Source organism: Orcinus orca, chromosome 2 (genome assembly GCF_937001465.1).
Source record: "Orcinus orca chromosome 2, mOrcOrc1.1, whole genome shotgun sequence".
NCBI classification, from domain to species: domain Eukaryota; kingdom Metazoa; phylum Chordata; class Mammalia; order Artiodactyla; family Delphinidae; genus Orcinus; species Orcinus orca.
Genome location: NC_064560.1, coordinates 153,635,844 through 153,870,283, shown reverse-complemented (window position 1 = coordinate 153,870,283; position 234,440 = coordinate 153,635,844). Strand labels below are relative to the sequence as shown.

General features: G+C 36.7%; 3 protein-coding genes and 1 pseudogene across 6 annotated transcripts; 2 read left to right on the top strand and 2 right to left on the bottom strand.

Annotated features, from left to right (window-relative positions):
• The first annotated feature begins 8,064 nt into the window (after nt 1–8,064).
• ERO1A (endoplasmic reticulum oxidoreductase 1 alpha) lies at nt 8,065–52,549 on the top strand. Of its 3 annotated transcripts, XR_004476578.2 has the most exons (17): nt 8,065–8,627; nt 16,998–17,117; nt 17,925–18,008; nt 20,055–20,093; nt 29,586–29,662; nt 29,757–29,830; nt 33,602–33,722; nt 35,722–35,768; nt 38,221–38,232; nt 41,481–41,507; nt 41,631–41,723; nt 42,580–42,826; nt 43,328–43,397; nt 47,624–47,710; nt 47,794–47,927; nt 49,405–51,149; nt 52,274–52,549. XR_004476578.2 is itself a non-coding variant. In XM_004279355.4 (16 exons), exons 1-16 carry the CDS (start codon nt 8,514–8,516, stop codon nt 49,463–49,465), a joined length of 1,407 nt encoding a protein of 468 aa, XP_004279403.1. In that variant the 5' UTR covers nt 8,065–8,513; the 3' UTR covers nt 49,466–52,549. The 3 variants fall into 3 exon arrangements, 2 of the variants coding, with proteins under 2 accessions (XP_004279403.1, XP_033260664.1); XM_004279355.4 differs by having other exon boundaries at nt 49,405–52,549; XM_033404773.2 differs by lacking the exon at nt 38,221–38,232 and having other exon boundaries at nt 8,066–8,627; nt 49,405–52,549.
• An 8,328-nt stretch (nt 52,550–60,877) lies between these two features.
• On the bottom strand, nt 60,878–116,500 carry GPR137C (G protein-coupled receptor 137C). Its single transcript, XM_004279356.2, has 7 exons — nt 115,837–116,500; nt 85,669–85,712; nt 83,912–84,140; nt 66,449–66,598; nt 65,088–65,213; nt 64,800–64,918; nt 60,878–63,756 (listed from the first exon to the last, which is right to left on the bottom strand). Exons 1-7 carry the CDS (start codon nt 116,233–116,235, stop codon nt 63,579–63,581), a joined length of 1,245 nt encoding a protein of 414 aa, XP_004279404.1. The 5' UTR covers nt 116,236–116,500; the 3' UTR covers nt 60,878–63,578.
• A 374-nt stretch (nt 116,501–116,874) lies between these two features.
• TXNDC16 (thioredoxin domain containing 16) lies at nt 116,875–228,085 on the top strand. Of its 2 annotated transcripts, XM_033404775.2 has the most exons (21): nt 116,875–116,936; nt 123,905–124,023; nt 124,627–124,927; nt 125,924–126,006; nt 131,126–131,199; nt 132,023–132,097; nt 148,264–148,385; nt 153,596–153,686; nt 157,657–157,807; nt 174,034–174,200; nt 174,760–174,820; nt 179,139–179,262; nt 183,376–183,519; nt 184,399–184,458; nt 191,887–192,055; nt 192,400–192,536; nt 211,662–211,746; nt 213,363–213,501; nt 218,062–218,222; nt 220,852–221,042; nt 225,470–228,085. In XM_033404775.2, the coding sequence occupies exons 3-21, from the start codon at nt 124,750–124,752 to the stop codon at nt 225,736–225,738; spliced, it is 2,481 nt and encodes an 826-aa protein (XP_033260666.1). In that variant the 5' UTR covers nt 116,875–116,936; nt 123,905–124,023; nt 124,627–124,749; the 3' UTR covers nt 225,739–228,085. The 2 variants fall into 2 exon arrangements, with proteins under 2 accessions (XP_033260666.1, XP_012391993.2); XM_012536539.3 differs by lacking the exon at nt 116,875–116,936 and having other exon boundaries at nt 123,678–124,023.
• On the bottom strand, nt 175,227–177,064 carry LOC101282257 (adiponectin receptor protein 1-like; annotated as a pseudogene).
• Nucleotides 228,086–234,440: the final 6,355 nt, after the last annotated feature.

The window sequence follows — 234,440 nt, the reverse complement described above, 5'->3', positions numbered from 1 at the left end:
AACACAGATAGCCTACTGGTATAACCCAATACTATCCAGGATCTCCAGGTACAGAAGGAGTAGGATATTTATTCATTTATTCACTCAGTGAGTGAGGTACTAAGGGTTAGATCTGGTGGGAAGATAAAAAAATATCTTCAAAGTGTAATAAATACTATACTATAATGAAAATAAAACATGGTGGTGTTATAGAGTAAGGTGAGGAGAACTAATTTAGCACAGATATCTGAGATAACGAGCCAGATGTGTAACAAACTGGGGAAAAACCTTCCAAACAGAGAAAACAGCAAATGCAAAGATCTTAAGGTGAAAAGGGGGTTGGCTCATTTCTTGGAACAGAAAGAAGGCCAATGAGCCTGGAAGGGGGCAGGTTGTACAGATGAGGGACACAAGATAAAGATGCCTTCTTTCTGTGCTTTTGGACAAATTAATCTCTCAAAATCTCTGTAGAATGAGCATAATATTTGTACCTATCTCATAGGGATGTCATGAGTATTAAACAACATAGTGTGCCTGTAAGCTATCAACACAACATCTGGCACATAGTAAGCATTCAGTAGTGTTATTTTAAATTGTTTATTTTAAGGGTAGTAATGACCTCAGTTTTTGTGGGACAGGTCCACATTGCTGTACCTCTTCCCAGCATTACTCCTAGGGAGAATTTATTGCTGTTCCAAAAGAATCAGTCACATTCCCCAGACTCCATTTGATCTCATCTTATCCAGTGGCCCAGGATGTTTTAGTTTAAATAGGTATATCTTATATATACATATAAATTGCAAATTTAAGTGAATTAAATTACAAACAAATTATTAGGAAATTAAAAGATGCCTTCAAATTTATTAGGAAAAAATCTTATGGATATTGTGTGAATATTCTATTCTGTTTTTTCTAAATATGACTGGTAATTGCAGTTAGCCAATAAACAAGGAAGGTGGATTGAGCAGGGTTAGTCCCTTCTCCCACTCAGCTGCAACTACTCTGGTCAAACTATACCAAAAGTATATCACCTCTGACGTCAAGAAGAGAGGATGGGGCAAAGAAAAAAATATATATATATAACTCAGTTTGATTCAATTCAATAAATATTTATAAGCACATACTAGTGTGTTATTTCAACATAACACACGAATATTTTAAACTCCCTTGACTCTTATTCTTTTTCTCTCACCCATCTGGGAAAATCCCAACTTCAGTTGAACCTCCTGTCTGTCTTCAGTATGCCTGCAACAGAACAGCCCTGTTCCTTTTTATATGCACCTCTAAGACTGTATCCCTGTCCATCAGAAAATATAGCTTAATTTGTAATTATACATTCCTAAGTGTTCTTAAAGATGCAATTAAATGTGTATTTTCCCCCTAGTAGGCTATAAGCTCCAGGAAAACAAGGACTATGACTATTTCTTGCTCATTACTGTATCCCCAGAAGATGCATATATATATATACTATTGAATGAATTTGTGAATATGTTAGACACTATGATAGGTAAGCAGAGATACAAAAAGACTAAGAAATGTCATCAGTTCTCAAGGAACTTAAAATATTGTAGAATAGAGAAGAAGTGAGGTGACAAGGTAGGGTATATCTTAGTTTTGGAAGGAGGGGTCATTAAAAGTGATGTCATAACAAACTGATGAAATTTTTTTAGATCTTCAAAATATCATTTTTAAGGATAGTCTCCTAACCTACTAACGTATAATGTAGCATTGATGGGTGTTGTGGATTTAAAATATGTACACAAATTCTTTGATACTTCCCATTTCAAGAAGTGGAGCCTAATTTTCCTCCCCTGGATCTAGTGACTTGTTCTGGACAAATAGAATAAAGTGGAAGTGACAGTAGACAACCATTGAGCCTAGGTCATGAAAGGCGTTGGAGTTTCCTCCTTACTCTCCATTGGACCACTCCCTCTGGGGGAAGCCAGCTGTCATGCCAAGAGGACACATCAGCAGGTCTGTGGAGAGACCCACACGGAAAGGAACAGCTAGCAAGGAACTGAGGCCTCCTGCCAACAGCCATGTGAGTGAGCCATTTTCGAAGCAGAGCCTCCAACCCTAGGCAAGCCTTCAGATGACAGAAGCTCTAGTCTTAATTGCAACATCATGAGAGACTGAGTCATACAACCCAGTTCAGCTGTTCCTGAACTGCTGGCCCACAAAAACTTGAGATAATAAATGTTTGTTGTTTTAAGCCACTAAGTTTGTGGTCATTTGTTACATGATGACGGATAACTAATACAACAGGAACTGATATTTTTCTAGAGAGAATTGAGAAACAGTACCAGATAGGCAAGTAGCAACTACTTTTGCTCACACATCAGCTATAACACTTGAGTTTTTAGAAATTTGTCATTCCAAATATCTACCCCCAAATACTTATCAGAATGCACTTAATTGAATGTGTCTATGGCCGAGCAGCAAGATGTTGATGTAGAAATAGAAGTTAGAATTCCTAGCTTCTGGGAAATACTCTTCTTTAATCAAAGTAATACATAAAGTTTTTTTTTAGTACTACAAGTCTTAGATTGAAAAAGAGGAGTCTACTGCCCCACCCTATTCTATCCCTGAGCCCCACTATCCAATTATTTTTTTTATTAATTTTTTTTTTAATTTTTATTTTTGGCTGCGTTGGGTCTTCATTGCTGTGTGCGTGCTTTCTCTAGTTGTGGTGAGCGGGGGCTACTCTTCATTGCAGTGCGCGGGCTTCTCACTGCAGTGGCTTCTCTTGTTGCGGTGCACGGGCTCTAGGCGTGTGGGCTTCAGTAATTGCGGCACACGGGCTCAGTAGTTGTGGCTCGCGGGCTCTAGAGCGCAGACTCAGTAGTTGTGGAGCACGGGCTTAGTTGCTCCGCAGCATGTGAGATCTTCCCTGGCCAGGGTTCGAACCCATGTCCCCTGCATTGGCAGGCGGATTCTTAACCACTGTGCCTCCAGGGAAGCCCCTCCAATTCTTTAACTTGTTTTTTTTTGTATTTACCTCCACATTTCTAACTAATATGCTTATGCTGCTATTTCTTGTTAGGTCAATTTTAGGCTTTATCTTTTGACTTCCTAATAAGAAAGGTAAAGATTCAGCACCCTTATATTATTCCAGATTCCCACTTTCCCTACCTCCACCCCCCCATATACAATATATACAAGTTTTGGTTAAATCACTGTCCAGCACTTGTCTTATCGTGGGGCTATGCAAGTCAAGCAATATACTATAGTTACATTTGCTTTATTGTAAAATTGTTTTGAACGTCCTATAATTAAAAGCTGCCTCATTAAAAAAATATGCTTAGCTATTTTTTAAAATCACTTTTTCTTCCCAAATTTACAATACAATTGTAAAATTCCTCTGAATAGTGTTTTTCAGAAAGTCACATCCGGTATCCCTCCAGTCCCAATTTTAACTAGAGACATCCCTACTGGAGGCCTCCATCTTCTTCTAGGGTTGCTGCATAACTCCCTTCTAGAACTTTCCTAGCTCCTCTCTTGTGTACTATCTTCTCTTTCCTGATACCCAGGTCTCCTCTTTTTTGTTTTACTCCTTTGTTTGGTTGGATCATATCCTTTCAGTGAATTTTCCTAGAAAGGATTTAAAGATGTACATTATTCTTTGTATCTAACAATATCTTAATTCTACTCTCATACTTGATTAATAGTTTGGCCGGCTATAGAATTCTCAGAATTTTGGAGGCCTTGCTCTATGGTCCTGTAGCTTCCAGTGCGTCTGTAGTACCCTTCTGATTCTCAATTCTTTGTCAGGAACCAAGATTTCTTTCTTCTTTTTGAAATTTTTATCTCTGTTAGGGACATTTTCCATCCACTGACTGGGCATTTAGTATGCCCAGTGAATCTAGACAGCCATCCCTCCATTTGGCTATTTTCTTGAATTACTTCTAAGATTATTTCCTATGTTTGCATGTTCTCTCTAAGTGGTACTCTTATTAGTCAGACTGTTCTCCTTGAATTAGTCCCCTTATTTTTTTTCTATCTCTTCTCATCTATTTCTGCCTTTTTGTCTTTTTCTTTCACTATCTAGAAGATTTCATCAGCACTTCTAATGGTTGCAGCTGGAAACAAGGTCTCTGGAGGAATCGTTAGCAGTTCACTAACTATAAGGCAGAGAGGTGTTGAAAGTGAAGTTGGAGAAATAGATAGGGACCTTGAATGTCGTGCTGAGAATCTTGAATTTAATTATTCAGAAGCATCAGATCAGGAGCATCACAGATTTTAGACAGAAGTGTGATTTACATTTTTGAGAAACCAGGCTAGCAGGGAAGATTATTTTTTGAGGGGTACAACCCTAGAAGTTGGGTAATCAGTTAAGGAAATATGGTAATAAATCAGGTGAGCAATAATCAGGGCTGAAACTAGTCCTTAGTCATAAAGATGGAGAGGAGGAAATAAACTGATGACAGAACTGGCAGGACAGAATAGGTTATGGAAGGTGAAAGAGAGGGGGAAACTGAGGATGGTTTCCTGATTTCTAGCTGTCTAGATATGTATGGCAATGTGATCAAACATTTCTGAGAAAACCAGATGGCTGTGTTCAATAGGCAGTTGGATTTTGAAGCTCAAGGAAGAGATCTGAACTGGAAAAATAGATTTGGGAGTCATTAGCATAAAGGAAATATTTAAAATCATGAGATTGGGCAAGTTTCTCCAGGGGAGAGTATAGATGAGGAAAAGCACTGAAGAAAGGATAGAACACTGGGGAACACTCACATCTTAAAGGAAGGCTCAGGGAAAGCCCATGAAGGAGACAGTTAAATAATATCAGAGAACTATAAGGAGGATCTGGAATGTTCAGTGCACAGGAAATTGAATCAAAGAAAGAAGGAATCTGCTTTGTCAAAATGCAGCAGGGATGTTATGATTTCAATGAAAAATGGCAATTAGATTTGCCAATAAGAAGGTCAGGTAAAGAAGAGTAAGAGAGTGGAGTTGGCAACCAGACTGCACATTGGGCTAAGGTATGATCCCGAAGTTAGGAAGTGAAGTCAGTTACTATTTATAGTTCATCCTTTCAGGAACCTGAGGTAAAGAAGGTGATGACAGAGCTTAGGTGGCACGTCTCCCCAACTCAGATGATCTCAAGCAGCCCAATAGAAAAGTCTAGCAATACAACATGTGCACACTTACATTTAGTAAATATTACATAGATCTAATCAAGTATCAGAACCAGACCTTTAGGTTTTTACTTAGCCTTTCTTCCTCTTGTGTGTCATAATAATCCTTTTCCTTGATCACATTTTTTTCCTTAATCATTTCCTTCTAGTCAATTCAACGTCAGAAAGTGTTCATGTACTGAGAAGTTTCCCACAGAAATTCCATTTTGAGAAATTGGACTCAAGCCATTTCCTGCTTTGGTCATTAAAAAATAATAATAGCTGTTATTTGCAGAGTAAACAGAATTCTGTCAAGAAATGCTGTGTACATTAAATCTAAGTCATGTTATTGTTATGATCACTAGTATTAGAATAACAAGACCGTGGCCTTGTTCATCTCTAAAAAATTTACTATTGTTTAGCAAAGTTATAATATATGGGAGGCTGTAGTTTCAGAAATCCAAGGTTGAACTATGTACCCTGTGGATGCTCCCTAGTTATTTGATAACTAATCGGTTATTTCATGGCCTTAACATAGGCAAGATGGTGTGAGAGGAGGCAGAGTTGAAGAAGTGAACTCACACAAAGGACCAACTCAAAAGGGTTCTCAGGGAAATGTCAGTAATATTTATACAGTATGTATAAAACTGTATTTTACACATTCTAAAATCACTTACAAATCTGGTAGGAAAAAATATAATTTTCAAGACAATAAAGTAAGATCCAGCAATCTCACTTCTGGGTATATACCCGGATATCTGTACTTCCACATCCATCCAGCATTATTCGCAATTGCCAAAGCATGGAAACAACCTAAGTGTCTGTCAGCAGATAAATGGATAATGAAGATGTCGTATACATATACAATAGACTATCATTCAGCATGAGAAATTTGATACAACATAGATGGGGCTTGAGGGCACCATGCTAAGTGAAATAAGTCAGACAAGACAAATACTGCATGGTATCACTTATATGTGGAATAATAATAATGAAAAAGCAACTCATAGAAACAGAGAGTAGACAACTGGTTGCCACGGGCAAGGGGGTTGGGAAAGCAGGGAGAGGTTGATAAAGGGGTACAGACTTTCAGCTATAAGATGAATAAGTTCTGAGAATCTAGTGTGTAACATGGTGACCATAGTTGATAACACTGTATTGTATCATTGATATTTTCTGAGAGAGTTGAACTTAAATGTTCTCACCAAGGGAGGGGAAAAGGGTAAATATGTAAGATGATAGATGGGTTAACTTGATGGGGAGAATCCTTTCACAATGTATATGTATGTCAAACCAGTTAGATATACACTTTAAATATCTGACAATTTTATTTGTCAGTTATACTTCAATAAGGCTGGGGAAAAAAGACAATAAATTTAAAAAATTGTCTTATATGGTGATTGTTTCTGATTTTAAGTTTGCTAGAAATTTGTTCTGGGCAAGAATTTGAATCTTATGGACTAGAGCCTTCATCCTGGGAATATTGATGTTTTTAAATTCTCCCTAATTATGGGCTATTGCATCAGAGTGAAATCCAGAGCTGATGATGTTCAGATTGCTTCTTTCTGCAATTTTAGGCTTTATTCATTTAGTTTCCCCCTTTTCATACTGCGTCTCTCATTTTTGATAGCTTAATCTTCAGATATTAATACTGTGGCCATATGAAATATATTCACTCATTTTACAAACGTGTGCAAAGATTTCTGGGAGTCACAGGCATGTTTGAGACATAATCCCTGCTTAAGGAGTTAAAAGAGATTACAGTTCAGTGGTAGAAACGTAAAGTAGAACTGTCATAAAAGATTACATACTAAATTCCATGGGGTGTCCACCCATGTGCAGGGACTGGGTTTTATACATCTTTATATCTCTAATGTCAAGCTCAACCTGGCAGAGTGTAAGTTCCACCCAGTGGAACTGGGTGAAGAGGAAACCAGGAAGACTCATGATGAGGGACTGAGTGAGCTGGGTCTGGCCCTAGAAGGATAAGTAGAACCCATACACAGTATAGTGAAAAAGTAACTTTCGGAGTAAAGCGAGAGATTGTATTAATATGCACACATTGCATTTTGTAGATACTAAGATCAGAGCTTCCCCGGCCCACCAGGATGTCAGATGATTGGTGACTTTTTAATTACATGTCAATTCACTTGGCAGTGATGGACAGAGCATAGGGTTTGAGTCTCACCCCTACCATACCAAGTGATTTTTAATAACGTATATAAATTCTATGCCTATTCTTCTCAGCTAGAAAATAGGAGTATAATATCTATTTGAGGCCTACCATATCCTAGAGTTATGTCAATAAGTGATGGCTTTTTAAGAAAAAACAGAAGCAGAAACAAACAGGAAAAGATTTACCAAAAAACTAAATAGAAATATTTTAGCTTTTAATGTAATGTGTAAGATGTTGGAACATTTTCCAGTTTCACCTTGAAAATTTATCCTTAAAAAAAAGCTGATGGACCCATCCCACAGCTGGGATCAGAGGACCTGGCTCTCTCACTGCCCAGCTCCCATTCCTATAGCTCACATTGCCTCACCTCTCTGGGCCTGTTTCCTCCTATAAAAAAAACAATAATCTCCCCCTCTGTCCACACAGTAGCCACTGGCCACATCTGACTATGAAATGTGGCTAGTTCGTAAAAAATACACATCAGATTTCAAAGCTAAAAATAAAAAATGTAAAATATTTTATGAATCATCTACTATTGAGTATATTTTGAAATATTTTGCACATAATGGTTTCAATAAAATCGATTATTAAAATTAACTTCACCTGTTTCTTTTTGCTCTTTTGATGTGACTACCAGAAAATCTAGATTAGATATGCAGCCCTGGTCTAGATAGATGATCACGAATATCCTTTTCAGCCTTAGGACTCAGCCAGGGCCACTGCGGACACGTAATTCACAGTTTGATTTCCTCGCACTGAGATACGGAAGGACTGGCTGGGAGTGAGCAGGCTGGGGCGGGGACCTGCCGGAAGACACAGACCCCTCCAGCTTTCGCTCCGGCTCGGCTCTAGGAGCGGGAAGGACCCCGACTCCCACGAGGGGCTGGGGGTAGACAGCCCATTCCAGTCTCCGGGCCCCGGGAGTTAAAGGGGCCGGGGGCGGGCGCGGCGCGCCGGGAGGGGCCGAGCCGCGAAGCGGGTTGGTGCGTCAGCCTCACGCGTGGGGAAGGAAGCGGGCGTCAGGCCGCGGACTGCCACCGCGGGGTCCCCGGCACGTCCGCAGGCTGCACCGGGAAGTGGCGGCTTCTGAGAGGCTGGAGAGCCGAGGGCGGGCCTGGGAGGCGGCCGGGAGGTGGGGCGCGGCCGGGGGCAGGCCCGCGCGGGCTTCATCTGCGGACTCACGGCCTGCTCCCGATCGCTGGGGATTCCGAGGCGCGGCGCGAAGACCGCCCGGAGCGGCTATGGACCACCGCTGGGGCTTCCTGATCGGCTTCCTGGGCGCCGTGGGGCTGCTGGGCTCGGGCCACGGCGGGCAGCAGACCCCGGAGACGGCGGCGCAGAGGTGCTTCTGCCAGGTGAGGGGTGTGCGTGGCGGCGCTGCGGGTCCCGGGACCCCTGCCTCCGCCGTGCGCTCTGTCCCGCGCGCCCGGGCAGGTGGGGCGCTGGGGGTGCGTCTCTGCATCTCCACCCTTCCGGAAGGAACCCCTTGTGCTTCTGCTCCCTGGCAGGGGCTGAATCCTCTGCAGCTCGCCTGGGTTGGTGTGGACCGGTTCCCCCCTTCCCCCCCCGCCCCAAACAGCCTGAACCGACGTCGAATCGCCCTCCCGCGCTTCCGATCAGGCGTGGGACGAGAGGTGTGGGTGCACCGCTGTTTCTACCTAGTTGGTTTGTGCGTCTTTTTTGGTCTTCCCTGCCCGGGAAGGTGCGCGCGCGCGCGCGCGCGCACACACACACACACACACACACACACACACACACACAGTCACACTCAGTATTTTTATTTTCGCAGAACCTGGGTCTTCCTGACTTCTAATTTGACTTGGAACAGTGTGGGCTGTGCCTGTGCTGGATGTCTTCTCCAGCCTTTCTGGCCAGGACAGGCTTTTGCAGGGGGGCTGCCCTCAGATCTCCCTGTCAGGCAGGAGAATGCCTTCGTGTGGCTTTTCTGTGTCTAAGCATAACTGCCTGGTGTCTTGGGGGCCGCGGTTGCCCTGTGACTACTCGCCCTATGTGTCCTTTGTTTTTCCTGAATGTAGTGAGACTCTTTTACCATGACATCCATATTGCTGGTCTGAATTGGGAGAACGGTCCTCAGTGCACAAGTTTAATTACAAGCTTATTATGGTTATTTCCTTCTGTTAGTAAGAGATGTGGGTTCCTTGAGAAAAAAATTCAAAGAAAGTTACAGGTTTTTGGTGCCCACAATATCTGATATTTTAATATCATTATTCTTAAAGTCACCTTTTGGTTGGCTTCTGTTGATAAAAATTACATTTTATACAAAATTGAGATATGGGTATCCAAATTGTTCCTTTTAAGTAGACGTTACTATTAACTTATCAGAAATAACATTTTATGTGTGTAGGGGGGGTAATACTATTTCACAGAGGAAAGAAGAATTTAAATATTATGAGAAGAGGTGTCATCTCTTTCACTGCTTTAAATTCTTGGATTTTATTTTTTGCTGAGTGATTTGGAAGTTGGGGTGAGTGATAGCTGGGAAGGTGTAAGAGAAATTGAAAAAAATTGCTGCTTTATAACTAAGAGATTGAAAAGCTCCTTTACCTTCAGTGATTATAAACAGTATACAATCAAGTACTTAAAAGAAAAAGGGTAATTTTTCTTCTGCTTACAAATATAATGTATCACAAAGTTTAAACATTTAAAAATAAGTAAATTAGAAATAAGTGGACTTAAAAATAAGGTATTCAGGGCTTCCCTGGTGGCGCAGTGGTTGAGAGTCCGCCTGCCAATGCAGGGGACACGGGTTCGTGCCCCGGTCCGCGAAGGTCCCACATGCCCCGGAGCGGCTGGGCCCGTGAACCATGGCCGCCAGGCCTGGGCGTCCGGAGCCTGTGCTCCGCAACGGGCGAAGCCACAACAGTGAGAGACCCGCGTACCGCAAAAAAAAATAAAAATAAGGTATTCAGTGCAGAAAGATTCCATTGTAACATTTTCAACTATATTCTAGAGATTTGGATAATGGAATAAAAGTACATGTTGAACTTTTAAACGTTCACTCTCCTCCCCCATAACCATTTTAGATATTTGATTAAAATTGGGGAGCTTTTAGTTTTTTATATTCATTTACTTTTTCTTCTGATTAGTGTTAGGCTTTTTTACTCTTTCACAATATTTTCAAGATTAAAATACACAAAAATCTGTTAGACCTCTTTCTTTTTCTTTTAGAACAAGAGTGACTTTTTCTTTCCAGAGCCAAATTAAAAAGTAATAAAATGAGTAAAAAAAAATTTAAGGGAAATTTAAAATGGTTTAGTTAAATAAACTTAAAAACAGAGACCATCAATTCCAATTCAATAAATGAAACACGTGTACCTTAGTTCTAATTATGTTCAGTAATAGAAGGGATGGGGGAAAGGGGAGGAAAGGAGGGAGGGGACTGTGACGAATAGACATGAAGAGAAAGATGGAGACAAACATATTGACATGCACACCGAAACAGAGGGAGAGGCAGATAAAAGAAAAAAGTGGAGAAAGAAAAGATAAGGGGAGGAACAAATTATTCATTCAAAAAACATTTATAAACACTACGTACATTGATCTGAGAGTTTGAAATACAGAAATAACTATGGCATAATCCCTGCTCTGAAGAGCTTACAGTTCAGCACATCATGTTCTTTGGGGCTTGGGAAGAGGTGGGGATCCTAGGTATTTTTAAAAAATTTAAAAAGTTAGTAAATATTGCTAGAAACTAAATTTTCACCTGAGATTTGGAAATACAAGTTCAAATCTTGTCTGGTTCTATTTGCAGTTTCCAACTGGCCACACAGTCCTGTTGACTCTTTTTTGTTTATAGTCACATCCCTTTCTTCCTTCCTGTTGCCTGTGCCTCTTACCACTTCTGCCTTGAGTTACCACACCATCACCCCTCACCACACTGTTGCATGGGTGCCTGACTTAGGGGTTGTGATTTGAGCCAGAGCAGCATGTAGTTAGTTATTCGACCTTAGAAAGTCATTGAAGTAAAATGTACAAAGCTCTACAAATAATCAGACTAAATTCAATAAGCATTTATTGAGGCCTACTATGAACAAGTTTTGAGAGATCAAAAAATAAAAAGTTACAATTTAGTCCCAATTCCTGACACTCCAGAGTACGGAGACTGGTAAATAATTGGTGCTCAGCAAGTGTTAGGGAAATTATAATACAAGATGTGAACACTACAGGAGCTGAAGTATATTCTTAATTGAAGATGGGTTGACAGCTTCCAATGAATATTTAAACTTAGTCAGTTACTGCAGCGGTCCCCAACCTTTTTGGACCCAGTGACTGGTTTCATGGAAGACAGTTTTTCCACCGACCGGGGCCGGGGTTGGGGGGTGGGAGGATGGTCAGGCAGTAATGCGAGCGATGGGGGGGGCGGCAGATGAAGCTTCGCTGGCTCTCCCTCCTCTCACCTCCTGCTGTGCAGCCCAGTTCCTAACAGGCCATGGACCGGTAGAGGTCCTTGGCCCCGGGGTTGGGGACCCCTGAGTTATTGCATATGCCTGTTAGTTGACATCACATCCCATTAAAACCATTTTCACTGTATGCTGTAAGTTTTGAGAACAGTGCTTCAGCTTAGTTGCTCAAAGTAAGTGATCGTCTGGAACTTATAAATCTTCCTTATATACATTCCCTTCCCCCCAATCCCTGTATCATTCTGTTAAAAAATGTTAAAAAATTTTTTTTAACACAGAAAATTGGCTTTTTCCCCCCTGTTGGTATACAAGTTTGTGAAGTCTAACACATGTACAGTTTTGTGTAAAAACCCCATAAATCAGGACTCACCCTTTCTTTAAATCAAAATATCATTGTAGTAGGTATGGGCTTCAAGTAAATGAAGATATTTCAGAGTTTATTCCTTTGTGACAATTATTTCCTCATTATGCACCATTAGATAGAACGAATGTAACAGAACTTAAGTTCCAATTCATGGAATCCCAGGATGCATTTTAAAGAAATCACCTCAGAAGAGATATTGAAGCCCAGATACGGAGGCAGTATGGACATCTTTTTCATCTTTTTAAAATTAATTAGAGATGAGTTTGTAAACTTCTATACTCAGGATGTTTTATCTCTCTTAATATGGCTAATGCTGGTAACCCTCAGATCCACTTGCTTGAATGCAGTAGATCTCCGTCAGGTTAATGAAAGGGGAGTAGTTCACATAATCCATCATAGCTACTTCAAAGGTGGATTATTTTTCCTTTGGAGTGCGTTGTAGATACACTCTGCATTCATGTATTTTAGCAGACTTACTTGTCTGGGTGTCTTGTTTAGGTCAATTTAAAAAAAAGAGTTTTTGTTAGTCAGAGTGGCTGGGCCATGGAAGAGACACTTGAGAATATGCTAAGTGGTGGGTGGAAATAAGTCCAGGATTAATACTTAGTCAGAGGGATCTTTGAAACAGGTTATACTGGAGAGGGGTCCATTGACTGTGAATGCTTCCAACATTCCAGGCTTTTCTGAACAAAGCAAGTGGACCAAAGTGTATTTAACGTTGGTTGCCATACTTTGGGTCATTTAGCAACAATTTAAAGTTCTAGCAAGACCAAGACTTTAAAGAAGAAATAGCTCATAGCATTCCATGTTCTTAGAATGGTGCCTACTAGCCAGGATAGAATCTTTTGGTGTTTCTATTCTTTCTTTAGCAGTTGTCCCAGTCTGCTCTGTCAGTGAATGAATGTTTTTCATGTTCTTTTTTTTTTTCTAATGGTCATAAAACTCAATAAAATTTAGCACAAGTGCAGTTCTTTGCCAAATAAAGCGCATTTTGAACACTTTTGAAAGGTATTTCGTTCAAGTATGAGGAATATATTCTTACAGTGCTTTGGGAAAAAAAAAATCTATGGTAGGACTGGAAGTTGTTGGGACACAGGAAGACTATTTAGAAAGTGTTTTTTGTTTTGTCTTTCATTGCAAAGTAAAGGATACCTCTATCCAAAAACTAGAGAACAAGCAGGCCAGTGTATTTTCTTTTCCCTTGCCTTTTGTAGTTTGGTATTTGGTCCAAACCAATCAGAGTCAATGGAGAAATAATGGAGCTAACATTTGGTTATCTAGTTGTGTGTTGCACTGGAGCTTCAGCTGTAAAATGTTTGGAGAATTTTAACTGCAAACCTGGCCTTTTGCTTTGGGGGAATAGCAAGCTCCCTGTCACTGGAAGCATTTAAGCAGTGGTAGGGTAATAGTAATGATCAACATTTACTGGGCATTTACTGTGGGTCGTTTTATCTTGATATCAACTCTTTGAGATGGGAACTACTGTTACTTCTATTTTTGTACTCAGATAGGAAATTGAGGCCTAGAGAAGTTAAAAAGCAGGGGCAATGTCAACAGCTAATAAGTAGCAGAGACGGGATTCCACCCTAGAAGGCCTGACTCCAGAGCCTGCCTGCTATCCACTGTTACACATTACCTCCCCTTGAGGGTGTGTGAGGGAGGGGATTGCTGGGTTGCTCTGAAGATAGCAAGAGAAGGCCTTCAAAGGCTTTCCAGCTCTTAAGAGACCAGGACTTTAAACTGGGTGATATTGTGTGTTAGGCCTACCTTGGTCCTTATATCTACCACCCTCAACAAGGGCCTTTCCTTTGCTTCCTATTAGTCTGGCCCTCCACAAAACCAAAGCTGATCATCACCTGAAGCCTAGAGCAGCGAGCTTCAAATTTTAGCATTCATCAAGCACTCTGTGTGTATGTTGCAGAGGCGGGGAGGGGGGTGCATTTTTAAAAGATTTGGATTCCTATGGTAGGGCCAGAGTTCTATTTCACTTTGGGAGATAGTGTAGTGGTTACTTATGCAGCCATAGCACATTTTGAAGTACAGCATCAAGCCATTCTTCTTATAAATCAGCACCTGTCTTTTGGTCTTAGTTTAGGTAATAGGACTTTGCTTCGTTTCCAAGGTTCTGCCCTGGGTCCATCAACTGGAGTTCTGCCTTAGACTTTTCCTGAGACTCTATTCTGGTAACATGCCTGGTTCTCTACTTTCTAGAACTGGGCCTGGAATCATACCTGCCAGACTTCCTTCCAGGGATCAGGTTCTGCTGCCTGTTGGCAAGCTTATCTGAACAGTCAGATGGCTTGGATTTCCAAGTATCTTCCTGCCTCTCCTTTGCTGGACTCTTTCCATCCAGTGAAACTCCTTTCACCCGCTGCTGTACCTCCTTAGCTGCCCTGTGGCCTGTCATTGTCGTTGGTAATACCTCCTACTCAATTTCTAAGGTGGGGCAGAAGATTTTTAAATCTCCCATTGTCCTGCCTTCTCTTCCTCTGTGGCCTCTAGGTTATAAGCCACCTCTGCTCTGGAGGCATCTTGCATTTCTTTCTGATGTGGGGCTTCTTATCATTCCCTTTGAAATTAGGATATAGATCAGTAGAATATTGGACACAAAGGGTTGTTTGCCTTTGCTACTTGCTTTCCTTGCTCTGTGAGTGCATTCCTGCCCCTTGAGTTGGCATGGTCTGGCACTGAGCACCACCATAGGTGACATGGACGTACACAGTTATAATTAGGCAGTGCAGTGCTGGGCTCCAGTGAATGAGAGTGACAATGGACAGCATTCATTAACTCATTCACCAACCCATTCCACAAATAATTACTGAGCATCTACTGTGTGCTGTCTACAGTGCTCAGTACCGGGAATACAAAAGTGAACAAACATGAGCCTGCTCTCAAGGATCTTAACTCTAGTGGGTGGGAGTGAGATAGATACATTCAGTACAGTGAGGTAATTCTTGTGTAGGAGTATGTGGAGTGTCATGGGAACACATACGAGAGACAGTTAACTGAGCAGGGGGAGTGGTACCTGAGGGCAGCTTTCCAAAAGAGGGGAGGATAGATTTTTACCTTAAAAATGAATTCCTAGGGTGGGGGGAGAAATGGATTGCCTCAAACCCTTCCTCTTAAGATTTTTGTGTTTTTTTCTTTTGTGATTTAATATCTCTATCTGGCATGTGTCTCTTTGGCCTTTGCAGCCTTTGTGCCTGTTGTTCTTTGTATAACAATTTGTGTCCAAGAGGAGAAACAGTAGCTTATTTTATGTTCTTAGAAGTTTTGCTTTGAAGGCTCAAAAGAAAGAGGTGTGAAAAATCAAATCACCTGGGTTAGAAGCACTTCTGTTTTGTTGGTACCCAAAATTAGGACTCTAAGATTCTTGTGCACTCAGATAATTTTTACAGGAAACAAGGACACATTTGCGTATGAAATGAAAATAGTTATTACAGTGACAAAATATGTAGATCAGATTTCTAGAAACTGAATTCTTTAGTCCAAAACAAATAAGACTAGGCAAATTGGCTAAACAAACAAACAAAAAACTTAGCTCTTGAATATTGCCGTCATCATCTCAAGTATTCTTATCTCTTAGGTGAAAAATATCCATTACTGTTTTGTGATGTTCTGAAATTAAAAGATAGTGTAGGATTTTACATATTCCAAAAGGAAAACACCTAAATTCAGTATTTCAATGAAGTATTCTTAATTTGTTTCCTTACCAACAGATTTTTAAATTATTTTTTTATGGTCAATAACTCTCCCTAAAATATAATCCAAAGTGGTTTATAATGTAAATATTCAGACCAAAGTATAAGGATCTCTTTTCTGCAGCATGCTGTATATTAAAAAAATAAAAATTTTAGTTTAAAAAAATCATAATATATTTTTTACTTACTTATAAGCGCTGCTTAATTAATTCTGTTAGGTGTTTGCCTAGTCCCAAATAAACATCTCAGAATTTTAGCTTCACAACTGTTAACAATGTCTGATTATAATATGATTTCCCATTGCCTCTAATTATAACATGATTTAATAGTTTGATTTAGTAAATACAGTTAAGACATTGGTTTTAAGCATTTGAAGATCAGGATTGGCTTTGTGGTTAACTTGCTATCTCAGTGTTGCTAAGGATAAGTCATTTCTAAGTACCATTTCAAATCTATAAAAATTGTCATGGCCAATATTTGAGGGTTGTTAGATCCTTATAATGAGTTATTGTTTCTCTTATAAATTCAATATCACTTCTTTTTATACATTCACCAAGCTAGTCTGTGACCTACACATCCTGTGGGAAACTAAAATAAAGGAAAGACAGAGACAACTGAATTATAAGAATATAGAGTCTCAGAAAAGCCAAGGATGGGAATGCCACTGGGCTTCAGGAAAGATGGTGGAAGTGGGAGCAGGCAAACCCTAGGGAATCCAGCTAGCATAAGTTCTCCATCTCCTGTCTCTGCTTCTCTGTGTCTTTAAAAATCTTTCCTCTCTCTGCCAACTGGCTCACGTGGTCCTCAGTTCATGTGATGGAATATGGTCTGAGTTTACTTGTTCACTGGTTTAGTGACGGAGACATTGCTCCTTCTTAGCCTCAATTCCTGATTCCTCAATTCCTGACCATGACTTGTTTTGGCTTAGATACCCAACCCCGGTCAGTCTTGGGGAGCAGGGTTATAGAGTGGCTGCAGGGGACCAACTCTTTGGGGGTATGTGTGTCATTATGAGCTCAGTACACCCACCCTACAAAAGGTATCCACTGTGTTCCTATAGGTATATAGTAAGAGCAATAGCCTCACTAGATTATGGTCATGTCCCATCTCAGAAAATTATGGGGAGGAGGGAAGCTAGGGGTTGGTTGAGTAAAGGGCTCTTTTATCATAACCATGTAAGGAAAAAACCCTGTTGCGTCTATGACATTTTGATATAATATTCCATTTTCTTTGTAACAGGTTAGTGGTTACTTGGATGATTGTACCTGTGATGTTGAAACCATTGATAAATTTAATAACTACAGGCTTTTCCCAAGACTTCAAAAACTCCTGGAAAGCGACTACTTTAGATATTACAAGGTATTTAAAACAATTTTTTTTTGGTATAGGAACACTTAACGTTTAAATGGGTAATTACATTTTCTTAGGAATCACTAAGCTTCAAAATTGTGCTTATTATTTAAAATTGAGCAAGGCTGTATTAGGAAAATGCAGTTCACAAGAATGAACCATATGGTTCTAAAACGACCCATTGGATACTTTTAATTTCAGTAATTGAGTTTTGAACACTAGAGTTAGAACCTAGTTGGTCAAATTGAAGTCAGAACAGAAACTGTTATATCGTTATCAAAGTCATGAGTTGTTCATAACATTCTAAAACATCAGATTTACTCCAATTAATTTAAAAAGAGAAATATTTTTGAGAAGAAGCATGACTTTGTTCTGACCTGTATTGTTCTAACAAGTCACTTGTGACATTTTATCTTGAGATATCTATTGAAAGAGTTTAGAAAACCTCATCATTGGAGTATGTAGTTACAATCTGAGTTCACAATTGTCTGTTAGCTGTTACTTTCATTAAAAGACTGTGAGTTGAAAAAGAAAAAAAAAAGAAGACTGTGAGTTGAGCAGTGATAACATGAGCTACTTTGGCTCCCCGTTGCCATCTGTTCAGAGTCTGTTTAGTAGCAGAGTTTGTCATTTTAACCAAGTCTACCAATTTATTCATACCAGCTACACACTTATACCACCACTGAAATTTGATAGTGGAAGAAATAGAATAATTGTAGCTGATAACATGACCAGGTTATAGTATCATAATTCCACATCTGTCTGTTATAATCTCAAAATTCTTTTATAACTTTTTTCTAATATTTTATTTTACAGGTAAACCTGAAAAGGCCGTGTCCTTTCTGGAATGATATCAGCCAGTGTGGAAGAAGGGATTGTGCTGTCAAGCTTTGTCAATCGGTAAGAACAGTGTATACGTTTAAGAACTGTCACATGTTTTTTTGAATAATTGTGACTTTTGAAAGGGGCCAGTATAACTGAAATAACATTTCAATCCTTAGGTTAAATATAATGTTGTTTAAAATTAACATATTAAAAACCTAAACTTACAAATATAAAACCTATTTTGAATTATTCTGTCTTCATAATAATAGAATTTAAATTTTGTGGTTAATATAATCCTTTGATTTATTACTGAGATTAATAGTTCTTTTGGCTTGATATTTGTTTTTCTTCTTATGTCTTACCCAAAGTTGTGTTTGTGGTATTAAAAAAAAATGAAATTAATTGAGGTACAAATAAAATCTCTCCCTTTTTCTGTGGATGTATTAATTTTCTTCCTTGGGGAGGGTCTGGACAAAACCACTGGCTTTACTTAGGAATTCTCAGATTGGCTGCCCATAGAGGCTGGACTCTCTGTCAGTCGAAAGGCCAGTTATTTATCCCCTTTACAGTGAATCAGAACAATGTTCTTTCACTTCCATTATTAATTGGCCAATGTGAAAAAGCAAAACAGTATCCAGTGTTAGTCTGGGAATAAGAAATGAGCACTCTGGTGGCTAAGTCTTTTTGGAGATCAATTCAGCAAATGTATCCAAACAATAAAAAAGGTACATATCCTTTGACCTAGCAATTCTGCTAAGAATTTCACTACTAAAATAATTAGATAGATGTCCAAAGATGGCCATAAAGCAATACTGAATATTGTAAAGATGTCAGTTCTGCTGAAATCAGTCTATAAATTTGGCATAGTTTATTATATGAAAAAATTAGAAACCATCTAAATATCTGGTCATAGGAAAAGACTATACATTGACCTAGTTCAGAGTGTAGAAGAGTACACAATAAAGTGATTGTCCCTGTGTGGGTCCTTCCCTTTGGGCAGGTGTAATCTATTTCAGGAATGTACTGAATATACTTAGCATTAGAATAGGACCCTGCAATTTACAGAGCTCTCCCACATACATCATTATCTCTACTCACAGCATCTCTTTGAGGATAGGCAGATAGGTCCTGTGTTATTAAGTGGCCAACACACAACTAAAAACTAGTACCATTTTCCTCTGAAAGAGGAAAGCGCCTTAAAAAATGGTTGATTCCAAGACTGGAACAAGAGATATATAAGATGAACCTGGAGTATCTTGTCATAACAGAAAACAAAAAGTGCTGTTAAAGATTACTGGGGTAATATAAATAAGACACAGGTGCAGATAAAGACACAGGTCAGATAAAAAAGACACAGGTCAGCACTTAGTGGGTCTTCTAGTGGCCAAATGTGGGACAATTTGAGCATTAAAAGGAATAATGGCAGGCTTCCCTGGTGGCGCAGTGGTTGAGAGTCCACCTGCCGATTCAGGGGACGTGGGTTCGTGCCCCGGTCTGGAAAGATCCCACATGCCGCGGAGCGGCTGGCCCCGTGAGCCATGGCCGCTGAGCCTGCGCGTCCGGAGCCTGTGCTCTGCAACGGCAGAGGCCGCAACAGTGAGAGGCCCGCATACTGCAAAAAAAAAAAAAAAAAAAAAAAAAGGAATAATGGCTAAGTGGCTATTTTTACATTTCCGTGCTGTAATATAACATGTGTATAATCCATAGCATAACTTGTTGGATTTTTTGTTTACTTTTTTTTTTCCTTTTTGGGTTCGCGGGCCTCTCACTGTTGTGGTCTCTCCCGCTTGGAGCACAGGCTCCGGACGCACAGGCCCAGCGGCCATGGCTCACGGGCCCAGCCGCTCCGCGGCACGCGGGATCCTCCCGGAGCAGGGCACGAACCCTTGTCCCCTAGCATCGGCAGGCGGACTTCCAACCACTGCGCCACCAGGGAAGCCCGGATTTTTTGTTTACTTTTAAGAAATATCATAAAGACTGACTAACTATTCTCAGTTAAAAAATAACCTGTTAACTTCAGTAATTTGTTCTGTGAATTTTTCTTATAAATCACAGAGCTTTAAAATATTTTTTCAGAAGATAGAATAAATGTCATCTAAAAGCATTTAAAATTTTTTTTAGGATGAAGTTCCTGATGGAATTAAATCTTCAAGCTACAAGGTATGTACATATACTTATTAACGTGTCTAGTATTGAGCAAAAACTAAAAAAATTCACTTCCCCTGCCAGCTACTACCCCACTTCTCTGGTCCCCTTTGCAGTGAAACCCCTTGAAAGTTATTTGTACTCAGTGGCTGTAATTCTTTTGTTTCTTTTCTTTAACCCTTTATTAAAGAAAGCTTGAAAGGTAAAAGTAGAGGGGAGAAAACAAAATAAAACATGTGTACCCATCACGCAGCTTTAGCAATTACCAATATGTGGTCAATCTTGTTTCATTTGTACCTCCCATTCCATTCTCCCAGTTATTTCAAAGCCAATCTGAGATAACTCATTTTGTTTACAAATACTTCATATACATCTCGAAGACAAAAAGCACTAAAAAAGCCCCACATAACCAAAGTCAGGGTTCCAATTTCTCTAGTTGTTTCATATGTGCCTTAATAGTTGATTTAAAACAGGATTCAAACATATTCCACACATTGCGCTTGGTTGATGTCTCTATGTCTCTCTCTCTCTCTTCTTAAATAAATTAAAAAATTTATAATAGTTTTAGGTTTACAGAAAAATTGTAGAGATAGTACAGTTTTTCCGTATATTCCATACCCAGTTTCCTCTATAATTAACATCTTACATTAGTATGGTACATTTGTTACAATTAATGAACTAATTTTGACATGTTATCACTAATTAAAGTCCATAGTTCATTCAGATTTCCCTTAGTTTTCCACCTAATGTCCTTTTTCTGTTCCAGGATCCCATCCTGGAAACCATATTATATTTAGTTGTCATGTCTCCTTAGGCTCCTCTTGGCTGTGACGGTTTCTCAGACTTTCCTGGTTTTGATAAGGTGTTTCAGAGGAGTACTGGTCAGGTATTTTGTGGAGTGTCCCTCAATTGGGATTTGTCAGATATTTTTCTCATGATTAGACTGAGGTTATGTATTTTTGGAAAGAAGACCACAGAGGTTAAAAAAGAAACAGTGCCGTTTCATCACATCCTATATCAAGGGTACATACTATCAACATGACTTATCACTGTTAATGTTAACCTTGATCACCTGGCTGCGGTATTTTTTGTCAGCTTTCTCCACTGCAGATTTATTCTTTTTTTGCGCTTTCCATACTTTATTCTTTGGAAGGAAGTTACTAGGCCCCGCCCACATTTTAGGAGCGCTTCATCTCCTTGAGGGTATAAATTGTTTGGAATTCTTCAGTGTGAGAGATTTGTTATCTTTTCCCTCCATTTCCTTATTTGTTCAATCATTTCTTTGTCTTGTGGGTATTTATTTTCTATCGTGGATTATAACCTAGTATTCCTTTATTTTGTTGTTCATATCGTTTCAGTTTTCACACTTGGGAGCTGTTTCAGTTGGCTCCTGTGTCCCTTTGACATACCCCCATCACTGTTTTTTTTCCCTTTTGATAGCACTTTTTTATTTTCTGGTTCTACTTGAACATTTCCTGCTCTTAAGTCTCTTTTAATCTAGATTCATTCCCCACCACACTGCCCTTTTTCTTTCTTTGCCACTTATGTGTTGAAGGAAATGAATCAATATCCTATAGAATTTCCCACATTATGTCTTTAGTGATTGTATCCCTGTCATGTCATTTAACATATCACTCTCTTCTTTTTCCATAAACTGGTAGTTAAGTATTATAGCTTATCAGAGTCAGATTCCCCTTTAAAATTACTTATTTTCTGCTTTATTGAGGTACAGTTGACTAATAAAATTGTAAGATGTTTATAGTGTACATTGTGATGATTTGATACATGCATACATTTTGAAAGGATTCCTCTCATTTAGTTAATTAACTCATCCATCATCTCACATATTTATCTTTTTTTTTTGGTGAGATCATTTAAGTTCTACTCTCAGCAAATATAAATGATACAACAACAATGATACATCAACTGTGGTCACCATGTTACACTTTAGATCCTCAGACCTTATTCATCTTATAGCTGAAAGTCTGTACCCTTTTACCAACCTCTCCCTGATTTCCCCACCTCCTTGCCCCTGGCAACCACTTTTCTACTCTCTGTTTCTATGAGTTTGACCTTTTTTTTGTTTCTACATATAAGTGATACCATGCAGTATTTGTCTTTCTCTGTCTGGCTTATTTCATTTAGCACAGTGCCCTCAAGGCCCATCCATGTTGTAGCAAATGGCAGGATTTCCTTCCTTCTCATGGCCGGATAATATTTCATCATATATATATATCTCACATCTTCTTTTTATATTCAACCATTGACAGATTGTTTACATATCTTGACTATTGTGAATAATGCTGCAGTGAATATGGGAGTGCAGATATCTCTTTGATATCCTGTTTTCATTTCCTTGCGATATATACCCAGAAATGGGATTGCTTGGGCATTTGGTAGTTCCATTTTTAATTTTTTGAGAAACCTCTATGCTGTTTTTCATAGTGGTTGCACCAATTTACGTTCCCACCAACAATGCACAATAGTTGCCTTTTCTCTTCATCCCTGCCAATGCTGGTTATCTTGTCTTTTTGGAGATGTCCATTCTAACAGGTGTGAGGTGATGTCTCATGGTTTTGATTTGTATTTCCTTAATGATTAGTGATGCTGAGCACCTTTTCAGGTACCTCATTTGTATGTGTTCTTTGTAAAAATGTCTTTTCAGTTCCTCTGCCCAGTTTTTAATTGAATTGTTTGATTTTTTGCCATTAAGTTGTGTGAGTTCTTTAATATATTTTGGATATGAACCTCTTACCAGATAACTGATCTGCATATTTTTCTGCCATTCTGTAGGCTGCCCTTTCATTTTGTTATTGGTTTCCTTTGCCGTGCGGAAGGTTTTTAGTTTGACGTAGTCCCAATTTGTTTATTTTTGCTTTTGTTGCCTTTGCTTTTGGTGTCAAGTCCAAAATACCTTTGCTAAGTCCGGTACCAAGGAGCTTACCCTCTATGTTTTCTTATGGGTTCAGGTCTTAAGTTTAAGCCTTTAATCCATTTTGAGTTGATTTTTGCCTGTGGGGTAAAAAAGGGGTTAGTTTCATTCTTTTGCATGTGGTGCCCTGTAGTTAGATATTAAGGCTTATCAGATTCAGATTAATTTTTTGATATATATTCATTAGACTTCCTGTGTACTTACAATTGCATCACGTAATGTCTGGTTTCCTCTTTTTTTTCATGATGTTAAGATTGATCTTTTGGGTCATTATACGTCCATTATAATGTTCCCTACTAGCTTTTTACCGGAAGGTTTTAGCAGCCTTGATGATTATTACCTAGTTGTGTTATTTCATTAGGGGTTTGAAAATACTGATATTCTAATTTTATCATTTTTCCTATACTAACTACCCATTATTATTGTATAAAGACCTTTTCTTGTCAACTCTTTGGATGCCTTGAAATACAGTTTATATAGAACACATAGAATAAATGCCTCATTCTTTTCCTTTGTTTACCAGTTTTCAGAATAATTATGAGTTGATGCCCCAGCACCCTCCAAAGTTGCCCAATAAGGTTTTTATTTTTAAGTATTAATATGAACTTAAGTTTTGACATATTTAATGTATTGGAATCTTCTCTAGCCATTTAGTCATTATTTGTTTCAATACTTGAGTTCCATCTTTGGCCATGAGAAGCTCCTTCAAGTTAGGAATTGTTGCCTTTTGAGATGATCCTAGTAGTCTTAGTAGATTTTTTTGCTTTCCATTATGAAAAGATGTCCTAGGCTTAGTTTGTACCTTTCATGCTTCAGTCTTGGAATTAACCACTTTTCTATGGAACGCTTAGCTCTTTTAGTGAGAAATGGTGTTTAGTGATCATAACCTGAGCCATTGCGGTGCTAATTCTTACTGGGTTGTCATTGTTTCGAGGACTTTTTGGTGAACAAATTCAATGTTTGATTACAGGGTTTTAAAATACACCCAGAATCTTACAATCTTTATTGCTACTGCTGTATTTCAAGTCATTATCACTTTTTGTCTGGATTATGGCAGTAGCCTCTTAAACGGTCTGCCTACTTCTAACCATGCTCTCTATATTAGTCTGTTCTAAAGACAGCAGCCAGAGTGATTTTTTCCCAATAAATTTATTTATTTATTTATTTTTGGCTGTGTTGGTTCTTCGTTGCCGCCCTTGGGCTCTCTCTAATTGCAGCGAGTGGGGGCTACTCTTCATTGTGGTGCACGGGCTTCTTTCTCATTGTGGTGGCTTCTCTTGTTGAGGAGCACGGGCTCCAGGGTGTGCGCGCTTCAGTAGTTGTGGCTCGTGGGCTCTAGAGCGCAGGCTCAGTAGTTGTGGCGCATGGGCTTAGTTGCTCCGCGGCATGTGGGATCTTCCCACACCAGGGCTCGAACCCGTGTCCCCTGCATTGACAGGCCGATTCTTAACCACTGCGCCACCAGGGAAGCCCCAGAGTGATTTTTTTTTTTAAACAAAGAAATCAGATTGTATCTCTCCTCTGTTTAAAGTGTCCCATCTCCCTTGGAGTAAAATCCAAAGCCTTTATTTAGTAACAAGAGCAAATAAAGTGACCATATGCCAAGGTTTGCCTGGGACAGAACCAGTTTATGCTTGTTGTTCTGACATCCTGTCTGATTTATTATTTGGCTCGAGTTTTAAATTTTTTAAATAAAATATTAACAGTTGCATTAAAATAAGTTAGGATAGATTTGGTTGACCAAGTGCTTTGTATTTCTAGCTTCCTCTGTTGTCTTCTTTCTTATATAATATTTCAGATGTATGTACACTAAAGACTTCTTACTTCAACACAAAGATGACCAATAATATCTTGTCCTTCCTCTCCTGACCTTTTCTAGATGTAAGGAAACTAAACCTTTCTTTCAAAGACAACATCCTAGGTGACTACTGATAAAATAATTTCAGTCAGTCAAAAATGGCTGGGGACAGCTAACTCCTTACAGTCTTTTTTTTTTTTAACATCTTTATTGGAGTATAATTGCTTTACAATGGTGTGTTTCTGCTGTATAACAAAGTGAATCAGTTATACATATACATATATCCCCATATCCCCTCCCTCTTGCGTCTCCCTCCCACCCTCCCTATCCTACCCCTCTAGGTGGTCACAAACCACTGAGCTGATCTCCCTGTGCTCTGTGGCTGCTTCCCACTAGCTATCTATTTTACATTTGGTAGTGTATATCTGTCCATGCTACTCTCTTACTTCGTCCCAGCTTACCCTTCCCCCTCCCTGTGTCCTTACAGTCTTGGCAAGTGGGGGGAGAAGCATTGGCCACTGCTATGCTGCTGGTTTTGGAGTTAGCAGCCATTTGTACTGTGGCATGTGTCGTACCTGTGATATATCTTAAGCTGCCAAGCTGCCATTTGACTGGTCAGTGAAAAACCTGGGAAATTATAGGTTAGGCTTATGAGAAATATGTATGGGAAACAGAGGATGAGCAATCCTGCATACAGAGAGTAGTCCTTTATAGTGGCTTTATCCTTTATTGCATAGTGCAAATCAACCACTTATTACTATTTAGTACTTTTAAAATTTTACAATGAATCCTTTTGCCTGAAATAACTGAAAGAGGAAAAAGGAAGTACATGTTTAATGAAAAATGAAGTACTGAATCTCCATTTCTTAGAACAGTTGATGATGACATATAACTTGCACAAAGGTCATCGTTTACCCTCCATAAGGGCCATGGAAGTATCACTGATCATATGAAAATCCAAACACACAGATCTGCTGACACAGCCTTAGCATCTACTTTGTAAGTTAGTGTTTGTTTTAAGAAGACTGCGTTTAAGGTAACAATTTGACACGTGTAGCTGGAGAGAGTGCATTTACATATCATTCTGGGATATGTGATTTTTCATTTAGACTAAATAACTGTTCTAAATTAAATTTTTCTGATATTTTATTATGAAAATTTTCATGCATACAGCAAAGTTGAAGGAATTTTCCTGAGAATACTCTTCTACTAATCACCTAAATTCTTCCATTAACATTTTCATAAACTCACTTTACCACATATCTGTCCATCTGTCGATCCTTCTAGCCATCCATTAAACCATCTTATTTTTTTGATTCATTTCAAATAAATTGTGAGCATCAGTACACATTGCCCTCACTATATGTCATTAACTAGATATATACATAACTGGAAGTATATCATTAAGTAGAGTCCAATATTTGCTTACGTGTATGTTTCATAAAATTAATATACAATGAAGTGCACAAATCTTAAGTGTGCATTTGTTAAATGCATACACCTGTGTAACTTAGGCTTGTGTTTCAATATAGAACGTTACTGTTACCCTAGAAAGTTGCTTCATACTCTGTCCCAGTCAATCCATATTCCTTCCCCAGAGGCAACCACTGTTCTGCACTTCTTCCACCTTAGATCTAAACTAATTTTGCTCGTTTTTGATTCCGCATTTTCTTATTCATACACAGAGTGAAGTCATAGCTATTAATGTGTTGGCTCCAGTGCAGAGCTTTGCACGTAATTAGATGATGCCATTATCAGCTGTTTCCAATAGAAAATCATTTAATTCCAAAAATTGTTTGATTTTTTCATTCAGTTGATGGACTCAAAGTAAAACTTTCGGAAGTTCATTCTGTTGAAGGAAAACCCTTGTCACTGAATGTTAGTATAAATTCATTTAAAGTTCAAAATTGAAGACAAAGGGTTTGTTTTGTGGTAATAATACAACTACAGATTTTGATAAAAAACAATGTCCTGGTAAAAACAATGTCCTTACTAAATCAAGAAATCTGTGGAGCAGAAATGAATTTGTAATTGGTTGAGGTACATACATAATTCATAATTGCATCCAAACATGCTGTGATATCTTACCACTTAAGATAGAAGTGGTAATTGCCAAAATATGTAGGTTTTTGTTTTTATATATACACTAAGTAATGACTATAAAGTTTTGAAATGAAGCTGAAGAGAATATTACTTTAGCATGGCATTAGGACCTTCTTTGCTGTCCATCATCAATCCATTTTTTTAAATGTTTGAGCCTTTGAAGAGCTATTTTGTAAAATAACCCAAGAGTCCTTCTAGGGTGTTGATTGATTTTTAATAAATGAGCCCTCTAAGTGTTGGTTGCATTTTCAAAATCAGTAGAAAATCATTATTCAAAGTATGAATTAATGGAATGCTTAAAGAAAAGAACAAAACAAATTTCAGCTTTTGAAGGTTTAGCAAGTTGCACTTATTATAACAAAGCTTGTAAACAAAGACCTTAACTATTTATTCCTATGAAAACGAGGGAGGAATTGTACACATTAAGTGAGGAAAGCTCAAATGGTATACTAGATTAAATTCTGAAATTTTATAATTGTATTTTGGAGAATCTCCCCTTGTGGGAAGAGTCTCCTCTTGTTGAATGCTTGCTTTTAGCTGGATAAATTTATATTCTGACCTGAAATGGAATGAAATTGAGAAGGCTTACAATTTCATAGCATCTCTATTTGACAAAACATTTAAAATAATTTAGAAAATAAAGACAACTTATTTGATGAGTTTTGTCTTAGAATATTTACTGAAGAAATTTACTTTAGAGGGAAAGAATAGAACTGCGAAAATATGTGGGCTAAAACATTTTCATATATTTGCCTGGAGAGAATATTTTCTCAATTAAAAATTATATCTGCAGGGAAGAGTCAGTTGAAGGTATGGATTATTTCAAATTAACCTTAAAATTAACTTTGAAGACGATTGTGGGCAATTTTATGAAACATTGAAAATAATAAGCATATTGGAAAAATTATTTTTCTTCAGAAAAAATGCCAATGGACATAGTTTTGAGACAGACGTGACTTACAAAGCTGATTAAATTATTAAGTCGGAACTAAGAAAAGTTATTTTGTTTAACTTCTGTTTTAATATTCAGGTAATTATAATGATAAAGTTAAAAAAATTTTGTTTTAAATATACATAGGTATATTAAAATACATAGGTGTATGTTATCTTTTGAACAATTTTGTTTACTTTTTGATAAGTATTTTTAACTTTTTATTTTGAAATAATGTCTAACTTATAGAAAAGTAGCAATATTAATATAAAGGCATTTTGCACACTTTTTATAAACATTCACTAATCTTTAATATTTTGCCTCATTTGTTTTAGCATGCTTTTTTTTTTTTTTTTTTTTTTTGCGGAATGTGGGCCTCTCACTGTTGTGGCCTCTCCCGTTGCGGAGCATAGGCTCTGGACGCGCAGGCTCAACGGCCATGGCTCACGGGCTCAGCCGTTCCGCGGCATGCGGGATCTTCCCGGACTGTGTCCCCTGCATCAGCAGGTGGACTCTCAACCACTGAGCCACCAGGGAAGCCCAGCATGCTTTTTGAATATACATATTCTTATTGTTTTCTGAAACATTTGAGAGTAGGCTGAATACATCATATCCCTTTACGCATTAATACTTAATTATGTATAAAAGAATTTCATTTTTGAAAGTAGTTTTTGAATTGAACTGTCTTTAGGTCGACCAGTATAATGAAACAACGTTGTAATTCAGTACATAAGCGTTTCAAAAAATTGTATCATTTCAGTTATTTTAGTGTTCCCTTTTATCCTCAAAAGAGTCCTAGTCTGAACAGTCATTTGTGTGGTCATCCTAACAATAAGGACATAATAGGCACTCAGTTAATATTTGTTGAGTGATTGAATTTGTGGCCTCCTGCTTCCAATGTTGTCTTTTAGCTGTATGGTGGTGATGACTTTTGTGTTGTGAAATCTCATGATCCACACTCACTTCCCCTGTGCCATGTACACAGCTAGCAGAATATATATAGTGACTTAGACATTGAGAAGAAATATGGTTGTTAAAGAATATATTTTAAGCACCTAAAGATATTGGAATACTTTTTATGAGATCTGGTAGGTTCCAGGGCATTTTTAGAATCATGGCATTTAGAGCTGAAATGGATCGTAGACACACAAGATCTAGCCCAACCACGTATTTTATGGAAGAGAAAACCGATGCTGACAGTTAGGTCATTAGGAAAGTGGGACATTGCTCCATGACTCCTTGCCAAGTTGACTTCTTTAACCTCAAAGATTTTCTTAATGGACATTTTGATAATGAGTTATCAGACTATAAACTATTCTTTATTTTGTCAACATAATAGTAAATCGTGTTTGCCAACAAGACAAAGGGCAAAGACTTTTATTTTTTAGCTCCAGGAGGAATGTGGGGCTAATTTTTTTTTTTGCGGTACACAGGCCTCTCACTGTTGTGGCCTCTCCCGTTGCGGGGCACAGGCTCCGGACGCGCAGGCTCAGCGGCCATGGCTCACGGGCCCAGCCGCTCTGCGGCATGCGGTATCTTCCCAGACCGGGGCACAAACCCGTGTCCCCTGCATGGGCAGGCAGACTCTCAACCACTGCGCCACCAGGGAAGCCTTTTTTTTTAAGTTTTGAAGCCAGGGGGATGGTGCTAGGTATAAAAGAACCCCAAATTCCTTTGAAATTCTTTTTTAAAAGTTTTAAAACTGCAATCAGTTGAATTCTATTTATTTCCCTTTTGTTTTAGTATTCTGAAGAAGCCAATAATCTCATTGAAGAATGTGAGCAAGCTGAACGACTTGGAGCTGTGGATGAATCTCTAAGGTTTGGGGTTTTTTTGCAGTAGTATTTTATGCTTTTTCATGTGAAATGTTAACTTAAGAAAAAGAATACCTCTATTTCTTTTCTTTGTTTAAAGTGAAGAAACACAGAAGGCTGTTCTTCAGTGGACCAAGCATGATGATTCCTCAGACAACTTCTGTGAAGCTGATGGTATAACATTTTTTTTATACTATACATATTAAGATTGTGCCTAAGGAAAAGAAATCCTTTTAAAATAATTTAAAAAATTATTTCTAACAGTTTGGCAGTTCCCCAAAAAGCTAAACACAGAATTACCATATGACTTAACAGTTCAACTCCTCAGCATATACCCAAAAATACTGAAGACAGGGAAGCAGATACTTGTACACCCATGTTCACAGCAGCATTATTCACAACAGCCAAAAGGTGGAAACAACCCAAGTATCCATCAGCAGATGAATGTATGAACAAAGTGTGGTATACACGTACAATGGAATACTATTCAGCCATAAAAAGAAATGAAGTTCTGATACATGCTGCAATATGGATAAACATTGAAAACATTAAGATAAATGAAATAGGCCAGACACAAAAGGACAAATATTTTATGATTCCACTTATATGATATATAGAGAGTAGGCAAATTGATAGAGGCAGTAAGTAGATTTGAGGTTACCAGGAGTTAGGGGGAGGGGAGAATGGGGAGTTATTGGTTAATGGTTACAGAGTTTCTGTTTGAGGTCATAGAAAAGTTTGGAAACAGCAATGATGGTTGCATAACATTGTGAATGTATAAAATTAATGCCATTGAATTGTGCTCTTAAACATGGTTAAAATGGCAAATTTCATGTTATATATATTTTACCACAATAAAACAATTTAAAAAGAAAACCCAGTTTCTGGAAAAGAAAAATTTACCTCCTGAGTTTTGCAGTTCTGTGTACTTAGTAATATATATAATTTTTGTGATATGTACAGGTATTTTGCATAAATAGATAAAAGGTAGAGATTGCAAAAACCTGCTTTTGATATATTGGCCTTGGATTGTTAAATATTTTCCTTAATGATGGGCTGTGTTATTTTTGGAAAAGAGAAAAATGAACCATGAGTTATGTCTGTGACATCTAAAACTAAGCCAGAGCTCTGGTATGATTAAAATCTAGGAGCCCTAGAACCCATTAGAACCATTTGATTTATGGATTTATTTATTTAGATTTATAGATTCTCCTAGTCTTCCTTTTTTTTAGTATCTCCTTTTTTGTAAGTTTGTTAGCCTTTTAATTGGCTAAACAAAATTAAACCAAATTGAGTTTTTGTATCCTTCTTTGGTTCTTTTGGAACAGATTAATGATCTTCTAAAAAATCAGTGAAAAGAACAGTATAGATCATTTTAACTATAAGCAAAAGATTAATCTTGCAACACCCCTTCCCCCCAGCAAAAAGAGGGAAGAAAAAGGGAAAGTACTTATTTTTAATTTGTGGCTTCATTTTGGGAAAAAAAGATACATATGCTTTCCTTAATAAAAACCATGACCATATTTTGGCAGACACATATCTATAATCCTTTATTCCTAATTCTCAAATCTGAAAACTTTGAAAAATGAACATTTTTCTCCTTAAATTTAGTACAGATTCATTCAGTGTGAATATTCATGTTTTTACTGCATGTTTATATTCATGTTTTTATGTGTTTGATTAAAGGTTGCTGTCCCAGTCCCTGCTAGAATAATATTGAACATATGTTGCATGTACTGTATTACCTTTCTAAAATCTGAAAAGTTCTGATTTCCAAAATACATTTGGCCCCAAGGGTGTTGGGTAAAGAACTGTAGACTTATATCTAGCTTTAGGCCAGTAAAGAAAGGGGGTTAAAATGCTCTCCCAACCCTAACTTTGCCATCTTTTCTGCAAGGATTCTTTGGCTTAAACATTGCTATGTGAGATAAAATTCAACTTATAACATGCAGCATAATTTTTTTAGGTCTGCAGTGTTAGAGAAAGAATGGTACTACTTTAACCAAAGTATCCTTTTAGGACTACATGCTTACATTTGTGTCACAAATCAATAAGTCACTCTTTATATGGTGGAGTTCTGTTATCTTGGGTGAATAACTTGTCCATTTATATTTGTTTCTTCTGTTAAAGGAGGGTAAATATTAAAAAAAAATGGACAGCTTTGTAAGGAATAAATAATGTATGTAAATAGTAGGTAGAGGATAGAAGGTATTTTGTAAATCCTAATTAGAAATTTGAGCTTTTGTTATTTGGCAAAATAAGGTTATAGTAACCTTTTTTTTAGTAAAGTTGGGAGAGAGGAAGTATTTGTTGTAAGTAAAATTATGTCAACTAATGTTTATCTCTAACGAGGCAAGATATTAAAAATTTAATCATTCCTTGGTGATTAGTTTTCTGTCTTAAAGTACTCGATGCTGAGTGTTATTTATATATATATTTTAAGAGTCAGAGTTATTTTTTATGAATTTATTATAGTTTGCTATACTGAGGTAATACCTATAGTATTAATTGAGATGAACAGAGATATCTGTTCCTGAACTATGTGATTCCATGCAGATTGTTTTTTAAATTTTTATTTTTACTTCTAGTTATTTTAATTGCTACTTCTGCCTTGGACTCTCAGTTATTTCTAGGTGCTGTCACTGGGCTGTTTATAGAAGCAAATTTTCCCCTAATTTATGACTCTAATGAACTGTGAATTGGGATAAAAATAACGAAGCATAGTTTTATCTTTGTTTTTTAAATGAGAAGTAGGTACTCTAGAGAGCTTGATGGAGTCTTGTGTAAGCATCTTTCTGCTCAGAGTTTTGTCATCTACTTTGGTTGCTTTGGGGCCATTTTCACTCACTTCCTCATTCTTTGTTGGTTCATACTGTTAAGCTTTATCGATGAGTCCGGTATTACTGTGTTATTAACTAATTCCCCAAAGCCACTGAGGACCAGGGGCCATAATTTTTTGGTTTTATTTTAAAGTTACAACACATTATACAAATTTATAGAACATATGAGAAACTAATATCCCACCAATTTTGGTATGTTTTCCATACATCTCTGTAATTAACTTTTCTATAATGCCTTATCTTTTCATTTTATTAGACAGCCTTTGTACTTAACAGTTCTGTTGACTGTGAAATGGTCTATTAAGTTATATCATAATACCAATGCCATAGTTAGTATTTATTATACTCTTACTGTTGTGCTAAGCGCTCTGCACATATAAACTTCTTTATGTCTCACAGTAATGCCATGAGTATTATCTCCATTTTACAAATGAGGGCACCAAGGCATAGAGAATTTACATAACTTGACCAGGGTACCGAAGTGAATAAGTAGTGGGTCCTGGATTTCTAACCCAGGCAGTCTCGCTCCAGGGACCGTGCTCTGCTCTGTTGGACATTTAGGTTGCTTCTGATTTTCCCTTTTATAAATAATGCTGATACAAATATCATCCTGCTTATAACTTTTTGAATATTTAGGATTATACCTTTGGGGCAGCTTTGTAGTGGATCCTGATGGTGGTCATGTAAGAAGGAAGTATTTGGTAACAAACTGTATGGTACTAATATGTCTTCATTTACCTTAGTTACTGATGAACTCATCACATTGTGGTTAATGTGATGAGAAATGTATGGTATATTCTTTGCCTGGACAGCTTATAAGAATTGAATTACTATGTTCCTTCAATTCTAAAATTCACATATTCCTATTTTTTTTTTTACCATTTCTAAAACCAAGAGGCTTTTGTAAACAGTGTGTAATTTAATGTGGCTGTGTTTGTTCCTTCTTTTCCCTTCTTTTTAGGATTTCTCCTAAAAAGGTGTTTTTAAATCCTAGACGCATTGTTACATTTGTGGTGCCTTAGAATCGATGGAATACAGTCTGGTCATATTAGCTTTCTAAGGTTACTGAAAAGAAGGAAGATTATTAAAACATTTTATTTTACAGACATACAGTCTCCTGACGCTGAATATGTCGATTTGCTCCTGAATCCTGAGCGCTACACGGGTTACAAGGGACCAGATGCTTGGAGGATATGGAATGTCATCTATGAAGAAAACTGTTTTAAGTATGTGTCATTTTCATTTCGAAATGCCTGAAAGATGTGTTCATTTCTCTTTATAAACAAATAAACAGAATCACAATGATTTAAAAGAACAAATCAAATTCACCTTATTAAAGGATGTATTTGGACATGGAAATGTACTTGTTCATTAATCCAGTTCCCCTCTGGGGAAACATGAGGACATGCGTTTCAACAAATAATTCTTTGTTCTTTAAAGGACTTAGAACAGTGTTAGACTTTTATGGGAATATGGTAGGTATTTCACAAATGTTCCTTAAGTGAATTATAGAATCTAATTTTTTAAATTAATTTTTATTGGAGTATAGTTGCTTTACAATGTTCTGTTAGTTTCTGCTGTACTAGAATCTCATTTTATAGATGAAGTAACCTAGAGCCAGAGAGATCATATAGTTAGTGGCAGGGAATAGATTAGGATGTATAATTCCTAATTCTCTTTTTGGTGCTCTCTACTCCTCTTTTTGTGGCTATAGTTATTTTACCTGCTTTAAAGTTAAATTCTTTTCAGAGAATAATTATAATTAGTAACATTTGAGCACTTACGGTGTGCCAGGTATTGTGCTAAGCATGTTACATACATCTTCTCCTTTAGTCCTTGTAATAACCCTGTGTTATAGTCATCACTGTTTATAGATGGAGAAACTGAGAGTTGGAAAGGTTAAGTGATTTGTCTAGTGTCAAAGATCTAGTAAGTGGAAGAACCCCCTTTGTACTGTTTCCCACTACAGTGGAAGCTGTCAATCTGATCATTGAGAGACTGAGACATGCTTCAAGTTTGTTCACTTGTAAGCCTCTAGGTTGTAAACAATGTATGTATTGGTTTTTGGAAGGGATGCGTGTGTTTGTGTGTGCCTGTGTGCACACAAGCGTTACGCTATCTCAGAGACGGGGATAGTTCTGGGGAGATTTCTGGAGTTCCCAAATGTGGCAAAAATACATTTCACTTTTTATGTCAAATATACGCATAAGAGATCAGCAGTTTCTTTTTTTGACTTGCAGAATTTCTACAGTTTGGGAAGTGGAGAGTTTTCATTATTTACTCATTTCTGCCACGTGTATCATTTAAATTCTCTTGACTATTATTAGGAATGTTTGGTTTACTGAGTTTATTGACTTACTTCAAAGGTTTTTTTTCCTTAATTTTTTTTGATGTGAACTAAAATAAAGTCCAACTAAAGCATTTGTTAGATTTTGTATAAGTTTTGTAGTTATTTCCTAACTAGTTTATATCATGGTCCCCATAATATTTCTAAAATATGAACAATGTATGAGGCACTAAATTGAGGATGTTAAAATACAATTTACATGTTCTGTTCTCAAAATGTCTCAAGCTGTGCAAATTTGTGAAATAGATAAAAGGACATTAAAACAATCCCTACACTCTACTAAAGATACTAATGAATATTTATTTTGAGATTTAAAAACACTTTAGTGACATACTAACTGTCTCTTTTTTTTCTTGTTAAAAACTACCTATTATTGAAATCATAACAAACTTGATGGCCTCAGGGCAAACTGATGTACTTAAAATTACCAAAGTGGAAAATAGTCTACCCACACTGTTTTTTCCCTTTTTTATTTTAGTGCTTGTGTTGGATATTTACATTTTTTGCTTGTTTGTCTTTCAAGTAGCAGTGTACTTTGTGACACACACACACATATATGATATATATAAAAACATATTAGTAACTGTAGGAGAAGAGCTTGACTGGTATTTTTTTCTTCCTTTGTTTGAAGAGGTGATTAGGAAATGATTTTCTGGCTGCTACAATGGGAAAAGATCAGAAACTATTATCACTAAAACAAATAACCACCCTCCCTTAAAGCAGTTAGAGAAAATAAATATTTTATAAGATCAGTAAAACAATTTTATTTTGGATATAGTCATTAAAAAACTTTCTGAGATAAATTCACTTTTACTTAAATAATTATAACATGATGGGTAACAAATTTATATTTTATACTTTAATTCTTTTGTTTGTAGGCCACAGACGATTAAAAGACCTTTAAATCCTTTGGCTTCTGGTCACGGTGAGTTATTTATTTGCACTGTTATTTTTCAGCCAGTGAACTTTGGTTAGAAGGAAGGAGAAGGCAAGATAAGGGTTGGCAAGAGCAGTTGAGATCATATATTCTTGTTTTCACTGAAGTTATGTCTCATTCTTGCAGAGAAATTGGTGTTGAAAATACTTACACTTCAGTAAGGAGTATTTTTTTTAATGAAGTTCATTGTGTTAGACTATCATAGGATTAAGTTTAAATTATACATTTATTCTTTTATGCATTTTTGCAGAATGTGTGTGTTCAGGCTTTGTACTCATCTTTTAGTTGAATGAATATCCAAAAAACTTCTGCCTCACATCTTTCCTAAAACTTGAAATTGTTATATATATTGGGAGTCTGATTTCAAATTCACATGACTTTATATCTCATTAACATTTTTCATTTTCTACTTACACTCAGGGTTTGGCTTAAATGCTGCCTTCCCCGCCCACATTTCCTTGATCCTCTTAACTGGAAGTAATCTCTCTCTCCTCATAAAGTGATCTTATGTATTGTTTTGTTCCTCTTAACAGCCCTTTCCACTTGCTAGCATTATTTTACTATTATTTATATATCTATTGATCTACCCTGGTACTTTGGACATATGGGCAGCATTTATTGATTTCATCCCTTAATACAGAGTTTGGAACATAACAGATGGAATAGTTTGTTAGATAAATGATCAATGAAATTCACCCTCCTCATTTAACGGTCTTGTCTACAGTAGTGAAAATCACTTGTTCCTCCAACAAATGATTATCCACCATTTACTATGTGCTAGGCACTGTATAGGTGCAGAGGGGATGTAAAATTGAAACTCACAAACCCTGCCCAGTCTATAATAGACAGAACAGTTTGTTGCATAAACCATTTCAAGTGTATGATTTCAGGCTTTTTCCTTAGGAAATATATCCCTGTTCTCTGAATATGCGCTTACTGATGAAATCTTTGATGTACTTTTAGCAAATGTGGAATGGTTTTCATTTTTTAAATTTATTTGAAAAGCTGCTGATCTCATAGAGTCAATAAACATGAATTTCCTCCTGCAAGGCAGTGAGATTGCAACGTTCCCTAAATGTTGGCAGACTCGTCATTCTTAGAAATGAAAGAGCATCTTTAAACAAGGCTTTTGGATTTATATGGAGTCACATATGGTACTCAGTGGAAACTATTGATTTACTATCAGATGAAATGCAAATTCCCAGGCAAGAGATGATCTTCACTATGAACTCACATTATGATCTGATAAGTTAATTAACCACCCTCACTTATTTTAAAGATAAATGGGAACAATTTCAATGTTTATCATTAGGGAACTAGTTAAATGAATTATGGTATATTCATATAGTAGAATATAACCATTCTAAATGTTGCTGAAAATTTATATTCATTTATATCAGTGGTGATCAATAGCACATTTAGGAGAAGAAGCAGGTACCAAACAGTATGTATAATATATATATATATATATATATTTTGCGGTACGCGGGCCTCTCACTGCTGTGGCCTCTCCCGTTGCGAAGCACAGGCTCCGGACGCGCAGGCTCAGCGGCCATGGCTCACGGGCCCAGCTGCTCCGCGGCATGTGAGATCTTCCCGGATCAGGGCACGAACCCGTGTCCCCTGCATCGACAGGCGGACTCTCAACCACTGTGCCACCAGGGAAGCCCTATAATATATTTTTTATAAAAACATAATTGATATAATATCTAAATATCCTGTACACAAAGAAAAAAGACATTTACCAAAATGTAAATGGTATTTATCTTTGGGCAGAGGGAGTTATGGATGATATTTTTATTTTATCTTTGTCTTCTTTTTTTTAACATATATTTGCAATGAGCATATGGTACTTTAATAAACAATGGCATTAAATAAAAGTGGCAAAATGGAGACAGTTTTTCAGTAGTTAATGAGCAGCTGCATACAAACTGCTGAATTGTGCATAATTTGAATCTTACAAATAGTCTTTAAAAATATTCCTGAATAAGGTAAAATTTTATAATGTCAGTCCCTGGAGTTTGGAAGCAATAACACACATCTTTAGCAGAAACTGTGTTATAGCTATAGAACAAATAAATAAGTGAAAAGACTCTGACAGCCAAATAACTGTGAGTCCTTAAGATATTTAAGAGTACTCTCAGATGATAGATTAGATTTTTCTTTCCTGTCAGCCCATATTAAATCTTGGACAAGCTGAAAATACTCTTTATCCAGGCTCTTGGAGATGAAACTGTTTAGTCAAATCAGGCATAATTCCTTTCATCACCAGAAAGAGTTGCAGTCACAGGCACATCTCACTCTAAGATTTTATTTATGTGGGTGAACTGATGAACTAAAGGTAACCTCTACTAAGTCTTATTTTTGTGGAAGTGTAGCAGTTTAAAAGGAGCATCTGGAAGGAGTTTTTAATAATAAGCATTTTGTTTTCTTTTTTCAGGGAAAAGCGAAGGTAAGTATAATGTCTTTATCATACATCACGTATATGAATTTGCTTATACATTCAGATGTTTGTTGGGCGAACTTGTTTTGTTCTACCCGCACGTGAGACGAAGAAAAAGTTAATTTTTATTTCTTTACCTGAAATTCTAGGGGTGAGAGCATAGGTTAAGGGAAATGTAACTCTTTGTGCCTGGGATCAGGCAGTAGAGACAGCCTGCCTCAGCCTCTGATAAATTCACTGGTACATTTTACCTATTGCATGTGAAAGCTAGACATTTCCCCAGCCTCTGTCAGGGAAAACATCTCCTTTACTGATTGAACTCTGGTATCTACTAGGTCTCATATAGGAAGGTTCTAGACATGATCAGAGTGTTGAGCTACCGTCTTCCAAGCTTGTGGTGACTCTTGGGTGTAGGTATCATTGCCAGCTCTTTAAGTTAATTGTAAAGCTAAAAGTTTTAACATATTTTAGGTTTACTCTGTCTTTTTGAGAACGTTTTTGCTTTATGACTGAGATTGAAATGAGTTTTGTTACTATTTGAAGATCTCAACCTATCTCTCATTATCAGAGAAAAGATTGTTAACCTGTAGAGGCTGTCCTTAGAGAAAATATCTTATTTATGAGTATATTTATAAGTATTCATTTTAGTCAAATATGAAAGCTGATATATTAGGTGATTATCTAACTGGATCACATTCAGAGAATATCTACTTCAGGATTATAAAACTGAACTGAAAATTTCTTTAGAAGGCTAGGTTCCAAGCAATGTCACACTCCTACTCCCCCCAATTCATGGTCCAAAATTTGAAGAAAAAAAAACCCTCAAAACCTAGAGGTTCCCAGTAAGGAAACAAATCACTTGTAATCCCACAACCCCAAAATAATTGATAATGATAATGGCTAAGAAGACATGCTAGTACTTTTCAAAGCAATTTACAAATATGAGTTTATTTAATCCTTCCAACAATCCTAGGAGGTGTTATTTTTATCTCCATTTTATAGAGGCAGAAAATGAGTCCCAGAAAGGTTTAGCAACTCAGCTAAAATCTTATGATTTGTAAGTAGCAGAGTCAGGATTCAAATCAGGCAGTTTGGCTCCATCGTCTGTGCTTTAGTTACTATCTCATACTGCTTCTCTGCTAACATTTTGATAATTATTATTATTTACATGTTTATATTTTTATAATAGATATATTTATAGTTTTATATGTTATCATTACCATGTCTACTTGCTTCCTTAGCCTATATCCTCATCAGCTCAGGGTGCTCTAACAAAATACCATAGACTAGGTAGCTAAAACAAAAGACATTTATTTTCTCATAGTTCTGGAGGCTGGGAAGTCCATGATCAAGGTGCCAGCAGATCTGGTTCATGGTGAGGGCCCTCTTCCTGGCTTACAGACAGCTGGCCTTCTTACTGTATCCTCACATGATAGAGAGAGAAAGAGCTCTGGTCTCTTCTTCTACTTATAAAGACACTAATTCCATCATGGTGACCCCCACCCTCATGACCTTACTTTGATTACCTCCCAAACACTAATTACCTCCCAAAGACTCCACCTCCAAATACCATCACATGGGGAGCAGTGGGGGTTAGGGGGAGGGTTTGGGGCTTCAACATATGAATTTTAGGGGGGACACAAACATTCACCCATAATAACCTAGATTTCTAGAAATGGATCTACTGGATCAAAGGATAAGGACGTTTTAAGCTCTTGATACATATGACCAGATTGCTTTTTGTCATTGGAAGGGTGTGCTAATTTACATCCCTTCCAGTCGTTGTGCCTGCTAGTTTTACCTGACCCTCGTCTGCATTAAGTATTATATTTTTACCTTTACTCTTTAAAGTTGTATCTTTATAGTTTTAATTTGAATTTTTATTTATTTTTTTATTGAGGTATAGTTGATGTACAATATTACATAAGTTTCAGGTGTGCAACGTAGTGATTCACAATTTTTAAAGGTTATATTCCATTTATAGTTATTTTAAAATATTGGCTACATTCCCTGTGTTGTACAATATATGCTTAATTTGCATTTTATTGTTAGTGAGGCTAAACAGTTTTTATCTGTTACTACCATTTATATTTTCCCTTTATGAATTCTCTATTCATATTTTTTGCCCATTTTTAATGGGCACTTTGGCATTTTTATTCAGTTTGTGAGCTCTTTATATACTTAGGATATTATCCCTTGTTGTATTTGCATTTTACCCGGTTTGTTGTTTGCATTTGTTTATAAAGTTTTCTGACACACAGATGTTTTATGTTTTTATGTAGTCTATAAATATATAAATTTATTGTTTATGTCCTTTGTCATTTCTTCCATTACTTTTATGCTTGTTTCGTTCATTATTAATATTACTATAAAAAACTTTGTAAAAAGAACTATATAGTACAATGTTTGTCATTGCTAGTAAATGTATACATAGAATGTTCACATAATTATAATAATTATTTCTTATGCCTTTTTATATATTATTTCAAATAAATATTTTCATGCACTGTCGTGTTCCACGTTCTTCTCATTTTAATAGTTTTATATTATTCAACCATGCTAACTAGTATATAGTATTCTATCATGTCAGCTTAGGCCTTGTATATTTTGATTATTTCAGGTTTTAAAAATTATATATAACATAATCATCTTTCTGCAGATTATCCACCCCCCCACCTCCATTTTGAGTTATTTCTTAAGACCATAATTCTAAAAGCAGAATTGTCAAGTCTAAGTATATGAACAGTGATCTTATTAGGTCATAAAATATAAACAATGTTTGGTTTTTGTAACATCTCCTTGAATTGCTCTTTTGAAATATTGAATAGCATATAATACTACCAGCTATAATAATATACCTCCAGTACTATTTTATAATTTTTATTTAACTTTTCTCATTTTAAAAAGTGTGTAATGAGTTCTTAATTTTTATAGCATGAATTGTTACTAAGGCTAAGTATTTTTCCATGTATTGATTTACTATTTAAATTCTGTGTTTTGACCTCATATAAAACATTTTATCCAGAAAGTTATGAGGCTGGGGCCACCTAAGGTAATGCTAAAGCCTTCTAAAGACCGAGCAGCCAAGTAGAACTTAAAGTGAATCCATACCAAGAACCTCTCTTTCCTTTACAAACAGAATTTGGACCTTTGAATCACTGTTTGTCAAAAATTTGCTATAGTATTTTAAAACTTTTGAAAAACTTACGTTTTGGCATTTTTTACAATCTCGTGACTTATTTTTCTTTTTATTTCAGAGAACACTTTTTACAGTTGGCTAGAAGGTAATTGAGCATTTTTAAGCAAATTTAAATAACATTTTTTTCATTTTTAAATGCACATAAAATTAATTTTCTGCCTTACAGATTTCACATATGAAATTTATATTTCCAAATTACTTTTTGTAGGCCTCTGTGTAGAAAAAAGAGCATTCTACAGACTTATTTCTGGCCTCCATGCAAGCATTAATGTGCATTTGAGTGCACGGTATCTTCTACAAGGTATGTGACATTTTACTTTTATTCACTTTACCACACTTATTTTCGGGTATTCTTAAAATTTTCTTGGTATTTACCTGGATAAGAAAGGATTGACCCTATTGAATATTAGGCAGTAAAAGATTTATTCTTAAATGGTAGTAATCAGGAATGTGGGAACCATGGACCTTATAAGGAAAAGTTCAGCCTGTTCTTAGCGCTCTTCACCTTCTTTTAAGAAGCTGCTCAAAATCATACATGTCACTTTGGAAATGTTCCTTTGTTGTGGGAATTAAAAAAGCTCTCAAGAGCATAGTTTGTTTTTCATTAGATATTACTGTATCAGAATCCCTATATTTGTGTGCCAGCTTCAGGCCTGGAGTTTAACAGGTAAGAGCATTTTTTCTGCTGCTCTTCATGCTTTACGAAGGCTGTTGAAAAATTAGACCATGTTGGAGTTTCATCAATAACATATTTCTTCTAGAATTACGGTATCTTTTACTTCTTAGAAACAAAATCATAGTAACTTTAATTAGGGCTTCAAACTCATTAGTAATGTCAGATAGTCATTTTTGACTTCTGTATCTTGGTTTTATGGATATGTTTATATTCAGAAATTTGATTTTATTAGTCCTGGTTTCTCAGTAAAATATTGAGTTTATTTTCCTTTTAAGGATGGCTTCTAGAAGATAAAATATTAATATGGAACTATTCAAGGCTAAATTATGTAAAACAGTTTTCATGGTTGTATTGATTATATATTTTAAAATATAAAATCAAATTAGCTTCTGCAGGCATCAATAACCTAATATAAGTAAAATGAAACTTACTTAATTTTAAAATGCAGTTTTTTTAATATTTAATTCTTCTTTCTTCTCAGATACCTGGTTGGAAAAAATATGGGGACATAACATTACAGAATTTCAGCAGCGATTTGATGGAATTTTAACTGAAGGAGAAGGTCCACGAAGGCTTAAGAACTTGTACTTTCTCTACTTAATAGAATTAAGGGCTTTATCTAAAGTGGTACCATTCTTTGAGCGCCAGGATTTTCAACTCTTCACTGGAAATAAAGTTCAAGATGCAGAAAACAAAATGTTACTTCTGGAAATACTTCATGAAATCAAGTAAATTGTGTATTACAACTTATACATTAATAGAAGAGTGACAAGTGGTATCCAAAATTAAATTCTTAAATATTCAACTTAGAGAAAGGAAAACTATCTAAAAAATAATTAAAAGCTAATTCTGCTCATAGGTCTTTTAGAATTGAGTTTTGGTTTTGTTTTCATTTTGACTTATGTACTAAAAGGCACATAGTTTTAGTTTTAAGAGCCATTCTTTTGGTATTTGATACTTGCATTATTTTCATATTTAGTTGAACAGGTTGGGTTTGGGGCATAACTTCTACTATATTATACAGTTAGCTTTTATATTTGAGGATAAGAATTTGTTTGGGGGCATAGAATTTTTGATTTTACTATCTATTCTACTCTATTTTACTTATATTATTCATCACTGACCAGCAAAATGTGGTATCAGCAGGACTTTTAATGTTTTATAATACATGAAAATATTTTCTGTTCTATACAGAGAATATATGTTATTTATGTTTTTTTTTAATGTAGGTCATTTCCTTTGCATTTTGATGAGAATTCATTTTTTGCTGGGGACAAAAAAGAAGCAAACAAACTAAAGGTAATAATTTTATACTCTAATTTTTAAATACAAACTCATGCAGGTATGAATAAAGGCCGTGTTTTTATTCTTAACAATAAATCTTGATATACATCCTGAAATTAGAAGAAAAGTCAGAGTCATAATCTTTCTTTTCCTCAAGAAAAAAGATATCCAAAAGCAGGTCCAACTTAAGATCTAGTTTGTGTTGTTTTCAAAATAACAACAGAAATGTGTACTCTTTACAGAAGGCTTTCATTTCACATTGATGCTCTCATGTAGTAAATAGAACTTATGAATGAAAGGAAAGGAATCTAGAGCACAAGGGGCAGAATTAGTCTTTCGCTGGAGAGAATTCTGAAAATAGTTTTGGCTAAATTACGGGATGCTCTTTAGGAGGAGAGGTTACAGTATTGTTTTGTCAATTCATCTCATTCACTGGGAATTAAAGAAATTTAGTTACACCAGGATGCAGTTCTGGGAAGAACAGAAGACCTGAGATCACACAAAATGGGCTCTGGTCTTTGCCTTACCTCTTAGTAGAGGTATGACCCCGGGCAAGACCATCTTTGTGCATATTTGCCTCAAAATACTACAAATAAAAAATCTCACCGGGAAGATTTATTAAACACTCACTGGGTGTAGAGCATGATTTTTGTCACTAAAGGGAGAGATGCTTCTACCCTCAGGGGATTTCTAAGTCTTTTTGAGGACTTAAGTAAAAACTGTTCTCAGTTATAAAGCTATAGGTAAGTAAAGCAGGTGGCCCTCAGTAGGACTGGGCTGGATCTGATTTCATCAGAATATTTATAACAAACAATCTGCCTTTCTTTCTAATTCTTTGCTTCTTTCGATAATGAAATAACCTGATTTTTTTGCAGCTTGCAAACAAAATACTTTGTGCACTCCATTTTTTTACTGTTAGATAATAGTTATTTTTGACCTCCCATCTACCTCCTACTTAAAGCATTCTTGCTAGAAATATATATCTCAGTGCTTATATAACCTCCCAAACAGTTTCCAGGAACTTAGAAGTGAGGGGGAAGATGCTGTAATAAGACTTTTTTCCCTACTATTTTCGATATCTTTCTTATTTTTAATACACTTGCTGGTTTATGGAGAGTGGCATTTACTCATTTTATATTGTACAGATTAGAAATATTTCTCACATCGTTTTCATTTTATCGAAACTCTGAAACACTCAGCTTTCATATCCTGTGAAATTTAACATAATTTTTCTGAGTCCTTTTACAAGAAAGGAGTAAAACACCAAGGAAACTTGTTGATATCAGATATTTACTTTTTTTTTAAATAGCAGTTTATGGTGAATATAATGGATTTGAACAGTCATATAAGTTCATTTGAAGATCTCATCTTGTCTCCTTTATACTCTATCAGGGTATGGTTAGAAAGAGAGGACTTGTATGAAAGAGAATTGTTTAGTGTTCAATTCACAACAGAATAGGATCTCACCTGAAGGCTTATAAAACATCTGAGAATTGGGTGAGAATTGTTTTTTGGTCAGTTGGTTTCATTGAATATAGATCACAATGTTTAACCACAGAATGTTTGATTATTCTACCCACTGACTATAATTTTAAGTATTGACTCCAAAACTGTGTAAATTAACAAGGAGAATTTGTAAATGATTTAGGTTCTGGTTATTTTAAGGATCATACATTTTCTAATCTGGGTTAACTTCAGAATATACTCAGGTTATTGGACATCGATTGTCATTTGTGGAAGTCACAAGGATTTTCTCCTTGTTCTGATCTAGTAAATTTCTAGCTTATTAATTTGGTTCTAGCATATTAAGTACATTTAAGCAATTGTGCTTGGTTTTAATTTTGCGATGTTATTTTGGCTCTTGTAAGCAACCACGTTTATTCTCTGTACATGCCACATAGAGATTTACTCAAGAGCTGCCATATTCCAGTGTTTGAATTAGTGAACATAGATTCAAATACCAAGGTTAGACAATGTGTACGAAAGGAAGGACAATCATTTCGAATAGAGGCTTCCAACCTTTACGAGTCTAAGTCAAGAACTTTCAAGGCCTCTCCCCACGACAGTGGTGTTTTTAGCATCTATTGATTGCGAAAATATAACTGCCAAAAATCCACTATGCATTTAGTAACACTTTTAAAGTAAAAGTTGTGTTTTATTAATCATAAAATTTATATCCATTTGGAAATTTATAGTGCATACGTGTGAGCTATTTGTTCTGTCTATAAACAAATGCTTGTCTACACAGGGATTTTGTAGACTCTTATACCAACTATTAAATCCTCCAGAGGTGAGCCCCTCATTGGATGAGAACATCTACTTTAATTTTAGTGCTCTGTTATTAATGTTAAAAGTGTGAATTTCCTTAAAGTCAAGGTTGAAACACAAGTTTAAAGGAAACGTCAAATCACCAAAAATCTACTTAGGGAAATATTGCTGGGTAAATATTTTTTCTAAGTATGTTTAAAATTAGAATGACCTCTTACTGAACTCAGTCCAAAAGGTACATTGCTAACATATGGTGACATTTAATATTAATTATTTGGGCTTTGTATTAAATCAATAAGATTTAAGATCTGGAATCCTATTGTAAATCTTTTATTAATACATGTAATGGCTGTTTCAAAGTCTCAGGCTGAATGAACCATCTGGGGAAAGACTGTCCCCAGAGTATGAATTGAGGTCTGCTTTGAATAGCAGGTTCCAATCTTTGCTGATTTATTCCCATTTTTAGAGCTTTGGTCTTGTTCTCTTTTGATTGAGCCCAGTGTGTGGTTTATCACATAAGAAAAACAAACAAAACATTATATGTTTCCAAAGTTATAGGCCATTTGGTATAATGAATGTTCCATCTGAACTGTATGTCAAATTTCCTGTTTCAAGTACCGTAAGCTTGGGATTCCACTATAAACTCAGGACAGAGGGAGTCACTTGGAGGATTAATTAATAATTTCCACTGTAGTAAAAGAAGGATATGTTCTTGGCTTCCCTTCTTTCTTCTTTATTCCTTAAAGACATGTACTACTTTTGAATGAGTTTAATGCATGTTGCCCTTTTATAAACAATATAATACCCTAGTGTTCATGGATATATATATATATATACATAAAAAGTATAAATATAAAAAAGGAATGATAAACACCAAATTCAGAATAGTTATAGAAGGTGGGGTATGGGACTTTGAAGGGATACATAGGAGGCTTCATTGTAATGGTTTCTTTCTGAAACTTGGTGGAGGGTACATGGATTTCATTATATTCTATATATTTTTGTGTGTGATAATAATGTCAATAATAATCAAAGGTCTGGTTGATTTACCTAATTAATACCAGAGAGAAGTGTTTTAATTTAACTATTATGAAACCAAAGGTTTTTATTCCTCCCTCCCTCCTTTGTTTTTTTTGTTTTTTTTTGTAAACATCTTTATTGGAGTATAATTGCCCCACAATGGCGTGTTAGTTTCCGCTCCATAACAAAGTGAATCAGTTATACGTATACATATGTTCCCATATCTCTTCCCTCTTGCGTCGCCCTCCCTCCCACCCTCCCTATCCCACCCCTCCAGGCGGTCACAAAGCACCGAGCCGATATCCCTGTGCCATGCGGCTGCTTCCCACTAGCTATCTACCTTACGTTTGGTAGTGTATATATGTCCATGCCTCTCTCTCGCCCTGTCACAGCTCACCCTTCCCCCTCCCCATATCCTCAAGTCCAGTCTCTAGTAGGTCTGTGTCTTTATTCCCGTCTTACCCCTAGGTTCTTCGTCCTCCTTTGTTTTTTTCCTCTTTCTTTTTTTGGTAAATGATGTCATACGATCCCCGCCCCCCTCCCCGATATTGGCATATGGTTAATAATCACATACAACAGAACATCTCAACTCAGTTACCTTTGTGTATATTTATAAATAGTCTAGTTTTGGAGGCAGGCAGGCTGGGGTCTAGATTTGCTGTTTACTAGGTATGGGAATTTAGGCAAGTTACGTAACCTCTCTGAACCTTGTTTTTTTAATTCATTAGGTGTAGACTATAATGATATCTACTTTTGGATTTGTGGTGAAGATGAAATTGTATATGTAAAGATTCCAGTGTGTAGGAGGTACTCCGTGGATGTTGACTTCAGTTCTGTTCCCCACTTTGGTGCCCTCCAGTGCCTTGCGTACTGTGAGGCACATAGAAGGCACTCAGAAATACTTAGTACTTGACTATATACTATATTTTAATAAAATTTTAAATTATTTTTAGGAGGACTTTCGACTGCATTTTAGAAATATTTCAAGAATAATGGATTGTGTTGGTTGTTTGAAATGTCGACTGTGGGGAAAGCTTCAGGTAAGCATATCAGGCTCAATCCTATTTTCATCCTTTGCACAAAGAATTTTCTGATTTTTCTTTTTTTCTTGTTTTTATTATAGACTCAGGGTTTGGGCACTGCTCTGAAGATCTTGTTTTCTGAGAAACTTATTGCAAATATGCCAGAAAGTGGGCCCAGTTATGAATTCCATCTAACCAGACAAGAAATAGTATCATTATTTAATGCATTTGGAAGGTTAGTTTCTACCAAAATTGTTTCTGCTAGCCAAGTAAGTCTAATGCAACATGTATACTTTCAGATAAAACTGGGTAAGAAACACGCTTTTTAGTGAAATTATCTCACTACAGAATTCTGCGATCTTATGAAATAACTTTGTAGATACACACAATCATTAAATAATATTCTTTATTTTCATCTGTTGACTTTTATAATCATGATTAATTTACTGAGTGGACTTCAATATTCATCTTGCTGAAACTGTATATTTTTTCTATGTTATTTAAAAGTATTTGTGCTGCCCAAATGTTTTTTTGAAGGTCCTGGAAAAATCATGTTGTGTAATATAGGTGTACACATAAAATTTCCATGTGAACTCACCATTGTGTAAAATGGTTAATAGTTCTTTTAAAAATAATTTGCATCAAAATGATTAGAAAACAAGCTTGAAATAAGGAACTTACCTTATAAAATTTAAGTATAGATACATTTCTTCTAGCCTATTATATCTAAGGAATGCAGAAATTTATTAAAATAACATTTTCTAAGGACTACATTACTTCACTTAAAAAAATTATGACTAATATTTTGGGTTTGATGTAACTGACCTTCAGAATTATCCTCTAGTATACAGAAGCTTGACAGTTATATTTGAGTACTTTGCAACTTTTTTCATGGTGGAGAACAGAGCTAAAGTACACTTAAAATAACAAACTTTGCTTTTTTATAAAAGTTAGTGAAAACAGTTTGATCACACAATTACTGTTCTCACTCTTTATAGTCCAAAGGCTTTGATTCTTTGTATATTTACTAAATATGGTATATTGATTAGTTTAAGTGTTTATATACTTATGCATATTTAAAATACATATTTTACTGCTTATATACTTTATACCTATGTACTTTAAATACTAAGCATATGAATATACTTCTGAATTCTTAAAATATCCTAATATTTTAATACTTACATAGTTTATAATTTTGCATTTTGAAACTTTAATACTAAGTTATGAATAATTAAAAATAACTAATTTCTGGGCAATATTATCTTAGTTTTGACATGTCAAATTAAGAACTGAAGCTATCTATTTTACATTTGGCATCACCAAATGTAAAATAGATAGCTAGTGGGAAGCAGCCACATAGCACAGGGAGATCAGCTTGGTGCTTTGTGACCACCTAGAGGGGTGGGATAGGGAGAATGGGAAGGAGATGCAAGAGGGAGAAGGTATGGGCATATATGTATATGTATAGCTGATTCACTTTGTTATAAAGTGGAAACTAACACACCATTGTAAAGCAATTATACTCCAATAAAGATGTTAAGAAAAAAAGAACTGAAGTGCATCAAAATAGATTAAATGGTTTATGCACCTTTACATTCGCTGAAATAAATTACTTAAATATTTTTCTGTGTTCTGAAAATGGAAAGTGAATAACTTATAGAGAAAAATTATCTAAAATAGTTTCTAAGTGAAATTTTTTTTGGTTACAGAATTTCAACAAGTGTGAAAGAATTAGAAAACTTCAGGAACTTGTTACAAAATATTCATTAAAGAGAACAAGTTGAAATGTGCCTGTTTTTGGACAACGGAGGCCAAAGAATGGAATTTCGTTCAAAGGCATTAATAGCAATGACAGTCTTAAGCCAAACATTTTATATAAAGCTGCTTTTGTAAAAGGGAATTATATTGTTTTAAGTAAACAATTTTTAAAATTGTGTTAAGTCTATGTATAATATTATTGTGAGTAAAAGTAAAACTTTGATAATGTGGTACAACTTTTAAAGTTTAATATTAAGTAAAATCAGGATTATCAAATTCATATATGGTAACCCTAAGTAAATGATGTTTTAATAATTTTGTGTAAGAAGATGTAATATAAATAAAACTATGGCCAATGTGACAAGCATTTATAGGAAAATGCTAAGCAGGCCCCTGATGACCCATTATTAACAGCCTAAAATTTTTCAACATTTAGGGTGACCAGATTTAGTAAATAAAAATACAGAATGCCTAGTTAAATTTAAATTTCAGATAAACAACAAATAGTTTTTTAATACAAGTATGTTCCATGCAATATTTGGGACAAACTTATACCAAAAAATTATTCCTCCTTTAAAATTCAAATTTAACTGGGAGTCCTGTGTTTTATCTGGCAACCCTACGATACATTGGTATGAAACAAATCAGTTTTAGAATTATATTGCTATTTTGATTGGCTTATTTTGGTGTGTAGAAAGATACAATGATAACTCAAAGGCATAGGGGATTTCTAAACAGTGTGAAAAGTTGAATAGATTTATATATTTATTCTCATAATACTTTCCCTAATTCTGAATAAAATTTTGGGGAAACTTTTTATTTTTATATAATTTCAAATTACAGAAATGTTTCCAGGATAGTACAAAGAACTCTTTTACCAGATTCCTTAATTGTTCATATTTGCTTTATCTCTCATGCTCTCTCTGTATACATACACACGTATACTATTTTTCCTCAATCATTTGAAAGTCAGTTACAGGCATTGTGCCCTTTGAACCATGAACACTTCAGTGTGAATAATTTTTTAATGATTTTTTTCAGGAAAAAATATCTGGAACTATATAATACTATAAGCCTTAGAATCAGGAATCATTTTGAGTTCCAATCTAAAATTCTTTTTGAGTTTTGTTACCCTTTTAATGCTCGATCTGTATAGTCATAAGGCATATAATTTTTGGTTTTTGTACATGATGTTCATTTCTTTTTTCTCATGAAAACTAAACTGTAATTTTTAGTGGTTTTCATTAAGAAAAGACCTTCAGTGATAAAAATATATGAAGGGGTTTAGGAATTTATACCACATGGTAATTGTAGGGAAAAAAGAAACTGTATACCTCAAAGTCATGGGCCCTCTCTGTATGTCTTGGCAGGTATATCATGTTGAGATGTAACATTATTAATAAAGCAGGGTTTATTTATATAATGGCTTAGAAATGCCACTTTATACTACTGTATACTTTTTCTTCTCTATGTCTGTAAGGCCTGGTACAGTGTCAAACACATAGTAGGTGTCCAGTAAATATTCGTTGAATGAATGTATGAAAATGTAGTCAGTATATTTAAATTAATAATCAAAGAACTAAATTTCACAATATATGTCCTATTTTCCTTTTCCCCCTCATTTGAATAGGGCAGGAGAAGAAAGATACTAACCTACTATTAAGCCATTATTCTTGGAGACTCAAAGGACTATGAAGTGAGCGCCAAATATAAAACTATAAGGACATTTGTAGTACTCTGAAAATATGGTAGATCGGTTTAAATGGTTGTTTCACCTGTATACCTCTCTAACTCTCATCTTATGTCCCTGCCCTTTTTTTTTTCTTAAACAGCTAATCTTTTTGAAAGAATATTCCTATCTTCACTTTGTCACCCTCCACTTGCTCCTTAAATGAAATTTGGCTTTTGGCTCAGTAGTTCTTAACAATATTGCACTCTGAAGTCTAAAATCCCAATTCTAAATCCATGGTTTCGTTCACAAGCCATTTCTTACTTGACCTTTTCTTCTGCATTAGACACTGTTGATAGCCCCTCCTTTAAAAGGCTTTTTTCCCCTGGGTTCCTTATATTTCACTCACTCCTGGGTGCCTCTTTCCTTTATTCTTTAAGTTATACCTCAGGCTTTCATTCCTGCTCTCTTCACCACCACCACTTCTCACTCTTGAGTCCTTCCAATTAAATGACCTCTAAATCCTTATCTTTACCCCAGACTTCTCAGTCCATCTGCCTTCTACACATCTTTAATTGGTCGTCCCATAGACACCTGTGTGTGTCTTAAAAAGTCGTTCTCCCCCAAACCCACTCTTATGCCTGTGTTTCTTCCTTTGGTTAATTTTAGAACCATCATCATCTAAATTCTCTAGGCTCACTTCTCTCCTCCACTTCTCCCCTGTCCAGCCGATGTCTAATCTCTAAGGATTTTTATCTCCATGTTTCTGATATATCACTGTCTTTCCATTTTCACTGCTCTTCCCTAAATATGAACCTTTCTCCTTGTCCCAAGCCTGTTTCCTTTCTCCTTTCTTTCGTCCCACAATGCTACCAAAGTGGGCTTTCTAGAAGCACTCAAACAACGTTACTCCCTGCTTAACACACCTCAGAGATTTCATGAGGCTTTAGGAGGAAGCCAAACCCCTTTCCTTGGTGTACAAGCTTCTCTGATATGGGTCTTTCTGCTCCCCTGACCCCATGTTCTGCTAAAAACACACAGTTCTTCAGATGCAGCATAGTCAGGCCTCCACACCTTGGTACCTGCTATTCTTTCTATCAAGTGCCCTAGCCATCCTTCCCCACCTGGAAAATTTCTGTGTATCCTTGCAGGCCCAGCATAAAGCAACACCTCTGTGAAACTGCCCTTGTTCCATCCAAGGAGGATCATCTAACTTCCTCTTTTGTGTCATCACTGTAATTACAACCTACCTCTATTGTGTCACTTATTGTACTGTATTGTTTTTGTTTTATAAAGTCTCCTTTACTAGAATGTGAGCTCCTTAAGGGCAGGAAAAGGAACTTTATCCATTTCTGCATCTCCATAGCATAGTTTTTGGCATATGAACGCTTAATAAATGTTTGTTGAATAAATTGCTTTTAAAGTGACAGCTTCATTATGTTAATGGTCATATCTTCACTCCAAATATTCTTTACAGTAAGAGTCAGTAGATGCCCAAGGATCTGTGGATTTTAGGGGGGGGGTCAATAAAACTTCTCAAACTGTATTCAAAATTTTGTGTGGTTTTGGCAAGTTATGTAAGGGGCCTATTATGGAAAAAACGGTAAGAACTCTTCTTTCAGGGGAAAACATCACTGAAGAATTTCTTGAATAATCAAAGAGCTGCCCAGAATTGTGGGCTAGATAAATTTATACCTGTTTAAGAATCTAAGGGGGAGAGAGACCTTCAAGATGGTGGAGGAGTGAGATGTGGAGATCACCTTCCTCCTCACAAATACATCAGAAATACATCTACACGTGGAACAACTCCTACAGAACACCTACCGAATGCTGGCAGAAGACCTCAGACCTCCCAAAAGGCAAGAAACTCCCCACGTACCTGGGTAGGGCAAAAGAAAAAAGAAAAAACAGAGACAAAAGAATAGGGACGGGACCTGCACCTAAGAGGGAGCTGTGAAGGAGGAGAGGTTTCCACACACTAGGAAGCCTCTTTGCGGGTGGAGACGGGGCCGGGGGGACTTCGGAGTCATGGAGGAGAGCACAGCAACAGGGGTGCGGAGGGCAAAGCGGAGAGATTCCCGCACAGAGGATCGATGCCGACCAGCATTCACCAGCCCGAGAGGCTTGTCTGCTCACCCGCCGGGGCGGGCGGGGTCTGGGAGCTGAGGCTCGGGCTTCGGAGGTCAGATCCCAGGGAGAGGACTGGGGTTGGCTGTGTGAACACAGCCTGAAGGGGCTAGTGCGCCATGGCTAGCTGGGAGGGAGTCCAGGAAAAAGTCTGGTGCTGCCGAAGAGGCAAGAGACCATTGTTTCTGGGTGTGGCGCGAGCTGCAGCTATCAGCACAGACCCCAGACATGGGCATGAGACACTAAGGCTGCTGCTGCAGCCACCAAGAAGCCTGTGTGCAAGCACAGGTCACTATCCACGCCTCCCCTCCCGGGAGCCTGTGCAGCCCGCCACTGCCAGGGTCCCGGGATCCAGGGACAATTTCCCCGAGGGAACACACGGCGCACCTCAGGCTGGGGCAACATCCCGCTGGCCTCTGCCGCCGCAGGCTCGCCCCGCATCCGTACCCCTCCCTCCCCCCCGGGCCTGAGTGAGCCAGAGCCCCCGAATCAGCAGCTGCTTTAACCCCGTCCAGTCTGAGCGGGGAACGGATGCCCTCAGGCGACCTATACACAGAGATGGGGCCAAATCCAAGGCTGAACCCCAGGAGCTCTGCGAACAAAGAAGAGAAAGGGAAATCTCTCCCAGCAGCCTCAGGAGCAGCAGATTAAATCTCCACAATCAACTTGATGTACCCTGCATCTGTGGAATACCTGAATAGACAACGAATCATCCCAAAATTGAGGCGGTGGACTTTGGGAGCAACTGTAGTCTTGGTGTTTGCTTTCTGCATCTAATTTGTTCTGGTTTTATGTTTACCTTAGTATTTAGAGTTTATTATCATTGGTAGATTTGTTTATTAATTTGGTTTTTCTCTTGCTCTTTATTTATATATATATATACACACACATATATATATATTTACTTTTTCTCTTGTTGTGAATCTGTATGTTTCTTTGTGTGATTTTGTCTGCATAGCTTTACTTTTACCATTTGTCCTAGGGTTCTCTCTGTCCTTTTTTTTTTTAGTATACATTTTAGCGTTTGTTATCACTGGTGGAATTGTTTTTTTGTTTGGTTGCTCTCTTCTTTCTTTCTCTCTTTTCTTTTTTCCTCTTTTTTGACTACTTTTAAATTTATTTTATTTTTAATATTTATTTTTTATTTTAATAGCTTTATTTTCTTTTTTTCCTTTTTTTCATTCTTTTTTTCTTCCTTTTTTCTTCCTGGGACTGACAGGGTCTTGGTGCTCTGGCCGGGTGTCAGGCGTGTGCCTCTGAGGAGGGAGAGCCGAGTTCAGGACACTGGACCACCAGAGACCTCCCGGCTCCATGTAATATCAAACGGCAAAAGCTCTCCCAGAGATCTCCATCTCAACGCCAAGACCCAGCTCCACTCAACAACCACCAAGCTACAGTGCTGGACACCCTGTGCCAAACAACTAGCAAGACAGGAACATAACCCCACCCATTAGCAGAGAGGCTGCCTAAAATCATAATAAGTCAACAGACATCCCAAACCACACCACTGGACGTGGTCCTGCCCACCAGAAAGACAAAATCCAGCCTCATCCACCAGAACACAGGCACTAGTCCCTTCCATCAGGAAGCCTACACAACTCACTGAAACAATCTTAGGCAATGGGGGCAGACACCAAAAACAACAGCAACTACGAACCTGTAGCCTGTGAAAAAGAGACCCCAAATACAGTACGTTAAGCAAAATGAGAAGACAAAGAAACACACAGCAGATGAAGGAGCAAGGTAAAAACCCTCCAGACCAAACAAATGAAAAGGAAATAGGCAGTCTACCTGAAAAAGAATTCAGAGCAATGATAGTAAAGATGATCCAAAATGTTGGAAATAGAATCGACAAAATACAAGAAACGTTTAACAAGGACCTAGAAGAACTAAAGAGCAAACAAACAGTGATGAACAACACAAAAGTGAAATTAAAAATTCTCTAGAAGGGATCAACAGCAGAATAAATGAGGCAGAAGAACGGATAAGTGACCTGGAAGATAAAATAGTGGGAATAACTACTGATTTGCAGTATAAAAAAGCTCAGAATAAAGAAAAAAGAATGAAAGGAACTGAGGACAGTCTTAGAGACCTCTGGGACAACATTAAATGCACCAACATTCGAATTATAGGGGTCCCAGAAGAGGAAGAAAAAAAAGGGTCTAAGAAAATACTGAAGAGATTATAGTTGAAAACTTCCCTAATATGGAAAAAGGAAATAGTCAATCAACTCCAGGAAGCATAGAGAGCCCCATACAGGATAAATCCAAGGAGAAACATGCCAAGACACATACTAATCAAACTATCAAAAATTAACCAAAAAGAAAAAACACTAAAAGTGGCAAGGGAAAAAACAACAAATAACATACAAGGGAATCCCCATAAGGTTAACAGCTGATCTTTCAGCAGAAACTCTGCAAGCCAGAATGGAGTGGCAGGACATATTTAAAGTGATGAAAGGGAAAAAACCTACAACCACGATTACTCTACCCAGCAAGGATCTCATTCAGATTTGATGGAGAAATTAAAACCTTTACAGACGAGCAAAAGCTAAGAGAATTCAGCACCACCAAACCAGCTTTACAACAAATGCTAAAGGAACTTCTCTAGGCAGGAAACACAAGAGAAGGAAAACACCTACAATAACAAACCCAAAACAATTAAGAAAATGGTAATAGGAACATACATATCGATAATTACCTTAAGTGTAAATGGATTAAATGCTCCAACCAAAAGACATACACTGGCTGAATGGGTACAAAAACAAGTCCCGTATATATGCTTTACAAGAGACCCACTTCAGACCTAGGGACACATACAGACTGAAAGTGAAGGGATGGAAAAAGATATTCCATGCAAATGGAAATCAAAAGAAAGCAGGAGTAGCAATTCTCATATAAGACAAAATAGACTTTAAAATAAAGATTATTAGAAGAAACAAAGAAGGGCACTACATAATGATCAAGGGATCAATTCAAGAAGAAGATATAACAATTGTAAATATTTATGCACCCAACACAGGAGCACCTCAATACATAAGGCAAATGCTAACAGCCATAAAAGGGGAAAGCGACATTAACACAATCATATTAGGGGACTTTAACAGCCCACTTTCACCAATGGACATATCATCCAAAATGAAAATAAATAAGGAAACACAAGCTTTAAATGATACATTAAACAAGATGGACTTAATTGATATTTGTAGGACCTTCCACCCAAAAACAACAGAATACACTTTCTTCTCAAGGGCTCATGGAACATTCTGCAGGATAGATCATACCTTGGGTCACAAATCAAGCCTTGGTAAATTTAAGAAAATTGAAATCATATCAAGTATCTTTTCCGACCAAAATGCTATGAGACTAGATATCAATTACAGGAAAAAATCTGTAAAAAATACAAACACATGGAGGCTGAACAATACACTACTAAATAACCAAGAGATCACTGAAGAAATCAAAGAGGAAATCAAAAAATACCTAGAAACAAATGACAACGAAAACACGATGACCTATGGGATACAGCAAAAGCAGTTCTAAGAGGGAAGTTTATAGCAATATAATCCTACCTCAAGAAACAAGAAACATCTGAAATAAACAACTTAAACTTACACCTAAAGCAATTAGAGAAAGAAGAACAAAAAACCCACAAAGTTAGCAGAAGGAAAGAAATCATAAAGATCAGATCAGAAATAAATGAAAAAGAAATGAAGGAAACAATGGCAAAAATCAATAAAACTAAAAGCTGGTTCTTTGAGAAGATAAACAAAATTGATAAACCACTAGCCAGACTCATGAAGAAAAAAAGGGAGAAGACTCAAATCAATAGAATTAGAAATGAAAAAGGAGAAGTAATAACTGACACTGCAGAAATACAAAGGATCATGAGAGATTACTACAAGCAACTATATGCCAATAAAATGGACCACCTGGAAGAAATGGACAAATTCTTAGAAAAACACAACCTTCTGAGACTGAACCAGTCTCAGAAGAAACAGTAAATATAAACAGACCAATCACAAGCACTGAAATTGAAACTGTGATTAAAATCTTCCAACAAACAAAGCCCAGGACCAGATGGCTTCACAGGCGAATTCTATCAAACATTTAGAGAAGAGCTAACACCGATCCTTCTCAAACTCTTCCAAAATATAGCAGAGGGAGGAACACTCCCAAACTCATTCTACAAGGCCACCATCACCCTGATACCAAAACCAGACAAAGATGTCCTCAAAATGAAAACTACAGGCCAATATTACTAATGAACATAGACGCAAAAATCCTCAACAAAGTACTAGCAAACAGAATCCAACAGCACATTAAAAGGATCATACACCATGATCAAGTGGGGGATTATCCAGGAATGCAAGGATTCTTCAATATACGCAAATCAATCAATGTGATAAACCACATTAACAAATTGAAGGAGAAAAACCATATGATCATCTGAATAGATGCAGTAAAAGCTTTTGACAAAATTCAACACCCATTTATGATAAAAACCCTCCAGAAAGTAGGCATAGAGGGAACTTACCTCAACATAATAAAGGCCATATATATGAAAAACCCACAGCCAACATCTTTCTCAAGGGTGAAAAACTGAAACCATTTACAGTAAGATCAGGAACAAGACAAGGCTGTCCACTCTTACCACTATTATTCAACATTGTTTGGAAGCTTTAGACACAGCAATCAGAGAAGAAAAAGAAATAAAAGGAATACAAATCGGAAAAGAAGAAGTAAAGCTGTCACTGTTTGCAGATGACATGATACCGTACATAGAGAATCCTAAAGATGCTACCAGAAAACTACTAGAGCTAATCAACAAATTGGTAAAGTAGCAGGATACAAAATTAAGGCACAGAAATCTCTTGCATTCCTATACACTAATGATGAAAAATCTGAAAGAGAAATTAAGGAAACACTCCCATTTACCATTGCAACAAAAAGAATAAAATACCTAGGAATAAACCTACCTAAGGAGACAAAAGACCTGTAGGCAGAAAACTGTAAGACACTGGTGAAAGAAGTTAAAGATGATACAAACAGGTGGAGAGATATACCATGTTCTTGGATTGGAAGATATTGTGAAAATGACTCTACTACCCAAAGCAATCTACAGATTCAATGCAATCCCTATCAAACTACCACTGGCATTTTTCACAGAACTAGAACAAAAAATTTCACAATTTGTATGGAAACACAAAAGACCCCGAATAGCCAAAGCAATCTTGAGAAAGAAAAACGGAGCTGGAGTAATCAGGCTCCCTGACTTCAGTCTCTACTACAAAGCTACAGTAATCAAGACAGTATAGTACTGGAACAAAAACAGAAAGATAGATCAATGGAACAGGATAGAAAGCCCAGAGATAAACCCATGCACATATGATCACCTTATCTTTGATAAAGGAGGCAAGAATATACAATGGAGAAAAGACAGCCTCTTCAATAAGTGGTGCTGGAAAAACTGGACAGCTACATGTAAAAGAATGAAATTAGAACACTCCCTAACACCACACACAAAAGTAAACTCAAAATGGATTAAAGACCTAAATGTAAGGCCAGACACTATCAAACTCTTAGAGGAAAACATAGGCAGAACACACTATGACATAAATCACAGCAAGATCCTTTTTGATCCACCTCCTAGAGAAATGGAAATAAAAACAAAAATAAACAAATGGGACCTAATGAAACTTCAAAGCTTTTTCACAGCAAAGGAAACCATAAACAAGACGAAAAGACAACCCTCATAATGGGAGAAAATATGTACAAATGAAGGAACTGACAAAGGATTAACCCCCAAAATTAACAAGCAGCTCATGCAACTCAATATCAAAACAACAAACAACCCAATCCAAAAATGGACAGAAGACCTAAATAGGCATTTCTCCAAAGAAGATGTACAGATTGTCAAAAAACACATGAAAGAATGCTCAACATCACTAATCATTAGAGAATGCAAATCAAAACTACACTGAGGTATCACCTCACATCAGTCAGAATGGCCATCATCAAAAAATCTACAAACAATAAATGTTGGAGAGGGTGTGGAGAAAAGGGAATCCTTTTGCACTGTTGGTGGGAATGTAAATTGATACAGCCACTGTGGAGAACAGTATGGAGGTTCATTAAAAAACTAAAAAGGGAACTACTATACAACCCAGCAATCCCACTACTGGGCATATCCCCTGAGAAAACCATAATTCAAAAAGAGTCAGGTACCACAATGTTCATTGCAGCTCTATTTACAATAGCCAGGACATGGAAGCAACCAAGTGTTCAATGACAGATGAATGGATAAAGAAGATGTGGCACATATATATAATGGAATATTACTCAGCCATAAAAAGAAATGAAATTGAGTTATTTGTAGTGAGGTGGATGGACCTAAAGTCTGTGATACAGAGTGAAATAGGTCGAAAGAGAAAAACAAATACCGTATGCTAACACATATATATGGAATCTAAAAAAAACAAACAAAAAAACTGGTCATGAAAAACCTAGAGGCAGGACTGGAATAAAGACACAGACACAGAGAATGGACTTGAGGACACAGGAAGTGGGAAGGGTAAGCTGGGACAAAGTGAGAGAGTGGCATGGACTTATATATACTACCAAATGTAAAATAGCTAGCTAGTGGGAAGCAGCCGCATAGCACAGGGAGATCAGCTCGGTGCTTTATGACCACCCAGAGGGGTGGGATAGGAAGGGTGGGAGGGAGGGAGACGCAAGAGTGAAGAGATATGGGAACATGTATATGTATAACTGATTCACTTTGTTATAAAGCAGAAACTAACACACCATCGTGAAACAATTATACTACAATAAATATGTGAAAAAAAGAAGAATCTAAGGAGAAGGTGAGAGGTGTTGTAAGTTATTTCATGCAAGAATTTTGCTCGGCTTAATGTGTGAATAAACATGTACTATCTAATAGCGTATTGGTATTTTAAATTATGGCATTTCATATCAAATTCGTGTATAATACTGATTAGTGTATACCACCTCTAGATGTGAAGTACATACAGTTATACACTTAATGATAGCTCAACTTAAGATTTTTCAACTTTACAATGGTGCAAAAGTGACACACGTTCAGCAGAAACTGTACTTCCACTTTTGAATTTTGTTTTTCCCAGGCTAGCAGTAGGCAGTATGATCCCCTCTGGTGACCTGGGGCAGTGGTAGCACTGCAGCCCCCAGGCAGCCATGTGATCAGAAGGGTAAACACACCACACACAACCATTCTGGACCCATAGGACCATTTTGTTTTTTTACTTTCAGTACATATTCAATAAATTATACAATATATTCAACACTCTTATAAAATAGGCTTTGTGTTAGATGTTTTGCCCAACTGTAGTCTAATGTAAGTGTTCTAAGCATGTTTAAGGTAGCCTAGGTTAAGCTGTGATGTCCAGTAGGCCAGGTGTATTAGATGCATTTTCACTTACGATAAGCCAAGGAAGATCTGTAATTACAAGCTCACTGAAAGCAAACGGTCATTTGTAACTCCAGGTAGTTTTCTCTTTTCTATGGTAGCACTAGGCTTCTTACCCTTACGTGATAGAAACTCAATCGGTGTAGTCTGTTAAGAGAGATTAAGAAAACCAGACCTCCAGATAAAAGCACAAACACTTTTATTTTTAACAGTAGTGTTTTGTTACAATTTAGTGAAACAACAAATAAATACATTCATTGGCCACAGCTATACTTTTACAACCAGTTTGAAACTGATTATATAGCTGAGAAACACCATTAAACAATAAAAAAAGGCAGCTATGCATAAAAAAGCCACTTTAGCTATAAATTACGTTTTTTCATAAAACTACTACCAGCTATAATGAGTAGCAAGAATTTCAAAATTAATGACCACCCAAATGAAACGATAAAAACAGGTACTGCTAACCACTGTAAAATTACACACTTAAGCAATGAAATTCTCTGTTCTAATTAAGGAACCAAAAAGAAGGTTTGAAATTGTCATCATGTGCTTCAGTGCAGGATGAACAGGGAATCGATAGCCCTTTGATTTTAAAACAACTCCTTCTTTCGAGACCAGACTTAAAGTGCTCCTAGTGCTTTGGAATTTTTAAGCAAAAACTGGGCCAGAAGTTTATCTTTTTTGTCTTTGGTGATATATTGTGGGAGATGTGTATAAGGAGACAAATGCAAGAATTCGGGTACCCTGGTCAGGGGTAAGAAATTTACAAATCTCAGATTTGGAAGAATCAACTAATGCAGCTGAAAGAACGAAGTTATTTTATCTGAAATATTTTTTAAAAGTTACCTTTGCTTATCTGGTCAAATAGGAGCATTATCTAGGGAAGTCTAGGGAAGCTTTACTAGAAAAAATTTACTTTATCACTTTGGACCCCGAGGACTAACAAAGGCAACACAGATCTTCTCAGATAGTTCTACATAATTAGATATCTAACATTATTAGGAAAATAAATAGTTGGCATTCTGAAAAGAAACCCAATAACTGAAGTCGCAATCAAAATATACTCAGGTAAGTGCATGTTATGTTGTTCTGTTACTACCAAGGTTAACTTCTATACTATAAATTTTTAAATAATTTGGTTGCATTGAGAGAATTTATTATAAATAAACCCAAAGTAACATTTATAAGTTTATGCTTTTAACTGAATTCAGAATCATTTTGTATGATAAAAAGATGAAATTTCTTTGGCTGTGTACCAGCCTTCCAAAAGATCAAAAGCATTATAAATCTCATTTTTTTCTTGGGGTTTCACTTATTGTTATACTTTTATGAAGTTACTGAATCAATTAATCAAAAAGTTGAAAGGTATTTTATGTAAGAGTAGAAATAAAACATAACTTTCCAATCAAAGTAAAGACAGAAAAGGATAGTTGTATTAGTTCCAGTTCTGAAGAAATAGATCAGCAAACAATTGTATATATAGTTAGTCATCTTTAAGCATGTTGTGACAACTTCCCAGTGTGCCCATTACCTTGGCATCTTGAGGTATTCAGCATCTACTTCTTTCCATATAGACACTGGTAGAAAGTGCATTTTAAAATTCTCTATTACCTTAGCCTACCATGTATTATTTTTTAGATCCAAGGTAGGACATCCAAGACAGTTTTAATGTAATTCTAAAAGTATTCCAATATTGTGAACCACTGGCTTTATACTTACCTAGTTAGTACATTTACATAAGTTGTTCATTTAGTCTACTGCTGGAATTAATTTGAATTAAATTTAATTTGGCTTTTCCCATATACAAGATATAAAAATGTGAAAACTAAAGGAGGAATTACATGTCTTACAAAGTATTGCACTTGAGTTCACTGCAATAACGTATCATGATTTAATTTACCTGAGGATAATCCTGATTCAGTAGGAATAAGTAAGATTACCTATATTTTGTTTCAGCTAAATTGAATGCCTTTGAAAATGTATTCATGTTTTAACTCAGAATTATACATTTTATGAATAGTTCTTAAATGCATCTGTAAACTTGTTTAGTCCCAAGAAGTTTCTACCGAAATCTCCCTATGCAAAAATTACTATTGCTTTCTTGAAGAATCATGCTTAAACTACTACATATATCTTAATCATACAAAATAATCACTTGACCAAATCTACTCAAAGTAGCCACATAATTTTGACTGGTATACTTTCCTCTTGAAGAAATGACTGTGGCTTTCCAAAGAACACTGCTGGTCCTCACTGTAAAGGATTACTACTGTCATTTGTTTAAAATGATTATTTGAATAATTTCAGTTGGTACTGTACAATCATGCTTAAAAGAACTATCTTCAGTGATTACATACTTTTTAGTAGATCTTTTAAAAGAATGGTACATTTGTATGCCTTCATTCTGTGCACTGTTCACACTATAAACTTTATTGGGTAAGAATTCCACATGGAGTACACTGCTGAATATACAGCCTTTGATTTTTGTAGGGAAATTGCCTCCTAATTCGGTGTACAACATAATATCCCAATGTGAACACTGGGTATGACTTTGGGGACTGCAGTGTACTCTTTCAGGACAAAGATAAAAGTGCAAATATGCAACTATGCATTTGACGTTCCAAAGTCAGGATGCTTGGAGGCCATCAAGTTCCTTAAGATCTAATCCCTCTTTTCTCCCGCTCCAAACTTTCCACTGCACTTCACTTTACCAGGACGAGGTCAAAAGTAACAGCCGTGTCCCCCACTGGACACGGCCACATTTCGAGGCTTTGTTTTCGGTTGCAACAGATAATGGAATGTTTATGTGGATGTAATTTAAACACACAGGATATACACATTCATGGAAAACGATTGAAGAATCACGACTTGGTAATGCCATCAGTTTTGTGGTGTTACATATAAGCTATGGTGATTGTTCATATCTAAATTACTACAAGTAAAGAGCAAAGGAGCAGTATCTGTCATAGGTCCATTCAGGTGGGGAGAGACTGTGTAACTGTTGCTGCCACACCCAGTCATGGTGCCATACCAGCCCAAACCTTGTGAATTTGATAAACTGCAACAAAAAAGGGCAAAAAAGCCAAAGGACTGTGATCAGGATGTAATAAGTCATGTTGGCATTTTTAGTTTTCAATGAATTTTATAATACAGTTAGTATCGAATATATTGAAATATGTTCTTTGCTAAATAACATAATGGTTCTCTACAAAATGCAATGACTTTTATCTAATATCCTTGATTCTATATCACATATTAGAAAATAATGAATTAATACCACTCAAAACTAGTAGAACTTGATTATCAGATAATAATAACAATATAGTGCTTATTATGTAGTAGGTTCTATTCTAAGACATGTTTGTGTGTGTGTATATATATGTGAATATACATACATATGTACAGTATGTTTACACACACACACACTCATTTAATCTTTACAACCATCCTATCAGATAGGTTCTATTATAATCCCTATCTAACAGATGAAAACAGACTAAAAAAACTGAGGTTAAGTAACTTATCCAGATGAAGTAAGGATTATAGAAAATGCTACATCAAACTCAAAGCATTAAGGCTTTACATCAAACTTTTACATCAAACTCAAAGCATTAAGGTGTGCATTAAGGCTTTCTCTTTGCACTGCCACATAGCTAATGGTATGGACTTGCAAAGATTTTGGAACAAGTAGGGCACATGAAGATTTTCTATGGCACTAAGCTTTGCAAGAGTTTATCTAGGGTTTCTCTGTGGATTTTGAACAGCAGACTAGATATGGAAACGTATAAAATCACTATAATAGTATTTCTTCCCTGCTCACCAACCCCCATCAGCTCTGAACTAACAAGGAATCCTGCAATGAAATGGTACCATTTTACCCCCAAAGGCATTTCTCAAATAAAGGTAATATATGGGCTTAGAATCAGATGATAATTCTTTATAGTACAGGTCCCATCATGGGTTTAACATCTACTGTTCTAAGCTCTAATGTTAAATGATCTTATTTATTGACATATATCAGCAAATCACCCTTTTCATATTTGGGTTAAAGCTTAGATTTGTTCTCTTGAATCTATGTCAGTACTAATTCAGTACATCTACCTTCCTTCTCTTGAACTTCCCAGTCTTGGCAAGTCATCATCACTATCATATCGTCTTGGATTGTCAAAGAAGTATGCTCTGGAACTGTAACTGTGACTATTTATCATGCCAGCAGGTGCCTGTGAACAAAGTATTAGATAGCATAAGAAGATTTACTTTTCAACTAGGAAAGGAGGCCTGGATCTATAATGCTTTTTAGTCTTTGCCAAAAATAGAAAATCAATATAAATGTTCCATTATTTTTTAAAATAAGGAGAACAAACATTAGGTAATATTATGACATCATACCAAGTTCTGGTTTAATCTCTGTGCCCGGAAAAACAGTACCACCGACCATGCTGGCACATGTTCCCACAGAAAGAGGACCATTCCAAATACTATATACTCTTCTCCACTTATGTCTTTTACATGAGCCTGTAAATAGAATATGGCAGAGCAATTTTAAAATCTGTTTTATGTGTAAGAAATCACCCTCCACAATCAACTTGCTTCAGGTAGGGTAAGTTAAAACATCAACTTACAAGCACATAAAACTCTAAATTAATTTTCTATATTTTATGGTTTCTCATGTAGTGATATTTACCCTTTAAAGGTCATAAAAATGCTTTGCTATTAAGTAGAATAAAGAGGTACTAACTTTTTCAATACATCAATTTATGAAAATATTTTAAATACATGGGTAATGGGGTAGACAGTTTAGGCCCCATAGTCTAAGGAGAATTATAAAAGAGACTACTGGTTCCAGCTGCTCCAAAGGCAAAATAGTTACACTTACCCTGAGTTATACCTGTAGAGAAATGTAACATGCAAGTCGCTCAGCTCTGTTGCTATTTAAAAACATGCTTTTGGGCTTAAACTCCATGTTGGATTTGTTTCTATTCTAATAGATGTGGGAAGAGAGAAATGGGAAAAGGAGTGAAGGGAATCTGCTACATGGAACCACACGTGAAAATTCCTTCTTAGAAAGGTAACTGAAATTCAGATAAAATAGTATCCCACAATGCCTTAAATTCAGTACAAAGTTAAATTAATATAAATAAAGATATGACATGTACCCATGTCAAAATGTACTTCTAGGTAAAGGATGGAGAATGCTGGGAAGTCAAATATGCATAGCTAGGACACCAGGAATCACTACAGAAAACACCTGGACATCCAAGGAACTACGAATGCTCTCCCATTATCAAGACTGATAATGCCAGATTTTCATAAGTCATACATCTAAAACTGAACCAAATATCTAGGTTATATGTAGCTCTTGGGTAAGAGAGAATTAATTTCATCCTAACAAATTAAATATATAACCATATTCACTAGCTAATGACAGGCAACCAATTTATCTAGAGATATTTAAATACTATCCTTTAAAAACTAGTAAAATAGGTTTATGACCAATAGATTTAAGGCACTGTTAGTATTATTAACAAAAAGAAAAGAAAATATTACTTTGAGAGAAGTTCTCTCTGAAGAATGATTTCAAGTGCCACATATAAATGAGGATTTTTAAACATAGAACTTTTAAGTATGATTACTGATAGTAGCTAGAGAGTCCATAAAAGTGTTCGTAAGTCAAACACTTAAAACGTTCTCCTAGTCAGGCTAACTTCATTATCATACACTTAGATTGGCAATACATGCTAGGTACTTACCTTATCTGAAAGATTATCCCAGCCATAATTAAATGGACTTTCTAATGTATCCTGAGATATGGTGATCACCACCAAATTATAACATGCTCTTGAAGAGTAGAGAAGAATGACTACAGAGCCTACGACAACAGTCTGGCACAGAGACATACCCTAAAAGAAAAAAAATTCATCATCATGAAACCCCGCACATTTGTCAAGACAGGCCATTCATCCATATACAATATAGTCACCTCTTGCAATGCACTCCTAGAAAACACTGAGTGAGCACCAGTTGAAATAAACTCTTGATTATCTTGCTTTACAATTCCTATTTTTAGAACCACTTGTGTTTAAACTACCCTGTTAATACAAATAAGTTCTTTGCCAACTTGCCCAGTGGCAGCTGGAGAATGATTTTTTTCTGCCAAGATTACCTTAAGTAGTATAGGAATAAACAACTTGGCAAAAGATCTGAGCTTTAATTGATGTTAATCAGAGAGGTAGTTTTGTCATAATGAGAAAAGAATGGGAAATAAAAGCACTAGTCTATTTGACACACTTAATTTCCAGTAAGATGAAAAATTAAAATAGAAATACAACTCCTGTGCTATTTGCTTTGTTCTATTAGATTCTGTTAGTTGATGTTATTCCTCTGTTGATGCTGTTATGTTGATGACAAAATGATGCAGGCACCCAAATGCACTTTCAAATCCAAAATATTTTATTACTAAGCCTTTCACCATTTCCCCAAATACTGTAAATTGAGGGAAATTTGTCCTTCGTTTTTTGTTCAGAACTTTATCAAGAATGGTCAACTATTTCAGAAAGGCATGAAACTGACAACAATACTGCTTGTGGTATGTAAAACACCAAAGCAACACACTTGTAACAGTGTGCATTTATAGCTGTCTCAGTCACAATTTCTATGTATAGATACAAGCATCTGACTACTACATCACCCCAAATTTACATACTGAAATATTTATTAATTACTTTCCTTTTATTTCCTCTTTATATTACAGTTAGGGCAATTGCACTGAACATTTGAGGTTGTGTGTGTAGTTATGTTAAACAATCTATTAATTTCAGATAGACATAGGTTATTAAAATGTTATTAGAAGGGGTCACTGGGTTTGGTAGGATTGAGAACCATTATTATAGCTGATTTCCTTACAAGAACAACACATTTTAGAGGTATATGAGAAGAAAGCAAACTAAAAGATGAAATATATCTTAAAAGATGTTGAAATAGCAAAAGAGTACCTTCTCTGAGCTGACCTACTACCATAGCAAAAAGGATGTGTGAAAATAAATAAAATTCTAGCAAGATTAAATTTTTTAATCAAGGCTAAAATTTTCTACAATGTACATTTTTATTTTTGTGAATCCCCCCAAAAATGTTGTTAATAAAAAGCTGATCTAAAAGCAATCCAGTTTCCATTTTAAAAGTACTATATTATTAAAGAAAAGTTAGGTAGCAAGAAAAGTTAGAATGCTGTAAGCGTTACTGTCCTTTAATATAACCATAAGTAAATTTACAGTCACTGCTTTGAGATATAAAGTGACTGCTAAAAATACATCTTATAATATGGAGATACTCTGCTTATACTTGTAAATACTATAAAAACTACAAAAGTATGAGAAAAGAGCAAAGAATAATATCAAAGCAATTAATAAAATTGCAGTCAAATTACATACATATAACAGAGAAAGAAGCCCACCGATTTAGAAAACAAAATAAGATCCTTCTCACAAAATACAGGATTATAAAACAAAAGATAAGGATTCAGCCACCTGGAAAGTGCTCTCGAAAAGTTAAAGAAAATCTTCCTAAACTGAAAAGTCATGACAAACAATTCCACTCAGGAGCAATCCTCAAGGAATGATTCTCCCTTCCTCCACCTCTGACATCTACATACCACATTTTTAGAAATTCCACACTTGACAAGTAAAGAAGAGTTAGACCTCACTCCAGCATGCATATCATTGACTAGAGTTCAGTATTTGTTTACAGGTATTTTTAGATGCAGATATGCAGAAACCTCAACTTACCATTCATTGAGTTTTGACAAATGTGTATACAAATAGAGAACATTGCCATCACTCCCGAACGTTCCCTCACATCCCTTCCCCATCAGCCAACTCCCCAGCGCAAATACTCTCCTGCTTTTGTCTTTTACCACAACTTAGTTCTGCCTACTCTAGAACTTCACATAAATGGAATCATAGGATATGAACTCCTTGTGTAAGTATCATTCACTTAGCATAATGTTTTGAGATTCATCCATGTTATTGGATGTACCAGTAGTTAGGTGTTTGTATTGCTGAGGTGGACTATTAGGGTGACCAATTCCTGGTTTGCTCATAAGTTTCCTATTAAAAAAAAGTTTCCTAGTTTTAGACTGAAAGTCCCACGTCCCCCCAAACTTCTCAGTTCCAGGCAAACCAGGACAGTTAGCCACACTAATTCCACTGTATAATTACATGAGTTTGTTTACGTGAGAATTTGTTTATCCATTTTTTCTGTTGATGGACTGTTTCTGAACGTTCTTATTCAAATCTTTTTCTGGACATACGCTGCTTTTACTTCTTTTAGGTAAATATCTAACAGTGGAATTGCTGGGTGATACGGTAGGTATAAGTTCAGCTGTATAAGAAACTGCCAGATCTTTTTCCAAAATGGATGTACTTCCAACAGAGTATGGGAGTTCCAGTTGTTCCAATTCCTAGACAACATTTGGGCTTGTCAATCTTTTTCATTTTAGCCATGCTGGTGGATATTTTGGTTTTAATTTGCATTTCCCCGGGTGACTAATGATATTGTGCTTATTGGCCATTTGTATACTTCTTTGTGAAAAGTCTGTTCATATCTTTGACCTTTTTTTTTTTTTTTTTTTTTTTTGCAGTACACGGGCCTCTCACTGTTGTGGCCTCTCCCGTTGCAGAGCACAGGCTCCGGACGCGCAGGCTCAGCAGCCATGGCTCACAGGCCCAGCCGCTCCGCGGCATGTGGGATCTTCCCGGACCGGGGCACGAACCCGTGTCCCCTGCATCGGCAGGCGGACTCTCAACCACTGCGCCACCAGGGAAGCCCTCTTTGACCATTTTTAAATTGGGTTGTCTTTTTGAAAATTATTGAGTTGTAGGTGGTCTCTACGTATGCTGGAAATGAGTTCCTTATCAGATGTATGTATTGCAAATATTTTCTTGTGAAGTCTGTGGCTTGCCTTTGCATTTTCTTAGTCTTGTCTTTTGATGGGAAATTTTAAATTTTAATTAAGTCTAGTTTATGAATTTATTCTCTTGTGATTACTTTCAATGACCTGCCTAAGAGACCTTTGCCTATACCCAAATTGTAAAGAGAGTCTCCTGTGTTTGGTTTTAAAACTTTAGAATTTTTTCAGTTATATTTAAGTTTGCGATCCATTTTGAATTTGTGTGTGTGTGTATAATATGAGATGGAACTAAAGTTTCATTTTATTTCATGTGGATAACCAGTTCTTCCAGCACTACTAGCTAAAAAGACTTCCTTTCCCTTTGAATTGCTTTAGCTTCTTTGTCAAAAATCAAAGACTATATAAGTGTGGATTGTTTCCAGGCTCTCTATTCTGTTTCATTGATCTGTTTTATGCCAGTAACACACTGTCTTAATTACTGTAGCTTTATACTAAGTTTCAAAGTCACGTAGTCTAAGTCCTCTTCTTTTTCAGAGTTACCTTCTGCACTGTTCAATATAATAGCCATTAGCCACATGTGAGTACTTACATATTTACATTTAAACTAAATTAAATTAAAAGATCGGTTTCTTTCGGACTAGCCCTCTTTCGAGTGCTCAGTAGTCACATACTGAATAGTGCAGATATAGAATATTTTCATCATCGCAGAAAGTTCTATTGGAAAGTGCTACTTTTTAAGTATTTTGGGTCCTTTTTATTTCCATATAAATTTTAGAATAAACTTGTCAATTTCTATTTTTTAAAACCTCAAGGTAGTATTATGATTGGGATTGCATTGAATTTATAGATCATTTTGGGGAGAATTGCTATCTTAATAATACTGCATCTTCCAATCCATGAACAATGGTCTTCATTGATTTATGTCTTTTTTAATTTCTCTCAGTATTATTTTATAGTTTTTAGTATAGAGGTATTGCTTGTTTTTTGCAAAATTTATTCCTAAGTATTTTGTTTTTTTATGCTATTAATGTTATAGAATTGCTTTTTGAATTTCATTTTCTAACTGATTGCTCCTGGTATATATGAAAATACAATGTAATTTTCTGAGAATTTGCTAGTAGCTGTTTAGTAGATTCCTTAGGATGCTTTACATAAACAATCATGTTATCTGCAATTAGAGACAGTTTTACTTCTTAATTTCCAATTTCATACCTTTTTCTTTTTGTTTTATTAGAATATTGAATAGAAATGGTGAGAGTGGGCATCCTTGCTTTGTTCCCAACCTTAGGGGCAAAACATTCAATACTTTAAGTATGACACTGATTGCAGGTTTTTTACAGACCTCCTTTATCAGATTGAGGAACATTCCTTCTATTCCCTATTGGCTGAACATTTCATTGTTGTTATTTTTAAATCATGAATTTTATTCATGTTATTAAATTTTTAATCATGTTATTTTAAATCATGAATTTAAAATTCACGGTGTTGAATTTTGTCAAATGTTTTTTCTACATCTATTCAAATGATTATTTGGTTTTTCTCCTTTGTTCTCTCAATGTAGTGAATTACAGTGACTGATTTTCAAATGTTAAACCAATGTTGCATTCCTGGGATAAACTCTTTTTAGTCATGATGTATTATCCTTTTTATATGTTGCTTAGATTCTGTATCTCTAAGTATAAGGGGTACTAGTGTATAATTTTTATTTATTTATCTATTTTTAATTTTTTTTTTTTTGCGGTACGCAGGCCTCTCACTGCTGTGGCCTCTCCACTGCCGAGCACAGTCTCCGGACGCGCAGGCTCAGTGGCCATGGCTCACGGGCCCAGCCGCTCCGCGGCATGTGGGATCTTCCCTGACCGGGGCACGAACCCGTGTCCCTGCATCGGCAGGCGGACTCCCAACCACTGTGCCACCAGAGAAGCCCCTAATTTTTATTTGTTTAATAATGTCTTTGTCAAGTTTTGGTATCAGAGTAATGCTGTTCTCATAAAACATGTTAGGAAGTGTTCCTTTCTCCTCTATTTTCAAAAGAGTTTTTTTACTATTGGTGTTATTTCTTCTTTAAATATTTGATAAAATTAACCAGTGAAACCATCTAGGTTTGGAGTTTTGGGAGAAATTTCTGATAACAAATTCAATTTCTTTAATAAATATGGGGCTATTTATATTTGGTATTTTATCTTTAATTAATTTTGTTATGTTGTATTTTTTTTTAATTTGTCCATTTCATCTAAGTTGTCAAATTTATCCACAAGGAGTTGCTCATAATATTCCCTCATTTTTCTTTTAATGTCTATAAGATCTATTGTGATTGTCCCTCTTTTATTCATGGTATTGGCAATTTGTATTTTCACTCTGCCTTTTTTGGTACATCAAATTTGTTGACCTATTAGAAGAATTAACTTTTGGCTTTAATTTCTCCATAGTTTATTTTCTGTTTCACTGATTTCTATTTTTACCTTTATTATTTCAGTTCTTCTACTTACTTTGGGCTTACTTAAAAAGAAAAAACAAAAAACTTTTTCATAGTTTCCCCCAGCTTTTTCTAAGGTGAAACCTTAGGTCACTGATTTTATATCTTTCTCCTTTTCTAATATAGCATTTAAAGCTGTATTTTTCTCTTCAAGCATTATTTTAGCTGCATCCCACAAATATTGGTATATTGTTTTTCACTATTCTTCAGTTTGAAATATTTTCTAATTTCCCTTGTGATTTCTTCTTTTTCCCATGGGTTATTTGTAATTATGTTGCATAATTTCTAAATATTTGGATTTTTAAGAAGATATCATGTTGTTATTGATACTTAATTGCATTGTGGCCAGACTACATTCTTTGATTCCAGTCCTTTTCATTCTTTGATTGATACCTGTCTTATGGCCCACTGTATGGTTTATTTTGATGACCACTTCCATGATCAACTGAAAGGAATGTATATTCTCCAGTTATTGGGAGTCAGTTGGCTCAGAGGTGTTGATAGTGTTGTTCAGATTTTCTATGTCTACTGATTTTTTCTTTTATCAACTTCTGAGTATGGGGCATTAAAATCTCCATCTATGATTGTAGAGATTTTTCCCCCTTTTTTTCTATTTGGTAAGTCTTTTTTCCCCTCTTTATTCCTACTATTTGGCTTCATGTACACATTTATGATTTTTATGTCTTTCTGATGAAATGTACTTCTTTATATTTGGTAATATTCTTTGCTTACCTTTTTATATCTGGTAATATCCTTTGTCTTGAAGTCTCTTTTATCTGATATTAAAGTGCCTTCTAATACTTACTGAATGAATAGTATATTAGTTTCCATCTAATTATTTTTAACTTATTATCTGTCTTTATATTTATTTAAAGTGCATTCCGGAAGCCAGAGTATAGATGGGCCTTGTTTTTTTAGAAATTCATTTTGACAGTCTCTACATTTTAACAGGAGTGTTTACTCCATTAACATTTAATATAATTAGTGATATGTTTAGATTTAGGTCTTACATTTTACTATTTGCTTTCTGTTTGCCCTTCTTGTGCTTTGTTGTTGACATTGTTTATTTGTTGTTCCTCTATCCATCATTTTCTGCATTCTTGTGGGTTAACTGAATATTTTTTAGAACTCCATTTTAATTTATCCATTGAACTTTTAACTATACTTTTCTATTTCTTTGTTTTGTTTTGTTTTGCTTTTTGCCTTAAGTGGTTGTTCTAGGGCAACAGTTCTTAAAGTGTGGTCCAGGGACCTTAAAGATCAAAATCAAAATGATTAAAAAAAAGAGTAATAAGATGTTATTTGCCTATTATATTCTCATTCTCTTTTGTATATACAGCAGAGTTTCCCAGTGGCTCTATGATATATGATGGTTTCAACACTCTGTGTACATGTGTGTTCTTGTGTTTTCTAGACTCCTGATATAATAGAATTAGGGTATAAATATATGCATTTTCAGAGATTAACTCAGCTTGTTCTCTGTACCTTTACTGGGTTCTTGTTAGTTTTCTTTGGTTATACCTGCTATATCTGATAAAACCTCATTATTACCAAACAAGTAGTTATTTTGAAATCCTAAGATTTTCCTTGTATCTACATGGCAGCACAACAAGAATACGTACAATTTACAGATTTGTTTTGTAATATTTAAGAATTTCTTTCAAACACCTAAAATTTTTTAATTTAATATTAAACTATTTTAGAAATTAATAATTTTACTCTAAGATGAAAAATTTATAATTTTTTTCATATTTAAGAATGGATTATTGGCTGAGGATTGGGGACTTACTGTTTCATTGGTACAAAATTTCAGTATGGGATGATGAAGATGTTCTGGAGATGGATAGTGGTGATGGTTGCACAACAGTGTGAATGTACTTAATGCCACTGAACTGTACATTTAAAACTGGTTAAAATGGTAAATTTTATGTTACGTATATTTTGTCACAATAAAAAATATTTTTCTCTACATACAGCTTCTTTGTTTACCTCTAAGATGCTGAGAAAGATGAAAGTGTTAGAATTCTCTGGTTCAATGAAGAAAGAAATCTACATCAAAGTAATTGGGTGAAACTGATTTCTTGTTTTGTTTTATCAAATGAAGTGCAATGGAAACTAACTTTCAATAGGTTTTATAAACATTAATAATTTACCTTATTGTGTCTGCTGTGACAGAACATTATGTCCAAGTTAAGCTGCAGCATCATTTTGAGACCAATCATTCAGAGTTTCAAGCACAAGGAATTGAAATTTTAAATGCAGGTGTGGTGAGCACTTTAAACACCACGAATTGTTTTTATTACTTTCCAAACTAGAAATTAAAAAGCCACTCAGGCATTTTACAGGCTAAATTACTATATTGCATTGGCTGGCGAAGCACTCATAGTAGCTGAGAGACTAGTAAAGCCTTGTACAGTTAATATTGCTGAATGCCTACTGGATGAAAAGTCCATAAAAGAAATTATGGCACTGTCATTTTCCAAGATAGAAATTCACTGATTCAAAGATTTAGCTGAAAACATAGTGATTTAACGTCTTGTCAATAGACTTGTATTTTTGCCTTACAAATATATTAATCTGATATAGAAGGACTAATTTTGTTTATATTCATTAATTATATTCATAATTTTTTTATATTCAAAATTCATTCAGCATTTTGTTTATATTCATTCAGTAGCAACTAATCATCCAAGAGGGCATTCTTTTATGTCAATGCCTGAGAAGAAACACAAGTAGTACTGAAATATTCAAAGTGTTGAAAATTCTTCTGATTGTTTATCCTGGGCCAATTGTACTGATAATCTCACTAATGGTACAAAAGTAATGGTGGGTAAAACTTTCGGTCTTAGCACAAATCAATGCAGTGTCACCAGACTGTATTGTATTCTTCACTACTATGCACTCCCAGTTAAAAAAGAAAGCTTCACTTAAGAATCTCCTTGATGAAGGGACTTCCCTGGTGGTACAGCGGTTAAGAATCCACCTGCCAATGCAGGGGACACGGGTTTGATCCCTGTTCCAGGAAGATCCCACCTGCTGTGGAACAACTAGACCTGTGAGCCACAACTACTGAAGCCCGCTCACCCTAGAGCCTGTGCGCCACAACTACTGAGCCCGAGTGCTGCAACCACTGAAGCCTGCGCACCTAGATCCTGTGCACCGCAGCAAGAGAAGCCACTGCAATGAGAAGCCTGTGCACTGCAACAAAGAGTAGCCCCTGCTCTCTGCAACTAGAGAAAGCCCACGCGCAGCAATGAAGACCCAATGCAGACAAAAAAAAAAAAAAGAAAAGAAAGAAAAAAAGAATATCATTGATGAAGCAGTGAAAATATTTATTAAATATTGACCCTAGAGTACGTGTCTATTTAATATTCTGTGTGATGAAATAAGACACGCACTTAAAGAAATTCTGCCGCATCCTGAAGCATAGTAGTTGTCTTGAGGAGAAGCACTTATGTGATTACTTGACTTGTGAGCTGAACTAACTACTTTTTTCATGAAATCCCATTTTCTACTTAACAGACAACTATGGCAGACAAACAATGGTTATTCAGACTTGGTTAATGGGCATATATTTTTTGAAAAATAAATGAAATGAGCCTGTCATGTCAAAGAAAACATCTGACAGTATTTATAGCCAATGATGAAATACGAACTTTCAAGTGCAAATCAGAATTTTTGAAAACTTGTAAGCATTTGTATCCACTGTAAGACTGGCAGCTTCCCAAAACTTAAATACTTTTCTAATGAGATTGCTGGTGATATTAACAAATGTGATTTAGGTTATTGTCTAATGAAATGTATCAACATTTTGAAGATCTGTGACCACTCTTTTCTAATGATCAATGCATGATGTTACAAACTCATTCAAAGTGCAAGATAGACCAATGGAGAGTACAGAAAGTTCACTAATATCATTTTAGATTCCACACGGCAACTAACCTTTAAGAAACCTCCACTTCAGAGTTTTGGTGTAGTATTAAAGAAGAATATCCACAATTATCTGAAAAGGCTATTAAAATTCTCCTCCATTTTCCAACTACATATATTTGTGAGGATGGATTTTCTTCATATACTTCAACCTAAACAACATATCACAACAGATTGAATGCAGAAGCAGACATGAAAATCCAGCTGTCTTCTATTATGTCAGACATTAAAGAGATTTGCAAAATGTATAACAATGTCAATCTTCTCGCTTTTTATTTTTGTTTTGGAAAATATAATTATTTAGCATAAAATGTTATTCGTGTTAACATATAATGGATTTATTATTGGCATTTTAAATCAATAAATGAATATTTTTAAAATTTCTCAATTTTTTTTCTAAAATGTATATATAGGTAGATATAATCTACATAAACAAAAGCTCTTTGGGGTCCTCAATAATTCTTAGGAGTGTAATGGGAGCTTGAGACCAAAAAGTTTGAGAATCACTGCTCTAGGGATTATAATATATATCCTTAACTTTTCATAGTCTAAGCAATAGTTAATATCATACCACTGATGTAAAATGTGAGAATTGCAACCATATAGGCCCTGTCCTTGATGCTACAGTGCTATAGTTGTTATATATACTATATAGAGAATTATGTATTATATCTACATATGTAAGCCTCACATGTTATAATTTTTGCTTTGCACAGTCACATTTTAAAGAAATTAAGAAATTATATTTACCCACATATTTATTATTTCTTGTGTTCTTCATTCCTTCCTGAAGAGCTAAAATCCAAGCCGATTTTATTTCCCATCAGTCTGAGAATTTTCTTAGCATTTCTTGTAGTATAGGTCTGTCGATAATGAACCCTCTTAGTTTTCTTTTATCTGAAGATGTTTTTTATTTCTTCATCATTCTTTATGAATATTTTCACTTGATGTAGATTTCAGAGTTGACAGCATTTTTCTTTCAGCATTTCAAAGACATTGTTACCAAGTTTTCTGGCTCCATTATATCTGATGAGAAGTGAGTGATCATTTGAATCAATGTTCCCTTATGTATATGTCATTTTTCTTTGCTCTCAAAATTTTCTTTTTCTTTTTGGTTTTAAGCACTTTGAGTACAATGAACTTAGGTAAGATTTTCTATATATTTATCCTGATTGGGCTTAGTTGAGCTTCATGAAACTATAAATTTATGTCTTTCATCAAAACTGGAAAATTTAGGTCATATTTCTTCAAATATTTTTTTCCAATCTCATTTTCTCCCTCTTTTCCTTTGGGAATTCCAATTATACATAATTTGGCCCTGAGGCTCTGTTCATTTTATTATCATCTTTACCCCCAATATCCTCTGTTCTTCAGATTGGATAATTTCTGTTGATTTAAGTTCATTGACTCTTCTTTCATCTCCAATCTGCTGCTAAGCACAACTAGTGACTATTTAAATATTGTATTTTTTAATTCTAAAATTTCTGGTAGTTTTTAAAAATAGTTTCTATTTCTCTGAGATTTCTTATTTATTCATTCATTCAAGTATATTTTCCTTCACATCCTTGAGCATATTATAAAATCTTTGTCTGATAAATCCAACATCTGGGTCATCTGTGGGGGACTGCCACCAATGATTGCTTTTTGAGTTTTGATTTTTGTTCTTGAGTATGAGTTAAATTTTTCCTGTTTCTTCATATATCTAGAGACCTTGGATTGTGTTTTGGACATTGTGAGTGCCATGCTTTAGAGTCTGGATGCTGTTATAGTCCTCTGAAAAGTATTGATTTTTCTTTTTTTCCCTTAAATTTTTTTTAAAATTTATTTTTAGCAAATAATTAACCTGGCTAGACTCAAATCCCAAACTATCTCCCATGAATGGATAGCAGCTGAAACCTCAGTTCAATTTCTTTATCCTTAACTGTGCTGCTGCTTGGAGTATGTCCTGCACATGCTTAGTTCAGGTATCGGATAAAAATTTGGCAGAGTTCATAATCAGAATTTGGAGCTTCCTCTATCTGGCTATCTTCTTCCCGAGATTTCCCACTCACTTTCCATCTGGAATAGTTTCTTGAATTTTGTCCTATGATTCTTCAAGCAAGTAAAATAGAAGGTTTCTCTTCAAGTTTTGGCTGCCCCATGGATGGGACTTTCCCTCAGGCTAGAAGCTGTAAAAAATAGGAAACTCACTGTGTCGGTTCCTTCTTCTAAGGGGTTGCTCTCCAGTGCTTTCAGTGCTTTTTATATTTTGTCCAGAATTTATCTTTGCTTTCTGTAGAAGGTTGGGTCCAATGGAAGCTACTCAGCCAATACCAGAAGTAGAACCCTGCACATAGTTTTTGAATTCATCTCACAAACGCTACTTCCATTTTGAAATTAGAATGAAAAATAAGAAAATAAGGTAGTCTCAATTAGTAAATTTTAAAATGTATTTTGATAATTATATGGCCTAAAACAGTCTCAAAAAGAGTTTCACTGTGCTAAGACACAATGAAATTAGATCTCTGGCTCCTATGACCCTACCATTACAGAATAGATGGCTTTTAGTGGATGGACCTTATGACCATGGAAAAATAAAAAATTCTGAAAATGCTGGCTGGTCTAGTAAAGGAGCCTAGAAGTACAAGGGAAAGCTACTTGAGCTTAGGAGTAGGTAAAAGATATAAACCCAGGGTTGTAAGCAGGGATTTTTCAAATGGGATAAGTGTGTGGAGGGTTGGCTCAGCAGCAGAGTAGAACAGAATAGGAAATAAGACTTGGAGTATAAGAACTGGAGGAATGAAAGCAGTAAATTAAAGACGTACCACAGCTTAAGATAGATAAAGAAAATCCCAGTGACTCAGGAGAGAAATTATAACAGAATATTGGGAAGGTGGCAATAATTCCTATTACAGAGGATGATGCAGCCTCTATTTTTTTTTTACCACCATCCTCACCAAATTCTGGTGAAGTCATATTTCAGGGTGGTGGAAGTGAGACATTAATGGCATTTTAGCCTATTTCTTTAATTATGGCCTAAATTACCATACACTCCTTCTTTAGTCTTATAGGATCAGCTGGTCTGCATGAAAGATCAGAAATGTTGTTTAGCTGAATGTTACTGTGTCTCTGCAAGATGCTAATGATGCCTCCATCCTAATACATTAATTAATATGGCTCAAGGATTGAGTGAACATGGGACAGAAAGGTTTGCATAGTAATTAAAACTGTTAGACATTCGGGAGAGAGAGAGAAAATGCATTATTTGTAAATGGCTAACTGGGCAGGGAGATAAGCTGACCTTGAGTCAGATAATGATTCCTTTTACACTCTTATGCAGGTATAAAATTGTATGTGTCCTTGACCAGAGATGTAAGGCTGAAAGCTTAACTTTTATTCCCACCCCACCTTTGAGTGGTCTTTCATGTAGATAATTCCAACTTGCCATTATAGGGACTAAGCATCTACCATCGGTTTATACCTTTTTGTGCCAATCGGTTATTTTTTCCATTAAAAATGATATGTCTCCTATATTCTTATAAATATGCTTATTTTTTTCTAAAATGGAAAGGAATATTAGAATAAAAATAATTTTATTGTATGCATTTTAATGTTAAAAGTTATAATTCTGATAAAAGTAAATAATTTCAAATATACCACAGAAATCATACAAATAAAGGCAAAGCAAACAGCAATAAAAAACCTTAATGGGAGAAAAGGACCAATACCAACAATCATATCAATAAATATAAATTATTTGTTTACACTATAAAGAGTTTATATAAAAAAAACTCTAAAATATTTTGTTTAAAGTTAATGAGACATACTTGAAGTGTAAGCAACAGACAAAAACTTAAAAGCTAATATCAAGAAAAGAAAAAAAATCAAATAAAAAAGCCATTACATAATTTTAACAATACATGTTCCAAAAATTTCTAAGAAAAATGAGTTAAACAATGAAATGTAATCTATCAGAGACTTCAATCCTTACAAAATCTGTGTGGGATGGGATATAAATAGAGTCAAATAAAATTACAATAAATTATTTAAAAGAGAGATCCTGTTCTTCAGGTAATCCTTATTCTTTTACACCGTTCCTTTTGAGAATTTGATTACATATATAGGATCTGTCTCCAGATACAATTTGCCAAAAATTTCAGGTATTCAAGAACTTCCTGAAGCTACATTACCATCCCTTAGTACACATTAGGATAATAATGGCTAACATTTGTAAGTTAGCGCATTCCCAAGTGCGAGGTATTATACTAAATACTTTATATGCATTTTAATTTAATTCTTATAACATCTTTATAAGGTAGGTACTACTTTTACCCTCAAACAGCCTCTGAGATCAATACTGTCATTATTTCCATTTTACAGATCAGGAGAGTGACGCTTAGATGTACTGTTACTTGTGCAATGTCATACAGCCAATGAGCAGGAGAGATGGTATTTATTTAGATCATTATCTATCTGATCCCAGGTTTCCAGCTCTTAATCACTATGATATACTGTCTCTCACTAAGGTCTTTTCATATTAATTAAAAAATCAATATACCTGAAAAAGAGATATAAACATATCCCAAAGTATATCCAATCCCATTTTTCATTTATATCACCCTCATTGCAAAAGAGAATTTGAAGTAGTTACAGAGATACACACAGAATAAAAAGTAAACATAGGAATGTGCGGGGGTGGGGGTAAGAAAGTGAGATGAAACTAGAGGTAGACCCAGAAACAAAAATGAGTATCATAAGGTCATCTACGATTGATATAAAGGTGAGTCACATATTTGTTTCTGAACAACATAGTAGCCAGGGAAAAGAAGAATTTAATCAATAATGTTTTACCTAGTACTGAATTGGAGGAAAAGATCTTTTCTAGGGAACACTGATTGTATGGACAATATTCTTAACAACATAATACAGTAGAGACTTTAAGATAAATGTTTCTTACAAGAATTTCATACATATTTCTTGACGTAGGCCAAAGCATAATGTCACAGTATATGTTGGGAAAGACAATTCTATCCAGGGTACAATGCAGTCTCAGAATACAACTCTATAATGAACTGGATTGGGCAGAGGAGAAGATATGGAATAGACAGGGAAATGGACAGACTGTACATACTTCAGGTAATTTTTCCAGCAATTAAGCCTTTGAATTTAACAGTTGATAGTAAATTTTTTCTAACAAGAACCTGGAGTACAGAAATTCTACATTGTTTAGTAGGCCACATTCGTATGCATGGACAATCAAGCAGAGGGTAAAACTGATAATTTCTTATGGAGGTTAGGGGGCCTGAAGAGGACAGATATCTGAATTTTAGACTTTCCACCAAAGGGAGTGTAAAGATAGTATCTATCTATATGTAGAGATAATGTGTAATTCGCACTGATGTGTAAATATGTAGTATTTGAGACATGGCTGGAATCCAAACGGAAAAATTTTCTTTGTTTTTGTTAAATAAGAATGTTGCTATAATATAGCGATATTATGGAAAGTTGCCAAGGCAGTACTTGAGAAAACATATTGCTCTTAATACCTTTATTAGTTTACAAAATAATAAATTAAGCATCTATATAAGAACATAGATATGGAACAAAGGAACAAAAATTAAAAAATGAAAGAGCAGAAATAAACTATTCAAATTGACAATAACTAATATTTAAAACGCAAGTTAGAGTTGCTACTTTGAAAAAGAACCAAATCACAGCACTGGTCTAGTTGCTAAAAGAATAAAATTAAATTTAAAAGAATTCAGATAGAGAGTTATTTCTAAATTTTATTCTGGAGATGGAGGAGAAGGGACCAAATTGAGGTCATAAAAAGGGGTAACATTAGAGTTATGCCTTTAAAGTTGGGTAAGATAAGGACAAACAGGAATAGAGCACTGGGAGGGAAAAACATTCCTGGAAGATGAAACGGCCTAAGGATATACAGACAGGGAAGCATACTGTGTGCCATTTAGAAATAAGGTAGGTAAGACTGGTTGAGACAAATCATGGAGGATCTCATTGTCACCAAATATGTAGAAGAAGGAAGGAAGAATAAAGAGAAAAACAGACTGAAGTCTGAACTTTAAGGAAACTCTCTGAGAGACAGCCAGAAACAAGGTCAGTTTGAAAGTGGAGGATATAAATGCTCAACAGACATTTGTTGATGGAATAAAAGAAATGGCCATGACTATATGTTGTTATAGAAGTCAAAACACAAAAATGAGCCTAGTGATTTTACAAAGAGAATGTGAAAGCAAGATGACGTACTATTTGAATAAAGAAGTTTATACCCTAATTAGGAAGACCAAGAACTACAGAACATAGAATAAAAATAATCGAATATCTCATATTATATTTACCTTTATAGGTGTGTATTTGAACATGTTTCTCTGTAGTGTTCCTAGAGAATTCTGAATGCATGTACCTTTTAAATTTAATATCTTTCATATGATAGCGAGGGAAAGGTATTTGAAATAATTCTGGAGGAGTTATCAGATGAACTTCCCTCCTGAGACTGGCAACTTAACTCTATTCAGAGAATTTTCTATATCAGAGTGAGTAAAACCAAACTTAGAAAGTTGCTAGGTATTCAGAAAAGAAGCTCTTTAAATTCAACCATATCTGTGTATGCTTTATCACTAGACAACAAGAGGTATGGATTCTATGGCGATGTTATCACACTAGGAAAAGATGCTGTTGCTACACCAAAAGGTTATGCACCACAACAACAGTGAGTGTATTATTCTTAACACTGAAACTGAAGCCAGAGTTAGCTAAAATATTTAACTTTTAGGAAGTAAAAGTTTAGAAGTTGAATAAAATAATTTTCTGGGTGAGATTAATGGGTTGAAAGTGAGTCTGTCTGTCTATCTGTCTCTCTCTCTCTCTTCTATTTCTATTTTTATTTCTATATTTATATTTCTACTGATATATGTTTAAAAAATAAAGGTAACATCTCCACGTAAACTTAAAGGACAAGTTAATTACCATGCATTTAATTAACTTTAGTAGGACTATATTAAGGATAATAACAATATAGAAGTCTAAAAATATTTCAGAAGACTGTTCTGTTTAAGACACTATCTTGTTTATCTTCAGTGAATAGGCAATGATGCCACATTAAAGCAAGCTTGTATGTATGCATAAGCCCAACGAGCCCAACACCACTCTGGAAGCATAGATGAGGAACTCAGCCTGCGATGGGCTATGAGCCAATATCCAATATCTATGCCCCACATCCAATGCCATACATACACTGGGACACTGATTCATCACTCAACCACATTGTCAATCAACAACAGTAGAAACATTCATGGTTTTCTGTTAATAGGTTAACACTGGTTTTTGTTTACTGACCCGAAGTATAAGGAAAGGGAGAAGCAAGGCATTTATAAATTTAGTTACACGACTAGCTGTTTCAAATGTCATAGGGACTTCATATTATGGGGTGAAGTAACATTTTCTAAACCTTTATACAAATAAACACCCCTTTACCAATATGACACCTTAACGTTGCTAACCCAAATATGAATAGACATGATGCGGTAAATTTGTTTAATGGCAATACTGTCACCCTTACTGATGAAATCTTCAGTTGTTAGTATGGCTTTGTATATTAGACTATTTGTGATACATCTGTATAAATTCTGGTTTCTATCATTTAATTAGCCTCCAGGGTAGAGGATATAAGTCATAGAAAATACAATATGCTCATGATGAGCTTCTTCTTTAAAAAAAACATTGTTTAGTAAGGGCTCAATTTTGAATACCTTTTAATTTCTTGTGATCATTCTTTCATGCTCAAAAATGTACCTGACACTCAGAATGCTTTCTGAAGAATTATAAAATTTCCATTAAAATATGGTTCATAGGATGAAGATTTGAAGTTAGATTTTCAAGTATAAATTTAAGAAATATACTTACCTTTGATTCGAGGTAGACATTTGCTGATGACATTTTTGTAATTTTGCATATGTAACTAACTAAAGAGATGGCACAAAGAATAAACAGGCTATCGTTAATTAATGCTCGAACAAACACAGTCCATTTCAACTGATTTTCTGGGACATCTCCGTGGACTAGCATTGCACAAGTCAAGTTCACCACTAAAAAGAGAAGACTTGCCAATATAAAGCCCAAATGCAACAGAATTCTGAAAGAAAAAAATGAGTTTATTAGATGTTTATAAAACTAATGAGAAATTAAACTTAATACTGAATTAGTGTGTACTTTAAGTACAATAATTCCTTCAGCTTAAACTGCTTGTAATTTAATACAAATTTAATAACTACTCAGAGTTACTTGGGATATTTTTGCCATTATGAAATTAGTATCTAAGCCATTTTAAATGGCATGAGATTCTAAAGCACTAATAAAAATAATCTCATGTGGACTTGAATTCAGTTGTCTCTACCAGGAAGAATAATATTGGACTATTTTAACATTAATTCAAGTAATCCTGAATTTTTCATTTTCGTAACTGCTGAGCACATTTTCTTTGACCTTTCCATTCTAAGAATTATCAGGTTTTTATAATTTGCTTGGAAAATTAATATACAGTATATAAATTTAAATTGATCACTAATATTAACTTTAAGAGGTAAGGGAAATGTGTTTTAAACAATGTTCAGTTTTATGAACATCTGATTATCTATAGCAAACATTTCTTTCAAACAAAACTAAAGAGGAACACAGGGACAATATACGTAGAGTTTCACACACTCATCAGTACCTCATCTTCTTATAAAGTTGCATATTTACTATGCGTACAGAACTACTCCCAAAGTAAAATGCTTAACCACTTCCCCCTAAAAAAAATTGGACCACTTCTAATTTTTAAACTCTTCAGGTAAGGTGTGGCTGTCTGTATCAAGTAGCTGGAACAGCTTCCTGTATGAAAGTAATCCTAGTTCAAATACATTTATACCCCAAATTAACATGATCTAGAAATTTATTTGCCATTCTAATATCTTCCATTTTGGTCACTTTCAATAGTGGGAATCATAAAATGTTGTTTGCCTTTGGGAGTAATTTACACAAGGAAAAACTGAAGGTAATGTGTAATCTGTAACAAGCAATCTTTATTAAGTATACATGCAAAGTACAAAGATTTTAGTTTGAGAAGTTTAGATCTTAATATTCTCTCATATTAAACAATAAAAATAATAATTATATACTTTGAAACCCAAAATGGACCTTGAAATTATCCATGCATCCAGGGGATTATAGTAGTTTAGGAAACAAAGTACCAAGAGGTTAGATGAGTTGCATAGCTGGCAAGTTTGTGGGAGAATTGGTCTGAAACCCAAGGCTTCTGATTCCCAGGTTTAGCAATCTCATTTCTGAGGTGAATCAGTACTGAAATATTACTTATTTCATGGAACTGTACTATATATTCTTACTCTAAACAGCATAATCTATCTTGAGTATTTGTGGACCCTATGAAACAGTCCTAAAACATCTGACATCTGAAGTAGGCCAGTGACAGAGCAGCAAAAAAAGGTGTTTGGCAGCAATACTGCTGAAAGGGAATGACCAGATTACTCAATTCACTTCCTATGAACTAATCTAACTATTTGATCTTCTATAAAACTGCTAAGGCATCCTCAACTACAAAGCCCTTCTACCTTGGGAACTGTACTGTGAAAAAAAATATAGATCTTGCTACTCATGAAACTTACTTGTGTTTGTCAAGTTCAGTTGCACATCTGACTTTACATATAACCTATAAAGAGAGTACAGAAAGAAAGTTTTGAAAACACATGTAATATAGTATTCTTAAATTTGTTTTGATTTTGTGTTTCAAAGTGATACAACAAATAATAATAGATAGCAAGTAAAACTCAAAAGTTAACAGTTGAACTACGCTGGAGAAAACATAGGCAGATTTCCAAAGGTTTAATACAATAAATTAATAACTTTCTATGGTATAATCTTAAATTTCTACATTTTTAAACAGAATTAATTCAGTTTAAACATTTATTGAACTTATTTTTTACATTGGAGTATAGTTGATTAACAATGTTGTGTTAGTTTCAGGTATACAGCAAAGTGATTCAGTTATACATTTACATGTATCTATTCTTTTTCAAATTCTTTTCCCATTTAGATAATTACAGAATATCAATCAGAGTTCCCTGTGCTATACAGTAGGTCCTTGTTGGTTATCCATTTTAAATATAGCAGTGTGTACATGTCAATCCCAAACTCCCTAACTATCACTCCCTGCTACCCTTCCCCTTGGTAACCATAAGTTCTTTCTCTAAGTCTGTGAGTCTGTTTCTGTTTTGCAAATAAGCCAGACAATGGGAAGGATGGCTTGCCACCTATTCTAAACTTCATTATATCACTCATGTTTTGTCTTAAAATGGAACGACTTACTTTTAAATATGAATATGGGTGAGTGTTCTCCCAATATTATTTACCCCTAAGATGAAATAAAATAGTAAAAAGAAAGAAGGGAACAAAAAATGAACACAAAGATGAGATCATATTTAGGGAACTTACTTTCTTCATAAAGCCTTGCAAAAGGCAGGTTCTCAAATATTTGATGAATAAAGTTAATCAGGTAGGTTAAGTAGAATTTGAAATAAACATGGTAACTTCTGAAAACATACTGTGGAAGGTCTCAATTCCTAACTGGTGAATATGGACTTTATTATTTAGATAATGGGAAGATATGGAGGGTTTTTATGTAAGCACTCCAAATCACAGAATTTCATTAATCTGGCATCAACGTAAGGCAACTGCAGAGAAACTTCAGACTAGAAGTAGAAAGACTAATTACAAGACTACTGAAATAGAGTATGAACTTTGAGCGGGGGGTGGGGGGGCCTGGAAAGAAAGAGGCAAGTACAGAACATTATAAAGGAAAACAGTGTAAGTACTCAATAACTTACTGATTCCATTCAAACAGTTACTGAGCACACACTATGAAGGGTACCATGGATTCATACATACAGTAACTGGTTCTGCCCTCAAGGAGCTCAGTATATGAAAGAAAGAGATAAACCAACTATTTTGAAACATTATGTCATCAATGCAAAAGATGCTACCACAACAGCTAAGAAGGGGGATAGACTAATTCAGTGCAGGAAATGGTGAGAGGTAAGGGGAAAGAGGAGAGACTGTGTAAAGGGTCAGGTAGGCAGGACTTAGAGAAGTCACATTTGAGTCAAGTTATGAAGGATAAATGAGTGTTAGACAGGTAAAGGCTCAGGCAGAGATAGCAGCCTGTGCGTCTACTCATATCTATTGTATTTTGGTTAACAAGCTAGATGTGATAGATGATTTTAAAATACTACCCTCTTAATCTCAAATTGTACCACTTAAATCATCCTCAGATACATCTGTTTTCTTTGTCTTTACTACTATATAGCCTTTTAATTGGTCTCTCTGCTTCCATTCTTAACTCCATCTGTATCTTTAGAAGATAACTATTCATTTTGCTATTTTTCCTTTATTCTCACCTCTCTACATGTTTTATTTTTACCTAAAAGTTGTACTAAAATATATATGACATAAAACTACAATTTAACCAGTTTTTAAGTGTACAGTTTCACTGCACTGAGTACATTCACATTGTTGTGCAACCATCACCACCACCCATCTCCAAAACTTTTTCATCCTCCCAAATTGAAACTCTGTATCCATCTAACAATAACTCCTTATTCCTCTCCCCTCCAGCCTCTGACAACCACCATTCTAATTTCTGTCTCTATGAATTTGGCTACTCTAGGTACCTCATATAAGGGAAATTATACAATATTTGTCCTTTTGTGACTGGCTTTCTTCACTCAGCATAATGTCTTCAAGGTTCATCCATGACATCACACATGTAGATGTGTCAGAATTTCCTTCCTTTTAAGGCTGAATAATATTCCATTTTATGTATATATCAAATTTTGTTTAAACATTCATCCACTGATGTTCACCTGAGCAGCTTCTACCTTTTGGATACTGTGAATAATGCTGCTATAAACATGTCCTATACGTGAACATGTTCTATATATGATTTAAAAAATCATTTGAGAGTAAGTTGCATATGTGATGCCCCTTTACCTCTAAATATTTCAATGTATACTTCCTTAAAAAAGAAATTCTCTTATATAACCAGTATGATTAAAAAAATCATAAAATTGATACTGATAAAATACTATTATCTAATCTGCAGACCTTACTCAGATTTTGCCATTTGGTCCCCAAAATGCCATTTATGGGAGGGAAAAATCCAAGATTATACATTACACATAGATTTCATGTATACGTAATTCCTTAATTGTCATTTTCCCCCTTTGTCTTTCATGATATTCAGTTTTAAAGAGTTCAGACCAGTGATTTTGTAGAATGCTTCTCACTGGGTTTATCAGATATTTCCTCATGATTAGATTCAGAATTTGCGTTTTGGTAGGAATACCACAGAAATGATGGTGCTGCATTCTTCTCAGTGCATTATATCATGAGGTTCATGATGTTGATTTGTCCCATTACTGTGAGGTTAACTTTGATCATTGGTTAAGATGGTATCTACCAGGTTTCTCCATGGTTAAGTTACTGTTTTTCCCACTGTAATGAGTATCATGTGGAGAGGTATTCAGAGACTAGTAAATATCTTTTATTTGTCAAACTTCCATACACTAGTTTTAGCATCTATCAATCATTCTTGCCTGAATAAATTATTACTATGATGGAACACCTTCTTTTAAAAAAGTAAATCTGATCATACTACTCCAGGAAAAAGCCCATACTCCTTTGATACAGAAAAGGTCTTTTATCACTTAGTTCCACCTTCCCATCATTATATCCTTTTATCCCCATCTTCAATCTTATGGTCTGCTCATTCTGAATTATTTACAACTTTCAAATAAGGGGTTTAATTTCACATCTCTGTGCCTCTGTACACGCTTTTACTTTACCTGAAATATGATTTCATGGTCATAGAGCAAATTCCAACTCATCCTTCAATACCTTACTCTTTGTCATTTTTTATGTTGTCACCTTAAGTGCCTTAGGAAGAGGGAAACCACTCTGTATCCCTGCATTACAAATCATACTTTATGGCATTTGTTTACATTTTTATTCCCCTCTTAAGAGAGACGTAACTTACTCATATGTATAGCCCCAGTGCCCAGCATGATACCTGGTTCACAGTAGGTTCAGAAAATGTTTGAATAAATGAGCAGTGAATTTAGGTCAAAGCAAGTACTTTGGCATGTTGTTGTGGTGTGGGTGAGTATGGGCAATACAGCACAAGCAGAAACTGAAGGGGGAAGCAGTCGTCCAATCACGGAGACCCTGTATAAAAATGTCAAAGGATTAGACCTTAACTCCCACAAACTCTGTAATATGATTTTATGCTCAAGTGATTTCTTAGGTGACAGTGTAGACAATGGATTAGAATGGCATAAAGAATTCCAGTTAAAAGACTGTTGCATTTGAGTGAGTCCATGCAATCTCATTCTCAGGTTTTGAATCTAAAGAACTGATAGAATGAAAGTCTCACTGACAACAATTTTAAAAAGTCAGGTCATAGAATTGATTCTTAGTTTTAAAATTTATTAGATATAGGCAGAAATAGAGATGGCAGATGAGTTTTGGAATATAAGAAGTAAATCACAATCACCTACAGAGGTGACAGCTGCAACTCAAAGTAGAATATATTTGAGGGAGCAAATGTAGAATGAGAAATCAACCTGTGATATGTTCACATTTATTAGTCAAAATGAAAAAGCCCAAAAAGTGAAGAAAAGAAAGATGACCAAAGGACACAGACTTAAGAATCAGACTAGTCACAGCAGTGGAGTACTTTAGAGGTGAAAGGAAGAAAGTTCAGCCATTGTTAAATTCGGCAAAAAGTCAAGAATAATTAAGAAACAACCATTTGATTGAGGTATCTTGAAGAGAATAGTTTTCAGCGGAATGACAGGAAAAAATGCAAGGAATTAAGATGACAAAGGCAGTGAGCACAGATTATATGAGATATATTTGAAGATAGGAGATAAGAAAAGGAAAATTTGTATTGGAAATCATGTATTGGAATATTGCAGGTTTCTACATGCCAGGTTTTCTACTATGCAAGGGGTTTGCACAGCAAACATCCTTGAAAATTAGAGATAGTGTCTACCTTAGGGTCAGAGGGAAGATCTGTCTCCTGATTGGTATAATATAGAGAACATTTCCCTCCCTGGAGATATTCCAGGGGAGTAAAGTCTTCCTCTCTCTCCTTGGTGAAGATTTGCTTACATTCCAGAGTAAAGATAAGGTCTGTCTGTCTTCCTCATTTTGGGGTTTCTCTCCTGTAACACACCTTGCTGCATACACAGGTAACATCTGGCTCTCATTGTGTTGCCTTACAGGAATTGGGCTTGGGCGCTTGATTCAAAATATTGCTTTGGTTGCTTTTTGTTTTTTTGCCATGAGTAATAAATGGTCTTTTTCTCTGACCCATGGGTCTTCTGTTTTCTGTTGGTATATGTATTATAAAACTGTGGCAGGCTAACCTGTCAGCTTTCAAGTAGGGTAAAATCTCAGATTTTCACAGTTTCTGATTTAATAATCTGCTGATCAAAAATGAACTAGAGGGGGTGAAATGGTAAATGGAGGAGAGTGGGAGTGAGGAAAGGAGAGTTCAATTGCTAAAGAAGGCTCTAGGTGAGGCAGGTCAGCCCTGAAAAGGAAAACACATACTATTGAGTCAAGAGGGTAGAAAAGACAGTTGAAGAAAAATTTGGAGGTCTGCACAGAAAATTTAAAATAATCTACAAACCTCTCTTTGCTAGAATAAGAAGTGGGGATGTAGCACAGACACAACATTTTGATGTAGAGAAGATGGATGAGAGAATTTGGCAGATGGATTCTATTCTTTTCTAGTAAAGTAGGAGGCAAGGTCATATCCTGAGAAGAGATGTTAGATTTAAGCCCTTGGAATATGGAAAATATTTGGAACACATGAATAGAAGGGCTATAATAGATTATATTGAGAAGCAGAGAGGTCCAGTTAAAGTCAGGCAGTTGACAGTATATGTGGTCAGTAAGGGTTCCTAATTTGAAAATTGAAACACTCTAACAGAAAAAAAGATACCATTATAAAAAGTTCAAATAACTACATTGCATTTTTCAAGCAAAAATTTAGAACTATTTAGACACGTGGAACTATTGTAGAGAAAGAAAAAGTGGGTGAGTGAACCACATCGGCACAGCAAAGTCAAGGGATGAGGAATACTAGACTGACCATAGGTTCTAAATGCAAAATGACATCAAAAAGAAGCTAACGGAGTGGGGAAACAAAAGGGGTAAAGTGAGTAAAGGTTAGGATGAGGGTAAAAAACATATAAAGGGATGAATTCCATGTGTATAAGGGGAAAGAGAAGAAACGGGTTGGAAAGAATTGCTTCATTTTCAAGAGTTGATCCAAGGTGTGGTCATGCTGCTGAGTAGCTCAAATAGAAATGGAGGGTTTTAGAGCTCTGAGAAGCCACTGAATTGAGAGACATTGGATGCACTATCAATATGGGCTTTGAAGGACATCTATAGATGTTCAAGAGACAGGGCCAGAAGAAAGAAAGTGATGATTCACCCAGGAAAGTGGAAGTTATTATTATAGCCAGTGATGACCTAATCAGATGGCATGGGTTTAAGACAGATGATGATGGTATAACATCAGAAGGTGTACTGGGAAACATAAAACAGGCTGACTGTTCTTCCCACAAATTGAGATGGGGTGTTTACGAAGGGTTGTCTGGAAAAAGCTAGAGTACGGTGAAGGCATTTAAAAGGTTCAAATGAAGAAGAGAATGGGGACAGGGTAGAAAGTGTAATCTAAAAGGTCATGGGATGGGATAAATAATGAGTGTGAGAGGGAGTTGAGCTGAACAAAGAAAGAATTAAAGGTCAGCAGTGGTCCCAGAATGTTACAATGCATCATATAAACACAACCAGGTGCTTCAATCACATTGAGATTATAATAAGATTAAAAATGATGACCTGATATTAGTAGATTCCAAGTATTTTGTAGAATATAGCTAACAGGACATGATGCTAGGTAAACAAAATTCATATAAAAAATGTCAAGCAATTATCATTTGTTAAGATGTTAAGACAGTGAATGATAGTTCATGAAGCACAGTAAACATGTACTTTATGTAGATTTCCAGAAGTTTAGAATGGTAAATAGCATACATGTAAATGATTTGCTGATGCCAATTTATGTCAGAGGGGCCATATCTTTCCAGGTCTTTCTTAGTATCAGAAAAACTGAATAAATGGGTCATTTTATTTTACTTTTTAATTAAACACTTAAAAAAAATTGAAGTATATTTGATTATATTAGTTTCAGGTGTACAACATAGTGATTCAAAAATTTTTCACAAATTATACTCCATTTAAAGTTATTATAAAATATTGGCCATATTCCCTGTGTTGTATAATATATCCTTGCAATTTATGTACTGTGTACATAGTAGTCTGTACTTCTTAATACCCCTATCTTAATACCCCCTCTTCCCTCTCTCCCTGGTAACCACTAGTTTGTTCTCTATATCCGTGAGTCTGTTTCTGTTTTGTTATATTCATTCGTTTATTTTTTAGATTCCACATACAAACGATAACATATGGTATTTGTCTTTCTCTGTCTGACTTATTTTACTGAGCATAATACCCTCCAAGTACATCCATGTTGTTGCAAATGGTAAAATTTCATCCTATTTTTATGGCTGAGTAGTACTCCACTGTATGTGTATACCACATCTTCTTTATCCATTTATCTGTTGATGGACACTTAGGTTGTTTCCATATTTTGGCTATTGTAAATGATGCTGCTATGAACATTGGGGTGCATGTATCTTTTTGAATTAGTGTTTTCACTTTTTTCAGATATAAACCCAAGAGTGGAATTGCTTGATCATATGGTAGCTTTATCTTTAGTTTTTGAGGAAACTCCATACTGTTTTCCATAGTGGCTGCACCAATTTACACTCCCACAAACAGTGTATGAGGGTTCCCTTTTCTCCACATCTTCACCAACATTTGTGGTCTTTTTGATGATAGCCATTCTGACAGGTGTGAGGTGATATTTCAATGTGGTTTTGATTTGCATTTCTCTGATGATTAGTGTCTGTTGGCCATCTATATGTTTTCTATGGAAAAATCTGATTAGGTCTTCTGCCCATATTTTAATCAGGTTGTTTGTTTTTATTGATGTTGAGTTGAATGAGCTGTTTCTATGTTTTGGATATTAATCCCTTATTGGTCATATCTGCAAATATTTTCTCCCATTCAGTAGGTTGTCTTTGTTTTGTTGATGGTTTCCTTTGCTATACAAAAGGTTTTATGTTTGATTGGGTCCCATTTGTTTATTTTTGTGTTTGCTTTCTTTGCCTTAGATCCAAAAAATATTGCTATGATTCAGGTTAAAGAGTGTTCTGCCTACGTTTTCTTCTAGGAGTTTTATGGCTTCTGGTCTTTAATCCATTTTGAGTTTATTTGTGTATATGGTGTGAGAATATGTTCTAATTTCATTCTTTTACATGTAGCTGTTCATTTTTCCCACACCACTTATTGAAGAGACTTGTCTTTTCCCCATTGTATATTCTCGCCTCTTTTGTCCTAGATTAATTGACCATAAGTGCATGGGTTTACTTCTGGGCTCTTTATTCTGTTCCATTCATCTATAAGTCTGTTTTTGTGCCAGGATAGACTGTTTTGATGACTTAACTTTGTAGTATAGTCTGAAGTCAGGAGCATATCTCCAGCTCTGTTCTTCTTTCTCAAGATTACTTTGGCTATTTGGGGTCTTTTGCATTTCCACACAAATTTTAGAATTTAAATGGGCTATTTTAGAAGGATATTATTATTTATTCTAAAATTATGAACAATTATATGGGTTGATGGATATCAAATGTTTTTCATCATATAACCTACTTTTTTCCCTACCTACAAACTAGTAGTCCCTAATTTAGAAAATATCAGTTTATAATTTTTGAATTAATGAAGATTTAAAACACTCATCACTAGCAAACATTTTAAAATATTTAACCTATTTATGAATGATCTGAAATGATTTTGTTATTTTGTAATTCAGACTCTCATTTTTGTCTCCCTATTTAGTTCTTCAAGTAGAGGGAAGAAAGATGAGAGTATGATAAATATATTTTATTTGTGAATGTTATCTAATATAAGTTTAGTTAATACAGGTATCCCAAGATTTGAGGAAGAGTCACCATGGAGCTATATATCATTTACTGTCTCTCATGACATTCAGAACCATGCTGCTTGGAGATAGTAGATACTGAAATACCTATAGAATGGGTGCTTTTCTATACAATTTCTTTTTTTTAATTTTTTTTTTTTGTGGTACGTGGGCCTCTCACTATTGTGGCCTCTCCCATTGCGGAGCACAGGCTCCGGACGTGCAGGCTCAGTGGCCATGGGTCACGGGCCCAGCTGCTCCACGGCATGTGGGATCCCCCCCGACCGGGGCATGAACCCGCATCCCCTGCATTGGCAGGCAGACTCCCAACCACTGTGCCACCAGGGAAGCCCCTACAATTTCGTTTTGTCAAGTCAATTTTCCCGTGTTTGTTGATTTGAAATAGAAACTTTATTGGAGAACATATCTATATAAACATTGGAATTGATGCAAAAATAAATTGGGGTGAACAAAGTCTCTTCCCCATTCTGAATAGATAGGCATATATTTCCAACTATGTAGATTTCTTTCACAGAAGCAGTTTCCTTAGATTCCATCTCAATTTAAGTTCCTATGGAGAGTAGTGCACCATTCCCAAGCTTGCCCTTGCTAGTGCTGCATATTAAAAAAAAATGAAGCTTTTGGGCTTCCCTGGTGGCGCAGTGGTTGAGAGTCCACCTGCCGATGCAGGGGACACGGGTTCGTGCCCCGGTCTGGGAAGATCCCACATGCTGCGGAGCAGCTGTGCCCGTGAGCCATGGCCGCTGAGCCTGCGCGTCCGGAGTCTGTTGCTCTGCAACGGGAGAGGCCACAGCGGTGAGAGGCCCGCATACCGCAAAAAAAAAAAAAAAAAAAAAGAAGCTTTTATATGCCTTAGCTATAAGGTGAGTAGCCAGACTTTTCTCAGATGTTCTCTTTCAATGCCTATCCTATATTTCATTTTTTAAAAACTCCTTTTTAAAAATCTTCTAAATATTTTTTCTTTACAGCAGCCTCTTCTTTCTAGGATACAGAGGATACAATCTCTTTCTGTCACTCTCTTAGGATACTAACATCTTTTTTTAAATTTAAAGTTTCTTCTCTTTGCTTAGTCTGTTTTCTCTCAAGTTGCTTAAAAATGATTTTATACAATTAAAGTGGGGTGTTTTGATTTACAATTTAATAAAATTCCATGTTAATACTGAAGATAAATGTCTAATTGTTCTCACCTGAAACTCCACTAAAACAATAGCAAAGGGATTTTCTTAAAAGAGATAAACCCATAAATGTGAGTAGAATGGGAAAGGATACAATAACAAAGTGTTGGAAGCTAGAAAGCAGATGGATATGTGTGCAGAAAAGAGTTAATATAGTATGCCTGAGACTGCTATCCTTAGAAAAGCCTGCTTGTAAGGCTGGTACTTGGCTGGCATTTGGGAACTTGGATTTTTGGGAAGATTCTCACCATTCCCTAAATGATAAATGTATTTCATTGTGCCTAAGCTTTTTGTGCAAACAATATGGTTTATACACAACACCTGCTTTCCTTATGGAAGTCTGGAATTTTGGTGTTGGGCAAAGAGTGCTTACATGACTAAGCCCCAATAAAAAACTTTGGCACTGAATTTCTAATAAGCTTCCTTGGTAAGTAACATTTCACATGTTGTCACAACTCATTATGGAAGGAATGTGGCCCTACTGGGAGAGGACTCTTGGAAGCTTGTTCCTGGTTTCCTCTGGACCTTACTCCATGTGTCGTTTCCCTTTGCTGATTTTACCCTATCCATGAACTGTAACAAACTGTAACCATGAGTATAACAACTCTAAGTCCTTCTAGCAAGTCCCTGAGGCTGAGGGTGGTCTTAGGGATCATCAACAAAATGTGATGAATCCCAAGCCAGTAGTGAGGAGGACTGAGAACCAACCTGATAAATATTTCAGAATCTTCAAAAGGTTCAGGAACCAAGAGAACCAAGTACCACTGGAACTGAGAGGTGGAAGTGGCTAAAACAGGGGTAGATAAAAGCTGTTTAAGAGCAGTTAGATCCCTAAATCTCTTTCCCTAGCCCATGCCCTGAAATGCCACTTATTCATTCTGCCAGATATCTGGGTGTTTATTTTCTGAAGAGGCTATTCTGGCCTGGAGTAAGAGTTAGATGGCAGGCACAGTTGATAGTTTGGCACCATTCCAAAAAACAGGGGGATTAGTAATGAACACCAAGTAAAGGGATTCCCCCATGCCCAAACCCTCTTCCCTGACTAGGTTCTCAAAGTGTTGTAAACTACACCTTTATTCTCTGAAGGATTAGAATACTTTTCCCCCAGAGAAATCTGAGTGGCCCAAGAGGAAAGACCTAAGTATACCATCATCATAGGTTCCCTAACAAATCGTCCAGCCAGATCACCTAGTGTGTACATGCCTCACCCACATGCTTAGAGCTTCCACTCTTAATTATGAACAGACAGCCAAGGATAACCAGATAGCTCAAAAGTTTTCAATGAAAGATAGAGATCACAACAAACTAATAGAAAAAAGAAAATTATAAACAAAAAACTAAACAATGTTATTATTAATAGAATCAGAGAGATAAAATATTGTGTTCATGAAACAAAAACAAGATGCTGTTAATAAAAAAAAATTCAGAGAAAAAAAAGAGCTTATAGAAATTAAACAAGCTAGTAGAAATTAAAATGTCAAGAGAAGGGCTAGAAGTTGGGGGAATCTCCCTAAAAAAAGTAGAGACAAAAGACAGATGAAAAATAGGAGAGAAGAGGTAACAAAAAGATCTGTTTGGATGTCCAACATCCAAATGTTAGGAGTTCCAGAAGGAGAGAACAGAAACAAAGGAGGGGAGAAAATCAATGAAAAATTCAAGAATGTTTCCCTAAACTAAAGGATACATGTGACTAAATTAAAAGGGCATGTTCAATGCCCAGCAAAATGGCTAGAAAACAGATCCATGTGAAGAGACATCATTTCAGAACACTAGGGTCAAAGAAAAATCTAATAGTTTTCAGTAAAGAAAAGAACAATTCACATAGAAATGATCAAGAATCAGAATGGCTTTCAAGCTTCAATAACAACACCGAAAGTGGAGCAACACCTTAAAAATCCTCAGGGAAAATTATCTCCAACCTAGAATTCTATAAACTATCAATTAAATATGACAGTAGAGCAAAAAATATTTGACATGAAAAGCCTCCAGAAATTGCTCACCAAGTACCCTTCCTCAAGAAGGCTCTAGAGGATTACTTCACTGAAAAGTATGCAGCAAAGGATTAACTCAGCAGGCCTGAGTTGTCTAAACCCTGCACATTCCACAGAAAGATCTGGCTCTTGCCTAGCTCTTGGAAGATATTTCTGAATCCTTGGAATATCTTGCCTGATAAGAATATCTTTGTTTACCTGGGGCCTTGGGCCATACCAAATAATTTATGCTAACAATGTGATTTATGGTGGCCATGTGACCACCATAATAATTTATGCTAACATGTGATTAATGTGACCCCGGCCATTTGGTATCATTTTGACCTTTGAAGAGGTTGGAGACTGAGTAATTAAAGTCTGCCAGGGAGATGCTCCATGCCTATCTGGCTGATCCCCAATAAAAAACCTGGACAGCATGTCTTAGGTAAGCTCTCCTGGTTGGCAATACTTCATAGGTGTTGTCACATATTGTTGCTAGGAGAATAAGCACTGTCCGAACACTCTGCTGGGATAGGACAACTGGAAACTTGTCCCAGCTTCTCCTGGACTAAGAGAAACCTTAGAGATTTAATTCAATAACTTAATTTTATAAATAAAGCTGCACTTTAGAGATTAAGTGGATTGTCTAGGAATACACAGGAAATGGAAAGGATTAAAACCCAGGTGTCCTGACTCCTAATTCAAGGCTCATAGGGATCCTGGTTTTCTTTGATACATTTGTACATTTAGATCTTTCATGGTACATAGTTCAAGTTAATTCCTTCATTTTTAGGGTGACAAATACTGCTTTATTAATAGTAGTGTCATATATATGTCACTGCAACTATTTGTTAGCTGCTCAAGACCTGAAGAATTAACATGCCCAAGAAAAATATATTCAGAAACCAAATGATCAGTTTAGTAAAATATAATGATCTAGAAGCAGTTTAACACCTTCATTTTGTGTTATTTTTCAGACTATCAAGTACTTTTACCATACCCTTTACTTAACTAGAAGTGTATATATATATATATATATATATGTTTTTTTTTTTTTCTTTTTTTGCGGTATGGGGGCCCCTCACTGTTGTGGCCTCTCCCGTTGCGGAGCACAGGCTCTGGAAGTGCAGGCTCAGTGGCCATGGCTCACGGGCCTAGCCGCTCCACGGCACGTGGGATCCTCCCCGACCGGGGCACGAACCCGTGTCCCCTGCATCAGCAGGCGGACTCTCAACCACTGCGCCACCAGGGAAGCCCTTAGAAGTATATTTTTAAAAAAGCATAAATAACTATTTTTTCAGGAATGAAGTATTAATTTTATAAGGAGGAAAATTTGTGAGCTTTCATTATTGAAAATCACCCTGAAATATAACACGTTACTATGGATTGCTCATTAGTTTACTATGCACAGCTCTGAAGAAAATTTAACATATATTAAGGAATATAAAGAATTTATTTCTGAACTAAGAGTCTCATACATTATGGATTTAGAATTGTTAGGAAATTAATCTAAATTGTATTTGGGCTGAAACTGTGCTATCCTTTAAAAAGTTTTTCCAACACAAAATCCCCCATTGTATATTACTGATTTTCATAAAACCTTTCATGCTTTTCAAACTAGGAAGATAGCAGAATTGCTTTTTGTAAAGATAAAGACAGAGAGCCAGAGTCATTGGAGAATATTGTTCTGACAGATAATGGTGGGGAAAAAAAGGGCAGAATGTATCAGAAGAAGTAATAGAATATCCCAAGGGAGACAAAGGCAGAAGGAACACTGCTTGCTTCCTTTCCATCTAGATTTCTTAAGAACAATAACAGTTTGAACATAATCAGTGATGATGATCATTCACATTCGCTTAAAACCTGCTAATTCCACGGTATGACAGAAAAGTTCCCTAGAGTACACAGTATCACCTCAAACCAGCCTAGGTGGCTTCATCAGCAACTAGACAAAGTCCTACACAATAGCTGAGGAAAGAGCACAAAAGTTGAAGAAAATATTACTTAAGCATTTTTATACTGAGATATTAAAGCTGAAAAAAACTGTAGCATGTGATCAACATGCTAATGAAAAATGGCAGCTGTAATTGAATTTTTGTTAAAAGTTAGAACATACAGATTTGAAATATACAGCTACACCTTATTTCAGAAAGCAGATGATTCTAAATATTTAAATACTTATGTCCTAAACAAACTAAACTTTGGTTTTTACATGATATGTGTAATTTAAAAATTGGCATTCATATCTCAGAGGTAGCATTCACAGACACTGTATTAGATTTCAGAACTAGGTCATAAAGTAAGAAGAGATTTTTTTAAAGAAACCCTCAAATTCTAGAAGGTTTATCAGTGTCAGACTATGAGAACTACAGGTGTCTTAGATATCACTGAGACTAACCACTTTACAAATTAAACAACTGGCCCAGAAAAGTAGTGATTTGACAAATATCAATTAGCCAAGTAGAATAGGATTTGGACCAGAACTCATATTCTCAGAATTCTAGTTCAGGACTATTGATGAAATTAAACTACTTAAACAGACCCCTCAACAAAGTTAAAATAAAAAGATAACAAGGACACTTAATTTATAGAAGTTTGTCTTTAGTTAAAACAAGTTAGATGCAAAGTTCTACTTCGCTAAGTTAGAGATTCTGATTTTATTTGTGTGGAGGAAGAGAAGGAAACATTTCTTTTAAACTCCTTTACTTTACCATGAATTTGCTCAACCATCCAAGTCATTAAGTATTGATCACACATATTAGGTGCTGAAGAGCATGCAAAATTTCCTTCAAAACAAATGTACAATAATGGCTGACCTAAAGCAGTGTATACAGTATAGTAGAGCGAGGCAGACATTGATGGTATATCACAAGGGGATGTATGGTACTTTCTTTATATTTGGTCAAACTTAGAACAACATAAACCTCCCATAAATTAAGGTGTAAATTACTCAGAGTTCATTTTAACTAATGTTGATGGGTATTAAATGTAATTTAGCTTTGTTATACGGACATTATAAAGAAAATATGGCGTTGATTTGTTTTATTCCTCTAAGGAAGATAATACAGAAAAAACAAAAGGGGGAGGAGAAGGAAATACAGATTAGTAGCCTATGGGTTGGATCTGATTCACAAAATGTTATGTTTGGCTTAACCAGTGTTAGCCTATGGTATTTTTTTTTTAAACAATACTTCAATTCCATTATTTAAAAAGTAGATTTCCTATTAAAAAATCCAAATTTCTTTCTCTTGAAAAATCAGATGATTTGTCAATGTCATCTCACAGCTGGAACTGAATTAATGTAGTGCCCTCTTTAGATATATGCTCTCAAGTACACCATAGTCACTACCATTCCCTATTATCTCTCAGAGGGTAATATCCAGGGCCCTCTATGCCTTTGAGTTTGGGACCCCTGTTTTAAAGGAAGCTCTTTTTGAGTAAGACCCAGAGGATATAGACACAGCAATTAGGAGGCTAACTGCCATAGACTAGGCAATAGATAGATGGTAGTATGCACCAGGCATTGTGGATGGGAAGAAGTGAATGGACTTAAGAGATGTTAGGAGGTAACAGACAGGATTTGGTAATGGGGTGAATGTGAGGTATGAGAGAGAACGCAGCAGCAATGACTCATAGGTTTCTGAACTACGTAAATACATGGATAGCAGTGCCAGTCACTGAAATGGGGAAGAAAAGAGGAAGGTGAGGTTTTGGGGAAAATAGGGGTAGCGTGGGGAGGGAGGAGGAAAGATCCTGAGCTCAGTTGAATATGCTGGATATGGATGTGCTGAATCTGAGGGCTTCAGATATCCTTGAAGAGATGTCAAATAGGTGTAGAATATAGAAAGCGAGAGCTCAGAGTCTGTGTTAGGATCATAGATATGTGTACGTGAGTCATCTGCTTTTAAGTGGTATGATACCAAGAATGTGGATGTAATCACTTGGCAAGAGCAAGGGACCTAGGCTTAGGTCTTGAGAATCTTCAACCTCTGAGGGCAAGGCAGAGGCAGATGAGCGTGAAGAGAAGCAAGCAAGGTAGTTGAAAAAAAAAAAAAAAATCCAGGACAGTGTGCTAGCCAGTGGAAGTGTTATAGAGAAAATTATGGAGTCAATTGCTGCTGAGAGATGAACCTGGGTGAGGACTGAAAAGTGCCTAATGAACTTGTTGATAGGAAGGTCACTGTGAGCCTTAGGCAACAGCTCTTTTGGTAGAGTGATGGGGCAAAGCAGATTAGAGTGGCTGGGGAAGTGAGAAGATGGTGAGTACATACATGGTCACCCCTGAAGAAATTTGACCATGAAAAAAAAGTATGAGGTAGCTCTTGGTTTTGTTAAGCCTCTTCATTATTATGTTTTCTATTTTATTAATCTCTACATTAATTTCCTTCTGCTTGTTTCCTTTGGGTTTATCTTTTTTTTTTTTAACCTAAAATTGGATGCTTACTTAATTTGCTAAATTTCAGGCTCTTCTTTTCTAATGTAAACATTTGAAGTTCCAGATTTACTTCTGTGTGCCAGTTTAGCTGCTTCATATAAAGTTCTGACATATAGTATTTTTATTATCATATTCTAAGTATTTTCTAAATTTCATTGTGATTACATCCTTTACCCATGTGTTCATAAGTGTTTAAAATTTTTCTAAATAAACTTTCACACTTTATTTCTGTTACTGAATTCAAAGAGTTATTTGGGGGTGAGAGAACATAGTCTAAGAAATCCCAATTTTTTGAAATTTAATATTAATAGCTAACAATCATCACCATTTGGCAGGTACCACTCTAAAGATTTTATATGAATTATATACTTTACTCCTCACAATGATTCTATGATTCTATGAGGTAAGTACTATTATTATTCTCATTTTTATAAATGAGGAAATAGGCATAGAGAGGTTATGTCATTTACCCACATAACTTTATGAAGTTACACAGAGCTGACGGGGCTACACTTTTTACATTCTTCCTCACTTTAGGTCTTATTCTCAGATTATATTTCAAACCTCTGCACTGTTTTTGTTTTTGCAGGGGGAATCAATTTCATTGAGGTATAATATATGTATGTGGGTGCACAATTTGATGAGTTTTGTCATACTTTTGCAACCTGTGAAACCACCATTGCAATCAAATACAGAATCTTTCCACACGCACTAAATTTCATCCTGCCCCAGGCCCCAAGCAATAGGTAATCCACTTTTTGTGACTATAGGTTAGTCTGCAGTTTCTAAAATTTAATATAAATGTAATGCCATAGTGTGAGCTCATTTTTGTCTGGCTTCTTTCATTCTACATACTGATTTTTTAGATACATCCATGTTGTTGTTTTTATCACTAGCACGTTCCTTTCTTACTGCAAAGTATACTCCTTTGTATGGATATACCATATTTTGTTTATCCCTTTGCTTTTTATGGATATTTGGGTTAATTTCAGTTTTGGGCCATTGTGAATAAAGCTAATACGAACATTCACATTCAAGTTTTTGTATGGACATATGCTTTTGTTTCTCTTGGGCTTCTAGGACTTCAACAGCTGTTTTATGGCGTTTCACTTTTCAAAAACTGTCCAACTGCTTTCCAAAGTGGTTGTAAAACTATATTCCTATCACCAGGGTATATTTTCTTATTAATACACATCTTTGGCAATACTTGGTATAGTCTTCTTAATTTTAGTCTTTCTAGTCAATATTTAATGGTATCTCATTGTTGTAATTTTCATTTTCCTGATGACTAACGATCATGAGCATATTTTCATGTGCTTCTTGGCCACGCATACATCTTCTTTTGTGAAGTGTCTGTTAAAATATTTTGCCCATATTTATTGGATTTTCTTACTGTTGAGTTGTAAGAGTTCTTCATTTATTCTGGATACAAGTACTTTGCCAGATACATGTGCTGCAAATCACTATCCATTTTGCAAAAAACAAGCTTTTATTTTGATAAAGTCTTGTCAATTTGGGTTCATGCTTTTTGTTTCCTAAGAAATGTTTGGCTCCTACAAAGTAATGAAGATTTTCTTCTACGAGTTTTAGCTTTTACATTTAGGTCTATGATCCATAGCAAGTAGATTTCTAAGTATGGTGTGACGTAAGAATCAGTATTCATTGTTCCCCATATGGATACCCAATTATTTCAGAACATTTATTGAAAAAAATGTTCGTTTCCTCACTCAATTACCTGAGCACCTTTGTAAAAAGTCTATTGACTATATATGTGTGGGTCTAATTCTGCATTCTCATTTCTTCTCCATTGATCTATAAGTCTATCTTTTCCCTAGTATTACAATGTCTCAATTACTACAGATTTACAGGAGGTCTTGAAATCAGGTAGTGTGATCATCCAACGTTGGTTTTCTTTTTCAAAATTGTTTCCGCTATTCTAAATGCTCTGTATTTCTACATACATTTAAAAATAATCTTGGCAACTGCTACCAAAAAATCCTGCTAATATTTTAATTGGGATTGCATTGAATATATATATCAATTTAGGGGAGAAGTGATATGTTAAAAATAATGGGTCTTCCAGGGTATTTTTTGCCATTTACTTAGGCCTTCTTTAATTTCTCTCAGTAGTTTTGTAGTTTTCATTGTAAAGATCTTGCACATATATTATTTATTCATAAATATTTTAATTTGGGGTGGGGCACTATCGTAAATGGAATTGTTTTTATATTTCTATTTTCAATTGTTTTCTGCTAGTATATGAAATAGTTTTATCCTGCAAACTTCTTAAATTCACTTATTAGCTCTAGTTGATTTTTGTAGGTTCATTAAAATTTTTTCCTCAATCATGTCACCTACAAATAAAGACAATTTTACTTCTTTCTTTCTAATGTTTGTCTTTTTTTCCTTACCTTGTTGCAATGGCTGAACCTCCAGCACAATGGCTAGGACAAGAAGTGAAGTACCTGCCTCTTGCATAGGGAGTAATCTTTCAGTCTTTCATCATTATTATGTTGGCTACAGGTATTTTTGTAGATGCTCTTTAGTAGATTGAGGAATTTCTGTTCTTAGTTTGCTAAAAGTTGATTTTTTAAAAAACTCATGAATGGTTGTTGAATTTTGTCAAATTCTTTTTTCTGTATCTATTGAGATGATATGATTTTCTCCCCTACACTGCAAATATGGTTTATTACATTGATTTTTGAATGTTAAACCAATGTTGTATTCTTGGGATAAAACATATTTGGTCATGATATGTTATCCTTTATCTATATATTTGGGTTTGATTTGTCAAGGATTTTTGAATCTATGTTCATGAGAGATATTTGCAATTATTTTTTTTAAAAAATTATTGTAGTTGATTTACAATGTTGTGTTAATTTCTGCTGTATAGCAAAGTGATTCAGTTATACATATATTCTTTTTCATATTCTTTTCCATTATGGTTTATGACAGGATATTGAATATAGTTCCCTGAAGTTATTTTTATAATTATTTTTTCTGATTTTTGTATCAGTTAGTCCTCACAATAACCATATGGAGTATGCATTATTATTATCCATTTTTGGAAATGGGACATAGGCAGAGCCAGTAAGTGGTTGAGATGTACTCTCAAGTCACTGTGTCTCACTGCCTCTAATTTGTTAAGTGTTGCTTTCATGCTCTAGTATGTTGTCAATTTCTAAAAGTGTTCCATGAAAGAAAAAGAAATTATACTCAATGACTGGCATTTTTTGTTATTTCCTTGCATATTTTTTATATTCTTTATATTTTCTAAGAGCAGAAGTAAAACTAGAAAATTAAACAACACATTCTTGAAGAACCATTGGGTCAAGGAAGAAAGCAGAAGGGAAATAAGAAAATATCTCAAGACATTAAAAAAAAATGATGTTAGTTGTAGCTTTTTTTGTTACATTGAAGTATTTTTTTTCTATTCTTAGTTTGTTGAGTTTTTATCATGAAAGGGTGTTAAATTTTGTCAAATGCCTTTTCTGCATCTATTGTAAAGATGTGACTTATCTTTTGTTCTGTTAATGTGGTATATTACATTAATTGATTTTCTTGAACCATCCATATATCTCAGAGGTAATTCCCACTTGGTCATGGTGTATAACACTTTTAATGTGCTGTTGGATTCAGTTTGATAGTATTTTGTTGAGGACTTTTGCATCTATATTCATCAGGAATACTGGCCTGTAGTTTTCTTTTCAGGTGGTATCTTTGGCTTTAGTATCAAGGTGATGCTGGCCTCATTGAACTAGTTAGGAAGTCTTCTCTTCAATTTTTTTGGAAATGTTTGAGAATAACTGATATTAACTCTTTAAATATTTGGTAGAATTCTCCAGTGAAGCCATCTGGGTCTGGACGTTTCTTTATTGGGAGCTTTTTGATTATTGATTCAATCTCCATACTAGTTATAGGTCTGTTCATACTTTCTGTTTCTTCATGATTCAGTCTTGGTAGGTTGTATGTTTATGGGAATTTATCCATTTCTTCTCAGTTATTCAGCTTGTTGGTATATAACTACTTATAGTAGTCTCTTATGACCCTTTTTATTTCTGTGGCATCAGTTGTAATGTCTCTTCTTTCATTTCTGCTTTTACTTATTTTGTCTTTTTTCTTAATTGTGTAGCTAAGAGTTTGTCAATTTTATTTAGCTTTTCAAAAAACTTAGTTTCATCAATTTTTAAAATTGTTTTTTAATTCTCTATTTTATTTCTGCTCTGATCTTTGTTATCTCCTTCCTTCTGCTAATTCTGGGCTTAGTTTGTTCTTTTTTTCAGCTCCTTGAGGTGTAAAGTTAGGCTGTTCATCTGAGATCTTTCTTCTTTTCAAATGTAGGTGCTTATGGAAATCTCTCTTAGTACTGCTTTTGCTGCAACCCATAATTTGGGGAATGTTGTGTTTTCTTTTGTCAAGACATATTTTCTAATTTCCTTTTTGATTTCTTCTTTGACCCAATGGTTGTTCAACAGTGTGTTAATTTTCACATAGTTGTAAGTTTTCCAGTTTCACTTCTGCTATTGAGTTTTAGTTTCATTTCACTGTAGTCGGAAAAGATACTTTGTATGATCTTAATCTTATTAAATGTGCTAAGACTTATTTTGTGACCTAACATGCAATCTACCCTGGAGCAAGATCTATGTGTGCTTGAGAAGAATGTGTATTTTGCTGCTGTTGTGTGAAATGTTCTACATATGTCTGTCAGTGCCATTTGGTCCATAATGTTGCTCAAGTGCTTGGTTTCTTTATTGATCTTCTGTCTGGATGTTCTATCCGTTATCGAAAGTGGGGCATTGAAGTCTCTTACTGTTATGGTGTTACTGTCTTATTTCTCCCTTCAGTTCTGTCAATATTTGTTTTATATGTTTAGGTACTCTGATATTGGATGCATATTTATAATTGTTATATCTACCTGGTGGATTGACCCTTTCATAATATAATAATATAATGTCCTTCTTTGCCTCTTATGACAGTTTTTGACTTAAAGTCTATTTTGTCTAACTAAAGCAACCCCTGCGTTCTTTTGGTTACTATTTGCATAGTATCTTTTTCCATCCTTTTACTTTCAGTCTACGTGTACCCTTAAATCGAAAGTGAGTTTCTTGTAGACAGCATAGTTTGGTCTTTTATATTTTTAGTCCATTCAGCAACTCTTATGTCCTTTGATTGGGGAGTTTAATCAATTTACATTTAAAGTACTTACTGGAAAGAAACTATTTATATTGCTATTTTGTTGATGTTTTTCTATTAGCTTTGTAGTTCTTTGGTCTGTTATTTCCTCTCTTGCTGTCTTCCTGTTTTGTTAATTTTTTTTCATATTGATATACTTTGATTATTTTTCATTTTAATTTTGTGTAACTTCTATAGTATGTGTGTGGTGTATGTCCGTGTGTGTGGTTACCTTAAGGCTTACAAAAAATATCTTATGAAACAGTCTATTTAAAGCTGATAAATTCAACTGCATACAAAAACTCTACATTTAAACTTCTTCCACCCACCCTCCAACATTTTATTGTTGTCATAACTTACATCTGTTTATATTGTGTATCTTTTAATATCTTTATAGTTATTTTAATATTTATTCTTAACTTTTATACTAGAATTAAAAGTGATTTACCCACCACCATTATAGTAATACAATATTCTGTATTTGTCTATATATTCATCTTTATCAATGAGTTTCATACCTATGCTACTGTGTTACTTTTTAGCATCATTTTGTTTCAACCTGAAGAACTCTCTTTAGCATTTCTTACAAGACAGGTCTAGTGGTGACCTTCAGCTTTTGTTTATCTGGGAAGGTCATGATCTCTCTATTTTTTGAAGGCTAGTTTTGCATAGTATGTTATTCTTACTTGGCATTTTGTTGTTGTTGTTGTTTTCTCTTAGCACTTTAATAAGATTATCCTGCTCTTTTTCTGGCCTGCAAAATTTCTGCTGAAAAATTTCTTATAGTCTTGTAGGGGTTCCCCTGTGACAAGTCTCTTCCTTCTCTGCTTTCAAAATTCAAAGGCCTTTGACTTCTGATAATTTGATTATAATGTGTCTTGGTGTGAATTTCTTTGTATTCTTTTGACTTCTTGGATCTGGATGTCCATTTTCTACTCTAGTTTTGGGAATTTTTCAGTCATCATTATCATCATCATCGAATAAGCTTTCTGGTACTTTCTTCTCTGTCTGGGATTCAATGTGTGTATGGATCTGTTTGATGGTGTACCATAAGTCCCTTTAGTTTTGTTCATTCTTTTTCATTCCTTTTTCTTTTCTGACTAAATTATTTCCAATGACTTGTCTTAAAGTTCACTGATCCTTTCTCCTGTCTGATATCTAGTCTATTGATGAACTGCTCAAGTGAATTTTTCACTTCAGTTTTCATGTTCTTCAGCTCCATGATTTCTGTTTTGTACTTTTTTTTTTTTTTGGCTGTGCTGTGTGGCTTGTGGGATCTTAGTTTCCTTACCAGCGTTTGAACCCATGCCCCCTGCAGTGGAAGAGCGAAGTCCTAACCACTGGACCACCAGGGAATTCCCTTAACATTTTCTATCTCTGTTGAAATTTCTCGTGCTTTGTTCTCTTGCCTGTAGTTAGCATCTTAATGACAGTTATTTTGAATTCTCTGTCAGGTAAATTATATACCTCTGTTTCATTAGGGTTTCTGGAGATTTATCTTGCTTTGTTTGAAACATCTCTGCCTGATTCTTCATTTTTCTCAACTCTCTGCATTACTGTCTGTGCATTAGACAAAACAGGTACCTCTCCCAATCTTCATGGACTGGCCTTGGACAGTAGAACACTGTCACCAATCAACTTGTCCAGAGACTTTGGGGGCCTCTACCAACTCGTTCCCTCCTCAGGGAGTAGCAGGAAGCTGTAGTTCTGGTTTGCTCGTTCTGTGCTGAGGAAGCAGGGGAGCTATGTTGTCTGCCAGTTCAAATTGCTGTCTCCATTCTCCTCCAGGTGTCTAAACTGTACTGAACCTGTCAGGGTTCTAAGACTGGCAAGACAGAAGCCTGATCTCTGGGGAGCTCCCCAAGAAAAGCTGGGGTGCTGGACATGTGAACTAACCCCTTCCCTCCTCTGGGAGAAGCTGAGACCTAGGAGGTCTCTTCCCAATTTTATGGCACTGTGCTGGGGTCAGGGACTCTGACGAGAGTCTGTCCCAAATCTCCCTACTGGTTTTGGTGATTCTCGTTTTGTGTTCACCTGAAGTGCAGGAGCCTTTCAATTCGTTTCTGGATCTCTCACAAAGGGAATTTGTGACTTGTTGCTGATCAGTATGTTTTCAGGGGGATGGAGGGTCCATCACCATCTTGCTGATGTCACTCCCAACTTAGCTTTTATTTCACCCTTATTATTGATAGTTTTATTGTGGGTAGAATTTTGCTGGTTATTTTCTCTCAGCATTTTCAAGATGTTTCACCATCTTCTGGATTCATTAGTTGTTAATGAAATGCCAACAAAAACTAACTTTCATTCCTTTGTTGGTAATATTATCTCTAATTGTTTTAAAAACATTTTGTCTTTGGTATTTTGAGGTTTTACTCTTTGTTAGTTTTCTTTTAACCTGTCTTGGGTTTTTTGGGCTCTCTGAATTTGAAATTTGGCATCTTTCATAAATTTGGGAAAACTCTAAGTCATTATTCTTTTAAGTAATTTCTCTGAAATTCTAATTAGATATACACTGGACCTGCTCATTATATCTTCATTCTCTCTTAATCTCTTATTTCCATCTTTTATTTCTCTGGGCTATATTCTGGGTGATTTTCTCCCTCAGATCTTTGAGCTTAATGATTTCTTTTTAGCTATTTAATCTGTTCAGTTCATTTCAGTTTCTAATTTTAATTGTATTTTTCATTTAAAAAATGACTTTTCTCCAAATGTGCCTAGTCAATTTTGATGATTTCTTTATCATATATCACCAGTGTTTACTTACTTAAATCAGATAAGTGAAAATTTTATACAATCTATCTGATAATTCTGACATCTTCAATCTTTGCAGGGAAGAGGCCCTAGAGTGATTTTTCATTTTGAGCTCATGTTCTTTCAAATTTTATTTGTCCGGATTCTGGGAGTATAGTACACTCCTCAACAGATTATTTGCATTTGCTCCTTCCAGGTCCTTGAGGTTACCACCAATCCAGGATTTTTCCCCCTCTAAAATCACAGAAGTGTGATTTCAGGCTTCAAACTTGTGTGAGAATAAGCATGTTACGCATTTTCAGAGAAGACATTTCTTTCCTCAATTTGTACCTCCTTCACCCAGAGCCAAGGCAGAGACAAGCATAAATCCCACCACCAACCTCTAAGGACCTGCTTATTTATCCCATAATTCATCCACTGAAGATGTGTGTTCCGAGAGTCCTGGCATTAAGTTGGAGCAGATGAGTTCTTTGTTTAGACCTCGCCACCAGGTATTGCCTCCTATGTCACCTCTTCAGAACCCCAGCACATTGAAATCCAGGCTTTAGGTTAGCAGGAAGCAGCAAGCAACTACCCCCAAACCCAAGACAAACATTTGTGTGGTACTTTATAATTTCATATTCACTTCTTTTTCTGTGGTTTCTTGTCTCTGACGAACTTCCTCACTTACCAGCTCAATCATTCATTGAAAGGGATTAAATGCTCTCTGTAGCATTTTAAGGCATTTCTCGGAATCTCTGTTCAGCCAGATGGCCCTGGTTTCTATTTCTATAAACTAGGAGGCGAGGGTCATGTGCTGAGTATGAAGGAGGAAAAAAGTTTGCTGGAGAGTGGAAAAGGTTTGAAATGGTGGAAAATGGGAAAGCAAGTTAAATAGTGAGCACTAAATAATAAACAGTGTTAATGGTATTCAGAAAAGTTCACAGGGGGCGATCACTTGACAAAACTTTATAGCCTGTGGGCTATGCAGTAGTCTCATTTCTGATACATATTATATTAGCCATAAAACCTTGGACAAATCACACCTTGTTTATATCTACCTATTTCATAGGGGTTATGAAGACAACTGTTATGAAGTGCTTTGAAAATATTAAATCACATAGAATGTAAGGCATTGTAATCAGGTCTTTGCCATGGAACTGTATCGCAAACTCTTGCTTCACAGATGATCTCAGGAAAAACAGAATCAAGTTAATGGATAGAACAGTTTAGAAGATTTGGATAAAAACAGTTCATAATCACAGTTATGGATAAAAACCCAACATTGACAAAACCACGATTTCCAGTAAACAGTAACTGACTCATGATGTGAGACTTGCTTGTTCTGCAGACTTTTCTGTTTAATAGAATTTGTTGAAATCAAATTAGCAAAGCCCTAATTATCATGGGCCATTTGCCATGATATAAGAATAGTTTTGCTAAGCAAAACTCTAATATATTAAAGTGGCTTCATTAGTAAGATTTTACCTGTAGTAATCAGAAGTAACTAACTAAACCAAGAAAATCTAAGAGAATCTTAGCATTCATATCATAAGCAATCTTTTAGGCAGAAAATATAAAGATCCCAGAAAGTACACAAATAATTTACCTCACATATTCATCAAAATTAACTCTCAAATTTTAGATAGCTAAATATTTCCAAGATTTTGGCCTTTTCAAGATTGTCATTCAAAAATATATTCACCATTGTTCTATGAGATTAAAGTATGATAAAATAACTTCTTATCCTTAAGGAATTTCTATTTTAGGTGGTAGAAATACTTTTGTGAGAAATCACAGAACATGGTAACAAAACCAAAGTACCTGTTAAGTTGCACTCCATGTTGTTTGACATTCCATCAATATTTGGAAGAATATATCCAATGTCAGGGACAATGATAGCATCCATGAATATAAGAGTTAAGATTCTGAATTTAATTTTCCTAGCTGTTTTGGCACTGTGATTTAGTCACTGCATTTTATCCTGATTAAGCAACTGGCACCCATTTTACAAAATTGCAAGAAAAAAATGTCACTATGGGTCATGGAGATGAATTCATTGATTTTGGCATACATCAACAATACTCCAAAGATAGTATACTATCAACACTCATTTTTAGTCCTTTTACTTGTTCCAATGGTAGGTACCATGTTTTATCACATAATTTGTTTTAAAGACTGAAACCTTCTCTGTTAAACATACAGGACTGTGAACCGTTCTCTGGTAAAGTACCGTTCTATTAATCATGCTGGAAAAAGTTCAATAGGTGTTTTTAACTTAGTGTACAGGTTTTTCTTTTTTTCAACTATCTGCTTCCAGGAGGTTAAGTATGGTAAATCTAATTATTTCAGAAAGGGCTACTCCCCCTCATTTGAATTCCATTCAAGTGTAGTCAACAAAAGAAAGAGTGGTTTAGGCAGTCTTAACTTTTTTTTTTTTTTTTTTTTTTGCGGTAAGCAGGCCTCTCACTGCTGTGGCCTCTCCTGCCACAGAGCACAGGCCCAGCCGCTCCGTGGCACGTGGGATTCCCCTGGACCAGGACATGAACCCGCGCCCCCTGCATCGGCAGGCGGACCCCCAACCACTGTGCCACCAGGGAAGCCCTTAACTTTTTAATATAAATTTATTTTTTATTTTATTTATTTTTGGCTGCGTTGGGTCTTCGTTACTGTGCGCGGGCTTTCTCTAGTTGTGGCAAGGGGGGGCTGCTCTTCTTTGCAGTGTGCGGGCTTCTCACTGCAGTGGCTTCTTTTGTTGTGAAGCATGGGCTCTAGGCACATGGGCTCAGTAGTTGTGGCTTGCTGGCTCTACAGTGCAGGCTCAGTAGTTGTGGAGCACAGGCTTAGTTGCTCCGCAGCATGTGGGATCTTCCCGGACCAGGGCTCGAACCTGTGTCCCCTGCATTGGCAGGGGGATTCTTAACAACTGCACCACCAGGGAAGCCCAGTCTTAACTTTTCGAAAACTTATTTTTAGAAGAACTAGCAAAATGTATTCAAAGTAGTAATGGTTGTTTTACTAACTTTATTTTTACACTGCTCTATGGTTCTTTGTAACTAAGTCCTTAAAGTTAGGATGTTTTTAATTAGTGAGAAATGGACACAACAAATACTTTAAAGAGGTCAAAAGTAAAATGAAATTGGCATTTAATATGACAGTAAAGACAGAGTGATTTGGTAATCAAGAAGCACAACTATTTAAAACAGATATAAGGGCCTTTTGTTAAAAAAAAGGTCAAATTTTAGTTAAGTTTTGTTTTTGTCACCATGTAGACTTTCCCTATCGCTTTGCTATAATACAAAGAACTCACTGGGGGGATTCTCTGGTGGCTCAGTGGTTAAGAATCCGCCTGCCAATGCAGGGGACATGGGTTCGAGCCCTGGTCTGGGAAGATCCCACATGCCGCGGAGCAACTAAGCCCGTGCGCCACAACTACTGAGCCTGCACTGTAGAGCCTGCAAGCCACAACTACTGAGCCTGCGTGTCACAACTACTGAAGCCCGCGCACCTAGAGCCCGTGTTCCACAACAAGAGAAGCCACCGCAATGAGAAGCCCGCGCACTGCAATGAACAGTAGCCCCCACTCGCTGCAACTAGAGAAAGCCTGGGCACAGCAACGAAGACCCAACGCAGCCAAAAATAAATAAATAAAATAAATTTATTTTAAAAAAGAAAAAACAAAGAACTCATTGGGAAAGCTTTATTCATTCAGAACGATCAATACGAAGTGTGCTTCCAGTTACTTGAAATTGATATAAAAATTTGAATTCAAATACTATTTTAAATATAGATTCCTTTGGATTTTTTTAGTGAATATGGAAATGATTTCTGGTTAAAATATCTCTTTTTAAACAGGTTGAAAATTTGTTCAAGTTATAGTTATGTGTCTTAAAATTGTTAATTTTACTAAAAAAAAGGATAGACAAACAACCTACACTCTTTCTAGGAGACACTACAAAATGAAAAAAACTTTAGTTCAGCTTCTTTCCAAATTATGTTTTCTAGGGTAATAGAATCTTATTGCTTTTTAAAAAGTACATGAAACAAACAAGAGATCCATTTAACAGGAAGACTTTTAGACGTTTAAATTCTCTGTCACTAGCTTGGAATAACAGCAATCAAAAGACTGAAAACCCAATCTAGATATTGTGTAGTTTATGCCGTAGAAGTATACTTTCAGAATTCTGAGCTTAAATACAGATGCTTTTTTTCTATTGTGATAATGTTTACTCACATTGTGTTTACCTCAGGGTGACAGGTATGACTGGTAAAGGGCACAAGCGGACCTTCTGGGGCACTGAAAATGCTGTATATTTTAATCTAGTGGTGGTAACACGAGTGTATGTAAAATTTCACCTAGCTGTATACTTAAGCTTTATGTACTTTATGTTATATGTTATATTTCAAGAAAAAAGTAAAAAGAGTATTTAGCTACTTTATGAAATGCCCACCAATTATTTTACGATGAGTCATTAATATGACTTTGTTAGTCAAAAATGCATAGGGGAAAAACAAATTATCTGATACTCATGGCCTAAGGACTGCTAGTCACTCTGAGGTAAATTAACTATGTCTGAAGCTAGAGCAAAGCTTTAATGATGAGATGTTGCTGGTAGTGTATCAGAAATTGTGTCAGGAAGAATACAATGTATCAGCTTAACTATGAAGGACTGAAGTGTTATAACAGTTTAAACAACAACTAGAAGATCAGAACATCTTCAAATAAGTGACATGACTGGCATGTTTATTTGATTTATGATTACCCATGCTTTTTACTTACGGCTTCTTAATGTTTGGGTTTTTGTCATTGTATTACTTGGACTTCCAAATGATGGGGAATTAAAGTTAAATTAGTTTTGTTGCCTATTCTGAACTGTTGTTTTTAGTGTGGTAAAAAGCTGAAGTTATGACTGTGCTTTTAAAATTATGCATTCTACTTCCTAGCTATTATGGGAGAAAAGAGTTGGTTTACGCAGGGAATATAAACACTTAATCTGCCTCAAATGTTTTTTTACTTTTGCTCAGAACTATGTTAATTCTCATCACCTCCAAAAGCCTTTGAGAGGATTAGCTGCATAGACCAATATTGTTCTATATTAGTCAGTATTAAGCATATGATGTCACCTTGTTTCCTCTCCTCCTCAAGATTTTTTTTTTTTGCGGGGAGGGCGGGGGAATTGTTTTTTTTTTTTTTTTTGGCAATTCTCAAAATACTGTGGCTTAAATACCACTAGCTGGCACACATGATTGACAACCTTACACTCCCAAACCTGTTTGAAATGGGTTAAATACCTAAGTGCTGCAGAACAATGCAAACCAACCAGCAATTCCTCATAAAAGAGAAAGGGGGTGTGATTAGGTTCCAGCTATTAAGCAAGTTATTGAAAAAACAGTTTGGTGGTTTGTTTCTGCAATAGGCGCAGGTTAAGCTAGTATTTTCTCTCTTAATTAGCTCAAAAAAAAAAAAAAAGACTAGTCTATAAGAGGTAGGATAAATAGCCAAAACAAAACATGAAGCAACTGGGGCAAACACACTCGGGGCTTTACGGAGGTCTTTATACTGATCCTCGACATTGGTTATGGCTTATTAACCCCGCCGGAGAACTATCGAACGGAATCTGTGTGAGGCTTATCGAGCCCGGGGAAAGGAGATGCAGGAGAGAATAAAGCTTCTAATAAAAGAAACGCAGCAACAATAGCAGAGGAACAGCTCTGCCTGGTGACGTAATGGCTGGCAGCAGTCCAGCTTCAGCAGAGCTGCTGCTACCTCAGCATCCAACCTCTCTCAACACAGTCCAGCTTCAGCAGAGCTACTGGGGCTGCTACTTTTTGCGATGCCACTTTGTCGGTGGCACCGGCACCTTCCCTTAGAGGGCCAGGACGCTGAACAAAGGCTGGTCCTGCTGTTTCAAGTTGTCGGAACACACACTCTCGCTCACACCCCGCAAGCCCCTCAGTCGCCGAGCCGATCGGCTGCTTAAGTTTAGGACGAGAACCCTGGCGCACACACCATGCGTGCCTCGGTTTCTCCCGGGCTGCTCTCGGGTCCGCCTCTCGCGGTTCGCACCCCCCCCCCCCCCCCGCCACCGGTCCTCAGCCCGAGTTGAACTCGGCGGCCCCGCTCTCCCGCCCGGCCCCGCGTGCTGGTCCTCCCGCCTTACCTCCGCTAGGTAGAGGTTGAGGAGACAGAGCGTGGAGAACTGGAGACAGGAGGGGAAGCAGTAGAGCAGCCAGTGGGGGAAGAAGTGCAGGTGAGCGGGCGGCCGGAGCAGGGGCAGGGAGCCGCTGAGCGAGAAGGCGGCGGAGAAGAGGGTGGTCCTGAGCGCTGCCCACAGGAGACAGAGGAAGAGGCAGAGGCTCTGGTAACTCAGCCGCCGCTCACGGTACAGGAGCAGCCGCCACAGCTGCAGGTAGGCAAAGGCGAAGAGCGCGGCGTAGAGCAGGGCGTGCAGGATGCTCAGCGCCAACTGCACGGAGCCCGGCACCGCGGCGCCTCCGCCGCCCCCGCCGGGCGTGGAGGGCTCGCGGCCGGCCGCCGGACCCGGCACGGACGCCCTCATGAGGGGGCTAGGGAGCGGGCGAAAGAGCGCGGGAAGCAAGGGGCCGGACTCGGAGCCGCTGTCGAGGGGGAGAAGGATGTCTCCCTGACCCCCCACCCACCCCAACCTCCAACCCCAGGAAGCGCCGTGACAGGACCCGGAGCCCCGCGGAGAGCAGCCGCGGCTCCTGGGACCCCGCCTCCTCTCCCCGCCCCCCCCCCCCGGGGGGTCTCGGCTCCTCCTGCTGCGGCTCGGCTCGGTAGCTGCAAAAAACAACTCTCGGCTGGAGACAATCAGCTGAGAAACCCGAGCATTTGAGGTGCTCGCTCCGCACCGTGGGCTCCCGCCGATTGGCCCAAGCGGGCTCGCCCCCTCGCGCCGCGCTCGGAAGGCCACAGGCCGCTGGACCTGTCGCTCCAGGAGGCCAAGCTCTGATTGGGTGCCCGCTTTCCCCTCTTGCTCCTCCCCTTCACTCCCCACCCATGCTGCCGATTGGCCCAGCAACTGCACGGCCAGCTCGCGCCTGCGGGCGGGCTCGGTTGTCGCCTGTCAGCGGGGCGGCTGTCGCTCCGCCCCCTGCGCTTCCCATTGGCTGGAAAGGCTTCACGTAAGACCCACGAGGACCGGGAGGAGCCTCGTGGTTGTTTTTTGCCCAGCAGGCTGACTCTAGCGAGCGGTGGAGGCTGCTGGCGCGGAGGGTTGGCAGCGCTGCAAACCCGCAGGTAGGGGGAGCGGTTCGTGGATGCCCGGCAAGCGAGGCATGGGCCCGCCTTCTGCCTTTCATCCTTCTTGTGGCGGGAACTGTCGGTCAGCCGTCCGGGTCCCAGCCCGCAGGTCTTGTCCTCAGGTCTCGATAGGTAGGTGGCAGCGCGGGTCCTGCAGGCGAGGACTGTGGTTTCTGACGGCAGGGATGCCTGCGGGGATTCAGACCTGGCGGCTCTCCCCCAGCAAGGACAGCACTGCCCAGCTCTGGAGTTTGGCTTAGAAGGGGCCTCACCTGGATCCTTTTAAGGGACGTTTTGCTTTCTTTTTTTTCCCTAGCGTGAGCAGGTAGTAAAACGGGAGCCCTTCTGTGGGGAGAGGGCAAGGAATGAGGCGAAGGCTGAACGGAAGCTCTAAGTAAAAGAACCTCCCTCCCTCGGGATATGTCCCAGAAAGAACAGTGGAATTAGAATGGGATGGATATGGAAGCCGTCTCAGGGTGGGGGGAAGGTGGGTCTTTGAAACTTACAATTTGGAAAGATGCTGTGGGCATAAGTTTAGGCAAAACGGCAGAATTTTAAGTCTTTGAATGTCTAGAGAGGAAAAGGTAGAATAGTCTGTGCTTCTTAAATTCCACATGTATTCCTTCAAGCCTTAGTCCCCTGTGTTGTGTGGTGGATGGTGGCGCTATTTCTAGGGCTCAGAGATATACAAAACACATGCTATATTATGTTTCTGCTGTAAATAAATGAGGAATAAATAGATTTTCCCACGTATATTGGACTGAGATAATATTTGTTGACTTTTTTTGGGGGGGATGTTTGGTAATAAAATGAGCAAATTAGTGCAAAATGGTGAGGGAATAATTTGTGTTCCCCTTAGGATGGGTGGCATATCGCTAAATAAGTATCCCTCTGAAAGACAGTGCTACATTTATTGGTGCAGCTAAGACTCAGCCTCTCCTAACTCACCATTCTAAGAAGAGTGTTGCTACTTTCTTTCCTAGCTAAGTGATCCACAGGGAAGGTAAAAATCTCTTGTGCTCCAGACTGTGGGACAGTAGTTTCCCCAGGCACCAGATACTGGTGTGTTTTGGATTCTTTGTAGGTGTGCTGACAAACTGTGATAGATGTTTAGGCCTGACACTGTTATGTGGAGATCCCTCTGATGAAACATTCAGCTGAGCAGGTTGTGCTGTGCAGCCTACAGTAGAGTACAACTTGCTGTAAGAAGTTAACAGTCCTAATCCAACATCAGCGCTCTAAAGAAGGATCTCAGCTTTATTGGAATTGAAGACATTGGCCTCATGGATTCATAGGGAATGTGGTTAGGGCAGTACACAGTTCTATTTGAAAGGGGACAGAGTGCTCCGGGCCCCAGTGAGGTAACTGATTGCAGTTATGTGCTTAAGCCCATAAATTAAGCATGAACTCAGAGTTATGTGCTTTTAGGCACTTGTCAAAATCAGGAAAGCCTCTTATTCTCTGGCATGGCCTATTTTTGTATCTTCTATAATCAGTGAATCAGGTCATGAATAGATTTTCACCATGAAGGGGTTTTTCTTTTTTTTCCTGTATTCTCTACTCAAAGTGAGAGTAAACGACATTTGGATAGCACCCACACTAGTTTTACATCTTTGTTTGTGAGACTTTTTATTCCAGTGTCATAGCAAATCAGAATATCCGCTTTTTTTCTCTTCCTTTTTTGGGGGCATATATATAGGGGGTGCAGGTAGAAGATTTTGCCCCACTTCCTTGAGGGAACTCTTAAGTGGATAGATGTTGACTCCTTTTATTGCCTCCTTTGGGTCTTAAGTGGTAAACTGTGATGAGATCTAATCAACGTTTTATTTGAGTCAGGTTCAGTGAGCAGGTTCTGTTCTCTAAAAGCGGCATTAAACTGTAAGCAAGCTAATTTTTGACAGAATGTTCCTACAGGAACTTTGTAAGCATTATATGCCCCATTTGTTGCAGAATATGAAATGTGGCATTTCCCAGAGAATGATGCCTGTAGATCTTGGTGTAATTTGTTTAATATTTACAGTTGTTAATTTCCTCTCTTTCTTGAGAGGGGAAACCATTAGTTTTATGTTTAATCATAAGGGAAATTTAGGCCTTTAAAGGGGAAACTATCCAAGGGTATTCTAGAAAAGCTTGCTCCTGGGTAACCTAAAATTGGAAATATGTCCAAATACACAATGGTTGAATATTGTTGTTTTGAGAGAGCAGATTACTCTAGCACAATGTTCTTTCAAATATTTAAAAGCAGAACCATTTGCCAAGTGTTATTATATGTAGGACCCAATCCCAAAGTGTGATTGCTGTAGCTGAAGAGGGCCACCAGTTGCTCCACCTACGCAGAAAGGCAAATCTTTGCCCCCTCCTCTCACTAGCAAGATGATCGGTGTTTTTCTCTTGAAGTACTTCCTCGTCATTGCCCTTGGGGGCTTTCTCAGAATTCTGGTGCTGAGCAAAACAAACTTTTGTTGCCTTTAACTTTTTATTTGCAAGCTTTAGCCCTTTTTGTACTAGAGCCTTACTCATCCATTCTTACAGTGCTTGTCATCCTCCTGTATTTGTCCTTAGTTAAATGTCACATATTTTTTCCAACTTTTAAATGACCTGTGCATGCATACTTGTTTAGAGTTTAGGGATCAGGCAAAAGTTACATCTTGCCTACTGACTCTGATTAGTTCCACCAGGAGCGTTATACTGAGGAACTGAGGGCTCCTTCCAGCCCCAAAGGTTAAGAGTCTGCACTTAGTTGTGAGGTGTCTGTGTGTAGGATAGGCAAACATTTGCCTATGACTTTCATTTTCTTTTTGTATTGGCACTGGTTGTGGTAACAGTTGTATTTTAAAGAGTCATCTTCCCTTTTAGAATCCTTCTAAAGTGAAATTGGGTCAATTTCTTGTGAATTCTTTGAAATATACTGCTTTAAAAATCTAGGATATGTATTTATGTTCAAGTCACTCTCCTCTTAGCTGTTACTAAAACAAATAGGGCTAGGTTGGGTTATACTGTAATAACAACCCTAAATCTTCAGAGATTTAAAGTAAAGTTTATTTTATGTTAACACTGAGTTGGCTGGGAACCTTGCCCCATGTTGTCCTCTTTCTGAGACTTGGTTCAACAGAGAAGACCTTGGTTTGAGTGTTTTCAATCATCATAGCAGAGAAAAAAGTGTGTCATGCTTCATGATACATATATGTTAACTCTTAAAAGCTTCCAGAAGTTACATATTCACTTTGCACATTTCATTGGCCAAATCAAGTCATGGCCATACCTAACTCAAGGAAGTGGGGAGTAGGATTTTAACATGTGTAGAGAACTAGAAACATTTGGACAGTCTACCCTTTTTGTCAATAGATATTCTCCTTCCTACATGTACTTCATCCTTGGCTCTTCTCAGTGGACATAACCCCTAAATCCCATCCAGTCACTGTCAAGCTCAAAGTCTGGGATCTCTGAGTAGTACCCAGTAGCCATAATCTCTTGTAGTCTCTATCTTTATAAATTATCTGTCTCCGTCACCCTGTTGAATACATAGAGTAGTGTAGGGACAGATAACTATAAAATATAGTAAGTGTTCCCATTTGGAGAGGAGAAGAATGGAAGACATATACCAGACTCTGGACTGTAGCAATTTTGGAATCTTGCTGGGCAGATATTGCTAGAGCTCTAAATTATAAGAAAAATGAAATGAAAAAACACATCGAATGACTAGCCCAATTTAAAAATAATTAGATGCAACAGACACAATATTACTGTGTGAAATTGCTATAAAAGCTTCTAAACATTTATATGCATTTTCTGTGTTTATCTCATTATTGTGGACCAGTGACATACAGTTCATATTCTAGCACATGCCCTGGAGCATAGTTCTCTATGGTCCTTGGCTTTATGCCCTGCAAGAGATCCTTTCATTTTTATTATCTTTGGCCCCACCTGAAGTTGGCTTTGGAGAATGTGGCTTCTTTCCATGGCTGAGCAGTTTTGTCAGCTTGTTTCCGGACCCTACAAGCATGGGGGCTTAAGGATTGTTTTAAGTTTTGAACAGCTTAGTCTTTTGGATGGTGGTGCTTCTTTGAGTACCTTTCTTTTAATACCTCGTTAAACACAATCAACAGCAACTATCACACAGTACTCATTTCTGTCTTCCAGCCTCTTCTCTTAGAGCCATAGATAAGTTCTTTAGCCACGTGAACCTAGCATGTGCTCATAAATTCATTAGGTACTTGTCACCTCCAACTTACTGTAGCGACAGTTTCATCAAATGTTTTGTTATTCCTTAACATGGATCATTTGTTGAGGTCTTGTCTCTATGTTTCTTTGAGGAGAGTTTCCCTGAGTACTCCCAGAACAGCTTTCCTGCTGCGTGGCGCCTGAGCGAGTATGTGGGGTTCTTGTTAAGGCAGCACCTCACTTCTAGTTTGTACACCAGTGAAGATAAACTAGATTATGCTACAATAAAAACCCCCCAATCTCAGTGGCTTAAGACAACGAAGTTTATTTCTTCCTATATCATATGCTCATTGCATACCAGCTGGGGGTTCTCTGGGCTGTGCTTCATCTGGGAGCCATGCTGACAAACAGCCACCATCTGAGTGTTTTCAGTGACTATGACAGAAGAAAAGAAAGGCAGGCCTATCACACAGTAGCTGTTAAACTGTTGCCTGAGACAGGCCACTTTGGCTCCCATTTTATTGGCCAGGGTAAGTCACGTGGTGCCCTCAAACTTCAGTAGTGGTGGGAAGTGCAGAAAGCTAAGTGTGATCCTAGGTATAGCTGACAGGAGAACTGGAACTGTTTACCCCATACTGATGAACCATCACACCAAGGTAACAAGGCCACATTCCTCCCAAGGAACTCAGCACTTTGTGGTGACACTTAAATTTTGAAGCATTAAGTGTTGTTCTCTATCCCATTTTCTAACTACCAGAGAAAAAAGTCACCAAGTACCCTCTGTAGCTTTGTTTTTAACTCTGTTCTTGCTAGATGTTCTCTTTCCTCACTATTTCCCATCCACACTTGCCTTCTCTTTGTTTAAAGTTATTTTTATGAGGAGACCATGCCTCTGGGCAAAAGCATTTCAATTACCATGCATGTGAAATGAACACTTTTTAGTGACACCACAGGGGTAGATTGGATTAATATGAGTAGTAGCTATGGAAGATTTGATTACATACAAGTAATATTTTTTCTTTTTAAGTCAAAGTGAAAAGGTACACTGTTTAAAAGAGTCAGTTCTAGAAGGCTTCAAAATTCCCCTTGGTATCTTACCCCCTCCAATTTCTTGTTCCTCAGAGGCAATTACTTTGAACCACTCGCAGTTTCTTTTAGTGTTGATCTTTCCATTTCCAATAAACTTGGCTTTTGGTCTCGTGAAAAATGAAGATTTAGCTCTCTTTCATCCCTTTTCCCACCCTGACTGTATGCTCCCTTACTTTCAACTCCACTCAACTCTGGTTGTTACGGATCTGGTTAAATCATTATTCAGTGTGTATCTTATGACCATATAAGCTATGTTTCTAGCTGACCCACACAGTATTCTCTGCTTTAAGTAATTTTTTAAATAATCAAACTTACCAAAAGATGGAGAAAACTGCAAAAGTTACTACTGAGTACTTATCTCTGAATAATCACCCACATCTCTAATTGGCGAAATGCATAGTACGTTCATATGGATAATCTAATCTGTCCAGTGAGGTGGGTGTGGGGAAGTATTCAAGCATTGAATGTGTGTGGTTAGACCTTTGGTTCTACCAAATACATTCTACGTGAAAAGAGTATGTTAACTTTAGTATCCAATTTAGTGTTTAAATGACTGAATTGTAACCACAGGGCCAGGAAAAAAGATATTTATACTTGGATTTCTCATTTGTGCTTTTACTTAAATGTTTATCCTTTTAATTAGGTTGGAGTTATTTCATACAGTAACAAATGTTATATTCTTTCGGCCTCAGGATGCATGCATCTCTCCCTCAGAATATAAGGAAAATATTGGATGACTTATTTTATACCATTTTCATTAATATAAAGTGGCTTTAAAATATGCTGGTTTAAAATAGATTTAATGTATAATATTTTAATGTCAAGGATACCTCTTAATTATATTATTAACATTACTTTTTATATACCTCTCTCAGTCCTCACTCCTCATTCTCCTTGAGTTTTTGAACTCTTGGCTCATTATTAAACGTTGATGGCAAATTTGTTCACTGCTTGATATAAACTAGTTCTAGTGAAAAGAATTATTAGGAAGTAATCAATAAGTAATTAGCTCCTGTTTTAGGAATACCTGTTCCTTACGGAGAGTTATTATACGCTTCTTGATAGTATCGAAAGACCAGAGTCTATGGAGTTTCAGTTTATCAATTCTATTGTACAATAAATTGAAGAGTAAATTTTTTCTCATTACCCCTGAAATGCTAAATTGAAGAGTTAATGGTCTTTCATGACCATTGAAATGGTAGGTGTCTAATTTAGTATGATTTTTTCCTAAATTTTTTATTCTTTAATCATTTCTTTACTGAAAAGTTCCACTCCTATCCTTATGAGTAATTCTTGCTATATTCTCCTGTCTCCTGTTTTGACATAGTGATCTTTGTTTAAAAGATAAGGGTTCGGGCTTCCCTGGTGGCGCAGTGGTTGAGAGTCCGCCTGCCGATGAAGGGGACATGGGTTTGTGCCCCGGCCGGGAAGATCCCACATGCCGCGGAGCGGCTGGGCCCGTGAGCCATGGCTGCTGAGCCTGTGCGTCCGGAGCCTGTGCTCCACAATGGGGAGAGGCCACAACAGTGAGAGGCCCGCGTACAGCAAAAAAAAAAAAAAAAAAAAAAAAAAAAAAAAAAAAAAGATAAGGGTTCTATTTGAAATTAAAATTAAAACAAAATTCTCACCTATACCTGTGGGTATATCTTTACCTCTAGAAGTGCGATGTTTAATATAAAAATTAATTTTCCTAAACTATCTTCTTTTAAATGTAGATAATATATATCATCAGTAGAAAAGCTTCCTGAAAGAAGAAATTGTTCAAAAGAAATTTGAAAGTAGCAAAAGTATAAGACAAAGATAATTGACAGCAGATACAGAGGACAGCATGGGAGTAAGTACAGCATGAAAGAAGATGAGATGATAATATCTAGAGCGAATCTGAGTTCAGAAAATAGAATTGAATTAAAATATGAGTTGAAAAAGATATTTGAATTTCTAAACTGTTTAAATAAATCTAAGTCTTAGGAATTACTAAATGTATATTAAGAAGGAATGTTCTTAAATAGTTTTAATAGATATCTTCTAGGGGATTTAAAGTAAAAAGAATGTAAACGTAGTAGACATATATTTTGGCTCTCAATTCCCACGTTAGTGGTTTTAATTGCTATTTGAGTATTAATTGTACATCTACTCTAGGTAGAGAAAGATAAAATACCCAGTTTAAAATAAATGGATTGGATAATGTTTGAAAATTAATTTTAGAATCCTTAAAAATGACAGCTTAGCGTACACCATAAATATCTATTAATCTTAACATACTTAGTATTGCATTTTCCAGATATCTTTGATATCTTTTGCAAGTATCAAAAATTCATAGTATTATTAAATCAATGTCATTATATATCATCCCCTCTAATGTTTTTACTAGAAGGAAATAGTAAAGTATTAGTAAAATCAAACATGGAAGTAATGCCTTATATTATTCTTTTTGCAGATTTTACTTCATTCATTTATTTAATGAATTCATTCAGAAAAACTCTGTTGAACGCCTACTCTTGCCAGGTATTGTCCTGGGCAACAGAACACAGCGGTGAACAAAATTGACTCTCCTGCCCATATGCAGCCACAGCTGATGATGTCTTCCAGTTTCAGTGTACTTAGAGTTGGCATCTCTTTTGTCATGATGTGCATTTTTTATATGTCAGCAGTAGACTCTCTACCAGAGCTGAGTCCTCAGAAATTCTTCAGTACATTGCAACCAGGAAAAGCTACCTTAGCTTATTTTTGTCAAGCTGGTAAGTATTTTTTATATTCTAATATGATTTTTGTGATGTTTCTATTGCTGTTTAATCAATATGCTAGGAAGAATTTATTATCAGGATTAATAATATGTGCTTTAACGCTGCTACCGTAATATGCCTGCCTGGGTTTCAATCCTGACTTTGCCACTTGACCTGCTGTGTGACCTTGGTTGAGTCACTTAGCCTCTCCACGTGTCTTTTTTGTCATCCATAATGAGGAAATAGTGTGTGCTTTATAAATTTATTGTGAGGATTAAGTGACTTTACTCATGTGCTTAGTCCATAGTAAATACTAGATAAGAATTAGCTGTTAATAATATCTGAATTTCATCATCATTTCTGAAAGTAAACTTTTGGATATTTTTAGCATGTAAATATTTTAAAAGTGTTTTCAAACTTTAAATATAGTATTAGTAATGCCTTAGTTTAATACTCTGCTTTAGCTGTACCATTAATTATACTGAATTGATTAATATAACTATTGAACATAACTTATCATTATCATGGTTCCATTTAAGTTGTTTTGTGCCTTAAAAAATACTATTCTTGGAATTAGTAAATGAAGTGAATTCATATTTTTGTTGGCTCCCTTATTATAATTGTGATTTGAAAATGGTATTTTAAAATCATTTTGAAAATTTTGTACCTGTGTGTTGTGTATATAGTATTAAACTTGGAAAAGTAACGCCAAATGTGCCATTTAAATTAAACATTTATCCAGTTTATGTTTAGAAAGCTTTTAAGGTCACTTACAAAGTGAAAATATGTCATGATAAAAATATTAGAAATAAGAGTAATGAGGCAATGGGAAATAAGGGTACAAGAATATGTAACTAGGTTCATTTAGTTACTTGATTATTTGTTGTTGCATACTAGTTGGGCAAACTAATATATTTCTTTTTCAGTTTGCAGCTTTGGACTTTAATTTTAAAAATTCATCTTTCCTAAGGGGCAAGTCATAAAACATTCATAAAACATTTCTTATTTTAGATTCTCCAAGTACCTCTGTATTTCTTGAAGAACTGAATGAGGCTGATAAACCTCTCCAGGACTATGGAATTTCAGTCACAAAGGTAGAAAGATATTTATGTTAATAAATTACTAGTGACAAACATTTTACAACTGTGTGACCTAAGACTGAGTATCTAAAAATACTACATTGTTTCACATCTTTTTCCAAACTGGAAAAATATTTTTTCTACCTTTTTTTTCATAAGAATAAACAGAAGTATAGTTAATTCCAGATTATTGTATAAATTATAAATACAGGGGAAAAAAAGCTACTTCAAATTCTGGAGCTTAGAACTTTATTTTGTAAACCATTCTATTGGGGCTATGGTGTCATTTATTTTTTCAATCTTTTATTTAAGTTTTTTTTTTTTTGCCTGACAAATATAATAGATGTCCATAATTTAGCTATTAAAATTTTTCTATTAACACAAACTGAGGTACCAAAATTGAAGTAATTCAAGTGTTTTTTTTTCTTTCCTATTCTTCTAAGTCTTTATAATTGCTTATGTTGTGGGTTCTCATATTTATTTTTAGAAAAAAGGTAAAACAACGTAATTTGGGACTTCCCTGGTGGCTCAGTGGTTGAGAGTCCGCTTGCCAACGCAGGGGACATGGGTTCGTGCCCCGGTCCGGGAAGATCCCACATGCCACCGAGCGGCTGGGCCCGTGAGACGTGGCCGCTGAGCCTGTGCGTCCAGAGCCTGTGCAAAACAACCTAATTTGAAATTACATACTTAATTTTTTTCTCAAAAAGTGTTTGAACTTGCCATGGAGTATTATGGAAAATTTCCACATGCATCATGGTTTAGATAGCTACAGGAGCCTTTCATTTAGTTTAAACTTAGAATTTGTACCTCAGAAAACGGAATGATTAGTAACCCAGTGATTATTAAATTCTTTCAGATTAGTGTCTCCCTGACTTTCTGTGTACATTTATTCTTTCTTAGTTCATTAGCCTTCCTCCTTTGAGAGATGGCTACTGTCCCTCTTGGGGCTAGAGTTCCTGTCCCTGAAGCTAGAGTTCCCAGGGCAGGAAGCATAGAAAAGTTAACTGTGACTTTTAAAGGGAAACTGTTCACTCTCACCACAGAACACTTCTGACACCAGATGTGTGTTTTTCATATGAAGCAGTTCTGACACTAACAACCCAGAATTAGCACAGACCCCACAGGTTAAGGGCCCAGTCCTATGAGATGCCCCTCACTTCAGATGTCAGTCACAAGGAGTGAGTGGGTCCCCAGGCTCCCTAGGACTTCTGTAGGACTTGGCTCCAAATGGCGGTTCTCACAACCCCCTCCTCAGGTTCCATAATTGTCCATAATGTCTCACAGAACTCAGGGAAAGACTTTACTTACTATTACTGACTTCTTGTAAAGGATATGTCAGGAACAGCCAAATGGAAGAGATGTGCGGGGCAACATCTGGAAGAGTCTCAAGTGCAGGAGCTTCTATCCCCGTGTGGTTTGGGGTGTGTCATCCTCCTGTACTTGGATGTGTTCACTGGAAGCTCTCCACACCCTGTAGTTTAGGGTTTTTATGGAGGTTGTTATGTAGGCATGATTGGTCAAATCATTGGCCATTGCTGATTAACTCCATCTCCAGCCCTAAGGTGGGGAGGTGGGGCTGAAAGTTCCCACCCTCTGATCTTTCCCTTGTCTTGCTGGTAACCAGCCCCCATCTTGAAGCTGTCTAGGGGCCCCCAGCCACCAATCATCTCATTAGCATGCAAACAGACACTCTTATCACTCCCAGAGATTCCAAGGGTTTCAGAAGCTCTTATATTTCAGGTTAAAGACCAAATATTAGAAGAAAAGATACTCCTGGCACTCTATCATGCAGGAAATTACAGGGTTTTAGGAGCTCTGTGTTAGGAACAAGGGGCAAAGACCAAATATATATTTCTTATTATATCATGTTTATATACCTCAAAAACCTCTTTTTTAATGTCAATTCTGTTTTGTATAGAGGTCTCAGTTAACTTTGAACCACTGTTTATACTCTGGAATGATAATGGCACTCATCTTTAAGGAGCTTTGAATAAAAATCAAAATTGAAATTTAGAAACAAAATGCTAGGTTGGTATGATACTCTAAAAGGATAGTCATGCTGTTATCTAGTAACTAATAAACTAGTAACTAGTAACTGTGTGTCTAGTAACTAGAGTAGAATATTAAGGTTCATGCCCAGGGGTTACCTTTATGAACTAACAGTTTGTAAAGCTTTTGCAGTTGAGGACTCTTAAGCTATGTGGAAAGGAGACTGGGTGAAAGAGATAGACCTATATTGAGTACCTAGCTCAGTCCCTGGTGCATAGTAGATACTCAGTACTGTTTATGAGATTGAAACGAGCTTGCTATATTTAGTCTTTTATTGGATAGCAAAATGGCTAAGACCCCAGTCTCTTTGGAGAGTATATATCCAAAATGGGGCGATAAAACACATTCACAGACTTTTTTCTTTTTTGGCCGCGCTGCACAGGTTGTAAGAATCTTAGTTCCCCAACCAGGGGTTGAACCTGGGCCCTTGGCAGTGAAAGTGAGGAGTCCCAACCACGGGACCGCCAGGGAATTCCCATAGACCATTTTAATAACTAGCAGAACTTGGTCATTATAATAAGATACAAATAAAATGCTGTAGAGGTTTAAAAGAAAGAAATCTTACATGATCATCAAGGTGGAAGGTCATATTATGGTATTGGGAAAGACTTCACAAAAAGTAGCATTTTGAGATTGTCTTCAAAAGTTAAGATTTCAGGAGACAGACATAGATGAAGAAAACACTAAAATATAAATGGACTAAGTGTTCCAGTTAAGAAAAAGATTGTCAGGCTGGGAACAATAACCAAACCTAATTGTAAGCTATTTAGAAATGCATCTTAAAATAAAGGCTTTAGAAATCCTTAAAGCAAATGAAGGAAAAAAAATATATATCATGCAAATAATAACCAAAAGAAAGCTGGTATGACTATATTACTGTATCAATGTAGATTTTAAAACAAAAAACCTTTGTCATCCTTTCTGTCATAACCAATCCATCATTAAGTCCTTCAAGTTCTGCTATCAAAACTTTTCACATCTGACCACTTTCTGTACCTTCACTTTTACCCCCCTGCCCTTGTCTAAACTGTCCTCACTTCTCCTCTGGGAAACCACAAGCCTCCTATTTGGCCTTTCTCCTTTCACTCTTGTCTCACTGAACCCTTCTCCACATGTAAGTCAGATCACATTGCTGCTCTCTCAGAAAGGCTTCCCATTACAGTTATACTAACATGGAAACTCCTCTTTGGACATTTAATTCCTCTAATCTCATTTTCTGTTCTTCCACCTTGCTCAGCTTGTTCCTGACACATGCTAGTCATCGTTCTCTTACTTGGACCTTCTAGGTGTGTATTTCCGTAAGGCCTTTGCAGGTATTTTCTCCTCTGCTTAGAACTCCTCTCTTCCACATATTTGTATATTTGTATGCATCACTCCATTACTTCGGTTCTTTGTGCAAATGTCACCTCCTCAGAGAAGTCTTCTTTGATGACTTATCTAAAATGTTCGGTCATGTACTATCCCTTTAATAGTGCTTTTTTCTTTATAGCCCTTAACATTGCATACTAATTAGTTTTTTTTTTTAATGGTCCGTCTCTACTTTTAGAATGTAAGTTCTAAAGATAAACATTTTAATTTGGAACTTAACTGTACTCCTAGTGATGAGAACAGTGACTAACATATGGTAGGTGTTCAAATGTGTGTTGAGCAGATGAATGGATAAATCTGTCATCATAATACCAACCATCCCCTATGCTCTGATTTCTAAAAATTAAAAAAAAAAAACTACATACACTAAAATTCACTGTTTTTGGTTATGACCGTACTCTTTTAATTCGAATTCTCTATTCCTCATATCTTTTTTGAGTATCGGTTCTCTTTTAGTAGCTTTTTTCTATAAAACAAATGTAGCTTTCCCACTTGTCACTCTGCTTTCTCAAACTCTGTTAAAATTAACTTGAACAGCAAAAACAAAAAAGCCTCATCTAAAATAACCAAAAAAAACCCTAACTTAACAAAATCCAAAACAAAATACTAACTGTTCTTCTTCCAGACTTAGTTTTGGTAAGTTATGTCAGTGGCTACCCACTTGCCCCATCTAAAAACCTCTTTATCCTCTTTATCTCTTGCCTTCCCCCATCTATCCCATGTTGCATATTACACGCTCAGTCTTCTCCCTAGTTTTACTTACTGTATTTGTGGAAAGTCGCTTGAATCTCTTCTGTCCTTTTCTGCTTTACTACAGGTCCCAGTCATCCCTGACCTGTACGAATGGGATACACTATTAACCGGCTTCCTTGCCTTTGTGCTCTCATGTCTTCCATTGTATCTCCATGTTGCTGCCAGGATTGGCCTTATGTTTTTCACATAGAGTCCTGATTGTAAGCTATCAAGGGCTGTTGTGGCTTCTCTAACATCATCAGGGACTCAGGTTCATTCTTTCTGTTGCAGCATCCTTAGCAAAGGTTTCTTCTTTAAAGATGCCTTATGGTCCATGATGACTGCTGGTGCCTACCTATCTTGTCAGGTTTTTTTTGTCAGGAAGAAGGGGGAAGAGCAAGAGTATCTATCACTCAACCCCCTTTTAAGATCCTTCTAGGCATCCCAAACCAGTGACTTCTCCTAACATCATTTAGCCAGCCTTAGCTGTTGGGGGAGTCTGGAAAAGTCTTTTAATGGGGCACTTGCTTTTAATGAAATTCTGTTAGTGACGCAAAAGGGTAGGATGGATTTGGGGTTAGGAGCCAGCAATATCTGCTATACCTGTGCTCCAGCTACTGAGATGCTTTCATGGTCCCAACTTAGCACCAGTTCTGTGCTTCCTGGCTTTTGCTCATGATTTTCTTGTCCTGCCTTAATTGTTTCCTTCCTTTCCTACCTCATTACCTTCTACTTCATTCATCAGATTGAATTAAATCTTAGGTATAATTAAATATAACTCTTAGGTGTAGGAACAGTTCCTTTCTCTGGGTTACCTCAAGCACTTGAATAAGTGAGCAATTATAGCATACAAATCAGAAAGAAAAGTAAAAAAGAAATTTGATCTGGAGACAAACTGTAATGTTTAATTTTCCTTTCTGTTTCCCTAACCAAGAAACTCGACCTTTTGATATGTACTCTAAACGTTAAATATAATCTTTTAAAGGTTAATTGCGTCACAGAAGAAACATCGAGGTACTGTGGAAGCGAAAAGAATGTGATGAAAGCATATTTATTCAGGTAAACTATTTTTAGTTTTTTTGGCTCAGATGGACAAACATAAAGCTATACTTCTAGAATATTCAAGTATACAAAATATCACTAGGCCAGAATAAAGGTGTATGTAGTAAGGGTCATATGAAGCTTAGCAAGAAGTCTAACTAATAGATTTGTTACCTCCACTTTGCTTCCTAATCTGTAAATTGAGGAGATTAATACCTACCTCACAGGATTGTTTTGGATATTAAATGAGAATCTTATGTAAGCTCTGACGGCAAAGGGCTGGTAAGTGAGCACTTAGCAGATTTAGTGTTCTAAGTAGGTATGTCAGGTCCATATTCGGGTGGGAAATAAAGGTACTTTATTTTTGAGGGATCTGCAGATGTCCAGGTTATGGATTCCTCCGTTACTTGGGTCTGCTAATCTGAGTTTTCTCAAAATCCTTTCCTCACACTCTTGGGATTTGGCCTAGGAAGTGGGGAGAGATCCTGTCTCCTCAGGGACCTACTGCTGAGGACCCTTCTTTCTGTCTCCTGCTTGTCTCCTTCCCAGCCCATCTGGGGAATCTGTGTGTGCTGGGAGGAAGCCTGGTTGGGACTCCTGTTGCTTCCCAGTCTTTTTACCAGGCCCAGGGCCTAAGCTTTTCAAAGTCAGTGTATCTATGCCTGTGTATTCAGTAAATATTTGAGTGTGTATCATGGCCAGCACTCTGGTAGGTATATCGGCTAGTGGATAAGACACAGGCCCCAAGAACTGCCAGAGCTTCCAGCCTGGTGTGTTAGAGAGACAAGTGAATTGAATGCTAAGGAAATATTTCTGTAATGCTTTTTAAAACTTTTTGCAGGGGTCACATATTACTCAGAGAATTCCCAACCGATACCTTGTTCGATGTGGATGCCATCGTTGCTCATGTTCTCTTGTAAGTACAGGGGATACCCATTTACTTACTCACTTGTTATTTATCTGTTGATTTCATTTTAGACAACCACAGTCCATTACAATATTTTAGGGTCTTAGCATTATACTTGTAAGCATCAGTTTCACACATATTGCTGGTCTATCTTCCCACACAGAGGATCTAAAATGTCTTGAATGGCAGAGGGTACAGAAACATGGAGATATTCTGTATAAAAGTAGGAGGTGGCACAACACGGCCACCTGGCTCATACAATCGCTCTTGCCTTTGATTCTGTCTGTGGAGTGAGGATGTTACCAGGACAGAAGCTCATCTTTGCTATTCTCACTAGGGTTTTTGAAGTATCTAGCCTCCTTTTCACCCCAGCCTGATTTTTTTTTTTTTTTTTCCTGGAGTCTGTAGCTCCATTCCTGCTCAGTACGTGCAGAAACATTTCAGGTGTTCCCAGCACGTGCTGAGTGTTTATTGAGAGAGAGTGAATCTAATTTAACTTGCCTGGCATGGAATCTTTAGGCCTGGGATTCAGCCCTACCTGGGGTCCACTCCTGCAGTCTCTCCTCAAATGAAGTAGTAGTATCTTTGATAACAGAGCTAGAAGCTATGACTTTTTCAAGACACGAGTTTACAGGGACTTTTCCAAATTAACCTTTGCTGAGACCTTTGCTGACCTTGACTATCTCTGTTTTCTGTGTGGCTCCCATCTTCCTCCTCTTCTTCTACCTGATTCTCGCAAAAATGGTGTGAAAGTTAAGTTACAGGAAACTCTAAACTTGATAGGTGACAAGTTGTGGTTATCACATGTTCCAGTACTAATAATATATTAATAACAGTCTTTAGAAATCCCGGCCAACCATGGACCCTGAGGCCTGTGGACTGAGCAGCCAGTTGTAAGGCATGAAAGATGGCCTTTTGAAGAAGGAATTCCAAAGACCTGTTGGGCTGCCTTGGAAGCCCTTTCCTGGGATAGAGAAGGGGTGGCTATCTTGAGAGTGGGGGTCATGAAAAGCTTAGCAGAAAGTCCAAGTCTTAGATATATTTGTTCTCAGGAAGCTTACTCATTTATGCTTTTTACAATGGATACCCAATGACTGCCTTTGACCCAGAAACAAGGGTGAAGAATCAGAGAAAGAAGATTCTTTAAGGGATAGGGGAGGGGAGGCTAAGGTTGTCTTTGACAAGTCTGACGGCAAATCCTGGAGCGGCAGGTCCACGCTGGGCAGCCTGATGACAAGGTGGTTTCGAAACAACTGGGCCTTAGATGTGGAGAGGACGCTGTTACCTGAACTGGGTATCCTGTGGGGCTTGTGTCATTCAATCCTGCCATGGTGTCCTATTCCTTGTGCTGTACTAATGCTGATTTATAGAACACTAATTCCACAAATAGAGTAATCCCCACGTTCCTGCTATGTGCCAGACACTTGTAAGGCAGTGGAGATGCAAGACAGCGTAAGATGTGGCTCTGTTCTCTAAGAATTCAATGTTTTGTTGCAGAGACAGATATGTAAACAGAAAATATGTAGGAAGTAAAATAGTAGAAGTACGTCTGCATATGTCCACAGGGTAGTGAATAGTTCGTTGTGTCTAGAATGAGGGTGGATATTTGTTAAGAAGCCTTCCTGAAGGAGGTGGCACCTGGGATGAGTCTTAAAGGATAAGCGGGGGTTTGCCCAGTGAAGAAATGGAAGGTGGAAGAAGCAGGGGAAACTGTGAGCCCAGGCAGGGAGGTTAGGACAGTTTGGAGAGGGTAGTTTTTACTGGAGTCTGAAATGTGAAGCAGGAGGTGAGAGCAGAGAAGTTGGCATGGGGTCAGAGAAAGGGATCTTTGTTTACCACGTGAAGAAGTTTAGGCTTTGGGGTAGCCCCTGAAGGGTGAGGAGGCCAGCTCTGGGCCAGAATCCTTGTGTGATCTTTCAGACCCAACCACAGGCAATTACAAGCTTTGCCCAGCAGGCCTCATAGGGGGAAGGTGCTCTCCCACACCAGACTGGTGCACAGCCAGAGCATTGCAGTTTTCTAGAGAAAATTGAGGTCCAGGACTCAGACCCCTCCCTCTCCCATCCTTCTGACCAGACTGGCCTTTAGTCCCAGGTGTCTCCATTTGGGGCCTCATTATCAGGGACGTGGCCTGAGGCACCTTCCAGGTGCTTTGCCAAGACCTCCTTATCACAGGTCTTTGGCTAAACACTTTCTCTGCTTTAACTCTGTACTTTTCTTCTCCTCGCCCTTCACCTGCTCAGTCCCCCCACCATTCCACGGGTCCATAAAGAGGCAGGAGCCTTCTCTTCGCAGCTCCTTGGAATGAGATGATTCCCACGCCCACTGGCCCTGGCCTGGAGCTGTTCAGTGGCGGGGGATGGGAACGGAACATCGTGGAGGCTGTGCCTCTCCTTTTGCCTCTTGCTTGCACTGTCGCAGTAAGTGAATAAAGGCTTGGTTGTTACTTTTAGTTTGGCTCTCTGTCCTAAGTGACCACTTCAACACCTGATTGCTCAACTGCAGGGTTGTAGGCAGATAAGTGATGTGATCAGATTAGCACTTGAGTGCTCTTCCTGGTGGGTGAGAGACAAATTTGTGGGGTCCAAGCACATGTAGACACCATTGTGTGGCCATTGTGCAATGTAGGGAAGTAAAGATAGCAAAGAGGGGGTTTTCTTTTTAATTCTTAGGAGGTAAAATGAACCGGGCTTGGTAACGATTAATTTGATTAATCCCTGATCTCTTCTTTTCCTTCCTTCCCATCTCACTCTACCCCAAATCTGATCTGATCACCATCTGAAGTAGGCAAGGATGAAGAGCAAATTTACAGGAGAAAATGAGTCTCCTTTAACAAGTTGGATGCCCATCTTACCTGAGTCTTGAGTAGGCAGCTGTAGGAATTTGCACCCCTGGGGAGTGTTGTCAACATGTAGGTCATCTAGGGAGCATCCTAGGATAACACCAACATATAAAGGAAGAAGAAACTGAGCAGGAAAACACAAATGTCAAGGAGGTAGAATTCCAAAGAGGCAATGCCCTCATTTTTGTTTCAAATGTAAGAAAACTGACTTGTGGAATACAGTATTTTACAAAAATTTTCAGTAATGATATTTAGAATCTTGAAGAACTGTGCTAAATAGTATGCCATATCATAGCTGTACCTTGCAAATTGCCATGAGGAAAAAAATGCCTCTCAAGCCGTCACCCTACTTCTTTGTGCTAAAGGCATCAGTTTGAAATACCCAGTTCCTGGCAAGCAGTTCCTCCCTTGTGCTCTTTTCAGTTGTATACTATTCCTAGAAATGGAACTGAACTGTTGCTTGATATCTTTTGCCCACTTTTCTATCATTTTTTTTTTAAAGGGTGATTTTGTCCTAGAGCTGGTTATTTCTTTTATTTATTTATGGCTATGTGGGTCTTCGTTGCTGTGTGCAGGCTTTCTCTAGTTGTGGGGAGCGGGGGCTTCTCACTGCGGTGGCTTCTCTTGTTGCAGAGCACGGACTCTAGGCACGCGGGCTTCAGTAGTTGTGGCACTTGGGCTTCAGTAGTTGTGGTTCACAGGCTCTAGAGCACAGGCTCAGTAGTTGTGGCGCACGGGCTTAGTTGCTCCGCAGCACGTGGGATCTTCCTGGACCAGGGCTCAAACCCATGTCCCCTGCATTGGCAGGCGGATTCTTAACCACTGAGCCACGAGGGAAGTCCTCTGTCATGTTTTGAACTTTTATTCTTATTAATTTCTAGGTGCTCTCCTTATATAAAGGAGACACAAATTGTACATTTTCCTGTTTGTCATTTATCTTTTGAATTTCCCTATTTTGTTCTTTTAAATATCATCAGGTCAAATTTATCTTTTTTCTTTTGACTTCTGGATTTTAAGTTGTACCAAGGTCTCCCTTATGCTCTTGTTACAAAGGAATTCACTTAAAGAAATCAAGACTGTTTTATAGAGCAGTTTTAGGATTACAGAAAATTGAACAGATAGTACAGAGAATTCCTCCTTTCTCCTCTGTACTGTTTCCTCTGTTAACATTTTGCATTGGTGTGGTACATTTGTTAAAACTGATGAATCAATACTGACACATTATTATTAACCGAAGTGCATAGTTTATGTTAGGGTTCACTCTGTGATGTACAGTTCTATGAGTTTTGACAAACGTATAATGACATGTATCCACCATTATAGTAGCAAACAGAATCGTTTCACTGCCCTGAAAATACCCTGTGCTCCACCTATTCATCCTTCCCTTCCACTCCTCAACCACTGATCTTTTCACTGTCTCTATAGTTTTGCCTTTTTTGAGTGTCATATAGTTGGAATTGTAACCCAGAAAAAGAGCTCGTGTGTCAGTTTCACAGAAAGCCAAACTCTGACAGCAGGTGTTTGCAGCAAAGTAAGGGCAGCAAAGTAAGGGTTTACTGCAGGGCGCCAAGCAAGGGAGTGGGTGACTCAGATCCACTCCAGCTTGGTCTTTGAGTTAGGGGGTTTTTAAAGGGAAAGAACAAAGGAGCTGGGATTAATCATTGTCTAGTGACATTTCTGTGACATTTTCTAATTGTAGTTTCAGGAGTCAGGATACCTATGGTTTATTAGCATCTGGTCTGGTGGTCCATGACCCTAGGGGGGGTCTGTTAGCTTATCCTGCCCTGGAGAAGCAACTTGTGTCTGTACGTTAACAATAAGTTATCAACCACAGCAATTTTAGTACATTAATGCACTAAATGTTGTCGACAATAGCAGTTTTAGTCATCTGACTCTGGTTGATTACTGTTCAGTTAGCACAGGATTGAAGTCAGAGGGGACAAGAAAGGGAATAAATAAAGTTTTGGAGAGAGAGCTTAATCATCACCTTGGCAGGGGGACTTGGTTTTAGTGGGGGCTCGTTTTCAGAATCATATAGCATGTAGCCTTTTCAGATTGGCTGCTGCTTCTAATTAGCAATATGTTTTTAAGGTTCCTCCATGTCTTTTCATGGTTTGATAGCTCATTTCTTTTTATTGCTGAATAATATTCCATTGTATGGATGTATCACTGTTTATCTATTCACTTGTTGAAGGACATCTTGGTTGCTTCCAAGTTTTGGCAATCATGATTAAAGTTACTATAAAGTTCATGCGTAGGTTTTTTTGTATTGATGTAGTTTTTCAACTCATATGGGCAAATACTTAGGGGTGTGATTTCTGGATCATATGGTAAGACTATGTTTAGCTTTGTAAGAAACTGCTAAACTGTCTTCCAAAGTGGCTGTATCATTTTGCATTACCACCTACATTGAATGAGTTCCTGTTGCTCTACATTCTTGCAAACATTTGTTATTGTTAATTTTTTTTTTTAACTGTAGCTATTCTAATAGGTGTGTAGTGGTATCTCATTGTTTTAATTTACAGCTTCCTAAGGACAAAGGATATTGAGCATCTTTTAGTATGCTTATTTGCTGTTTGTATATTTTCTTTGGTGGGGTATCCCGTCAGATCTTTTGCCCATATTTTAAATGTTTTTTTTTTTTCTCATTGTTGAGTTTAAGAGTTCTTCTATATATTTTGGATACAAGTCCTTTATCAGCTATATGTTTTGCAAATATTTTCTCCCAGTCTGTGGCTTGTTTCTTCATTCTCTTAACGGTGTCTTTTGCAGAGAAGTTTTTAATAATAATAAAATCCAACTTTACAATTTTTTTTCTTTCATGGATCATGCTTTTGGTGTTGTGTCTAAAAATTCATTGCCAAATCCAAGGTCACCAAGATTTTCTTCTATGTTTTACATTTAGGTCTATGATCCATTTTGAGTTAATTTTTATGAAAGGTGTAAAGTCAGTGTCTCGATTCACTTATTTGCATGTGAATGTCCAGTTGTTTTAGCCCCTTTTTTGAAAAGAGGAGCCTTTCTCCATTAAACTGCTTTTGCTCTTTTGTCAAAGATCAGACTCTATTTACGTAGGTGCATTTCTTCTCAATGTTTTAACTGTTCAATTTAACATTTAAATCTTCGCTTTGTATGGAATTTAACTAGGTAAATAGTATGAGCAATATATTAGTCAGGTGGCTAAATAATTGTCCCAACACAACTGAAATTAATCTCAGTTTTCAAGGTGTGATTTTTTTATACTAAACGCTCATATATATTGGGGTCTACTTTGGACTTTCTGTTTCATTAATCTATTTTTTTTTTTTTTACTAGTACTGTTGCTTTAATTACTGAGGCTTTATAATGTATTGTAATATCTGAAAGGTCCAGGCCCCTTCATGTTTCTGTTTCTAGAATTGCATTTTTGTTCTGTTTACATGTGACATTTAAAATTAGCTTGTCTGGTTTCTTCCTCTCCCTGACTAAATCCTACTGGCATTAAATTTATAAGTTATTTTAGGGACACTTGACATCTTTAGAATGAATCTTCCCATCCCAGAACCAGATGTCTTTCCATTTATTCAAGTTTTCTTTTGTGTTCTCTAGTAGTGTTTTAATGCTTTCTTCATATATGCTTGGACACTGAAATTTATTACTGGGTATTTTATATCTTTTGTTTCTATTGTAAATGGGATTTTCCTTCCATTATCTTCTAATACATACACACTGATAAATTTTTATGTGATCAGTGATCCACAGTTACACTTGAACTTTGCTTCTTTGTAAACAGAAAAGATCAAGGTTTTAGACAATTTCTTAGTCTCAGAATATAGAAAAATTGCAATTGGGGAAGAATTAAGTTAGTAAAATCTAAGACTAGAATAACAAGTGTAAACTTAGGGTAACCCTATACTAAATATTTACGGAATTATATATTTTTGAACCATCATGGCCAATTAAGTAGTGTATTTTTGGAGGACATTTAAAATATTCCTAAAACATCATTGATTAAAAATATTCTGACTAAATGGTCTACTAACATTTTTAACACATTGATTTTTCAGGATATATTAATGAAGTAAACCAAGTGTTTAGAGCATAACATTGTTCTGTGTGTGTAAGAAAGGGAGTGTTAAGTCTAAAACTCTGAAGGGTCTTCGATGTTACCCTCCTTGCATAATACTTGCGGAAACACCAAGCCTCTGAATCAGAAATCAGACACAGAGGTAACAGCAATCACAGTAACATGGTAGTACTGGATTTGCCGTACCCAATTCTCCACAGAGCTACAAGGTGAGAGCCATACGCTTAAATCTGTACTTACAGCAAGGTTTGGAGAAGGAGAACTTAAATTATGAATCTCTGAGTTTACATAGGAGCTGGCAAATCTGCTTTTTCCTTCTGGAGATAGAGTGCTTATCTTTTTCTCTGGAATTTAAACAAATTGCTTGGGGCAGGAGAAAAAGGTCTCTACCCCTAAATATAAGCATTTAGCTCCAGGGAAGATAAGGAAGGTTTTATTACCTTTGAATGGGACCAGGTGGCTCCAGAGAAAAGGAAACAAGATTAGAACTTGAAGAGATGTTTTCCATCTTTGTGTACTGCCAATTTTCATCTTCAGGAGACATGGACTGTGTAGGAACACTGAGAAATCTAGGAGGGATAGTTTTCTAACAGAGACATATATAAATATTTATTTATGGCATATATGTATTTGGTATAAATATTTCAAAGTTTCACAAGAACGTGATTATTGGTTTACGGGAAGGGAATGCGGAAGCTGGGATGGGGGAAGGAGTTGGAGGTGGACTTTTCACTCTTTAACTTTTTGTATACTTCTTCTGTTAGGAGTCCTACAAAAGAATTAAAATTTGCAAAATAAATAAAATTTAAAATAAAGGTAAGATTATAGATTTATAGTCTACAAATTCTCAGCTCTGTTTTCTAAAATATACATAGTCAAAACCGATGGGGCTTCCCTGGTGGCGCAGTGGTTGAGAGTCCGCCTGCCGATGCAGGGGACACGGGTTCATGCCCCGGTCTGGGAGGATCCCACGTGCCGCGGAACGGCTGGGCCCGTGAGCCATGGCCGCTGAGCCTGCGGAGCCTGTGCTCCGCAACGAGAGAGGCCACAACAGTGAGAGGCCCGCGTACCGCAAAAAAACCCCCCAAAAAAACCCAACAAAAAACCGATGGAATTGTGTGGTTTGGTAACTGTGAGGAAAATTTCACTTCCCAGCTTCTAGATTGGGTTAAGAAGGGTAATATTTAGAAAAAGAAAGTAACAATCTTTATTTGTTGATTGAGAATACCATATGTAACCAGTCTGAGGCAAGTCAGATGGAGGTGTAGAAGATTGAGGCACTATAATCTCAAATGTGCTTTGGAATGATATATGAAGAAGTCAGGGTTTATGGAGCATTTATCCGTTGTGTGATCATAGCAGTTTATCTTTTCTGATTGCTGGTTTTCCTCATCTCTTAAATGTTAAAAATTGCACTGTCATTAGATTTTTTTGAAGATCAAATAACGTAATACATCTGAAAATATGCTTTGTGTTTTACCCAGCGCTCTACAAATGTTAGTCGCTTTTTTCTATATAAATGCAGGAAATCTCATTTTGCAATTAAGAAAAAAAGCAATCCGAATTCAAATATCTACCTGCCGTTCTGTTGCACACACAGTACTAATAGAAGTGAGTTCATGCAAGTCCGTGCTGTGACTGTTGCTGGGAATGTTTGCCATGAGGCAGCAGTTGCAAAGAAAGGCCATTTCCCCCCTAGTCATTGTTGACTCATGGAAATCATCAAATGATATTGATACAAAAAGGAAAGACTGTGCAGTACTGTAAGAAACAATGAAATCTCAATAACTCTTTATTAAGGTGTGCTAATTGATATTCTGTGATAATATTTTGCCAAGTGGAAGATTTCTTTCCTTTTAAGTTAATGTACTACTGACGATAATATGAACTACAAATATTATGGTAATTATTTTCAACTATCATAATTTCTGCTAGTAGTTTATTTTTAACACATTATTGCAGAGCCTGGGTTTTGAGCTTGGATAGAACTTCTGGGGAAAGCTCCTCTTGGAGGTGTCTTCCTTTAAAACTCCTGAGCTGTGCTCAAGCTGGTCCCTTCCTAATAGGTTTTGAGCTATTGCTCCTTCCTTTATCTCTATCAGATTTGTTCCTACACAATATTATCAGGTGGGTTCCTGTTTGATAGTGACATACTGGGAAATTGTAATAAAAAATTACTTGCCTTGGATTTGAATTCCTCACAGCTCTATGTTAATTGGTAGTAATGGTTATATCCCCAGACTGTGCCTTCTTACACAAAGTCCTTCTACCAGTGCATAACATCGTGTGTGACACGTATTAGGTGTTGAAAAATATTGGATTGATGGATGAATGAATTGCGAAGCTTCACTTTTTGGTTGTTAAAAATTGGAGGAGCAGAAATCTTCTTATGTTATAAGCCCATAAGATTGTTTCTGGTGTTAAGAATTTTATAAGTGGTAAGCTAGTAGGAAAATACACAGCGTATGACAAAAAGACTTAGACTGATGTTTTTGAACTTTGTTATTACTTGTACTCTCAATTCAAATTTCAGAGATGGCTTCTGTTTGTTTTTTTAACTGTATTAATTTAGAAAATGCCTGATGAAACATTTTGGGATATTTCATTTTATACATGGATCTGCCTAGAATACTATACAGTCATCCCTCAGTATCCGAGGGGGATTTGTTTCAGCACCTCCCACCCCTGCGCCTTCCTCACCCTCCGTGGATACCAGAATCCCCAGATGCTCAATCCCTCATATAAAATGGTGTAGTATTAGCATATAACCTATGCACATCCTCCCGTATACTTATTTTTTATTTTTTTTTGCGGTACATGGGCCTCTCACTGTTGTGGCCTCTCCCGTTGCGGAGCACAGGCTCTGGACGCACAGGCTCAGCGGCCATGGCTCACGGGCCCAGCCGCTCCGTGGCATGTGGGATCTTCCTGGACCAGGGCACGAACCCGTGTCCCCTGCATCAGCAGGCAGACTCCCAACCACTGCGCCACCAGGGAAGCCCACTGTATACTTATTTTTAACATCTTTACTGGAGTATAATTGCTTTACAGTGGTGTGTTAGTTTCTGCTTTATAACAAAGTGAATCAGCTATGCATATACATATATCCCCATATCTCCTCCCTCTTGTGTCTCCCTTCCACCCTCCCTATCCCACCCCTCTAGGTGGTCACAAAGCACTGAGCTGATCTCCCTGTGCTATGCACCTGCTTCCCACTAGCTATCTGTTTTACATTTGGTAGTGTATATATGTACATGCCACTCTCTGACTTCATCCCAGCTTACCCTTCCCCCTCCCCGTGTCCTCAAGTCCATTCTCTACGTCTGTGTCTTTATTCCTCTCCTGCCCCTAGGTTCTTCAGAACCTTTTTTAATTTTTTTTAGATTCCATATATATGTGTTAGGATATGGTATTTGTTTTTCTCTTTCTGACTTACTTCACTCTGTATGACAGACTCTAGGTCCATCCACCTCACTACAAATAACTCAATTTTGTTTCTTTTTATGATTGAGTAATATTCCATTGTATATATGTGCCACATCTTCTTTATCCATTCATCTGTCAGTGGACACTTAGGTTGCTTCCATGTCCTGGCTATTGTAAATAGAGCTGCAATGAACATTGTGGTACATGACTCTTTTTGAATTATGGTTTTCTCAGGGTATATGCCCAGTAGTGGGATTGCTGGGTCGTATGGTAGTTCTATTTGTAGTTTTTAAAGGAATCTCCATACTGTTCTCCATAGTGGCTGTATCAATTTACATTCCCACCAACAGTGCAAGAGGGTTCTCTTTTCTCCACACCCTCTCCAGCATTTATTGTTTGTAGATTGTTTGATGATAGCCATTCTGACTGGTGTGAAGTGATACCTCATTGTAGTTTTGATTTGCATTTCTCTAATGATTAGTGATGATGAGCATTCTTTCATGTGTTTGTTGGCAATCTGTATATCTTCTTTGGAGAAATGTCTATTTAGGTCTTCTGCCCATTTCTGGATTGGGTTGTTTGTTTTTCTGATATTGAGTTGCATGAGCTGCTTGTAAATTTTGGAGATTAATCCTTTATCAGTTTCTTCATTTGCAAATATTTTCTGCCATTCTGAGGGTTGTCTTTTTGTCTTATTTATGGTTTCCTTTTCTGTGCAAAAGCTTTTAAGTTTCATTAGGTCTCATTTGTTTATTTTTACTTCCGTTTCTCTAGGAGGTGGGTCAAAAAGGATCTTGCTGTGATTTATGTCATAGAGTGTTCTGCCTATGTTTTCCTCTAAGAGTTTTATAGCATCTGGCCTTACATTTAGGTCTTTAATCAATTTTGAGTTTATTTTTGTGTATGGTGTTAGGGAATGTTCTAATTTCGTTCTTTTACAAGTAGCTGTCCAGTTTTCCCAGCACCAGTTATTGAAGAGGCTGTCTTTTCTCCATTGTATATTCTTGCCTCCTTTATCAAAAATAAGGTGACCATATGTGCGTGGGTTTATCTCTGGGCTTTCTATCTTGTTCCGTTGATTTATCTTTCTGATTTTGTGCCAGTATCATATTGTCTTGATTACTGTAGCTTTGTAGTATAGTCTGAAGTCAGGGAGTCTGATTCCTCCAGCTCTGTTTTTCCTTCTCATGATTGCTTTGGCTATCCGTGGTCTTTTGTGTTTCCATACAAATTGTGAAATTTTTTGTTGTAGTTCTGTGAAAAATGCCATTGGTAGTTTGATAGGGATTGCACTGAATCTGTAGATTGCTTTGGGTAGTATAGTCATTTTCACAATGGTGAATTTTCCAATCCAAGAACATGGTATATCTCTCCATCTATTTGTATCATCTTTAATTTCTTTCATCAGTGTCTTATAGTTTTCTGCATATAGGTCTTTTGTCTCCTTAGGTAGGTTTATTCCTAGGTATTTTATTCTTTTTGTTGCAGTGGTAAATGGGAGTGTTTCCTTAATTTCTATTTCAGATTTTTCATCATTAGTGTATAGGAATGCCAGAGATTTCTGTGCATTAACTTTGTATCCTGCTACTTTACCAAATTCATTGATTAGCTCTAGTAGCTCCCGTATACTTTAAATCATGTCTAGATCACTTACAATACCTAATACAATGTAAATGCTGTGTAAATAGTTGTCAGTATATGAGAAATTCAAGTTTTGTTTTTTAGACTTTTCTGGAATTATTTTTTCCAAATATTTTCCACCTGCAGTTGGCTGAACCTGCAAATGTGGAACCCATGGATACTGAGGGTCAACTGTAATTAATTTAGGTAAAAGTAGTTTGTCTGTCTCTCTCCTTCATCTCTCCCTCTTTCTCCTCCTCCCTTTTTGCTTTTTTTTTTTTCCCCTAGGAGTTTTGGTAAGGCAAAATAGAAGGTAACTTTTTTTTTTTATTGGGTTGTTTAGAATTTGAATAATGGCAGAAATATGATATAAAAGTGGTCTTTTTTTCTGAAAAAAGACTGAGCAACCTGTTGCTCTAAAAGCAGGGTCAGGTGGACTCCTGAGTTTTTTTTTTTTTTTCTGACACCCATTCAGTTCTTGGCCATATATCTTATCTACCTAATGATTGTGTTAGGAGGGTCTCTGGAAGAGTATGCCAAGGAAAAGGAAGGCCTTTCTGGGGCAGGAAGAGCTCCCAGGTCACAGCAGCCTCAGGCTGTTTTACCCCATCTATAGAGCAAGAAAATCGCAAGACAGACTTTTCCTTTAACCCATTTCTTCACTTTGGAACTGGAGTGAAGGAGCACAGGCTCATGGAATGGATCCTAGAGATCCCTAGATGTCCCCATATTCTGGAAGTTAACATTAAAAAATATATTAAAGTTACGAAGCCATTGGGAACAATCATGGAGATCGTGAGATTATGAATGTCATTAGTTTTGGTATTATTACCTCTTGGATAATGACTCTTTAATGAGCTTTGGGACATTAGGCAAGGTAACCTCTTTAAGGCCCATGACCTTATCTGTAAAATGGAGTTAATGATAGTACTGATCTCACATGGTTGCCATGAAAATTAAGCACAACTGAGTGTATTGTTGGGTGTTCTTAGTTATAAGCCCCAGAATCTGGGTCTGACTGGCTTAAGCAGAAAAGGATTTAGAGCAGATGTAGGAAAGCTCAGGCTCACTAGAAGGGTTGGAGAACTGGACTCAGGTTTATCTGGCTCTGAATTATTTGGCTCATAATCATGACACGGAGCTAGTCTGCGGGGGACTGCTGCATTACTTCTAGGCATTGGATGCCACAACTTGCATTGCTAGCACTACAGCTGTCATTAGCACTATAGTCATTCCTGCCTTCAAAGCTGACTGCTGCTGCTGCTGCTGCTTCTGGAAATAATTCTGCACTGCTCCTGATTCTTTACATCGCTAGCTCCCAGTCTGGGATGTCAGATAAGTGATTCTGGGTCATATAGCCTAGCAGCAGGGAGCCTGGAAAAGCAATTTACAGTATTAGTAGCTTGTATGTGGGGACTTGGGCTCTGCCCACCACGAAGACTTAGAAAACTGGGAATTCCCAAAGCAGAAGAGTCAGGCAATCCCAAAACTGATAAACTGCCACTACTTATATAGTACTTAGTACTATGCCTGACATGTGGGAAGTGTCCCCCCAAACATTGGCTTTTATCAATTTATATTTGCTGGTCTTTATTGAGAAAAAAGGTTAGGGATATTTCTACTCCTAGGTTAGATTTTTGAAGCAAATGGATTAGAGCTGCTAGAGAAGTAAAGGTAAATGGATGGATGTCATTCCCAAGCTGAGAATTTACACGGCAGTCCAATTACTTCACTAGATGGTGTCTTCCAGCAGTTTTGAAGTAACTCAAGGGTGATTCTGGTCTTGCTAGCCAAAACGTATAAGTAGCCAGTAGCCCAGATCACCACTGAGACTCTGTGGCCATTCATTAGTTGCCTCCCTTTTTACCTGGTTTACCATGTATGAGTGGTCAGTAATAACATAGTTTAGAAAGTTAGGGCAAAGTGTCAGAAGACCTGGATTAGAATCTCAGCTCTATCAGTGACTACTGGTATGACCTGGAGCAGGTTACTTAATCCCTGAGGTTCTTTCCTCTGTGTGTGTGTGTGTGTGTGTGTGTGTGTGTGTAATAAAGAATTTTCCAAGAATATCGTTGAGGATTTAAATGAAAACATGTGAAAATATCTAGCAAATAGTGAGTACTGCCCAGTAAATATTTCTTTTAAAAACAAAACAAGAGCCCTGGGACGTATAGAAATTCAAGTTTTACATTTCTTTTAAAAAGTTGAAATCTGTAATATATAGGTAAATATTTAAGCAGTGTAATTTAGGGCAGCCATTTCAGGGTGCTCCCAAAGTGACAATATTTTTATAATAATACTAAGACGTTTGCCTTTTTCACTTTCCTTCTTTTATGAGTGTGGTTTCTAGAGGCTACATTTTGTGTTGTGTGTGTGATGTGACAACAGAGTGAACGAAGAAGCAGATAAGAGAATCCACCTGTCTTCTATTTAGTCCAATATTAAAGAGACTTGCAAAAATGTAAAACAAGGCCACTCTTTTCATTAGATTTTTCTTTCCTTTTGGAAATTTAGTTATTTTTAATAAAAAAGTGTTATGTTAATATGCAATGGTGTTTATTTTTATTTTTTAAGGGATTAATAAATATTTTTAATTGCTATTTTAATTTCTATTTTGGCAACTATTGATAAATGTAACCTACATAAACAAAAGCCCTTTGAAGAGCTCAATAATTTTTAAGGGTATAAAGGGATCCTGAGACCAAAAAGTCTGAGAATTGCTATATTAGTGGAAAGAGCTATGTTTTCCGTAAGAGGAAACTATGACTGACTAATTTATTGGAGTGAACTTTTGCTTACCTAAGTATGTGGAGTTGGAACAGCTTTCAAAAATTCTTAAAGTTTAGCTTAACAAAAATACGCACACACATGCACACACACACACACACACACACACACACACCACACAGATATGCATGTGGAGATTAAGTGAAATTAGTTGTTAGTGATAGAGAATTTATATAGAAGTAAAAAATTTTTAAATGAAATTCTTTTGGTTGAAGAAATATGATGAGTTATTCTGATCTATACATTAAAAAGATGATTTGGGGGACTTTTCTGATGGTCCGTGGTTAAGACTCCATGCTCCCAGTGCAGGGGACCTGAGTTTGATCCCTTGTCAGGGAACTAGATCTCACATGCCACAACGAAGATCCCGTGTGCCGCAACTAAGACCCGGCGCAGCCAAATAAATAAACATAAATAAATAGAGATTATATTAAAAAAAAGATGATTTGGAAGAACCGTGGTCAAGTGGAAAGATCACTAAATTAGGAGTGAGAAGACCTGTTCTATGTTCTGTTTCTGGCTCCTCAGTTCAGTATATGTGTTTTTGAGTAAGTAAGCTCTTCGGTGTTTTGACTTGATCTTCTGTTTCTTCAAATGAAGAATGGCAATAAATAATTCCTGCCCTATGTTTTCTGTCATTCATTCAACAAATACTTATTGAATACTTACAGTGTACCAGGTTCTATTCTAAGTTATGGGTATAGTGATAAAATATGCAAGGTCCCTGTCACAAGAAGGCAACAGTTTAATGAGAGAGGCAGGGATAAACAAGTAAAAAAATATATGTGAATAATTATAAATTTGATCCTACAAAGGATTAAATAGTGTGAAATTCAAGAGGAAAATGCCACAGACCTACTTATATAGGACCAACAAGGGAGGCTTCTCTTAAGTCAATGATGTTTAAGCTGAGACCAGATATATGAGAAGGGAACAGCTTTCAACAAAGAGAATGGTGTGTGCAAATGCCCTGGGGTGTTGCCTAAACTAGGGTAGACATGAGGAATAGTAGTACAAAATGATGTTGGAGAAGTAGACAAGGCTTACCATTCAGGGCCCTATAGGCCATGGAAAGATGATTTCAGTATAGATGTGTGAAGGGCTGAAATGTATCCATGGCTGAGAGATTTGTAAGGGATTATTTGTCCAGAATAGGATGCTAGTAAATACAGTTTAAATGTATTGAGGTGGTTGTGACAGAGGATACGCACACTGTTTCTCCCAACTGTCCCTGGTTAATGTTCTTAGTGACAGACTAATGATTTAGAGGGTGATTTTAATTCAGACTTGAAATGCTTAGGTTCTTACTATTGAGAGTTTGTTCAAAAGATTAAATTTCTTTTTTGATTAGGTTCTTTAACCTACTCAAAATATGTATTAAATAACTAAGTACATGTCAGATTTTTCTACCAACTACATCTTTATTTATTTCAGTGCTCTTCTTTTTAATGAAGTAAAATATATTACCACTCTGGGGGACCTTCAGAACACAGAAAATACTCTGAAAGGAAAAGCAAACATTGCATTCTCATATGTCAGAGCCATTGGAACACCAGGTATTTATCAACTTTTACATTAATCTTCGTCATGCCTCTATACACGTGTGTTTATGTTGAAGGACTTAACATAGTGTATTTTGACCACAATCTTAATATTTTAAAATAAATTTAAAGTGTCTTTTACTATTATATTTTCTTTCTTCAAGCAGGCAGCATAGTATAGTGCTTGAACGAGAACTCTGGAGCCAGACGCCTAGGTTAGACTCCCTGTTCCACCAACTACTTACAGTATGACCTTGGACAACTTACTTATTTAGCCTGTTTCCTGGTCACTAAGGTGGTGAAAATAATTGTGCGTACCTCTTAGTGTTATTGTGAGGACCAAGTGAATTTGAATAACTTAAAAAGTTTCCTGGTGCTCTGTGTCAGCTATTACGGTTTTTTATTTCCTCGTGGTACCTGATATAGTAGTTTATAGTATTTGATAAATGTTGACTGTCTTGGCTTCCTTCTTTACCTTGGTATTTGCTGTTTATGACATATTTTTCTTGATTTTTAAAAAATCTAATTTTGACAGCATCACCTTGCGCATTCATAGGTAATTTTGTCATAAAGAAGTTTTTAAATGTTTCATGAACAAATTATAGTTATGCTTTCAGGATTTTTACTTGTTAATGGTTACAACTTGAACATGTTAATATAAAACGTTGTTAAAGACATTTAAAAAATTATATGTACTCTATGAAATAAAATCATTTATTGGAAATTTCAATTTTTATACACATAAAGCTTGATGGCTACACAGTATGCCATTGAACTTAATGTACTTGTAAAATAATGCTCCAGAATCAGCCTGTTTATTGCTTACTTTTCAAGGCCCCTCAGGTTATTGTATTTTGTCCATGGTTTGTAATTGTAATTAACGAGAGGGATGAGCTATACAGGGAGCCAGAAATCCCTGATTTATATTTTAACAGGATCAGTCTGACTTCTGGGTTTGGAATAGACTAGAAGGAGCAATAGTAGAATAAGGGAGAAAATCAGGAAGTTACTGCAATCATGCAGGCAAGAGATGGTGGTAGGTGGCTTGGACCAGGGTGTTAGCAGTGGTGGTGGCAATACATTTGAATTTTAGCAGTAGTTTGGATGTAAGACTAACTGAGTTTTCTGACATATTGGTTGTAGAATGAGAGAAGAATAGCAGAGACCAGGGTGGCTCTGGGATTTTGGCCTGAGCTATGTGAAAGATGAAATTGCTGATAACTAAGGTGGGGAAGAGTGGAAATAGTTTGGAGAGGAAGCTCTAGAATCCACTTTTGAACATTATACGTGTGGAGTACCCATTAGACAGCCAAGTACAGATATCAACAAGGCAGTGGGATTTTACTAGTCTGCATCTGATAGTGGGGATACAGACTAGGGATATAAATTTGTGACATAAAGTTGTGAGGCCAGAGAAGACCATTAAGGGAGTGAGGCTGGATGGAAAAGAGAAGAAGACTGAACTCATTAGATACTTCATCTTCCACAGGTTAGTAAAGGAGGCAGAAAGAATGGCCTGTGTGTAAGCAAAGTGATGATAGGATTTTATTGACGAGATAGAAGCAATTGTATCAAAGGAAACTGAAAGGTTAATTAGGATAAGAGCTACCAGTTGACCATTATGCTTAGCAGTATGGAAGTTATCCATGCCCTTGATGCACACAATTTTTGTAGAGTGGTAGGGGTAAATGCCTGACGGGGGTGTAAGAGAATAGGTAGAAAGCAACTGGCGACTGTGACTATAGAGACTAATCTGAGAAGTTTTCCTTTTAAGGGAAGGAGAAATATGGGGCAGTGGCTGGAAGAGTATGTGGGGTCAAGTGAAGAATTTTTTAAAAAAATTTTCTTTAATTTATTTTTGGCTGCATTGGGTCTTTGTTGCTGCGCACGGGCTTTCTCTAGTTGCAGCAAGCGGGGACTACTCTTCCTTGCGGTGTGTGGGTTTCTCATGGCGGTGGCTTCTCTTGTGGAGCATGGGCTCTAGGTGCACAGGCTTCAGTAGTTGCAGCACGTGGGCTCAGTAGTTGCGGCACATGGGCTCTAGGCTGTGGGCTTCAATAGTTGTGGCTCGCGGGCTCAGTAGTTGTGGCTTACTGGCTCTAGAGCACAGGCTCAGTAGTTGTGGTGCATGGGCTTAGTTGCTCTGCAGCATGTGGGATCTTCCTGGACCAGGGCTCAAACCCATGTCCCCTGCATTGGCAGGCAGATTCTTAACCACTGCACCACCAGGGAAGTCCTCAAGAATTTTTTAAGAAGCGTATTTGTATGTTGACAAAAAAGTTCTTGTAGCAAAAGGAAAATGCATCGTGGAGGAAAAAGAGGGCAGAATTACTGGAGCAACATCTTTGAATAGACTAGAGGAGATGGAATCTAGCGAACAGGGGGAGGGCTGGTTCTTTACTAGGAGCACAGAAAATTCGCCTATGGTATTAGGAGGGAAGACAGAGAATATGGACATCAATTTAGTTAAGGGGGCAGATAGATATGGTGCTGGGAGCTTTTTTGGGTTTTTCTTAATTGGTTCATTTTCTCAATGAAATAGAAATAAAGTGATCAGATAGTTTGAGGAAAGAAGAGATGAAATAGTTGTTTTAGAAGGCCTGAAAATAAAGAATCGTTGCTAGGCAGCAGTAATAGTTGATGCCAGTAATCTAAAGTGAAACCATTGACATGGTGATGCTAGCAGGTTCTTGTTTTCTTTCCTTTTTTTTTTTTTTCCCAGCCATATTCACTTTCATGGATGTAAGTACAGAATAGGCAGATTATTTGATTTAATTTGGACTGTGTTTTAGCTAGACAGGCGGGGGAGTGATTATAAAGACTGACCATGGAATTTAAGCTGGTTTAGGAGGGAAGAGAGGACCCAAGGTGGATAAAGGACAGTGAAAATGGTAGGATTGTAGGTCTGGGAAGGTTAAAGTTATGTACTAGACAGAGTGACGTGGAGATGGAAGGGTGTGTGTGTGTTGGGAGGAGTGCTGGACATTTTGGAGGGGTTTGCAGTGATTGGTGATTACAAAGCTTGGAGTGGGACCATGGCAGTGAGTGGGTAAGGCAGGGCTGAAGAGAGATCACAGGAGTCTCCAGAGAAAACCAAGGACTGAAAGGCTAGGATTTTGCAAGGATCATCTATGGGGATAGTAAAATCACCACGGTTATGTTAGTAGGATTGGAGAGTGTGACAGTGTGACAGAAGCAAAATTTTTCATGGAATGAGGGCGATTAACCCTGGCTCGGGTTGTAGATGACTCCAGCAAGGCAGAGTGGTGAGTGGAATAATCTGATGATATGTGATTCAAGTGGTAGAAGATTAGGTCGGGGAGGGGAAGATAACTACCTAGAAATGGCAGTGAGGAGAAAAGGGAAAATAAGATATGAAAAGGAAGGAATCTTCAAAGAAATACTCTAAGAAAATTTCCCAGAACTGAGGGATTTTGAGCTTCCAAATTGAAAGGGCCCGCTGAATCGCAGCAGAGTGTTTAAATGCAGAGCCACACCAGAGCATCTCATATTGAATTTTCAGAATATTGGCAACAAACGCTATTCTAAAATCTTTAAGAAAGGAAAAAATATTACAGTTAAAGGATCAAGAATCAGAAGGCGGGACTTCCCTGGTGGCGCAGTGGTTAAGAATCCGCCTGCCAATGCAGGGGACACGGGTTCAAGCCCTGGTCCGGGAAGATCCCACATGCCGCGGAGGAACTAAGCCTGTGTGCCGCAACTACTGAGTCTGTGCTCTAGAGCCCGTGAGCCACAACTGCAGAGCCCATGTGCCACAACTACTGAAGCCTGACGTGCCTAGAGCCCATGCTCCGCAACAAGAGAAGCCACTGCAATGAGAAACCTGCGCACCACAAGGAAGAGTAGCCCCTGCTCACCGCAACTAGAGAAAGCCCATGCGCAGCAATGAAGACCCAATGCAGCCAAAAATAAAAAAATAAATTAAAAATGAATAAATTAAAAAAAGAAAAAGAATCAGAATGGCTTTGGACTTCTCAACTGCAGTCCTGGGAACTGAAGACAGTGGAGCTATGCTTTCAAAATTCTCAGGGGAAATGCTAGAATGCTACATGCCAACAACTATAGTTAGTTATGAAAGTAGAATAAAGACGCTTTGAGAGGTGTAAGGTTGCAAAATTTGTGTATTCCCATATATCCTCTCCCAGGAAGGAGCTAGAGAATGGGAGCAAGGGAACAAATTAGTCAAGAAGATGTGGGTAACAGGCCAAGGACCCAACGTAAGAGTGAGAATCGGAGCATCCCCAGGGTGACAATGAAGTGAGTCCCCAGGATGAAAGTTGTGCAGCGGGTCGAGCAGCAGAGTCCACATTGGAGCAGATCAGAAGGCTCTGCAAAACTGTCTGCAACAAGAGGGAATTGATAATATAACTGATGTATTTGAAGTATTCAGAGTGTTAGACAACTGTGGAAGAATTTAGGAATAAATTAGCAAGAAATCTAAACAAAAATTTTAAAAGATACCTATAACTGTAGTGAAAAAAATCAAAAGGAAATAGTATTTACTGAGTCCCAACAGTGTAAATCCTGACTATTGATCTAATAAAAATTAGGACTATATTGAGCACGTTGAGGGCATAGAATTGTGTATATTTGTGGAGTGGGGTTTTGGAAAGGAGAGCTAATTTATCATCTTCCATAGTGGGAAGTTGATAGAAAATACTAACACTAAAAGAAAAAAAAGTCAGGAAATAAGAGTATAAGAAGGTCATTTAGAGACTTGGAGGTAAATACCGAAAGGAAGAGTAAAAGAGTTGAAAGTAGCTGTCCCTTGGGAGTTGGAAATGGTGGCTGAGGGTAGAGGAACTGTTCATTTTCTTAATACACGTTGTAGAATTGTCTCTTTAAACTATATATAAGAATAAGTTTGATTAAAAACTAAGCCAGAAATAGTGTACAATATTTGTATATAAAATATAACATGAAAGTTGTATGATGAACTCATATTCTCTTCCCTACTACTGGGAAGAAACTATCACAGATTTGTCATATATTCTCAAGTATAGCTCATTTTCTATTCCCTCTTAGTTCTTCTCTTACCTTAACTAGAACAGACTTTTTATAACTTCTTTAACTGCCTGTATTTTCCCAACTGGGATCCCTACAAAGGCTTTTTATTTAAACATAATAGAGCATAAAAGGGTGTACGAAAGTATTCTGAATAGAATAACTCCTCCTCTCTCCCAACTTCTCTCTCTCTTCTTCAGAGCACAGAGCAGTCATGGAAGCTGCTTTTGTGTATGGGACCACGTACCAATTTGTCTTAACCACAGAAATTGCCCTTTTGGAAAGTATTGGGTATGTATAAGAAGCATAAGTTAACAATTTTAAGTTCACTAATTTCACATTACTTATTCAGCATTTCCATTATACTCCCACAATGTGGACTTATCTGAGGGGAATCATAACCAGATGTGAATATATAAATGAAACCTGAAATCCTCTTCATTACTATTATCTGCTGTACTAAAATGAACTTAAATATACAGAAGGGATGTTAAACTAAGGTGAACGAAGGCAGTATGCATAAGCCACACGATGTGATCCCTTGAGTGGGCACGTGTATTTTACGAATAGATCTGCCACAGTGATCAGATAGGTGATAAAATAACAGCTTTCATAACTAAGCTCCAGAGATTCTTCCTGAGAGTTCCATAAGTTACTATACCAGAAAAATCTTAAATATATTTGAGTACAGTTTTGAACAGAATGTTTTACATGTTTAATTTTCTTGTCTAGTTTCTAGCTTACAATTTTAGGTAGAGACCTTCTTTGGACTGCTTTTGGCTGGGCAACCTAGGGTTAAAGTTTTTCTTCTGTTTAGTACATGGGGACACAAGGAATAACCAGTGCATTTGAAGACTTCTAAGTTTGGCTTCAAAATGCTCTTCAGGAAAATGAATCCAAAGCAGGGCAAAATGGTGATTGTGTGACCTTTTTAAACCATGCAAGAGTTTTTTTGTTTGTTTGTTTTTTGCGGTACGCGGGCCTCTCACTGCTGTGGCCTCTCCCATTGCGGAGCACAGGCTCCGGACGCGCAGGCTCAGCGGCCATGGCTCACGGGCCCAGCCGCTCCGCGGCATGTGGGATCTTCCCGGACCGGGGCACAAACCCGTGTCCCCTGCATTGGCAGGCGGACTCTAAACCACTGCGCCACCAGAGAAGCCCCATGCAAGAGTTTTTAACGAGCCCTCCTGCTCACCTCTCAGAGAATAATGACTATTTGATATACCATACACAATTAATTAAATCCCAGACATTTTACAACTTTGTAAACATGGAGGTTAGTACACAGAAAACTGATAAAGTGAAACAATTTTTTTTTTTTTTTTTTTTTGGCGGGGAGTGGATAGGCAGAGAGTGAAGTGCTTGCAAAGAAAAGTTGTTTTTATTGCTCTGTACGACATTAACCAGCATTCCTTTTTCTATCTTCTTATTGAACTGCCATTCTGCTGGTTCCCTCAGTGAGTTAAATAAAACTTTGATGCATGTTTGCTATTTGTATAAGAATTAATGTTTTTAACAATTTGAGAATCATGCTGACGGTACCCTAAAACTTTACGGTAAGTAGTCACTGAATCTCAAGATACTTACAGTGAGCAGTAGTGTAGCCAGCTACTTTGCTCCTCCCAATGTAGACTACCAATTTCCCATCTTGGAATGGGGGAACCTTGAGATTCTCAGTCCCATTATGATTCTGTGCTAGCCCCACACTTTCTCTGAGGGTTGTTTGTATTTTCTCTTGCATTACTAGCTTCTTTATTTTTCTGTTATGAATAATTGCAAGTAACGGTGACATGCTTAAAACATAGAGGTTTGGTTATTTATTGGCAAGGTATGTCCTCTCATTTGTTTTACAAATACTATTCAGCAAGACAGACTATATATTGATGTTCTTGAAGGATTTATGCTTTTCCCCATTTTAAAAATGAGAATTTAAAAATGTACAGTTATTCTGTTTTTCATAAACTTTTGAGTACATGACGTATTGGAGAAGTTTTCATTCTCATTTATTCATGGCTACAAAATGGTGAGGAGTCATATCTGGACCTGATGTGATAGGGAAGGACTGTGGATTCAGAATAATGTAGTCCTGGGACATCACTTCTGAGTGAAGTAGTTAGTGATGACTTCGAGTTGTCTCCTAATGGGGAAGAGGTGAACGTATCTTTTCTTTCATTTGTTCTTTTTATTTTTTTCTTTCCGTTGTTCATTCTTTCATTCAACAAATATTTATTGAATGCCTTCTATGTTCTAGGCACTATTCTAGTTGCTGGGGCTATAACATTGAATAATCTAGTATATTAATTGTTATATCATGTTGGGCCTGAGTATGTTTGAAATGTCGGTTAAGAAGGGTATATATGCTCGGTAATGGCCTATATGGGAAAAGAATCTAAAAAAGAGTGGATATATATATATGTATATATCTGATTCACTTTGCTATACACCTGAAACTAATACAACATTGTAAATCAACTATACTCCAATAATTTTTTTAAATGGTAAAAAAATAAAAAAAGAAGGGTATATGTGATAGGTAGAACAAGAGGTAGCATGCTGTAGAGACACCAGTACTTTCTGCTACCTCCCCATCTTCCCTTCTTAAAGAATCTGTGTATAGGCTAAGAAGGGTGTTACCCCAACCTCATACATATCACAGTCAATTAAGTTGGAGGTGGCCACCTGACCTAGAGTCATCCAATCCATGGACTTACCTGAGCAGATAAGATACCTTTTTCTAGGAACTTGGAATTGGGCATGGAGAAGCTGGACTATACAGCATTTTGGCTCTCTTGCCCGCAGGAATGTTTTGCTCATGTAGAAGTAAAGCAGAGAGAGTGGGGAGGTAAAAAGTGTTGATGGCCAAATGTCCCTGAACTCTTGCTGTTCAGATCTATATACATTTATCCTGTGATCCAGTTACTTGAATTTTCCTTGTATTCTGTGAGATGCTCTTCTAAACTACCAGTAAATCCCCCTCACTCCCACCTTTTTGGTGTCTGTTACCTACAACCAAATGATCCCTGATTAAATAACTTTCCAACATTATTTTATTATTTCAGAGGTTATGATAGGTAGTCCAACCTCAGCTGGGTCCTCTTGCTCTCAACACTTTCCTTTCAGCAATATGTGACTATTTACTATTCCTCTCAAAAAGTTATATACTTTGTTTGGGTCTTGGCTATATAGTTCCTTTTGTCTGAAATACCCATTAGTCTTATCTTCTTGGAGAAGTCATTCTCTCTTACTGTTTTCAGTCTCTATGATGATCTCCCTTCCCTTCCCTTCCCTTTCTTCTCTTTCCTGACTTAAGGCAGAATTAAATATTTCTTTGTTTCTCATAGCACTTTGTATATTCTAGCACTTATGAATCACATTTTCATTTTTTTACTAAATATATGTCCTTTAGCCTAAGCCCCTCAAGGATTTGAATCATCTTATTCATCTTATTCTCTTATATTTAGCATAGGGCCTAACAGTGTAGGCATTAAGTAATCTTTGAATGATCATTTCCTTAATCACTGAATCTATTAGAAATTACTTTGCAATTAAATTTGAAATCAGTGAATCTTGGAGCTCAGTTGAAGCATGTATCAAGAATTAAAATAATATTGTAAAAATAAAAATTTGCAGTATTTTGCCAAACTCTACTAATGCCATATGGAGATTTATAAAATGCTATTTTAATTTTGGCAAACCTTACTTACTCACTATAAGTTTATCTTTGAGTTCTCATATTGAAGGGAATGCCAGAACTCAAATTATAAGCCATATTTGCTGAGTTTTGTAATATTTCAGATACAAACTCACTAACTCCCACAAAGTGTCACATGGTTTCTATCTTAAGGTATGTTTTGGCTGAAGTTTATTCAAAACAGATTTGGGTTTAAATTAAACCTAGAAAATTTGTGTTACAAAGCTTTATTTATTTAGCACAGCTATAGAAAAGCTACTATACTTTAAGATAATCTCATTGTCCTCAAGGTGACAGTCTTTTATCTAAAAAAAAAGATTGTGTAGACCCGTCTCTAATTTAGAAGCTACCATATGAAAGAATTCAGGAAAAAAAAATGTTTATACAACTCAGAAATTTCTTATATCCTCTTTTTTGCTTAGGTCCATTTTATTTTGTTATACTGTTTTAGGATTTTACCAAAACAGTAATTCAAAAGCATGGACAAAGAGATTTGTTATATCTTTCTGCATGGTAGAAGGATCACACGTTGAACTTCAAGTGGGTCTGTCCCTAATTTTTAATTTACAGCACTGAAGATATAGAATACGCACATCTCTATTTTTTTCATTGTAAACCAGTCTTGGACTTGACCCAGCAATGTAGGAGAACACTAATGGAACAGTCATTGACTACACTGAACATTCATCGTTTTATTAAAACAATGGAAGCACCTCTGCTGGTATGTGTCTTATTTAAGTATATTAGCTAATTCATATATAAGATTTATTGTTGTGATTCACAGATATGCATTTTACTTAGATGAGCTATATCTATTCCCCTTGGACATATTTATTTCATTTAGGCAGATTTAGGAGTAGTACCTTATTAAAGGTAGAATAGAAGATAGACTACGTATTCATAAAATGATATTTTAATGCCTTGAAGTGTTGTTGTTTTGAAAATGCCTTGAAGTGTTGTTGTTTTGAAATCCAATATAGCACTGTAATTGTAATGGCAGTTGTAATGAACTGTGGAAATATTCTGTGGTAGTTATAAAGAACTGTGACCATTCTAAGATCATGAAGATTAATTACATCATGGGTTAAGAAAAGACCTCTTTTGTGAATGTTTTGATCACTGTTTTAAAAGTTCCTAAATGTTGGAACTATAGCATTTCCAGTGCCCCACTTTCCTTACTGTCAGCCTGGAAGAATTTTAGAGAGACTCAGTAGGTGATCAGCAGACTTTTCTCTCTGAAAGTTCGAAGGGTTGTCCTGAGCATATGTAAAACCTTCAGTAGGCCTTCTCACTCACTATGTCCTTTTTAAATAAAAATTGTGCATATGTGCCATAAATAATCCAAACAGTGCAGCAAAGTATAAAGAATAAAAATTTTAAAAGCCACCAGTTCCCATCATTCAGAAATGAACTGTTAGATGCACACCAGTCATCTCTGCATCCATATAGATACATACAGATAGAGGGATGAATGGATTAATGGACATATATTACATGAGTTACTTTATAGTAAGAAACATTATATTTAATCTTATTTGAATTTAATAGAAGAAAAAGAAACTGATGTGAAACTAGAGGAATTATGGAACTTTTGAGAAATTGTTTCTTCATCAGAGGGCTTTTTAGGAAATATTGTCTTAAGTGTTGAAGTGATTATGAAAAACATTAAGAAATGAAAATCATTATTTAAAAAACTACATATTTGTATTTTAGCTAATATTGATTTACTCCTTGCTATGAAAGATGAGAGTACTGACTTCTTACATTTATTTCCATCTCAGTTCCTCTTATCCTCCAGATTTTAGTTTTGTGTTATTTTACATTGTAAAGGTTATAATATTTATATTGTGTTCTATAACCATAATTCCGACTTTAAAAAAAAGCCTTTCTTCCACATTTAAATAGATTCAGAGCTCACCAGTCCCAATTTTACTGGCTTCATTCCTGAGTTCTTTATTTTGGTCAGTTTTTATTTGGTTAGATTTTGGCTTCAAACAACTAAAAAAAAAAAGCAGTATATAAATCTTTTTTCCTTTCCTTTCCCTGGGTGATGAGAGGGGACATTTATCTTATTTCCATGGGGAGATAATCCTCTGAATTTGGTTTGATCTTCCATTTCACCACAAAGCCCAGGTCAGTTCCTTGTACAGTTCTTCACCATTTCTCTCCTCATTTCCTTTTCTTCCAATGTTAAGATATTAAGAATTCTCAGGATTTTATCTATTCACCAGTAGACATTATCTATAAACATTAATAAAAAATGGAAACTGGGATTCAGACTTCTGGTAAACTCTGGATGCATGATCACTGCAATTATATGCATTATTTTACTTCTAAGCATGGGAAAATAGATGCAGGTTGGAGTTTTTGTGTGTGTAGTTGTGTGTGTATATTTGTATCTGTTTTAAGTAGATACAAATGTGTTTAATTATTGTAGATATAAAAGCACAACTGCGTCTTATAATCATGATAGGGGCATGTCATTTTAAGTCTTGACAAGCTGAGAATAAATCTTAAGCATAGGAATTTTAAGTGATTTCAATCTTAAGTCAATTAAGTGAGATTCTGGCAGGCATGGAGTTACCCTAGATGCCTTCTTAAGATTCCCAGCAATGAAAACAGTTGGGAAAATGGTACAATTATTGTGCTGTTGGCTAATACCAAGGACATTTTGGAATGCTGATGATCTTCTCTATGATCAGTTTATTCTGATAGAAAATTTGTATCTGAATACTAGGAAGAATCTTCAAGTGCAAATACCTGATAAAATATTTTAAAATAGATAAATTATTATATAATCATTTTCCTGTAAATTTTTATTTATTTTTTGTTTGTGCATCTGAGCGAGCTCTGTCTCAGACAGATCCAAAACACTTGACTTAATTTAAGCCTATTCTTATATAGGTAATTAGAAGGATGCTATTATGGTTTATTCAGTTAGCTTCTATTATTTCTTGCAGGCACATGTGGCAGTGTACAATATTATATAGCAAGGTGTTGGCTCCTGACATTATTGTCTCATATCTTTTTTTTTCATTGTGGCAAAAAATGCAATTTACCCTCTTCACAATTTTTACAAATAAACAGTACAGTATTGTTCACTATATGCACGTTGTTGTACAACAGATCTCTATAACTTTTCCATCTTGAATGACTGAAACTCTGTATCCATTCAGAAACAACTCCCCTATTCTCTCCTCAGCCCTGGCAACCACCATTCCACTTTCTGCTTCTGTGAGTTTGGTTACTTTAGAGACCTCTTATAAATAGAATCATGCAGTATGTCTTTTTTTTTTTTTTTTTTTTTTTTGCGGTACGTGGGCCTCTCACTGTTGTGGCCTCTCCCGTTGCGGAGTACAGGCTCCGGACATGCAGGCCCAGCGGCCATGGCTCACGGGCCCAGCCGCTCCGCGGCATGTGGGATCTTCCCGGACCGGGGCACGAACCCATGTCCCCTGCATCGGCAGGCGGACCCTCAACGACTGCGCCACCAGGGAAGCCCACAGTATGTCTTTTTATAATTAGCTCATTTCACTTAGCATGATGTCCTCAAGGTTCATCCATGTTGTAGCATTTGTTAGGATTTCCTTCTTTTTTAAGACCAAATAATATTCCATTGTGTGTGTGTATGTGTGTGTGTGTGTGTGTGTGTGTGTACAGATGTATATGTATCAATATCACATTTTACTGATCCATTCATCCATTGATGGATGTTCTAAGTTGCTTATACATCTTGACTATTGTGACTAATGCTACAGTGAACATGGGTGTGCAAATATCTCTTTGAGATCCTGTTTTCTTTTGGATATATACCCAGAAATAGATTGCTGGATCATATGGTAGTTCTATTTTTGATTTTTTGAGGAATCTCTGTACTGTTTTCCATAGTAGCTACACCACGTTACGTTGCTGACAGCAGTGTGCAAGTACATCCTTGCTCATACTTGTTGTTTTTGTTATTGTTTTTTTAATATTAGCCATCCTGATGATTGAGAGGTGATATTTCATTGTTGTTTTGATTTGAGTTTCATTGATGATTAGTGATATGGAGCATCTTTTCATATGCTTTTTGGCCATTTATATATCTTCTTTGGAGAAATATCTGTGTAAGTCCTTTACCTGTTTTTTAATTGGTTATTTTTATTATTGTTGTTAAGTTGTAGGAGTTCTTTAAATATTCTGGATATTAACCCCTTGTCTGATACATGATTTGCAATATTTTCTCCCATTTCATAGGTTACTTTTCCACTCTGTTTATTGTTCCCTTGGCTGTGCAGACATTTTTAAGTTTGATGTAGTTCCATTTGTTTGGTTTTGCTTTTGTTGCCTGTGCTTGTGGTGTCATTTTCAGGAAATCATTTCCATTCCAATGTTATGAAGATTTCCCTCTATGTTTTCTTCCAGGAGTTTTATACTTTCATTTTCTATATTTAGATCTCTAATTCATTTTGAGTTAATTTTTTTTTTTGAGTTAATTTTTGTATGTGGTGTAAGATGAGGCTTCCTCTTAATTCTTTTGCATGTGGATATCTAGTTTTCCCAGCACCATCTGTTGAAGAGACTATCCTTTCCCCATTATATAGCCTTAGTGCCCTTGTCAAAGATCAGTTGACCATATATGCAAGGGTTTATTTCTGGGCTCTCTATTTTGTTCCATTAGTCTATATGTCTGTCTTTATGCCAGTACTACACTGTTTTGGTTACTGTAGCTTTGTAATATGTTTTGAAATCAGGAAGTGTGAGGCCCCAGCTTTGTTCTTCTTTCTCAAGATTGTTTTGGTTATTTAAGGTCCCTTGAGATTCCATATGTATTTTAGGATGGCTTTTCTATTTCTGCAAAAAATGCCATTGGGATTTTGAGAGGGATTGAATTGAATCTCTAGATGACTGGGTAGTATGGGTAGTATTTTAATAATGTTATATCCAATCCAAGAACATGAACATGAATGGGATGTCCTTCCATTTATTTTTGTCTTCTTTTCTTTCTTTCAGCAATGTTTTGTAGTTTTCAATGTATGTCTTTCACTTCCTTGGTTAAGCTTATTCCTAAGTATTTAATTCTTTTTGATGCTTTTATAAATGGGATTATTTTCTTAGTTTTCTTTTCATATTGTTCATTGTTAGTGTAAGAAACACAACTGATTTTTTTTTTTTTTTCCCCCGTGGGCCTCTCACTGCTGTGGCCCCTCCCGTTGCGGAGCACAGGCTCCGGACGCGCAGGCTCAGCGGCCATGGCTCACGGGCCCAGCTGCTCCGCGGCATGTGAGGTCTTCCCAGATCAGGGCACGAACCCATGTCCCCTGCACCGACAGGCGGACTCTCAACCACTGTGCCACCAGGGAAGCCCCACAACTGATTTTTGAGGGTTGATTTTGTATCCTGCAACTTTACTGAATTTATTCATTAGTTCTAATAGTATTTTTGTGGAATCTTTAGGTTTTTCTACATATAAGACCATGTCATCTGTGAACAGAGATAATTTTATTTCTACCTTTCCAATTCAAATGCTTATTTCTTTTTCTTGCCTAGTTGCTCTGGGTAGGACTTCCAGTACTATGTTGAATAGAAGTGGCAAGAGTGGACATCCTTGCCTTGTTCCTGATCTTAGAGGAAAAACATTCAGTTTTTCACCATTGAGTATGTTAGCTGTACGCTTTTCATATATCACATTTATTATGTTGAGGTTCTCTTCCTAGTTTTTTAATGTTTTTATCATGAAAGAGTGTTGAATTATGTCAAATGCTTTTTCTGCATCAATTGAGATGATTATGTGATTTTGACCATTGTTATGTTAATGAGGTGTGTTACATTTATTGATTTTCATATTTTTTATTACATGTGTACATAATTATTTTACTGTGGTAAAAATATAATATCAAAATAGGGCAAAGATGCTACATACACCCACATAGAAAATTAGCTATTGATGGAAAATGTTTACATTTGAATAGCAGTCAAAACTAAAATTTAGTTTTTTCCTCTATTTTCAATTTCTTTAAGAGGTTTCTTTTTTTTTTTAATTTTCTTTTATTTATTTTTTTATACAGCATGTTCTTATTAGTCGTCCATTTTATACACATCGGTGTAAACATGTCAATCCCAGTCTCTCAATTCATCACACCACTACCACCACCAACCCCGCCCCCTGCCGTTTTCCCCCGTTGGTGTCCATAAGTTTGTTCTCTATATCCGTGTCTCTATTTCTGCCTTGCAAACCAGTGCATCTGTACCATTTTTCTAGGTTCCACATATATGTGTTAACATACGATATTTGTTTTTCTCTTTCTGACTTACTTCACTCTGTACGACAGTCTGTAGGTCCATCCACGTCTCTACAAATGACCCAATTTCATTCCTTTTTATGGCTGAGTAATATTCCATTCTATATATGTACCACATCTTCTTTATCCATTTGTCTATCAATGGACATTTAGGTTGCTTTCATGACCTGGCTATTGTAAATAATGCTGCAATGAACATTGGGGTGCATGTGTCTTTTTGAATTATGGTTTTCTCTGGGTATATGCCCAGTAGTGGGATTGCTGGGTCATATGGTAATTCTATTTGTAGTTTTTAAAGGAATCTCCATACTGTTCTCCATTGATACATAGGCTGTATCAATTTACATTCCCACCAACAGTGCAAGAGGGTTCCCTTTTCACCACACCCCCTCCAGCATTTGTCGTTTGTAGATATTCTGATGATGCCCATTCTAACTGGTGTGAGGTGATACCTCATTGTAGTTTTGATTTGCATTTCTCTAATAATTAGTGACGTTGAGCAGCTTTTCATGTGCTTCTTGGCCATCTGTATGTCCTCTTTGGAGAAACATCTATTTAGGTCTTCTGCCCATTTTTGGATTGGGTTTTTTTTTTTTTTTTAATATTGAGCTGCATGAGCTGTTTATATATTTTGGAGATTAATCCTTTGTCCACTGATACGCTTGCAAATATTTTTTCCCATTTTGAGGGTTGTCTTTTTGTCCTGTTTGTAGTTTCCTTTGCTTTGCAAAAGCTTTTAAATTTCATTAGGTCCCATTTGTTTATTTTTGTTTTTATTTCCATTACTCTAGGAGGTGGATCAAAGAAGATCTTGCTGTGATTTATGTCAAAGAATGTTCCTCCTATGTTTTCCTCTAAAAGTTTTATAGTGTCTGGTCTTACATTTACATCTCTAATCTATTTTGAGTTTATTTTTGTGTATGGTGTTATGGAGTGTTCTAATTTCATTCTTTTTCATGTAGCTGTCCAGTTTTCCCAGCACCACTTATTGAAGAGACTGTCTTTTCTCCATTGTATATCCTTGCCTCCTTTGTCATAGATTAGTTGACCATAGGAGCATGGGTTTATCTTTGGGCTTTCTATCCTGTTCCATTGATCTATATTTCTGTTTTTGTGTCACTTCCATATTACGCTTAATACTGTAGCTTTGTAGTATCGTCTGAAGTCAGGGAGTCTGATTCCTCCAGCTCCGTTTTTTTCCCTCAAGACTGCTTTGGCTATTCGGGGTCTTTTGTGTCTCCATACAAATTTTAAGTTGTTTGTTCTAGTTCTGTAAAAAAAAAAAAGGCCATTGGTAATTTGATAGGGATTGCATTGAATCTGTAGATTGCTTTGGGTAGTATAGTCATTTTCACAATATTGATTCTTCCAATCCAAGAATATGGTATATCTCTCCATCTGTTGGTATCATCTTTAATTTCTTTCAACAGTGTGTTATAGTTTTCTACATACAGGTCTTTTGTCTCCCTAGATAGGTTTATTCCTAGGTATTTTATTCTTTTTGTTGCAATAGTAAATGGGAGTGTTTCCTTAATTTCTCTTTCAGATTTTTCATTAGTGTATAGGAATGCCAGAGATTTCTGTGCATTAATTTTGTATCCTGCAACTCCACCAAATTCATTGATTAACTCTAGTAGTTTTCTGGTGGCATCTTTAGGAATCTCTATGTATACGATTCTCTATGTATAGTATCATGTCATCTGCAAACACTGACAGTTTTACTTCTTCTTTTACAATTTATATTCCTTTTATTTCTTTTTCTTCTCTGATTGCTGTGGCTAGGACTTCCAAAACTATGTTGAATAATAGTGGCGAGAGTGGACATCCTTGTCTTGTTCCTGATCTTAGAGGAAATGCTTTCAGTTTTTCACCTTTGAGAATGATGTTTGCTGTGGGTTTGTCATATATGGCCTTCATTATGTTGAGGTAGTTTCCCTCTATGCCCACTTTCTGGAGAATTTTTATCATAAATGGGTGTTGAATTTTGTCAAAGGCTTTTTCTGCATCTATTGAGATGATCATATGGTTTTTATTCTTCAATTTGTTAATATGGTGTATCACATTGATTGGTTTGCATATTATTGAAGAATGCTTGCATCCCTGGGGGTAAATCCCACTTGATCATGGTGTATGATCCTTTTAATGTGTTGTTGGATTCTGTTTGCTAGTATTTCATTGAGGATTTTTGCATCTATATTCATCAGTGATATTGGTCTGTAATTTTCATTTTTGGTAGTATCTTTGGTTTTCATATCAGGGTGATGGTGGCCTCGTAGAATGAGTTTGGGAGTGTTCCTTCCTCTGCAGTTTTTTGGAAGAGTTTGAGAAAGATGGGTGTTAGCTCTTCTCTAAATGTTTGATAGAATTCACCTGTGAAACCATCTGGTCCTGGGCTTTTGTTTGTTGGAAGATTTTTAATCACAATTTCATTACTTGTGATTGGTCTGTTCATATTTTCTATTTCTTCCTTGTTCAATCTTGGAAGGTTATACCTTTCTAAGAATTTGTCCATTTCTTCCAGGTTGTCCATTTTGTTGGCATATAGTTGCTTATAGTAGTCTCTTAGGATGCTTTGTATTTCTGCAGTGTCTGTTGTAACTTCTCTTTTTTCATTTCCAATTTTATTGATTTGAGTCCTCTCCCTCTTTTTCTTGATGAGTCTGGCTAATGGTTTATCAATGTTGTTTATCTTCTCAAAGAACCAGCTTTTAGTTTTATTGATCTTTGCTATTGTTTTCTTTGTTTCTATTTCATTTATTTCTGCTCTAATCTTTACGATTTCCTTCCTTCTGCTAACTTTGGGTTTTGTTTCTTCTTCTTCCTCTAGCTCCTTTAGGTATAAGGATAGATTGTTTATGTGAGATTTTTCTTGTTTCTTGAGGTAGGCTTGTATAGCTATAAACTTCCCTCTTAGAACTGCTTTTGCTGCATCCCATAGGTTTTGGATTGTCGTGTTTTCATTATCATTTGTCTGTAGGTATTTTTTGATTTCCTCTTTGATTTCTTCAGTGATCTGTTGGATATTTAGTAACGTATTGTTTAGCCTCGATGTGTTTGTGTCTTTTACGTTTTCTTCCCTGTAATTGATTTCTAATCTCATAGTGTTGTGGTCAGAAAAGATGCTTGATATGATTTCAATTTTCTTAAATTTACTGAGGCTTGATTTGTGACCCAAGATGTGATCTGTCCTCGTGAATGTTCCATGCACACTCGAGAATAAAGTGTAATCTGCTGTTTTTGGATGGAATTTCCTATATATATCAATTAAATCTATCTGGTCTATTGTGTCATTTAAAGCTTGTGTTTCCTTATTAATTTTCTGTTTGGATGATCTGTCCATTGGTGTAAGTCAGGTGTTAAAGTCCCCCACTATTATTGTGTTACTGTCGATTTCCTCTTTTATAGCTGTTAGCAGTTGCCTTATGCATTGAGGTGCTCCTATATTGGGTGCATATATATTTACAATTGTGATATCTTCTTCTTGGATTGATCCCTTGATCATTATATAGTGTTCTTCTTTGTCTCTTGTAACATTCTTTATTTTAAAGTCTATTTTATCTGATATGAGTATTGCTACTCCAGCTTTCTTTTGATTTCCATTTGCATGGAATATCTTTTTCCATCACCTCACTTTCAGTCTGAATTTGTCCCTAGGTCTGACGTGGGTCTGTTGTAGACAGCATAAATATGGGTCTTGTTTTTGTGTCCATTCAGCAATCCTGTGTCTTTTGGTTGGAGCATTTAATCCCTTCACGTTTAAAGTAATTATTGATATGTATGTTCCTATGACCATTTCCTTAATTGTTTTGGGTTTGTTTTTGTAGGTCCTTTTCTTCTCTTGTGTTTCCCACTTAGAGGAGTTCCTTTAGCATTTGTTGTAGAGCTGGTTTGGTGGTGCTGAATTCTCTTAGCTTTTGCTTGTCTGTAAAGCTTTTGATTTATCCATCGAATCCGAATGAGATCCTTGCCAGGTAGAGTAATCTTGGCTCTAGGTTCTTCCCTTTCATCACTTTAAGTATATCGTTCCACTCCCTTCTGGCTTGTAGAGTTTCTGCTGAGAAATCAGTTGTTAACCTAATGGGAGTTCCCTTGTATGGTATTTGTCATTTTTCCCTTGTTGCTTTCTATAATTTTTCTTTGTCTTTAATTTTTGCCAATTTGATTCCTATGTGTTGCGTCGTGTTTCTCCTTGGGTTTATCCGGTATGGGACTCTCTGCACTTCCTGGACTTGGGTGGTTATTTCCTTTCCCATGTTAGGGAAGTTTTTGAATATAATCCCTTCAAATATTTTCTCGGGTCCTTTCTCTCTCTCTTCCCCTTCTGGGACCTCTGTAATGTGAATGTTGTTGCATTTAATGTTTTCCCAGAAGTCTCTTAGGCTGTCTTCATTTCTTTTCATTCTTTTTTTTTATTCTGTTCGGCAGCAGTGAATTCCACCATTCTGTCTTCCAGGTCACTTATCCTTTCTTCTGCCTCATTTATTCTGCTATTGATTGCTTCTAGTGTATTTTTCATTTCAGTTATTGTGTTGTTCATCTCTGTTTGTTTGTTCTTTAATTCTTCTAGGTCTTTTTTAAACATTTCTTGCATCTTCTCGATCTTTGCCTCCATTCTTTTTCCGAGGTCCTGGATCATCTTCACTATCATTCTGAATTCTTTTTCTGGAAGGTTGACTATATCCACTTCATTTAGTTGTTTTCCTGGGGTTTTTATCTTGTTCCTTCATCTGGTACATAGCCCTCTGCCTTTTCATCTTGTCTATCTTTCTGTGAATGTGGTTTTTGTTCCACAGGCTGCAGGATTGTAGTTCTTCTTGCTTCTGCTGTCTGCCCTCTGGTGGATGAGGCTATCTAAGAGGCTTGTGCAAGTTTCCTGATGGGAGGGACTGGTGGTGGGTAGAGCTGGCTGTTGCTTTGGTGGGCAGAGCTTAGTAAAACTTAATCCACTTGTCTGCTGATGGGTGGGGCTGGGTTCCCTCCTTGTTGGTTGTTTGGCCTGAGGCGACCCAACTCTGGAGCCTCCCCGGGCTCTTTGCGGGGGCTAATGGCGGACTCTGGGAGTTCTCACGCCAAGGAGTAATTCCCAGAACTTCTAATGCCAGTGTCCTTGTCCTCACGGTGAGACACAGCCACCGTCACCTCTGCAAGAGACCCTCCAACACTAGCAGGTAGATCTTATTCAGTCTCCTATGGGGTCACTGTTCCTTTCCCTGGGTCCTGATGCACACACTAGTTTGTGTGTGCCCACCAAGAGTAGAGTCTCTGTTTCCCCCAGTCCTGTCAAAGTCCTGCAATCAAATCCCATTAGCCTTCAAAGTCTGATTCTCTAGGAATTCCTCCTTCCATTGCTGGACCCCCAGATTGGGAAGCCTGACGTGGGGCTCAGAACCTTCACTCCAGTGGGTGGCCTTCTGTGGTATAAGTGTTCTCCAGTTTGTGAGTCACCCACGCAGCAGTTATGGGATTTGATCTTACTGTGTTTGCACCCCTCCAGCCGTCTCATTGTGGCTTCTTCTTTGTCTTTGGGTGTGGGGTATCTTTTTTGGTGAGTTCCAGTGTCTTCCTGTCGATGATTGTTCAGCAGTTAGTTGTGATTCTGGTGTTCTTGCAAGAGGGAGTGAGAGCACGTCCTTCTACTCCGCCATCTTGAACCAATCCTGATTTTCATATGTTGAACCATCCCTGCATCCCAGGAATCAGTCCCTCTTGGTCATGGTGTTTAATCCCTTTAAAGTTTTGTTGAATTCATTTTATTAGTATTTTATTGAGGATATTTGCATGAGTTTTCATCAGGGATATTGGTCTGTAGTTTTCTTTTCTTATAGTATCTTTGTCTGGTTTTGGTATGAGAAAAATGTTGGCCTCATACAATAAGTTTGGAAGTGTTCCCTCCTCTTTATTTTTTTGGAAGAGTTTGAGAAGGATTGGCATTAATTCTTTTGAAATGTGTGATAGAATTCTACAGTGAAGTCATCTCTGCCTGCACTTTACTATGTTAGGAGGTTTTTCATTGCTGATTCAGTCTCTCCTTACTAGTTATATGTTCAGAATTTCTATTTCTTCTTTATTCAGTCTTTTTTTTGGCCATGCTGTGTGGCGTATGGGATCTTAGTTCCCCAACCAGGGGTCAAACCTGTGCCCCCTGCAGTGGGAGCATGGAGTCTTAACCACTGCACCACCAGGGAAGTCCTTGATTTAGTCTTGGTAGGTGTATATGTCTAGGAGTTTATCAGTTTCTTCTAGTTTATCTAATTTGTTGGTGTATAATCGTTCATAGCAGTCTCTTATAGTCCTTCATTTTCTTATATTGTTTTTTGAAAATTTCTAAGTTGTAATCTCACCCCTGGTGCAAGAGTGCTTCTGTCACTTTTGTATATTTTATACTAATTTATAATTTTAAAAATATATTTTTATAGATATGTAAAATTATTAGTAACTTTTATGGTACTATTAGCAATCTTCTTGGTACTACTCTATTACTTTTTCTATCTATCAAGGACATTTGTAATTTTGTCTTTTGTCTAATGGAATGGATTATAACTTTATAATTAAGGAACCATGGGGTTTTAGAAGAAGTATACCAGCTTGTATGGAAAGGGACAGAAACAGCACAAAATGAAAAGAAGTCTTTAGACTCCCCATATTCTATGGACAGGAAATGACTGAGAAATCTGCTCAGCTGCAAACACAGGCTCCCTTTTTTTGTAAGCAAGAAAGGATGAGTTGGAGGGCAGGTCAAGAGCCCAAATATGTAACCCAGAGCCTCAGAGAACAAACCCTTAGGGAGTAGGACTGAGCCCTAATCAAGGAACTGGCCCATATGCCTGAATGGGCTTCAGAATCCCTACACACTAATGACCATTTTATGCTTCTGCTTTCTCCCCTTTCAAACAGTAATGTGTATAGTGGTTATCTTTTGCCTGTTCCATCATTGTCTATTGAGAATGGGGAAAAATCATTCATTCATTTCTTCAAATTGAGAGGAACAGTTCTCAAGGAGCTATATCCAAGAGACCACACTAGACCTGAATGTAGATGATGAGATCTTCGAGTTTGCATTGGTCTCAAAGTCTGATGGGATGAGGCTTGGAAATCTTGGAGAGAAGTGTTATTTGCCTGGGATAGGGGTGGAAACTGTAGCCAGAGAGTAGACCATTGACTACAACAATTCATATCTGTCCCACTTGCAAAATATACTCACTTCTGTCTCCAAGCCCCCCAAAGCCTCATCCTATCAGACTTTGATTAAATTTTCCAAAGATGGCAATAACAACTCTCCCATCTCATAAACTCTCCTTATCATGTGACATTATCAATGTGCCTGTCCAGCGGTAGGGTCTGTGTCTTCTCTCCTTGAACATGATTGCGCCTTTGTGACTGCCTTGACCAGTAGAATAAGGCTGAAATGATGATATGTGGCTTCTGAGGCTATGTGTCATAGAATGCCATGTGCTTCTGCCTTGCTCTCTTTGATTGCTCATTCTTAAAACCCAGCTACTTTTCCGTGAAATTAAGCCTGAGGAGAAGTCATGTGAAGAGGTCATGTGAGGTCCGCAGCCCACAGTTCTGGCTGAGCTCATAACAGTCAGCAACAGCTTGCTAGCCAGTGAATGAACCATCTTTAAATTGGAACCTTCACCCTCCAGTCGAAATGCCCCACTAATGCAATGTGGACCAGAGATGAGCTTGCAGACATATGGACAAAATAAATGATTCTTGTTACTTTAAGCCATCAGGTGTTGGTGCGCTTTGCTACATACACAGTGATAGATGCTTGGAACACACCCTCATCGGTTTCTATGGCATTAACTACACTGATTCTCAGATTTGAATTTTCAGGTCCGATGTTTCTTCAGAGTTCCTGTCCCATATATTTAACTACTAACTAGATGTCTTTCTCCTAAGCTCTACATGTCCGGCATTAACGTGTTATCCTTTACCATCTGTTCTCGCTCCATTATCTTGGTTAATTTATTGTCCAGTCATTCATGGCAGAAACCTGGAAAACCATTCTCAGCTCCTACATCTCTCTGCATCTAATTTTAGATCTTAAATATCTTTTGAATTCTTCATCCTAACAGCCAGCGCTTTAATCCAGGTTCTCCCTCTCTCTCGTGTACTATTTTAGCAATAACAACTGATCTGGTCTATATTGTATTCCTGTACTTCACTCTCTATAAGTTTATGCTCTCTGTTGCTTGCAGAGTGATATGTTTTATTTTATTTATTTATTTATTTATAAAACATCTTTATTGAGCTATAGTTCACATATCATTTAATTCACCCATTTAAATTGTAGGATTCATTGGTTTTTAGTATATGTTTTTTTGTTTCTGTTCTTTGGGTTTTTTGGCCACATGGCATGTGGGATCTTAGTTCCCCAGAGTCTTAACCACTGGACCACCAGGGAAGTCCCTTTTTTCTTTTTTTTTTAAACATAGTGATATATTTTAAATACACATATATGATCTTGTTACAATAATTTTTGCAGTTCCTAACTGGCTTCCAATTATTTACAGAATAAAGCCCTACCTTCTTAGGAGGATATATATAGTTTTTAATGATTTGGCCCCTTGCCAGATCTCCAGTCTTACCGTCTGTTCCCCCTTTTTACTTTTTTAATACTAAATTTCTTATAGTTCTCCAAATACACAAAGAAAAAACCAGGCTTTTCTACTCCTTCAGGCTGTTATACCCATTCAGGTTTTGGCATAATTGAGCTATGTGTTGTTGTAGCACTGAGGTTCCCACCTTCTCACTGGCTGTTGGCCAGTGTTGCTCTTACCTGCTACAGGCTGTTCTCAGATCCTGACCATGTGGCCCCCTCAAAAAATTGCAGTTTTCTCCCTCAAAGCCAGCAGACAAATCTCACTCCTTTGTGCTATGACAGTCTTACATGGTGTGACCTAATCCAGGGAATGACTCTGCTATAAGTATCACCCACACTCAAGGAATTAGGATTATACAAAATGTGTACACCAGGAATCTTGGGGACCATCTTAGAATTCTGCTTACCATAGGTAAATATAGATTTCTCTGTGAAAACTTTTATGATTAAAAAAACCCTCAATAATTAGAAATTTTACAGGAATGCATCTTCCCGTGTATCTGCTATTATCCACTCTGCTGGTTACTCAGTGGGCTCTTTCAATCTGGCAGCTCATGCTTCCTCAGTTGTGGGAAACTTTTGTGTGTATTTCAGTGATGATTTCTTCCCTTCTGTTTTCTCCCTTCTCTCTTTCTGGGACTCCTATTTGAATGTTGGACCCCTTGAACTAGTCCCTCAATTCTATCTTTTCTATTATCTATCTGTCTTTTGCTATACTTTCTGGCAGATTTATTCAACTGTATTTTTCATTTCTTTATGGATAGTCTGTCTTCCCATCCTTTTGAGCTTATCAGTGGCGGTTTTCTGAACCTTCTTCTGAATAGTCTGTTTCCTCCACGTTACTTGTTTTTCTGTTTGTTCTGGTCTCTGTCTTTCATGTTAGAGGATTTCCTTAGATGCTTGTTACTCCTTGTTCATGATTTAGAATCTGAAACTAAAAAAGCTGATTGGAAATTCTGAGGCTGTGGATCGTACTTGTTAGCTCTGAGCTCCATAGGGTGATTGGATCTGGGCTGCTTTCTGGTGAACCTCAGTGTCGGTAGCTTTAGACTTTTTCTTGTGGTTACTCAAGGTCCCCAGAAAAGGAACTTCCAGTTTTCTGCTGGTGTACAGAAGTCTGGCTGCTAGCATACTGGAAACTGAGTGGGAAAGGGCTAAAAGGAGTCTCAGCATTTGGGTACTCAATCCCCCTGCTTTGGGTATGGTATTCCCACTCTCAGCTCTTCCTGCAGTCCAGCCAGATTTCTTCTGGTGTGAGGGAGGGACCTAAGTTCATGGAGTTGGGGAGGGGTATCTAGGGATCTAATGCTTCCTCAAAAGTTTTACCTGTTCCTCCTTATTTTGGAGCCTTCCTGCCATTCCCCTTCCAATATTTCTCTCCCAGTTCCAGAGACGCCAGGCAGTGACAGTTCCTGAGCAATTTTAGGATTCTGCAGTTAAAGTGAAATTGTCTCTTAGCTTTTCCTCTCTCATGGCTTTAGGGTTTTGTTCTCCAGCTTCCAAAATTTTGCTGCCTTTTCTCTTTTCCTTTCTTCACATATGTATGTTTATCTCTTTTGAAAAATCCTACTGCTGTAGTTGTGCTGGGATTTCTGGAGGGGGTGAAATTAGATGTGTATATTCAAGCTGATGTCAACTCAGATGTTCCTCATTGTTCTGTAATATGTCATTATATGTTAAATTCTTATGTGTAAGTATTTGTTCCTTAGTTATCTGTTCTGTTTTGTTTCAAATATCTATCTCTTTATTTATCAGTACCACAGTTTTTTTATTGGTTTTCTTGTTTGTTTCTTTATAATATCCTTATCCTTTATGGTTGTAAATTTCTGTTTAACTCCTTGTAAAATTTGTTAGTTTCATAATGCTTAAACTATACAGGTACACTGGGAGCATTAAACTTAGAAAATCATGAGACCATTTCTGTTAATGTTAATGGATTTATTTCACAGACTTGTTTTTTCACTCGTCTTTATTGATAAGAATTAGCAGGGTTTAAATCCAAATGTTGGAACATTATTATCACATAGTAAAGACGTTTTGTTCTTTTTCTAAATGAAGACTGAAGTTGCTGAAGATCCTCAACAAGTTTCAACTGTTCATCTTCAACTAGGATTACCACTGGTTTTTATTGTTAGTCAACAAGCTACATATGAAGCTGATAGAACAACTGCAGAATGGGTTGCTTGGCGTCTTCTGGGAAAAGCAGGAGTTCTGCTCCTGTTAAGGTATTTTACTCAGTGGGCTCTTTCAATCTGGCAGCTCATGCTTCCTCAGTTGTGGGAAACTTTTGTGTGTATTTCAGTGATGATTTCTTCCCTTCTGTTTTCTCCCTTCTCTCTTTCTGGGACTCCTATTTGAATGTTGGACCCCTTGAACTAGTCCCTCAATTCTATCTTTTCTATTATCTATAAAGTAGTCACTATACTGTATTTAGCAGAACACTAATATTTTTCTTATATGGCAGTCTGTTCACTTATAAATAAAATCAGATCTCTAACGGACTCTAATATAGTTAAAACCAGTTGCTGAGCTAAAGTCTTTAATTATCAGCTTGATTAATATTTAGACCTTTAAACTTTGCTAAATGAAGCTGTAGATTAAGACAGAGGGTAGAAAATCTGATCTGTGTTTATGTGTAAAATTTCTCAGACTCACTAAATTGTAATCTTTCTTCATAAACATTTTTTAGTATAAGAACTTACAGCTCTATTTTAGATTGACATCCTGGATGACTATTATTCTTGAGATTAACAACATAAAACATTTATTTCCATTTTGAAAAAGGGACTCTTTGGAAGTGGACTTTCCTCAGAATGCTAATGTGGTCTTCAAAAGAGCAGAAGAGGTTAGTCATTTTATATATTGGTCTACAGTGTCTGCTTATTTAATACATGCGGTCCTAAAGTAACATACACTTATTATAGGAAAATTCTGTGAATTGCCACTATTCAAAGATAATTGCTGTTAACATTTTGGTGTGTTTTTTTCATCTGTTACTCTGTCTCTCCGTGTGTGTGTGTGTTTATTTAAATATATATGTATTCTTTATTAATTTTTTTTGAATGCCAAGTGTCTCCTGTACTCTTTTATTATCATCATAGTCTTTGCATCAAGATACATAGCAATGATAGCAGGTTTCTTTTTAAAGCTTAGTATTAAATATTAAATATCTTTCCCCACTTTAATTTTACATTACTCTGCCAAGAAAAAAATTAAAACTCAAGTTATCTGAAGCCTGGACACACTTCCATGATTAGCCGGGCTGTGTAAAAGTTGGTGGCTTTGTTCTTCCTGCTGTGTGAGCAGGTCCAGGCCCTCAAAAGATGGATGAGGTTATCATTGTTTTTCAAAAGTGTGCTACAAAAACGGATGGCCTGTTATAAGCCAGGTTACAAAGTCAAAACGTGGGTGAGGGAGGGACAGTTTCTTCTGGAAACAGAATTTCTGAAGAGTCCCAGTCCATCATTTTTCCCCAGAATGGCTGGAGGGGGCATAAAATCTCAACATGAGTTTCAAAGCCCCATCTCTGTGAGGGGACAGTAGTTGCCTTACTGAGGAGGGCGCGGCTCAGTGGTGAGGCGGCCACGTCTGCCCATCCCCACTGCTCTCAGCGAGGGAAAGGAGAGTTTATTGCCCAGGAGTGTGAAGTGGGCTGAAGATCGGTTGGTACTGAATTCTCTAAGAGGTTTCTTCTAGAAACAGACAACTCAGACCCTTGCTCTCACTTTAGCAAAGAAGTTATTTTAAAAGCACTTGGAAAGTTCCTCCTGCGCCCTTGCAGGGCGGCTCAGAGGAGGGAGTCGTCAGTACAGCCCCCTTCCAGGCCATATCGGAACTCGTGAAAGTTGGAGACCCCGTAGAAGTGGACGAAGGCAGCTGCTACCACCAGGACGTGGAAGATCTGATGAGACTAGAACCACATGTCGGATTTTCCAGGGAAGAAGTGCTCGGGAATCCGTGTGGCATAAAGGCCAGCTCTGGTGATGTACATCACAGCCATGAGGAAGAACCAGCCCATCTGGCCCACCGTGGTGGCCTTGACGAAGCCCTCCACGATTGTAAAGTGCATGGTGGGCACGATGCCGCTCAAGCCAAGCCCCAGGAACACCCCTGCTCTTGTCTGCTGGTGCTTAGGAGTGGCAAACCGGTGCCACTGCAGCACAATGATGGCAGAGGTGCCCACGCTGAAGAGGTAGCTGAGCCGTGGCTGTGGGGAGCAGTAGAAGGAGTAACAGAGCCAGGGGTCAAAGCTCCCCCGTAATCAGCAGGGCAATCCCTGAATAATCCAGTTGGGAAAAGGTCTGAGAGACCTTCTCTGAGTGATAATAGACAGCGTGAAAGAGCCAGGAGAAGCTGAGGCAGAGCACCGCGCCCAGGAAGAACATCCCGAGCACCACCTTCTCCTGAAGAGGGGTCATGAAGTACGTGTTTGGTCTCAGCATGGTCAGGATTCCCAGAAAGTGAAACGTCACAAAACCAAGCAGGTGGGTCCAGAAGTTGCCCGTCTCCGTGTGGATGCGGAAGATGCTCTTGAAGCAGGCCCGGAAGGAGGGCATGGGCGGCCTGTGGCCGTGCAGCAGGTAGTCGTTGTCCTTCAGCCAGTCGGGGAGCACGTCGTGCGGGATGACCCTCCAGCGCCCCTCCCAGACCTTATGCACAAACTCCTCCATCTTCTCCATGGCATGGTGGGCTTGCAGGGGAAGTGTCAGCACCCACCCCTCCTCCTCCTCTTCCTGAGGCACTGGGCATGCCTGCTCTTCTCCAGCTTTGCTTGGGCTGGCGATGCCCTGCTTGCCTAGCTCCTCTAGCAGGGGGCCCAGCTCAGCCAGCTCTGCTGTGTCAGCCTCCCTGTTCCCGGCAGGAGCCCCACTGCCCTGGGCCACCACAGGTCCTTTGTGAGAAGACATCTGGCTGGTACCTCAATGCCCTGTGGCTTCAGCTTGGGGAAAGGGTGGGGTCTCTAGGGCCCAGGGAGCAAAGAGTTCCCTGTGATGGAAGACAGGCGGGCGGCGGGCTCTGCTCAGGGCCGCGGACCCTGCGCTACATCCCGCGGCACTGGAGGCGGCCTGTGGCCAAGCGGTGCGAATCTTCTGCCTATATATATATTGTAAAGAAATTTAGGATCATGCTATATATCCTGCTTTTCATGTACAGTTATATTTCATTACGTGCTATTGTGCTGTGATGCCTGCCTTTGTACACTGTTTTGGACATCACTGATTCTTTCCTTTTGCTAAATTTCTGGAAGTAAGTTTTATTAAAGGAAATGGGAATTTTTAAGACTTTTAAAATGCATTGTCAAATTTCCCTCCAGAAGGGTTATACTTTTACCAGCAGGGTTTGGAATTTCTTGTTTCTCATACATCTTTGCCAGTACTGAACAGTAATCTTAAAAAAAAAAATCATTTCTATACACACAAAAAGTTTCAGTATTAATTTGCATGTCTTTGATAACTTTGACTAGTTAGGTCATTTGTATTTCCTCTGTAAATTACTGTTAATGTCCCTTTTTCCTTAAATTGTTCTTAATTAAGAACTCTTTAATTCTGAACATCTTGTAAATATTATATACATATGCCAAAAAATTATTGATATGTTTATGAACTGCCAGACAGTTTAAACTTAAATTCCCTTGCATAAGTCTATGATAGGAACACTGGGCTAAAGAGTCAGAAGACTTGGATTCTGTTCCTGCTAGTTCTGGGTCCAGATAACTGAATTAACTTCTTCAAGCTCAGATTTTTCATTTGTGAAGTAGTCGTAAAACCTCCCCTTCTAACTTACAAGAAGTTTTATGAGACCCAATAGGAAAATACTTTGAGAACTGTAGTATTGTTCAAATGTGTACACTGTGGGGCTAGTATGCTTTGCTTTTTGACCAGGTAATGGAAAGAATACTTTCTGAAGCTATTTTTTTTTACTATTAGGTAAAGACCCCTAAGTAAGAAATTACTTAATTTGTTATCGGGAAATAGGTTTTGTAGAAGAATTAAAGTTCATGCTGTTGTCCTAGTGCATATAAAAGTTATATATATACTATACTGTAGTCTAGTAAGTGTGCCATAGCATTATGTCTAAAAAAACAATGTATATGCCTTAATTTAAAAATTCCTTATTGCTAAAAAAATGCTAACCATCATCTGAGCCTTCAGTGAGTTGTAATCTTTTTGCTTGTGGAGAGTCCCGCCTTGATGTTGACGTGGCTGCTGACGGACCAGGGCAGTGGCTGCGGCGGTTTCTTAAGATCAGACGACAGTGAAGTTTGCCCCGTTGATCGACTCTTCCTTTCATGAAAGATTTCTCTGTAGTATGCTACAGAGCAATGCTGTTGGTAGAATTTTACCCAGAGTAGAACATCTTTCACAATTGGAATCAATCCTCTCAGACCCTGCTGCTGCTTTATCAACTTAGTTTTTGTAATATTCTCAATCCTTTGTTGTCGTTTCAACAGTCTTCACAGCATCTTCACCAGCAGTGGATTCCATCTCAAGAAACCATTTTCTTTGCTCATCCATAAGAAGCAACTCCTCATCCCTTCAAGTTTTATCATGAGGTTGCAGCAGGGATAATTTACTAAAATAATCCAGTGGCCTAAAATTTCATGTTTTAAAAATGTTTTGGTTGAGGCTTAGTGAAAGAAATTTTAATGGAATAATTTCAATGGAATAGAATTTGGTATTCTTAAAATACCTAGGGGCAGATAGTATTTTTATGTTTATGGCTAAACAGGCAATTAAACTTTTTAGTGGAATTTTTTTAGATGAAGTATTATTTTGAATATTTCTGTAGAATACAAAATAATTTTGTCTGTTTGCAATAAAATTGTATATATTTTTATACCTCAGTTGTATTGAGGTAGGACTTACTGTTATATGTAAAATGCTTCAGATGTCAGTGTAATGTGATTGTGACAAGAAGCAAGCGAGACTTTCAGTTCTTTTTTGCCCTCTTTTTCAGTAGCACACACTATCTTTCTATAACGTATACTTTGGATGCTTTTAATAGTGATCGTGGAGTTAATTTACCTTTTTTAAAAAAAATATTAAAATTGAGGTTCAGAGGTTTAGTTTCATTTCATTTTAGTATCAAACAAGTAAAACATTTTTGTATTAAAATGCTTTGTTATATTTTAGTCATATCTTTTAAAATTAATGTATTTCTAGGGAGTGCCAGTGGAATTTTTGGTGTTAAATAATATTGATTTAATCGTATCCCGTGTGGAAAGTAGTATGCACATTGAGGAAATGCACGAAGATGAGGACAATGACATTGAAGGTCCAGATATGGGTAATATGTTTTTTTGATGATCATGCTCCCCTCCCATTTATGCCCAGCATCCTTAAGGTCAGTGAAATTTCAGTGAATTAACTGTCACATTCAAGAATGTGAAGAGGCCTGAAGAAATTAATTTTGAATTTCATTTTAGCAACTTGATGAGGTGTAAAGATATAAGGATGCTCTGTTTTGTTTAGTGCGATACCTTTCATTGTTACATGTCAGGCTTCTAGCTTTCCACAAGTGTGTCTTTATCCTCCACATCAGTTCTTTCAGCCCTACTGGTCTACTCCGTGTTTAAAAAGGACCCAGGAGCCACAGTATGATATTTTATTTTTATTATTCCTATTAGGATATGAAATTCTGATAAATATAGTTGTATTTGTAAGTTGTAAATGAATCCAATTGTTAGCAGTATAGGGAGTAAATTTTGATAACATTTTAATAATTCTTTTTAATATGTTATTTCTGTTTTTCTTTTTATTGCTTACATTTTTGAAGTATTCTATAGTTTTCAAGGCTATTTCCCACTCATTATTTACTTTGATAGCTGTCCTCTGAGTTAGCTGAGGTCACCTTCGTTTTGTAGAGGAAAAAATCTGTTTTAGCTCAGTTAAGTGATCTGCCCAATGTCACACAAATGGCATGTGGAGCATTCTGACTTGAAATCTTACTTATGATCATTATCATTCCTAGTACTTCTTTTATAACATCAGTCCTATTCTGAAATTGCTTATTTACTTTTCTCTCTATTGGTCTATAAAATTTCTAAGGCAGGGATTACGTCTTGTGCATTCTTGTATCCCATTTAGCAAATACTTGAATTTTTATATAGTACTATTATCATGAGTCCCATTTAGTAAATACTTTTTAAAAAATTTATTTATTTATTTATTTATTTTTGGCTGTGTTGGGTCTTTGTTGCTGTGCGTGGGCTTTCTCTAGTTGCAGCGAGCGGGAGCTACTCTTCGTTGCAGTGTGCGGGTTTCTCATTGTGGTGGCTTCTCTTGTTGTGGACCATGGGTTCTAGGTGTGCAGGCTCAGTAGTTGTGGCTCGCAGGCTCTAGAGCGCAGGCTCAGTAGTTGTGGCACACGGGCTCAGTTGCTCTGCGGCACGTGGGATCTTCCCGGACCAGGGCTCGAACCCGTGTCCCCTGCACTGGGAGGTGGATTCTTAAACACTGCGCCACCAGGGAAGTCCCGTAAATACTTTTTATATAGTCCTATTATCATGAGTCCCAAGATGGAAGTAATTTACATATTGTTTTCATGAGGTCCCTTTATTATTAGGATCAACATCTATATTATACATTTAATAAGGGCTCTGAGCTTTAACTGTTACTGGTGACCAGCTTCTTGGTTTGAGCACTGCTCTAGTTTTTTTCTGATATACAGAGGTTAGAATTGCTCGTGATTTAAGCCAGAGTTCTTCTCCATAGCATCGTCATTGTATAGGCAGATCTGTGTTCTGCTCTCTTGCTCCCTGCTTTATTCCTATCATGGTTCATATATTCTTCAGAGTCAGAGGAATTATCTGTCAATTTAATAAGATTCCTGTCCTCAGTGGTAGTTGCCTGTTTCAAAATTTCATTGTTGCCATGTCCCCTGTTTTACTTCCTGATTCTCTGGCTTTAGTTTGCCCTCTGGTGCTGCCCTCTCTTTTTTTCTAACTCTCCCCTATCTTCTCTCCTCAGCCCAGTTCTCATGTTTCTTAAACAGCTTTCTTTTTTTGCTTTGTAGTGGAATTTTTTGCTTTGTTTTGTTTTTTTGGGGTTTTTTTTTTCGGTCTTAACGTCCTATGTTTGTAATCCATACTGACCCATAATATAGTTTGATGTCGTGCCCATATACACAGTTTCCTTCTCATTTTCATTTCATTCCCATTTATATGAGACATGGATGAGGGTTTGGAAAGAGTTTGTTACCATGTAAGAGCAGAATATAAAGAAAAATGCCCTTCAAAGGAAATGGGCACAAGATGAATCAGAATTAAATGGACTGAAGTCTCCAAAAGGAGAGTATGAAAAAGAAAAACAAACGTGTGGCTAAAGAGAGTGAGTGTGTATATATATATATATACACACACACACTATATATATATATATATATATGAATTGGTGAAAGTTTGAGCTGAGGAATAAATAAATTTATAAATTATAAATTTATAAACTTATAAATGAGGGTGGCTTATTAAGAGAATGAGGAAGCAAGAAGGAGGTGTTTGGACAAGACAAGAGAAGAAAGGATGGATTGGGAAATAAGAATGGACTGGCAGGAAAATGAAAATACATGAATAATAAGAAAAAAAATACAGTAAATGAGAAAATTGGCCTTTATTAATTTTGGTATTGAGGGCATAACTTTTAGTGCCATAGAATGTGGTATTTAAAAGTACCTTAAAATTAATAGTCGAACTCTTATGTTTCACAGGTTTGAATATTGAGACACAGAGTTATATAATTGACTAGAGTTACACAGCTAAAAATTGCCAGTAGGGTACTGAAATCCAGACCTAGTATTTTATTTTATAGTATTAGCAATCATATGGAAAATAATAATTTAGTTTTCTGAATGCATTGCCTTTCTCACTTCCTCCCTTCCTTTCTTTTTAATATCTTGTTACAGAGAATTATAAACTTACCATAAAGTAGACAGCATAATAGAACAAATCTCCAGGTACCCATTACCTGGCCTCGCCCAGCCACCATCAGTTTATGGCTAATCCTATTCCAATCACTGCCCTCCCTTTATTATTTTGCAGCAAATTCCAAACATACAAATTCATCCATAAATATTTCCCTGTGTATTTCAGAAATGTAAGGATTCTCCTTTTAAAATTAACATAATTAATGCTATTACTACATCTACAAAGTTAACAATAATTCTTAATATCAGAGAGTCAGTGTTCAGATTTCAACTTCATCATGATTTTTCATGCCACTGTTACTTTGTACATGCTGTCCCTGTTACTCCATATGCCTCTACTGCCTGCCTAAGTTTTATTTTTCTTTTAATGTTCATCTTGTGTCAACTCTTCTAGGAAGCTTGTCTCTCTTATCAAGTTAGATGTCCCTCCAGTGTTATCATACAATCTATATAAATTCCAATAGGATATTTGTGAATTCATAATGTGTTTTTTAATTTTTTACCACATACTTTGATGGATGGATGAATGGGTGGGTGGATGGGTCTATCTGTCTATCTTAATGAAAAGTTTTTTTTTTTAAGATTTAATTGACATGTAACATGTTAGTTGAACACCATAGTGATTCAATATTTCTATATATTGTGGTTAATGAAAGTTTTTTACATATTCAGAATCTACCCTTAACTCAATACACTTAGAATAAAATTCAAAATTCTTGGCTTATATGGCCTCTTATAATCCAGCTACTGTCTAGCCCAGAGTTTTCTCATGTTATTTCTTCAGGCCATCTTGTTTTAGTCAAATTTGCCTTCCCTCAGTACCTAGAATATGCTTAGCTCTTATTTCTCAGAGCTTTGCATGTGTTTTCCCTTTGCCTAAAACATCCTTTTATTGATTCTCTATCTGGTGGACTTTGGATCTCCCAATCTAAATCTCCCTGTTAAAATCTCTCACTGTGTATTTTACCTTTCCTCTTAAACTTATCACATTTATAGTTATATATTTATTTAGTGATCAGTTTATTGACTGACTTTTCCATAGATAGAGGCTCTAAGTGGTCAGGGACTATGTCTGTTTTGTTTACCACTTTCCTTAGTGTCTGTCACAGTGCTTGGCATGTAGTAGAAGCTAAAGAAACACTGTCAAATATGTATGGTAGGACTTTTTTGGCTTATAAATTAATATGTTGATTAGAAATAAAAGAGCAATATTTATATTATTTCTTGACAAGTTTAACGCCTTTTGGAATTGACTAAAACTTGACAATTTCTGGGTCAGGAAGCATCTGAGAGTCATTTAAGATAGGAAGCCAGACAACTGGAAAGTTTTCTAAATATCATGCATTTTAAATATTAAGATTGTATGAATTCAGAAGTTTTTATAAAATACCAAATTTTCACATGCTTGCCTGGGAGAAGAGCTTAAATTTTTAAAATTATACATTTATATTTATATTAATTCCTCTTCAAACATTTTAGATATTCAAGATGATGAAGTGGCAGAAACTGTTTACAGAGACAGGAAGAGACAGTTACCTTTGGAACTCACAGTGGAACTAACAGAAGAGACATTTAATGCGACAGTAACAGCTTCTGACAGCATAGTGCTTTTCTATGCTGGTTGTGAGTATGAGCCTTTAGAGGTGACTACTATATTGCATATTAGGGCATTTAAAGTAGGCAGACTTTATTTTTGCATTCTGTTATTGCACATTTTAAAGTGACATAATTTTCATATGTTCCACACTTTGAAATATTTACTTCTAGCTGATTCTGGGGTTGTAAAACTGATTATATATATCTGACTTACAAATTGAAGGTTCATGATTAAACTAGATGTTAAGCTTACTAATTTAGAAAAATTATTGTTCTTCAAGCTAACGACTGATTAACAGTTATTATAGATTTATAGGCACTATATTGCTTTTATCCTCAAACAATAGCTGTGCAAGTATACTCCTTGCAGTATGAACGTAGAAACCCTCTTAACTGTTTGAACAATATTGACTACTGCATACTAGGATATTTCTTACTAATAAATAACAATTTGGGGAAACCCCATAAATCTATATGTTTGTTATATATAAGTATGGATGCTTTAGAGCAGGGGTCCCCAACCCCCGGGCCATGGACGCGTACTGGTCTGTGGCCTGTTAGGAACTGGGCCACAGAGCAGGAGGTGAGCAGCAGGCAAGCCAGCGAAACTTCATCTGTATTTATAGCCGCTCCCCATTGCTCGCATTACTGCCTGAGCTCTGCCTCCTGTCAGCATTGTGGTGAGTCGTATAATTATTTCATTATATATTACAATGTAATAATAAGGGAAATAAAATGCACAATAAATGTAATGTGCTTGAATCATCCCGAAACCATCCCCTTACCCTCCAGTCCGTGGAAAAATTGTCTTCCACAAAACCAGTCCCTGGTGCCAAAAAGGTTGGGGACCACTGCTTTAGAGATATGTACATTGTAATATCTGTTTAATTTTTTATTTTAATGTAGGGCAGGCAGTATCCATGGCATTTCTGCAGTCCTACATCGATGTGGCAATTAAGTTGAAAGGTATACTGTGGTATGCATGCTTATTTTCCTGAATTTGAGCCATAGCTATTTGTATAACTGTGTCATGCTAAAGATGTAGAAACCCATGTAAAATTTCAGGTTATTATGTTTGTGTCTCCAAGGTTAATAAGTTAATGAACCATGAGTTTCAGAACTCTCAGAAGCATTCACTTTGATTGTCTTCATAAAACTGTCTTGTAGCTACATAGTTAATCCAGTAATCTTTTTGGCTGAATTCAGTCATTCAGCAAACATTTATTGAGTACCTACTCTGTGCCAGTTACTGTTAAATATTATTAAATATATACTAAATACTATATATACTAAATACTATTAAATAAAATTTTGATAGATAAGACCACATCCTAATGAAGGAACTAAGATACCAGTGTTTTTTTGTTTTTTTTTTTTTTTTTTTTTTTTGATACCAGTGTTCTTGAAGCTATACAGTTAGGATATTTTTTAATAGCCAGGATCTTTTTATTTTAACTATTCTATGAAACCTGATTCAGTGGTAGACAAATAAGAATCCAAGGAATGAACTCAAAATGTCTATGCCACCATCCCAGCAAAGAAAAAAGGAGGAGTAGGGAGGCCTCTTAGCATTAGTAAGAGACAGATAGTGTTGGCTTAGGTAAGTATAATGTTTTGTAATCACTTGAATAAAACAGAATATATCATGCTTTGTATCTTTAATATGATTTCCTCTACTCTGTTTTTCTTGTTAATAAAAGCTATTATGGCTAAATAGGCTTTTTCTTGGCTACTCCAGGAATGCATCCACCATTTAGTTTTGAGGCACTAGCTTACAGGCTCTTTCATTTTTTAGTAAGTTCCTTATGGGTGGAGAGTGTGTCTTATACTCGGCTCACTGGACTTGGTGCATTGCATTACATTACAGAATATCTGGTGTTTAATAATTGTTGAGTAAATGATTAAGCAAATGTAGTAGAGTTTCATAAATTTTGTTTTATTTAGTGGAAAATGTATACTGGTATACAACTTATATATTGGGGACTTTTGTGAACTCAAGAAATTGATTCCAGAAAGTCAATCCTAAATGCAACATGTTCTACAGTAATAAAAACATCAGAGGTATAAAAAATCATTTTTGAACCATTTCTCTTCCATTCATTTCCCAACCACATTTGATCCAACTTTTGATTATTTCATTCCCCAAGTGAAGAGATGATTAAGTCTATAGATACTGTGATCCCTAACTTTTTTTTTTTTTTTTTTTTTTTTTGCGGTACACGGGCCTCTCACTGTTGTGGCCTCTCCCGTTGTGGAGCACAGACTCCAGACGCGCAGGCTCAGCGGCCATGGCTCACGGGCCCAGCTGCTCCATGGCATGTGGGATCCTCCCGAAACGGGGCACGAACCCATGTCCCCTGCATTGGCAGGCGGACTCTCAACCACTGCACCACCAGGGAAGCCCCTTAACTTTTTTTTTTTTAAAGCAATCTTGTCATTCTCTTTTAGATTCTCCTTTATGGTGGCAATTTATAGACAGATTTAAGTTTCTTCTCTTAGGTTTTCCAGCCTTATTGGTAAATAATTAGAAGAAAGAAAAAGGGGGAAAATATAAACCACAATGAAATAGTAATTGGATAATGTCCCTGAATAATAGAATTATTCCCCCCCTCCCCAGCCCATTTGGTTAGATACCAAATGAAAATGGAAAAAGATTCTCTTACTTTCTTCTCAGTTAATGACCAAATAAAGATGTGACCCCTCAATGCAAGGACTCTTGGTTGTATGTGTTTGTAGAATAAAAAAGCAGATAACCAACCCAAGGGCTTGGTTCCTTTTTTGATTAGTATGTTCTTTATGAATAACAATCCTGTTAGTAATTAGATATCAGATAAATGGATTGTTTTGGAAGTTCATGAGGCTTAATATAGAAATGCATACTATATGTAACAATAGTGTTTTGTGTCTATGGTGAAGCCTATACTGTAATTTTGTAAATTGGGAAAATATTGTAATACTTTGGTCCTTTAGTCCTGTAATCTCTCATGTTGATTTGGGAAAAAGCCACTTTTTATCTCTTAGTACAAGAGGATGGAGAATATTTTATAGTCAGTCACAAGGTGGCAGCAAATGTCAAGTTTTTATAATTACATAGTATCTGTAGCTAAGAGAGTCTGTTTTGCTTTGTTTTTCTTTTAAATTAAGACCCCTGTTTGGAATTGCTGCGTTGATAAAGTTTGTGGAATGTAATACTACAGTCATCTTAGAATATTAGACTATTTCCATTTGAAACATGATTAAGTATTGAAACCATTTTACAGGAAAGAAAATTAAAATGTGATAACTTCAGTATAAGTAGCCTTATAACTTTTAATGATATGTATCAATATTCTTTTTCCAGTTTTAAAGATAACATCAAAGTTTTCAACTTGGACAAAGGAATAATAACATTTTTAGCAGTAGACTCATTGAGGATGCTTATTGAAGGGAAAGAACTACATTTGTAATAACACCATGTTCCATCCTTGGGTGGCAGTACATAATATGATATTGTCTGAACAAGCACCAGTACAAGCACCACTAGATATTTATTGACTAAATGATTAAAATAAAGGATAAGAGAAGTTTATAGAGTAGATCCAACTTTACAAGGAATAAGGATTTATTTTTGTTTATATGCACATATAATATTCAGGTATTAATATACTTTAGTGTAAACATTGAAAATTTGTTCACGAAGAAATATCAGGGCACATTTCACAAATTTTTATTGGGCACATAATATGTAACAGACATTGTACTAGGCAGCAGGTTTATAGTGGTGAATAAGACAGACTAGACCCTGCCTATATTATCAAACAGATTGCTAACACTAAATCTAAGGTAGTAAGTTATTGCATCTATGAGATATAATCTAGGATCATTTAAAATGTAAGAAAGAATTTTCAGTATTAAAACTTTTGGCAATAAAATATTAAAATACTGCATTTCACAAGTTTAGTCATATGGGTAGATAACATCTTAAAGTAGGATATAACCTATATTGATACACAAAGATTCCGTCTTTGATCTAATATTATATTAAAGTTTCCTTTTATTTGAATTTATTCTTTCCTTTCATTAGCTGAGTTGTGTGGTGCTTTGTCATTTGTTTTCTGATATCTCTTCACCTAATTAGTTACACATTTTGGAGGGCCTTGCATATACAGTTGACTTAAACAACACAAGGATTAGGGATGTTGACCCTCCGTGCAGTAGAAAATCCAAGAATAACAGATTTGGCCCTCTGTATACATGGTTGCGCCATATCTGAGGTTCCATATCCATGGATTCATCCAACCTTGGAATGTGTAGTACTGTAATATTTACTATTGAAAAAAATACGCATATAAGTGGACCTGCACAGTTGAAACCTGTGTTATTCAAGGGTCAACTGTATTAGTATAGAACAAGTAGAAATTTCTCTTTGGGATTCCACTATGATGTGTTTTCTTGATGAAGACTGTTATAAGAGATAAGGAGGGACACTACATAATGAGCAAAGGATCAATCCAAGAAGAAGATATAACAATTATAAATATTTATGTACCCAACATAGGAGCACCTCAATACATAAGGAAAATGCTAACAACCATGAAAGGAGAAATTGACAGTAACACAATAATAGTAGGGGATTTTAACACCCTACTTACACCAATGGATAGATCATCCAGACAGAAAATAAATAATGAATCACAAACTTTAAATGACACAATAGACCAGATAGATCTAATTGATACTTATAGAACATTTCACCCAAAAGTGTCAGAATACACTTTCTTCTCAAGTGCACATGGAACGTTCTCCAGGATAGATCACATCTTGGGTCACAAATCAAGCCTTGGAAAATTTAAGAAAATTGAAATTGTATTATGCAACTTTTCTGACCACAACGCTATGAGATTGGAAATCAATTACAGGAAAAAAACCTGTAAAAAACACAAATACATGGAGGCTAAACAGTGCACTACTAAATAACCAAGAAATCACTGAAGAAATCAAAGAAGAAATTTAAAAAAATACATAGAAACAAATGTTGATGAAATCACAATGACCCCAAACCTATGAGATGCAGTAAAAGCAGTTCTAAGAGGGAAGTTTATAGCAATACAGTCTCACCTCAAGACACAAGAAAATTGTCAAATAAACAATCTAAGCCTACACTTAAAACAACTAGAGAAAGAAGAACAAAGAAAACCCAAAGTCAGTAGAAGGAAAGAAATCATAAAGATCAGAGCAGAAACAAATGAAATAGAAACAAAGACAACAATAGCAAAGATCAATAAAACTAAAAGGTTGTTCTTTGAGAAGATAACAAAATTGATAAACCCTTAGCCAGACTCATCAAGAAAAAAAGGAAGAGGACTCAAATCAATAAAATTAGAAATGTAAAAGGAGAAATCACAACTGACATTTCAGAAATACAAAGGATTATAAGAAACTACTAAAAACAACTATACGCCAATAAAATGGACAACGACAAAGAAATGGACAAATTCTTGGACAAATGGACAGAACTTTCCAAGATGGAACCAGGAAGAATTAAAAGTATAAACAGACCTATCACAAGTAATGAAATTGAAACCAGAATTAAAAATCTTCCAACAAACAGAAGTCCAGGACCAGATGGCTTCACAGGCGAATTCTATCAAACATTTAGAGAAGAGCTAACACTGATCCTTTTCAAACTCTTCCAAAAATTTGCAGAGGAAGAAACACTCCCAAATTCAGTCTACAAAGCACATCACTCTGATACCAAAGCCAGAAAAAGATATCACAAAAAAAGGAAAATTATAGACCAATATCACTGATGAACATAGATGCAAAAATCCTGAACAAAATACTAGCAAACAGAATCCAACAGCACATTAAAAGGATCATACACCATGATCAAGTGGGGTTTATCCCAGGGATGCAAGGATTCTTCAATATATGCAAAACAATCAATGTGATACACCATATTAACAAATTCAGGAATAAAAACCATATGATTATCTCAATAGATGCAGGAGAAGCTTTTGACAAAATTCAACATCGATTTATGATAAAACTCTCCAGAAAATGGGCATAGAGGGAACCTACCTCAACATAATAAAGGCCATATATGACAAACCCACAGCAAGCATCATACTCAATGGTAAAAAACTGAAAGCATTTCCACTAAGATCAGGAAAAAGACAAGGATGTCCACTCTTGCCACTATTATTCAACATAGTTTTGGAAGTCCTTGCCACAGCAATCAGAGAAGAAAAAGAAATAAAAGGAATACAAATTGGAAAAGAAGAAGTAAAACTGTCACTGTTTGCCAATGACATGATACTATTCATAGAAGATCCTAAAGATGCCACCAGAAAACTACTAGAACTAATCAATGAACTTGGTAAGGTTGCAGGATTCAAAATTAATGCACAGGAATCTCTGGCATTCCTATACACCAACAAAGAAAAATCAGAAAGAGAAATTAAGGAAACACTCCCATTTACCACTGCAACAAAAAAAATAAAGTACCTAGGAATAGACCTGCCTAAGGAGGCAAAAGACTTGTACTCAGAAAGTATAAAACAATGCTGAAAGAAATCAAAGATGACATAAACAGATGGAGAAATATACCATGTTCTTAGATTAGAAGATTCAATATTGTGAAAATGACTATACTCCTCAAAGCAATCTACAAATTCAGTGCAATCCCTATCAAACTACCAATGGGATCCTTCACAGAATTAGAACAAAAAATGTTGCAGTTCATATGGAAACACAAAAGATCCCGAATAGCCAAAGCAATCTTGAGAAACAAAAATGGAGTTGGAGGAATCAGGCTCCCTGACTTCAGACTATACCACAAAGCTACAGTAATGAAGACAGTATGGTGCTGGCACAAAAACAGAAATATAGATCAATGATACAGGATAGAATGCCCAGAGATAAACCCAGGCACATATGGGCACTTAATTTACGACGAAGGAGGCAAGAACATACAATGGAGAAAAGACAAACTCTTCAATAAGTGCTGGGAAAACTGGACAGCTACACATGAAAGAATGAAATTAGAACACTACTTAACACCATACACAAAAATAAACTCCAAATGGATTAAAGACTCAAATGTAAGACCAGACACTATAAAACTCTTAGAGGAAAAACACTCTTTGACATAAGATCTTTTTTCTCCCACCTCCTAGAGTAACAGAAATAAAAAAAAAATAAACAAATAGGACTTAATTAAATTTAAAAGCTTTTGCACAGCCAAGGAAACCATAAACAAGACAAAAAAGACCACCCTCAGAATGGGAGAAAATATTTGCAAATGAAACAACAGACAAAGGATCATCTCCAAAATATACAAACAGCTCATGGAGCTCAATATCAATAAAAAAATCTAATTAAAAAATGGGCAGAAGACCTAAATTGAAATTTCACCAAGGAAGGCATACAGATGGCCAAGAGGCACATGAAAAGATGCTCAACATCACTAATTAGTAGTGAAATGCAAATCAGAACTACAAAGAGGTATCACCTCATGCCGGTCAGAATGGTTATTATCAAAAAATCTAGAAACAATAAATGCTGGAAAGGGCGTGGTGAAAAGGGAACCCTTCTGCACTGTTGGTGGGAATGTAAATTAATACAACCACTATGGAAAGCAGTATGGAGGTTCCTTAAAAAACTAAACATGGAACTACCATACGACCCAGCAATCCCACTACTGGGCATATACCCTGAGAAAACCATAATTCAAAAAGAGTCATGTACCACAGTGTTCATTGCAGCTCTATTTACAATAGCCAGGCAACCTAAGTGTCCATCGACAGATGAATGGATAAAGAAGATGGGACACATATATACAATGGAATATTACTTGGCCATAAAAAGGAACAAAATTGAGTTATTTGTAGTGAGGTGGATGGACCTAGAGTCTGTCATACAGAGTGAAGTAAGAAGGAGAAAAACAAATACCCTATGCTAACGCATATATATGGAATCCCCCTCTCCCCCCCCCCCAAAAAAAATGGTACTGATGAACCTAGTTGCAGGGCAGGAATAAAGAGGTAGACATAGAAAATGGACTTGTGGACATGGAGTGGGAGGGCGAAGCTGGGGCAAAGTGAGAGTAACATCGACATATATACACTACCGGATATAAAATAGTTGGCTGGTGGGAAGCAGCAACATAGCACAGGGAGATCAGCTCGGTGCTTTGCGATGACCTAGAGGGGTGCGAGGGAGGAGATATGGGGACATGTGTATGCATATGGCTGATTGGCTTTGTTGTGCAACAGAAACTGACACTGTAGTGTGAAGCCATTATACTCCAATAAGCATTAAATAAAAGAATGGGATATAAAAAATATTGACAATTCTCAACAAATGAGTTTTCTACATTAACGTTTGTAAAATGTGCATTTTCCTTTTATTTAGGCACCTCTACTATGCTGCTTACTAGAGTAAACTGTGCAGATTGGTCTCATGTATGTGCCAAGCAAAATGTTACTGAATTTCCTGTTGTAAAGATGTACAGGGAAGGCGAGAACCCAGTATCTTACACTGGTATGCTAGGAACTGAAGATCTCCTAAAATTTATCAAGCTGTAAGTATTCAGCTTCACCCTAAGATTTTTAAAATGTTAGGTCTATAAAACTTCTAATTCCCATACTTTTTTGACACACTTTGGATAGGTTAAGGAGGTATGAATTGAGATCACAGGGGAAACACTAATGAACAGAGCCTATCTACTACATTCCATCACCTTTAGGGAGATAGAAGTTTTGTTTAATGAGGCTGATTTTTTGTTTAGAATAGTATTTAATTGTCTTTACTTTGTCAGATGCTTGTCCTGTGGAATATGCTACGTTCAGTATATTTTACTATTTTTTTACAAGCTGAAAAGTATCTTTAAAAATGAATTTTGAATATAGTTAAATATTCATCCAGCAACAGGATTTCATGCCCAGTGAATATTACGTCTGTCCAAGAAGCAGAAGAATATTTAAGTGGGAAATTACATAAAGACCTGATCTCCTATTCTAGCGTGTCAGTACTGGGGCTGTTTAGTCCAACTATGACAACAGGTAAGTGGAATTGAACGTTTAAATTATGTAATATAGAGCTAAAGACTCATTTACTAGGTTTTTTTTTGAAAGAATTAATATCTTTCTAAATTATAGAGAATTCAATTAGAGAATTTTAAAAATACAGAGAAGTTGGAAGAAAAAAATAAAAATCTGTATTTAGAGTTGTTGAACTTTAATGTAATTCCTTCACTGTTTTTCTGTGTACTGATATATTGCATATCTATGTACATTTTAGTGTAATTGGGCTAGTACTATGTATTTAGGTTAGTATCTGCTGTTTTTATTTAACATTAAGTGGGTGCCTTTTTTCATGTGATTAATATTCTTCAAAAAAATCATAGCTGTATAATATTTGATTGGATGAATATACCATAATTTATTTAACTATTTGCCAACAAATAATATTTTTGTTTCCCTTTTTTCTTTTTGCTATATGTAAAGAATATTTTTATTTATGAGTCTTTGTGTAGATTTTAGGATTCTCTATGTATAGTATCATGTCATCTGCAAACAGTGACAGCTTTACTTCTTCTTTTCCGATTTGGATTCCTTTTATTTCTTTTTCTTCTCTGATTGCTGTGGCTAAAACTTCCAAAACTATGTTGAATAATAGTGGTGAGAGTGGACAACCTTGTCTTGTTCCTGATCTTAGAGGAAATGGTTTCAGTTTTTCACCATTGAGAACGATGTTGGCTGTGGGTTTGTCATATATGGCCTTTATTATGTTGAGGTAAGTTCCCTCTATGCCTACTTTCTGGAGGGTTTTTATCATAAATAGGTGTTGAATTTTCTCGAAAGCTTTTTCTGCATCTATTGAGATAATCATATGGTTTTTCTGCTTCAATTTGTTAATATGGTGTATCACATTAATTGATATGCGTATATTGAAGAATCCTTGCATTCCTGGGATTAACCGCACTTGATCATGGTGTATGATCCTTTTAATGTGCTGTTGGATTCTGTTTGCTGGTACTTTGTTGAAGATTTTTTCATCTATGTTCATCAGTGGTATTGGCCTGTAGTTTTCTTTCTTTTTGACATCTTTTTCTGATTTGGTGGTGATGGTGGCCTCATAGAATGAGTTTGGGAGTGTTCCTCCCTCTGCTATATTTTGGAAGACTTTGAGAAGGATAGGTGTAGCTGTTCTCTAAATGTTTGATAGAATTCGCCTGTGAAGCCATCTGGTCCTGGGCTTTTGTTTGTTGGAAGATTTTTATATCACAGTCTCAGTTTCAGTGCTTGTGATTGGTCTGTTTATATTTTCTATTTCTTACTGGTTCGGTCTCGGAAGGTTGTGCTTGTGTCCATTTCTTCCAGATTGTCCATTTTATTGACATATAGTTGCTTGTAATAATCTCTCATGATCCTTTGTATTTCTGCAGTGTCAGTTGTTACTTCTCTATTTTCACTTCTAATTCTATTGATTTGAGTCTTCTCCCTTTTTTTCTTCATGAGTCTGGCTAATGGTTTATCAATTTTGTTTATCTTCTCAAAGAACTAGCTTTTATTTTTATTGATCTTTGCTATTGTTTCCTTCATTTTTTTGTTTATTTCTGATCTGATCTTTATTATTCCTTTCCTTCTGCTAACTTTGAGGTTTTTTTGTTCTTCTTTCTCTGATTGCTTTAGGTATAAGATTAGGTTGTTTATTTGAGTTGTTTCTTGAGGTACGACTGTATTGCTTTATACTTCCCTCTTATAGAACTGATTTTGCTGCATCCCATAGGTTTCGGGTCATCGTTTTTTCACTGGCATTTGTTTCTAGGTATTTTTTTATTTCCTCTTTGATTTCTTCAGTAATCTCTTGGTTATTTAGTGTATTGTTTAGCCTCCATGTGTTTGTATTTTTTACAGATTTTTTCCTGTAATTGATATCTAGTCTCATAGCATTGTGGTTGGAAAAGATACCTGATATGATTTCAGTTTTCTTAAATTTACCAAGGCTTGATTTGCGACCCAAGATATGATCTATCCTGGAGAATGTTCCATGAGCACTTGAGAAGAAAGTGTATTCTGTTGTTTTTGGATGGAATGTCCTATAAATATCAATTAAGTCCATCTTGTTTAATGTATCACTTAAAGCTTGTGTTTCCTTATTTATTTTCATTTTGGATGATCTGTCCATGGGTGAAAGTGGGCTGTTAAAGTCCCCTACTATGATTGTGTTAATGTCGCTTTCCCCTTTTATGGCTGTTAGCATTTGCCTTATATATTGAGGTGCTCCTATGTTGGGTGCATAAATATTTACAATTGTTATATCTTCTTCTTGGATTGATCCCTTGATCGTTATGTAGTGTCCTTCTTTGTTTCTTGTAGTAGTCTTTATTTTAAAGTCTATTTTGTCTGATATGAGAATTGCTACTCCAGCTTTCCTTTGGTATCCATTTGCATGGAATATCTTTTTCCATCCCCTCACTTTCAGTCTGTACGTATCCCTTGGTCTGAAGTGGGTCTCTTGTAAAGCATATATACGGGACTTGTTTTTGTATCCATTCAGCCCGTCTGTGTCTTTTAGTTGGAGCATTTAATCCATTTAAACTTAAGGCAATTATCGATATGTATGTTCCTATTCCCATTTTCTTCATTGTTTTGGGTTTGTTTTTGTAGGTCTTTTCCTTCTCTTGTTTTTCCTGCCTAAAGAAGTTCCTTTAACATTTGTTGTAAAGCTGGTTTGGTGGTGCTGAATTCTCTTAGCTTTTGCTCGTCTGTAAAGTTTTTAATTTCTCTTTCGAATCTGAATGAGATCCTTTCTGGGTAGAGTAATCGTGGTTGTAAGTTTTTCCCTTTCATCACTTTGAATTTGTCCTGCCGTTCCCTTCTGGCTTGCAGAGTTTCTACTGAAGGATCAGCTATTAACCTTATGGGGATTCCCTTGTATGTTAGTTGTTGTTTTTCCCTTGCTGATTTTAATATTTTTTCTTTGTATTTAGTTTTTGATAATTTGATTGATATGTGTCTTGGTGTGTTTCTCCTTGAATTTATCTTGTATGGGACTCTCTGCACTTCCTGGGCTTGACTATTTCCTTTCCCATATTAGGGAAGTTTTCAAGTATAATGTCTTCAAATATTTTCTCAGTCCCTTTCTTTTTGTCTTCTTCTTCTGGCACCCCTATAATTCGAACGTTGGTGCATTTAAAATTGTCCCAGAGGTCTCTGAGACTGTCCTCGATTCTTTTCATTCTTTATTGTGCTCTGCAGTAATTATTTCCACTATTTTATCTTCGAGGTCACTTATCTGTTCTTCTGCCTCAGTTATTCTGCTGTTGATTCCTTCTAGAGAATTTTTAATTTCATTTATTGTGTTGTTCATCATTGTTTTCTCTTTAGTTCTTCTAGGTCCTTGTTAAACGTTTCTTGTATTTTTTCCATTCTATTTCCAAGACTTTGGATCACCTTTACTATCATTATTCTGAATTATTTTTCAGGTAGACTGCCTGTTTCCTCTTCATTTGTTTGCCCTGGTGGGTTTTTACCTTGCTCCTTCATCTGCTGTGTGTTTCTCTATCTTCTCATTTTGTTTAACTTACTGTGTTTGGGGTCTCCTTTTCGCAGGCTGCAGATTTGTAGATCCCGTTGTTTTTGGTGTCTACCCCTAGTGACTAAGGTTGGTTCAGTGGGTTGTGTAGGCTTCCTGGTGGAGGGGACTAGTGCATGTGTTTTGGTGGATGAGGCTGGATCTTGTTTTTCTGGTGGGCAGGACCACGTCCAGTGGTGTGTTTTGGGGTGTCTGTGACTTTATTATGATTTTAGGCAGCCTGTCTGCTAATGGGTGGGATTGTGTTCCTGTCTTGCTAGTTGTTTGGCATAGGGTGTCCAGCACTGGAGCTTGCTGGTCGTTGAGTGGAGCTGGGTGTTAGCATTGAGATGGAGATCTCTGGGAGAGCTTTTACCATTTGATATTACGTGGAGCCAGGGGGGTCTCTGTTGGAACAATGGTCTCTTGCCTCTTAGACTTTTCCCCAGACTCCCTTCGGGCTAGCTGTGGTGCACTAGCCCCCTTCAGACTGTGTTCACAAAGCCAAGCCCAGTCCTCCTACTGAGATCTGAACTCTGAAGCCTGAGCCTCTGCTCCTAGCCCCCACCCACCTTGGCGGATGAGCAGACAAGCCTTTCAGGCTGGTGAGTGCTGGTAGGCCCGATCCTCTGTGTGGAAGTCTCTCTGCTTTGCCCTCTGCACCCATATTGCTGTGCTCTCCTCCATGGCCCTGAAGCTTCCCCCCAGCCCACCACTCGTCTCTGCCTGTGAAGGGGCTTCCTAGTGTGTGGAAACTTTTCCTCCTTCACAGCTCCCTCCCAGAGGTGCAGGTCCTGTCCCTATTTTTTTGTCTCTGTGTTTTCTTTTTTCTTTTGCCCTGCCCAGGTACATGGGGAGTTTCTTGCCTTTTGGGAAGTCTGAGGTCTTCTACCAGCATTCAGTATATGTTCTGTAGGAGTTGTTCCACATGTAGATGTATTTGTGATGTATTTGTGGGGAGGAAGGTGATCTCCATGTCTTACTTCTCTGCCATCTTGAAGGTCTCTCCCAAAACAATCTTGAGAAATAAAAACGGATCTGGAGGAATCAGGCTCCCTGACTTCAAACTATACTACAAAGCTACAGTAATCAAGACAGAATGGTACTGGCACAAAAACAGAAACATAGATCAATGGAACAGGATAGAAAGCCCTGAGATAAACCAATGCACATATGGTCATCTTATCTTTCATAAAGGAGGCAAGAGTGTACAATGGAGAAAAGACAGCCTCTTCAATAAGTAGTGCTGGGAAAACTGGACAGCTACCTGTAAAAAATAACATTAGAACACTCCCTAACACCATACACAAAAATAAACTCAAAATGGATTAAAAACCTAAATGTAAGGACAGACACTGTAAAACTCTTAGAGGAAAACATAGGCAGAACACTCTATGACATAAATCACAGCAAGATCCTTTTTGACCCACCTCCTAGAGAAATGAAAATAAAAACAAACATAAACAAATGGCACCTAATGAAACTTAAAAGCTTCTGCACAGCAAAGGAAACAAAAAAGATGAAAAAACAGCCCTTATAATGGGAGAAAATATTTGCAAATGAAGCAACTGATACAGGATTAATCTCCAAAATATACATACAACTCATGCAGCTCAATTTCAAAAAAACAAACAACCCAATCCAAAAATGGGCAGAAGACCTAAATAGACATTTCTCCAAAGAAGATATACAGATTGCCAATGAACAGGTGAAAGGATGCTCAACATCATTAATCATTAGAGAAATGCAAATCAAAACTACAATGAGGTATCACCTCACACCACTCAGAGTGGACATCATCAAAAAAATCTACAAACAATAAATGCTGGAGAGGGTGTGGAGAAAAGGGAACCCTGTTGAAGTGTTGGTGGGAATGTAAATTGATGCAGCCACTATGGAGAACAGTATGGAGGTTCCTTAAAAAACTAAAATTAGAACTACCATATGACCCAGCAATCCCACTACTTGGCGAAAACCATAATTCAAATAGAGTCGTGTACCAGTGTTCATTGCAACACTATTTACAATAGCCAGGACGTGGAAGCAACCTAAGTGTCTATTGACAGATGAATGGATAAAGAAGATGGGACACATATATACAATGGAATATTACTCAGCCATAAAAAGAAATGAAATTGAGTTATTTGTAGTGAGGTGGATGGTCCCAGAGTCTGTCATACAGAGTGACGTAAGTCAGAAAGAGAGAAGCAAATACTGTATGCTAACACATATATATGGAATCTAAGAAAAAAAATGGTTCTGATGAACATAGGGGCAGGACAGGAATAAGGACACAGCTGTAGAGAATGGTCTTGAGGACACGGGGAGGGGGAAGTGTAAACTGGGACAAAGTTAAGAGAGTAGCATTGACTACATACACTACCAATGTAAAATAGATAGCTAGTGGGAAGCAGCTGCATTGCACAGGGAGATCAGCTCAGTGATTTGTGACCACCTAGAAGGGTGGGATAAGGAGGTTGGGAGGGAGATGCAAGAGTGAAGCAATATGGGGATATACATATGCATATAGCTGATTCACTTTGTTATACAGCAGAGACCAACACAACATTGTAAAGCAATTATATTCTAATAAAGATGTTAAAAATTATTTTATTGAAGTATAGTTGATTTACAATGTTGTGTCAATTTCAGCTGTACAGCAAAGTGACTCAGTAATACATATATATTCTTTTTCATATTCTTTTCCATTATGGTTTATCACAGGATATTGAATATAGTTCCCTGTGCTATACACTAGGACCTTATTGTTTATCCATCCTATATATAATAGTTTGTTCCTGTTAATCCCAAACTCCCAATCCTTCGCTCCCACACACTCCTCCCCCACTTGGCAACCACAAGTCTGTTCTCCATGTCTGTGAGTCTGTTTCTGTTTTGTAGATATGTTCATTTTTGTTGTATTTTAGATTCCACGTATAAGTGATATCATATGGCATTTGTCTTTCGCCTTCTGACTGACTTTGTTTAGTATGATAATCTCTAGGTCCATCCATGTTGCTACAAATGCATTTTTTCATTCTTTTTTATGGCTGAGTAGTATTCCATTGTGTGTGTGTGTGTGTGTGTGTGTGTGTGTGTGTGTATCTATCTATCTATCTCACTCCTTCTTCCTCCATTCATCCTTCATAGGACATTTAGGTTGTTTCCATGTCTTGGCTATTGTGAATAGTGCTGCTATGAACATAGGGGTGCTTGTATCTTTTCGAATTATAGTTATGTCTGGGTATATGCCTAGGAATAGGATTGCTGGATCATATTGCAACTCTATTTTTAGTTTCTTGAGCAACCTCCATACTGTTTTCCATAATGGCTGCACCAATTTACATTCCCACCAACAGTCTAAGAGGGTTCCCTTTTCTCAACACCCTCTCCAACGTTTATTATTTTTAGACTTTTTAATTATGGCCATTCTGACTGGTGTGAGGTGGTACCTCACTGTAGTTTTGATTTGCATTTCTCTAATAATTAGCGATGATGAGCATCTTTTCATGTCCCTATTGGCCATCTGTATGTCTTCTTTGGAGAAGTGTCTATTTAGGTCTTCTGCCCATTTTTTGATTGGGTTTTTTGCTTTTTTTGTTATTGAGTTGTGTGCGCTGTTTGTATATTTTTGAAATTAAGCCCTTGTTGGTCACATCATTTGCAAATATTTTCTCCCAGTCTGTAGGTTGTCTTTTTTGTTTTGTTTATGGTTTCCTTTGATGTATAGAAGCTTGTAAGTTTGATTAGGTCCCATTTGTTTATTTTTGCTTTCATTTCCATTGCCTTTGGAGACTGAACTAAGGAAATGAATTCATCTTATATTTAATTTCAAATTAATGTTTTTGCTTTCAGCTTTGATACAGCACTTATAGCAATTAGTTTTACTTTTTTTTTTACATAGTATCATTGGCTATAGTGTTCTTTTAATATTACAATTTCTCTATTCTTAAACTCCTATTCTTTCTTTCTTTATTTTTTTTCTGTCCTTCATAGGACTGTGTCTTTCAGTAAGTTTTAAAGAAAGAGTACACAGGGCATTTTTTCTGACCAGTGGTATTACTTAGAATGTTATTATCTTGGCTTTGGAGATGGATGGCCTCTCCAAAACCTGGGTAGCAAAACCCTTAGTGTTTTCCTCATCATGTCGACTGAAAAAAAGTGCATAACATGAGAGTTGTGAGTTAAGCTTTATTTGAGGCAAAATGAGGACTATCGCCTGGGAGACAGCATCTCAGATAGCTCTGAGGAACTGCTCCAAAGAGGTAGGGGGTAGTCAGTATATACGTAACTGTGGTGAAGGGGATACATGCAGTCAAGCACATATTTTGGCAGAAGATTGCTGCTAGTCACAAGAAGGTTGTTGCTAGTCACGAGGAGCAGATGTCTCTGTTAATGCTTTTAGTGCTGCTTTTCTAGATATGAGAAGATGCAAGAAACTGGGCCCATAAAGTCTCCTGAAAATAGCTGGCTATCTGAAGGCCTGTTCTGCCAGTTTTTCCCAGAGCACAGAGTGCTTCATTACTGATCTCACCCTGAACTCCCTTCAGGGTGTATTGAAGGTTGGTGACTGCAGTGGCTAGTGACCTCATCCTTGCAGAGGCAGATGGCAAGTAACAATTTTTAGTTGGCAATCTCATGCTAACTCTTTCCATTTATGTAGCAAACTTCCCTCCTTCTTATTTTTCTTTTATTTAAGATGAATTTCAAATTCTGAATGAAATATCTTAAGGATATTTGTATGGGAAGAAGATCCCCAAAGTCTAGCATTATAATTTTATTTAGTAGATACTATTAGGTACTTATTAAATTTTGCTTTCTACAAATTGCTGTCTAGTAATTTTCCCCTTCTACTTTGTCTTCAGAATTTTTAAAAATAAAAGCCAAAAGAACTCACTAGAAAGAAATAAAAGGAATGTTAATGTGTGCAATGTGGCTTACCATCTTAGAAGGCAAAATCCAGAGGGCATAACTTTTAAATTTGTATTCTCTCTATGAAAAATCATGAAGTAAATGACTCTGTGTTTTACTCTGTCATTCCCTTTCTCATGTTTTTGCACCCACAGTTGACTTTGTTTTCTACCTACCTCAAGTGCCTGGTGTCCTGAAGTTCTTGTTTATTATTTACACTGGGCCTCCTTCCAAAAAGAATTAGTCTTCAGCAAATAAAAAGCACAAATACAATAAAATCATTAAAACAAGGATAAGAGTTAAGCAATAAAAGTAGGGGATAATTATGTAGAATACCTAGAAACACTGCAGTTGATCCTAAAACTTAACCCTGAGCAATCTGGTAGCAAATAGAAACAGAAAGATAAAAATTTTGCCAATTTATAATCATTATACAATAAATGGCAAACTAGAAGTTAGGGTGCTGAGTCACCCATAGAGAAGCTATTTCTCTGATTGTACATGCTTAGAGGAATTTTTCACGTATGTATATATACATGTATATTTTATTTAGAGATCAACATAAGGAACAGTGTACTTGATCATATTGCTGTACAAATGATGATAAAATTTACATGTAGTTATCTCTCAAAAGCATAATGTTAAAGTATATAAAGGTGGTCTGGTGTGCCAGAATGATGTAATCTGGATATGATGCTTTTTAATTATTTTACTGGATTGATTGTTTCTAAGCCTTTTAAGTCAGGTATTAGTTCCTCTTCCTTTTTGTTTTTGGTTTTTGCAGACATTCATATGATAGTTGCTGGATTTTCAACACTATTTTGAAAATCATTATTTTCAATTTTCATATAAAACATTATTTTCAACATAATTTTCAACATATAGAATGAGAAAACATATAACAATAAAAGGCTCTTATAATCCATTAACATTTTTATATACATTTGGATTTTATTCATAAATGCTAACTATTAACATTTGCTGATCACTTATTTTGTATCAGATATTAATTTGTTGTTCATATAGATTCTAATGGTTTGAAGACTAATGTGAGTTCCATGAGGGATGAAATGTCTCTTTTATCCACTGGTGTTATTTTTCAGGCCCCTCTACTAGAAAGTTACTACTTTTTGCTTTTTAGTTAATAAATATCTTGTAGGGATATAGTTTAAAACTCTGTAAATGTCCTGTTCCTCATTTTACTTTTGCACAGCAGTTTTAAAATTCACTGCCTGCAACAGGTATTACTATGATAGTTGCCAAGTGGGAAATTTCTAACTCCATTATTCCTTCTACCTTTATTAGTTGGCATACTACTCATTTGTTTGTTTATCAGTATGGATGGCTGAGTTGTTATTTTATTCAGTGGATTATAATCAGTTACTATCATTAGATTGCTCAGGTTACCCTAGATAGATTTGGTCAGTGGGAGCCTTTCACTCTATCATGTCCTTTTTTTTTTTTCTTTTCCATCCTGGGTACCTATGACCTTTTGACATGTCTCCATTATTTTCTGAAAACGTCCTTTTGTCACAAGATGTTCCCAGCCCCATTCCTAGAATCAGCCAGTTCTCCAAGGAGTCCAATTTCCTTTTAATGGGACACTGAATTAGAAACCAAGATCTAGGGGTTAGGAATATTTTAGTAATGGCGGTGTTCTTGCCTCTCAACTCTTTTGCTGACAGAGCTAAAATATAGATGTATCTGTATGTGTATAAATATAACTGTGTAATAAATGTGACAGTAGAAAAAAGCAGTATTGCTAAATTAATGTATTTATTTATTTTTAACATCTTTATTGGAGTATAATTGCTTTACAATGATGTGTTAGTTTCTGCTTTATAAAAAAGTGAATCAGCTATACATATACATATATCCCCATGTCTCTTCCCTCTTGTGTCTCCCTCCCTCCGTCCCTTCCTATCCCACCCCTCTGGGTGGTCACAAAGCACCGAGCTCATCTCCCTGTGCTATGCGGCTGCTTCCCACCAGCTATCGGTTGTATATTTGGTAGTGTATATATGTCCATGCCCCTTGCTCACTTGGTCCTAGCTTACCCTTCCCCCTCCCCATGTCCTCAAGTCCATTCTCTAGTAGGTCTGCATCTTTATTGCCATCTTGACCCTAGGTTCTTCGTGACCACTTTTTTTTTTTTTTTTTTTTTTTTTTTAGATTCCATATATATGTGTTAGCATATGGTATTTGTTTTTCTCTTTCTGACTTACTTCACTCTGTATGACAGACTCTAGGTCCATCCACCTCACTACAAATAACTCAATTTCGTTTCTTTTTATGGCTGAGTAATATTCCATTGTATGTATGTGCCATCTGTTGATGGACACTTAGGTTGCTCCCATGTCCTGGCTATTGTAAATAGAGCTGCAATGAAAATTGTGGTACATGACTCTTTTTGATTTATGGTTTTCTCAGGGTATAAACCCAGATGTGGGATTGCTGGGTCGAATGGTAGTTCTATTTTTAGTTTTTTAAGGAACCCTCATACTGTTCTCCATAGAGGCTGTATCAATTTACATTCCCACCAGCAGTGCAAGAGTGTTCCCTTTTCTCCACACCCTCTCCAGCATTTATTGTTTGTAGATTTTTTGATGATGGCCATTCTGACTGGTGTGAGATGATATCTCATTGTAGTTTTGATTTGCATTTCTCTAATGATTAATGATGTTGAGCATTCTTTCATATGTTTGTTGGCAATCTGTATATTTTCTTTGGAGAAATGTCTATTTAGGTCTTCTGCCCATTTTTGGATTGGGTTGTTTGTTTTTTTAAATATTGAGCTGCATGAGCTGCTTGTAAATTTTGGAGATGAATCCTCTGTCAGTTGCTTCATTTGCAAATGTTTTCTCCCATTCTGAGGGTTTTCTTTTCATCTTGTTTATGGTTTCCTTTGCTGTGCAAAAGCTTTTAATTTTCATTAGGTCCCATTTGTTTATTTTTGTTTTTATTTCCATTTCTCTAGGAGGTGGGTCAAAAAAGATCTTGCTGTGATTTATGTCACAGAGTGTTCTGCCTATGTTTTCCTCTAAGAGTTTTACAGTGTCTGTCCTTACATTTAGGTCTTTAATCCATTTTGAGTTTATTTTTGTGTATCGTGTTAGGGAATGTTCTAATTTCATTCTTTTACTTGTAGCTGTCCAGCTTTCCCAGCACCATTTTCTGAAGAGGCTGTCTTTTCTCCATTGTATATTCTTGCCTTCTTTATCAAAAATAAGGTAACCATACGTCTGTGGGTTTATCTCTGGGCTTTCTATCAGTTCCATTAATCTATATTTCTGTTTTTGTGCCAGTACCATACTGCCTTGATTACTGTAGCTTTGTAGTATAGTCTGAAGTCAGGGAGCCTGATTCCTACAGCTCCGTTTTCTTTCTCAATATCGCTTTGGCTATTTGGGGTCTTCTGTGTTTCCATACAAATTGTGAAATTTTTTGTTCTTGTTCTGTGAAAAATGCCAGTGGTAGTTTGATAGGGATTGCATTGAATCTGTAGATTGCTTTGTGTAGTATAGTCATTTTCACAATGTTCGTTCTTCCAATCCAAGAACATGCTATATCTCTCCACCTGTTTGTATCATCTTTAATGTTTTTCATCAGTGTCTTATAGTTTTCTGCCTACAGGTCTTTTGTCTCCTTAGGTAGGTTTATTCTTAGGTATTTTATTCTTTCTGTTGCAGTGGTAAATGGGAGTGTTTCCTTAATTTCACTTTCAGATTTTTCATGATTAGTGTATAGGAATCCCAGAGACTTCTGTGCATTAATTTTGTATCCTGCTACGTTACCAAATTTGTTGATTAGCTCTAGTCATTTTCTGGTAGCATCTTCAGGATTCTTTATGTGTAGTATCATGTCATCTGCAAACAGTGACAGCTTTACTTGTTCTTTTCTGATTTGGATTCCTTTTATTTCTTTTTCTTCTCTGATTGCTGTAGCTAAAACTTCCAAAACAATGTTGAATAATAGTGGTGACAGTGGGCAACCTTGTCTTGTTCCTGATCTTACGGGAAATGTTTTCAGTTTTTCACCATTGAAGACGATGTTGGCTGTGGGTTTGTCATATATGGCCTTTATTATGTTGAGGTAAGTTCCCTCTATGCCTACTTTCTGGAGGATTTTTATCATAAATGTGTGTTGAATTTTGTTGAAAGCTTTTTCTGCATCTATTGAGATGATCATATGGTTTTTATTCTTCAATTTGTTAATATGGTGTATCACATTGATTGATTTGCGTATATTGAAGAATCCTTTCATTCCTGGGATTAAACCCCACTTGATCATGGTGTATGATCATCTTAATGTGCTGTTGGATTCTGTTTGCTAGTATTTTGTTGAGGATTTTTTCATCTATGTTCATCAGTGATATTGACCTGTAGTTTTCTTTCGTTGTGACATCCTTGTTTAGTTTTGGGATCAGGGTGATGGTGGCCTCGTAGAATGAGTTTGGGAGTGTTCCTCCCTCTGCTATATTTTGGAAGAGTTTGAGAAGGATAGGTGTTAACTTTTCTCTAAATGTTTGATAGAATTCATGTGTGAAGCCATCTGGTCCTGGGCTTTTGTTTGTTGGAAGATTTTTAATCACAGTTTCAATTTCAGTGATTGTGATTGTTCTGTTCTATTTATATTTTCTATTTCTTACTGGTTCATTCTCGGAAGGTTGTGCTTTTCTAAGAATTTGTCCATATCTTCCAGTTTGTCTGTTTTATTGGCATATAGTTGCTTGTAGTAATCTCTCATGATTCTTTGTATTTCTGCAGTGTCAGTTGTTACTTCTCCTTTTTCATTTCTAATTGTATTGCTTTGAGTCCTCTCCCTCTTTTTCTTGATGAGTCTGGCTAATGGTTTATCAATTTTGTTTATCTTCTCAACGAACCAGCTTTTAGTTTTATTGATCATTACCATTGTTTTCTTTGTTTTTATTTCATTTATTTCTGCTCTGATCTTTATGATTTCTTTCCTTCTGCTAACTTTGGGTTTTGTTTGTTGTTCTTTCTCTAGTTTCTTTAGGTGTAAGGTTAGATTGTTTATTTGAGATTTTCTTGTTGCTTGAGGTAGGCTTGTATAGCTATAAACTTCCCTCTTATAACGGCTTTTGCTGCATTCGATAGGTTTTGGGTCATTGTGTTTTCATTGTCATTTGTTTCTAGGTATTTTTTTGATTACCTCTTTGATTTCTTCAGTGATCTCTAGGTTATTTAGTAGTGCATTGTTCAGCCTCCATGTGTTTGTATTTTTTACAGATTTTTTCCTGTAATTGATATCTAGTTTCATAGCGTTGTGATCGGAAAAGATACTTGATATAATTTCAATTTTCTTAAATTTACCAAGGCTTGATTTGTGACCCAAGATATGATCTATCCTGCAGAATGTTCCATGAGCCCTTGAGAAGAAAGTGTATTCTGTTGTTTTTGGATGGAATGTTCTATAAATATCAATTAAGTCCATCTTGTTTAATGTATCATTTAAAGCTTGTGTTTCCTTATTTATTTTCATTTTGGATGATCTGTCCATGGGTGAAAGTGGGCTGTTAAAGTCCCCTACTATGACTGTGTTAATGTCGCTTTCCCCTTTTATGGCTGTTAGCATTTGCCTTATGTATTGAGGTGCTCCTATGTTGGGTGCATAAATATTTACAATTGTTATATCTTCTTCTTGGATTGATCCCTTGATCATTATGTAATGTCCTTCTTTGTCTCTTGTAATAGTCTTTATTTTAAAGTCTATTTTGTCTGATATGAGAATTGCTACTCCAGCTTTCCTTTGGTATCCATTTGCATGGAATGTCTTTTTCCATCCCCTCACTTTCAGTCTGTATGTGTCCCTAGGTCTGAAGTGGGTCTTTTGGAGACAACATATATATGGGTCTTTTTTTTGTATACATTCAGCCCATCTATGTCTTTTGGTTGGAGCATTTAATCCATTTACATTTAAGGTAATTATCGATATGTATGTTCCTGTTACCATTTTCTTCATTGTTTTGGGTTTGGTTTTGTAGGTCTTTTCCTTCTCTTGTTTTTCCTGCCTAAAGAAGTTCCTTTAGCATTTGTTGTAAAGCTGGTTTGGTGGTGCTGAATTCTCTTAGCTTTTGCTAGTCTGTAAAGGTTTGAATTTCTCTGTCGAATGTGAATGAGATCCCTGCTGGGTAGAGTAATCTTGGTTGTAGGTTTTTCCCTTTCATCACTTTGAATATGTCCTGCCATTCCCTTCTGGCTTGCAGAGTTTCTGCTGAAGGATCAGCTATTAACCTTATGGGGATTCCCTTGTATGTTAGTTGTTGTTTTTCCCTTGCTGATTTTAATATTTTTTCTTTGTATTTAGTTATTGATAATTTGATTGATACGTGTGTTGGCATGTTTCTCCTTGGATTTATCTTGTATGGGACTCTCTGCACTTCCTGGATTGATTAACTATTTCCTTTCCCATATTAGGGAAGTTTTCAAGTATAATGTCTTCAAATATTTTCTCAGTCCCTTTCTTTTTCTCTTCTGCTTCTTCTGGCACCCCTATAATTCGAACGTTGGTGCATTTAATATTGTCCCAGAGGTCTCTGAGACTGTCCTCAACTCTTCTCATTCTTTATTGTGCTCTGCAGTAATTATTTCCACTATTTTATCTTCGAGGTCACTTATCCGTTCTTCTGCCTCAGTTATTCTGCTGTTGATTCCTTCTAGAGAATTTTTAATTTCATTTATTGTGTTGTTCATCATTGTTTGTTTGCTCTTTAGTTCTTCTAGGTCCTTGTTAAACGTTTCTTGTATTTTCTCCATTCTATTTCCAGGATTTGGGATCATCTTTACTATCATTATTCTGCATTCCTTTTCAGGTAGACTGCCTATTTCCTCTTCATTTGTTTGGCCTGGTGGGTTTTTACCTTGTTCCTTCATCTGCTGTGTGTTTCTCTGTCTTTTCATTTTGCGTAACTTACTGTGTTTGGGGTCTCCTTTTTGCAGGCTGCAGCTCCGTAGATCCTGTTGTTTTTGGTGTCTGCTCCCAGTGACTAAGGTTGGTTCAGTGGGTTGTGTAGGCTTCCTGGTTGAGGGGACTGGTGCCTGTGTTCTGGTGGATGATGCTGGGTCTTGTCTTTCTGGTGGGCAGGTCCGCATCTGGTGGTGTGTTTTGGGGTGTCTGTGGCCTTATTATGATTTTAGGCAGCCTGTCTGCTAATGGATGGGGTTGTGTTCCTGTCTTGCTAGTTGTTTGGCATAGGGTGTCCAGCACTGGAGCTTGCTGGTCGTTGAGTGGAGCTGGGTCTTGGCATTGAGATGGAGATCTCTGGGAGATTTTCGCTGTTTGATATTACATGGAGCTGGGAGGTCTCTGGTGGACCAGTGTCCTCAACTCGGCTTCCCCTCCTCAGAGGCACAGGCCTGACGTCCGGTCGGAGCAGCAAGACCCTGTCATCCTCACGAAAAAGAGAAAAAGGGAAAAATATATATATGTCGTTGCTCCCAAAGTCCACCTCCTCAATTTGGGATGATTCGTTTCTATTCAGGTATTCCAGGGATGCAGGGTACATCAGGTTGATTGTGGAGATTAAATCCTCTGCTCCTGAGGCTGCTGGGAGAGATTTCCCTTTCTTTCTTTGTTCGCACAGCTCCTGTGGTTCAGCTTTGGATTTGGCCCCGCCTCTGCGTCTAGGTCGCCTGAGGGCATCTGTTCTTCGCTCAAACAGGACGGGGTTAAAGGAGCAGCTGATTCAGGGGCTCTGGCTCACTCAGGCCGGGGGGAGGGAGGGGAGCGGATGCAAGGCGAGCCTGTGGCAGCAGAGGCCGGCGTGACGTTGCACCAGCCAGAGGCGCGCCGTGCGTTCTCCCGGGGGAGTTGTCCCTGGATCCCGGGACCGTGGCAGTGGCGGGCTTCACAGGCTCCCAGGAGGGGAGGTGGGGAGAGTGACCTGTGCTCGCACACAGGCTTCTTGGTGGCGGCAGCAGCAGCCTTAGCGTCTCCCGCCCGTCTCTGGGGTCCACGCTGATAACTGCGGCTCACGCCCATCTCTGGAGCTCATTTAGGTGGCACTCTTAATCTCACCTGAAACAAAGAGGCAAGAAAAGGTCTCTTGCCTCTTCGGCGGGTCCAGACCTTTTCCCGGACTCCCTCCCAGCTAGCTGTGGCGCACTAGCCCCCTTCAGGCTGTGTTCACGCCGCCAACCCCAGTCCTCTCCCTGGGATCTAAGCTCTGTAGCCCGCCCGAGCCTCAGCTCCCAGCCCCTGCCTGCCCCAGCAGGTGAGCAGACGAGCCTCTCGGGCTTGTGAGTGCCGGTAGGCACCGATTCTCTGTGCGGGAATCTCTCTGCTTTGCCCTCAACACCCCTGTTGCTGTGCTCTCCTCCGCGGCCCCGAAGCTCACCCCCTCCGCCACCCACAGTCTCCGCCTGCGAAGGGGCTTCTAGCGTGTGGAAACCTTTCCTCCTTCACAGCTCCCTCCCACTGGTGCACGTCCCGTCCCTATCCTTTTGTCTCTGTTTATTCTTTTTTCTTTTGCCCTACCCAGGTACGTGGGGAGTTTCTTGACTTTTGGGACGTCTGAGGTCTTCTGCCAGCGTTCAGTGGGTGTTCTGTAGGGGTTGTTCCATATGTAGATGTATTTCTGATGTATTTGTGGGGAGGAAGGTGATCTCTGCATCTTACTCTTGTGCCATCTTGAAGCTCCTAATGTATTTATTTTATGCAATTAAAATATGTTTAAAGTTAAAACAACTAAATATTGTAAGTCACCGTTAATATTACACCTCAAGTATATTTATAGTGGTTAAAAAAATTTTTCATTTAGATAACTATTTCCTTATATTTGGGTTGCCATATATTCTGACATATATGCAGTTTTCACCAAGGAGGAGAATGTGCCTGGTTTCAAATATTCAGAGGAGAATTTACACTTTGATTTAGTGGGAATGGATATGTAACTGAGGTCTACAGTCTTAAATGCTACCATTCCCCAAGGAACTTAGGATTTATGTACAAGTGGTTTCATGCAGAGGCTTGCAAGAAACATATTCATGAGTTTAGAGTCTTCTTCATGAAGAAATTATATGGGAATATTAGTGTAATTTTCTTATCAAAAAAGAAGCTAAAACAGATTTCCATTATGTCATTGCTTTAGATAACAATCATCAATTATTGATCAGAATTTAGAGAAATTTCTCTTAGAAATGAAAGTACAGCACTCAGTTCTTTCTAGTTGCCTAGTTTTCTTATGAATCTTTTCTACTTTGGTATAGCACAGGCTAAAGAAAATATTTTCATGGGTTACTCGTTTCTCATTAAATTTATGATTATAAATGAGCTCTCAGTGCTGCCTGCTGGTGGATTTTGCCACTTTAGTAAGCTGGCTTTCCTACAGTGTTTCTCAGTCTTGTGGAAAGTATGCATCGTTTTTAAAGAAAACAATCTTGTGGTTACCCAAGGTTAACAGTGTTGATGCTCACATCACGAATATAGTGCTGACTACTAAGGTACAGATCTTTTGGGTTCAGCATACCCAGACCTCTAGGTGCTTTATGATTCAATTCTTCCATCATAGTTTTTCTATTTCAACTGTTATGAACCTTTTGTGCAGTGAGCTGAGCTATCATCTGGCCTTCAGTTGTCAAGAATACATCATTTATATCAGTCTACCTTTGCTCTTTTCTCATTAGTCTACAACTGTTTAATTCAGACTTGCTTCTTGGTTATAAGGTCCAGAATATGCTATTATTTATGAAAATGTATTCAGAAACCTACAGAGATAATAGTTCTTATTTTGAGAATGTATATCATAACAAATGGGAAAAGACTGATACACAAATTAATCAAAGTTTAAAAGTAACAAAAACACATTACAGAAAATACAGGAAATAAAAGAAGAAGATACAAATCCCTCATAATTATAGAATCCTAACAGAGACACTGTTAGAGGACTAGAATTTCCAGTCTTCTATTTTTTCTATGCATATGAGCACTTTTAGATTTTCTGGTTATAATGTGTGTATCATTTCACATACCTGCTTTTCTTTCCAGGCTACATATAGGACAGCTGTCTCCATTTACCTTGCCTTAGGAGTAGATTAAAAAGCAACCAATATTTATTTACTTAATCTGTATGATTAGAATCCTGTAAATCTTATAAATTACAGTTGACCCTTGAAAACGAGGGGGTTAGGGGTGCTGACCCCCTGCACAGTTGAAAATCCCCAGACTGCTGTCTCTGCCTCAAAAATAAAGGAATTGATAAATGACCCACCCAAGGGCAGGAAGCTCAGTTTGGATAGAATTAGGACTCAAACTCTACTTCTTTTGATTCCACGTATTGTGATCTCTTGAACACAGTTGAACACATACTTTTCCCCACACTTAGTTAGTTTAAAGGTCTGTTAAATGAAAATACAGGTACTATATTTATTGAAAAAATTCATGTATAAAGTGGACCCATGCTGGTCAAACTCATGTTGTTCAGGGTCATCTGTACATTTGGAGTACATTTATTTACAGAACCATAGTTGTATTATATCAATGTACATTTCTGTAGTTATCAAATGTTATAAAAAGAACACAGATATATTTTAGAACCAATAAGGTATGTAAGGTCTGCACTTAAACGTCTTTATAATTAATTAATAATTAAGCACTATCATCTGTAAACATGTTCGTCAGTTGAATAGCATACATAACTTGAAAGGTTTCAGATTTTTAACTTGTTTGTGTATTTATAGCAAAAGAAGAGTTCACTGAAGCAGGAAACTACCTAAAAGGATGTGTTATCACAGGAATTTATTCTGAAGAAGATGTTTTGACACTGTAAGTCTGTTGGTCTTCTAATTTTAGGGAGGAAGAAGTTTGCAAAATAATTTATTGTTTGTCTTTACAAAGTTGATGAAGGAAAATAGGGCAGCAACATAACTAAATTTTTAATTTCCTTCTGGGAAGATCTAGGAAGTACTACCTGGCTATTTAGAATTTTTAGATATTCAAAATTCTTCTTTAGGCTAGATGCCCTCATGGGGCAACATTGGATTCATACTACTTCATCTTCCTATAAAAGTTTTCCTCTTTGGATTCTATTACCTGCGGTAAATTCTTTTCAGTTGTCATAGTTTTATGAGGAATTTTATTTCTTGAGTGTCTGGGTTTTGGTTTGCCACCAAGGTCTACATAAAAATCAGTTTTTCTATATTTCTCGCAGAGTTTTAGGTGACGAACGGATAGTTCTACTTAATTTTGTTATTGCAGACATACGCTTAAGCAGTGCTTCTTTTAGCCACTTAAGTTGCTTTATTTGTAGAATTCGGGGCTCCTGTGAACTATCAAGTATTTCAGTTGCTGCGGAATGAAGGACTGAACTGAAAATTTGGAAATTATGAATACATAGCACGTTCTACACTTATGACTCCTCTTCAGATGCACGTGGAGTTAATAAGCCCCAGTTTGTGTTTATTACCCTCTGACTATATTATTCCTCATTGTCATTTCTGAGCTTAAATCTTTCATCCTGAATACTGGTGACACATGCTTTTGATGATCGAGCTCCATGAAATCAGTGATTTTTTAAAAGTGAATACAAACTCCAGATCTTTAGGGAATATGAGACCTGTTCACCTGACACATGGACAGTCACCCACTCTCTTCTAGACCAGTAGTTTTCGGAGTATGTTTCGTTTATAACCAACTGGTTATATTACCAACAGGTAATCTGAAAACTGGGCTTTCTACTAATGTTTATAATATTATAACGTCTATACTTTTGTTTTAGCATGAATTAAGCTTTTACATGATATAAATGTGACTACATCACTGGTAATTTCACACAAGACATTTTTTTCCTATTCAGTGATTTTCTTTTAAGTTTAGTTAGCAAAAGTAGTGGTAGGAGGGAGCAGATTTGGGCTCTGTTTCAGTGGAGAGAGCACAGACTCTGTATCTGGAATACCTCAGTGTGAATTCTGTCTCTGCTGTTTACCGCTCTTTCATCATCAGTAAACAGAGGGTTATAGGGATGTTCTGATGGTTAAGGACTTAACTAGAAGCACCTGGTGTAGTGCCTGGCAAATAACAGGCCCATTCTCATAAATGCCTGTCTCCTTGGCTCAGGAGTTTGGTGAGCAGCCCAAAAAGTGGAGAACCATTCAGTGTGTTCCTAATCCTATTTGGACATTTTCTTGATGAATAAATTGTCTAGAAATACAAATCTGGCTAGATTACTATCTGTTGCTTTCTTCTAATCTAGATTATCAAGGTTCTTGAACTTGCTCAGATAGCCTCACATAGAAGATAAGTTTGTCTGGAAATCGAGTTCTTTTTTCCTTAGTAGGGCTTCCCATTTGCTGCCTCCATTGTGACTTCTTGGCCTAACTGTTCATATTTTTGATGATTTGCTATATTTTGGCTGGAAATTTTAATACTACATTTCTCCATAGGTCAAATAAATATGCTGTAACTCTTCCAGCCCTGCTGCTTGCCAGACATAAAGAAGGCAAAATCGAGAGCATTTCATTAGCTAATGTCCATGCTCAAGAAATAGTTCAAATAATAACAAATGCATCACTGGAAATATTTGTGAGTATATTTTCTAATAAGGATGTTATTTGAAATAAGAAAATCTAGACCAGTTAAAGACAGTGTGTTTTAATACATGAGTTTCCAGCTTTTGTTGGCACAGGGCATGATGTGTTGTGATGTCAAGATTCATTGGGTTGCTCTGTTTTATTATTCACCTGTTATGCATACAGCTTCTTTAGTCCACTGCCAAAAGTTTACATGTCTTTGGATTATTTTTATTGCTGAGATGCTTGTGGCTGATGGCCAGTTGAAGTACTCAATCTAGGCTGAAACTTGGCATAAAGCACATAGATTCCAGAGAGCAGACTTCTGGGCTTCAGATCCTTGCTTGTCTCCCTATTGGCTGTATGTAAGCATCTCTGTGCCTCAGTTTCCACATGTGTAAAATGTAGGTGATAGTAGCCCCTGCTGCAGAGCGTTATTGTAAGGACTAAACGAGATGGGTGTTCAGTGCTCTGTGTACAGTGTTTGGCCCCTGGTAAACACTCAACAAATGTTAGCTGGTATTATACCATTTTAGAGCAAAATACTGTCTTACGAAAGTCCTTTTCCGATGCTTACTTTGTGTAATAATGGATTCAGGGGCCCAGCAGATGTAACCTGCATTTCTTGATTTTGGTTGTTTTGCATTAATATTAACTGTAGCTAGAATATTATAAATGTATGCTTTTGTACCTTTCTAAAGTGCCATAGGGGCACTATTATCAACTGTAAATACTGAACGAATATCCTCCTGTTACTGTTTTTTGTCATGCTGACCTAAATGATACTACATTTTAGGCTCAAAGAAATGAATGTATTCTTTAAGTTTTTTGTGACCTCAGTTCTATTGCCTCCCCTCCCCCAATTAAAGTTACAGTTTATAATCAATCAAATCATTAATATTTTCAGGATGTGGTTTTCTAAATTATTTATAAAGTAACATTTTTGTCTTTAATGACATTATTAAATGACTTTCTTTAGCATATACATAGTGTAATATTTTTGGAATTATCGTAAGACTTTAGCTTTTTTTCCGAGATAATACAGGAAAGTATAAAGAAGAAAATCAGAATAAACCATAACTTCTTTCACCAAGTTTAAATTTGGGGATATATTTTCCCGAACTTAAAAAAAAATTCCATGTGTATATATGTGTTTATCTTTTTATATTAAGGGATATTTCCACCAAGAAATAAATATTTGCATATTAGTTTTTAAATATTGGCATAATATTCTGTTGTACTAATAAACCACAATTTATCTAATTTTCTGTTTGTTAATATTTAAGATGCCTTTGTTTTGTTTTGTTTTATTCTGGGACCATCCTTATAGATAATCTTTGGGTGTTGCTATGACTATGTACTTACGGTAAATTCGTAGAATTTGAATTGCTAGTCCAAAGGGTAGGCACATTTCGAAGGCTTCTGACATTTATTCCTGTCTCGCCCAACAGAAGATTTGTATCATTTTACTCTTTAATCTTTGCCTAACTGCTAGATAAAAATAGGTATCTAATTGTTTTCTTTAAGATTATATTCTTTAAGGCTGAGAAACTGTGGGCAAGCTTAACAATTATCAATGTTTATAGTTAAGGCAAATTTACAACATTTGGTTTGCAGTGTTCAAGTAAATAATGAACAGCTGTAATAATATTTATTTTGCTTTTAGTTACGATCTTTTCATAAATTCTAAAACCTTCAAGTGGTTATTAAATTTCTCAGTGCTGCTTTGTGTTGGAGCTTTAAGTCTAGAGCATCAGTGACTGTGTACAGTAGCCAGCTAGCAGTAATCTGTCTCCTGGCCTACACCTAGTTACCAGAAGGACTTTGGATCCTTCCTCTGGATAGGAAAGAGGAGTGGATGGCCGGATGGTTAACATTTTTTACATAACATCGAACTTTTATTTTAATGAACCTGATGACAAATTAGTCCAGGTAAATAGTGCCCAAATCTGAAATACATGATAATTTGCTATGTAAATATCATAAGTAAGCAATGATATATCCAAGGCTGTCACACTTAGAACTATTTGTTAGGTAATATGTTTAGCACTTTTCTCAGATACATGGAGTTCCTTTTTATGTTCTTATTATGAATAAGTTAAGAATATCAGAACCCACACAATTATAGTCTCTTACGTACTCAAATAGCCAAAGGTCACCTTCCAGGGACCACATTTGATGACCTTTTCTGTTTCTCCTTAACCTCTGAATAGCAATCAAAACTCTTGATTGTGCTTTTCCTTCTTAAAATTCTCTCCTCCTTTGGCTTTTGCAATTCAATCCTCTCTAGGTACACTTTCAACCCTCTGGCCACTCTAGAATTACATCTTCAATGCTTTTTTCTTTTTTTGCTATGTTTCTCTTTGGAGACTTTATCTATACCCATAACTTCTACTGTCATACCAGCTGATGATTCCTAACTCTGTTTCTAATCATAACCTCTAAACTCACACAACTCTTACTCTTTCTTTCCTGACTTAGGAAAGAGCAGTGCCTGTCACTAGCTTGTCTTTCCACAAATTCATATTCCAGTTAGTCATCTGAAACAGGCCTAACCATGTCACTCATTTGATACAAAATCTCAGTATTCCTGAGAGCTAGAAAGCCTGTGGAGTCATTTTCCCATCTGGTTTGACAGCCACATTTGCCTCTTGCCTGCCTAAGTCTGGTATGCTTCACTCTCACTGTTCCCCAGATACTCTGCATGCCTTAACATCTGTCTGCACCCTCATGATGCTCCCTATATCTGGAATCCCCGCTCTAAGCGCACACCTCTATCTATCAAGGTCTTATTCCTTATGCAAGGCCCAGATCAAATACCACTTCCTAAAATCACCCATGAGCTCCCCTAACTTGTTTTTTAGTTTTAATTTAGAACCAATAGGTTTCCTTAGTGTCACACATTAATTTTTTTCTTGGATCACAGCAGTTTGTATACTTCTTTCCTTCTCTTAACTATGAACTCTTTGAGGGCAGGGTAAGCACCTTAATTCTTTTTGATTCAGTACCCAGCATAAGATCTTGAAGTTCTCAATAAATTTTTGAATTGAGCAGTGATGGCTCCATTGCACCAGATTCGTCAAATCCATTCTGCTGGCTTGATGAGATCTGTCAATTTTAGGAAGGGGACGTAACTCATGTAGAAGAGAAAAGATGATAGTTAATACAAGAATACAACACAGGGGAGTTTGGAGAAGAAGGGATCTAAGATTTAAATCATGAAAGAGGAAGGTGTGAAAAGAGGATTTTTAGTGTGAAAGAGAAAGAATTTAAAGAAAAATGAGAATTGGCAGAGGAAAGTGGTTTTGAGAACTAAGTACGGAAAAGTACGTGCCAGAGTTTGGTGTTTGGGGATGAATCGGAGGTGGTTGGCACCATGAAAAAAATTGTTCATTTGGATTTCTAGTGTGATCCAATGAAATGGGAAGCTGGTGAACAGGATGCCTGAGTGCTAGTTTCATTCAACTCTTCCTCCTACTTAGCTGTGTGACTTCAGCAAGTCAGTTTCTCGTCTTTGGTTTCCTTATCTGTCAGCAGGGGATTAGTTTTATGATATAGGAAGATTTAATCCAGCTCATAAGTACATCCAGAAGATGAATTAATAGATGTGGTACTAAAAATGGAAAATGGTAGAAGACTTTAATATTCTAAGTCACTGCTATTTTCTTTTTTAAATTTTTATTGGAGTATAGTTAATTTACAATGTTGTGTTAGTTTCAGGTATACAGCAAAGTGAATCAGTTATACATATACATATATCCACTTTTTAGATTCTTTTCCCATATAGGCCATTACAGAGTATTGAGTAGAATTCCCTGTTCTATACAGTACATCCTTATTAGTTATCTATTTTATATATAGTGTCACTGCTATTTTTAATCCTGAATATGTTAACTTTGTTTGTTACTCTTTCAATTCTTATTAATAACAGCCTAGACAAAGTTGTCTTCTACAAATATATAAAAAACATTGTTCTCTTTTAATTAATAAAAAGAATAAAAGGGTAAGATTTCTTATTTCTTACTAAATTTTTTCATTGTTATTTTAAACCCCAAAGAAATAAGAGACTTTTAAAATTTGTTTTAGCATATTATTGAATTACTTTAATTATGCTAAAAACTCATAATTTTGAAACAAAGCAAGATTTTATTAATTTTTAAGTAATCATAGATGTTAAAAGATTATATCTTTAAAGCTCAGCTTATGTTTTTTTCAAAAATTTTATAAAGATATAACAAGAATTTTATTTGTCATGTGTATGTTGGCTAGTCTGATCCAGATTTTAGCATAAGAAATTATTAGAAGTGCTACATCCTTGTAAAACAGGGAGCTCCTTTAATTTGTTTTCAAATTCTATTAGTTTAATTTTGAAAATAACTCATTCTTAAGACAAACTGGGTTTAAATTTTAAAAACTCTTGAGATTCATAGTTATTAATCAGTATAGCAAAATCTCCACTTAAATGAAAATGTTTGAAATACATTTTACAAACTAAAATTGCAATAGTGATTTGAACATTATTTTCTACTTTATACACTATAATTCTCCATTTTTCTTGGTTTGTTTTAAACAGCCAGAAATCACTGTGGAAAATCTTCCCACTTACTTAAGACTTCAGAAACCATTACTCATTTTATTCAGTGATGGCAGCATAAATCCTCAGCATAAAAAAGCAATATTGACGCTGCTAAAAGAGAAACACTTGGATTCACTTACCCCTTGCTGGTTAAATCTGTAAGTATATATTTTTTTATTTTTTAATACGTAAAAGGTAAAGAAAGTATAATTATTATTAAATTTTCATTAGGGAATGAAACTCTACTTGTGGAGTTATATATTATGGGACCAATGTGTATGTTATCATGATATTTTAGTAACTAAACTCCCTCAGACTGTCTAAGATGACGTTGTTTTAGACTGAATTCTGTTTTACAGTAAATTCTTTTTTTTTTTTTTGCTGTGTGATTTTTTTTCCAGCTTTATTGAGATATAAATGACAAATAAAATTGTAAGATATTTAAAATATACATTGTGATAATTTGATATATGTATACATTGTGAAAAGATTCTTCCATCTAATTATTTAATACATCCATCACCTCACATATTTGTTTTATATATATAAACTTTTGGGGGTGGTGAGAACATTTAAGTTCTACTCGCTTAGCAAATTTCAGTGATACAGTACAGTATTATCAACTATAGTCATCATGTTATACATTAAATCCTCAGACCTTATTCATCTTGCAACTGAAAGGTCTGTATTCTTTTACCAATCTCTCCATATTTCCCCCACCCTGTAGTCCCTGACAACTTGTCTACTCTGTTTTTATGAATTTGACTTTTTTTTAAGCTTCCACATATAAGTGATACTACTATGTAGTATTTGTCTTTCTCCTTCTGGCTTATTTCACTTAGTATAATGCCCTCAAATACCATCCATGTTGTAGCAAATAGCAGGATTTCATTCTTTCTCATGGCTGAATAATATTCCATTCTCTAAGTCTGTTTCTGTTTTATAAATAAGTTCATTTGTATCATTTTTTTTAGATTCTGCATAGAAGTGATATCATATGATATGATATTTGTCTTTCTCTGACTTCTTCCCTTACTTTGATAATCTCCAGGTCCATACAAGTTGCTGCAAATGGCATTATTTCATTTTTTTAATGGCTGAGTAATATTCCATTGTATATATGTGCCTCATCTTCTTTATCCACTCCTCTGTTGATGGACATTTAGGTTGCTTCAGTGTCTTGGCTATTGTAAACTGTGCTGCAGTGAACATTGGGAGTGCATGTATCTTTTTGAACCATGTTTTTCTCCAGATATAATATGCCCAGGAGTGGGATTGCTGGATCACATAGTAGCTTTATTTTTAGTTTCTTAAGGAACCTCCATACTCTTCTCCATACTGGCTGTACCAATTTACATTCCCACCAACAGTGCACAAGGGTTCCAGTTTTTCCACATCCTCCCTAGTGCTTGTTATTTGTGGTCGTTTGTTGATAGCCATTCTGACAGGTGTAAGGTGATATCTCATTGTGGTTTTTATTTGCATTTCCCTGATGATTAGTGATGTTAAGCATCTTTTTATGTACCTTTTGGTCATTTGTATGTTTTCTTTGCAAAAATGTTTATTCAGTTATGTCCATTATTTAATTGAATTGTTGTTTTGTGATTGAGTTGTGTGAGTTCTTTAGTTATTTTGGATATTAATCCCCTATCAGATATATGATTTGCAAATATTTTCTCCCCTTCTGAATGTTGCCTTTTCATTTTGTTGGTTTCCTTTGCTGTGCAGAAGTTTTTTAGTTTGATGTAGTCCCACTTGTTTATTTTTGCTTTTGTTGCCTTTGTTTTTGGTGTCATACAGTAAATTTTTAAAGATAATAATTTTTCTGATTTTAAAAGTAATGGATGTTCATTGAGGGAAATTTGGCAAATACAGAAAAATAAACATTGTGTTATTTTGGCATTTTTCTTTAATTCCTTTTTCTGTATTTCTGTATTTTAAAAATGCAGCCTAAAACTTTACAGAAAATTATCAGTGCATTTACCAACAATATTTCCTGGTATATTTTCTAGATGTGTGGCTTGTGTTATTACATTTAATGTCTCTGAACACAGTTCACATATTTAGATACACTATCCATTGTTCAAAGTCATCAGATGAAAGACATTTCATTTTTAACTCATTGGAAAAATTACAAAAATGGGGCAGTGTACACTTTTGTTGTGAAGAGTTCACTAACAGTACAGCCTACTACTTGAAACAAAATTTTCCCAGGTAATTATCCTTGTAGCTATCTCAGAGTGAAATAGTCCTTTCCATTATGTGGAATGTGCTGTATTAGGAAAAATAGGTGTCTTAAACTTGTGGTTTCCTTGTATGAATACTTTAAAAAATCTTTTTAATTTGAAATTAATCCTGAGGAAAGAGACAATTTTATTTGGAAAAGCGGTATTTATTATTAGTATCTTGTTATTTTATAGTTTTGTAGCCATTTAATTTTTGAGTTGACATGTGATCAGATACTTGACTAAACTTTGGAAGGAACGTATTGATTGTATTGAGACAAAATTGACAAGCCTTTGGACTATGTTTTTCATTAAAACTCATTGGTTGCCTTTTTTCTGCTAAGAGAAATACAGTAAGTACCCTATGTTAAAAGAAACTTTATGCCTCTGGTTACTAATAACATAGTTACAGACCTCTTGATTTTTAGGACATATTTTCATAAAATAAACTTCCTCGCATGATACTATATTTAAAGGTTAATATGTTTTACAAACTGTTGTTCTTGTTATTTTGTTATAGAAAGAAATATTAATTAACGTGTTCAGTTGCTCCCTTTTATAGGAAGAATACTCCCGTGGGGAGAGGAATCTTGCAGGCATATTTTGATACCCTACCTCCCCTTCCTCTTCTTGCTGTGGTAAATCTGCATTCAGGCGGCCAAGTATTTGCATTTCCTTCAGACCAGGCTATCACTGAACAGAACCTTTTATTGTGGCTGAAAAAATTAGAAGCAGGACTAGAAAGTCATATCAGTAAGTTTCCTGTTTTAATGTGCACAATTTTATATTTTGTTTCATGGATTTTTTTAAACTTGAATTATCGCTCATGGATGCTAGAATGAGTTGAATTGTAATGTTTGTAAGTATTCTAAATATTAATACACTGATAGCATTGTCCATGGGACAGTCTCCTATATGGTAGGCATTACTACCCACAGAAAATAAGTGTCATATGAAATTTAATAATAATAGCTAACATTTATTGAATGCTCAGTAGGTGTCTGGCTCAAAGCTACGTGATTCACATGCATTATCTCATTTATTCTCACAAGAGTCATAGGAACTATCATTACCTGTAGAAGAGTTAAGTAACTAGTTCAAAGTCGTAATTAACCAGTAAATGAGGAAGCTTGGATTTCAACATGGCTCTGTTGTACTCCAGAGCCAGAATTTTGAACCACAAGAAAATAGATCTTGACCCAGAATTTATAATGCTGGCTTATGACATGCCATACTCCCTATTTTTCTAAAACCTATGTGGATTTATACCTGTGGTATAGATGTGTATGTTAGTTTATATACAATTGTGACAACAACAGGCCTGTTGATATAATTTAAATTAGTTAACATGTAATCATCTAGATCATTAGTCTGTTGAGGAAATAGTGTGAAATTTGATGTAATGAAAAGTTTCCTAAGGTACTTCTGAGGATTTTGTTATTGAAAACCAAATGAACTATATTATAATAACATTTTGACACTGTTCATGACCGAGTTCTGAAATAAGGGTGTGTGTGTGAATATATATGTATACACACTGTGAATATATATATACATATATATACACACACACACACACACACACACACACACACACACACACAGTTTTATATATTTATATACACACAGTTCTGGTATATAAACTCCAATTCAGTGTTACACTGTCTCTCAGCCAGCATGCATTGTGTGAGTCTGTCATTATGTATATTTATGTATATTTAATCAGATTCTTGAATTTATTTGTTTTAAGTGCCAATCATTGCAGCATACCTGTTCTTCCCAGGAGGTCTATCTACTTCATTTCTGTTAAGTTAGGCAGTTTTAACTAAATTATTGTGTTTAAATAGTCTATAAAAGGTATTTGTATATTGAAATGTAATTCACATACCGTAAAATGCACCCTTTTAAAGTATACAATTTGATGGGTTTTTTTTGTATATTCACGAGGCTGTGCGACCATCACCACTACTGAGTTTTAAAGCATTTTCATCACTGCAAAAAGAAACCCTATACCCATTAGCACTCACTCCCCATTCTCCCCTCCCTTCATTCCCTGACAACCACTCATGTACCTTCCATCTTTATGGATTTGCCTAATCTGGACATTTCGTATAAATGGAATCATACAACATGAGGCCTTTTGGGTCTGGCTTCTTTCCCTTAGCATAGGCTTTCAAGGACCATCCATGTTATAGCATGAATCAGTAGTTCATTCCTTTCTATGGATGAATAATATTCTATTGGATGGATATACCCCATTTTGTTTCTCCATTCAGCAGTTGATGGACATTTGCATTGTCTCCACTTTTTGCTATTATGAATAATGCTGCTATGAACATTCATGTACATGTTTTTCTATTATGTACACAGATAGCATATGGCAGTTGCCCCACTCTCTTGAATACAGCATCTTTGTAACAGGTTTTAAATTGGGAAATTTACATCCTCCAACTCTGTTCTTCATGTGCAGGATTATTTTGGCTTTTCTGGGTCCTTTTAGATGTATATATTTTTAAGTCTTAATTTTCTGAGATAATTTATTAGTTTTAACATTTTCCTAGGATATGTAAAAAAGTAATTAAATTGACTATTTTGTCTTCCATAATCTGAAAGAAGCCTTTCTATGGTTGTTATCACTCAATGTTGGCTTCTTCATTCTAGCCACACAACATAGGGGTCCTTTCGGTTGTAGCTCTTGAGCTCTTCAGATAGTCTATGTTCTCTTCTCTATCTGCATTGCTATTTTATAGAAGCAGTTGAGTGTTGTCATTTTGCAGTTGCTGTGACACAGAGGCCTCGGGGACTCTAAGTCAGATAGGATTATATGTAAGTCGGGCCAGAGTACCTCTCCAACTGAATTGCTTTAAAAAAGGTCGTGTGATGTTCAAAGACACAGAAACCTGAGCTTCTGACCCAGCCTCCTTGATTACTAACTGTGGTTTTAGGCAAGTTTTTTCTTTGTTCCCTCCTTTACAACTATAAAAGGAGATTAATAGTTCCTACTCTGACTACGTCACAGTTACTTTAAAAATCAAAATTAAGTATGCGAAGGCATACATTTTAAAGTGTAAAACCTAAAGTGTTATTATTCTTCATATAAAGATCCTTTCCTACAAGGAGCATCCTTGGGGGCTTTGATTCCTCAACTCAAACCATTACTAGAGGAAGGAATCAGAATTATTCTTCTGAGTTTCCTGAGAGACTGGTATTTCTTCCATTGCAATTATGTTAATACCTCTGGTTTCCATTACTCCTTTGTATCACTGCTCCTGATCTGAAGTTATTCCTGCAGCCTCTGGGAATAGGGAAGAAGCAAAAGTCCAAGCAGGACTTTTCTGTATTGGGACTTGTCTTCTGTGCTGCCAGGACCTGCTCTCACCACACCTTGGGAGACAGCTCTGAGACAAGGGATGTTGCAGCCACTCTTAGAATAGCCTGAATCTGTAACGTGGTGCCACCAGTCCCTGCCTCACCTTGCTTGCTGCACATCTTAATTCCTGTGAAATTGTCACCACTGGCTATTCTTACTTGAGACTTACACTTAATTTTGGTCAAGTTCTCTGACCTTTCTAGGCCTTGGTTTTCTCACCTATAAACTGGGATAATAATTGTACTTTCCTCATAGGGTTGTAAGGATTAACTACATAATGCCTGATGTATAGTAAAGCCTCAATCAATGTTGGCGATTATTATTATTATCATTACTAATTTGATAATAATGTCTTTATTGACCATATGTGATGAGAATACAGTTTTATTTGTAACTGAAAACATTAAGATCTTTATAGAGTTCCTTCAGGAAATAATTAGCAGAATTAGGATGTCCAGTTTCGGGCATTTTGTCATCGTCTCAGACCACTAGGCTGCAGTGTTTACCTTAAAAAATAAATACTGCTAAATCTTTGCTGTGCTTTAAATTGGACTTAAAGATGCTTTATCTGCATATTGCAAAGTATAGTTATTCTTACTTCTTGCCTAGTCATTATATTCAAGAAACTATTTTATCTGTTTGTCACTTTTGAGTCTGCTAACCTGACAACACTGTAATTTGAAACATCAATTACAAGGGTAGCCTAAATTTAATACCCTGCTGATGTACCATGGATTTCATATAATTGAGTCTGAGTGAAGAAATCATATATCAATAAGTAGAGTATAGATATACATATATATTGATGCAGATTTTCGTTTGTGCTTTAATCTACTCTAGGAAATTAAAGTTTCTTAAAATGTCCTAAGCTTTTATTTGATTTATGAGAGATGCTAAAGTTTTTATTTTTGAGCATTACTTTCTTTTCATGTACCAGTGCATAGATTCTTTCACTGGAATTTATTTTTTAAATGTTTACTTTACACATTTCCTTATATATAGTTTATTTCTCAAATAGTATTTCAAATAGCCAACTAAACTCTGAAATTGTGTGAAATCTGTTTTCTAAATGGAGAAAAGCTAGTTTATCTCATATATATGTTGTCAGCGTAAATTCATTTTCTTTTTTTAATGACCAATGTTTTAAAATAATGTTAAGATTCACTGCCGTGATTCCAATCACTGTCTGTTTATAGTAGTTGATTCCATAGCAATTTTAAATGATTTCTTGCCTATAATTATTTTTATAAAATGTACTTTTTTTTCATCAAGTATGTGCAAAGGATGTTAATCAAATCTTCCAAAACAGAAAATGCTTTAAAATGTAAGGAAATACTTGTCTAAATAATAAATCTCTATGTATGTTCCAAATTTTTTTCCTGAAATGTTTCATAGTTATATTTCTTTGGGATAAAGACAGGGATAGTGAGGGAAGCAAGAGACTTCTTCATTTTAACTTGTCCCTGGCTGTGTGTAATCTCATTACACATATTGCTATTTTTTAAAACCTCAACAAGGGTTAACAGGCAGTGAGATTATGGACCTTTTGTGTTTTTCCTATTAATACTTATCTTTATTTAAAATAGAATAGCTTGTAAATGTAATATATGAAAAATGTCTAATAGTGACAAATGTATCAAGCTTCTTAGACAATGATGATAATAAAATATAGCTTTGCTCAGATAAGGAAAACTGATAAGACCTTTACTCCTACAAATATATTTTGCAAAATAAAACATTTTCTAGTATATTCATGTGATGAGATTTTATATCTGTTCATCTTTAAACCTTGATTCTGTCTTTCTTCCAGAAATTTTACCTGCTCAGAAATGGAAACCTCCTCTGCCTGCTTATGATTTTCTAAGTATGATGGATGCTGCAACATCACAGCATCCTACTAGGAAAGTTCCTGAGTGTATAAAAGAAACTGATGTGCAGGAAAATGACAAAGAACAGCCTGAAGATAAATCAGCGATCAGAAATGAACCTACTGGAACACTGAGAAAAAAGCATTGGAATAGAAGTAATTGGTTTGAAGAAGCCAAAAAACAATTCAGGCATGATAATAAAGAATTATGATGCTCAAAAGTCAGCTAATTTCATAGGGCTGTGGAAAGCTTTCTGAAGTCTTTTTGGCTTATTTGATAGACTTAAGAATTTATTTCACTAAAAAGTAATACTATCTCACCATTATTCAACATAGTTTTGGAACTTTTAGCCACAGCAATCAGAGAAGAAAAAGAAATAAAAGGAATCCAAATCGGAAAAGAAGAAGTAAAGCTGTCACTGTTTGCAGATGACATGATCCTATACATAGAGAATCCTAAAGATGCTACCAGAAAACTACTAGAGCTAATCAACGAATTTGGTAAAGTAGCAGGATACAAAGTTAATGCACAGAAATCTCTTGCATTCCTATACACTAATGATGAAAAATCTGAAAGTGAAATTAAGAAAACACTCCCAGGTACCACTGCAACAAAAAGAATAAAATATCTAGGAATAAACCTATCTATCTACAGAGACAAAAGACCTGTATGCAGAAAATTATAAGACACTGATGAAAGAAATTAAAGATGATACAAATAGATGGAGAGATATACCATGTTCTTGGATTGGAAGAATCAACATTGTGAAAGTGACTCTACTACCCAAAGCAATCTACAGATTCAATGCAATCCCTATCAAACTACCAATGGCATTTTTCACAGAACTAGAAAAAAATTTTTCACAATTTGTATGGAAACACAAAAGACCCTGAATAACCGAAGCAATCTTAAAAAGAAAAATGGAGCTGGAGGAATCAGGTTCCCTGACTGCAGACTATTCTACAAAGCTACATTAATCAAGACAGTATCGTACTGGCACAAAAACAGAAATGTAGACTAATGGAACTGATAGAAAGCCCAGAGATAAACCCACACACATATGGTTACCTTATTTTTGATAAAGAAGGCAAGAATATACAATGGAGAAAAGACAGCCTCTTCGATAAGTGGTGCTAGGAAAACTGGACAGCTACATGTAAAAGAATGAAATTAGAACACTCCCTAACACCATACACAAAAAATAAACTCAAAGTAGATTAAAGACCTAAATGTAAGGCCAGACACTATAAAACTCTTAGAGGAAAACATAGGCAGAACACTCTATGACATAAATCACAGCACAATCCCTTTTGACCCACCTCCTAGAGAAATGGAAATAAAAACAAAAATAAACAGATGGGACCTAATGAAACGTCAAAGCTTTTGCACAGCAAAGGAAACCATAAACAAGACGAAAAGACAACCCTCAGAATGGGAGAAAATAGTTGCAAATGAAGCAACTGACAAAGGATTGATCTCCAAAATTTACAAGCAGCTCAATATCAAAAAAACGACCCAATCCAAAAATGGGCATAAGACCTAAATAGACATTTCTCCAAAGAAGGTATACAGATTACCAAGAAACACATGAAAGAATGCTCAACATGATTAATCATTAGAGAAACGCAAATCAAAACTACAATGAGATATCATCTCACACCGGTCAGAATGGCCCTCATCAAAAAATCTAGAAACAGTAAATGCTGGAGAGGATATGGAGAAAAGGGAACACTCTTGCACTGTTGGTGGGAATGTAAATTGATGCAGCCACTATGGAGAACAGTATAGAGGTTCCTTAAAAAACTAAAAATAGAACTACCATACAACCCAGGAATCCCACTACTGGGCATATCCCCTGAGAAAACCATAATTCAAAAAGAGTCATGTACCAAAATGTTCATTGCAGCTCTATTTACAATAGTCAGGACATGGAAGCAGCCTAAGTGTCCATCGACAGATGAATGGATAAAGAAGATGTGACACATATATACAATGGAATATCACCCAGCCATAAAAAGAAACGAAATTGAGTTATTTGTAGTGAGGTAGATGGACCTAGAGTCTGTTATACAGAGTGAAGTAAGTCAGAAAGAGAAAAACAAGTATCGTATGCTAACACATATATATGGAGTCTAAAAAAAAAAAAAAACAAAACGGTCATGAAGAATCTAGGGGAAGATGGGAATAAAGACACAGACCTACTAGAGAATGGACTTGAGGATACGGGGAGAGGGAAGGGTAAGCTGGGACAAAGTGAGAGAGTGGCATGGACATATATACACTACCAAACGTAAAATCGCTAGCTAGTGGGAAGCAGCTGCATAGCACAGGGAAATCAGCTCGGTGCTTTGTGACCACCTAGAGGGGTGGGATAGGGAGGGTGGGAGGGAGGGAGATGCAAGAGGGAAGAGATATGGGAGCATATGCATATATGGGGATATATGTATATGCATAGCTGATTCACTTTGTTATTAAGCAGAAACTAACACCATTGTAAAGCAATTATACTCCAATAAAGTTTAAAAAAAAGATACAAGTTACTAATATCAAAAATGAAAGAGGAAACATCACTACAGATCCTATGGATTATAATAGTATATTAAAGGAACACTATGAACAGCTCTCTGTCCACAAATTTGATTACCTAGATGAAATGGACCAATTCCTTTAAAGACAATCTGCCAAAACTCACACAAGAAGAAGTAGACCATCTGAATAGGCCTACAGCTATTAAAGAAGTTGAATCAATCATTAATAACCTTTTAAAACAGAAAGCACCATGCCCAGATGTGTTCACTGGGGAATTTTATCCAACATTTAAAGAACAAATTATACCAATTCTTTGCAATTTATTCCAAAAGATAGAAGCCAATAAAATACTTCTAAACTCATTCTATGAGGCCAGCATTACTCTAATATCAAAACCAGTCAAAGTACAAGAAAACTATAGATCAACAATGGGCCATGAACATAGATGCAAAAATAGTCAACAAATTGAATCCAACAATATACAAAAAAAATTATGTACCATGACCAAGTGGGATTTATCCTTTGTAGGCAAGGATGCATCAACATTTGAAAATCAATTAATGTAACACATCACATCAACCATCTAAAAGAGAAAAATCATGAACATGTGAATAGATGCAGGAAAAATATTTCACAAAATTCAGCACCAATTCATGATTAAAAACTCAGTGTCAGAGACTGGACATGTGGAAGGCAAGGATTATATGGGAACTCTCTGTACTTTCTGCTCAGTTTTGCTGGAAATCTAAACTTGCTCTAAAAAATAAAGTTTGTTAATAATTAAATAATTTTTAAAAAACAATACTAAATCATTTCAAGTTTCTAGACCAGTGAGGTCCAATAGAAATATAATGCACCATTTCATGTAATTTAGAATTTTCTGTAGCCCCATTAAAAAAGTAGAACTGAGCAGGTAAAATTAATTTTAATATATTTCACCCAGTAAGTATATCCAAAATTGTTCAGTTAACATAAAAATGATAATTATTTTACATTCTTTTTTTCATATCAAGTCTTCAAAATCCAGTGCATATTTTACAATTACTACACATCTCACTTCAGAGTAGCTACATTTCAAGTGCTTGTTAGCCACATGTGGCTGGTGACTATGGTATTAGACAGCTCAGCTCTAAACAATAACTGGCATAATTTACTTAGTTCTAGCCACAATACATTTTAAACTAAAAGATGAATGTAACTCTAGTTTAATCACAGTTGATTCCACAATGGAATCATAGAGCTGGCAGTTATATTTGTCTTATTGTAGTCATGATGTTAAAAAACAGTGTTTCTTAATCAGGGAAAAATTTTGCCCTCTCCCCTCCGCCCCCAGAGGACATTTGGCAATGTCAAGAGACATTTTTTAATTTAGTTTATTTATTTTAACATCTTTATTGGAGTATAACTGCTGTACAATGGTGTATTCATTTCTGCTGTATAACAAAGTGAATCAGCTGTACATATACATATATCCCATATCTCCTCCCTCTTGCATCTCTCTCCCACCCTCCCTATCCCACCCCTCTGGGTGACACAAAGCACTGAGCTGATCTCCCTGTGCTATGCAACTGCTTCCCACTAGCTATCTATTTTCCATTTGGTAGTGTGTATATGTCTATGCCACTCTCTCACTTCGTCCCAGCTTACCCTTCCCCCTCCCCAGGTCCTCAAGTCCATTCTCAAGAGACATTTTTGATTGGCATTATAGGGGTGTTACTGGCATATAATGGGGTTATTAGAGGCCAGGGATGCTAGTAAACACCCTACAATGCATTGGACAGCTCCCCTGCCCCCCAACAAAGAATTATCCTGCCCAAATATCAATAGTGCCAAGGTTGAATAACCCTGTGTTAAACTAGTCCGTGGCAAAATGGTAAATTTACTTTTATAATATTTTCAAAAAGTAATGAAATAACCCTAAAAAGGATGCAGAGTAAGATATATATATATATATATATATATATTATATATATATAATATACTGTTATATGTTATATAATGATTCCCTTATATATTGTTCAAGGGTCGACTGTATATTTCATTGTAACATAGATTATTGCTCCTCCCAGCACTCCTTCCTAGATGTTTTTCTTAGAGCATGTAATGTGTATTATTTCAGTTCTCAGTTGTTTTTATTTCTTACTTGGGAGATATGAGAGTGAACTCTATAGTTCTTAGTAATAAAACATCGTCAGCCTAACCATTAACTACAAGCATGTAAAAACATGAAATCAATTAGTCATCGTACCATAGCCAGCAATTTTGACAGTTATTAATATGTGTTCTTTTAATAATTTTAAATAAAGTATCTGGATTTCAGGCTACCTTTAAAAGCTTCTTTTGGCCTCTATCATGCCCTCTATTGGACCACTTTCCCTGTATCAGTTGAAGTTCTTTGGTTGCAAGCAACAGAAATTCAACTTTGGTTAACTTAAGCAAAATGAGAATATTGGGTAATTCACAGAGTGAAGCTATGCTTTGAAAAGCTAGGAACCAAAGCTGTTTTGGGATCTATGTAGCAGGAACTAACAGTTCAGTAATGGATCAGTTCCAGCTGTTTTTCTGTCTTTCATGACTCAGGGAGTCCTGGGAATGTTGGCTAGGTGAACACTAGGCACTTTAAATGTCAGCCCTAACCAGACTTTCACAATACAGAAGAGGTGAACCTCACAAGAGAAATCTAGATTCTGTTTATTAGAAAAAGGGAGAGTGAATGTAGAGAGGGAAAAAAACAACAAAGAAATAGAAAATCTATGAATCCTCAAGACTCCACTTTCTGTTCTTCTACCTAGCCTTTGTTTCCTTTTCAGGTGTTTCTACCACATCCTCCTGTCCATTTTTAAGACCTTCAAAAGCCCTCTCTCTACCCCTAAGTGGTTGTAATTTTCCTATATATCTCCCTGATTCTCTATAAGAGTTGGTGGCCTGTGCATATGTACATTCTGTATAACATCTCATTCATCATGAGTCAGATTCTTTTACCCCCTCCTGACTCACCTATGCTGGAACGTAAACATCCTTGGTCCACTGTTTCCAGCCCTTGTGATGAAATATTCCATGAACCATTTTTCAGAATTCCTAGAGTTCATTACCCAAGCTTATGCTTCTTTTAAAAACTAAGCATGTATAAGCAGAACATTAAATTCAAAGATCAATAAGTATCTATCTTTGGTAATAGAAAGTAATTAAATAGGTATACCTTGGGAGTTGTGCTTCCATTTAAGATATAGAAAGCTGCAAGAGAACGTTCCTCCCATCCTAAGAAGAAAAAAAAATCATAACTTTTCTATTACACGTAAGAGAAGGCAGCCAAAGGAACTGAATTTCAGAGTGACAAGCCCCTGAGACAGAATACATGGACTGTTTCACCTTTGGCAGAGAATAGGAGGCTGCCAGTAAAGAAGAAACGTGGAAAGTTCTAAGATTTCACTCTATCTGCAAGTTATAAGTTAGCTTGCCACAGTTTCTTATATCAGAGACAAGGGACATTATTACTTGCCCAAACAGTATCAATCTGAGTTTCAGTATCTGTGCTGGTTCCCTGATCCCCAATCCTATAGGGCAATGAGTAGAGGCCAGGTAACACCTATACATGCAGTGGGTTGCATTTCAGGAAGGTACCCTGAGCTCAAGGAACCTAAATATTTTATAATGGGTATTAAGCATGCCTCCCCTTTGCTCTGGAGGGAGACATCTTCATTATAGTAGACAGTAATCAAAAGTGTTTCTCTTCCAGAGGGAAATGCTATCTCTGTTTTCCCAGGCTGAGAAGGTAGTCCAGACAGGACAAAGGCAGTCAGTGCCTCTTCACCGATCATGCACAAACATGAGATACCCATGAAGAAGTGTATCCCAACAGAAATCAGCTAAAATTTTAAAGAATTCTTTAAGGGCCAAGTATGGACAAAAGTATTAGCTTAGAGGAAGTAGGAACCTTGACATGACAGTAGTTTACATTCACCTGGGAGCTCCTTTCCACCTGCCTCCACTGGGTGCTAATGAGAATGACTGGGACAGGAGCCTGGTGAGAAGACATCCCTCAGTGACACAGGCATGCAGATAGTGGTTGATCTAATAATCTTGGGTAACAGACATGAAACACTGCCTACTTCCTCAGACCTTTCTCTTGTATGAGTAAAAAAAAACATTAACCACTGCTGGAGAGAGAGCATACCTTCCTGCCTTCAGGTCCCAGGCAAAGATACACTGCCTCTGAGGGAGAGGTAAATGCAAAAAACCTTTGGCCCAATCCACCAAAGGGCAGACAGTGGAAGCAAGAGCTACAATCTGCAGCTTGCAGAACAAAAACCACAATCACAGAAAGATAGCCAAAATGAAAAGGCAGAGGACTATGTCCAAGATGAAGGAACAAGATAAAACCCCATAAAAACAACTAGATGAAGTGGAGATAGGCAACCTTCCAGAAAAAGAACTCAGAATAATGATAGTGAAGATGATCCAGGACCTCACAAAAAGAATGGAGGCAAGGGTCAAGAAGATGCAAGAAATGTTTTACAAAGACCTGGAAGAATTAAAGAACAAACAAACAGAGACAAACAATACAATAACTGAAATGAAAAATACACCAGAAGGAATCAATAGCAGAATAACTCTGGCAGAAGAACGGATAAATGACCTGGAAGACAGAATGGTGGAAATCACTGCTGCAGAACAGAATAAAGAAAAAAGAAAGAAAAGAAATTAGGATAGCCTAAGAGACCTCTGGGGCAACATTAAACACATCAACATTCACATTATAGAGGACCCAGAAGGAGAAGAGAGAGAGAGAAAGGACCCGGGAAAAAATTTGAAGAGATTATAGTAGAAAACTTCCCTAACATGGGAAAGGAAATAGCCACCCAAGTCCAGGAAGTCCAGAGAGTCCCAGGCAGGATAAACACAAGGAGAAACATGACGAGATACACAGTAATCTAACTGACAAAAATTAAAGGCAAAAATTATTAAAAGCAACAAGGGAAAAATAACAAATAGCATACAAGGGAATCCCCATAACGTTAACAGCTGATTTATTAGCAGAAACTCTGCAAGCCAGAAGGGAGTGGCACTATATATTTAAAGTGATGAAAGGGAAGAACCTACAACAAAGAATACTCTACCCAGCAAGGATCTCATTCACATTTGATGGAGAAATTAAAACCTTTACAGACAAGCAAAAGCTAAGAGAATTCAGCACCACCAAACCAGCTCTATGACAAATGCTAAAGGAACTTCTCTAAGTGGGAAACACAAGAGAAGAAAAGGACCTACAAAAACAAACCCCAAACAATTAAGAAAACAGTAATAGGAACATACATATTGATTATTAACTTAAATGTGAATGGATTAAATGCTCCAAACAAAAGACTGGCTGAATGGATACAAAAACAAGACCCATATATACGCTGTCTACAAGAGACCCACTTCAGACCTAGGGAAACATACAGACTGAAAGTGAGGGGATGGAAAATTACACTCCATGCAAATGGAAATCAAAAGAAAGCTGGAGTAGCAATATTCATATCAGATAAAATAGACGTTAAAAAAAAGAATGTTACAAGAGTCAAGGAAGGACACTACATAATGATCAAGGGATCAATCCAAAAAGAAGATACAACAATTATAATTATATATGCAACCAACATAGGAGCACCTCAATACATAAGGCAAATGCTAACAGCTATAAAAGAGGAAATCGACAGCAACACAATAGTGGGGGATATTAACACCTCACATACACCAATGGACAGAACATCCAGACAGAAAATTAATACGGAAAAACAAGCTTTAAATAACACAACAGACCAGATAGATTTAATTGATATTTACAGGACATCCCAACCGAAAACAGCAGATTACAGTTTCTTCTCAAGTGCACATGGAACATTCTCCAGGACAGATCACATCTTGGGTCACAAATGAAGCCTCAGTAAATTTAAGAAAATTGAAATCATATCAAGCATCTTTTCTGACCACAACGCTATGAGATTAGAAATAAATTACAGGAAAAAAAACATAAAGAACACAAACACACAGAGGTTAAACAATACGCTACTAAATAAACAAGAGATCACTGAAGAAATCAAAGAGGAAATCAAAATATACCTACAGAGAAATGACAACAAAAACAAAACTATCCCAAACCTATGGGATGCAGCAAAAGCAGTTCTAAGAGGGAAGTTTATAGCAATACAATCCTACCTCAAGAAACAAGAAAAATCTCAAATAAACAATCTAACCTTACACCTAAAGGAACTAGAGAAAGAAGAACAAACAAAACCCAAAGTTAGTAGAAGGAAAGAAATCATAAATATCAGAGCAGAAATAAATGAAATAGAAACAAAGGAAACAATAACAAAGATCAACAAAACTAAAAATTGCTTCTTT

What these genes read in the sequence shown, in the direction of transcription:
- TXNDC16 (XM_033404775.2), top strand. Translation starts at nt 124,750, where the DNA reads ATGCAGCCACAGCTGATGATGTCTTCCAGTTTCAGTGTACTTAGAGTT. An exon ending in GGAGTTCTGCTCCTGTTAAG is followed by an intron (nt 174,201 to 174,759) that starts GTATTTTACTCA and finishes ATTTTGAAAAAG; the next exon opens with GGACTCTTTGGAAGTGGACT. An exon ending in TAGTCCAACTATGACAACAG is followed by an intron (nt 192,537 to 211,661) that starts GTAAGTGGAATT and finishes GTGTATTTATAG; the next exon opens with CAAAAGAAGAGTTCACTGAA.
- ERO1A (XM_004279355.4), top strand. Translation starts at nt 8,514, where the DNA reads ATGGACCACCGCTGGGGCTTCCTGATCGGCTTCCTGGGCGCCGTGGGG. An exon ending in CAACTTCTGTGAAGCTGATG is followed by an intron (nt 29,831 to 33,601) that starts GTATAACATTTT and finishes TTTATTTTACAG; the next exon opens with ACATACAGTCTCCTGACGCT. An exon ending in TTATTTAATGCATTTGGAAG is followed by an intron (nt 47,928 to 49,404) that starts GTTAGTTTCTAC and finishes TTTTGGTTACAG; the next exon opens with AATTTCAACAAGTGTGAAAG.
- GPR137C (XM_004279356.2), bottom strand. Translation starts at nt 116,235, where the DNA reads ATGAGGGCGTCCGTGCCGGGTCCGGCGGCCGGCCGCGAGCCCTCCACG. An exon ending in TCAACCTCTACCTAGCGGAG is followed by an intron (nt 85,713 to 115,836) that starts GTAAGGCGGGAG and finishes CTCTCTTTATAG; the next exon opens with GTTATATGTAAAGTCAGATG. An exon ending in AGAGATTAAACCAGAACTTG is followed by an intron (nt 64,919 to 65,087) that starts GTATGATGTCAT and finishes CTTTGTTCACAG; the next exon opens with GCACCTGCTGGCATGATAAA.